Source organism: Heterocephalus glaber, unplaced genomic scaffold (genome assembly GCF_053883595.1).
Source record: "Heterocephalus glaber isolate CG9 unplaced genomic scaffold, H.glaber_assembly_v1.0 deba00001504, whole genome shotgun sequence".
Lineage (NCBI taxonomy): Eukaryota > Metazoa > Chordata > Mammalia > Rodentia > Bathyergidae > Heterocephalus > Heterocephalus glaber.
The window spans coordinates 3,202,656-3,445,674 of NW_028258324.1; the positions used below are offsets into that span (position 1 = coordinate 3,202,656).

A 243,019-nucleotide genomic window follows, 5' to 3' on the forward strand; every position below is an offset into this window, starting at 1 on the left:
CAACCCTGTCATACTGACCTGGGCCATCTGCAACCCCTACAGCAGGAGTGAACCTGAAACTACACCTGCCTGAGCTGAATATATCACTCCCCAAGGTTTCTGTGAGGCAAGGATTTTAGAACTGAGACCCTGCCCAGGCCAAAATTTTCAGGAATTTTTTAAACTAGTTGGTTTTTTTGTTTTGTTTTGGTACCAGGAATCAAACTTAGGGCCTTGCACTTGCCTGGCAAGCTCTATGCTGCTGAGCTACATTGCAAACTGTTGTTAAATGTTATATAGACTAAAATCAATCAGGGTAGGATTATTATTATTATTATTATTTTGGTACCGGGGATCAAACTCAGGACTAGGATTAAGGGTGTAAGTGCTGCCCACCCTAAGTAGCCTGGATAAAATATCAGGGATAGAAAGAGCTGTGCTTGTCTTTCACTTGCTTTGCTACCTTCTGGCTGCTATGAACTATTTCTTCTCCACAATGTCTGTCTCTCATGCCACCCTGCTTTGGAAGCAGCTGATTATAGACTGAAATCTTCACAAACTGTGAGCTAAATAAATCTTTCCTCCTTTAACTTTGGGTGTCAGGTATTTTGTCTCAGAAATAAGAACAGTAACTGGGCTGGGGATGTAGCTCAGTGGCTCTGCACCTGCCTCGCAAGCACAAGGTCCTGAGTTCAATCCCTGGTATGGGGGGGGGGGAGCAGTAACTAAGATACTGCCTGATTCTCAGACATGTCAACCTATGACTTTGGAAAGCTGGGCAGAGACCCTCTTCCTCCTGATCCCAGATCCCTTGCCTGAGTACAGCTGTCCACTCTGTAATTTTTTTATTTTTTTGGTACCAAGGATCAAACTCGGGACCTTGAGCTTGTGAGGCAGGCGGTGGAACCAATAAGCTAAATCTCCAGCCCTCCACTCTGTAATTTGCTACAGGTTCCCACAGGGAGTGAAGGAAATTCCAAGAGTTTCTGTGCCTCATGCAGTACCCACTCTAGGGCCTGCAAGTGTCCACCCTGGCTCCCAGGTATGGCACCCAGCACCCTAGCCTGGAATCCCCTGGCAAAGAGTAGCTACCTCCTGGGTAATAGAGGACACTGCAACTGGATCACAGCCAGGCAGGGGTCCCAGGAAGAGAAGCAGGTAATCAGATAGGAGATTAGGGCAAGGCAAATCTGGCTGGGGAAGTAGGTGTGATATGTTAACTACAAGATCCCAGACACATGCCCAGAACAGTCCCCAAAGCCCTGCATGTTGACTTCTCTGGAGAACTTGAGCAGGTTTTCAGTAGAATGGTTTAGACCTGACATCAGTCTGAGGCATGGGATCTCAGTGCCTTTCAGGACCCACATGTAGAAGTTCTCTCAGGTTTCCTCGAGATTTAGATAACAAAAAAGGACACATTGATACCATGAATACTTTGCTTTTGTAGCTTTTCCATGTAGGCCATGCTGTGTTTCCCAGATGTAATGTGTACTTTTATCTTTGCTCTTACCCCCTTTTTCTCTTTACTCAGCCCAAGCTTGCTCTGCAGAGCCAATGTCTCTCCCACTCTCCTCATTTACTTTCTCAAATAAACTTTGCCACTGCTTTTTGCTTGTTTCATTCAGTTCTTTGTTCAAGATGAGAAAAACCTGGAATCCAGCTCGGGAAGGAGAGACACACAACCCCAAACCCAGTAATGTTTAGTTGGCGAGCCACTTTTTAGAAGCAAGCTACCCAATAATAGTAAAACAGGATTTGCTGTGTAGAAAGGAATCTCTAGAGTCACAGGCACATGTCTGGCACCTCAACCTTGAGACATCCTCTCTGCAAGCAGACAGGCACCCTTCTGTGTGTCACAACTGTGCAAGACTGAGCCCTGTGGGGAAGAAATAAAATAAGGGTATAGAAGGCCCGGGATTTAGCTCAGTGGTTCCATTGCCTGCCTCGCAAGCGCAAGGTCCCCGAGTTTGATCCCAGGTACCAAAAAAAAAAAAAAAAGATAAGGGCTGACAGAAGATGGCACTCTTCCTAGCCTCCCCTTTAAGCATGGCTCTTTTTTTCTTTTTTTCTTTTTTCCTTTAAGCATGGTTCTGTGTAAGTATGAGGTTAGCCTAGTTCTCCTGCCTACAGCCCAGCTATGGAATTCCGAGACATAATTCCATTTTGGCCTCCAGTCACAACTGAGACCTCAATGATCCGGTGATGCGGTATCGGAGATTGAACTCAGGTCTTTGCGCTTGCGCAGCAGGCAGCAAAACCACTGAGCTAAATCCCCGGCCCTCTGCAAGTCATTTGTTACATTTGTTTCTCCCGATGTACTGAATAAAAGGTGCAGTAAGGTGGGGGCTTTCACCTTTGCTGTCCAGAGCAGCACTGATCAGACCCAAAGCTCAGCTTCTTCTCAAAGTCTCATTTTTCTACCTTTCCTGTAATTTGCCTTGTGCTGCTGTGGCTTGCAGGAGACTAGGACTTACTGCAGAGGTTCTAGTAATGTCCCCTTTCCCTGTTCCCTACAGCGCACCAGTCTTTCCCTGCTTAGACCTGCCATGGGCACCAGCATCCATCCTGAGCAGAGAGGCCACACTGCATAGCAGCCTTTGTTTAATTTGTGGCACGAGGATGGAATTCAGGGCCTTTCATATGCTAGGCAAGTACTCTACCACTGAGCTACATCCTCATCATGCACAGCAGACTCTGGGCAGGAAAATAGCACAGAGCTCCAGGATCTACAACCCAGTTAGGGATTACCAGGGTCAAGGCCTGGCAGACAGGCTCAGGAAGGATCCATCCAAGGTGTCCTTTCTGCAGGCACCTCCTACCTAGGATTGTCAACTTTTTCCCCATAGCTATTTTCACAAGTACTTCAAGTACTCCCTGAGGGTTTCTCCCTCAGGAAAACCTCAATAGCTCCCTTACTACTCCCCACTGAGTGGCCCTCACCCCTTTTAGTGGACTGTGTGAGTATGCCACTCACCTCGGCACTCCTGCTCTCCTCCTGCTCCTGGATGGTCAATATTCATCTTAACACCAGGAGAATGTGTAACCCCAAATCATTCCCAGCAGGAGCACTGACCTGTGACCTGAGGAAGAGAGCACAGGTAAGTCATCAGGTCCAAACACCTTCCTTGGGGGAAAAGAACATGAATGCTCACCTTTGGCACACACACATGCACTGATGTGGTTTCAGAAGCAAGCTTCAGCTTCAGATGGACACTGGGCAGAAACAGTGCTCCTGTTTACAACTTCCGCCACCTGGGAAGAAGAAAGGCTTGTCAGACTCTATGGAGGGGAGACCACACCCAGCCATCCTGATGTCCTCATCGCTCATCCACACACTTATGTTGACAGTTTTTTGGGCACCAAGCACTGCCATGGAGGCCAGACCTACAGTGGGCACAGCTGGGGTCATGGCTATAGTGCACACAATGTTGGCAGTGCCCACTGAAGGGATCACAGACAGCATGATCATTATTGTTATTGCACTGGGAGGGCTAGTAGTGGAGTCCTTCTTGAGTCCTTTCATAGCCAAGGATGCCCAAAGTAGCCAGAGGAGTAGCAGTCACAATGGAGGCCTAGAGAGAATTGGGGTATATGTGTGTTGTCTCAAGTGACTTCCTGTACCCTTGGGGACTATAGGTCCCACATACCCAGACAGGAAGTCAGGTCTGACCAAGACGGGAGAGAACACAATAGTTATACTATAGCCTATCTTCCTGTCTTACAAGGCCATGCCTATAAGTCTGCCCATTTGGCTCTCCTTCCCCAGAACAGGAACTCCATGAAGACAGGTGTCCAGCCTGTAGCTCAGAATTCAGGTAGGATGGGCAAATATTTTTCATGTGGACCTGATGGAACTGAGAACAAGTGACCAGGGCTGTAAGTTTGCTAATGGCCAACCATGCCTCACCTGCATAGCCAGGTGCACAGAGCCATAGGTCATCCCCACTTGGGCTGTCCACATGGCCAGAACTCCCATAAGAGAGGCTAGAGATACAGTATCTAAGATAGAGGTACACCTGGCACTGCTGGCCAGAGCCCAAAGTAGGGTCTTCATAGCATCTATCCAAGCACCAGGGGCCAGTAGCATATGAGATGGGGTCCAGCCCACTCATCATAATTCCTGCCCAGTCAGTGTCAGTGGTCACCCCTTGCACTGCTAACCTATGGAAGCCCCCTGGAAGGCCTGGAAGACACCTGTGAGTGAGTGGCACAATTCAGAATGTCCATTGCAGGAAGCCTCACCAGCTTTAGAGGCAATAGTCACAGCAGGGACCAAGTCCTGCCTGGCATATGTACTGCCCATTCACAGGGTTACAGATGGCACTGGTGGCACCCTCAGCATAGTAGTGGTAACTATAAGGAGTAACAGGACAATAAAGTCATTCAAAAAAGATGGGTGGCCCTAAATCCCACAACCACTGGCTCTGAAGGCTCACCAGTGCAGCCAGTGGGCCTAAAGCCATGTGTTCCAGATGTGGTGGTCCAATGATGTGAGGATAGTAGGAGCGCTGCCCACAAAGCAGGGTACACTGGGTCCTTAGTGAACCCTGCAGGTGGCACTCACACGCTGGTAGGAAAAAGGACAAGGTAAGATGAACCTCATGATACTCCTGTAATTCCTATGCCATAGCCTCCTCCAGCCTGGGACACAAACTGACCGAGGCCACCTCTATGAAACAAGATGCTATAGACCAGGCAGGCACAAGTCTCAGGTATGGTACAGACAATGCCTGTCCTAGCTGCCTTCATGCAGCCTCCCTGATAGAGATCTTATAAATGCTATGTAGCCTTGGGATCCACAAATCTCTGCCTAGACCATTCCTTTACTTGTGGCAGGTGTAGAACCTAGCAGGAAGGTAGAGAAAATCAGATACAGGGCAATGAGTACAGCCCCGTACCTGCCACCCTTCCTCACATTAGCTTTCACAGCCCCCTCTTGCCCCTTTCTGTTTCCTAATCTCTTTTGAATCTATTTTCCCTCATTCCAAAGGCCTTAATCTAGTCCAGATAATGCCATTGCTCACTCAATCATTTCAGCAGTCTCCATTTGGGCCTCTCCCAAACAATCCATTCTCCTCAGATATCGTCTCAGTTCAAATTTCTCCCATAGTTCCCCACTTCCCTGGGATAAAGGTAAAGCCCCTCTCCTGTTTCACAAGGTCCTGTGAGATCTGGCTCCTGCCTATTCTTACCTTCTACTCTTTCCATGTGCCATTTCCCCCTACCTACATTCTCCACCTATAGGTGTCAGTCCTCTCAGTGTATTCTCCAGGCCTCTGTGATCTCCTGACCTTAGACTCGCTCCATCAGTCCTGTCCTGCTATAATTTGTGGCTCCACCAGATGTGGGGTGGAGTCTCTGGAACCTCACAGTATCCAGAAAGATGGAGCTCTTCTCAGGTCTCCTTGTCCCCTTGGTTGACCATAGCTTCAGTATCCTGGAGTAGCATGTTCCCAATTCAAAGAAGAAAGACCTAGGTAGAGCCACAGTCCTGTGGAGAGTGGAGGTGGGATGAGGGCGTCATGATCATGTGGGTCCAGAGATCCTTCTTTCTTTTGTGCAGTTACTGGTCTAGCATTTCAGCATGAATGGATAAAAATCCCAATTTTTATTATTTTTATTTTTTTTGCAGTAATGGAGATTGAACTCAGTGTCTTTGCACTGAGTTACATCCCCAGTTCTTTTTCTATTTTCTGTTTTGAGACAGGATCTTGCTAGGTTGCCCAGGTTGGGCTCAAACTTGGGATCCTCTTGCTTCAAGCTCTCAGAGTGCTGGGATTAAACGAGTATGCCACCATGCTTGGAAAAACTCAACTTTTTTTTTTTTTAAACTCAACTTTTAAAAAATGTTGCACTTTGTCTGTTTTGTTTTGTGACATGATGACGTTCTACACTAGGGATTTTCCACTTGATCTAGGTGTTGTTTCAAATGTTTTGGCAGCACTGGGAATCATATAGTTTCGGTCACAGGATCTTGCCTCCCTGGGTGCATGAGGTAAAGTCACCTGGAACAGCTGCCCTCAGGGTAGCAGATGAGCATAGCTGGTGCTGTAGGCTAGGGACTAGGCACAGACACTGACTAATGCCTGTCAGTTTCAGGTTCCTGGAATTAGGGGTCAGCAGTCAGGGCTACTCCTACTCACTACCCAGCACTACCTAGCCACAGACTGATACCACACCACTGACCTAGGTCTCATAGCACAGGACAATGTAATAGGCCAGGACATGAGGCAGTACGGACACTAGCAGAAAGAGGCCAGCCCCACTGACTACAGGTGCAAAGTCCAAGCCAGTCCAAAATGCAGGAGCCAGTCTCCCATTACAGAAGGGGCTTCTCTAGGGCCCGGTGTGAGACACAGACTCTCAGGCCCAGACCACTCCAGGACAAAGGACCCTCAGGATTTAGGCTACCATTCCCCCAAGATCCCAGGGATCTCTATCCGTATGGCTCCCATCCCTCCTAAGATACTAGTGACATGTGACTCCCACCTTATTCCTCAGATTCCTCATCTTTGGCAGCTGGCAGTTGTTATAGGGTTGCCAGGCTGGATGGAGGAAACACTGAGGGTTCTGCTGTCTCCAAACTTGAGGCTGAAGCCAGCTTGGGCAGTCCCTGGAGATTGTGTATAGTGGGAAGGGGTAGACCATGGGACACTCTGAGACAAATGAAGTTTCAGTGTCCTTAAATTCTGGCCCACTTCTCTGCCACACTGTTCTGAGAATAACACAGGCTCTGTCCAAGCCACAGAGCCTCTGGCCATGCTGAAAACTTCACCTGTATCTCCTAGCCTTCCCAACTCCGCTCTGCATCTTCCTCCAAATAGCTCTCTCTGGACACTTACCCCTTCTTAAGCTCCAAGTCTTGACCCTCCCGGCTACTCACAGGCAGCTGACTGGAGGTCCTGGTCAAGCTTGGTCTCAACTGTGGCCTGGTCAAGGGCAGCGCAGAAGTACTCAGACTGGGGCTGGCCATTGAGGTGCACCCCTGTAATCCCAGCACTTGGGACGCTGAGGTGGAGGATCTTGGTGAATTAAGAGGCCAGCGTGAGCTACTTAGTGAGTTCAAGGCCAGCCTGAATTACATAACAAGACCTTGTTAGTACTCAAACTGGTGGAGCCCGTGGAAGTAGTGGCTATGGAGGTGGGGGTGCCATAGGCAGAGACCCTCCCTTGCAGAACAGCTGAGGGATGCGGGGTGGGGGGAGTTACCCTAAAACCCAGGTGCTACCTTATCCCTGCTATTGTAGACACCAGAAAGTCACAGCCACAGGACTGGTAGCTTGGGAGTGGGAGGTAGGAGTGGGGGTCACTGCTCAGATCCCAGAAAATGGTCTATAGGGCAGAGAAGTTGGCTAGGGGAAGGACAGGAACTCTACAAAGGGTAGGGGCCTGGGGAGTCATGCACTGGACTGCCTGTTGTGGGATAAGGTAAGTGCAGGGTTTGAATGCTCCTCTGCCAGTAGCTGATAGGGAAAGGAGACTGGAGTACTCTCACACTGCTTCACAGTAGACAAGAGCCGGGTGTGGTGGCACACACCTATAATCCCAGCACTTGGGAGGTTGAGGCAGGTGGACTCAGGAGTTTGAGGCCAGCCTAGGCTACATAATGAGTTCAAAACCAGCCTGGAATATATAGCAAGACCTGTCTCAAAAAGCTAAAATGATCACAAAGGAGAGGCAGGAGGGGGAGAAAGAGGGGAAGGGAGAAGGGCAGCAGAAGAGGCAAAAAGGCAAGAAGGATATGAGGACATTACTAGGGTTAAAAAAAAGTTAAACAAAGGGTTTGTAACATTCAAGGCAAGAAGGGGATGCAGTTATTCCTTGGACTGAGTCTTTCTCCAAATGTGTTTGCTGAGAAATACTTTTAAATCTAGTGTACAGAGGGCCGGGATTTAGCTCAGTGGTTCCACCACCTGCCTTGCAATCGCAAGGTCCCAAGTTCGATCCCTGGTACCAAAAAAAAAATCTAGTGTACAGAACATTTGTAACATATTTAATCACTTTCTTTCATTCCCAAGCTCCCACTTGAGGGCATATGTTGGTTCAACTAGCTATGGTGTTGGTTGACCTTGTTGTCCAGCTCAGTGAGTGGCACCCACTCATGTGCACGGCTCAGTCTACAGTCACTATGAGTACATCCTTATACTCTTTTGTTTCTTTCTAGCTCAGAGTCCAAGGTCAAGGTCAAATCAGAGGGTGGATCAAGACTCACCAGACAATTGCTACAGTCTGCCCATGGACAAAGGGACAATTATCACTAGAGGGGTCAAGGAGCGTATGAGTGATCACTTGCAGGTGCTGGGGTTGCACCTGCAGGCTAAGGTTTAGGGCACTCAGATTGCTAATGACTTGACGTGGGTTGAGTGGGGCATTGTTATCAAGGCAGTGATTAGGTGTTGACCAAGTAGGGAGTAGAAGCCCATCACGAGGGTCACATATGCTGTCAGACCTTAGGCTGAGTTGGATTTAGGTCATAATGATTGGGCTGGAGTCACACCGCTGGCCCGAGATCTGGACTTTGCAGTAATACTGACCAGAAAGGAGGCCATAGGGCATCACACAAATCCCCTTCCACAGGGTCACTCACAGCCTGGATCAGTCATCAGAGGTTGAAAATGGAATTAGGTCAAATGTCATCATGGAGTTGAAGGATCAGTGTCAGAGCTGGTATTGGGGGGTGGAGGGGATACAAGGATTCTCCTGGAACAGAAGGGGAGGAAGGGCAGCAGTGTTCACAGTAGTGCTCAGCTGACATGCATTATACACCCATCCATTCACATTGCCAGATAGACACAGCCATGTCAGAGTGACAACTCTGCCCATGGGACTCAGAATAAGAAAGATAGCTCTCACAATAGGTTGCAAGCCCTGTGAGGATTCCCTTTCTCCAGACCTCATGCTGCTCTGCACTGAGACCTGCACATCTCACCATTTCCTAGAGATCTCATTCTGACATTTTATTTTTTAACAAGGTCTCCTTATGTAGTTCAGGCTGGCCTTGAACTCACTGCAATCCTCCTGCCTCAGACTCCTGAGTGCTGGCATTACAGGCATGTGCCACCATACCCGGCCATCTTCAGGCAACTGAAGTCTGCTTCCCCAGTGCAGCAAAGCATTCATCATCAACCTATCATCCAAACTAGAAATCTGCTTAAAATCCAGCCAAATCATGTTGCTGATTATCGAGTCTTTCTTGCTTTCCTGTCTGTCCCCTCATCAAACACTGCCCAGAAGATGCATGACAGGAGGTGGGGCTCAATGGGTCCTTGGTAAATGGACACATGGATGAAGGCATGGGCTCATGTCTCCTCTCTGCTTCACGGTTTAAATCAGTTACCAAGCTGAGATTGCCTTCCATACCACTCTTCTTTCCTAATCAGAGGAAAAGCAACAGCAGTTTGCAGACCTATTGTAAGGGCTAGAGCGAACAGTAATAACTGCAGTCTCAGTAGGCAGGGGATACCCAGTGCATGTTGAAAGACCACGTTTGTGTTTGTTTTGTTCTGGTACCCTCTTGGATTGGCTCTCCTGGTTAAGATCACATAGGGTCACATAGGTCTCTGGTCCTTTAACAAGACTTGTTTGAAGGAGGGGTCGCATCCAGAGATGTCTTGGTACCACACAGAGGCAACTACAGGGACAAGGGTCACTAACTGATACCAGGCTCAAGAATTGAGGAGATGGGCTGGGGATTAACTCAGTGGTGCCAGCACCTGCCTTGCAAGTGCAAGGTCCCAAGTTCGATCCCCGGTACCAAAAAAAAAAAAAAAAAGAATTGAGGAGAAAATATGACAAGCAGAACATGACAGAAGCAGACACAAACCCAGGCCTGGTGGCGTATACCTGGATTGCCAGGAGTTCAAGTCCAGCATGGATTACACAGTGAGTTCAAGGCCAGCCTGAACTGCAGAGCAAGACCCTGCCTCAAAAAACAAAACAAAACAAAAAACAAAGACCTAGGCTCTCAAAGTGGCAAATTATGAGGGGCAGTGATTAGGAGCAGAGATGGGGACAGAGGCAAGGGCCACAATAGGAGACCCTGTGATATGATAGGGGCAGGAATGAAAACCTACAATGGGGTCCCACACATGGGCTCAAAATAGGACATAAATAGGGGACAGATGGAGACAGGTCCTCATGGTACAGTACAGGGAAGGATGGGTCAGGGATAGGAGGTCACCACGGGGACCACAATAAAGGACCATGAATGGGGTAGAGGTAGAAAATCACCTGGGAAACTGAGCTGGCCAGCCAGCTCGTCCTGCCATACATGCTGGCAGGCAGGACCTCACCCCATACCCCCCAGAGGGTTTCTGGCTCTGTCCTGACACTCCAATGGTACAGGATTGGCTGTGGGGATGGGTACTCTGAATCTCAGGGTTATTTGGGTTCTCTGCAAGAATAGCTGAGTCCAGAAGTTTGAAAATTATCTGAGGAAGCAGACTTCAGCTTCTGGTTTTACCCCAGGGCCTGTCCCTACCCCTTTTCTAGGCCTGACTTAACCCTGATGCCTAAGTAGTAATGGTCCCAGGAAAGAGGTGCAAGCAGTTGTCATAAAAGTATTAGTATGAATGTGCATCAGCAGTGGCTATGGTTCATTGCACATTCAAGGAGCAGAGCTGCTGAGTGGACTGTTTGGGGATGGGGTAGGAGGGCCTTGGGTTACCAGGTGAGGCAAGCATTAGGTAAGACACAGGTCAATACTTGTTGAGCAAGCTTTTAGGCTGGGGCACTGGGTCACCTCAAAAGTCATGATGAGGTAGGCAAATCTGAAGGTTCCCAGTAGGTACAGATGGACAGTGACATTCTCAAAACCTGCAAGCCAGGTGTGGTGGTGCATGCCTGTAGTCCTAGCACTTGGGAGGCTGGAGCAGGAGCAAGGTCAACCTAAACTATATAGTGATAGTGAGACCCTGTCTCAAAAATAAAAATAAATCCAACTTTCGTAAATGGGCATGCCGGCACCCCCACCCGTTTCTGCCTGCTACCAAGTCTTCTTGCTGCCAAAGACACACTCTGGGAGATCACATTCTTTGTATTTTTGGTACCAGAGATCAAACTCGGGACCTTACGCCTGCAAGGCAGGAGGCAGCACCACTGAGGTAAATCCCACATTCTAAATGTCATGGCCTCCCTGATTTTGAGTCACAGATCAGTCCTGGGAAAGGGCCAGGGCAGGTGCATGGTTAGTCTCCAAAATTTCACAGCATAGGCTGCTCACCCCAGGCCCCAGCAATGACCCAAACCTCCATAGGAATTCACCTGTCCAGGATATCCCAAGACAGTCTCCAGAGCCCTTACCCTATCCCCCCACCTTTGAGTGAGTGACAATATAGTAGGGCACAGGCCGTAGTGGATAAAGCTTGAAGGCACTGGCATGGTCAACAACCAGGCTTGGTTGAGTGGGTAGCAACTGCCTCTTAAACAACCAGGTGGGGGCCTGCACTGGGAGGGGATGGGTCTGAGTAGAGATTCTTGGGATAGTCCTACCCAACCAGGACTGATCCCCTCCACACACACACTCATTGGTCCTCAGGAAAAGAGCCAACCTTTATCTACTGGTGGCAGCAGCAAAACTAGGATACAATCCAAACCCACAGAGTCCTGGGGACCAGGCACTGAAATTATGCCTGAGAGAGGATCTAGGGTGGGCTCCAAGCAGGGTTGGGTTTTTTTGTACCAGAAATTCAACTCAGGACTTTGAGCTTGCCAGGCAGGCACAGCACAACTGAGCTACATCCCTGATCCCCCAAATGCCCTTTTAGAAGTATAGTCCTTAGGTCATTCCCCACACCTAAACTGTGGATGAAAGAACTCTCAGAGGAAAGTAGTATCAGAATTGTAGGCTATGGTATATCTGGGAACAAAAGGGTCCCCAAGTTTAGGAAACCAGGGGAGGACACACTCAGGGAACGTTAATAGATCCACTAAACTAAGGGGAATGGGGACACCTAGAAGTACAGGGTTGCTTCTCCACAGGTCCAACCCCCTGAGCAGCTGGTGCTACTGGGGCCCAGATAAACACTCAGAAAAGGTTAAGATCTGATTCTCATTTAAATGAAGCCCCTACTCCCAGCCCTGAAGAGCCATGGCTCCAGGAATGTGTCTCCACTCCATGACCCCAGCCACTGACATTGAGCCTGGGCAGACAGCAAAGGACTGCACATGCGTGGGGCAGCTGGTTCCATTCAGGGTCCATTTCCCCCTCCAAAGCAGAATGCAATGACAATGTTCAAAACACGTAGGCCTGTGTTCCAGGACATGGTGAGCATGAATGTAGAATCCAGGAGGAAAGCAGTGCTGGAAATCCTCCTTGCTCCACACAGGTACCCAATTATGAAGAAAACTCTTTGGTCAGTGAAGGCAGGCACTGCGGTCCTGATTCAATAGCCAACCTCTTGCCAACAACTGGAGTTGAGGCTAGTCACTCTCAGCAGAGCAGAGGTTCCACCCCAGACAAGCCCAAAGATCTAAGGTTTTATTTGTTTTGTCTTTTAGAGACAAGGTCTCTCTATGCAGTTCAGGCTAGTCTTGAACTCACTATGTAGCCCAGGCTGGCCTCAAACTCATGGCAATCCTCCTGCCTCAGCCTCCCAAGTGCTGGGATTACAGGCATGCACCACCACACCCAGCTAAAAGCTCCAAGGTTATAGAAAGCAGAGACAAGGGCTCACGGCTTGGTTCCCAGGGAGCCATGCCACCAAGGTTCCCTTCCTTGGCCTAGAAACCGCTAGTTGTCAAGGTTCCCCACTGCTGCCCACAGTCATTTTTTGTGGGGCCTGACTGGATAGAAACCACAGCAGCCTCAAGACAGATCTATCATACTAGTACTGCCCATGCCCTCAAGGGATGGCTCTCATATATCCCTACAGAAGCCAGCATCCTGTAGACAAGAGCCTGGGAACTGCCCACTCCCACAATCCTACCTCATCACTCAAAATGATGTTCCTGAGCCACATTCCCTAGCTGTTCAAGCTGGCCTGCCAGCAGCCATACACATACAAAAAGACCATGGAGGGTGGGCAGGGAGACTGGAAGGTGGAAAGGTATAAAACGTGATAGATGGAATAGTGGACATACAACTTCAAGAACAAGTCACAGTGCATTTCGCCATGAGAAGATCCCTCCCACCACCACCCCACCCCAAATCCTTCAATTTTTGAAAGAAGGCTGGTGCCGCCAGGGCTCTGGAGAGGTACCCAGAGTTGTTCAAGGTTGCAGAGTCCACAGGCATAGCACACTGTGCCACTGGCCACACAAACAGCTGGGCTATTTTTCCAAACATTGCTGTATGAATCAGGATGTTGAATATGGCATCAATGGCTGGAGCCGTATTATAGGAGACAGGTTCACACGGAGGATCTGCTGGGCTCGCTGTCGAACCTCATCATCTGAGGACTGCCTGTTCACCTTTATGGCTCGGAACTTTACCAGCTTTGCTGTTCCTGACCCTAGCCAGGATTTAGGAGATTGGGACCCAAGCCGTTTTTTCTTCTTTGGGAGGAGGTCCTTTGCTTCCTCAGCTCTTTTCCTCTTCTGCCCCAGAGTCATAGAGTGGCTTTTCTGGACCTTTCTTGAAATCCTAGGCTGAACAGATCCCTTTGGCCTGCCCCTGTTCCTTGGCTGGGTCTGAGCCACCTTGGCCCGGGCTGCCTTGGCTTTAGCCTTAGCCTTTGCTGCCTTGGCTTTAGCCTTGGCCTTTGCTGCCTTGGCTTTAGCTTTAGCATTTGCTGCCTTGGCCTTAGCCTTGGCCCGTGCCGCCTTGGCCTTGGCCTGTGTTCGAGCCACACTGGCGTGGGCACGGGCAACTTTGGCCAGTGTTCGAGATGTCTTGACTTGGGCTATTTTGGTGCCCAGGGTGGTACCCTCTTTCATTTGCAGACCACAAAAAGAGCCAGTGGCTCTATAGGTCTTTTTCTGGGGCCCAGTGCCTTGCTGAGGTCCAGCTCTAGAACCTTTGTGAGTCAGACACATGGGGCCCTTGCTTGTGGTTTTTCTAGGAGCTTTGGGCCGGGGGCTCTCTAGACTCTTCCCTGAACCTTTCCGCAGTTTCAAAGGAGAGTCTGCAAGTGACAGCTGCAGTGACTGTGCCTGGTGCTTAGCACTCAAGCAGGGCATGGGATTCTTGAGTGGAACCAGGGCCTCAAGGACAACAGAAAGCCGCATGGCAGGGCAGACACCTGGATATAGGTGGGTGGGGAAGCCCACTGTTGCACCCCTTGTTCGGCTGGCACTTGACTGCTTCAGGGAGCTCAGCAGCAGATTGGTAGTAGTATGCTTGGTGAAGGCTGGTGTAGACCCTTTGGCCAGCCTGCCAGACAATGACATGGGTAGCAGAGTAGCCCGGCCTGTGGGCAGGTGCACAGCAGTTTGGGGAGCACTGGCTGGAGGTGATGTGGCAGCTGGGTTGGGGGCACAGGCCTGTAGCTTCGTCTGACTTGGGGGATTGGCTGTGCATGAACTATAGCCATAGACATCACGGCTACGTAGAATGGTAGGTTGGAAACCATCATCTCGCAGGCCCTGTAGGAAAGCCACAAGTTGGGCCTCCGTGGCACTGAGATCCTGGCTCATGGGGTTAAAGACAAGCAGCGCCTCTTCCAGGGCCTTCTTCCCTGCTGTGGAGATGCGCGACCAGGAGTGCACAGCTTTCTCCTCCACATGCTGCACCACCACGCTCATGGCATTAGGCACTGCAGTTCTGCCTGGGTATCCACAAACCAGTGCTTGGCACCTCCAAGGCAAGAAGAAAAGAATCAATAAGAATGGCACCAAGATATGGACCCAGAGCAGATAGACAGGTCTAGCCGGTTCCCCACTCCCCACAATGAGGGCCTGGTCACAGCAGTCTCTCCCTGGGGTGAACCCTGGTCTCTTGACCCTCTACTGCACTGGGGTGGGTATGGGTCAGATTATTTCCTTCAGGATACAGTCTCAAAGCACTTCAGAATCACTTAACTTGCTAGGTCCTGGGAAATACTTAAACTTGGCTCATTTAAATTCATTTGTTTGTTTTCAGATAGGATCTCACTGTTGCTTAGGCTGGTTTTCAACTTGTGGATTCAAGTGATCCTCCTAGCTTCCTTAGTAGTTGCACCACCACACCCCACTTCCCCACTTAACATCTGTATTTTCTTTTTGGTACCGGGGATCAAACTTAGGACCTTGCGCTTGTGAGGCAGGCGGCAGAACCACTGAGCTAAATCCCTGGCCCACATCTGTATTTTTTTAATTAGTATGCTTGTGATACATAACAGATATATTCCTCATGAGGAACTGGCACTTGCACACATTACATCTTGATTCTTTTTTCTTCCCCTTAAATCTATATTTTCTGATGCCTAAAACCTAATTAGATACAATCCTGGGGAAAAGGTGAATATCCCTGTTCTCAAGAAGCCCAGTCCAAGCCAAGTGTGGTGGCACACACCTGTGATTCCAGCACTTGGGAGGCTAAGGCAGGATTGCCACAAATTCGAGGCCAGCCTGGACTACATAGCAAGTTTAAGACTAGCCTGAACTACATAGTGAGACCCTGTCTAAAAAAAAAAAAGCCCAGTCTAAGCCAGGTGTGCTGGCACATTGCTGTAATCCCAGCACTTAGAAGGTTGAGGGAGGAGTTTGAGGCTAGCCTGAACTATATAGCAAGACTCTGTCTCAAAAAAGAAAAAAAGCCCAGTCCAGAAGGCAAAACAGAGCCACTATTAAGGTTCTTGAAGTGTATGGTTCAGGTTGCCAACTGGTTAGGAAAGGATTCTTGGGGAGGTTAACACCTACCTATGATGAGTGATGAACAGATGGAAAAAGAGCAAAAATGGGAGTAGCCTACAGAGTGGCTGTAAATTAAGAAAGAGTACGGCCAGGGATTTAGCTCAGTGGTTTCGCCGCCTGCTGTGCAAGTGCAAGGACATGAGTTCGATCCCCGGTACCAAAAAAAAAAAAACAAAGAAAGAGTAAGGCACACCTGGTGTGGAGTTTGGCATCTAGCTGGAAAAACAAGTTACAGAGCAACAAAAAATGTTGAATATTGGCCAAAGGGCACAGATTTACACCTAAAGCCCATGCCCATATCTGCCCAGCTGTGGGGGGAAGGGGGAACGTGGCACACTCCCAGTTACCAGAGGCTCTGCTTTCAGGGTTCCTAGACAGGCCACTTGGCAGCCCAATTACTACCTCTATGCATGAAGACCAACCTCAGGGAAAGAGACACTCTTCAACAGAAACTAATAAGCTGCTGATGATCAGTAGGTGCGAATGACATTTAAGCAACTAGGCATCCTGGGGGCCAGGCAGAGATCAGGAGCCCAAGGTCTGAAGACTGGAAAGCTAAATTCTTCGAGTAGGATGGTAAGTTAAAAGGACATTGGAAGTCTCAGCTGTCCAAACTAGAGCTTAGGGGTCAGCAGGCCTCAGTACAGGTCAGAGCTGTCTGGGAACACCTAAGTTGTCCCAGGCTTCTTTGAAGAAGCTGTGGCTGTCAATTATGACTAATATCAAGCATCCAACCGAGCATTTGAGGATCCCACAGGCAAGTGGCAGCTCCCCAGCTGCACCGGGACCATTAAAAGATCAGCCTGGATCAGTGAGGTCCCAGAGGCCTCGAGGCCCATCTGTGCAGCTTCTCCCCACCACACTAATGGAGCAAGATGAAGTCTTCAGAATCCCCTGGAGGAAGTGCCTTGGGGCACTCTGTTTGGAAACATTCTTGGCTCCTCAGGTGTCTGAGGCACTTCCCCTCCCCAGAGGCCACTTTCCAAGCACAATCCTTGCACATGACTTTAGTTCTTTTATTTATTTAGCTTTAGAGGGGTTGCAGTTCCCGGGGCTGTGAACTGTACGGGGAGCAGGCCTATATCCCACCCACAACCCCCGACGCAGATACTGGGGTTGACCTTAGGCTCCTCGCCCAGGTCCCTTGGGACGGGCACGTTCTTGGCTTTCAAGAAGCTTCGGAAACAGAGGCAGCAGCTGGGCCCCCGACTTGCCTTTACACGAGCCTCCGGGGCCAGCAAGGGACGTTGACCGAGACAGGGCGAGAAAGGCGCCAAGAAAACTGGGGTCTAGGGAAGATTGGGGCCGTCGCGCTGGGAGTCTGCGTCCCTGCGGCCCGAATGGCGTTGGGGAGGCAGCTGTATGTGCAGGGCGCGCGTGCCAGCTCGATCGAGACCGCGAAGCCCCAGGGTGGGGTCGCTGGTAGGGGGGTGGGGTGGGGAGTCACAGCCAAGCCAACGGAGAACGCGGATTCAGGAAGAGCGGCCCGGCCCCTCCGCCCTACAGCCTTGCCAGCCGCCACTCCGGAGCGCGGCTAGGCCCGCGGCTCTAACCTACCGGCGCCGCCGCGGGGACCCAAGACGCGCCTCTGCGCCGCCTCCGCTGCTCCAACATGGCCGCCTGCTGCGCGCCGGAAGCGTGCTACATTTCCGCTTCCGGGACCCGGCCCGCCCTTGTGACCCTTGACCCTTGAGACCCCATTTCCACTCCAAAGCTTTGGGGAAAGGCATGTTGGGTACAAAAGAGGCCTTGCTGGAGGTGGTGGCTGCAAAGACTGCTCCAAACCAATCTAGTCCAGCACAGCACGGGAGATTGAGGATCAGGGATGCCCTTGGACATAGCCCCCAGCAAGACTTACTGAAACCCAGCTAGAATGCAATTAGGGGTTGGCACCCTCTCTAAGAGGCTCTGGTAGTGCATGACCTCTGGGAGTGGCTCCTGGCAAGGTCCAGGCCACTCTGGCCTTCCTGTAGCCACTGACAAGGCCCACTTCTGTGTGAGGCACTTGACCAGAGGATGAAAGAGGATAGTGCCTCCTGACAGGGAGTGTCTCAGTGTAGCCCCTTTGTTTTGAAACACAGGTATCTCCTTCAAGGACAGAAGGTCTCTCTCTTTATGAGAATGGGGCCTACTTCACATTCCATGAAAGGTTGGTGTGCACATGTGATCACATGTTCTATACAGAAGCCCAAAGCTGTCCATATTCAGTCTGTAGGCCACAACATACCAGTGTGGACCTGAGTATATTTGCCCAGGCTCTTGCACATAGATATAGTGGGGAGACCCTGGCCTAGCCTCGACCCATCAATGGCAGAAAGTCCCATCTTTGGATTGCCAAGAATCCCTGCCATTTTGTGAAGAATACTGGAATCTCAGTCTTTTCACCTATCTCCTCCAGGCAGCAGAGGGATGGTGGTTATAGGGCCCACTGCCCAGCAGCACCAAATAGGAGGGTACAGGTCAGAATTATCCCTAGGGGCCTGTAACATCAGATGAAGGGTCAGAGTGGTCTTCACAGCTCTGACCAAAGACCCTACTTGTCAGGGGCCTCTAAGTCCCAGCTGGGAGTGTTCAGGGGACTCCTGGGTTCATGGATGAGGTAGTGTCCAAATCTGTCAGAGGAAGCAAAAATTTTTTTTTCCTTGAGACAGGGTCTCACTATGTAGTTCAGGCTGGCCTTAAACTCTTGGTGATCTCCTGCTTCAGCCTCCCAAGTGTTGGGATTACAGGCATGTGCCACCATGCCCAGCTCAGAGTATAATCAGGAAGTCTCAATTTGGTTTTTTTGGTACTGGGAAATCGAACTCAGTATCTCAACTCAGGATCTTGTGTACTGCTGAACTACATCTCCAGCCCAGGAAGTCCCAGTTTGGCACATCAGTTGTAGGTGAGCTCTGTCTCTGGCTCTGTCCATGGTTCAGGGTTAGGGTTGGTTGTTCACTCATAGGACCAACCCAACCTCACCTTTTATCCCAGCAGTTTCCAAACCCAGCAGTGTCAATCCCCTGTGTGAAGGTGGAGTAGAGCTATACAAACACAAGCCACTGGGTGGGGAATGTAGCTCAGCAGGCACAGCACCCTGACAAACAGAAGCTGCTTCCATGAAGAGGTAGAGCTTGGCCTCCTGAGATGGCACCAGCCTATGTGTGTTCTGGAAAGATCCTCTCTGGTGATGTCTAGCTTAGAGGTCAGGGCAAAATGAAAGGACAAGAGTGGTAGCTCCATCCCTTTTTTTCATCCCTTCTAGAAATAAGAGCTGGAGGGATTGGTTAAGGGTAAATTAGGGTTAAGGGTCATGGGATACCTAGCTCTCTGAGTGGATGCTGCTGAAACATCTGTGTGCTGGTCCCCTATAATCCCCAGATGGAATTCTCTGGGAGCACTCATCAGAGCATAATATGACTTGACCTAGACTTTGGTGGATACTAACCCTATAGGCATAACTCAAATCAGATAGGATGAGGTAGGAGAGACCATAAGGTGATCCCAGGACCCATCTCTTGCTCTCCATTTGGCATCTTGTATGGAACTTTGGACTCTGGACCCACATCTACCTGAGTAGAGAGATCTGGTAGAAATCTAGATGTGAGTGAAGGCAATGGCCTAGAGAGATTGCCCCAAGAGAGGGTATGGGTGCTAATGAGGAAATCCAGGGCTGAATTTTAGGCCGTTCCCTGGAGAAAGGAAGGAGCCTGTGAAAGAAGATAGCTTCAAGAATTTGGAAGGGAGGAAGAGGAGGCTGGAGGGACTTGGGGAACTGAAAGGTATCTAAAGGTAAACAGTTTTTAAGTGCTTACCTGATGGAAAAGAAGAAGAGAGTATTTGGAAAGGGGACAGTGGTAAATTTGAAGAGCTCTACAGGGCAATGTGAGCATCCTATTGGAAGAATCACCAGTGCCCCAGGTGAGGAGCAAGTTGAGGAGTGAAGGGTGGGAAGATAGAGGCCTTCTAGTCAGGATCCATCCAGTTGGTAACCAGTCTGGGCACTGCTATTTCTGTGCAGGTCTGCTGATTCTACTGCTAGGTCCGAAAGGGTTGAGGTTTCTCTCTCTGGTCATGGGGAAGGGTTCATACACACTCTGAGCAGGGAAGAACTCAGGCAGGCCAGGGCACTAATGCTCCCAAACAGATCTCAACTCATGATTGGTGGGGATTTGAGAATGAATAACGCTGCTCCCTTTGGTCTTCGGGTACAATAATAATGTGAGGGCCACATTCTGCCCTGGCTTCCAGAATGCCCATCAAATCTTGTCCCAGTTTCCCACAGTGGTAACTTGCTTGATGATACCTCCTTTATTGGCTGCTTTGCTTGTCTCCTTTCTACTCCTCTGCTGGTGCTTCCTGGCTTCACTTCTCACACTAACTATATGCACTTGTATCTTTGTTTCCAATACAAAACTAAGGGTAAACTAAGACAGACGCTGTCCATGTCCATGTAAGTGGGGTAAGGCAGTGAGTAAAGACAACTGCAAGAACTTCTTCCCACAGTTGACCCCTGACCTGTACAAGTGGGTCCCCAGTTTGAAGCCTCAACGAATACTTTGAATGCTCAGAAGATAGGCAGGGCCAGGGTCTGAATCTGAGCTAGGTGGGTCCATGTCACCCCAACTTGCTCTCAACTCAGAGTTGGCTAGAGGCAGGCCCTGGACCCTGAATATGGACAGTCACAAAACACCTTGGGCTCCAGAGCAGCCCGGGACTCAGGAGCAGCCCTGCCCTCTAACTCTCCTCCTCCTCAGAGCTACCAGTTCAGGCCTGTGGTAGCGCCCATGAGGCCTTGAGGGTCCCCCCATTCTGTGGTCTTAATGTGCTCCATAGAATCTATTCTATATTTTCTTGTGCCAGAGTTAGGGCAATCTAGCCGGCCATCCTCAACAGAGGCTCAGGACACGCCCCGAGTGGCCTCTAGGGGGCGCCTCAGCGGAGCTCTTGCCAAGCTCCCGAGGTCAGCTGCGAAGGGCGGGCTCCGGGCCCAGAAGCCCCTAGGTGCCGCTGGCCCGCTCCGGGGCCCGCGAACCCACGCTGGGTCCGTCTCCGAGCGAGCCTTCTCCAACCAGGCACTCTCCCTGTCACTGCCTCCTCATTTCTGCCCCACCCGAGGTGCCCCCACCCACCCAAGCCTGGGCAAGCCCAGCGTGCACATGTGCGTGCGTCCCCCCGGTGTCCGGGGGTCGGCGCCCAGGCCGCCGCGGCGCATGCAGAGTTAAAGCGAGAGGAGGATTCAGGAGTCGGGGCGGGCTAGGAGGGGAGGCGACGGGAGGGGGGGGGCGGACTCGGCCCAGCCCCGCCCCGCCCCACGCCAGAGCGGTGCTGGAGCCCTGTTGGAGCCAGGCTTCAGCCCCAGCCGGAGCCCGCGTCAGCCACGGGGAGAGACGGACCCCGTGGCCCGGCGGCCCGCAGCTCAGGCCGGTGAGTCCCGCGGGAGCCGCGCGCGCTCGGTGGAAGTTCGCGGCGTTGAGCCTAGGCGCGCTGTCCCAGACCCGCCTCATCTCTGCGAGCTAGAAGTTTGAGGCCAGGAGGCCTCCTGCCAGGTCCCAAGGTCTAGGTGTGGAGCCCCACGGGAGAGGGGAGGCTGAAGAACTTGAGGTGTCTGCTGTTAAGGGATTTTGAAGTGTAGCTTCTCATTTCTGCAAGGAATCCCCGGGACTCCGGGACCCTAGAGTCCTGGGCTCATCTGAGTCTCCAAACCAGTCGCCCTCCTGGGCACCAGCGAGTCTGCTGGCTTGGACAGACCCTTGAGGGTGGACACCAAAGGGCATGTGGAACCTTGTCATCCAGCCCCCTGAGTCCCTGGCCTTTTGTTGATGGGAATGGTTGAACCCTGTGGAACCGTCCTGGTGGTGTTGTGAGGATAACCTGGAGTCTGGCTCCTGACAGCAGGTAGGGGGTCCCTGACGGCTGGATCTCAGGCTCCCCAGGATACAGTGGAAGTGTGTGGGGAGGATTCAGCAGGACCCCTCTAATGAAAAACCAGGCTTGTTGAGGGAAAAGAAAGGATGCTAGAAAGGAGAGTCCTGTTCTTGTCACTTTATCTCCATGCACATACAGAGAGACCCAGTTGCTCCTAGTTGTAAGAGCAGGAAGTGAAAGGGGGGACACTGCCTGGGTATCTGAGATCTGTCCTCCTTCCCACTCCAGAGATCTCCACCGTGGTATGCCAATCAGAGGGAGTGGTTTTGGGCCTGCCTTGCCCTCAGCTACAAGCTGCTTATCTGTTTCCTGAGGGCCAGGTTAGTGGCCCTGATTTTTTTTTTTTGGTACCGGGGATTGAACTTGGGTCCTTGCACTTGAGCAGCAGGTGGTGAAACCACTGAGATAAATCCCCGGCCCCCTGATTCTTTGTTTTTCCTCTCTCCTCCAGGTAAAGCAAGGTCCCTGGATTGGTCAGATACTCCCTTGCAGCCCTGGCAGAATCAAGATGAGTCCCATCATGTCTCCCCAGTGAGCCCTACAGCCTGAACAGATAGCATGGCCTGCAACTGGCAGTGAACAACATGGCTACAGGAGGTGGCCGGACCTTTTCTTGGCAGGTGTTCCCCCCCATGCCCACTTGCCGGGTATATGCCACAGTGGCACACCAGGATGGGCACCTGCTAGTGTTGGGGGGCTGTGGCCGGGCTGGGCTACCCCTGGACACTGCTGAGACACTAGATATGGCCTCACACACATGGCTAGCACTGGCGCCCCTGCCCACTGCCCGGGCTGGTGCCGCTGCTGTGGTTCTGGGCAAGCAGGTGCTAGTGGTAGGTGGTGTGGATGAGGCCCAGAGCCCAGTAGCTGCTGTGGAGGCCTTCTTGGCTGATGAAGGCCGCTGGGAGCGTCGGGCCACCCTCCCTCAAGCAGCCATGGGGGTTGCAACTGTGGAGAGAGGTGAGTGGCTACCCAAAGAAGGTTCTTCAGGTGCCCCAATACCCTCTGCTCACTCCTGACTTGGTCCCTTACCCAGTGAGACTGAACAAGAGTTTCCTTGGATGTGGCCTTGCCCCTTGTATCCTCTGCTACCTACTCTGACCTGGGCTTGCAGTAGCCTTCTGTTAACTGATTTTTCTGGCTGGGAGGTGGGGGCAAAGCCCAGGCTAACTAAGTGATGGGAGGCCCCAGCCCCATTCCTCATCTCTAAGAGACAATGTGTGTGTATGGGGGGGTGTGCAGTGGCCTGATGACTTTCATGGTTATAAATAGTCTAAGATGCAGGGAGGGGAGTAGGGCCTTGGCTCAGAGCCCAGTAAGTGCTTAACTGCTCAGACTCCCCTCCCCCAGCACACACACCAGGGATCTTGATGTGGACAGAAGCCAAGCTGACCTGGAGATGGTTGCCATGGAAGCCCTCAGTTCATAGGCGCATTACTCAAAGGCCCCAGACATGCCTCTAATTCACCCCCAGGGCCTAACAGAAGGCAAGAACTCTAGTGTAAAAATGTAGTATAGAGGTGCTGGCAGGACCAAGGGATGAATGGTTGTGGCTAGCACCTCTATCCTTTAGGTCTAGCCCCTCTCCCAGCCTCACCTCCACCCCCAATTTATCCCCAGAATCTCTGCCCCAGATTTAGCTCCATGCTAACCAAATCCCTATATGCCCCCAACTCTTGTGTCACCCTCCCTCTCTCATCAGGGGAGCCCCTACCTTGTGGCCTCCAGGTCTGACCACTGGTCCCAACCAGCCAGACTTGGTTGCCATAGCGTCTCCAGGGAGACAAAGCTGGATTATAATTAGATCAGCTGCTTCCTGCTCTTCACTCAGAAGGGCCTCAGCCAGAGCAGAAAGCTCTCTCAGCTTCCATTCCAGATAGGTTTCAGGGTTTCAGACAAGGACATGGATGTCCAGCCATACCTTGCCTAACCAGGGAAGCTGTCAAGATGGAGTTCCTTGGCCAGGCTGGGGTGTAATCTGAATTACTCTTTTCTATACAGATGGTATGGTGTATGCTTTGGGAGGAATGGGCCCTGACACGGCCCCCCAGGCTCAAGTACGGGTGTATGAGCCTCGCCGGGATTGCTGGCTTTCACTACCCTCCATGCCCACACCCTGCTATGGGGCCTCCACCTTCTTGCATGGGAACAAGATCTATATTCTGGGTAAGTTCCTAGAGGATGTGGGAAAGGGATTCAGAGTCCAGAAGTCCCCATCCCCATAGGTTGGCTGGGTTAGGAATCAGGCATAGTCTGAGACAGCAATACTTAAGAAGCTTTGTTGGGATGATCCAGGCCTACTCTGAGGCTCTGATCTCTGGTGACCCTGCTAGGATTGAAAAACCAAACCCCAGTGCCTGAATGTCTGTAGGATGGATAATCTGCATGCACTTGTGCAAACAGGTGGGCATGGGAGGCTGAGGCAGACAGATCAGCAATCTGGAGAGTGAGGAGCCCACCAAGTCCCTTGGCCTTCCTCCCAGCTCCCCCAATTCCATTGACAGGGGGCCGCCAGGGCAAGCTCCCAGTGACTGCTTTTGAAGCTTTTGATCTGGAGGCCTGTACCTGGACCCGGCACCCAAGCCTACCCAGCCGCAGGGCCTTTGCTGGCTGTGCTATGGCCGAAGGCAGCGTCTTTAGCTTGGGAGGCCTGCAGCAACCTGGGCCCCACAATTTCTACTCCCGCCCACATTTTGTCAACACTGTGGAGATGTTTGACCTGGAGCATGGTGAGCAGGGGCTGTCCTGGGCTGTCTTCTTACTCTCTGCGGGATGGAGGGGTATAGTGTTTGTGAGGCTAGATGTGTTCTCTCCTCTCTTCCAGGGTCCTGGACCAAGCTACCCCGTAGCCTACGCATGAGGGATAAGAGGGCTGACTTTGTGGTTGGCTCCCTTGGTGGCCACATCCTGGCCATTGGGGGCCTTGGTAAGTTTCTGTGGGACTATGGAGAGGGGGGCCCAAGACAGGAAAAAGTTACCCCCTAGTAGGAGTACTTCCTTCTTCAGCCACTGTAGAGGTGTCAGGACTTTGTGAGCTCCCTTTTCCTACCCACAATTCAAGCAAATTGTAGTCTGCCTGGCCCAGCTCTCAGGGTATCCCCAGTGCCTGACTGGGGCTCTGTATCAGCAGGGGTCTAGGAGACAGTGGCAGGACTGAATGCATGGCCAATTGGACAAATCAAAACACGAGTGATTGAATGAACAAATGATGAACAGGACAATGAGGAGTACTGAAAGCCCATCCTGGGGTGATACTGGGCCCTTCTCTGGGCTCAGGGAAAAAAAAGCCTGGAGTCCCTTACATACAACCATCTGTCTCCTTCATGCAGGAAACCAGCCATGCCCTCTGGGCTCTGTGGAGAGCTTCAGTCTTGCACAGCGGCGCTGGGAGGCACTGCCCACCATGCCCACAGCCCGCTGCTCCTGCTCTAGTCTACAGGCTGGACCCCGGCTATTTGTTATCGGGGGTGTGGCCCAGGGCCCCAGTCAAGCTGTGGAGGCACTATGTCTGCGTGATGGAGTCTGAAGGCTTGGTGGGACATGTCCATTGGAGCAGCTCAGTGCAGAAGCAGATGCCTGTAGCTCCTTTTGCTGCTGAGGGAGCTCTCTGTGGGATGAGGGAGGCACAGAGGTGGGCACTTGAGGCACTGCCTTTGGTACCTTGATTGGGTAGCCTTTGTCTTTAGCAGAAGACATACATAAGCTCACACCTACCTTTACCACCATTCACTCATGAACATACCTATCTCTGCCCTTGCCCTGCAGCCTACTAGGCCCTCTGACCAACTGGGAAGTGTGGAGATGAAAGACCTGGCCTTGCATCCTGCAGTATAGTCACTGTCTAGAGTTGACCAGGCCACCCCTATGGTCATTCCTGGAAAATCCTAGTGGCCACTCTATCTTGAGGGTTCTTGCAGTCCCAGAAGTGTTCAGAGAGGGTTAGGGACACAGAAGGAATGGAGTAAAGGATGTGGGAACCTCCAGGGGCAAGAGGAATCCTGGCCTTGGGCCCTCTACACTGCTGTTGTATGACCTTGGGCAAGTCATTTTATCTCTGTGCCTCAGCATCCTCATCTGTCAGTGGGGATCTCTAAAACCTTCCTGCCCTACCTACCTCACAGGGCTGTTGTGAGGACCCAGGAAGGCTGGATGTGGAAGTAAAGGTTCTGATAAAATCTGGTGCGGGGCTTCTGGTGTGGACTCCCGTGTTGTCCTCACAGCCTCTACCCTCCTCAGGGACCTTTGCTCTCCCAGGGATGAGGCCCTCCAGGGAGCTACTTGTATCTAGCCTCTGTCCCCAAAGTGAACTGGTATCTCAGCCCCATCTAACCCTCAGCTTTGCCTTAGATGACATGGGATAGTAGCACTCCTCTACTGTCTTAGGAATTGGGGACACCAATGGAGAAAGAAGAGCTCAAATAACAACAATAAAACTCTACAGGTTTAGAATAACCTCTGGGTCCAAATCACACAGCATTACAGTGTCTTCTCAAGACTTCTGCTCACCGCTGAAGGGAGAGGTGGTTCAGTGCAGGTGATAGCCAAGGCTCCCTCTCTGTCAGCTGTGGGGAGCCATTTCCCAGGCAGGTCTGTGTAGCTACCCACCGAACTCCTCTAGGCCTCCTCCTAGAGGAAGCTGTCAGCCTTTGTCTCTTCATCTAGCTTTTTTAACTTTTGTTATTTAAATTCTGTCCTGGAGATTAAACCAAGTACCTTGGACATGCTAGGTAAATGCTCTGTCACAGAGTGACACCCCCAGCCCCTTGTTTTTATTATTTTGAGACAGGTCCTCAGTTTCCCAGGCTGGCCTAGAACTTGTGATCCTCTTCCCTTGGACTCCTGAGTAGCTGGGATTACAGGTGTGTGCCCAGCTTCTCCAGCCTTTGGTGCCCACTAGTAGAACTGCTAGCTGTGCTTTCCTTGCAGCTACACTGAGTTTCCAGCTGTTTGCTGAAGTTGTGGAGAAGTGTTTGGACCTACTTATTGTTGGTCAGGGCAACCCTTCTGGATGCTGGGTCTCTTCCAGGCCTTACTCTTTCTCACCTGGTGGCAATGCTCCCATGGAAGTGCCACCACAGCCCAGCATGTGGAGACCATATACTCAAGTGCCATGGGAATCAGGCTCTGGGCCTGGCTGCCCACCACTGCACACTAGCTCCTGAGACCTTTTGGGCTGCAAGTACAGGCAGGCTGTATGTCAGCTGACCTTGTTTAATGCTCAGGACCAGTGTAGGCACTCAGACCCCAGGGTGAAGGTAGTGCTGCAGTAGCTTGGGTCTTGGGATTGCTGGGAGGTCAGGCATTGTGTCAGTGACAGGCACTTGCGGCCCTATCTTGTCACTGCCACAGCGACCACCAAGGGATGATTGGCAGAAATTTCGCTGGTAGGTAGTACTGACATAGGGAGGCTGGATTTGCACAAAGTGAACATGGTGCTGCGGAAGGCTATCAAGTCCTGAGCCTGACTGGAAATCAGACTGGTAGGAAGATTTCAGGGGCTGCTGCTGGCTCAGCTCCAGCTCACAGGGTGCACAGCGCAAGAAGGTGTGCCTCTGCCACAGACGCTTCAGATCTTTCTGCCTTCCAGTTCCCTGCAGCAGACAGTAAGGGCCCTCCCCAGTGGTACAGGCCCTTAGCCCACAGTCGGCCCCTGGCATCTCCATGGGCCCCACCTAATCCCAAGTCTTATGATGCCTGGCCTGTGCAGGCCCTACCCCTACCCTGGCTTCACTGACTGCCTCCTCAGTGATGCTGTCTATTCCAGTGTGAAGCCCGTCAGTGGGCCCCAGGACATTCCCGTATTGTCAAGGAAGCTGGCTGAGGAAATCAATGCAGAGGTGCTGCCTCTGTTTGGGGAATGTACTGTTTCCCAGAGAATAAAGGTTATGGAGGAGAGAGGTACTCTACCTTTTTATGGAGTGCCTGCTCCCCTCAATGTCTTTCCCTGCCACCCCACCACCTGCTCTGCCCTCTACTTCCACCTAGGCCAAAGGACCATCCTCTCTCCTTCCTCCCTAGTACTCACTTTGTCATAGGAAGTGCGGTTGTCATGCTTGGAGAAGAAGTGTTGCTGTGCTGGTTCCTTGAAAAAAAGAGGGATGATACTTAATTCCCCAGATAGTGCCTCAGGGTCTTTATTAGGGGGAAACTACAGGAAACCACCCCTCAACTGCTACAGTGTTAACACCCTGAAAGGTCAAAGGCACATTAAAGCAGCACCTCACTCCTAGGACATGACCTGGGATTTGTCCTAACTAAAAACCTTTGAAGTCTCTGGGCTGAGGCTTCTGTCGGGCATCCTTCCATGAGTGGGGCCTTTTACTCTAGATTGCCCAGGACTGGATTTCAGTCTTCTCTTCTCCCTCCATCCACACTTACTCCTTCGACAGCGCACCCACATCCTGGGCCCTAAATGCCATCTGGAAACTGAAACTTCTGTCTCTAGCTCAAGGTGATTCCTGGACCCCAGGCACAAAAATAGCCAACTGCCTTCTCCACATTTCTGTATTAATAGCAGGCAGAACATCTCTAAACACATGACTGAGCTTCAGATCATCCCCCAGACTCTGTATAGCCCCAGCTCAGGATATGACAGCTAGATCCTGCCAAACACCTCAGAGTTCCCTTTGTTCTTTTCTCTCTCATTCCACATCTAATGTGGCAGGAAATCTTGTTGATAATTCCTTCCAAGTGTACCCAGGAATTACAATGGCTTTCTCTGATTCAAACCACTTTCCTCTGTTGCCCGAATTATTCTAAGTTTCCTGCCTAGTGTCCCTTCTTTCAAGCTTACCGCTCCAGTCTGTCTAGAAATTTTTAGCACATTAATCCAGTCACATCTTTGCCAAAAGTCCACAACAGCCAAAGTCATCATAGTGGTCCATAAGACCCACAAGCTACTGACCCTTCCCTATTAGTTCTACTTCCAGCCATATGGGCCTTCTCCCTACTCAGACATGCCAGGGATTTGCTTCTCAGGCCTTTGCACCACCTGTTCCCTCAGCTAGCCATAAAACTTCTTACTTCTCGGGGCCGGGGATTTAGCTCAATGGTTCCATCGCCTGCCTTGCAAGGGAAAGGACCCAAGTTCCATCCCCAGTACCAAAAAAAACAAAAACAAAAAAACCTTCTTAATTCTCTCAGGAAATACCTTCCTTGAGCACTGTGAGAGTAATCCCATGTCCCCAACTTTTTTTTTTTTGGTACCAGAGATTGAACTCAGGACCTTGTGCTTGTGAGGCAGGCGCCAGAACCACTGAGCTAAATCCCCGGCCCCCCAACTCTATTTTTTACCTCCTAACACTCTATAGTTATATATTATTTCCTATCATCTGACCCTCCTGCCCCGCATAGAACATAAGCTCTTTGTAGGTAAAGGTTATTGTCTGTCATGCTCACATCTCTAACTTCAACACTGAGAACAATGCCTGACATTGTGCTCAATAAACATTTGCTGTTAAACCAATGGATGAGAACAGAAGATTTCAGCCCCAGGGTATTTGCTTGGGCTTAGTTGGGGCCAGAAAGCCTTGCTCTATTCCCAAGCAGAGAAAGACCACGTAATATTGAGGCTTCTAGACCTTGGCAGGAATGTCTCCCAAGTCCAACTCCTTGTCATTGTGCCTGCTATCTGCCTCTAGAGCCATCCCTCCCCCATCCACTTGGAATGTTACAGACCTGAAGAGGTTGGATCTGGTGAAATTGGGCTTGGCTGGGTTGGAGGTATGAGCAATGGTTGACAACAGGTTCCCAGATAAAATGCAGGGGCTGGGTGCCTGGGATGTACCTTAGTAGAGTGCTTGCCTAGCATACTTGAGGTACCCGGCTTTGATCCTCGGCACTACACAGCATCCGTGCATGTGCAGACACACATATGCATGCACACACAGACCAAGGGCTGGCTCCATCCCAGATCCCTGAACCAGTCAAGGTAGAGTCTGCAGTATGTCTTTTAGAGTCTCCCCTTTTGGGACCTCTTGTTATACTACAGTGGTAGCCTCTAAACAGAAAGTAAACTCTGAAGATGGGAAACCAGCCACCTTTACCTTTCATTCCTCATGAAGCAAGGTGATAAAACAGAAACTCAGGGCTCAGTGATAGAGCATGGGGTTGGCATGTGCAAAGTCCTGGGTTCAATCTTCAACACCAAAGCAAAATAAACAAAAACAACCAACAAAACAAAACAATCCCAGGACCCTTTTAGGAAACAAAAAAATCTTCAGACTCTGAAGCTAAGGTAAAAAGTTTTCAGACTTGACACCAAAACAGCTATAAAAGAAAAAATAAATTGGACTCATCAGAAAAAATTTTTAAGGGCCGGGGATTTAGCTCAGTGGTTCCAGCACCTGCCTCTCAAGTGCAAGGTCCTGAGTTCGATCCCCAGTACCAAAAAAAAAATTTTTTTTTAAATTTGCCCTATGAAAATCTATGTGAGGACCAAGGGTTTAGCTCAGTGGTTCTGCCACCTGCCTCGAAAGCTCAAGGTCCTGAGTTCGATCCCCAGTACCAAAAAAAAAAAAAGAAAATCTATGTGAGGGCCAGGGATTTAGCTCAGTGGCTTCCACCTACCATGCAAGCACAAGGTCCCGAGTTTGATCCTGGTACAAAAAACAAAAACCAAAGAACAAAAAAACCCATATCCAACAAAGGACTAGTATCTAAAATATAGAATGGGCCAGGGATTTAACTCAGTGGCACCATGCCTGCCTCGAAAGCGCAAGGTCCTGAGTTTGATCCCTGTTACCAAAAAAAATAATAAAATAAAATAAAATATAGAAAGAACTCCACCATCTCAACAAAAAAAATAATAATCTAATTAGACAATGGGCAAACAACAGGAAGCTATTTCACCAAAAAGAATAGACAGATGGCAGATAACACATCAAAAGATGTTCAACATCATTAAATAGTAGGGAAATGCAAATCAAAACCACAATGAAATATCACTACTGTCTATCAGAATGACTAAAATTAAAAATAGAAACAACACCAAATGTTAGTGAGAAAGCAAAGAAACTAAATCATTCATGCATTGCTGGTGGAAATGTGAAATGGTACAGCCACTCTGGAAAACAGCTTGACAGTTTATTTAAAAAGCTAAACATGCAACCACCATATGACCCGGCAATTGTACTTCTGGGCATTTATCCCAGAAAAATAAAAACTCATGTTCACCAAAAAAAATCTGTGCCCAAATGTTCATAGCAGCTTTATTTATAAAGCCAAAAAACTGGAATCATTTTAGATATCTAATATTGAATGGTTAAACAAACTGGCACATATGTGCCATGGAATACTACTCAGTAATGAAGAAATGAACTATTGATACACGCTTGGATGACTCTAGGAAATTATAATGAGCAAGAAAAATCAATCTCAAAATGTTGCATACTGTATTATTCTATTTATATAGCATTTTGGTTTTGGTTTTTTTGGTACCAGGGATCAAACTTGGGTCCTTGTGCTTGCGCAGCAGGCAGTGAAACCACTGAGCTAAATCCCCAGCCCTATTTTGTTTTTTTGAGGCAGGGTCTCCCTTTGTAGTTCAGGCTAGCCCTGAACTCACTATATAGCCCAGGCTAGCCTTGAACTCGAGGTGATCCTCCTGCCTCAGCCTCCAAAGTGCTGGGATTACAGGCATGCACCACCACATCTGACTATACAGCTTTTTGGGGGGAGGGTACCAGGGATCGAACTCAGGTCCTTGGGCTTACAAGGCAGGTGGTGGAACCACTGAGCTAAATCCCTGGCCCAATATAGCATTTTGTTTTGGTACCAGGGATCGAACTTGGGACCTTGTGCTTTCGAGGCAGGTGCCAGAACCACTGAGCAAAATCCCCGGCCCCCAATATAGCATTTTTTTTTTTGGTACTGGGGATCGAACTCGAGTCCTTGTGCTTGCACAGCAGGCGGTGAAACCACTGAGCTAAATCCCCAGCCCAATATAGCATTTTTAAGTGATCAATTTTTACAAATGGAAGAGAGATCTATAGGGACAGAGAAGGGGGAAGGAATGGAAGGCGGGCAGATGGAGATAAAAGTACAGCACCAGTGATCCTTGTTATGTTGGTCAGAATCTAAACTATGGTGGTGGATAGATGAACCCACACAGACCATAAAATTTTATAGATTTAACACACAAATAAGTGCAAGTAAAATGAAATCTGAATGAGATTGGTGGACTGCATCAATGTCAACATCCTAGTTTTTTGAGTTTTTTGTTTTTTGTTTTTGGTACAGGGGATCAAATTCAGGACCTTGAACTTTCGAGGCAGGTGCGGTGCCACTGAATGAAATCCCTGGACCCCTAGTTTTGATATACCACAGCTTTGGAAAATGTTATCACTGAAGGAAAATGGGCAAAATGAAGGAGAGAATTTTGTTTATTAGGCCTGATAACTGCTTATGAATCTTTAATCATCTCAATGAAAGTTTTAATTTTAAAAAATCTGGGAGCCTGGGACAAGTCCCAATAGCCTCTCAGTTTTTCACCCGTCTCAATGTCCTCAGAACTGTACACTGCTCTAGAATGAGTGCCTCTGCTGTTGTAGGCAGCTCATTATGCCTACAGTGCCAGGATAATCTGTCAACTCCCACTGATTCAAGTTTGCTCTCTCAAAACTGTGGGAGCCTAGCAAGAAAAATAGTCATTTCCTCTACAGCCTAGGCTCTTCTGAGTATTCTTGCTGCTGAGAATTATCACTTGCATCCTTGTTTCTAAAATGGTAGGGGCCCCTTTCTCATGGAGGTGGTGAAACCTACATTTTCTAAGCGGCTGGGTCTAGACCTCTGATTCCCTGTTTCAGAGGTCTTGGAGGGCAGAGGTAGGTTTCCTGGGAGGAGGCAGTATTTGTATGTGGGTGACCAAGGGCCCTGTGGAGTCTGGGTGTCACAGTCAGTGGGTGCTGAGAAAGGAACCTCTATGTCAGACCAAAGTGTGGGGCACACTAGGGGCAGAGCAGTTTTGGCACTACAGATGAGGACCTGCCCCCATTGGTAAGTCTCCTGGACCAGTGTTTGACTTTAGGAACAAAGATAAACAGGGATAGGCAAGTGAAGGCTAGAATAAATAGATCAATATAGTTCAGAAGAAACATGAAAAAGAAAAAATAATTTTCTTGCACCTGAATGTCACAGACAAAATTTTTACCTCCCCCAAAGGAAAATAAATGCCACATCTTAGAAAGGCTTTCAACAACAGTAGCTGCAATCAGCCAACTGAATCCTGGTATGTCCCAATCAATGAAAAAGTAAAATGTGCATCTTCCCTGAGAAGTTCTATTAATTAAAACAGCTCTAAATCTAGAAAGAGTTGCTGGGAATTTAGCTCAGTGGTTCCGCTGCCTGCCCTGCAAGCACAAGAACCTGAGTTCCATCCCAGGTACCCCCCCCCCAAATTTAGTAAATCTAGAAAGAGCCATGAGATTTGACATTTATGCAACCTGAGCCCAAAACACAGATCATGTTATTTGGAGCTGCTGATAATGCTAGTTAATTCTGCAAGTCTTTGCTCTGATCAGTAGCTAAAACATGTACTCTACATGTCTGTTCCTGGGGTATGGGTTTGACAGCTTGAGAGGATATTCTGGTTTCTGGGATAAGAGCTGCCACTATGGGCTAGAGCAAACATCCAGCAGGAAGGCTCTGAGTTACTTGTGTCCTTGTATTGTCCCTTATCTATTACTCTGAAAAGTGAGATATCTCCTAGCCAGGCATGGTGACACATTCTGGTAATCCCACCATTTGGGAGGCTGAGGCAGGAGGATCACTGCAAGTACATGGTGCTACATAGTGAGTTCCTGGGCTATGTAGTGAGTTCAAGGCCAGTCTGAACTACATAATGAGACACTGTCTCAAAAAAAAAAAGAGAGATGGCCCCTAATGGGCAGTCTAGAGAGCTGCATTTGGGCCTGGCTTGGTAGGCAGTGCCAGGCAGTCCTTCCAACTGGAAATACTAAAATACTATAGAAATTCAGGTTGCAAAATATAGTAGCCTCCAGGACCCTACTCTCAGCCTAGGAAAGTAATTCCTGAAGAATCTGGGATGGAAGCTCCAGTAGGACCTGGCAAGAGGCTAGGAAACAAAAAACTGCCAGAGCTAAAGTATGTTTCAGGCACCCTTCAGGTTGCTCTGGGCTTCCCTCCACCCTGCTCTTGCTTAGGAGGTAGATCTGAAAGCACATATCACCAGGCTCCCTTTCCTCTATATGGTGGAGTGCCTAGAGCCCAGCATCCCTCTCTTCTCTGGAAACTTGTTCTGGCCACTCTGAGATGCCTCTGCCATCATTTCTTTCCATTCTTCCCTAGCTAGATGTGTGAGCTGGTACCCAGTCACCTCCTACATTACTTCCCTGCCCAACAAGAAGTGCCTCCTGGGCCGGGGATTTAGCTCAGTGGTGCTGCCACCTGCCTCACAAGCACAAGGTCCAGAGTTCAATCCCCAGTACCAAAAAAAAAGTGCCTCCTACTCATTTCCGAGGCCCTGGACTGCAAGACTGCCTGTGAGCTGACAATAGGCTTTCATGGCATCAAGGAATCTGAGCCTGAGGGCAGTTCAGCAAATTCAAGATTTCCTTCCTGGCATATGAAGGCTTTCCCCCCAGTAGTTCTACCCACCCTTCCTGCGCTTGGGTTCTTTTCCCTGGAAGGGGCAGTGAACAAGACTGTTCGGCAAGACTGCACCTACTCTTCTCTACCCTGTCATTAGAGGGAATATGTGACATTTCAGGGAAGAATAAGCCTCTTTGCCTGTCTATCCCAGGGCTAGAGTGGCTGTCAGGCTGGTTCTGAAAGGTCTGGAATGATGCTCTTGGAGCTGGGAAAGCCAGGAAGAGTCTCTTGTACCTGAGATCGCTGCAGGAATGCTGCTGGGGGCTGGGGCTTGGCCGCACGGCGATACCCTCCAGCACTTTCACTCTTGACTTGGCCTCTAGAGTGCCCGTAGAAGCCACTGTTGTGCTATAACAAAGCAGTCATGAGGTTAAAGCCCACTGACATCAGTCCTCAGAGCATCGCCTGAGAGTTTCAGAGAAGCCAGGTCAGAAGCTCCTCTCTGGAGTTTCTGAAAAATAGAAATAATCTAGGGCTGGGGATTTAGTTCAGTGCCGCTGCACCTGCCTCGAAAGAGCAAGGTCCTGAGTTTGATCCCTGGTATTGGAAAAAAAATTTTTTTAATTAAAAAAAAGAATAGATGTTGTATACCTAAAATGTACTAATAAAAGAATTTAACAAAAAAATAAAAAAGAATAGAAATAATCTAAAGAGGTGGAACACTCCTGGAAAGGGCCATCAGGGGCCATTATTGGGGCAGTTTACCTCACCTATGCTCACCCACCTGGGAGAGCTGTGTGTGTGAGACAGTGGCACCATTTATTTAGAGCAGACTTCTATGGGCAGGGCCACTGTCCAGTGGTGTGGTCCTTGTCTAAGGAATCTGAGAGTAAGTCCCCCTTGCTGTCCTTCCCACAGTGTTAATAGTGGACCATGGGTCCTCCAAAATCAAGGGGAATAGATCCTTCCACATCTACTGACAAAGTTATGAACACCCATTTTCCCTACTGTCTGCTATTCTGGGTCATTCTGAACTTGGAGCACCAAAGCAAGGGAGAAACTTTCCAAATGAAGTATTTAACCAACAGAGAATAACTTCTGGAAAGAATGAGAGAGAGAGAGAGAGACAGAGAGACAGAGAGAGAGACAGAGAGAGAGAGAGAGAGAGAGAGAGAGAGAGAGAGAGAGACTGACAGAAGACAGAAATGACCACCTATCAGGGATCTAAGAAAGACTCTTACTGTGCTGATGTCTTTGGGTGGACACCTTATGGGAAATCTGGGAACTCGGAAGGCCCAGTCTTTCTCGGCTGAGTTCCCTTGAGGATAGGAGTGTCCTCCACAATCACAATCCTAGCAAAGGAACTTGTCCTGAGTCTGGCCTCTGGCCACCATAGTAGACTCTTCAATAGCCCTGAGAAGCCCCATGTGTTTTCACTCAATTGAAAACAGGTCACCTTATTTATCTGTCCACCCCTCTACTATTAAGAACCATTTGCTTCCTAGTTTTGCTTAATAGTATTTACTGGGTTGCAGGCAAGGAGCTGGGTTGTGGAAATAAAAGGGGCAAAACCTACAATTATTGACCTAAGATATTCCCAGATTAGAAAGCAGTCAAATTCCAGAAGTTTGGGAGGTCAGTTCTAATAGTGAAATGGGAATAAAGGGGGTGATGAGAGAAGTAGGAGGTTCAGCTGGTGAACCTTGTATTCAGGAAATGAGGATGTATAGAAGGGGCCATGATGTCAGGAAGACTAAGCAGTCTTCAGGGGTGATCTCCGAATGAAAGAGGGTAAGAGAACAGCTCAGTGTCCTCCACCAGCCTGGATGCTGGATGAAACCTTCTTACTTCACCCTTATGACTCAGATTTTATGTCCAACCCCAGGGGCAGGTGCCAAGGTTAACTATAAAGTGTACTTTACCCAGGAGCCTACTAAAGCACTTTCCATCTTTCCAGGAAGGAACCAGAAAAGGCAAATTTTCCTTTTGTTGAGGTCACATCTGAGGAAAGAGAACCTCAGGAGGTCAACTTCTTGTTCCTTAGTGACAGAAGGAGGTTGTGACTGCACAATACTGCTGTTTATTGAGGCAGCCCATGGCCTGGTCCTTTGTTTTTGTTGCTCTGTTTTTTCCTCTCTGTGAGAGACATCCTTTGCATTATCAGCCTGGGGGAGCCCTTATATAAACACATAGGGCTCCACAGTGGAATCTGATAGATTCACAATGAATGAAATTTCCTTTTCATAGTCAATGAAATATTAAAGACCAAGGTATGGTGGTGCACACCTGTAATCCCAACCAGGAGGATCTCGGTTTGAGGCCAGCCTAGTTCAAGGCCAGGCTAAACTACATAGGAAGACACTGTCTCAAAATATCAAAAAAAAAAATTAAACTTTTAGAGGTAACTCCTGCATTTTAAAACCTATGCAACCACATTGCCAGAGATATAAATTTAGAAAGCATTCCATGGATTCAGAGATGTTAAACAGGTTAGTGGTTCTTAGGATAAAATTGCTGCTTCAAAATAAGGCTCTGTCAACTTATCTGTTCGGAGTTCATGTGATTGGGAATATGGGAATACTAATTGTGACAGGTAAATATTACAAGGACCTGAGTGAAGGAGGAGAACATAACAGAGTACCATGAGAAGAAACATGCAAAGATTTGACATATTGGTTCCATTCTGAGCTATCCCGGTGTTGCAGAATTCCAAGAGACAGGCTCTCCTGTCTCCAATGGGAGTCAAGAGGATTTATTTCAGGTTTTAGGTGAACACTGGCTTAATGAACTCCTGTCCAAAGGAACAGCAACAAACAAAGAGAAGTTCTAGTTTTTATACATTTGGTTGAAGGGAGTTTAGTCTTTCCAGTGACGTGTAACTGGGGGGTGGGGTGGTCAAGTTAGGTTACAGAAGTGTGACAAAGGCAGTTATTCACATATCACACAGTAATAGCCTTGAAAGAAGATAGAGCCTTGTGAATCTTGTGAGAACAAGATGATACTACCAGAAGAAGAAATTACAGCTAAGGGGTCGGGGGCGGGGGGTGATGCAAAGTGGGGTTAATTGTCCAAGGCTGGGAAGAACTTGTTCTTTAAGTCCTGCTTCACTTGGAAAAGTTATTGATGTTCTATTTTATTTGTTAATAGAGATCTGAACAGTAGGCAATCAACCTCTAAAAATGTGCCAGTGAAAAAACCTAACAGTCAGTCGTGGTGGCACACACCAGTAATCCCAGCACTCAGGAAGCAGAAGCAGGAGGTTTGCAGTGAGTTCAAGGGCAGGCTGCACTACATAGTGAGCTCAAGGCTGGCCTGAAATACATAACAAGACACTGGCTCGAAAAAAAAAAATTCAACGCTAGGAAACACTTAGATCCTGTCGGTGGCCCTGGAACCAGCCATAATGTCATAATGTTAAGAAAATTGACCTCAGTCTAGCTGTCCTGCAGAGCTCATGGTGGGACTCATGGTGATAAAATTATCCCAAATGCCTGGGACCAGAAATGTTTTAGATTTTATAGCATTTGAGATTATGAAATATCTGTATGTATAATGAGGTATCTTGGCTAAGAACTGAACTCTAAACATGAAATTTGTGTTTCATATATACCTTATACATATAGGCTGAATGTAATTATGGTTTTTTTTTTTCCTGGTACTGGGCATTGAACTCAGGACCTTGCGCTTGTGAGGCAGGGACAGCACCACTGAGCTAAATCCCAGTCCTATTTTTTTTTTTTTTTTGAAATGGGATCTCTCTATGTTTCCCAGGCTGGCCTTGAACTCCTAAGCCTCAGCAGGGACTACTACTCAGCAAACATAACCACTCCTGGCTTTATATTTTTAGTGCACTTGAGGGAGTTTTAATCATTATCCATCACATGAGTTGTGTAGAATTATCCACTAATCACATCATGTTGGCACTCAAAAAGTTTCAGATATTGGAATATTTCAGATTTTGGAGACTTCATATGAGGGATGCTCAACTTGTATAGGAGAAAACCTAAGTAGCCTGACAATGAGATGACTAGAAAACTGAGCTGTAATCACCCTGAAATACTAAAATGACTATGAATGAGCATTGATAATTAAATGAGAACATGTGCGTGTCAGCTTAATAACAATAAATTCCATCTTCACAGGCACATAACTTGTGTAGGTAGGTGGAATTGCTGCCTTTGAATGGCCAGTTGGCACAGGACATGGAACACCTGATACACACAAGTTTCCAAGTTTTGATGTCACTGACATGTCACAGGTGCAGTAGGCAGAGGTAATACTGAATTGTGCCCTCCATGAGATCTGTTGTCACCCATGCGGTCCTTGTTTGAGCAGTGTACAATCAGGTCATGAAAAATATCATCAAGCATCACATTACAATGTTAAAAGTTGACATTCTTGTGGGGCCACATTACTAGCTGTCCTGGTCCTTGAATTGGACATAGCTTTTAGTTCATATATTTGTATCCACAAATAAAACATGACATTATTTTGCAAGTCTATATTATAAATTATATACTCTGTATCTTTTTACAACTTGGCTTTTTTCTTTCATTACTGGAGATTGAACACAGGGGCTGGTACACACTAGGTAAGTGCTGTACCACTGAGCCACATCCCAGCACATTTTTTTTTTTTTTGGTACTTGGGATTAAAGCCTGGACTTTCTCACTGGGCTAAATCTCCAACCCTTTAAAAAAATTTTTTGCTGAGTATGGTGGATCCCGGGATTCGGGAGGCTGAGGCTGGAGGATTGCCATGAGTTTGAGGCCAGCCTGAACTATATAGTGAGTTCAAGGTCAGCCTGAACTATATATAGCATGACCTTGTCTCAAAAAAATTTTTTTTTAGGGCTGGAGATTTAGCTCAGTGGTGTCATCACCTGCCTTGCAAGCACAAGGTCCCGAGTTTGGTCCCCAGTACCAAAAAAATTTCTGTTTAAGTGCTGGGGATTTAGCTCAGTGGCACTGTGCCTGCCTTGCAAGCTCAAGGTCCTGAGTTTGATCCCCGGTACCAAAAAAAAATTTTTTTTTAATGTTCAACATCACTGGTCATTCATGAAATGCAAATTAAAACAATGCTGAGATTCTATCTCATTCCAGAAAGAGTGGGTGTTATCAAGAAATCAACCAGTTGGGGCCAGGGATCTAGCTCAGTGGTTCCACTGCCTGCCTCGCAAGCGCAAGGACCTGAGTTTGATCCCCGACACAAAACAGAACAAAACAAAAAGAAATCAACAGTAACAAATACTGGAGGGGCTGTGGGGAAAAAGGAACCCTTCTCCACTGTTGGTGGGAGTGTAGACTGGTGCAAACACTGTGGAAATCAGTGTGCAGGTTTTTCAAAAATCTAAACCTAGAGGTTCCATTTGACCTAGCAATTCCTCTTCTTGGTATCTTCCTGGAAGAATTAAAAGCACCACACACTCAGTGATATATGCACACCCATCTTTTTTTTTTTTTTTGGTACCGGGGATTGAACTTGGGTCCTTACGTTTGCGAGGCAGGTAGCAGAACCACTGAGCTAAATCCCCGGCCCAACACACCCATCTTTATAGCACCAGTTTGTAATAGCTAAATCTTGGAAACAGTCCAAATGCCCATCAACTAATGAATGGATAAAGAAGATGAGTTTTTTTTATATAATGGAGTACTACTCTGCCACAAAGAAGGATAAGCTTAGGGCTAGAGATGTAGCTCAGTGGTGCTGCATCTGCTTGGCAAATGCAAGGTCCTAAGTTTGATCCCTGGTACCACCAAACAAACAAAAAAACCCAGGTACAATCTAGGAACCTTCAATGGATCTTAGATCCAAAAGAAGGATAAGCTTGAGACATTTCTAGCTACATGGATTCACCTTGAGACCATACTTTTTTTGTTTGTTTGTTTTGTTTTGTTTTGGTACCGGGGATTGAACTTGGGTCCTTGCGCTTGCGCAGCAGGCAGTGAAACCACTGAGCTAAATCCCTGGCCCAAGACCATACTCTTAAGTGAAATAAATCAAATCGGACACACAGGTTTAAAGACTGCATTGTTTCTCTGGTGTGAGAAAATGAAAGTGGAAATAAGGATTAAAATGTATAAAAGATATTGGGAAATGTGAAGAAAATGTTCAAATGGGAAGGGGAACAAGGAAGGAGGGAGGGAGAAAGGAAGGGACAAGAAAAAAAAGTGAAAATAGAAAGAAAAAAATGGAAACAATGATTTTGTACATAGAGAGGGGAGGGAGCTTGAGGGGTGGGAGGGAAAATGGGGGCGGGATGTACCATGTACAGGTGCGAATTCCCTATGATGAGTGTTATCATTATGTATGCCTAAAATGTACCAATAAATGTTGTGCTATAAAATTTTTTTCCAATTTTGAAGCTGGGTGTGGTGGTGCACACCTGTAATCCCAGCACTTGGGAGGCTCAGGTAGAAAGATTGCTGCAAGTTCAAGGCCAGCCTGAGGTACATAGTGAGTTCAAGGCTAGCAAGACCCCGTCTCAACGTTATTTATTTATTTATTTATTTATTTATTTATTTATTTATTGGTATCGGGGATCAAACTCGGTACCTTGCGCTTGCGAGGCAGGCAGGAAAACCACTGAGCTAAATCCCCGGCCCTGTCTCAACATTTTTTAAAAAATCTTTTTTGGTGGCTAGAGCGATGGCCCGGCCCGGAGCCCGTGGCCGCCCCCGCCACCACTGTGTCAGGAGCGCCCAGAGCCGGAGTAGGGGCCGGAGTCACTGCTGTAGTGGAAGCTGCGCGTGTGAGTTGCCGAAGTCGCCCTTCCAGACACCTCAAACTCAGAGGGAACGCTTGTGGAGGCCAGAGCGGCGGTCGCCCCTCCAGCACCAGCCCCCCTTCTCCCCCAGGCCCAGACAGTTGGGCTAGGGTCTCCCAGGTGCGGGACTGGCTCATCTCGGCCAATACCTTTGAGCCAAGCTCCTTCAAACTGAGGACAGAAGCCAAAGAATGGTGATTACTCCTAACCTCAGCTGGCTTCCTGGCCCAGGTATTTTTTCTGCACCAGGCAGTGCCGGGGTTGTACTGGTTAGACAACACACACACACACACACACACACACACACACACACAGCCCTGCCACCTCTCCTGCCAGGGACTGGAGAGCTCCTACTGTCTTACTTTGCATTACTCTCCCTTCTCCCATTCAAGAATAAGTTTCTTTTCTCTCAGTCAGAAAACCTGTCCCAGAGGTCCGAAGTCCATATCCCGTGTGTTCCCTAGCTCCTGGAACACTGTTAGAAATATTGCTGAACTTAATAAAGCTGTGAATTTTTTTTTTTTTTTTTTGGTACCGGGGAGAGAACTCAGGTCCTTGTGCTTGCGAGGCAGGCGGCAGAACCACTGAGCTAAATCCCCGGCCCAAAGCTTCGAATTTTTAATTCTTCACTCAGCCCCCACCCCCCCATCCCTGCTTTAACTGACACTCCATGTCCAGGCCTTTATCCATTTCAATCACCAGCTCTTTGGCGATCTCTATGTGACTTCCTCTACTCATCTGAGTTCCAGTTTCCCCTGGGCTTTCTCCAGCTCCCAGGGATTCTGGTCAGTCCCACCTCCTGGGTGGGAATGACCAGGGAGGCTCTGGCCCAGGATTTCCCACCCTGGAAGGCGGCTCCAAGGCCAAAGGAGAATTGGGCATCAGGTAAGAACCTGGCAGCTCAGGAGTGGATGCTGCACTCATCCCACACAAGAAGATGAAAAAGCACAAAGAGCTCGATGCATTGATTTGTTTGGCTGGAGGCAGCCGGAGAAAGAAGACCAAGAAAGGCTCTAGCAGCCACCATCTGCTTCACACTGAGCCTCCTGAGCCAGACTCGAGTCCACCTCAGAGGAGGAAGAGGAATTTGATGGAGTTGGAAATCGCTCTCTCTTTGCCAAGGGAGACTACTTAGGATGCTGCAAAATCTGTTATTCCCTCTGTGCTTTTGTAATCCTTGCAGCTTGGGATGTGGCTTGTGTTGGCTTGGTGTGGATGCAAATTGCTCTCAAGGAGGATCTGGATGCCCTCAAGGAAAAATTTAGAACAATGGAATCTAATCAGAAAAGCTCATTCCAGGAAATCCCCAAATTTAATGAAGAACTTCTTGTCAGGTAAAAGGCCAAAGACCAAGACCAGACCAGGCCACAACAAGCCTTTATTAGGGGACTAGATCTGCTGGGGTATCTCTGAACAAAGGAGAGACAAAAGCAACATGGCTGGGGGGCAGGGAGAGTCTTTTATAGAGACTGGGGTGGGGTTTGTAGGGGCTGAGTCGGGGTTGAATGAGGTAGTGACTAGGGAATGGAGGAGCCCGTGATGTCACTAGGTGGTAGGAGGTGAGCAAGTATTAGGTTACTCTCTAGGCGGGAACAAAGGTTTATTCTTTGGTGGGAGCAACCATCTTGGCTGACGTCACACAGGGGAGGGGGCAAGGCATGATAGGAAGAGGGCAGCTACTATACATAATAGCTCCTGAGGTAGTGGGAGACCTATCACTTCTTACCAAACAAAAGCAATTTGAGAAGATTGAATCGGGAGACCTGGGCTTAGACAAAATCTGGATCAACATCACAGAAATGAATAAGCACATTTTTCTGTTGACTTCTGCAGTAAACTACCTCAAAGCCAATGTTAAATCAGTTGCAGACCTAATTAGCCTGCCTAACACTGTAAAGGGACTTTAGAAGAGTGTAGCTTCCATTGCCAATACTTTAAACAGCATGCATCTTGCTGTGGAGACAACACAGAAAACTGTGGATGAACACACATAAAAAAATGGAATTACTGCAGAGTGATATGAATCAGCACTTCTTGAACAATGGAAGCAACCAGATCATTCCAACATCTTCAGCTACATCAGAACTTGACAATAAAACCCACAGTGAGAATTTTAAACAGAATATCCTACACCTTCATAACTCTTTAGAGGAGGTAAATAGTGCCTAATGGTGTACCAGAGACAGAATGACCTTAAACTTAAGGAAATGAATGAAACGCTCAGTAATGTTACCCAAAGAGTCAACCTGATAGAAAGTGATATGGTTGCTCCAAGCAAGATAGAAAAGAGAGCAGGGCCGGGGATTTAGCTCAGTGGTTCTGCTGCTTGCCTTGCAAGCACAAGGACCTGAGTTTGATCCCTGGTACCAAAAAAAAAAAAAAAAAGAGAGAGCAAACCTGACCTCCAGCATGATGGGTGATAGAGCTGCCACTCTGAAACGAGAATCTTTGGATCAAGTAACCAACAAAACTAATATCATAAAAACCCAAATCACAAAGAAAAAAAGATAGTTCAAATTCTCAGGTATCCAAGCTACGAGAGAAGGTGCAGCTGATCTGGGCCCTCACAAACAAACCTGAGAGCAACAGGCCTCCTGAGACTGCAGATGAAGAGCAAGTTCAGTTTCACATCAAAGCCATCATCATTGCCAGAATTTTCACAATTTCTTGGAGACCAAATTGAGAAAGCTGCTCAACTAAGACCTATCTCCCTACGAGGAATTTCTAGCACTGAAGATCTTCAGGATTTATTCCACAAGACTGGCCAGGACGTGGATGGGAAACTGACCTACCAGGAAATTTGGAACTCCCTAGGTTCTGCCATACCAGAACTAGAGAATTTGAGAGTATTTGATTCCAATGGAGATGGAAGATACTTGTTCTTAGGGCTAAGAGTAGCTTTAGGTGTCTAACTGTATCAGACATATTTTAGAAATAGATATATACTCTGGACAACTTAAAATCTACTTGCTAACAAAAACAACTGTTACTTACCCATCAGCCCTCAGTCCTCCAAATGACTGGAGCAGACACAGCCACCTTTCAACTTGTTTGAAAAAACTATATAAAAAGTTATTTTTTTAAAAAAGAAAATCATTTTACTTATAATACAATGTTCAGAAATTTATGATTTCCTGAAGCTAGTATGATCTTATATTTTAAAACTGCGAAGAAAAAAAGAAAGCCCTTTTTTCTCTAAAAAAATATTTTTTTGTCTTTTGAGACAGGGTCTCACTAAATCACTAAATTGCCTAGGCTGGACTTGAATTTGTAATCCTCCAGACTCAGTCTCTGAAAGTGCTGGGATTATGGGTGGGCACAACCACTCCCAGCCACTTTGGCTTTTGATTTAATATATTTAAGGTTTATCTCTATGGTTTTAGTATCTCATTATTTGAATTATTAGTATTAATTATTAATATCTCATGGGAATGTAGCTCAGTGTAAGGACCCTGAGCTCAGTCCCTAGTACTGAAAAAAAGAAAAAGGAAGTAACAAATTCGGGATAGAATTCACTTGGGGAAGGGAGCTAGGTGAATGGTATTAGGGAGGGCAGAATGGAGCTGCAACTCAGTAATGTTTTCATTTGATTTTTTGCTGTCCTAGGGATTGAACCCAGAATTCACTCATGCTAGTTAAGTGCTCTTATTGCAGGATTTTAAGAGATAGGATAGACCAACAGGTGATACAGGAAGATTTATTCCAGGTTTTAGGTGTATATTGACAAGGGACTAGGCTAGTGTCCAAAGATCAAGCCCAGAACAAAGGAAAGGCTCCAGTTTTATACATTTGGTTGAAGGAGGTTGTTGAGAAACTAAGGGTGGGGTGGAGGCAAGGGAGGTTACAGAAGCAAGACAAAGCAATTAAAAACAATCATATGGTCATAACTGTGTAATTTATCCTTGAAAGAAGACTGAGCCTTGTGAATCTTATGAGAATAAGATGTCATAAAACTTTGTTTACAAGACATAGTTGCCACTGCCAATTTTATTTGTACCAGAACAAGGAGTTACAGTGGGGGGAGTGGTGGTGATGATGATGGGGGGAAACTGCCTAAGGCTGGGAAAAACTTGTTTTCCCTTAAGTTCTGCTTTACTCTCCCTCTGAGTCTTTTATTTATTTATTTTTTTGTACTGGGGATCAAACTTAGGACCTTGTGCTTGCAAGGCAGGCTCGAGAACCACTGAGCTAAATCCCCGGCCCACTAGAGATTATTTTTATTCTCTAGAACTTTATACAAATGGAACCATACAGTATGTACTCTACTTACAGTATATATTCTTTCACTCAGCATAACTGAGATTTTCCATGGTGTGCTAATTACGTAATCCTTTTTATTACTTGTAGTTTTCCATTGTATGGGTATAGCAAGATTTCTCCTGCTGTTTTGAAACCACACACCTATCAGGCATCTGTCCTCACCACACCACTGAAAGTGCTCCTGCCAAGATCACCAATTCTCACTCATTAAAAAAAAAAAATCCTCGGGCAGGGATTTAGCTCGGTGGTGCTGTGCCTGCCTGGCAAGCACAAGGTGCTGAGTTTGATCCCTGGTACCGGAAAAAAACATCTTCTCATCTACCTTGACACAGCAGTGGCATCTGTCACATATGATCCCAACCCCCACTGCTTTTTTTTTCCCCTACTGGCACTTGAACTCAGGGCCTTTGCATTGAGCTACATCTCCAGCCCTTGTGTGTTTGTTTATTTATTTATTGCAGTACCAGGACCTTGCACTTGTGAGGCAGGCGCAGTGCCACTGAGCTAAATCTCCAGTCCCTCAGCCCTTTTTAATTCTATTGCTTATTTTTTGCTTGGTATGTAGCCAGCTCACCCTAGCCTTGAACTCCAGCAATCTTCCTGCCTCAGCTTTCCAAATGCTGAGACTACAGGAGTTTCCCACCACACCTGGCCCTAAACTTTTTTTTTTTTTTGGTACCTGGGATCAAACTCAGGACCTCATGCTTGCCAGGTAGGCGCTGTGCCGCTGAGCTACATCCCCACCACAAACTTTTTTTTTCTGGGACCGGGAATCAAACTCAGGACCTTGCACTTGCCTGGAAGATGTGGGGCCACAGAGCTACACTCTTGACCCTTTTTGTGGTTTTTGTTTTGTTTTGTTTGGTACCAGGATCCAACTCAGGACCTTGCGCTTGCGAGGCAGGCGCGGTGCCTCTGAGCTAAATGCCCGGCCTCTTTTTCTGGTTTTTTGAGAAAGGGTCTTGCTATGTATCCCAGGCTGGCCTTGAACTTGTAGCAATCCTGCCTCAGCCTCCTGAGTGCTAGGCGTTCAGCCACGTGCCACCACGCCAATCCTTTTTAAACTTTGAGACAGGGTTTCACTAAATTCCCCAAGGTAGGCTGAAAGTTGCCATCCTCTTGCCTCAGCCTCCCGATTGCTGGGATGATCCCGTCCTCGCTTTGCGTATTCTGGGGTGGCCTCCCAAGCACGCCGTGCTGCAGGTGCCCCTCACTGGTCTAGGACCAGGCGCGCTCTGGCGCTTGGCTCCGCTTTTGTCATCTCCGAGCCGTCCTGCTCAGTTGCAGTCTGGGCTCACTTGGCTCTCATTTCCATCTACACTCGCGGGTGAGCCCATCCTGTGTGCCTTCTGGGTCGTCAAACCCCGAGGCAGAGTCGTGGACTTCTCCTGCTTACTCTGTTGTCCCTGCCCACAGGCCACTGTCCGCCTCTTTCCTTCATCCTGTAGTGCCCCACGTCCGCGCCCCCACGTGATCTCCGTGCCTCCCGCCCCAAACCCCACTCCGGCGGCCTGGCTCCCGTCCGAGAGCCCGAGCCAGGTCCTGGTCCTCAGCCACCTGGTCCGACCTATGCCGCCTTCGCATGGCATTGTCAGATCTTGGTCAGGGACTTTTTGTTAACCCCACACGCAAGGTGACCAGCGAGGTCTGCTCTGTGCAGCTGGGTCGGGTTTAAATCGGAGTGGGAGCAGCTAGGTTAACTGCGGAAAGTTGACAGTTCAAACCATGTGACCTGAGGGGGCGGAGTCCTGGGGATGGAGCCGAATCCTCATTGGTCAGTGTGCATCAGGAGGCGTAGTTGCACATGCTTGGTCTCCGCGGGACCAGGAGGGAATCCTCGAAGGCGGGACCCGGTGGCTCTAGGTTTGCATGTGAGGACCACCGGAGGTGGGGACTCTCGGCATGTGTGTGGGAGGTACGGAAACGGAGTGGAGGAGAGGTTGAAGAGCCAAACAAGGCCTTGGGAGACAGGCTGGGAATTTCCGGGGACCTTGCGGGCGTTTCCAGAGACCTGAGCGTTGGAGTCTAAATGCTTGTTCTCTCCCTGGGGTTTAGGGCGACTTGATTTGGAGAGTGGTCTCCTTGGATTTCACGGGGCCACGGAGTGAAGAGAAGCCGCTCTTCCAGCAGTCGGGGAGTGGGGCGCTTGAGGTCTCAGTCCTGGCCTCCGGAGGACTGAGTGTAGGAGGAGTGGGTGCGGCCCGCGCCCTCAGCCACCCTCTGCCCTCGCGGGTCCTCTCATCTTCCCTTAGCAGGAGATGAGCAGGGTCTGCAAGAAGAGGGAGCCCTGCCCAGCAAAGTGTAAGAGCGCGCGTTTAGGTTGTCCTTCGCCTTGGGATGACGAATGGGCCGCCTGAGGTGACTTTAGGCAGATAGTACTTCCGTTCCTACCGGAAGTGAAAAACTCCACAGGTAGTGTGAGTCACAAGACGCTTAAAGACAAACCTGAGCCTAAAGGCATTAAGCCCAGTTGGTCCTTCGTGAAGAGAGAAAGAGTATATCTCAATTGTTTTAAAAATTGGGGGTGGGGGGATGGGGGGGTGGGCCGGGGATTTACCTCAGTTGGCGCCGCGCCTGCTTCAAAAGTGCAAGGTCCTGAGATCCTGAGTTCGATCCCTTGTACCGAAGGGGGGGAAAGTGTGTGTGTGTGTGTGTGTGTGTGTGTGTGTGTGTGTGTGTGTGTGGCGGTAACCATGGTTTCTTTAACCACTTTAAAATTCTTCCTAAGAGCTGAGTGTGGTGGTGCACGCGGGAGCCTGAAGCAGGGGAATCGCCAGGAAATGAGCCTATCCTGGGCTACGTAGTGCGTTTAAGGCCAGCCTGAGCTACATGGTGAGATTGTCTTAAAAAAAAAAAAAATCCTAAGCATAGATTAGATTCTGGCACTCTGGGAACAACAGTAGTCCTCCCTTATCCATCTCTTTCTGCAGTTTCATGTACCCGTGGTCGATAACAGTCCAAAAATATTAAATGAAAATTCCAGAAATAACCAATTCATGAATTTTGAATTGTGTGCCATGATAAAATCTCTTACTACCCTGCTTCATCCTCGTCAGGACACAAATCATCGTTTTGTCTGGGGTATCCACCCTGTATATGATACCCATTAGTCACTTTATCAGAGCCCTCTTGGTTGTTAGATCAACTATCACAGTAAGTGCTTGTGATCAAGTAACCCTTATTTTACTTGATAATGGTCACAAAGTGCAAGAGTAGTAATGTTGGGAATTGAGATAGGCGAAGAAAAAAAAAAAGTTGTAAAGCGCTCCTTTAAAGTGCCAAGATGACAGTTTCCAATTTAAGGAAAGAAAAAAATGTGTATTTCTGAGGTTGCCAAGATTCATGGTAAGAAGAAAACTTTTATCTACGGAATTGTGAAGAAAGAAACTGTTAATTTTTGCTGTCATACCTTTAAAAAATTACAGTTAAGTGCTATGATGGAAAAGGCAGTAAATTATAGGGCTTGATATGACCTGTGGTTTCAGGCATCCACTGAAAGTCTTGGAAAACAACCCCTTGGAATAAGAGGGAACTACTACATCTGAAAGCCCAAGTCACAGAGTACATAAATTACTGTCCTTTGTCAACATAAACAGATATGAAAGGTGATCGAGGATAGATATATCAATATAGGTATGGAATAATGACATCAAACGATGACTTTTTGTTTTTGAGAGAGGATCTCACTGTGTACCCCAAGCTGACTTTGAATTTGTGATCCTCCTGTCTGGCCCTGCCAGAATACTGGGATTATGAGCATATGCCGTTACACCTATTTTTTGTTCGTTTTTGTTTTGTTTTGTTTTTTGAGACAGGGTCTCACTTTGTAATTCAGGCTGGCCTTGAACTCTACAGAAATTCTCCTTCAGCCTCCTGAGTGCTGGCATGTGCCACCATGTCTAGCCTGGCTTTTTTTTTTTTTTTTTTTTTTGCTACCGGGGATTGAACTCCGGTCCTTGCGCTTGCGCAGCAGGCAGCGAAACCACTGAGCTAAATCTCCGGCCCACGGCCTGGCTGTTTTTTTGTTTTTTTCTTTGGTACCGGGATCGAACTTGAGTCCTTGCACATGGCTCTTTTTTTGAGATGGGATCTTGCTATATTTCCCAGGCTGGCCTGGAACTCCTGTAATCCTGGACTCACGTGATCCTATTTTCTCAACCTGCCAAGTTTCTGGGAACTATAGGTATGCATGGTGGTGCCTGTAAGAAGTCCATACTGATCCAGGGATTTAGGATGTAATTGTGTGTAGGCCAATAGCAAAGTACGTGCTTAGCCCGGAGTTCAATCTCCAGTATTAAAAAAACAACAAAAAACCCTCGTATGTTTTAAATTTGTGGATATTTGGGATATCCATTGTATATTGGGATATCCACCATTGTTTCTATTCTAATTTAGTTCCCAAGTTTTTTACTCACTTAACACTAAATGTTTTCTGAGCACCTATTATGTGCCAGGCATGATTTCTAGATTCCAGAGGATAAAGCAGTGAGCCTAATATTATATTCTAGTAAGCATAGATATATGTACTGAGACAGAAGACAAAAGATAATTAATAAAATACTGTATATACTGTATTGGAATGATAATTTTCTGTGGAAAAAATAAGGCAAGAAAGAGTCACAGTGATTGCTGTGGAGTTAAGATTTTGAATAAATAATTTGAGAGACCACCTGAAGGAAGTGGGGTGACCTATGATACTGATAGCTGACAGAGAAGTGTACCAAGTCAAGGGTGCAGTATGTACAGGGACCTAGGAAGGAAAGCAATTGTGAGGAGCTATGGAAAGTTATGGAGAGAGGTATAGATGGGAGAGGAGCAAGGTTAGGGAAGTTTGCAGAATACACTGTAAATAATCATGAGAACTCTGGGTTTATTTTCAGTAGGGTAGGAGCGGTGGAAAGTCTGAGTAACGGGAGGATGTAATCTGATTGAGAGTTACTTTAACTCTGTCTGCTTTGTAGAAAAGAGGCTGAAGTGAGTCAAAGGAAGAATAGGGGAGATCAGTTAGGAGTCCATTGCAGTAATCCAGGCTTGTGGTAGTGGCATGTAGGGGATATAAGATTTAACAAGTAAAAATATAGGATTTTAGTTAAATTTGGATTTCAGTAAACTTTTTTTTTTTTTAAGTTCAAGTATGTCCCATGTAATATTTGGCAAAGCTTTTTTTTTTTTTTTAACTCAGCACCTTGTGCTTACCAGGGAGGCGCAGTGCCACTAAGCTAAATCCCCAGCACCCCAGGTAATATTTGGGAAATTAATTTTTTTTTTTTTTTTTTTGAGACAAGGCCCTGTAGTTCAGGCTGGCCTCAAACTCTTTTTTTTTTTGGTACTGGGGATCGAACTCAGGTCCTTGAGCTTGCACAGCGGGCAGCAAAACCACTGAGCTAAATCCCCGGCCCTCAAACTCTTAATTCTTCTGCCTCAGCCTCTTGAGTACTGAGATTATAGGTGTGTATTACCCTACCTGATGGGAAATTCAAATTTAACTGGGTGTCCTGTTTTGTATAGTAACCCTATAATTGCCAGAAAGGAGGAAGTAAGAAAATATTCCTAATATTCACCAGTAAATGATTATAGCAAGGTTATAGGACAAACCAAAAAAAAAAAAAAAAGAAAGAAAGAAAGAAATAAGGGAGGGAAGAAAACTAAGAAGACAAGCCACAGATTAGGAGAAAATCCTTTCAGAAGCCTTATCTGATGAAGGACTAACATCCAAAATACACAAAAAATTTTTTCATTAGTAGTGCTAGGGCTTAAATCCAGGGCCTCGAGCATACTAGGCAGGCAGTTTCCCACTGAGCTACATCCCCTGCAAAGAACCCTTACTTAAAACTCAGTAATAAGCCAGCTGTGGTGGAATGCACCAGCTACTTGGGAGACTGAGGTAGGAGGACTGCTTAAGCCTAGGAATTTGAGACCAGCCTAGATAATATAGCAAGATTTTGTCTTAAAAACAAAAACTAGGGCCGGAGATTTAGCTCAGTGGTTTCGCCGCCTGCTGTGCAAGTGCAAGGTTCCAATCTCCGGTACCAAAAAAAAACAAAAACAAAAACTAACAAAAAACAACGATTTCCTTAAACGTTTTATAGAATCCTCCAGTAAACTCTTGAGCAATGTAGGCAGTTTTTATGTGTGCACTTGTGCACATTTGTGAGTGTGTGTGTTTGTTTTTTGAGATAGGGTCTCTATGTAGTTCAGGTAGCCTTGAACTCACTATGTAGCCCAGGCTGGCCTTGAATGCTCAGTGATCCTCCTGCCTCAGCCTCCTGAATGTTGGGATTACCAAAGTATACCATGGTACCTGGCTTATAGCCAGTTTTTAAAATAAAAATTTTTCACTTGTCATCTCAGTGAGGAATATTATTAATTTATTTGCTTTGTGGGAAAGTAATATTGAACTGATCTTCTTTGAGGTAGTCTACAAAGGAGGAGACATTATTAAACCATGTTCAATAGGGTTGAGACAAAAAATTAACTGTCAGTTGGGTATGGTGATGCATGCCTGTAATGCTAGCACTCTACACATTGAGGCAGAAGGATTGCCAGGAGTTTTAGGCCAACCTGGGCTACATAGTGTGTTTAAAGCCAGCCTGAACCATGTACATGCTTTGACCTTATCTTACCGCCCGCCCCCCACCCCCCGCCAAAAAAACCACCTGTAATATTTAGTTTCAACCCTGTGGGAACTTTATTTGCAATGAAGTGAATGTGAGAATCTGTAGTCTGTTATAAATTGGCCATTTGAACTGAGACCAGGTAAATGTGAGCAACCCTCAGAGATCATGGATTTCTTTGAAAATGGTAAAGCCACATTCTCTGAGAAAGTAAGAAGAGGCTAATAAGTACCAGTGTCCATGCCAGGTACTAGATAATCATGTTTTTGGTTTTGCTTTTCTGCAGTACTAGGGATTAAGGCCAGGGCCTTTGCACGGAGCTATATCCCTAGCCCTTTTTTAAAAAAAAAATTTAAAACCAGTTTTTTACTAAACTGCTAAGTTGCTTAGGTGAGACTTGAACTGGCAAGCCTCCTCCTCAGCATTGCAGAATGTTGGGATTATAGGCATGTCTGACTGATATTCATGTTGTTTGTTTTGTTACTGGGGTTTGAACTCAGCACTTCACACATGCTAAGCATGTACTTTATCACCAAATCACTCCATATCCATGTTCTTGAATTCCTATCCCCATTCTTTAAGATAGATGTTATCCTCTTGTTCTCATTTAATTAATGAAACTGAGTTTCAAAGAAGTAGTCAAGGGGCCAGGATTTAGCTCTGTGGTGCCAACCGCCTGCCCCACAGGTGCAAAAACCTGAGTTCGATCCCCGGTACCAAAAAAAAAGAAGTGGTCAAGTTCACTCAGGTTATAAGTTCAAGAGTCAGGATCTGAATTTTTGTCTGGTTGCTTTTTTTTTTTTTGGTACCAGGGATTGAACTCGGGACCTTGCGCCTGCAAGGCAGGCAGCGGAACCACTGAGCTAAATCCCTGGCCCAAGAATATTATGATATAAAGGAAAGTTGCCACCTAGATTTTAAATTAATTAATTAATTTATATATTTTTGGTACCAGGATTGAACGTGGGCTGGTTGCTTCTAAAACTATATGCTTTTGGCTGAGTGGTGGCATATGCCTGTAATAACAGCACTTGGGAGGTTGAGGCAGGAGGATTACAGTGAGTTTGAGGGCAGCCTGAACTACATAGCAAGACCCTGTCTCAAAAAACGAAAAGCAAGCAAACAAGCTACCTAGCTATATGGTTTCAATTTATTGCCTTGCTACTAATAAAGGGAGACATTCAGAGCTGCTTGGTCCTAGAAAGTACCTAAAACAGAGCAAATGTTAAGAAACAGAACGTGGTTTGCTTTAAACAGCATGATTAGGGCCGGGGATTTAGCTCAGTGGTTCCGCCACCTGCCTCAGAAGCTCGAGGTCTCGAGTTCAATCCCTGGTACCAAAATAAATAAATAAATAAATAAAATAAACAGCATGGCTTTGGTACTGGACTGACCTGGTTTAGAACTTCATGGTTTAGCCTATTGTGGTTGTGCATGTCTATAATCCTAGCACTCTGGAAGACTGAGGCAGCAGGGTCTCAAGTTCAAGCCCAGCCTGTGCATTATAATGACTTATTGAGACCTTGTCTCCAAACTAATTAATTAATTAATTTACCTGAGACAGGGCCTTGTTATGTAGTCCAGGCTAACCTTGAACTTGTGATCCTCCTGTTTGAACCTCCTGAATGCTGGAATTACAGGCATGTACTACCATGCCTGGCTAATCTTAATTAATATTCTTGTGTTCTTTCTGGTAGAAAAAATCATAAGAAATGAATTTTAATGTCTGGAATGTCAAAGAGATGCTCAGTATTCCCTCAGGCTCTGGGTAAGTTTTCTGATTACATTCTCTAATATTGGGCCGGGGATTTAGCTCAGTGGTTCCGGCGCCTGCCTCGGAAGCGCAAGGTCCCAAGTTCGATCCCCAGTACCAAAACAAAAACAAAAAACATTCTCTAATATTTAAGAAGACCTTATGATATTATAGAAAAAAGGTCTCCTTCCTATTAGTTTATAGTAATAAAGATACCTCATACTGGCTCTTTTCTATTTTCTCCTTTGTCACTGCTTCTCCTTCCTGTGCTTGTTTTTTCCTCCTTCCCATTTCCTGGTAGGGTGTCAGTCCAACTCTTTGTTAACTGAGTAATAACTCTATTCTAGCACTGGGCTTACAGACTGTACCTATGAAAATCAGACATGGTCCAACATGTACAATCTGACCACAGTTGGGTCATTGCTGCTGAAATAGTAAAGAGCAAAATCAAATCAGTGTTCATTTGTGAGTTTGAATCAATAATGGAATTGGTAGGTATTGTGGGGATAAGAGCCACTCTGGCTATTGACAAGGCTTTTTTGTTTTGTTTTTTTTGATACTGGGGATCGAACTCAGGACCTTGCACTTGTGAAGCAGGTGGCAGAACCACTGAGCTAAAGCCCCAGCCCCCAAGGCTCTTCTAACATAGTGCCCACTCCATTGCTCCACTGAGGTACTTAGATTGGTGTTCACCAACCTACAATAAATCTGCTATTGCTAATTTGGAGGGTATATTTAAGGGACTAGTGTATATTTAAGGGAACTCTAGTTGCTTTTGGTATCATTGGATAGTTCTTTTCCTACACCTTCTGGAATGAAGTTATTAATTGATCAAAAACCTAGAACACTTTCTCTTTATTTCTCAAAAAGAAGAAAGTGCTTTTGGGTGATACAGAATAGACAGAAATCGTTGTTTAATTCCAGGTTTTTGGTTCCAGATATAACTCTTACATTGCAGAACTGGATTTTTTTTCAGCCTAGCTGATTATTGTCTTTGTTTCAGAGAGCTATTTTGAGCAATGATTTTGCAACCCATATTACAATATACGTGTGAAGCCCATTACTTTAGCTAATCTCAAGAAATGGTTCTATGAGTAAAAATAATTGCCCTTATATTGAACTGTTTTCTTTTCATTTGATTAATAATGCTTATACCAATATATAAATAACTTTTTTGTTTGTATTGATAATATGAACATTACTTCAACTTAGAATATGTACTTATACACTAATTAGTTTTTGGTTTTGATTTTTTGAGACAGAGTCTTGCTACGTAGTTCACGCTGGCCTTGAACTCACTATGTAGCCCAGGCTGGCCTCAAACTCAAGGCAATCTGCCTGCCTCAGCTTCCTGAGTTGGGATTACAGGTGTTCACCACCATAATTAGTTTAAATTAAGCATTTGGAAAATGGAGTTATTTGTAGGTAGATATGTATGTGCTCATAAAAAGTATTTGTTCTCAGCTTATTCAGTAGCATTAAATAATGCAAATTGTTATTGAAATTTTTTGTTTCTTTGAGATGTGGTCCCACTATGGAGTGGAGGCTGGCCTTGAACTGAGTATATAGCCCAAGTCACTCATGGTGATCCTCCTCAGCCTCCTGAGTGCTGGGATTACAGGTGTGTATCACCATGCCCAGCTGAGATCTTTTAATTAAAAATTAAAACAATTTTTTTTGGTGGTACTAGAGATTGAACCTAAGGCTTTTATACTAAGCTACATCCCGCCCCCCCTTTTATTTTGAGACAGAGTTTTGCTAAATTCCTCCCTTCATGTATGAGGTCTAAAGACTGCTATGAGGGCCGGGATGTAGCTCAGTGAGTGGCACCGCACCTGCCTGGCAAGTGCAAGATCCTGAGTTCGATCCCTGATACTGGAAAAAAACAAAAAGCAAAAAACAAAAAACTTAGCAGCTTAAAATATGTTTTATGCATATACAAACATCCAAAATGAAATCTACTATTCTGAATAACTAATATACATATAAATATATGTAATATATATAATGTCTTCCTGGCTTATTGACAGACCCCTTTAATTCTGTATCTTCTCATGACTGAGACAGAGCCCAAGGTGTACTGTATGAGTGTGTGTGTGGGTGAGTGGGTGGGGTGTCTCTTCTTTTAAGGACACTAATCCTATCCTACCCTCAGAATCTCATGTAAACCTAAGTACTTTCGAGAGGCCCCATCTCCATATACCTTCACTGTGGGAGAGTTGGGCCTCAACATATAAATTTAAGGGGGATACAGACAGCCTACAGCAAGATTTGCATTTATTCTATTATGGCTTCTCTCTCTCCAGTCCTGTTTCCTTCCCCATAGGCACACACACTAAGAAAGTTAGTGTGTGTCCTTCTTCACCTTCTATACACTTAGTATATTTGTTTAGTGTTCATAATGTAGGTTTAAAAATTTACATAAAGGGTCTGGGATTTAGCTCAGTGGTTCTGCTGCCTACCTCAAAAGCAAAAGGTCCTGAGTTCGATCCCTGGTACCAAAAAAAAAAAATTTACATAAATAAGTTGGGCAAGGGAGTGCACGTAGAAGGATCACAAGCTCAAGGCTAGCCTGGACCACACAGAGAAATCCTGCCTCACACAATACCAAAAATTCACATAAAGACCGGGGATTTAGCTCAGTTTCAATGCCTGCTACGCAAGCGCAAGGACCCGAGTTTGATCCCCAGTAGTAGCAAAAAAAAAAAAAAAAAAAAAAAAAATCACATAAATGATGTATGATAGAGCTCATTTGATTTTTAATTTATTTGCACACAAACTTTTTTTTCACAAAAATCTGATTCTATATAGTTTTAGTTTGTTTCTATTATATTAACTAAATGCATATCCCATATTTCATCTATCTAGTCCCTTAATGATGAACTGATACATCTTTTTAAAAAGAGGATTTTTTTTAATCCCTAAAACAAAATTTTATGAACTTAAATATCCAAAATGGTGTTATAGCCCAGAATGCTATGATGCAAGAAATAATGGTGTTGGTTTTTTCTGTTTGAATTTTCATTTGGTGGTTCCAAGGTTATTATAAAAATATATAGGGCTGGGATGTAGCTTAGTAGCACTGTGCTTGTGTGGCAAGTGCAAGGTCCTGAGTTCGATCCATGGCACTGGGACAAAAATAAAATAAAAATATGTGGCATTTAAATTTTTCTTGTTTATAAAATTTTAAAAATAAAATAAAGGGCCGGGGATTTAGCTCAGTGGTTTCACTGCTTGCTGCGCAAGCACAAGGACCTGAGTTCAATCCCTGGTTCCAAAAAATAAAATAAAATAAAATAAAATAAAATAAAAATTTTTTGTTGCCGGGCATGGTGGCTAATATCTGTAATATCAGCTGTGGAGAGGCTGAAGCAGGAGGATCCCTGTGAGTTCAAGTCCAGCTTTAATTACATACCAAGACCCTGTCTCAAAAAACAAAACAAAAGAGCAGGGGATTTATCTCAGTGATTCTGCTGCCTGCCACCTGCCTCACAAGCGCAAGATCCTGAGTTTGATCCCCAGTACCAAAAACCAAAAATCCAAAAAAATTTGTGTGTGTGTGTGTCTTTGTAGGTAGTACTGGCAGTATATAGGAGTCTTACAGGTCAGAAAAAACTAGCATCCTGCCCAGAATATTCTGAAATTGTGAATTATGAATTACATTTGTTCAGAATATTTGTCTACTTATATATATTTTTTTTTTCTTAATTTCAGGACCACTAAGTCATCTCACTGGAATAATAATCAGACTGATTATTCTGCTCTCAGTGATTCCCAGTTCCTCTTTGGATCTCAGTTTTGTCCAGAAAATTCAGAAACCCTGTCAGCACCCTTAGACCTAGGTGCTCACTTGAGACATTCAAAACAGTTACAACAGAATTCTGTGGATGTGAGTCTGATTTCCAGAATTTCTCTACACATATTTCATTGTCACTATGGAGATAAGCTATGAAGAAGACTATTGTTCTATTAGAAAATATTTTAGAATTGTACATTTCTAATTATTACTGTCCTGACAGCATCTAATCACTAGCATCCTTGTGCAACTCATTTGATGTGGTGGTCTGAAATGAAAAAAAATTACATTTGGAGTTTATTCTCTTACCAAAACAGTATAGAATATTGTTGGTCCCTTGAACACTTCTAGGGAAAAGCAAATGTATGAAATTTCCTAAGTCTAGTCATACTGTAGTTTGTGCAAATTTCACAAGAAAATAATTGTCATAAAATAGGGATAAACTGACAGAAATTTTCTTTTAGATGGACTGTTTTCTATGAAACTTCGGGTACTTTTTGGATTTCCGTCATCTCTGCTACATTATCTCTTTGAAGAAGATGAAAATTTTAGGGCCCAAGTTAATGAATAAGGGCCAAAAGGAGTGACAGTCTCTTTTTTTTTGTACCTGGAATTGAACTCAGGGCATTGTGCTTGCCAGGCAGGCACTGTGCCATTGAACTACATTCTTGGGCTGGGACAGTCATTTAACAACTTGAGTTTTTAAAAAACAGGGTGTGACTGTGTTACTGAGGCTGACTTTGAATGCTTGGGCACAAATGATCTTCCTGCCTCAGCCTCACTGAATAGCTGAAACCTGAGGCGTATGATACTGGGCCTGGCTAAATCCTTGATTTTTGTTGAGACCAATCAATATTTTGATTTATTTTTGGTCTAGAACTATGTTTAATTTTATATACAGACTCACCTACATCAAATAGGGACATAAAACCTAAGATTAGGTCAGAGCTTTATGTTAGTGGAGTAGGCTCTGAGGTTAGTATGTTAGTACAAAAACTGGTATCTAATGATATTGTTATTAGGGAGTTCTTTTTTTTTTTTCCTGCAAAAGGCTTTATTTTCTTTTGGTCCAAGACTTGGGAGGGGGCTCCAGATAGATGAAAAAGCTGCCTGGTGGCTAGAGGGAGAGGGTTAGCCCAAAGCCCTGATGCTGGGTGAGCAGGAGCCTCTCAGAGCCCGGCCAGCTCTGGGGCCTCCTAGTTGTGTTTGAGGGTGAGCCTTCCGAAGAGTTACTTGCCCAGCCCAGCCTTGGAGCCCACCAACCTGCACAGGTTAGTGAGGTGGTTGCCCGTCTTCTTTTTTTTTTTTTTTGGTACCAGGGATCGAACTCGGCTCCTTGCACTTGCGAGGATTGAAGCGGAAGGAACCAAGTTCGACCCCCAACCACCACCACCAAAAAAACCCCCCGAAAAACAAAGCAAGTTGAAAAGCATACCCTGGAGGAAGCAGGGTGGGGTATTGTGAGGAAAGGGACAATAGTAAACTCTTCTTGGTGTCTGTGCCCTTTTATACTTTCTGAGCCAGGCGGCGGAACCACTGGGCTAAATCCTCAGCCCATCTTTTATGCTTTCTGAATCCTGAAGAAACCCACAAGAACTTCTACCTATGAGTCCGAGATGGGCTCGTGGGATCCCATGCCTTAGTTGACATCAGGTCTAGGCCATCCTTTGAATAACTGCTCAGGTGCTTCTGAGAAGTCCAGGTGCAGGGCATGTGTTCTGGGATCTTTTTTTTTTTTAATTTTTATTTTCTTTATTTTTTGGTACTGGGGATTGAACTCGGGACCCTGCACTTTTGAGGGTGGCAGTGGAACCACTGAACTAAATCCCCAGCCCTGAGAGATCTTGTAATTAATAGGTCACACCTACTTCTCCTGCCAACTTTGCCACACCCTATGTCACTATAAAGTAATAGATGTGTTTACCGAATGTTTCCAGTTAGATTAAAAAAATGCTGGAAATGGCTCATCATATGGCACTCTGCCCACTGTCCAGGTCATGTCCAACTTACTAGCAGGTTTTAAATTTACTAGCACCTAAAAACAGCAGTTTACCAGGTGTGGTGGTATACGCTTGTAATCCCAACTCAGGGAGGCTGAGGCAGGTTCAAGGCTGACTTGCACTGTATTAGCAGAACTTTGTTTCAAAACAGCAATTTGAGTTAAACCTTTTAATATAAAAACTTTAATACAACCTAGCCAGCTTAGTGACTTAGCAAGACTAAGGACTGGGGATGTAGCTCAGTACAAAGGCCCTGGGTTCAATTCCCCAGTGCCCCCAAAACAATAAAAAATTTAGTACACCATCTCAGAGGCAGAGTAATTTTCTGTCGTTACCTATAAATTTATGTAACTGATTTCAAGCCATGTTAGCTAGCTGTGTGTGGGGGTGGGTGGGTGGGTGTGGGGGGGTGACGTGGGGATTGAATCCAGGCCCTTCACATTGAGCTACGATCTCAGGTTTGTTTTTTTTTTTGAGACAGGGTCTCAAGTTTCTGAGTTGCCCAGGCTGGGCTCAAACTTGGAATGTTCCTGTTTCAGGCTCCCAGAGTCCTGGAGATTACAGGGATCTATACTTGGCCTTAGCTGACGTATTAAATGTCTCTGCGCTGATAAAACAGAAACTTTATTAGTAAAAAGAGTTACTTTATTATGAATATAATTTTCTGATAGATACAAAAATATTTAAAATACATGCTATATTATCTTAGCAGTATGGTTTTCCCATAAGTATTCTTCATTGTAGAGAAAATAGTGAATTCTATAATAGCTTTATGTGTGAAATGGTATATTGATTTTTTTTCATTTAACAGAGTGAACCTAGTATTTTCACAAAGTACCAGACAAAACCCCAACTCTTTGGAGGAGAGACAAAGGACAGGGGCTTATTTTCTCTTCCTTTACCAGTTGGAAAATCAAAATGCCTCTTGAAACAGTTTGAGGAGAAAAATAAAACTGCAAAAGACAAATGTGACAGGTATGGAAACTTTTCAAATGGATAAGACAAATCTGTTTCCTGAGGGAACAAAATGGAGTGTCAGTAACCAAATAATTCAGTGTCAGTAATCAAATAATTCAGGACTCTGGGAGGCTGAGGCAGGAGAATCACAAGTTCAGACTCAGCCTGGGTAGCTTCGTGATTTAGGGAGCCCACGTCTGTAATCCCAGCACTCTGGGAGGCTGAGGCAGAAGGACTGACGTTTCAAGTCCAGCCTGGATAATTTAGTAATTTTTTTGTGTGTGTGTACCGGGGATCAAACTTGGGTCCTTGCGCTTGTGCAGCAGTCGGTGAAACCACTGAGCTACATCCCTGGTCCATAATTTAGTAATTTAGTGAGACTCTGTCTCAAAATAAAAAGAACTGGGGATGTAGCTCAGTGTGAAGGGCCTGGATTCAATCCCCAGTACTGCAAGAAAAAAACAAAAGATTAATAAATAAATAAGGGCTGAGGATGTAGCTCAATGCAAATGCCTTGGTTTCAGTTCCCAGTACCAGTTTTTAAAAAAATCAAATAATTCAATTTGTGCATCATAGCATACATTAAGAGTTCTCCAGAGAAGGAAAATCAGGAAGATTTGTGTATACACAGGCAGAGACAGAGAGAGAGACAGATGACAAGAGATACAGAAATAAGGCATAGTGGCACAGCCTGTAATCCCAGCACTTGGGAGCCTGAGGCAGGAGTATATACAAGTTCAAGGCTAGCTTGGGCTACATAGTGAGTTCAAGGCCAGCCTGGACTACATAGTGAGACCTGTCTCAAAACAAAAACAAAAACTAAACAGTCTGAGTCAAGGCCTCGGGAAGGAGAGAGATAGTTGCTGATATGAAGTCCTGGAGTTTGAAGGTCTGAGAGCAAGGAGCTCTAATGCTTAAGGGCAGAAGATGGATGATTCAAGAGGAGAGAGTGAATTTATCCTTCTTTTGTCTTTTTGTTCTATTCAGGCCCTCAGTACTTTGGATGATGTTATGAGGGTTATCTTCTTTACTTAGCCTACCAATTCAAATGCTTAGCTCTTATGGAAAAACTCCTACAGACATACTCAAATAATGTTTTACCAGATGTCTGGGCATCTCTTAGCCCATTCAAGTTAATGTATCAAATAACCATTGCATAGCCTTCTTGCCTTCCAGCTCATGCACGTGTGTGTGTGTGTGTGTGTGTGTGTGTGTGTTCGTGTATTCATGTTCCTGGGAATTGAACCCAGATGCCCTGTACCACTGAACAACATCGACATCCTTTTCTATTTTTGATTTTGAGACAGGTTTTACTAAATTACTCAAGCTGGACTCAAACTTTTGATCTAACTACTTCAGCCTCTCAAATTGCTGAGATTACAGGCTGTAACAGAGCATTCATCTTAGTTTTTTGAGATCTTTTATTTTTTGCAGTACTGAGAATTGAACTCAGGGCCTTCACACTTAGGTACATCTCCAACCCTTTTTTAATTTAAATTTTTATTTTGAGTCAGAGTCAATTCTCCTGCCTCAGTCTCCCAGACAGCTGGGATTACAGATACTCGCCACCACATCTGGTCCTTTTAGTTCTTCTAATAATGTGTGCCACCACACCTAGTGCTTTTTGTCAATGTAACTTATTGTAGATTTAAATAAGGCTGGCAAATTTTTTTTTTAGGCTGGCAAAATTTTGACCTGAGAAGTAAAAACTAAAGGACTTAAGAAATGCTATATTGATTCTGTCTAAAATTTTGCTCTCTGATTTGTTATCTTTTCAGATTATCAGGTTTAGGATATTAGGTAACGTTATTTTAAGATCAAGGATATGCATGAACAAGGTCCCAAGTTTGATCTTTGGTACCAAAAAAAAAAAAAAAGAATATGCATGAGCCCATTATGCATGCCTGTAATCCTAGCATTTAGGAGTCTGAGGCAGGAGTTTCTCAGATTTAATCCCAGCCTGGGCAGTTCAGCAATTTAGTGAGAATATGTTTCAAAAATTGTGAAAAAGACTTGGAATTTAGCTCAGTACATAGTCCCTGGGTTCAATCTTCAATACCAAGAAAAATTTTAAAAGCACAGTCTGGTCATGGTGGTGCATATCTGTAATTGTGGCTACTCAAGAGGCTGAGGCAGAGGAATCACAAGTCCAGCCTATGTAACTTAGTGAGACTGTATCCAAAAGAAAAATTTTTTTTAAATTTTATTTTATTGGTACATTTAAGGTATACAATATAATGACATTCATCATTGGAAATTTGCACCTTTACATAATCTCTCTTGGTTCTTATTTTTTACCCTTTCCCCTGCCCTCCCTTCAACCCCTCCATCCCTTCCTTATTTACAAAGACTTTGTTTTCATTTTATCATATTAATTCCATTCCCTTCTTTCCTTTCCCCTACCCCTCCCACTTCCCCTTCCCCTTTGCCCCTTTTCTTCCTATTTCATATTATCTATTATACCTTTTAGTCCTTATTTACACTTTCAGTTTCTCACACTAGAGAAACTATTCAGTATTTACACATGTGTCCTATTTATTCCACTTAAGAGTATCACCTCAGGGCCGGGGATTTAGCTCAGTGGTTCCACCACCTGCCTCGCAAACGCAAGGACCTGTATTCTATCCCCAGTACCAAAAAAAAAAAAAAAAAGAGTATCATCTCAATGTACATCCATTTAGCTATAAATGTCTCTAATTTTCATTTTTTATGGCTGAGTAGTACTCCATTTTATAAAAAACCACATTTTCTTTATCCAGTCTCCAGTTGATGGGCATTTGGGCTGTTTCCAATTTCTAGCTATTACAAACTGTGCTGCTATGAACATGGGTGCACATATATAACTGTGGTATGATTCTTTTAATTCCAAAAGAAAAATTTTAAAAGGGCTGGAGATGTAGCTTAGTGATACAGTGTTTGCCTAACATGTGCAGTCCTTGGATTCAATCCCCAGTACACAAAATAAAAATAAAAATACATAAAATTGAGGCAGGCATTATGGCACATGACTATAATCCCAGCACTCAGGAGGCTGAGGAGGAGAATTACCATCAGTTTGAGGCTAGCCTGGGCTACAGAGTGAGACGCTGTTTAAAAAACAAAACAAAACAAAAAAAACCTCATGAATTCTTTTTTAGCAGTGCTGGGTGTCAAACTCAGGGCCTCCTGTATGCTAGGCAAGTCCTACTGAACTAACCTCTAGGCCAATATAATGCACGACTTTTTTTTTTTTTTTTTTTTTGAGACAGGGTCTTGCTCTGTAATTCAGGCTGGCCCTGAACTCACTATGTAGCCTGGGCTGGCCTCGAACTCACAATTTTCCTGCCCCAACCTCCCAAGTACTGGGATTATAGACATGCACCACCACATCTGGCGCATAAGTCATAGTTAAGGCTGATTCTCTCACTTTAAAATGTTTACATTTTTGATGTATACTCTGAATTTTATGCATATTATTCACTAGTGTTATTTTTTGTAGCAAACATGTGAGATGAATTAGGACTGCTAAACCAGGTATAATGGCCCACACCTGGAGTCCTGGCTCCTTGGGAGGCTAAGGCAGAAGGGTCACTTGAACTCATAAATCTAAGACCAGCCTGGGGCACATAGTAAGTCCTCATGGCTGGAGTGGAGGCTGAGAATGAGAATGTGAATAAATTACAACAGCTACTTTTTTTTTTTTTTGAGACAAGGTTTCACTGTGTATTTCAGACTGGCCTTGAACTCACTGTGTAGCCCAGGCAGGCCTCAAACTTGCAGTGATTTGCCTGCCTCAGCCTCTCAAATGCTGGTATTACAGGCATGCACCATCATGCCCAGCACCTACATTCATTTTTTATGTAAGGAGGTTGGTCAGAGAAATTAGTTACTTGGAAGTAAGTTATGAAGCTGCATCTAGGGTCGGGGATTTAGCTTAGTGGTTCCAGCACCTGCCTTGCAAGCGCAAGTTCCCGAGTTCGATCCCTGGTACCAAAAAAAAAAAAAAAAAAAAGATATATGATATAGATTTTAAAAAGAAAAATGTAATTTTCCTTGGAAATGGTCACAGTTAATGTTCTACTTTTTTCCTTCTAGGCCCTGAAGTTTTTCAGGTTGAGCTCCATTTCTGATCAAGCAGTGTTTCCTAGATGGACACCTGCCATATTCATGGAATCAGTTCTGTTTTATGTTGTTTCAATATTTCACAAAAACTTGTTCTCTTTTTTTCCTCCTACTCTAGTGAGAGTCTATACAACTTCCTTTCCCAGGTCAGAGAAAACATTCAGAGGGTAAGTATAGCTACATTTCAAGAGTTAGAACATCTTACTTCTTAAGACCTTTAATAATGATAAGGTATTGCCAAGTGTGATGGATCTAGGGTGTGCACATCTAATCCCAGCACTTGGGAGGCTGAGACAGGCAGATTGCCACAATTTTGAGGCTAACCTGGGCTACATAGTGAGTTTAAGGCCAGGCTGAACTATATAGTGAGACCCTGTCTCAAAAAAGCAAAAAAAAAAAAAAAAAAAAAAAGTATCAGCTTTAGTTCATGTAAAATAGCAATATTTTAACTACCCTATTTTATGGTTAAATGACAATTCTCCAAATTAGTAGAATAAACCAAGATTCTGTGATTTTTTTTTTTTTAACTTTGGATTTCTTAGTTGCAGACATCTGTGGACAAGTCTGAGGAGCACCTCACTTCAAGAAGCCAATCTATTTTGGATTCTTTGGAAACTGTAGCTAAGACATGTAAGTATTTAGTGTGTGGGGTTTCTATAAGCAGAGGGCACTGGTAAGCAGTCATCATGAACTTTCTGACCTTTGGTAGATTGCCAGGGCTATGGTTCCTGATATTTCAGATGAAAACATGGGTGTGAAAGATTAGTTCTAAAGAGATAGGGAGCACACACTAAGCTGGGTGGTAGGAGTCACCTCTGTGTGACAACACTAGTTCTCAAATGTCTTTTGTGAAGCACTATTCCTCCTCCAGTAACCCTCCTGTCCCCAGGGCAGAGAGCTCTGCCAGGTGATTCATCTCACTAGTGAAGTGAGTCAGCAGCTTCCCTGAGTTCCCAAGAATCAGTCGCTGCTGTGCTATCTATAGAGACACAAAGTTTTAGAAATACTCCAGTCACCCACTGTTCTTTCACTGATTGGATTTTAGTGAGAGTTGTTTGGATCACAGCACCATTTGCAATTTTAGCTAAAGTTTGTGGTTTGTAAAAATCCCCTGTTCCCCAAGTTAGTGATTTGCACATAGATGAAACCATTGCCTTTTCCCTTACAGGGGAAACACATAATCCTCCTTAGGCAGATGCTTCCCGAGATCTACTAGTTTCTAAGCAAAATAGAGAGCCAATGACTGCATCTGTAATTGTTTGCATTTGTCTGTGTTTATTTTTATTTTAAATCAATTGAAGTCAACTTATTCAAATGCCATGGGATGAACTGTTCATGATTTACAAAAATTAATGCCTTTGTGTGGCTTAGAAATTAATCCCCATCTGTCTGCAAAGAAACATTGTACTGTCTGTCTGCTAGCTTCCACTATGGGTATCCCACGCACAGGGGAACTGTGCATTTGTTTGAAAACTGGTGCTGGAACCCTAGGACTGCTACCCCCACGAGAAGGAAGTTACAAGGCAGGAAGGAAATCATGGATGCTTCATTGTATAATGTGATAGAATAACTCATTTGTAAGTCGCCAAGGAAAACACTCTATGTTAAATAGCTTTCTGTCACTATGATAGAATACCTGGAATAATCAGTTTATAAGGAGGAAAGGTTTATTTGTTCCTGGTTTTTTTTTTTGTACCAGTGATAGAACTCGGGGCCTTGCGTTTGCAAGGGAGGCGGTGGAACCACTGAGCTAAATCCCCGCCCCGCAGGAAAGGTTTATTTGGATTCATAATCTCAGGTTTCAGTCTGTGGTTGCTTGGCTCTGTTACTTTGATACTGTGGCAACACAATACATCATTGCAGGCGTGCATGTCAGAGGAGGCCTGTTGCCTTCATGGTGACTGGAAAGCAGACGGGAAGGGACCAGCTTCCCGGTATCATCTTCAAGGGTGCAACCTGATGATCTAAATTCCTTCCACTAGGCCCTCTTCCAAAGGGTCCCACTATTTCTGAACAGCACCATAGGCTGGCAACCAAGCTTTTAACATGTGGGCCTTTGAGAGACCTCTCAAGCCAAAGTATGCTCTGTTTTTGTTCTGCATTTAGAACTGGGTGAATAGCTGGGTGTGGTGGCACACACCTATAATCCCAGCACTCTGGGAGGCTGAGACAGGAGGATTGCAAATTTGAGTCCAGATTGGGGAATTTTGTGAGACACTCCCTGTCTCCAAAAAAAAAAATGTTAAAAGGCCCTAGGTTGAATCCCCAATAGTGCAGATTAAAAAAAAAAAAACAAAAAAAAAAACAACTTGAAGTACACAAAGAAGGATTGCCACAAAAATGTAGCATTTAAGTCCCCAGATTCACAAGATCAAGGCAGGGCCAGGCTTGAGATAGTGATATAGAGGGAATAGATATAACTCCCAAAGGTGCTAGATATCCAAAGCATGAGTTTGTGTTCTCTAAAATAGATGAAATCTAGGAGCAATGGAGGTTAAGAGTAGGAAAACTTGGGGCTGGGTATTTAGTGCAGTGTTTCTGCCGCCTGCCTTGAAAGCACAAGGACCGGAGTTCGATCCCTGGTACCAAAAAAAAAAAAAAGAGTAGGAAAAATTTATTGAGAGAAAGACAGCTTCTCAGCTTCTAAGAGAGACAGAAGGGGGACCGGAGGGTGGGTGACCGCTTACCCTGCTTCTCAGAGGTGTTTTATGAGACAAAGCCACAAGGTGAGGTGGGTTCAAGGGGGGACAAAACTATAGTCAACTAGTAAGATTACAAGTACAGTCACTTACAAGTATGGGTAATATTGATTAAATAGGCCTCCAATGGGGAAGCATACAAGGAATGAGCAAGGATTTTTGGTAAGGGTTGGGTGACATCTTGGTCTCCTACCTAGGTGATTGATACGTGTTTAGAATATCATCAACTTTTTTGTGGTGGTGGTAGGGGATCGAACTCGGGTCCTTGGCGCTTGCGTAGCAGGTGGCGAAACCACTGAGCTAAATCCCCGGCCCACAGTGAGTCTCTTGATTGTCCTCCATGTTGGTTCCTGGAAGGCCGGCCCTGTCTAACTGCCTACAAGATATCTAATTAATTTACCTATTCTACAATAGTAGCGCACACTTGTGATCCACTGGAGGCTGAGGCAGGATCATTTTGAGCCCAAGGCTAAGGCCACCCTGGGCTACATAGTGAGTTGAAGGCCAGCCTGAACTACATAGAAGGACGCTGTCTGAAAGATACAAAAGAAAAAAAAAAAAGAAAACAAGATCACAAAAGAGACTAGAACTGAAAATCTGGCTTACAAGAAGCATAGGGATCCGGATTTGTTTTGTTTTGTGACAGGGCCTCACTAAGTAGTTCAGGCTGGCCTCAAACTCACAGCAATCCTCCTGCTTCAGCCTTCCAAGTATGGGGGTTACAGGTGTGTGCCACAGTGCCTGGCCAACAGATAGTGATTCTTGGTCTCTAATGGTTCCTTTACTTTCAGAAGGTTAGACTCAAGAGAGGGAGCCACAATGAGGGGGCAAGCAATAACAAAGTGGCATCATATTAATTAGAAGATAAACCCTAAATGTTTTGAGTCAAAAAGCTAAATTGGCCAGCAGTATTGGTATACACCTGTAATCCCAGCTACTTGGGACGCTGAAGCAGGAGAATTGAAAGTTTGAGCCCATCTGGAGAACTCAGCAAGACACTGTCGCAAAATGAAAAGGGTTGGGAATGTAGCTTAATAGTAGAGTGTGCCATGCACAAGGCCCTGAGTTTGAGCCCAGGGGACCTCTCCCCCTTCGAAAAAAAGTCAGCATTCTTGAAAATAAGTATGAGTAGCCTTTCCAGAATCATTCATTTTCCTGGTAGGTAATGATCAGGGGATGAAAATTAGCAATTGAGAAGGGAACCAGAAGAATATTCTATCATATAGGGAGGCCCTAACTCACAGCACTTACCAGGAAAAGAGCCAGAAAACCCACCACATGGACATGCTGTCTTGTGTTCATCTATTTGGTACCTTCATGGAAAAAGGTCATGAAATCTTTTGTCAGTCACAGTCTTCCTGTTCATCCAGAAGTCTCACTGTAGGGGCCAGGGATTTATAGCTCAGTGGTTCTGCCGCCTGCCTTGCAAGCGCAAGGTCCAGAGTTGGATCCCCAGTACCAAAAAAACAAAACAGAAGTCTCACTGTAGCCATCTGACTCCTTCAGCCAAAGGACACCAAAGTCCAGAGTAATAAAATACCAACACATTACATCCTACTTTACTTTGAGCTGAAGTAAGCCAATAAAATGGAGATAGTATTTTCACTGATACATATGAGTTCTTTTGAAAAATATGGGCATTAGAAAGTAAAAAGGAGTAGCCATAATCAAAATCAGAAAATGTCCCTTTTGGAAAATAGAGAACTCTATTCGCTTCTCAGCCTTTTGGCTAAGATCAAGTGGAAAATAGAGAACTCTATACATCAAAATAAATTCCATATAAATTGATATATTTGTAAAAATTTTATTCACTTTTATTAAAACAGAGCATAATGGGCCAGGGATTTAGCTCAGTGGTTCTGCTGCCTGCCTTGTAAGCGCAAGGTCCCGAGTTCAATCCCTGATACAAAAAAATAAAACAGAGCATACTAACAGAGTGTTATCTCTTTTTGGGGGGGGGGGGTACCGGGGATTGAACTCAGGACCTTGCGCTTGTGAGGCAGGTGGCAGAACCACTGAGCTAAATCCTTGGCCCCAGAGTGTTATCTTTTAATCAAGGTTACAATAAACTGTCACTATCTAATAAACCATATTCATTTGCCTTTTCTTTTGGTTGAATGGTTGTCTGTTAGGTAGTACACAATTATTTATTTCCATTTATTTGTACATTGCCTTGTGATTTCAATGAAATTTCTTAGCTTTTATTTAATGAATAATTTCTTCAGTTGGAAAACTTTTCATATCAAAATACTTCCTGCAAATTAATGCATTTTTCTAAGTTGTCTTCTTAACCTCGTTGCCTTAAAATGTAGTAAGATTGCCAGGCATGGTGTCGCACCCCTGTAATCCCAGTACTTGGATGGCTGAAGCAGGAGGATTGTTACAAGTTTGAGGCCAGCCTGGGCTACATAGTGAGTTCAAGGCCAGCCTGAACTACATAGTGAGACCCTGTGTCCAAAAAAAAACACCCCAAAATAAATAAGTAATAAAATGAAGTAAGATTCTTTGAAATTTAAATATTACATCAGTGGTTCTAAAATGTAAGCAAAAGCCTATAAGAAAGAAATCTTTTTCCCTTCCCTCATACTTTGCAGCAGCCATATGAATAACTCATATGAACATCTCATATGCTCCCAGACACATTTTATGAGTAGATTCACACAGCCAGTGAAGATTAGAAAGAGTGTCACTAAAAGAAAGGGAAGAGGGTTGAGATGTTTCCTGTTATACAGGGAGGCTACCAGATCTTTCCTTATTCTCTCAACAGGACAGCAGAATATAGAGTAAAAGGAAAATCATTAGCCATCAGTAGAAATAACTTGCTTTTATCAGGATCTGATCTTAGCTGAGTGCGATGCTGCACATCTGGAATCCCAGCACTTGTAAGGCTGAGGCAGGAGACTCTCAAATTTGAGGCCAGCCTGGAGTACATAGCAAGAACTTGTCTCAAAAAAAATTTTATTTTATCTCATCTCAATTGAGCCCTTGTCAAATTACTACAAGGAAACATATTTTTACAAATTTGTTGTTGTTGTTGTTCTTACAAATTTTTTTTGGTACCAGGAATCAAACTCAGGACCTTGCGCTTGCCAGGCAAGCATGGTGTCACTGAGCTACATCTCTGGCCTTCTTTTTTTTTTTTTTTAACAAATTTTAACTGGAAAACATATCTAGCATATGGATATGGATTTTTTATGGATATGGATTTTTAAATGACATTTTACAAGAAAGCTAAAAAAAACCTAATGTTGCCAGATGTGGTAATACACACCTGTAATCCCAGTGCTAAGGAGGCTGAGGCAGGAGGATTGCAAGTTCAAGCCCAGCCTGAGCAACCTACCAACCTAGGAGACCTTGTCTGAAATTTTTAAAAAAGGGCTGAGGATATAGCCCTGGGTTCAGTCCCCAGCAGTGCTAATGAACTTTTTAGAGCTTTCAATGATACAGAACAGCCTCCTGCAGCATGTGTGCTGTAGGGGAAGTAGGGAGAGGATGAACTTTGTAGGAAATAAGCTCGATACAAGATCCCAAACATGTTTCCTTGGACAGTTTGTGAGATAAATGCCTTCTGCACATTCAATCCAGAATCTCGCTCTTTGCTTGCCTTTCTCATCCTTTGTTTTTGTGAGAGTCAGTAATGTCCACTGCTGCTAAGAAACTTTGCTAGTAGGGGCCAGGGATTTAGCTCAGTGGTTTCGCCACCTGCTGCACAAGTGCAAGGACCCGAGTTCAATCCCCAGTACCAAAACAAAAAAACAAAAAAAACAGAAACTTTGCTATTAGGCCAGGGATTTAGCTCAGTGGTTCCACCGCTTACCTTGCAAGCACAAGGACCCGAGTTCGATCCCTGGTACAAAAAAAAAAAAACAAAAAACTTTGCTATTTAGGAACTCTTCTAGAGAAGGATAATTACATTTGCTGTAATTTTCTTTTTTTTTTTTTCTTGTTTGGTACTGGGAATCGAACCCAGGGCTTTGCGCTTGCCAGGCAGGCACTGGACCACTGAGCTACATCCCCAGCCCTGCTGTATACTTCAGATACCTACATGGAGGACTGAAAAATATTTCACTAATTGAGTTCGAGTAGGGATCTAATACATAAATAAGTACAGCCTCTCTTTGTACTTAATTGACACACAGAATTAGACTGGTTGAGAAAATCTTTCTAAAATATTCTTCCTCTCTTTAAATAAAGTTGAATGTTTTATTATTAAATTGTTTCTTACTTTGCTGTAAAGCTGTTGCTTCACTGTATAAAAATAACACTATGAAGCCATGCTTGGTGCATGCCTATAATCTTAATACTCTGGCAGGCTGAGGCAGGAGGATGGAGCTCAGCCTGGGCAATTTAGTAAGATCTTGTCTTAAAATTAACAACAACAACAAAAAGAGGCAGGTATGTATGCAGCTCAGTACAGATTTCAGCCTCTAGTATTGCAAAAAAAAAAAATCACTATCATATATACCATATTCTTCATTTAACGCTGTATATAACATGAAAAAAACTTTTTTCTTAGTTATTTCCAATAGGAAGATCATTGTTTTATCCCAAATTGAGTGGTACATGTAAGCATATTATAACATATAAGGCTTGAGATAACAGTGTTATCCTTACAGATCCTTATACATCTTGCTTTTTTGTTTTGTTTTTGAGATACAGTCCTGCTGTGTTGCTCCTGGATTCAAGCCACCCTTCTGTGGGAGCCTGACAAAGGCTGAGACTACATATATTATGTATACCACGTCTGGCTTTTTTTTTTTTTTTTTTTGGTACTGGGGATCGAACTCAGGACCTTGCACTTTTGAGCAGGTAGCGGCACCACTGAGCTAAATCCCTGGCCCTCTTTCAGCTTTTTTTTTAACCCCTCAGATCTGGGAATTGAACCTAAGGCTTTCCATGAGGCAAAATCTTACTAAGTTGCTAGCTGTTTTATAACTAGTTTTTACAGTGGACAGTTTTGCCAGATGTGGTACAGCACACCTGTAATCCCAGCACTCAGGATTAAATAAACAAACATTTTATTTTTTTGAGACAGGGTCTTGCTATGTAGTTCAGGCTGGCCTCAAACTTGTGATCCTCCTGCCTCAGCTTCCCAAGTTTTAGGGTTACAGGTGTGTGTCACCATACCCTGCTACAATAATTTTTTGAGTTCTGATATCATAACTAGCATCTAGTGTCTAGCCCCAAAAGAGGATATTGTGGAAAATGGGCATGTTGTATTTGTAATTATTAGGAAATTAAAGGAGTATTTTCTTCCAGTAGCAGTGGTACAGATACTTCTTTTTTCATTACTATTGTTAAAATTGCTACTTTAAGTATTCTGTTTAGATGTGGTTTTTTATATAATGGAGTACTACTCTCCCATAAAGAAGGACAAGCTTGAGGCATTTCTAGCTAAATGGATGCACCTTGAGTCCATACTCTTGGCTTTTTTTTTTTTCTGGTACTGGGGATAGAACTCAGGACCTTGCCCTTGCAAGGCAGGCACAATGCCACTGAGCTAAATTCCTGGCCCCATCGAGTCCCTCCTCTTAAGTGAGATAAATCGGACACACATGATTAAATACCACATTGTTTCTCTGGTGTGAGAAACTGAAAATGGAAATAAGTACCAAAATGTATAATAGATATAATTGGGAAATGGGAAGAAAATGTTCAAATGAGAAGGGGAACATGGGAGGGAGGTGGGGGAAAGGAAAGAAGGGCAAGAAAAAAATAGAAGGAAAAAATAGAAAAAATCTTCTGAAAATAAGGAGAAGGGGCCGGGGATTTAGCTCAGTGGTTTTGTCGCCTGCTATGCAAGCTCAAGGACCCGAGTTCAATCCCCAGTACCAAAAAATAATAATAATAATAAGGAAGGGAAGAGGGGTAGAAGGGAAGAGAGGGAAATGGGAAAAAAAAGAGTTAAAATACATCATGTATCCAGGCGTGGTGGTGCACACCTGTAATCCCAGCACTTGAGAGGCTGAGGCAAGAGAATCACTGTGAGTTTGAGACCAGCCTGGCTACATCATGAGACCCTGTCTCAAAAAAAATATTATTTACCACTAATTTATGATAATGATCTTAAACTGAGTTGCTTCGAGTAGTTTATTTAGAAGTTCACTTTGATCTTAAATTTTACTGAATTCTTGTATGGTCGTTTATGTAGAAAGTGCCTGCCCTGAGTCACCAGGCACTAGTGAGAACCGTGCAGGGAGCTAGAGCTGAGGCTGCATGCAAACTACAGGCTGCAGCCCTATTATCTGCTCACTGCTTGCAGCACTATGTTTGTAGGGGTGCTGTGGTCACCAGGAAAAATTTTTTAAATTAAAAAAGGGGATGCTGGAGATGTAGATTCAATCCTCTATACAAACAAAACAAAAAACAAGCATGATGGTGCACACCTGTAATCCCAGCACTTGGGACTAAGTCCAAGACTCAAGTCTACAGATCTTGACATGACCCACAGACCCTCTGGCCCACTGTGGCATCCTTCCCCCTAGGCCCTGTCTGCTCAGCATCCTTTAGACTTGCTGAGCTCATGCCTCCTCTCTGTGGATGTGTTTTTTTCTTCTGTTGGTAATATTCTTTCCCCAGGGTTAATGATAATTGAGCTAAATATCAGCTCCTTAGGGAAGTCTTACCTCACCCTTGAGATTGACTAGCCTCAAGCTTGGTATACTTTTCTTTTAGAGCACTTATTACATCCATAAATAGTTATTTGTATAATTACTCATTGATTGCCTATTTTCCCTAATAAGACTAATTTCAAGAGAGCTATAACTTTCTTAAAGTCATGTGGTAGCACGTGCCTGTAATCTCAGCACTCAGGAGGCTGACACAGGAGGATTGCCGTGAGTTTGAAGCCAGCCTGGAATACATAGTGAAACCCTGTCTCAAAAAACAAAAGCAGGGCTGGGGATTTAGCTCAGTGGTTCTGCTGCCTGCCTGGAAAGTGCAAGGACATGAGTTTGATCCCAAGTACAAAAGAAAAAAAGCAAGGGGCCTCGGATTTATCTCAGTGGTGCCACCACCTACCTTGCAAGCACAAAATCCCAAGTTCGATCCTGGGTACAAAAACAAGAGGCCAGGGATTTCGCTCACCAGCACATACCTTCCTTGCAAGTGCAAGGTTCTGAGTTTGATCTCCAGTACCAAAAAAAGAGATACTTGTTAATTATTTGTTGAATAAATGCAAGAGCATCTTTACACAACCTATAGTCTAGTAAGAGGACAGCAATAATTGCAACACAACATTTTTTGGTTTTGGGGGGATTTTGGTACGAGGATCGAACTCAGGACCTTGTGCTTGCTAGGCAGGCACTTTGCCACTGAGCTACATCCCAGCCCGACAATGTATTATTAAATGTGTGTGTGAGACCAAGCCATTAGGGTCCAAGTGTAAATAGAGAATAACTGGAGAGTGACACATGATGCTAGAGGATGGTGCCACCAGCAGAGAGGAGGAGTACCCCTGCCAGGTAGGAGAGGGAGTTTCCCAAGGAGGTGACTATTGAGAGCAGAAAGCATAGGAATTAGCTGGACTAAGGTGGTGGCTGGGGGAGGAAGGAAGCATGACAGGAATAAAAGTAGTATTCCAAGCAGAGGGGTCCACATGCACAAAAGACAGTATGACACACAAAGCCCAGAGATGAGAAGTGGGGAATAAGTAAGCCTGGGGCTTTTTTTTTTTTTTTTGGTACTGGGGATCGAAGTCGGGTCCTTAGTTTGCGAGGCAGGTGGTGGAACCACTGAGCTAAATCCCCAGCCCAAGCCTGGGGCTATTAGTCAGTTTAAAGATCTGGACACCACTGGGGCTGGTGGCATACATCTATAATTCTAGCACTCAGGCTGAAGCAGGAGGATCCCAAGTTCAAGTCCCACCTGGGTAATTTATCATGACCCCATCAGAAAAAATAAAAAGGGTTAGGGATGTAGCCTAGTGTGAAGGCCCTGGGTTCAATTCCCAGTAAGAAAAAAAAAATTTGAACTTTGTTCAGTGGCCAGTGGGATGCCATTGAACCAGTGAAAGTTAGGGACTAGGATGATATCCACATTCCGGAAAGATCACTCTGATGACAGACCCACCCAGGAAGGCTAAGGAGGGGCTTGGTCCTGTCCTCTGATCAGAGAGGCACATTCTCACGGTCCCTAATAGGTGCTACTGTTGGCCAGGTTCTTTTCAGGGAGGGAAAGAAAAAGAAGCTGTGAAAAAGCCACTCTGGTTGGGGAGAACAGAGTCCTGGGTGCTAGGAGAGAAGGTTCAGGGGGTCCATACCAGTGTCTAGCTCCTCTCTTTCCACCCTTGTGGTCTGGGCAGGGGGACACACCACAGTCCTCATGAGGTGAATGGTTGTTGTTCTGTATTTAGTGCAAGAGACTGCACGGGTCCAGAGCGACCTGAGGTTTGAGGCAATACAAGAAAAAGGCAATGCAGAGCAGGCCATCCTTGAGATGCAGAAGAAATTTGAAGCTGTAAGTATAAATTCCAACTTTTTTGCTTAAATTTATTTTTAGCTTTGTAATTAAGATCCAGAAATCAGCTAAGAGTTACACATTCTCAGCCAAGACCAGAGGCTAGCACAGGCCCCTTGAGAATGAGTCAGGGTACAGGCCAGCCTCCCTCCAGGGTTCCCCAGCAGGACATGGCCCCAGTGCTTTCCCCAGAGGATAGCTGTGTTTAGCCTGAGAGGTGTCCAATGGTTCCACTCATATTTTTTTGTGCCTTTTGACTTGCACTGACCATTTTCTGCTTTCTCACTGCTTCTCCATAGAGACAAACAGAGTTTATAGAAATGAAGTCCAGCCTGAAGCACCTTGAGGTTTTAGTTGCCCAGCAGAATAAGGACTTCCAGCAGCTATGTGAGCATCTAGGCCAGCTGCACATGCCTGATGTCCTCGAAGAGCTAAAGAGATTGATCTCGGCACCTCAGGTACCTAGGCACGTGAAAGACAGTGCTTCTCAGACCTCACCATCTCTAGCCCAGAGCCTCAGTTTCATCAAGCAGAGTAAACTCACCTGTGAGGAGCCAGTTGCATGGCAGATCCAGGCCGCCCCTGCTGCAGGGAACTGCAGTGCAGGCTTCCTGAGGCCTGGGGAGTTTGGTGTCTGGGGTAAGCAAGCAAAGAGTGATTCTCTCCAAGAAAAGGCTGCACTGCCAGCAGTTGAGCCTTGTAAAGGAAATGAGCAAGTTAAGGACAAGGAAATGCAGACCAACTGCCAGGATTTAGCTGTCACTAAAACAAGTCCTAAGAACCATGGCTCCAGCATCCCAGACCACAAGGCATGTGCTGATAGAGACCTTGTTTCCCAAGGAGGCTCACAGCTTATATCCCTGGACTTAAACGACGTTACAAACAGCATTCAGAATGTCTGCCCAGAATATCAGGCCCAAAGTATATTTTTTTGTGACCCATGTCAACAGTTGGTGACTGAACAGAAAGGCAAGACTGTAGAAAGAGGGAGGAAAAGCAAGAAGCAGCAGCCCAGGAAGGCCCACAGGGGCAGGGTCCCTGCTAGGAAGCGAGAACAAACCCCGAGCAAGACCCGTGCTTTTAACCCCAAATACCAGAGTACCCTGTCTCCAGTTTCTGGCCCAGGAAGACCCCCCACAGGGCAGCAAGAGCTCCTTGCTCAGGCCCTGTGTTTGCAGGGTCCCAGAAGCTCCCCAAAATCAGTCTGTCCTGCTCTAGGAAGAAGAGTCAAGCCCAGCAAGACTGCAAGGGCAGTGAGAGGGGGTGCCTTACAATTCACCACGTGTTCTTCCAAAGGAAACAGGCTCCTCCCAAAGGAAAGCAGTTTCCAGAGGGACCACCAGATGAGCTGGTTCAGCGACCTCAACCTGGAAAATTCAGAGCCTGCCCAGTGTAAGGAGGCAGGGAAGAATTTACTGTATCACCTGGGTTTTGATAGCAGCGATGATGACTTTTGAGCAGCCAACAGTGACTTCAGTTGCTGATTTATGGATCTCAGCTAGATAGACAAATTACAGAACACTTGAACTGGCTCACAGAAAAAAGTCCTTGAAGCCTGCTTGGGGACCCTCATGGTCAGAGGCCCTGCAGGTTATGGTCAGTGGGAATTCAGTTCTGCTGCCCAGGTGAAGGGCATGAGGGACAAGTTCATCCTTGTTTCTTAGAAGGAAATGTGTGGAGATGATGGGGAGGAGACATGGGGCTGCAGCCTGGCAGTGGGCACCATAGCACGACTGTCCTGGGTGAAAGGGCACCCAGCCCCATTCCATATCATTTTTATCTTTGTCCAATTACAGTGCCAGGGAGTGTGCATGTTTCTATCAGAGGACATATTACAGGTCACACCAAGTCAGTTTTCTTGTGAACGGAGGAGGATCAAAACTGTCAACGAAAGACAAATAGCACATACAACTAATTGTCCAGAGCGTCGCTATTTCTATTGACACAGGAGTCAGTTTTTTTCCTGGCTGTTTTTTCCTGTTTTATTCTTCAACCACTCTTAAACTTAGTGACAGTGTCAGCAGACCCATTGTTACTGATGTAAAGCAGTAGGCTTGAGACTTTGGGTTTGCATTTCTATATTCCTAAAGTTGTTGAATTTTTGCAACATGTGTTTCTTTTGTAATTAAAAAATAAATAGGGCCAGGGATTTAGCTCAGTGGTTCCGCCACCTGCCTCGAAAGCACAAGGTCCTGAGTTCAATCCCCAGTACCAAAAAAAATTAATAAAAAATAAAAAATACATATAAAACCTTGAAAGCATTTTCTTTAAGTTTATTGAACTGATCTTCCAATTCAGTTTTTACTTAAGAAATCATATAGATTAGATGTATGCTATCTTTTTATTCTCTAAGTCTCTCAATAATTTTGAATAAACAATATTCCATTCAAACTGGTTTTTCTTTTCCTCTGTTGTATGAAACAAAATCCTCATGGAATGGATGGTTTCCAGAATTTTCCCATTCCCAAGCCAGTGCAGTAAGTGACATTAGAGCCAGGCATAGTGGCACATGCCTGTAATCCCAGCACTCAGGAGGCTGAGGCAGTATTGCTGTGCATTGGAGGCGAGCCTGGGTTATCTAGTGAGACCCTGTCTCAAAAAAAAAAAAAAAAAAAAATAACAGACAGGCACTGGGCCTACAGAGTGGACTGTTGTAAAAGCAGTGGTTTTTTACTTCTTATGCTTTATTTCCAGGGATGTATGTCCCATAAAAGTCTAGAGGAACCTGGCCATGGCAGTGTACATCTCCAATTCCAGTTACATGGGAGGCTGAGGCAGGAGGATCATGAATTCAGTCCTGCCTGGGGAACTTAGCAAGACCCTGTCTCAAAAAATACACCTGGGGGGCTGGGGATTTAGCTCAGTGGTGCCATGCCTGCCTAGCAAGCGCAAGGTCCCAAGTTCGATCCTGGGTTCCACACACAAAAAAAGAAAATATAGGGCTAGGAGTGTAGCTCAGTGTGAAAGCCCTCAGTTCATTTCCTAGTACTGCAAAAAGTAAAAGTTAAAAGGGCTGGGAGCCGGGGGGGGGGGGTATAGCTCAGTGGCTAGCACTTCGCCTGCTTGGCAAGCACAAGGTCTTGAGTTCAATTCCTGGTACCAAAAACAAAAAAACAACTTAAAGGGCTAGGAATGTAGCACAGCAGTAGAGAACTTGCCAATCGTGCACAAGGCCCTGGGTTCAATCTCTTACTGAAATCTTCCTGAAAAAAACAGTCTGCTAGCACTTGGGAGCCGAAGCCAGAGGAATGATGAGTTTGAGAACAGCCTGAACTATGTAGTAAGACATTTTATCCAAAAGCAAAAAAGTTGGGTACGATGGAGCACACTTGTAATCCCAGCACTCTGGGTGGCTGAGGCTGGAGGGCTGTAAATTTGAGCCCAGCCTGGGCAATAAGATTTTATTTCAAAATAAAAAAGGATGGGGATGTAGCTTCCTGTAAAGGCCCTAGGTTCAATCCTTATACGTAAGAAAAAAAAAGTCTGGAGGAATTGAATTTGCCTGCAACACCGGTGGCAGAGGGGCCAGATTCTAACCTAAACCACTCTCACTCTGGGCAGAGCAGCCTCCCCTGGGGCCAAGGAAGTCGGGTATGGGCAGTGCCTCAGACCTCATTGGCCTCTGTTCTGGGGGCCACAGTGCTTTTCCCTCCTCTGTTCTCTGCAGCCTTCGTGGCCTCCCCTGCAGGTTTCCATTGTTTGTGGAAGGAAGAAGCCCAGCCACACCCTGCGTTCCTTCTAACCCATCCTGGACTGAATTGAGAAGTCTGTTGAGCTGTTAGCATGAGGCTCATAGACCAGAGGACCCTGAATCTCTAAATCTAAATCTTTATTACTCTAAATTGAACAGTTTACTATGTAGTCTTTTTTTTTTTTTTTTTAAATAGATCTGTGTATGTTGCCCTAGCTGGTCTAGAATTCATGGGTTTAAACTGTCCTCCTGCCTCAGCCTCCGTAGGAGATCCTACTACTGGCATGTACCTCTGTGTCCAACTCATCATATGTAGTCATTCATATTTAAAGTTGACACCCTGCGGGGAGAACGCCATCCATATTTATTTATTTTTTGGTACCAGGGATCGAACTCAGGACCTTGTGCTTTTGAGGCAGGTGGCAGCACCAGTGAGCTAAATCCCCAGCCTCCATCTGTATTTATAACCATGACTTTCTTCATGAACAGTCAAGAATACTTTAAAATGCCAAAGAAGGACCTCTGGGTCTTGATTCTGTTGAGTTATAACATCCTGTGTATGAAGTCAAAGTTCCATGAGTCAGGCATTTACAGAATGAGAGATAAACTCTCTCCTAACAAGGTGAGGTTCATTAAAATTACACTGCCTGTCTCCAGTGATCATCAGGAAAGGATATTGTTTCTTATTTTATCCCTAAGGCTTTTACACCCCTTATTTAACACCATGCTCCTGTGGTGTCTTGGCCTTTGCAGATGCTCCTGGAGCTGTATGTGGCTGCACAGGGCAACGTGTGTGTGTGTTTGGGGTGGCTCCTCTCCCCCGCACCACTTCAGCCCAAGGGTGGGAGTGAGGGTGATTATCTGGCTGTTCAGGGTCATTCACCTACAGAAAGGCCTTTCTCAGGCTGGGGATGTAGCTCAATGGCCCTGCACCTGCCTGGCAAGTGCAAGATCCTGAGTTTGATCCCCAGTACTGAGAAAGAAAAAAAAAGGCCTTTCCTCACTCCCTAGTCATACTTGCCACCCACTTCCTTACCTTGTTTTAATTCTCACACAGCCCTCCCTGTGAAATTATGTACTCATTTGTGTACCTGTACTTCACTTGCCCTGCCCAGAGATACAAACTTTAGACACAAGGGTGGCATGTGCCCTGTCTGCCCTGTCCTTGCTGTGACCTCAGGGTGAAGAAAAGTGAGAGGGTCTGACATTAGTGACTTGTACATACTTGCTAAATCCTTACTGAGGACAGGGGTTGACTCTGTTTTTGAGACAGTCTCAAAATGTAGCCCCCCGCAAAGTACCCAGGCGGGCTAGGGATTTAGCTCAGTGGTGATGTGCCTGCCTCATAAGCGAAAGGTCCTGAGTTCGATCCCCAGTACAGGGGGAAAAAAAGTAACCCAGGGTGGCCTCAAACTCAGCCTGCCGAGGGGCCATGCCTGGCTTTTTTTTTTTTTGTAGTATTGGGGATTGAGCCCAGGGCTTTTGCACTATACTACAACCTCACCCATTTATCTCTTTATATATACAAAGTCCACCCAAAAAATGTAAATACACTGCAGGAAAAACTTGTATAAATATTTTAATACTAAATTTATTGAGACACCATGAGATTAATAGAAATTACCTTTGGCCTCTACAATTTTAAGAGGTACTCAAAGTAGTGGCCATTAGCTTCCGGGCATTTATTAGTATGGTGAACTGCTGCTTGGGTAACCCTGGTCATTGAGATTGCTGCACATGCACTTTCAGTTTCTTCTCTACAGGCCAGCAGTGTAGCAGGTTTTCCATGACATACAACATCCTCTAGGGTTCCCTGTATGAGGCTAACATCATCTGTTGAAAAAATATACTATTTTTCTTTACCTGAAGTGTGTATGCATTTTTTTTTTTGGCAGACTGTGTATTTATTTGGGATAGGGTCTCACTAAGTTGCTAAGTTGCCCAGACTAGACTCAAATTTGTGATCCTCCTGCCTCAGCCTCCCAAAGTACAGGGATCACAGGCATAAGCCACTGTGCCCAGCTACGGATTACATCCTTATACAACAGGTTCTTGCAGCCCTGTTCTGAAAACAGCCTTTTTACAGTATCCTTTGCAGTTTCTCTCTCATGTATTTGGCCAAAGAAGCTCTAAATGGCTTCTTATGAAGGGTTTCCTGCAGTATGCCCACTAATCTCTCCCTGCCAGTTCCCAGTAACTTTTCTCTCACCCAAGGTGCCCAGAAAGCACCATCCTGTCCTCAAGAAAGATAGTGGATGCCAGGTGTGGTGGCACACACCTGTAATCCCAGTACTCAGGGGGCTGAGGCAGGAGGATTGCCATGAGTTCAAAGCCACCCCGGGCTACATAGTGAGTTCAAGGCCAGCCTAAACTACATAAAAAACAAAACAAACAAACAAATATACAGCTAGAGCCTAAAATACTAATGTTTTCCCAACACTCTCTAAAAAGTAGGGAAGCCACCTCCTGGCCCACCTGCCCCAGTCTCAGGATGAACATGCTTTTTCAATAATCGTTGACTGTCAGTGGGAATCATCTCCAAAGTCTCCCTTGCTTGCAGGATTCACAGGTAAACACCTGCCATGAGGCATCTTGTGGCTCAGTCAGAGAAGCACCTACCAGAGAGGCACTTGGCCATTTAAAGAGGGAGACGGGCCAGAGTCTGGCCCCTTTTGCAAATCTTCATCAATCTCCAGCCCCTAGATTATCTGTCTCCTCCTTCCTGATCCACAAACCCCTCTGGCACCTCCTGTGGGATGGAAAGGGGAGGGTACAGGAGAAGGGCAAGGACCGGGGCAGGTGGGCCCGCATGGAAGCAGCCTGAGACCAGAGAGAAGGGCAGCTGGGGAGCCCAGGGTGCGGACCATCCTGCAGGGGCACAGGGCTAACAGAAGCGCCCCAGTGCTACCCTGGCAAAGCCCTGAGTCTGGATCCAGATGCCCATGGCCAGAATAGGCAGCCACACTCCAAGTGTGGCAACACTGCCCTCAGGACAGGCAAGGGCAAGATCATGGTTTCCAACTCCTGGCCTTTTTTTCTCCCAGTATTAGGAATCCAATCCAGGGGGTGTTATACCACTGAGCTACATCCCCAACCCTTTTATTATTTTCAGACAAGGTCTCACTAAATTACCCTAGCAGGACTCCAACTTGTGATCCTCCTATCTCAGCCCTCCTCATTGTTGGGATTACAGATGTGTGCCACCATGCACAGCCTTTTGAGAAAGGGTCTCCCTGTGTAACCCAGGATGGCCTTGAACTCACAATCTTCCTGCCTCAGCCTCTTGAGTGCTGGTACTACAGATGTGCACCTCTATGCTTGGTCATACCTCTTGAATTATCCCTTAGAAAGAGCTGCTGCTCTGCCCTGTGGACCTTCACTCAGTTATTCATCCCTCTACTTGCTCCTGTCCTTTTCTACTCAGTCTTCCTTCCAGCCCTCCAGCCTTTCCTTCTAGGAGCTTCTCCAGACCACTCCTGCTTTCAGTGCTGCCCCAAAGCCTCCTGGTCTGTTTACACAGCTGGTTTGTAGTGGCTTTGGCATGAATGCTGGTGGGCTATGGCCATGGGACCTGAGAATCTCCTTACAGGGTTGCATAGGCCCAGACTCTCCTATTCCTTGTGCTGTGTGTGAGTTGAATTTGCAGCTTGCAACTATCAGGTTCCAAATCTATTTATTCTTGAATCTGCCTTGTTTCTATTTTGGTTCTGGTTTCCACACTGCAGTTTGATGTTTCCACAGAGACAGTTCAGAGACTGCTGGCTTGCCAAGATGAACTGGGGCGGGGCGGGCGTGGGGAGACCTGAACAGCGTAACACATTGTTTCTCAGACATGACCAGGTCATCTGTTCCAGCTCCCTGCAAACTAAGGAAGCCTTATTAAATGAGATGTTCTGGACTCCTGTCACCCTCTGGAGCTGAATTCCTGGAGAACAACTGCTCCTACCACATTCTGAGTAGACGAACACACATTTTCCCAAGGCATGGATGCAGCAGACAGCAAAGGTGAGGTCTCCTTGGGGCACCTTTGGGAGGCAGAGACATCAGCAGGGAGCTGAGGAGGCCCATGTGCCAACCCTGCCATCTGGAACAGGCATGCTGGAGCCTTGGCTCATCTTGGTGACCAGTGAGGAAAAGTTCTTCATGCAGGGATGCCAGGCTGAATTGCCTGTTTGATAAATCTGAGTTTTCACACAAAGGCTTTGCGAAAATAAGGTTTCCTGTCTCTCTGGCCAGGGAGAGCCCAAACCCCCTTTCCTACCTCATCCTCTCCTGTGCTGGCCCCTCATTACCAAGGGCCACGGTCTATATCCGGAGCAAAAAAGAATCCTCTCAATTCAGTTTTCTAAAGTTAGGGCTCCATTCACAGCAGCCATTTCCTCTGGAAAGTGCTGCGATCCTGACCAGTGGATGAGGTGCTGAGAAACTGCTCTGAGACCCAGAATACCCAGCTCCCTCTTGTCAGAGTCCTTTAAGCCTTCCTGCTGCAGTCCCTGGATACCACTGTTCGCAGAAACTGACAGTCTGGCCTGGACAAGTACTTGGTGAGGGGTGTCCATGGCAAGCTGATGGAGATGAGGATTTCAAAACCAAACCAAACCATGGGCTAGGGATTTAGCTCAGTGGCACTGCACCTGCCTTGAAACCGAAAGGTCCTGAGTTTGATTCCTGATACTAAAAAACCAAAAAAACCCCTTAGGGCCGGGGTACAGCTCAGTAGTATAGCACTTGCCTAGCATGTGTGATGCCCTGGGTTTGATCCCCAGTACCACAAACACAAATCAAAAAAGTCAGGTGTGGTACACGCCGTAATCCCAGCACTCTGGGAGGCTTTGGCAGGAGGATCAAAAGTTTCAGCTCAGCCTGAGTAACTGAGCAACTTCTCAAGACTGTCTCAAAATGAAAATTTAAAAAAGGATTGGAAGACATAGCTTAGAAGTCCCTGAGTTCAAATCCTTGGGTACACAGTTTTCTTTCTTTCTTTTTTTTTTTTTTTACAGAAATGATAATGCCAACTGCAGATGAATTAGAAAATACAAGAAAAATAAACCAGAGCACCTCTTCTTTCCCCCATAATAGTTTCTTACTACCAAGTACTGGGGATTGAACCCAAGGCCTCACAATAAGCTACACTGCTTTTTTTTTTTTGTAGTACTGGGGATCAAACTCAAGACCTTGTGCTTGAGAGGCAGGGGCTGTGCCACTGAGCTAAATCCCTGGCTCTTTTCTTTCACTGTGCAGCAAGGCTAGCCTCGAATTTGTGATCCTCCTGCCTCAGCCTGACCAAGTACTGGAATTACAAGCATGCACACCCAGCTCTTCTAACAGTTTTTTGCTTGTATCCATTTTTAAAAACTTGGAATCAACTGTACTTTTAAAATTAAATACATTTTAATTTTTTTGAAACAGGGTCTCACTACAAGGCCAGTACAGACTGGCCTTGAACTCTTGGCACTCACTCCTCCTGCCTCAGCTTCTTAGCTGCTGGGGTTACAGGTATGTGCCACCACATCCAGGTTTTAAATTTTAAAATAATTTTAGATGTACAGAAAAATTGCAAATATAATGAGCCCATATATACTCTTTACCCAGCTATGCTAATGTTAACTTCTTAACTGCTTATCTGGTAAAACCAGGAAATGAATATCAAATATCAAAACATTAACTCTAGCATTTGGATTTTACTCATTTTTCCATTAATGTGTTTTTTCTGTTCTAGGATGCAGTCCAAGATTCCACATTCCATTCAGTCAAAATGTCTCCCCGGTCCCTACCGGTCTGAGTTTTTGAGTCTGTTTTTCATGACCTTGATGTCTTGAATGTCTCCAATCTGAGCTGGTCTGTCGACTGTGTTTCGGTTATCAAATGGGGACACATGGGGACATGAGTTTTGGTTAGAATACCTCAGATGGCACCCTCATCACATCCTGTCAGGATGACAGCCACATGACATCACTGGTGAAGACTGACTTGCAGGGTTCTCCAAAGTAAGTTTACAAGTTTTCTTTCCTTTAGTCTTCAGGGAAAGAGTCACTACCTCTAGTTGACCCTTAGTGGGTGGTGATGTGTTAAGGGGTGGGAATTAGGCTCCTATTCCTCTGGAAGTGTTCACTGCCCTGCTCGGTGGGCACATGGGTAATCCCAGTGACTCTGGAGGTTGAGGCAGGAGGATACAAAATTTGAGCCCAGAATGGGCAACTTAGTGAGACCCTGTCTCAAAATAAAAAATAGTACCTGGGTATGGTGGTGCACACCTGTCATGCAGCATTTAGGAGGTTGGAGTAGGAGGGTCACTGTGAGTTCAAGGCCAGCCTGAACTACATAGGGAAACCCTGTCTCAAAAAAAAGAAAAAAAAATCAGAAATGAAAAGATCTGGGCATGGAGGTCAGCACGAAGGGCCTGGGTTTAATAGAGAGAGAGAGAGAGAGAGAGAGAGAGAGAGAGAGAGAGAGAGAGAGAAGAGGAAGAGGAGAGAAGAGAGAGGGAGACTCTAGATAGGGTATTAGGAATGTGGCAGTTTGGGTTTTGAGACAGGGTCTCATTCTGTAGCCCAGAGTGGCCTCAGACTTATGGTGACCCTCCTGCCTTAGCCTCCTAAGTACTGGGATTACCGGCATGTGCTACCAAACCTGGCCTGTTTTGGTTTTTATAAATCTTAAATAGAGTGACATTGCCCCATCCAGCCCATCCATTTTTCATCTGAGCAGGGCCAGGAGAGGATAGTGTGAGGATTAAGAACCTTGCCAGGTGTGATAGTACACACCTGTAGTCCCAGCACTGAGGCTGAGGCAGGTGGATCACCAAAAATTTGAGGCTGGTCTTCGCTACAGAGTGGGCTCAAGGCCAACCTGCATTACATAGGAAGACCCTGTCTCAAAAACAAAAATAGAGGGCTGGAGATTTAGCTCAGTGGTTTCGCTGCCTGCTGCGCAAGCACAAGGACCCAAGTTCCATCCCCAGTACCAAAAAAAAAAAAAAATCTTACAACAAAAATAGAAAGTGGGTGTTTCTGTGAGATGCTTCTGGGAGACATCATCAAACCTTGCCCAATAGTTTATTAAATTTCCTGTGAGAACATCATGGTTTTCATATATTTTTCCAATCTGGTTGTGGTGGTGCACAACTGTAATCCCAGCACTCTGGAAAGCTGAAGCAAAAGGATGACAAGTTCAAGCTTAGCCTGGGCAACTAAGCAACTTATCAAGACATTGTTTCAAAACAATTTTTTTTAAAGGGCTGGGGATGTGACTCAGTGCAAAGGCCCCTGTACTAAAATGTCCCCAGTACTAAAAAGTAATTTTTCCATATAATTTCTGGTGATGTCCTTTATTTCCAAGGGTGGGGCTGTTATGCTTCTGCTATGCTGATGTCCCAGGAGTAGTAGCCTGGCCCCTCCTCTATTCTCTGCTGTCTTGACCTGGCAGGGCTACTGCCATGGGAACCACCTGAGGCTGCCAGGCCTGTAATGGGATGAAGTCCAGGTATGAAGGTGGTCAGGAAAACCACGCTTACCTTTCCTCCTCTTTCCCCTCAGCTGGAGCAGTCTGTGTAGGAGCATGTGGCAGGGAGGCCTAGTGGGACCATCCTGTTGGGGGGCAGGGGCCTCTGCAGAGGTCTTAGGGGTGGGAAGGACAGGGGTGTGGACTGAGGCAAGGTGGGGCTGGACATGAGGAGGGCATGGGGACACACAGGGGCAGGGAGCCCTTATGCAAGCAGAGCTGAGAGTTGAGGTAGTGGAAGGCCCAGCCCAGGTCCAGCTTAATTTTAGTTCTGGGCTAGTCTGGGTTGAGTGGTCCTAGGGGTGCACAGAGCTCACCCTGGTTCTGGCTTCTGTACATTTTCAGGGCTCCTGGAGAAGAACACCAAGACACACCAGAGGCGCAACCCACACCTACACCTACCTGGGTGTGGGTAATGGATATATTGAACATCAACCAAAAAACACTTTTAAGATGTCAAAGTAAAAAAAAAAAAATCAATATTAACATTTCAAAGCAACAGAATACAAAGACTGAGCCCTCAGCTGAAAGAAGAACACAAGTAACAAAGTTAAAAAGGTGGTGGTGACCCAGGTTCTGCCAACCCTTGGAAGAGTGTGACCCCTGGTGACCACTGTGGCTGCTTCTGCACAGGCTCCCTGAGGGCAGCCTCCTGCTGTGAAGAACCAAAGCTAAAATCTTCTTTACTCAATTTGTTATTTAAAATAGGTCATTAGGTTGTAGTCCTCTTCCAAGTCCAGAACAGTCTCAATGATACTCTGATCATCAAAAGCATGCTTGAGGCTGCCAGGGTCAGTACCTGAGGCCTTCAGAGGGCTCTCGTCCAGAAGCAGGGCCCACGCTTCCTCCTGGAAGGGTGAATCTTGGCAGTAACCACATACACGGTTCAATTCATTTTCAAATTCTAGTTTTCCAGCCAATTCTTCAATAGTTTGGATGCTTGTATGGTCTTAAAAATAAGAACATTGGGCTCTGTGATTACAGTGAGTAGTTTCTAAAGGCATTTCAGACACAAGTTAAAAATCATGAATGAGCACTCTACAGACTTCACAGAGCTGAGCATTTTTGTCCCAGGACAGAGGCTTGGTGCCTGTGCTGGTGAGGGTGGAGATGATGGGCAAAGGCAGGAATGACTACAGCCCTCCTGGGGCCACTGGAGGGCACTCAGCCCACTGAAGGTGCAGGCTGACAGAGGTTTTGTGGCTTAGGGTGAACTGCTGCCCTCACCAAGCCTTTTTCATCCTTCATAACCTGGCGACCTTTCAGAGTCACAGGTTCTGGTAGCACCCATGGCTCTGGATCCCTCAACTAGGAGCTGGCTGCCCCCAGGGTTCACATAACACAGAGTACAGAACCATGTGTAGAGTGGAAACACGCACATTACTTTGTTAGCCGTAGCCATCTCCGAGCAAGGGACATAGGAGAGCTCTGAGATTCTCAGCCTTCTAACTTCAGATTACCCACTGGAGCTGGACTCCTCCCTCCTCTCTTCCAGTGTCCTGCTTCCTTCAGATCTAACTTCCTTGCTTTCTGGTACGCAATAGAACTAGACATTTATGAAATGAGCTGATTAATGTGTTACTTCACTAGGTCACTAGTTCTATGAAGGCAGGTTCAGGGTTTGATTAATTCACTGCTCTATGCACAGAATCTACTGTGAGCAAAGCAGATGATAAATCAGTGTTTTTTATTTTTCCTCTAAGTCTTCTGCTGACTCTGGGCCTGTATGAAGGACCTATTCTCCCAAGGAGAGTGGCTGGGGCCTCCTCACTCACCAATCATATCAAGTAGATCCTTCGTGACTTCTTGGCTAGAACTGCTGAGTAGTACGTTTGAGTCAACTTTCACATCTCCCTCCGTATCTTTCCTGCAGTCCCCGAGTGAGAAAGGGGGAAAGGTGGGGAATTAGATCCTTTTTCAAGAAAAATATTGTGGAGATCTCAAAAGACAAAAATTAACTGATGACTTTAAATTGTCATTTATGCTGATGAGAGGATAACTGGAAAGTGCTAACATTAGTTAGGAAACATCATCACGACTCATAACACTACAGGTAGCATTACTCCTTATGAATACCAATATAAATACTTCTGTTGAGCCAGTTAAACTGCTTCTTTTATTCCTTGTTTTGGGGGAAGCCATGATAGAGGGCTGAAATTACATCCAACATGGTTGTCCTTGTGCTAAGTCATGGTGCTTGGAACCAGGCAGTTTGAAACTGCATGAGGGAAGAGGTTAAGGGATATTTAACTTAGTGATGGAGAGGTTTCTGGGAAGGAAGGAAAGCAGAGGAGGCAGAGTTAGGAAGTCCCACATAGCCGACTTGGCTGGCTCTCCCCAGTGTGCGGAAAGGAGGATATCAAGGGCTCCAATTCAAGCACAATAGTTAAGATGAAACTAAGATTTTTTTGGGCCAGGGCTTTAGCTCAGTGGTTCTGCTACCTGCCTCAAAAGCGCAAGGACCCGAGTTCGATCCCTGGTACCAAAAAAAAAAAGAAACTAAGATTTTTGTTTCTGCAGCACAAAAACAAAGCTTTAAAAAACAATCAGGGTGGGGATTCAGCTCAGTGGTTCTGGCACCTGCCTCGCAAGCACAAGGTCCCAAGTTCGATCCCCGGTACCAAAAAAACAAACAAAAAAAACCCAATTAGGTTTAACACTCCCCCTGCAAGGTGATTTCAGTGGCTGGTTTGATATCCAGGATTGACAATCCGGCCCTCAAACAAAACAAAACATAACTGTTTCTGGGCTGGACCTTGATGAATGTGTGAACTTCCCAAAGTCTTAGTGTTTCCCAAGAGAGGAGGCAAGAGCACCCTCAACAGTTTTTCAGAAACAAGAATCTCCTTCACCGTGGCTATTACACTATCAAGTCAGTCACCTTAAGCTTTTTCCCCTCCAGTTCTCCCCGTCTCCTGCAGCTCTCCAGATGGAGGGGTGTGCCAGCACATTCTCCTTGCTGCTCAGAGGTTTTCTCGAGGGGCACAGAGTGTGTGGCTTGGCGCTCACTAGGGTGGGGGTAGGCGCACAGGCCGGGCTCTCGCAGCCCCCGCAGAACTGCGCATGCCCGGGCAGGATGCCGGGGGCCCGGCTGGGCTCCTGGGAACGCCTGACCCCTTCCAAGGCCCGGTCAATGGCTGCAGTCAGCTCCTTTCTGCATCTTCTTAGTTTTTCGGACATTTCTCCCTAAAAGTGACCATGTCCTTGTTATGTAGCATATTGGAACCGCACAGAGAAGCGAGAGCACGAGGTCACCAAGGCAGCTGTGAGGTAGCCCCTAAGCGGGTTTGTCAAGATGTCTTGACACTGCCTGCACCTCAAGGGCAGGGGAAAGACCCAGCCCGTATACCCCAGATCCCCCAGTACAGTATGGCCACCCCACCCAGCTCCAGCCGAAGACCCTCTGTGACCCCCCCCACCTCAGCCCCACCCAGCCCCGCTACTCCTCACCGCGGCCACCGCCCAACAGTCACTGAACTGTGGCCCAACGGTCACTGAGGTCACTGAACTGCGTGAAGGTCACTGAACTACGTGAACTACGTCACTGCGCTGCCCCAGGCCACCCTACCCCATGGGGCAGGTCAAAGGTCAGCCAGAGTACACCCCTCCCGCCACCGCCAGGAGGAGATGGCGGGTCTGTAGTCAGGTTCCACAGAAACCCTGAGCCTTGCCTAGGCCCAGTGACGACTGAAGGAGACACACTCAGTAGCTTTGAGAACGACCTTTTAAAGGGATTTTTGTTTTCGATAACAGGGATTAAACTGGGAACCTTGCACTTGTGAGGCAAGTGCAGCACCACTGAACTACAGCCTCAACTTTTTTTTTTTTTTGCGGTACCCGAGACTGAACTCAGGACCTTGCACTTGCGAGGCAGGCATGGTGACACTGAGCTACATCCCTGGCCCCATCCTCAACTTTTAAAGTGATTTCGAATAAAAGTGATACAGAGGGCCGGGGATGTAGCTCAGTGGTTCTGCTGCCTGCCTTGCAAGTGCAAGGTCCCAAGTTCGATCCCCGGTACCAAAAAAAACAAAAAGTGACAGAATCAGTTCATCAAGGAGAGGGGACATAACAGCACTGCCAGGTTCTACAGAGGTCTTGGGCAGGTGCACCCCAACACCGAAAATGATCTCAGTTCATTAGGAAGAGGGAGGTGGAAAATCGATGACTGAATGCAGAAACAGAAAGGGCTTCAGTAGTTAATTTTTATAAAATTATAAACCCATGTCAATGAACAGCAAAGGACAAGGGGACAACAGCAAGTTTACTTGAGGTTTGGTTTACTATGGCCTGACTAGTAAGGTGACCAGGATCAGCACCAGAACCACAAAGTTCTGTTCTGAGCTCACACCAGACTCCGTTGGCATCAAGGTGTCCTCCCCATGCCTGGGCTCCAGCAGACGTGCTCCACTGTGCCGCACACTCTGAGGTGCAGGTCCACAGGCTCCTCTCACCATCTGCTTAAAAAGAACATTCAGCCTGGACATAAACCTCTGAGCAAATGGGGCCTTCTCTCTCTCCTCACAAAGGAAGGGAATTTTCTCCTGTAGTTTTCAGATGCGGTGACCCTCTCCTGGGAGTGGCAATGGTGCTTCGGGGTAGCATCGTCCGAGTCACATCAGTTGGTGTCCATGCTGCAAGCCTCATCGTCCCCCAAGCCCTGCTGTGAACTGCCAGGCCTCATTTCTCCATCACAAGAGCTAAGGAAGCTGGTGAGCGGAGGCTCCTTGCAACAGTCCTCATCCCGACGCTGGTAAAACAGCACATATGCGGCCTTCGTCTAGGACACAGAAGAGGAAAGTCCATTTACTGGTTAAAAAAAAGAGTCCATTTTCCCCAGCTTTTCTCTACCCAGCCAACATTCCCAGGGATTAGCCACCCTGTCCAGCATGCCACAGACATGACCAAGAAGGCCCTGCCACCTGAGGCTGGGTGCTGGTGCCCCTGCTGGGGAAGGGCACAGCAGGTGCTAGGACACAGAACCTGGAAGAAAGCAGAGCTTCTACTTTAGGAAGGATCTCAGAGCAAACAGCAGCCCACTCCACCACATCTGTGGCCTGGCCAATCTGTTGCCTGCGACATGGGCTGGGCTTTACCCCTTGAAAGTAAGAAGGGCACAGTGTAGAGCACTCACCACTATCTGGTCCTCAGAGGCCAGGGACACGTTGCTATCATCAAAGTAATACCATTTCCCACTGAATCTGTTCTTCGCATATGCAGTGTCTGACAAGTAATAAGCAAAACATTCCAGCAGTTGTCAGAAGTTAACCTGGCTTCATTCAAGAGATGCAAATGAAAACAACACTGAGATTTCACCTCACCTCAGAAAGAAAGGCTGTTATCGTGTAATCAACCAATAACAAATGCTGGCGGGGGTGTGGGGAAAGAGGAACCCTACTCCACTGTTGGTGGGAGTGTAAACTGGTGCAACCACTGTGGAAATCAGTATGGAGATACCTCAAAGAACTAGGACTGGAAGTCCCATTTGACCCAGCTATTCCCCTGCTGGGTATCTTTCCCAAAGAATTAAAAGAATCATACCACAGTGATATATGTGCACCCATGTTCATAGCAGCACAATTTCTAATAGCTAAAACTTGGAAGCAGCCCCATTGCCAATTAACTTGAGATTGGATGAAGAAAATGTGTTTTTTATAAAATGGAGTACTACTCAGCCATAAAGAATGAGAAATTAGGGCTGGGGATTTAGCTCAGTGGTTTTGCCGCCTGCTGTGCAAGTACAAGGACCTGAGTTCAATCCCCGGTACCAAAAAACAAAAACAAAAACAAAAACAAAGAATGAGAAATTAAGAGACATTTATAGCTAACTGGATGCACATTGAGGCGATACTCTTAAGTGCAATAAATAGGGCACACGTGTAAATGCTGAATAGTTTCTCTAGGGTGAGAAACTGAAAGTGTAAATAAGGACTAAAAGGTATAATAGATCATATGAAACAGGAAGAAAAGGGGAAAAGGGGAAGGAAGTGGGAGGGGTGGGAGAAAGGAAATAAGGGAATGGAATTAATATGAGAAAATGAAAAAATGGAAACAAAGTCTCTGTATATAGGGAGGAATGCAAAGTTAACCTGGCTAGTTTATCAAACTTGCACTAAACACACACACACACGCACACACAGAGTAAAAATAATTTACAATTTGTGTCCTAATGACCAAAAGACTTTTTTGCGGGGTGGGGGGCAGGTACCCGAGATCAAACTCGGGACCTTGCGCTTTCGAGGCAGGCAGGGGAATCACTGAGCTAAATTAAATCCCTGGCCCTTTTTTTTAGTTTTTTGAGACAAGGTCTGCTATTAAATAAGGCTGGTCTTGAATTCACTATGTAGCCCAGGCTGGCCTTGAACTCAATGATCCTCCAGCCTCAGCCTCTCCAGTGCTGGGATTACAGGTGTGTGCCACTATGCCCGGCCTCATTTTTTTTATATATTTTGAGACAAGGTCTCACTATGCCCAGGCTGGGTTCAAACTTGTGATCCTCTTGCCTTAGCTTCCTGAGTACTGGGATTATAGAAGCATCCTATGATGCCACCTCAAGAGCAGTTCAAGGCTTTAAACTATAATTTTTGAAAACTAATAAAAAAAACAACAACAGTTATCTAGTATCATTTTATGGATAGCTAGAAGCAGAAATCCAGAGCCAGGGGACTCATAAAAGTAGCTGATATTTAAATAAGATGACAGCTCTCTCAAATCAACAAGCCAAAGTGATCTCCCCACTGTCGAGGCAGAGGGCTGCTACATTTAATGGAAAACTCAAGGACTCAGGAGCCTGAAGGATAAACTCAATGGATAGTAGGTTTGGAGAGCTGGCATTTGAACAGGGGCCCTGAATGTCTTCCTCTAAAACTGTGTGGAGTCAGGAGTCTGTGATTAGGTAACAATTTCTCATGCAGGTGATGATGATCAGAAATCACTAACAGCCACTACTTTAGCAGGGTCCCAACTCTCAGAGTTTTGTCTTCCCAGTCCCTCCTATACCTCTGTGCTGCCAAAGAGCCAGTTATAATCAGTACGATGTACAGGAAGAGTCGAGATGGACTTTGGAGGGCTGTCTTTTCCCTTCTGATGGCACAGAATCCAAACATGAGGACTGGAGATTAACCAGCTATCTGGAGCTAGGAGGTGATTCAGTAAGAACAGAGGGTCAAGCCGGGCACAGTGTCACATGCCTGTAACCCCAGCCACTTGGGAGGCTAAGGCAGGAGGATTGCACCTTCAAGGCCGGCGTGGGCTATGTAATAAGTTCAAGGCAATTCTGGACTACATAGAGACCCCATCTTAAACAAAACAAGCAAGTATATAAAAAAGAATTTTAAAAAATGAGCAGGGCAGAAGCATCGAGAAAGCCTAGGCCTACAGAACTGTAGTCAGGTGTATAGTGCAGTGTCTGGCACTGGGGAAAGGGGACTGGAAAGTGCATTTCAACATCACCAAAGGGAGCAGATATTAATACTCACAGTGGCCAACTCCCATGGCTCCGTAGTGATTGGACACGGCAATGAGGTCGTACATATAAGGCCTGGCTGATGGGTCACAGACAAACTCGGACATGTTCAGAGCTCTGAGCAACACAAGAAAAACTCTTGATATGTTAAAATCAGATAAGTAAGAGTAACCAGCAACTTCTTTCAACCAACAGGGACTGACAAAGGGAAGCACTCAAAAAACTATTTAGTTGGGCCAGGGATTTAGCTCAGTGGTTCTGCCGCCTGCCTTGCAAGCGCAAGGTCCCAAGTTCGATCCCTGGTACCAAAAAAAAAAAAACAAAAAACTAGTTGATGCCTGCCTCGCAAGTGCAAGGTCCTGAGTTCGATCCCCAGTACCAAAAAAACTATTTAGGAAAAAAAATAAACGAACAGGGGCCGGGGATTTAACTCAGTGGTTCCGGCACCTGTTGCACAAGCACAAGGTCCCAAGTTCGATCCCCGGTACCAAAAATAAAAATAAAATAAAATAAAATAAAATAAATGAACAAGCAGGCATGGCAGGGCACACCTATTATATCACTGACTTGGAGGCTGAAGCAGGAGAATTTCAAGTTGGAGGCCATCGTGAGCAACTTAGAGAGCTCCTGTCTCAGAATAAAAGGGATGGGGATGTCACTCAGTGGTAGGATGCCTGCTTAGCATTTTCAAGGCTCTGGTTCAATCTTCATTATGACAGAAATAAAACAGACACTGCAGAGGAATGCTGGGGCCCGTGGTCTTATTTTTTCTTTTTTGGTACTGGAGATCAAACTCGGGTCCTTGCGCTTATGCAGCAGGTGGCAAAACCACTGAGCTAAACCCCCGGCCCATTAAGAACTTTTTTTTTTGGTACCAGGGATCGAACTCAGGACCTTGTGCTTTTGAGTCAGGCTGCAGAATCACTGAGCTAAGTCCCTGGTCTTATTTTGTTTTTGTAGATAGGGTCTCGCTATATAATTCAGGCCGACTTTGAACTTCCTATGTAGCCCAGGCTGGCCTTGAACTCATGGTGATCTTCTTGCCTCAGCCTTCTAAGTGCTAGGATTACAGATGTGAGCCACCACACCTGGCTAGAAAGCTTTTCTCCTATAACATTCTCATTTATTATTTATTTCATTTTTCTTGAGACAAGAACTTGTTATACTGCCCAAAGCTGGTCTTAAGCTCTTTGGCTCAAATGAATCTCCTGTCTCTCAGCCTCCCAAGTACCTGGGCTTATAGGTAGCTGGGACAAAAACTGTACCTGGCTTACACTGATTGTATTTGGAAAATTTCACACCTACATAAAAAGAAGGGCTGGTGTTCCATCCCTGGTACCAAAAAAAAAAAAAAAAAAAAAAAAGGGCTGGGATTTAGCTCAGTGGTTCTGCCACCTGCCTCGCAAGCGTAAGGTCCCGGGTTCCATCCCTGGTACCCCCCAAAAAAAAACCTTACAGAAAAGGAACAAGTTTTTACACAAAATACTCATACATATCATTAACATTGTTACTGTATTTTCATGTATGTATTAACTTCCCGAAAGCATCTAAAAACACACATTTTGTCAGGAACTCTTTTCTGGCTGGCTTACTTTTCTGTCTTAGCTGCAGTCTGTATCCTGGGGCCTGAGCGGACAGCAGTGCCAGTCACTCACTCTGTCAGGGACACCGCTGTGGAGGCCTGTATCCCACCCACTGGCCCCATAAAATCCTGGTTCTTTGCAGAATTTGTGCCTGTGCTGCCCCTCTGAGGCCAGGCTCCCTGGGACCAGTGACAGGCAAGAAAAGCAGGACAGCAAGGGGCATGGGTGGTGGCAGAAATGGTTGGCAGTACCCCAAGCCGGGGAAGGGCTCCTATGGGAGTCTACCTCAGCCCCAGAAGGCTGAGGGCAGGGCTGCCACAGCAAAACCCACCTCCCAGAGCCTGGCACACAGATAGTAAACTTCTCAGCCAATCCGTGTCACGGGGACCCACCTGACTGGGAATTCCACAACTGTGTCAAGCTTATCCCTCCAGTATCTGTTGTAGGAGAAACGTTTGAGGTGGACCACCAGAATCTTGGGCAAGGACCACAGGTCAAACTTTTTTGTGGCCTGTTGGTGCTTCTTACAGTTGGGACAGTACCTGAAGAGAAAAGAGAGGCAGCCAGTGCCATATGCTCAGACGTACAACCACAACATCACGTCCTTTCAGGGAGCAATCAACACCACAATTTCTGCGCAGCAACCTGCCTTCAGTCAGGTGATGGCTGTCTTTTTTTTTTTTTTTTTTGGTACCAGGATTGAACTCATGACCTTGTGCTTTCGAGGCAGGTGCAGTGCCACTGAGCAAAGTCCCTGGCCCAGGTGATGGCTGTCTTGGTCTGGAATGTACAACCTACACAGGAGGACTGTGGGGCTGAGCTGGTGTTTCAGAAGTGATATATCCAAGGACAAAGAGCTTGCGGCCTGTGAGGTTATGGAGCTCCATACCAGGGGTCATGCTCGCCAAGGGTCTCCATGGTGGTGAAAAGCTCAATGCAGTCTCGCAGGGCCACTGAGGTCTTCTTCTTCTTCTGAGGCTGTACTATGCTCATGTGCTTCTCGTAGGCCTGTAGAGACAAAGTGCTACCTTCTGCTGGAGAATTCTGATCTTCCCAGCTCAAAACATGGGCCTATGCAAAGACTTTATGAACAAAACCCCAATCACACAGGAAATATCACAAAGAACAAATTGGATCTCATCTTATTAAAAAGCTTTTGTACAGCAAAATAAATGACCAACAGAGTGAAGAGACAACTCACAGTGTGGGAAAAAATTTTTGCCAGCTGTTCCTCAGACAAAGGACTAATATCTACACTTGATCCTAGCCAAAAGGCCGAGAAGCGATGAGGACTAATATCTACAATATATAAAGAACTCAAAAAAATCAGACCCCCTAAATTTTTTTTTGGTATCAGGGATCAAACTCAGGACCTTTTGCTTGGGAGGCAGGCAGCAGCACCACTGAGCTAAATCCCTGGCCCTAGACCCCCTACATTGAAAGACCCAATCCAAAAATGGGCATCTGAAATGAACAGACATTTTTCAGATGAAGTAGAAAAATGGCAAATAAATACGTTAAAAAAATGTTCAACATCACTGGTCATTTGAGAGATGAAAATTAAAACAACACTGAGATTCCACCTCACTGCAGAAAGAATGGCTGTTATGAAGAAATCAGCTAATAACAAATGCTAGTAGGGCTACGGGGAAAAAGGAACCCTTCTCCACTGTTGGTGGGTGTGCAGACTGGTGCAACCACTGTGGAAATCAGTGTGGAGATTCCTCAAAAAACTAAAAGTAGAGGTTTCACTTGACCCAGCTATTACCCTTCTTGATATCCACCCCCCACAAATTAAAAGCACCACACCACAGTGATACATGCACAGACATGTTTATAGCAGCACAGTTTGTAATAGCTAAAACTTGGAAACAGCTCAAATGCTCATCAACTGACGAATGGATAAAGATGTGTTGTTTTTTTTTTTTTGGTACCGGGGAAGAAACTTGGGACCTTGCGCTTTCAAGGCAGGTGCCGGAACCACTGAGCTAAATCCCCAGCCCAATATGTTGGTTTTTTTTTATACAATGAAGTAGTACTCTGCCATAAAGGATGAGCTTGAGACATTTCTAGCTAAATGGCTGCACCTTTTTTTTTTTTTTTTTGGTACCGGGGATCAAACTCAGGACCTTCCGCTTGCAAGGCAGGTGGACGAACCATTGAGCTAAACCCCTGGCCCGAGACCATACTCTTAAGTGAGACAAACTGGACACACATGTTTAAATACTACATTGTTTCTGTGGTGTGAGAAATCAAAAGTGGAAATAAGGACCAGGATGTGTAACAGATATTGGGAAATGGGAAGAGAATGTTCAAATGGGAAAGGGAACAAGGGAGGGGGAAGAGGAAAGAAAGGAAAGAATAAGGAAAAAAATAGAAGGAAAAAATGGAAACAAAGGTTTTATAAATAAGGAGGGGAAGAGGGGTCGAAGGGGGAATGGAAAAAAAAGAAGGAAGATATATCCTGTACAGGTACAAATTAAATTCTCTATGATGAATGTTATCATTATATGTATCTAAAATGTAACAATAAAGGTTTTACTTCAAAAAACAAACAACAGGGCCGGGGATTTAGCTCAGTGGTTTCACTGCCTGCTGTGCAAGCGCAAGAACCCGAGTTCGATCCCCGGTACCAAAAACAAAACAAAAAAAACAAAAAAAACCCCAAACAATAAACAACAACAGAAAAAAACCCCACGGCCTACAGAAGAGTACCACCTGGACAGACTATTTCCTGAAGCCTCTCAGCATAAAAAGAACAAAATCTTGGGTGCTCTTCATCCTGTTTTATGTTTTAAGTAATGAGGACTAAAGCCAGAGTTTTTGCACTGGGTTACACGCTCAGACTTTTTAATTTTTTCAGACAAGCTCTCACTATGTAGTTCAGGCTGTCCTCAAACTTGCAATCTTCCTGCCCCAGCCTCCTGAGTACACCTTCAGTCTTAAACAGAACTTATTGCTGTCTGGCTGCTAAGTGATGCAAGCACACATGCAGGGCAGAAGCCCATGCACATCACTGACCGTGAACTCCACATGACGTACCTCAGATTCCTGCTCATCATAGTAAAGACTCCGGGTTTCACTGTCCCAGTCGATGGCCAATGTGGATCGAGCTGCGGAGGGGACCACAGTGTCACTCATTACAGATGGCCAGCAGCATGAGAGGCTCTTCAAGTGACCAGAATAAGTGCCATGCTCAGGCAGCACCGTCCACATCTGATCATCCATCCCTAGCTATTGCCAAGAGCAGTGGGTCCCAGCCTCAGCCCCCAAAAGCCCTTGACAAAGACTTCCACAGCACTCCTGATGAGCTCCAAGGCACTAACTATCCAGAATTCTAGCAGGGTGCAGTCAAAAGGGAGAGGGTACCAGATTCATCCTCTTAGCTTAAAAGCCAGAGAGAGAGAGAGAGAGAGAGAGAGAGAGAGAGAGTGTGTGTGTGTGTGTGTGTGGAGGGCTCTTCCAGGATCACAGAACTTGATAATAACTGAAAGCTATAGTTATTTAATCTGCAGTACTGGGTGGGGATTAGACCCAGGGCCTCTGCACTGAGGTACTTCCCCAGTCATTTTTAATTTTGAGATAGGGTCTTGCTAAGTCACTAAATTACCCAGGCTGAGCTTGAACTTTGAGACTCTTCTCCCTCAGCTTCCCAAAGTGCTGGGATTTCAAGAGTGTGCCACCATCCCCAACTTTCTGTATTTTCACGGAAGAAAAAGTTATATACGGTTATTCTCATATGTAAAATAAAACTAGGGCAGCCACAGGAAGTATTCCTGACCCACAGCAAAGGTCCTACAGAGCAGTGAGAGTGGAGAGAGAACTGCTTACTGCCAGGTCACTGTGAAACACAGGCAAGAGCCTCTCAGGGTCCAAGTGCCTAAACACTCCGCAGAGGGCTTCCAGCCACAGGGAGACTGTGAACCCTAAAGCAGTGAGGTCTGATGGCAAGGATTTGCAAACAGACCCAGGGTTCCCACAGCCTAGCCTGAAAAGTCAGGGATGTGCTTACAGTTCAGTTTGAGTAGTTTCCCATCAGTTGCAAGTGAATTTATGTCAGCTGTTCCATAGGAGTTCACAAGACTGAAAGTAAAAAGCCTTCTCGGGCAGGGCTGGCCCTTGACTTTCTTTTGGGTGGCCTCACTGGGGTCACCTCCCAAGTTGTCCTCCACACTGCCTTCTGGCTCTGAAAACTGCTCTTTGCCTTCATCCTGATGCTCCATTTCTTCTTCATCATCTCCTGCAACACAAATGAAAAACAATGTAGAACGGTACCTCAGTTCACAAACACGTTTGCTTGTGAACAATTTAGTTTGCAAATAAAAATGCTTAGCAAAATTGTGTTTTTATTTATAAACTACACCAGGTGACAAACATGACTGTGGCCATCTTTCCCACACAGACACAAATGTGGCCATCTTTTCTAAAATCATGGAACAAATTAAGTTTGTGAACTGAGGTACCATTATATATATTACTTATTACCATTTCAATATTATAAATTTTAACATTTGATGTTTCCTTTCAGATTTTGCACTATGTGGGACTCCCTTCATATTTACCAGATACTTGAGTTTACATGTGTCCCTTCCCTGTGGGAGAAGAGACAAACAGAGTGCTGCTATTCCCAGTGAGAAAGCAGAGGCCCAGAGAGCTTAAATGAGTCTCCCAGAGTGAAGTGACCCTGGATCCCCATCTTAAGCAGGCTGCACTCTCTGGTGTCTGCAGAACTTCACACTACATGGTCTCACTCTTGATGTCATGATTAGATTCACTTAGAGAAAAGGACTACCGTGAGACATACACTCAATGCTCAACGAAATAGTTTGGTAAGAAATGTTTCAAAATAAAAACAGAAAAAGTGATGGGGATGTAGGTCCCTATCACTGATAAAAGTGCCCACCTACCATGTTCAAGGCCCTGGGTTCCATCTCTAACACCACACACACATATACTACGTCAATTTCCAAATTTACAAGTATTGCAATGAATAAAAATACTAAGTAGAAATATTCAGTTCCTCCAGAAAAGACATATGCTGAATATTTTTTTTTTTTTTGGTACCGGGGACCAAACTTGGATCCTTGCGCTTGGGCAGCAGGCAGCAAAACCACTGAGCTAAATCCCCAGCCCAACATATGCTGAATATTGAAAATGAAACCTTGTGGTCATTTTCATTTCTTCCCTCCCTCCCTTCCCTTCTTCCTGTTTTATTTTTCTGAGACAGGGTCTTGTCTTGCAGCCTAGTCTGATCTTATACTTGCCATCCCATCTCAGCCTTTCGTGTGCTGGACTTACAGGTGCCTGTTTTGGGGGGGATTTTTTAAAAAATGTAGTCATTATTTTTAACATCAATTCTCAATTTCTAGGACTATGTGTTTCTTGGAGATATCTGGGGAATTTGAATTTAAGACATTACAACACTAACTTCTTTGAAATCTTTTATGAATTTTTTGTTTTGTTTTTTTGTGTGTGACACTGGGGACTGAACCCATTAAGTTACATCCCCAGTCCTTTTAACTTTTTTTTTTTTTTTTTTGGTACTGGGGATCGAACTCCGGTCCTTGCGCCAGGCGGTGGAACCACTGAGCTAAATTCACTGCCTTTTTTTTTTTTTTTTTGAGAGAGGCTCTCGCTATGTAGTTCAGGCTGGCCTTGAGCTCATTATGTAGCCCAGGCTGGCCTCAAACTCATGGCACTCCTTTTGTCTTAGCCTCCCGAGTGCTGGGAATACAGGTGTGCACCACCATACCTGGCTCTTTTATTAATTTTGTATTTTCAGACATGGTTTCACTAAGTCACTTAACAGGCTGGGCTCAAATTTGTGATTCTTCTGCTTTAGCCTCCTATAGTGCTGGCATTAGAGGCCTGCACCACCACACCCAGCTTCACTTTTGGTTTTATAGTAATAAAGCTATGGAGTCACCTAAATTTCCAAAAGAAGAGTAGTAAGTGTACTGCAGATTAGTCATGGCTCTTGGTCAGATATGGACTTGTTAGCACCCAGCCACAGTGGAGAGTAAAGCCTCTGGGTTCCCTATGACAAGTTCACTATACTGGGTTTTTCTTTTGGAGGGGGGTACCAGGGATCAAACTCAAGACCTTGCTTGGGCTTGTGAGGCAGGCAATGGAACGACTGAAGTAAGCCCCTGGGCCTATACTGCTTTTCTGATTACAACTTCCTTCCCTTTCACAGCATGAAAAGCCTTGGATCAGCTACCACCTGCAGCTTCCTGGCGAGCTATAGGGAAAGCCCAAGAAAGCCTGTCTCTACCTTCTGGCTGAATGGCCAGGATTCTGTCCTCCCTAAGGATGGAAGCCTCACCAAACAGGCTGGGTCAAGCACTTTAGGGCCAAGATAATAACAGCTTTACCAGAAGTCAGGTGACAGAGGCAGTCATATGGCAGGCAACCACCCACTTCTCAATCCTGACAGATGAGCATTCAAATTCTGACTCTGCTTCCTGACCTCAGGCAAGTCATTCAACCCCTTCTGGCTCAGTGTGCCTGGGTTAGACCCAACCTACATGAGCAGGCTGGGGGCCGGCAGCACAGAGAGCTGCTCCTGCAGGCAGAGCCCCCAGCCTCCCTCTCCCAGGTGTCTCAGGTGCACTGTGGTTCATCCCACCCCCACAGCATGGCCAGCACTCACCTTCACAGCTGCCCCTGGAGCCACTGCAGGCCCCAGGCTCCAAGGGCAAGCTGCAAAACTCGTCAGGCAAAGGTTGCTTTATATAGCGGCTTACAAAAAATCAAAGAAAGGACTGTTAGTTTTAACATTTTTACGGTTTTTCTCCACTATGCAGCTACTAAGTAGTTCATAATTTTTACATTCACCTATCACAAAGCAAATTTATGTACACGAAAGCACTTTACAATCACGTAATGGTTCAATACTTTTAAGATATTGACAGGAACCTGAGATCAGATGTTGAACCTATCAAGCCAATGAAAACCCCAGGAAAGGACTGCTTCAAGTCTTCTATGAATGCTATGTGGCACAATCATTTCTAAAGTGCTCCCAGCTGCTGTGCATGGGGGTACACCTGTGATCCCAGCTACAAAGGAATCCAAAGCAGGAGGATCAAGCGCTAGTGAACAATCTGGGAAATTTAGTGAGAGCTTGTCTCAAAATAAAATTTTTTTTTTTTTTTTCGTGAGACATTGTCATGCTATGTAGTTCAGGCTGGCCTTGAACTCACGGTGATCCTCTTGCCTCAGCCTCCCGGACTGCAAGGATTACAGGTGTGTGCCACCACAATCGGCTTAAAATAAAATTTTTAAATGAGGCATAGTGGTGCATGTCTATAATCTCAGCACTCTAAGAGGGCTGGGGATTTAGCTCAGTGGTTTTGCCACCTGCTGCGCAAGCGCAAGGACCCTATCCAGACCAGATCCTCAATACTAAAAAAACAAACAAACAAAAATCTTAGCACTCTGGGAAGCTGAGGAAAGAGGGTTGTTAGTTTGAGCCCAGCCTGTCTCAAAATAAAAGTGTTTAAAAAGGGCTAGAGTTGCAGTACAGTAGGAAGGCCCTGGGTTAATCCTCCAGTACCAGATGGACATACACATATACATAAATAAATGAAACTGTTAAAGAGAACTGGGACGTAGTTCAGTAAGACCACCCCCCTAGCATGGGTTCAATCACCAGCACTGAAAACAAAAGAAACTCCTTATTTTCTAGTAATACTAATCATTAGCATCAGAACTATAGGGAGATACCTCAGAGACAGCTGTTGTCCTCCCACCTGCCTAGTACAGGGGATTGAACCACAGCCTTGCACTGAATGACATCTCCAGCCCTTTTTATGTTTTAAGACAGGGTCTCACTAAGCTGCCCAGGCTGATGTTGAACGTGCCATATTCCTGCCTCAGCCTTCCAAGTGCCACTGCACCTGACTCCAGAGATAGAATTCAAAGTACTGGGCTTCTGAACACAGGGGACTGAGGAGAGGTCTGGTGCACAGGGCCAGGACACCTAAGATGGGTCAGACAGCCATCCTAGTGACACCTGCCCTGGCCACCCAGGGCTCAGCACAGCTGCATTTTAAATTTTTATTTAATTAATTAATTTTAATTTTGACAAAATTATATATATTTAAGGGGTACAACATAATGTTCTGATATTTATATGGTATAAATAAAAAAGTTGTGAAATGATTCCAACAACCAAGCTAACATAGCCATCACTTCATATACTTACAGCAATTCTTAATTTCCTATTTTAAGAAACATTTTATAATAGCACAAGTGAAAAATTACCTTTTTTTTGAGACAGAGTCTCGGTATGCAGTTCAGGTTGGCCTTGAACTCACTATGTAGCCCAGACTGGACTCAAACTCAGGCAATCTTCCTGCTTGAGAACCCAGAGTGCTGGGATTACAGGAGAACGCCACCAAGCAAGGTCAAAAAATATTCTTTTTTTTTGGTACCAGGGATCGAACTCGGGACCTTGTGCTTGTGAGGCAGGCAGTGGAACCACTGAGCTAAATCCCTGGCCCTAAAAAAATATTCTTATAATAAAAAGAACGTGCTCTGGATTTCACTCCCAGAGAAATAAAGGGTTACGTGAATAACAGTCCAGATTTTTTCCCCTAGTTCTGGGAAGGAAACACAGGACATTGGTATTGAACTACATCTACAGCCCTTCTTTAAAATTATATATATTTAGATCTTTAAAAAAAAAAAAAAAAAAAAAATATATATATATATATATATATATATATATATATTTGGAAGAGACAGGATCTCACTACTTCACTAAGTCACTAAGTTGCCCAAGCTAGAGCTATGGTCCTCCTGCTTCAGCCTCCCAGACTGGTGCTAGGATTTACAGGCATGCGCTACCACTCCCAGTTTAAATAATTTCTTGGTATTGCTATACATAAATCCATTTTTTTTTTTTGGTACTGGGGATCAAACTCAGGACCTTGCCCTTTCAAGGAAGGAGCGGTGCATAAATGCATTTTAAAAAATAAAATACTGGCAATCCCACATATATTGTTTTGTAATGTTTCACTTAATGTAGATAGCTTTCTACCTCAATAAATTAATGTCAACATCATGATCTCTTAATGACACAGCTTTCCTTCATTACCTGCCTTTACATCTCCCCCTTCCCTTCTCCTTGTTCCCTTCCTCTTATCTAATGATAGTCTCCTTTATACTTTCATGTGATCTCTCAGATTTCACAAAGCAGGGAGAGCATGTGAGATGCACCTTTTGGAGCCTGGCTTATCTGCCGAAAGGGTGAGCACCTGGGGTCCACACACACTCTCTGGAGGGATTGTCACTATTACTGTTGAGCTTATCTTTTTTTTTTTTTGGTACTGAGGGCTGAACCCAGGGACTTCACACTGAGCTACATCCCCAGCCCTTTTATTATTTCTGATTTTGAGATAATTGTCTCACTGAGTTGCCTGGGCTGCGTCAGACTTGTGGTCCTCCTGCCTCAGACTCCCAGACTGTATGCACCGTAGTACCTGGACCCCTGAGGTTCTCTATCTTATATAACAACCCAACTGCGTTCCTGCCACCAACCTGATGCGATCACACACAGCCTGGTACAAAGACTCCAGGGTCAGCTTGTGCTTGGGGATGGACACCAGCAGTGGCTGCCCATATAGCACCGCCCCAGAAGAAGTGCCTGCTGGCTTGGACTTTCTTTCCCTGAAGTAGACTGGAAGCATGACACACTCTGAGCCATCCGAGGAGGTGCTGCACACCTCGTACCTGCAATCATAGAAGGGGAGTCCTTTAGCAGCTGGTTCCTAGGAACAAAGAGACCTGAGATGCACCTGGAGGGCAACCAGGACTACAGTTATTAGGACAGAACATATCTTGGCAGAAGAGGTGGACAAGCCATTTCTGAGGCAATTCCAGAGGCTGAGTCAGGAATGTGGTAGACAATCATTATTAGCACAATGTGAACCTACACGACCTAAGCCAGGATTAACTGTGAAGCTCCTTCATCACTGCCTCCAACTCTGTGGGGCTTCACTTGAGCAGATAACTGCTGTCACCTGGACCATCCCAAGTCCTGGCCACCAAGTTCATTTTTTGTCACCAAAGTACTCAATGGTTTGGGTTTTTGTTTTTTTTTTGGTACCAGGGATCGAACTTGGGACCTTGCACTTGCAAGGCAGGCGCCGGAACCACTGAGCTAAATCCCCGGCCCTAGTTTGGTTTTGTTTTTTAGAAAAGGTCTTGCTAGGTAGTTCGGGCTGGCCTTGAAGCTGCTATGTACCCCATGCTAGCACAGAACTTTTAGTGATCCTCCCTCAGTCTCCTATGTGCTAAGATTACAGGCATGCACCAGCACACCTTGCTTCAGAAACTTAACCTTTTTTTAAATTTTTTATTTTTGTCCCCTTTCTCTCCCCTCCCTTCAACCCTTTCCCCCCTCTTTACAAAACCTCATTTTATTTTTTTCCTTCAATTATTTTTTTCTTTAAATTACTTTTCCCTTCCTTCTCCCCTCCCTCCATCTCTTATTCCTCTTCCCATTTGAACAAGTTCTTCCTATTTCCTAGTATCTATATTCCAGTTTGCAGAGCTCAACTTTTTTTTTTTTTTTTCTCCAGTACCAGGGATTGAACTCAGGGCCTTGTGCTTGCGAGGCAGGCAAGGCGCCACTGAGATAATCTCCCGTCCCAAGAACTTAACTTTTGAAAGTGCATTCTTGGTTCCCTGACCTTTAATAAAACCAGATACTATATAAGCATGTACACAGGGCAATTTTTTTTGGTACAAGGAATAAAACTCAGGACCTTGGGCTTGGCAGGCAGGTGTGGTGCCACTGAGCTAAATCCCTGGCCCAAACAGGGACATTTATAAAACCATCTGTCGGTCATTTTCGTTCAAAAACATTTAAGTAAAAGAATCATAATTTTTTTTAAAGTCAGAGATAACCACAGATGATGCTAAGTATAAATCAATGGTTTTAGAAATTGTATCTTACAGAGTGAATACATAGGATTGAGATTTAGAGAGATGTATTATTCTGGGACAAATGTTATCAAAATTGCCGGCATCCACTGTAGTTCCTGCCTCTTCCTATAGGGGCAGACACAAACTAGTTAAGTATTTACTAATTGAATTAGTAAATTCAATTTTCTGAAAACTACAACTGCATACACATACATCCCCTTTCCTAAGTGACTGGCATACAGTCTTGACTAGGTTTATGCAAATTTCTAGGAATGACTCACAAAAGTATCCATAGTGTGCCCTCACTAAAGCCTAAGAACCTGTAGTTCATAATGGTTAAGCGCTGCGCCCTGAGTAAGGCAGGCCCAGGTTCCAGTTCACTGTCCCATGTTATGGCTGCAATAAACCATGCTTCTGACCACTTACTCAGTGGACCATGTGATTACTCACTTTATAGGGTTTGAGATGTTTTTCCCCAATACTTGGGATTGAACCCAGGACTTACACACTGAGCTACATCCCCAGATCTTTTTTTTTTGGTAACATAACCAGATCTTGCCTCCTCTCAAAGTGCTAGAATTACAGGTGTGCACTACTACACTCAACTGGAATTAAGCAACAGTAACACAGTGCACATATCCTAAAAAATTAGATGTTATGGGGCGGGGATTTAGCTCAGTGGTTTTGCCTGCTGTGCAAGTGCAGGACCCAAGTTTGAACCACAGTACCAAAAAAAAATTAGATGTTATTATTGTTTTCATAAGATCAAGGGGTTTTTTTGGTGGGTTTTTTGTTGCTTTTTGAGACAAGGTCTCAACATATAGTTCAGTCTGACCCTGAACTCATTATATAGCCAAGAGTCTTACTATATGTATAGTTCAGACTGGGCTTAAACTTGCAGCAATCTTCCTGTCCCAGCCTCTCAAGAGGTGGGACTGCAGGTTTGCCGAGATCAATTTATCTTTTTGGGGGGGCCCGACTGGGGATCAAACTTGGGACCTTGCACTTTTGAGGCAGGCGGCGGAACCACTGAGCTAAATCCCCGGCCCCGATCAATTTATCTTTTTAGGTCTTTTTTTTTTTTGGTACCGGGGATTGAACTCGGGTCCTTGTGCTTACAAGGCAGGCAGCGAAACCACTGAGCTAAATTGCCAGCCTCAATTTATCTTTTTAAAGAATCTGTTTTCTGACAGTTGACCACTAAGCTCTAAATAATCCTTTGTTGGTAAGTGCCAAGCTCCCAAAAGAAGATGATCCATTTCTCTCAGCACATGCTAACACTGGTTTTCAAAGCTGAGAGGCTGTGTTAAGGATTTAGGGGCAGAAGTAGCTGATAGCTGACCTTACCATGCCAAGCCTTGTGGCACAGCACACATCCTGGCACTGTTCATCTGTTTTGTTTTTTTTTAATTTTATGAGACAGGGTCTTGCTATATAGTTCAAGCTGGCCTTAAACTCACTATGTAGGTCCAGGCTGGCCTCAAACTCAAGGCAATCCTCCTGCCTCAGCCTCCCGAGTGCTGGGATTACAGACCTGTGTCACCACACCGACTGATATGGTACCATTTGTCATAAGAGTAAAATCCTCTGTCAACAGGGAGGCAGCACATACAAATGCAAGCACAACCAGGAGACTGTGTGGCTGACAACTATTCCTCTTCCCATGATGTAGATGTCTGGGCCCAAAAATCTATCAAGAAGTAGCAGTCACTTTTGTGTTTGACATTTCTCAGCCAAAATAAAATCTTAAAATCCTTTCTCAGCAGAGATAATTTCCAGGCAAGAAGTAGAGAGAGAGAGAGAGAGAGAGAGAGAGGCATGGTCCACAGCCAAGGTTCCCTGAGCAAGTGGGAAGGCTGTGAGGCTCAGGTAAATCCCCATCCTTCCCCATTGCACCTGGGAGAGGGAAACACACCCAGCAACCCAGCACAGCCAGGAAACAGCATATTTAGGTGGGTTAAAGACAAGGCATTGCCTCCACGGGCATGAGAAAATGGAATCTCAGAGCTGCCAATAGCTGTTCATTGTTGAGGTACAGATTGTGGTATCCTGGCACTTGCCTGAGGAGCACAGCTTGTAGCAGAGAAAGACCAGGGTTCTCCTGTGCCACGGCCCTTCTATCTTCCCATAGAGCTGTGGCTCTTCCTCAGCAAGCTACCTCTGACAACAGGGCCATCTGCAGGACCAGAGCCGACACTCTTAAATAATGACTGCTGACTCAAGACTCTTGGTGCTGAGGAAAGCTGCTGGAGTCAGATCTGTAGTGCAGATGCTTAGCCAATGGCTGCCCACAATCCCCTCAGCACCCACCTCCTGCAGCTGGGCATTTGGACAAATTCACTGACCACGGCTTCTGTTATGGCTTCTGTCTAGATATTCCCCCAAAGCCTCATGTGGTCATAGATGGGGCTTTTCACTTGATCTTAGCCAAAAGCAGAGAACCAATAGAGATGGGGCTTTTCAGAAGTGGCTGGATCTACAGTGCTGATGCTGAGATTAAGGGTGTGTGATTACTAAATTAGTCCACTGACTGGTTTGGCATAGTTTTGGGTGTGAATAATGGAAAGGCCCACCCTGGATGTGGGTGGCACCACCAAAAATGTGGGTAGCCTGGAAAGGACAAAAGGGATTGTGCTTCTGCTCAGTGCTTTGCTATCTTCTGCCTGCCATGAACTATTTCTTCTCTGCCATGCTACCTTGCCTTGGAACCAGCCAACTATGAACTGAAACCTCTACCAACTGTGAGTTAAAATAAACCTTTCCTCCCTTAATTTGTGGATGTCAGGTATTTTGTCTCAGCAATGACAAAAAGCAGCTCAGACAGTTTCTACTCTGGAGACAAAAATAAGGCACAGGCTCTACAAGAGGCATGTCCTGCAGGCTGCTTGGCCTTTTTTTGGTTTTGTGTTTTGTTTTGTTTTTTGTACCAGGGGTTGAACTCGGGTACTTGTGCTTGAGAGGCAGGTGATGGATCCACTGAGCTAAATCCCCTGCCTGTGGTTTTGTTTTGTTTTGAGACAGGGCCTTGCTACGTAGTTCAGGCTGGCCTTGAACTCAGTGATCCTCCTGCCTCAGCCTCTTGAGTTCTAGGATTACAGGAGTGTGCCACCGTGTCCGGCATTGCCTTTTTAAAATGTTATAATATAAGATTAAAAAATAAGGGAAGTTTTGTTACTTACATACATTAACTTTATTATCTATTCTATACGCAGCTCAAGACAGTTTCTCTCCACTCACTGTGACCCAGGTGAGCCAGGCTGTCCAACCCACAGGCTACAGGCTGGAACATTTAGTGTTCCCTGACCCAGCACAACAGTACTCACACAAAAATGTCATCACGAGGCATGATGTGGCTTAAACCTTCATCCATTTGGAAAATTTTGTGGAACCGGTGATTATACACATCTGTGACCACCATCTGGGAATTAACAGTTAGAAGAAAATTAGAGCATGGCTCAGAGTGCCCTTTCTAAGCTGCTGACAGGCAGTCCAGAAACAAATAGGAAAATGCTCTGCTGGATGCTACCTTCAGAGTCCACTCTGCAGCCAGCCCAAGGACTCAGGGCCAAGGTTGAGGGGAGCGGCAGGGCTCCTACTAGCACTGACCATGCTGGTAACCTCTGGCCCTGAGTAGCAGAAATGACGACTGATGAGTACTGACCAGAGACCAGTCATCATCCAGAGGCCTTGGAGGACTGTGCAATGCCCACAGTCTGCCTGCAACCTCCAGCACAGGAGAGGGCAGAGTTCTACTTCTGCCCCTCTGATATGAGTAGTGTGACCCCAATGGAAGAAAGATGGCTTTTTCTGGAGCTGTAAGGGACAGCCTCAGCTATAGGGTGCACAGTGAGGGAGGGCCAAGTGTGAGGCACCCAGACACTCACCAATAATCATATCTGTGCTGGGCAATACTACCCTCAAAAATGTGGGTATGGGTCAGGGATTTAGCTCAGTGGTTCTGCCGTCTGCTTTGCGAGAACAAGGTCCTGAGTTCGATCCCCAGTACCAAAAATACAAACACATTTTAGGGCTGAGGATTTAGCTCAGTGGTTCCGCTGCCTGCCTCGAAAGTCCAAGGACTGGAGTTCAATCCCCGGTACCAAAAAAAAAAAATGTGGCTACAAGATTGAAAGCAAACCCCCAACAATCTAAATGCCACTGATCCCCCTGGCTTACGGTTTCTGCAGCAATGCCAGACAGCCTGGAGAGAGCTTCACACAGGTCAGATACAGCCCCCATCAGTGGCACAGTCACACGGTACTGCAAGGGAGATGGTCAAGATGATAGGGGTGCTCCAAAGAGGAAGGAAATGACCAAGAAGAGCAGGCACCACTGGGGGCTGGGGGTCCTTCTGACACAGTTCACAGAGTAAAAATGGAGCCCAGAGGAGTTAGTTGCAGCATAGATAGTAAGTCTTTCATATCAGCACTGCCATAAGACTCAGGCACCAGTGTGGGACCTGTGTCATCTCTTTCTCTCTCAAACATTGGTTTCTTTACTTTGGCAGCTCCTGAGGATCAAACTCAGGGCCTCATGCATGTTAGGCACTCTGCCACTGAGCCACACCATCAACCTGCACCATTTTATTCTTCACTTTTTGGAATAGTTCACTACTTCATGTAAAGAACCGATGAAATGGACTGGGGATTTAGCTCAGTGGTTTCACTGCCTGCTGCGCAAGTGCAAGGACCCAAGTTCAATCCCCGGTACCAAAAAAATAATAAATAATAATAAAAAAAAAATAATATATGAATATTGGGGCTGGGGATTTAGCTCAGTGGTTCCATCACCTGCCTCACAAGCAGGACCCGAGTTTGATCCCTGGTACCAAAAACAAAAAAAGAACCGTTGAAATGACAGAAACTGCCAGCTGGGCATGGTGAAACAAGTTTGTAATTCCAGCACTCGGGGAGGTTGAAATAGGAGGATCAAATGTTCAAGCCCAGCCCAGACAACATAGTGATGTAGCAGTAACCTGTTTCAAAGTAAAAAAATAAAAAAGGCCTGAGGACAGAGGTCCTGGGTTGAATCCTCAGGACCTCTATTAAAAAAAAATATATGCCAGCACCTGCCTTCCAAGTGCAAGGTCCTGAGTTTGATGCCTGGTATATGAAAAAAAAAAAGGGCCAGGGATTTAGCTCAGTGGCAGTGTGCCTATCTCGCAAGCGTAAGGTCATGAGTTAGATCCCCAGTACCAAAAAAATAAATAAATAAAAATAAAATAAAATAGCCATCTGGTTCGATATATCATTTTTCTTTAGAGATAAAGACAGTAACATCAGAAGACTAAGTGATAAATCACACTGGGAGCTGTCAGCAAACCTGGACAGTAAGATGAGCTGGTTGTGCCTCTTACCCAACTCTTGTGGCCATGGTCATAGCTGATTTAAGGATGAACCTAAGTACCTAGCTCTGGGTTCTCCAACATTCAGAGCCATGGACTACTTAACAAATCACCCAGGTTACTACAATTGCGCAAATGAAGCATGGGTAAAAAAGAGAAAAACAAGCCCCAAAGATGTTTCCAACGGTCTGAGTGATATGTGATTACACAAAGGTCTGATGGAGCCCAAAGACACACACAGACAAGCCTAAAGGGACAGAGGCAGCTGATGGGAGTGTCCTTGTCCCACCACAGAGGGGACACTCGCACTGAGGGGCATTGTGAGGGTGTGGATCTTCTTACCTGGGTAGGTCTACAGTGAGGGTCAGCGGGAACCAGGAAGACCTCCATGACGCGATCCTTTTTCAAGGGCAGTGGGAGTGTTAGGTAGCAAAATGGGTCAAAGGTGACAGAAACCTTAGCACATTCTGGGCAAACTAATGTAGATTTGAAGAGGCCATGGAAAGTGTCCACAATCACAGAATCATTCCGCAACCGGTGATTCTCCCAGGCTTCCTTTGCTACCACCTGGACCAAAGAAGAAGGAAAAAGAGGACATTCTCAGTCCTCTCCCATATAGAATGATTCCCAGTACATGCTGAGATGGATAGGGAGGTAGTCTGTTCAGGTCAGGCAGGACTGGGGCTGATCTTGGCATCCAGTGTGAGAGCACAGATCTTACTTTACAATGTGCCAACAGGGGACATTATGGAAAACAAGGGATGGTGAGAGCACTGTGGTTACTAGGCTCCAAGATTTAAAGTCCCTTTGAGCCAGGCATGGTGGCACATGCCTGTAATCTCAGCATTTGGGAGGTGGAGACAGGAGGACTGCCACAAGTTCAAGGCCAGGATGGGCTCCATAGTGACTTCAAGGCAAGCTTGAACTACATAGCAAGACCCTGTTTCAAAACAACCAAAAAATAAAATAAAAGTCCTTTTGGTGAGGCACTTTTGGTTTTTCTTTTGTGGTATTAGGATTGAGCCCAGGCCCTCATACATGCTAGACAAATGCTCTACCACTGAGCACACTCCTAGACCTATCTATCTATCACCAGGAATCGAACTCAGGACCTTGTGCTTGCCAGGCAGGCGTGGTGCCACTAAGCTACATCCTCGGCCCTTAGACCTTTTTATTTTGAGAAAAGGTCTTGCTAAGTTGCTCAGGCTGTCCTCTCACATGTAAGCCTTCTTTCTCAGCCTCCTAAAAAGCTAGAATTAGGGTCGGGGATTTAGCTCAGTGGTTTCGCCGCCTGCTGCGCTAGCAAAAGGACCCGAGTTCGATCCCCGGTACCACAAAAAAAAAAAAAAAAAAAGCTAGAATTATAGATGTGCACCATCACACTGGCTCTTTGGTGAGAGCTCACCAAATCTATACAAATAGTTTGGCTCACTTATGGCTTTTCCTTTAAGATCTAAGTGGAACTTTAAAGCATTCATATTGATTATTTCAATGTCACAGGGTAGTGAAGTAATAAAAATCCCTTTCTATAGATCAGAAAATCAAGGCAAAAGTATAAATGCACTAAGTTAATATTAATAACAAAGTATGCTTGATAATCAGAGATTTTAATGAGAGCATTAATAATCCACACTATAGGTCTCTTACAGTTTTCAGGGTACACTAGTCTCTCATTTGTCAACAAAATACTAAACAAACCGACTAATTCAAGAAGTCCAGTGGGGTAGCTGTGTATGGTGGTGCAGGCCTGTAATCCCAGCACTCAGGATGGTCACTATGAGTTCAAGGTGAAGCTGAACTACATAGCAAGACCCTGTTTCAAGAACCCAAAAACAAACAAACAAACAAAACCCCAGAAATGAGTAACTAGCCCCTTTCTGGTTTTTGGTTTTTTTGCCTGTCAGTTCAGGCTGGCCTTGAACTCATGGCAATCCTCCTGCCTCATCCTCCTGATTGCTCTGATTACAGGCATGTGTCACCACGCCCAGCCATAACTAGCCCTTTTCTCAACTGGAATGCATTTCTCTACCAGAATCAACACCCTGTCCCATTGAGAGGCAGCCAGTATCCTGGCACTAATCCCCAAGGCCCAGAAGACATCCTCCACAAGTTCAAACAGTTTCCACAACATACCGCATCTGGCCGCCCGTTGGCATCCTTCGGCAGCAAGTAGGGCTTCTTCTTGACCCGATTCAGGTCTTCATGCAATCCATCTAGAATAAAGGCTAACAGCTCCTGAGAGTCCTGCTGCTGGTAGCCAGAAAACTGAGGGGCAAAGCGTCCCACTTGGGTCTACAACAAAAGCAACTACATCAGAAGGTGTAACATACAACAAACCAGTGAAGTCAAAGGGGCAGTGTCATCAAAAATAGCTCTGCAGAGTCAGCCGGGACATGCAGGAAAGAGGGTGAGGAGCCCAGTTATACCCTGGAGAACCTAATAGAGCCAATGGTGCTCCCAGAAGGGAGGCTCTGAGAGCCAGGACAGGGAGGGACCAGAACCCTGGCCAGGACCCCAACAGGGCAGGGGCGGTACTCTAGGTAGCCACACACATGAAGTGATACAAATCCTCCAATATCCTTTTGTTCATAGAACTTTAGAAATGCTGTCTGTATCAGCAAGAGACTTCTGCCAAATAACCTTCATGTTCCTAGATAACAAGCTGGTCAGTGCTGCTCTGTTAACTTGAGCCCAGGTGTGGTCTCACAACTCTAGTTTCTTTATGACTTAGCATGTAAGTATAACTTATTTACTTGTATTTCCCAGAAATTCATGTCATCAAGGGGATGAACAAGAATTCATTTTCAATTTCAACACTCCACTGAGATTTTAATTTTCTCATTGAGCTTTGGTGGTATTTCCTTTTTCCTTCCCAGAATCAAAACCATGCAAATCTTTTTCATCATGTGCCTCCTGAAGACTCACAGAGCCTCCTTTAGTGCAGGAGAAATAGGATTTCCTCAGATTTCAGCGTATGGGAACAAGGTACTGTGCTCCAGGCAAGAAGAAACATTTTTGGGCAATGGAAAGCCCAAGTTGCTCCAAGGACGGCTGAAATTCATCCATACCCTCCCCAAGTCTCCCTAGTTGAAGGATTTGAGTGAGAACTGTTTCCTATGTCATTTTCTGAGAATGTCAATTCAATATCTGACTTAGAGGGGCCTAACTCAAACCTTAAGGATAGGGTCCAGGCTCAGAGAACCTGGGAGTAGACTTTGTATTATCCTGAAAGGTAAAATACATTTTTAGGACCATTTAAATATTGTTAACAAGCTGGGTGGTGGCAGACACCTGTAATCCAGCACTCAGTAGGCTGAAGTAGGAGGATCGCCATGAGTTTAAAGCCAGCCTGGACTACATAATGAGTTCAAGGCCAGCCGGAACTACATAGCAAGATCATGTCTCAAAAAACCAAGCAAAGAAACAAAAAACAACACCCCTCCCCGCCAGTTATATAATTTATATATAGTTACCACAAAATGCAGAATTCTGAGCAACCATCTTACAAAGGGCTTCTGGGACATCTCTACCCAGAGATGAGCATAGGGGACACTTAAAACAACTGTGTGTTAAACAACTGACAAGAAAGAAGGGTATAAAAATGTGGTACTTTTTGACTCAGATCTCTCTTAATCCTAAAATGCAAATAAAGGAATGCTCATTACAAAATGAAACTACTCTCCCTAAAAGGAGAAAAAGGAAATACTTATCTCAACCTACTTTGAACATGCGAGGGGCCACATGAGTGTCCCTTCCAGACCACATCTGCTTGATGAGCTCTGCGTAGGCCTCTGCAATCTCTCCTTTCATGCCCAGAGGGTTGTCTCTGTTGATTTCGGCCTCATACTCATCTTTGAGAAAGTAGTCAGTCAGTGGTGCAGTGTTGCTCAGGCACTGAAACAGAAACCCACCAGCAAGCAAATGGGGAAACAAAATAAATCAGGTTCTAAAAGGCTGCTGAGGCTCCCCCTGAAAAAAAAAGCTCCCAGCAGAAAAGCTCAGCCTCCAGAGACCAACCTGAGGGCCTAGTGCAGGGTTGACTCAGGGACACGGTCTTGGAGGAACTAAGCACTGCCTGAGATGCTGTCTTTCCAACCGGCAACATGAAGGCAAAAGCTGATTTGGGGGGGGGGGGGGAGTTGGGGTTGGAATATTATGGTACATTAAATAAAACATGACTGCCTACTATTCTGTAAACTTATAACTTTAAACAAAATAATACACACTGAATTAGAAATTCATCAAGCTTTCTCAATGTGTGAAATTATTTCTTAATCTTTATTGTTACCACTAGACAAAACAGTATTTTGCATGAGTCTGAAATTTCTGTGTTATCTGTGTTCAATGCCATACCTGAATTGGAGAAATGAGTTATTTATTTAAATTTCACACTGGGGTATGAGATGGATAGAAGAATTAAACTAAACAAGGTGCCAACCTGTGGCAAAAACTCACAACATGTAATAGAGTATTGAAACTTTTGGCTTATTAACTATCACTTTTCACTACATTAAACATCTTGAAGTCTATAAATGTACATTTTTTTCTAATTCTGTTTGTTTTTGGGTTTTTTTGGTATTGGGGATTGAATTTGGGATGTTGCGCTTGCGAGGCAGGCAGTGAAACCACTGAGCTAAATCCTCGGCCCATATAAATGTATGCTTTTTAACCTATGTCAGTACCTCAACAAAATTTTAAATGATGTATGAATCAATGATACTAATATAAAGTTGAAAGTAAAAAGACAATTTAGGGCCGGGGATTTAGCTCAGTGGTTTTGGCGCCTGCTGCGCAAGCACAAGGACCCAAGATCGATCCCCGGTACCAAAATAAATAAATAAATAAATAAAAATAAAATAAAATTTAGGTAGCCTTAACTGTAAAATCTGAGAGATTTAAATCACAACATATATGTTCTAATCTTACCACAAATTATGTGATTTTTGAATTTCACCTCTATGAGACTCAGTTTCTCATGTGAATAAAAATGATAACACCTAACCTATGTATTTCATAGTAGCTATAAAGGTAAATGAGGCAGTACACATTTAAATCCTTTGTAAATGCCAAGAAAATAATATTTGTTGTTATTATACCATATATATGTAGGAAACATAGGCACAACATAAAAAATCTTTTCAAGATCCAACATAACAACTTACATTAAAAATATTATCGTTTTTGTTTTGTTTTGTTTGTTTTGGTACCAGGGATCGAACTTGGGTCCTTGCGCTTGCCCAGCAGGTACCAGAACCACTGAGCTAAATCCCCGGCCCAAGGTAATTTTTTTTTAATGGAAGGGACTAGGAAATGCCAATATTTCATGGGAAGACAAAATATAACTAAGCCAAAGACAAAATACTTTACCACAACCAAAAAATTATGAGGAAAACATCAGGATAATTAGAACAGAAGGCATAAAAAATATCACACATGAAAAAAAAGATACATCAGACATGGGGCCGGGATTTAGCTCAGTGGTTCCAGTGCCTGCCTTGCAAATGCAAGGTCCCAAGTTCAATCCCCGATACCAAAAAAAAAAAAAAAGAAAGAAATTCAGATTTTCTGTTTCTTAAGGTCAGTAAGTTGTGCTTCTCAAGGCAACTTGTCCATTTTAACTGTCCAACAGTCCAATAACACAGAGTTTTACTATCCTCCAATAATCTTTTTAAATGTCTATAAAATCTATTGTGGTTTCTTTCTTCATTCCTACCATTAGTCATTTGCATTTCTCCCTTATGAGTCTTCCTAGGAGGTTATTAGGTTTTATTCCACAGAATTCCTTTTTTTGGGGTACCAGGGATCAAACTCAGGACCTTGCACTTGTGAGGCAGGCGGCAGAACCAGAGCTAAATCCCCAGCCAGAATTATGTTTAAAGCTATGTGTAATAGTACAAACCTACAATTCTAGCACTCTGAGGCAGGAAGATTACAAACTGGAGCCCAGGCTATGCAACTTAGAGACTTAATGAGACCCTTTCTCAAAATGAAAACAGAAAGCTGGGTATTGTGGTGCATGCCTGTAATTCCAGCACTCAGGAGGCTGAGGCAAGAGAGCTGCCATGAGTTTGAGGCCAGCCAGGGCTACACAGTTAAGTTCAAGGCCCTCCTGAACTACACAGTGAGACTGTCTCAAAAAAAGAGAGAGAGAGAGAGGGCCAGGAATTTAGCTCAGTGGCGCTGTGCCTGCCTTGCAAGCACAAGGTCCTGAGTTCGATCCCCAATACCAAAAAAAGAGAAAGAGAGAAAATAAATAAAATAATAAATAAAGAAGGGTAAGGATGTAGTGTAAGATGTGATGACACTTGGCTTAATCCCTAGGACTGGGGGGAAAAAAGAATCATGTTTGAACCAAGTGAGGTAGAGGACTCCTGCAGGAGGATCACAAGTCCAAGCCCCACCCAGGCAACTTAGTGAGATCCTATCTCAGAATAAAAAGTAAAAAGGTCTGGGGATGTAGCTGAGTGCAATAGCCCTGGATTCAATCCTCAGTACATCAAAAGAAAAAGAAAAGGCCAGGGATTTAGCTCAGTGGTTTTGCTGCCTGCTGCCCAAGCGGCAAGGACCCGAGTTCAATCCCCAGTGCCAAAAAAAAAAAGAAAAGAAAATTCAAAGACAGTTGGGCTACACAGAGAGTTCAAAGCCTAAAATGGACCAAACAGCCAGACCCCACCTCAAATAAAAAGAAAAACTGTGCACACATGCACACTGCAGCTCAGGTGCACTTCCACAAAGACAGTGTACTCTGTGCTACTGCTACACACAGTGCCATGAAGGCAAGGTGTCCACAGAGAGAAATACAAGCTCCATGTCTGGACCCTTCTGGACGTGGTTGATTTGCTTCCTCCCTTGGCTGATTTTAATCTGTATCCTACCCCTATAACAGACCATTATATCATGAGCATAACAGCTTTACATGAATCCTGCTAACAAATCATCAAAACTGAATGTCGCCTTAGGAACTCCCAAAATTGAAGCTGGCTTCAGAGCTGAGGGCAGTCCTGGGGACTATGCATTCCTGACTGCAGTTTGACCCTAACTGCTTGTGGCCCATGACTGTAACAGAGCTACTGAACAGTCTGTGCCCAACAAATTATTTGATGAATGTACAAGTGAGGTTTCAAACAAAGATTTTAGGATTTCTCCAGTAAGGGTTATGAGGTGAGGTAACTGACTGATGAAAAAGGGGTCATCCTTCAGGGCAGTATAGCTGAGCATGGCCCAGGTGTTCTGAGTCCTCATCCTCCCAACGATCAAGGAGAAAGGTATGTTTTCCAATACTTTCTAGGGAGATCATACCCCAACAGTCAACAAAATTTAAAATTTTTTTGTTGGTACTGGGGATCAAACTCAGGACCTTGTGCTTGCAGGGCAGGTGGTGGCAACATTGAGCTAAATCCCTGGCCCCAAAGTGTTTCTACTACTGCTAATTCCAGCTACTGGAGAAGCTGAGGCAAGAGGACTGCAAGTTCAAGGCCACTTGGGCAATTTAGTGAGACCCTGTCTAAAAAGAAAATGATTTAAAAAGGGGGGCAGGGTAAGCTGAATAATAGAGCATTTGCCTAAAATCCCTGAGGCCCTCAATTCAATCTCCAATACTGGGAAAGGTTTTTTTGTTTGTTTGTTTTTTACTGTAACCCAAACACAGAACTGGTTAAGAATACATGTTGTGGGACCAGGGATTTAACTCAGTGGTTTCGATGCCTGCTGCGCAAGTGCAATGAACCAAGTTTGATCCCTGCTAACAACAACAACAAAAAAAATACATGTTGTGGCCACAGGTACTGAGGAAGCCGTTCTTAACCAAACCAGTGAGAGATGCCCTTTCAGACTACTAAAGCACTAAAAGGAGGGAGCCCAGACCACTCTTACTGAAGACTCAGGATACACATATTCAGACAGTGGCTCTCCCTGTACCTGCAGAGCAGAGTTCATGAAGCAGGTATTCCCCAGGTTTCCAAGTCCACAGAGCCCAGGCTGGATATGAGAAGATGGCGGCTCCTGACAATTATACGAAGCAGAGAAGCCAGATCCACTGAAAAACACAACTCATGTCAGCAAAAACAGCAAATGCTGCATACACGCCCTCAGATACTTTTGGGGGGCACTGCTTGGGCCTCTACAACTCATGTCTGGGAGTAGATCCCCCTAATGGAAATTCTCTCCTCTTTCCTCTGCGGTCCTTCAGACCTGCTCCTCCTCTTGATGTGACACGTTAGCAGTTGGTAAGCACATCCTTAAGGTGAGAAGTATTATTTGAATTTTCCTCTTCTGGGCTTTGGTAAGAGCTAGTTTTATATCCTTCTAGAAGGTTGACTGGAGATGACTTCAGAGAAGAACATTTAGGTTACCAAGATCAAGAGTTTGCATCTACCACCATCTACCAGGCCACACCTGGCCTTGGCTGGACCTGAGCATTCATGTACAGTCTCTCAACTCACACTCAGCTTCTACCTGTCTATGCCATGTGGCAGGTGCTATGGAAACTCCTGGAGAAAGGGTTATGGGCAACCAGAAGGGAAACACAGAGCGTTTGCAGAGCTAAGGACCCTCCCCATGCAGCTGCTCTGGCATGTGGCCAGCCCATCCCTTCACCAACAACTGCAGTGACACCCCCAGATCCAGCCCCCATGATACAGGCTGTGGGAAAACACCAGCTCGCAGGACAAGTAGAATTAGGTTGGAATTAGCAGAGAAACCACATGCAGCACACTCCCGTGGGGTGCTCTGATCCCATGTTTGACGAAGCAGCAGATAAGCAATCCAGACACAGCCTTAGAAAAGACTCAGACAGAGTGGTGCCGCTGCCTGCCTCATAAGCACAAGGTTCCGAGTTCAATCCCCAGTACCAAAAAAAAAAAGAAAAAGAAAAAGACCCAGAGATCAAGGATGCAGAGTGTGAGTGCTTCTTACCCCCTGCTGACACTGGAACTGTGCACCCCAGAGGTGTTAGTGCTATCACCATTTGCAACGGGAGAGGCGGACATTGAGGAATAAGGACTTGCTGATGATTTTGGAGAGGTAGTAAAATTTCTGCTAGGTGCAGTGCTTGATCTGGGAGAAAAAAGTAGAAACAATGCTGCTGACTTTTTGGAAAGTGCAAGCCCTATTTAATGCCTTAGGTCTCATCTCAAGAAATAACATTCTCTGAGCCAGGGATGGTGGTACACGCCTGTGATCCCAGCACTCCCGAGGCTGAGGCAAGAGGACTGTCTCAAGTTTGAGGGTAGCCTGGGCTACAAAGTTGGTTCAAGGCCTGCCTGAACTACAAAGCAAGACCCTGTCTCAGAAAGAAAAAAAAAAAACTTTCTCTGCAGTCATTTAAAATAAACTGTAAAAATCCTTTTGTATTAATACTTCAAAATTGTATTGAGAGTCAAGGTATCTTGCCTCAAAAATGAGTCTTAAAGGCCGAGGATTTAGCTCAGTGGTTCGAGCGCAAGGTCCAGAGTTCAATCCCCGGTACCAAAAAATAAAAAGCAAACAAAAATGAGTCTTAAAAAAACCAGGCCGGGGATTTAGCTCAGTGGTTTCGTCGCCTGCTGTGCAAGCGCAAGGACCTGAGTTCAATCCCCGGTACCAAAAAAAAAAAAAAAAAAACTAAAACAACCAAAAAAACCCAAACCAAAACAAATTAACTAGTCTTCCTGTCTCATTAGTTCACAAGATCACACACTAAATGTTCCATTGTAATAAACCCCAAGATGAACTTTTCTGGTTTTATTTATATACCATAAGCTCCTGGGTTTGTTTTGTTTGGCTTCTCTGTATTTTAGGAGTTACACACAAAAGTCATAGAAAAATGGCAAAAAGAGATGACTTTCCCCAAAAATATCTGACACAAATTAAATAGGTACTTATAGATAGGTGTGGTCCTAGCACTTGGGAGGCTGAGGCAGGATTCCTTCAAGTTCAAGGCCAGCCTGGGCTACATACAAGTAGTGAGTGCAAGGTTAGCCTGAACTACACATACACAGTGAGTTCCTACCTCAAAGAGTTAAAAACAAAAATAAATAAATAAAATAGCTGGCTAGGACACTAGAACAGGAAAATGACAATTTAGTTTTACAATGCCTTTCAAGAATTATATTGCTTAGGGCTAGGGATCTAGCTCAATGGTGCTGCTGCCTGCCTGCCTGGCAAGTGCAAGGTCCTGAATTCGATCCCCGGTACCCCACCACCACCACCAAATTATACTGCTTCATAACTGGTGCATGCAAGCAATCTCACTGTTTCAGATTCATGTTTCAATATTTTTCACAGATTAATCTGTGGGCTAATCGTCCCATATCTTAAACTGCTACCTACTTTATCAATTTATTGGTGGGTTAAAAAGTTATGAAGTCAGTGAAGCATGTTGATGCAGAGCTATAATCAAAGTACTCAGGAGACTGAGGCAGGAAGATCACAGGTTTGAGCCCAGGATGGGCAACCTAGTAAGACCCTGTCTCAAAATAAAAAAATATACAAGAGCTGCTTGGAATGTAGCTTAGTGTAAAGGCCCTGGGTTCAATTCCTAGTACCACAAATAACAAACAAACAAACCAGGCATGTTGATGCATGCCTGTAATCCCAGCACTCAGGAGGCTGAGGCAGAAGGATAGTTGTTTAGTCTACCTAAGGCTACAAAACAAGTTCAAGCCTGTCTCCAAAAAAAAAAATTCTGAATCTGAAAAAAAGAATTTCTTAGATCCCTACTGCTGAGAAGCTTGGTATTAGCTGGGCATGGTGGCACATGCCTGTAATCCCAACACTCTTGGTGGGTGAAGCTGGAGGACTGCAAGTTCCAACCCAGCCTGGGCAACTGAGGGAGAACATTATCAAAACAAACAAACAAAGGGCCAGGGATTTAGCTCAGTGGTTCAGTCACCTGCCTGGCAAGCGAAAGGACCAGAGTTCAATCCCTGGTACCAAAACAAAAAACAAAACAAACAAAATCAAGCACTAGCATAAATGACTTTTTCTTTCAAAATGACTTGGAGTTTTCTCTCCATCTTTGTTATTAATTTCATTCTACTATGCAAATATAGGCCTTTCTTTTAGGTGATGTTTGGCATTTTTTTTCTTTTTCTTTTTTGATGTCTTTTATCTTTACAACTTTTGAGAAACTTGGTGAGCTTTTCTTCTAATATTTTTATCTTTCCCTCTGTCATTTTTCTCTGCTTCTAAGATCCCTATTATATGGATACTGATATAAGACACTCTCACATGGATATACATTAATATACAAAAACTCACTCTTTCTTCTTCTTTTTTTTTTTGGTTTTTTGAAACAGGATCAGACTATGTAGTTCAGGCTAGTTTTGAACTCACTATGTAGCCCAGGCTGGTCTCGAACTTGTTACAATCCTCCTGCCTCAGTCTCCTGAGTGCTGGGATTGCAGGTGTGCACCATCACGCTGGGCAATTCAGAAATAATCTTACACATACATTAATATAGAAATACTAATACCCTCCATAGCACACATCTATCATTTCCCCTTGGTTTTTTTTTTGGTACCAGGGATTGAATTCAGGTCCTTGCGCTTGACCAGCAGGCAGCAAAACCACTGAGCTAAATCCCCGGGCCTCATTTCCCCTCTATCCCTTCATAATGCCTTCTAGAATTTTTTAACCTGAACTTCCAAACTGTTGAGTCTTCAGTTACAACCACTCTGCTGTTCAACCCATGCTCTGAATTCTCTTTCCAAATACATATACTTGTTCCTGTTCATTTCTTTAACAATATTCGTTATGCTTATTTCTTATGCTGCCAGCAACTTTGTAATTTTCCATTTATCCTGACTATCCTTGTCAATCTCTGGTTCTGACTCCCTGGGAGTCACCACAGATCATACTGCACCTCAGTGTCACTGTATACACTATCCAACAGGTTCCTCCCCTTCCTGGAGGCAAAGCTAGAACCTATCTCTCAAATTCCCAGGACCTGCTACCTCCTTGCCTTCTACACCTCATCTTCCACCTTCCTATTACCCTCTCCAGCTCAGCACAACAAACTCCTGCTGGTCTTCAATCAGCCCTACTTCTGCAGCAGGACTTCTGTCCTACACTCACAAATGCTCCTTCCCTATTCCATAGAAATGTGCACAGGACCCTTAAAGGGGCCGACCCTTCATCCTGGTTAAATCTCCCCATCCAAAAGCCCAGGGCTCACTCATTCTCTTTCCTGACTTTTATTCAGGGTTTATAAACCTGTGGACAAGTGTTTTTCTTATTTATCTTACTGTCTTCCTTGAGGATATTGTGCATACTTTGTGCTGTTTACTGCTATATCCTCACCATCTGCAACAGTATCTGAACTACCCTGGGGAATGGGGAGGGGAATGTACCCCGGGAATTCCACTTTGAACTCATTCCCTACTTGACCACATGACTCTGACCTTCAGGGTTAGAGACCCATAATAAGGCACTGCTCTTTTCCAAAATCTGTCTCTTTTAACTGAATCTCTTAGGCCTCCTGGTATGGGAGACATAGAAGCAAGGCTAGGAATAAAATAAGGTGTAACTCCCTGGCCATGATACCTAGCCCCCTTTTGCTTTGAGCTACCAGGCCTACCTCATATGCTGCAATCAAATCTTGTCACTCCAGTGGGTTCTCAGTTTTCAGGTTACTGTCCCTCAGTTTTATGGTATTTCCAGTTCCAAGAGAGGAGGTGCCTGGTTTTGTGTATTACTTTCCTATCACTGTCACAAACTCAGTGGCTTAAAACAACAAATTTATTATGTTGCAGTTCCTGAAGTCCAAAGTCCAAAATGCTTCTCTGAGCTAAAATCAAGGTGCTGGCCAAATGACCAATTGCATCCCTTCTTGGAGGGTGCAGAACTGCTAGAGGCTGCCCATTTTCACTTCCCTGGCTCACATTTCCTCACTCTTGACTTTGCTTCTCTCCTCATACAACCTCCGACTTTCCAGCCTCTGTTTCATTCACAAGGACCAGTGTGACCACACTGGGCCCACTTGGATCATCTTCCCATCTCAGGTTATTAATTTAATCACATCTGTGATGTTCATCTGTATGCTCACACATTCACAGGTTCTGGATATTAAGACGTGGACATCTCTTGTGGAGACAGGAGGCACCATTCTGTCTTCCACAAGTATTTCTGTCATCTTATCAGGAAACAGCACTCATGGTTTCTTACAACTGGAGTCCACAACTGGGGTTCAAGGGGTCTGTGAAACTCCTTAAAACTGTTCACCAATGTTTTTTGTCTTCATGCATGTTTCTCAAGAGAGGGCTCCTGGTTTCAGTTTTGAAATAAGCTATGAGACTAATCACATGTAACTGAAAGAAGAGAGCAGAGCTCACCAATCTCTCCATAAAGACTGAAGCAGACAGGACTTTCCCATCTTTCAAAAAGAGGAAAATTCATCAATTGTTTCTCTCCCCTTCTGAAGATATGCACAATTCCATGTATCACATGATTATCTCTAAAACAGCTATGTCTGTAGCTGAACAATTCCTTAGCCAAGCTCCAAAGGTAACAATGAATAACAGGCAAGTGGGTAGAGTAGAGTGGAATGAAACTAACACCTTTAAGTAATGCAAAACCCCATGCCTCAGTCATCTTCTTTTTCCTACAAAGCCTCTGACTATAAGGTAAGGAAAGAAAAGAGTTTGACAAAACACAGCCACCTCCTGGCAGAGCAGCAGGGTCAGACCCTGGGCCCCTCTCTTCCTCTTCCTCTCGCCCCACATGCTGTTTACCAAAGGCTGGGGGCTTCATCTTAACTCTTCATTCTGGATATGAAACAATGAGTTTTCCATTTTTACTTTTTTGGTACCGGGGATCGAACTTAGGTCCTTGCACTTGTGCAGCAAGCAGTGAAACCACTGAGCTAAATCCCCGGCCCATGAGTTTTCCATTTGATTCACAACAATTTTTCTTTTTTTTTTTTTTTTGGTACTGGGGATTGAACTCAGGTCCTTGCGCTTGCACAGCAAGCTGCGAAACCTCTGAGCTAAATCCCCAGCCCCCACAACAATTTTTCTTAACCACCTGAGGAAAGAGTGTCTCTACAAGATCTGTGAGCCCAGCCACACGGGAGAAAAGGATCACTTACTTTGACTGCACGGTTTGCCTGGGCCATGTGCCATCTTCATTTTGGGGCTCAATTACTAGCACCTAAAAGGGGAAACCAGATCAGGAGATTGCCATCCACCACACTTCTAACATGCTACAGCCAATGGTTTTTGGCCACGTGCCCTGGGCAGAGCTGCTTGCTTGGGCATGGCCTCAGCCCTCCTACCTGGCCTTGGTACAGCCCAGCATCTTGGATAGTGTTGTCCAGCTTGCTCAACTGCTCATAGGTATTGCTCATGTATTTATTCCAGAGCCGTGTTTCACGCTCCACAGGGATGTTAAAAAGCTTCCGCATTTCCTTCTCAATGGTTGCTAGGGAGAGGTAGAAACATCACTCAGGGATTTCTTTCTTTCTTTTTATTTATTTATTTATTTATTTATTTTTTTTTTTTAGGGATTTCTTGATACAAAGACAAAGACAGTCAAAGCAAACCTGTACCTTCCTTCTCCCTTTTCAGATACTTTGGAATGAAAGTTCTGACAGACCCCCTTATTATGATGGGAAAATGTCTTTACGCCTTCTCTGATAATGTAGGTCTTAGAGCAGAGAAACACAGAAAGCAAGAAAGCAAGGCTGGGGATGTAGCTCAGAGGTGAGCACTTGCCTAGCATGGATGAGGCCCTGGGTTCAATCCCCAGCATTGAGAAAAGAAAAAAAGTGAGAAAAATTCTCTTTGGAGTTAAAACAGATGTGTTCTTTTTTTTTCCTAACATAGGGTCTTGGTTTATAGCCCAGGTTGGCCTTGAACTCACTGTTGCCTCCAAGGGTGCTGGGATTGTAGGTGTGTGCCACAATGCCTGGATTCAGAGCTAGTTTTTGAAGCTTTATCTGAGCTGGGCGTGGTGGTACATGCCTATAACCTCAGTGCTTTGGAAGCCGAGGTAGGAGAATTTCAATTTTGAGCCCAGCCTGCCCAATTTAGCAAGACCATGTCTATTTGTCTGTTTCTTTCTCTCTGTCCCTCCTTCTCCCTTTATGGCAATAAGCTACATGCCCAGACTTTTTTATTTTTTTACTTTGAGACAGAGTCTCACTAAGTTCATCAAGTGGACCTCAAAACTTGTCAATTCTTCTGCCTTAGCCTCACAGAATGCTAGGATTATAGGTGTGTGCCACCACACCCAGCTATAGACCCTGCTTCTAAATTAAAAAATGGCTAGGGGCCCAGGGATTTAGCTCAGTGGTTCTGGCACCTGCCTCAGCGCAAAGGTCCCGAGTTCGATTCCCAGTACCAAAAAAAAAAAAATGGCTAGGATGTAGCTTGGTGAGAAAGGCCTGGATTCAATCCCCATGGTGTGTGTGAGGGGGGTGGGAGGTAGTGAACTGGCACTTTCCTGTTGAGACTGTTGTGGTGATAATTCTGGTTGTGTGTGCTAGGAATCAAATCCAGAGCACTGCACATACTACTGCTACTAAGCAACATCTTCAGCCTCTTGCTAGGATTTTTTAGTAAGTTACTTTTTAACTTCTCTAACTCTACCTTTCTTACTGTTGTATGACAAAAGGGCAAGGATTACACTCAGTATTCTACAGAACATGATTCCTGGACATGTCTCTCCACAAGAATCTCCTGGGGAACAGGCTCTGGGTAACAAGTCTGCAGAGTGCACGGCTTTCCTTCCATAAACCACACTGCCCTACAGTCTCTCATGACACACCCAGGACCCCAGCTTGCTTGCTCACCAATGGTGTCTGCTTTGCTGAAATGGCAACTCAGCACATTGGTGGGGTCACTGTTTTCACAGAGCTTCAGTTCCAGCAAATACACCTCCACTTTGCAGTGCTTGACAAAAAGGCCATGCTCCACAACCTGTAAACAAGAGGCAGGGTAAAGGAGCAGTGTTTCCACACCCAGGCAGTCTTGGAAGCAACATGTACCAGTAGCAGCAAACAGCAGAAAACTCATAATCATCAGTTTCTTTTAGTCACCAAGGGATCAGAAGTACAGATTTTATTTTAAAGTACAGATTTTTAAAGCTATCGTCCATCTCTTCCAGAATATTAAAAATCTTTTCTAGCTGGGCCTAGTGGCACATGCCTCTAATCCTAGCACTTGGAGGCTAGCCTGAGCTACGTAGTTAGTTCAAGGCCATTTGGAACTACATAGTGAGACCCTGTCTGAAAACAAAAAACAAAACAAACTTGGCAAAGGTAAGGTCTAACTCCTCCTGAAAGTATATGCCTAACTATATGAAAGAATTTGTGGGCCAGGGGTGTAGCTCAGTGGTAAAGCACTTGGGTGACATGTGTAAGGCCCCAGGTTCAATCCCCAGCACCAAAAAAAGAGAAACAAACAAACAAAAACCCTTAACCCATTAATTCATAGCCATGCTTGCCTAAAAAGCCAGATACAGAGGCCTCGGTTCGGCATGGCAGCCCACGCCTATAATACCAGCCCTCAGGAGGCTGAGGCAGGAGGATCGCTGTGAGCTGGAGGCCAACCTGGGCTACACATTGAACTCAAGGATAGCCTGAACTGCAAAGCAAGACCCTGTCTCAAAAAAAAAAAAAAAAAAGTCACTGTTCACCTCTAACGCAAGACCATGATGCCTCTCTTGAAGGATCTGTCTAATCAGAGGATTAAGAATACAGGCACAGCCCTTGGGAACGAGCTCATGTGGCAGCATCCTAGATGTGGGAGGACATATGTAAAAGGTTAATATACTTCTAACTTTTTGATCCCTAACCATTTTGGGCTCAGCTGGAGAAAAAGATAGCTCTGGCTTGAATAATGACTCACAGAAACAGTCTTAGGACTGCAGCTCTCTCCTCTGACAAGATGGAGAACATATACCAGCAGAGTGAGAAATTTACCTAGTGCCAAAGTATCAGCAGACACATGGGCTCTGGTGATTTTCTTCTGGTAGGACAACCAAACAACTAGGGGAGACAATATGGTGGTCGCCTCGTGAGTCCTGACTACTAGAACTGCTAACAATCTGTCCCAGAGCCTACCTTCCCAAAGAGGTTTTGTAAATGACTTGACCATATGACTAAAGCCTTTTAGACTCAGAGGAGAAACTATCAGAAAGGCAGTTAGGGTGGGCACGGTAGAGTCTGCAGTGTTAAGAGATCCAGTCCAGGGTCTCACATGTGCTAGGCAAGCTCTCCAGCAATAAGCTCCATCCTCAGCTCTAGAAATATTTTAAGATAAACAAGAAGGGAGTGAGATGTGGTGGCCCACAGTTGTAATCCCAAATAATGAGACAAAGTTGAAGCAACAGGACTGCAAGTTTGTGGCCAGTCTGGGCAACTCAGCAAGACCCTGTCTCAAAATAAAAAGGTTGGGGATATAGCTCAATGCTTCCTGGCTTCAATTCCAAGTACTGGGCGGGGGTGGGGGTGGGGGTGGGGGGTTGAGGGGGGTCTTAAACTAAATTGTTTGGGGGGAAAAACGTACATAACTATATGTCCACATGGTCCTCAGAGCCTTCAAGAAAGTACTCGCACAACACTGCTGGGTGCATCCCAAACCAGCGGGTAGCACCAGAGGCCAGTCACTCTAACACCCTCAGTGAGCAGCCTCACCACCATGTACAACCAACATTCCCTAAGAGAGCCACAAACAAGGGCTCAGCCACCTCCACTCAACCTCTTAAACATATTCATTTTCCTAGGAAACCAACACAAGCCAAGTGCCCCCCTGGGAGCACATGCAGATACGGACCAGCAAATGTGGCCATTCACATACTCACTTTCCTGACAATGGGCTGCTGGCCTTCTACACAGCCATACCAATTCAGTAATTTGTTCCAGGCCTCAGTTGGGACTAACACATAGTCCAGCTCATCAATTAAGTGTTCTTTCAAGGTCTGACTCTTAGGATCTGGAAAAAGAAAACAGCACATTAATTCACTGCTCTTCCGGAAATGTTTGTTTTATCTGATTTTTACATACTTTTCATCAACAACAAAAGTATTTAAGAGAAACAAATACAAATCCCTAAATTCTATAAATTGATATAACACACAGCAGACTGACTGGTATTTGCCCTTAGCCATGTTTTCTAAACATTTTATGAGGAACTCATATCTCTTTTAAAAATCAGTGAAAGAAAAAAGTCAGGTGTGCTGGAGTAAGACTGTAATCCTGCCTACTCTGGAAGGTGAGGGGGAGGATGGAAAGTTTGAGCCTATCCTTGACAATCTAGCAACTAAGAGATACTCTCTCAAAATAACAATACAAATACAAGGCTGGGAACTTAGCACAGTGCAAAGACCCTAGAACCCCAGGCCCCAATCACAAAAGTACAAAGAGTAAAGAGAATAAAACCTTCCAATCTACAAATCTCTTTTTCTTTTCAGTACTGGAGATTGAACCCAGGGCCTTCACACTGAGCTACATCCCTACCCTTTTTTTTTTTTTTTTGAGACAGGGTCTCCTTTTGTAGTTCAGGCTGGCCTCAAACTTGGGGCCAAAAAACAAAAAAGGGCTAAGGATGCAGCTCAGTATGTCAGCTCTGAGTCCAATCCCCAGTACCAGAGGCACACAGACAAAAAATAAGGAAGAAGATTCTGACATTCTACCTTATGAATCAGTATTGTGAATATTACACAAAGTAAAATAAACTAATCCCCAAAACACAAATGCTGCCAGGCATGTGAGGCATTCCTGTAATCTTGGCACTCAGGAGGGTGAAGCAGGACCGTCAGGAATTTGGGGCCAGCTTGGGTTACACAGTGAGTTCAAGGCCACCCTGGACTATACAGCAAGACCCTGTCTCCAAAAAGAAAAGAAATGAGGCAACTTAATTTAAGGATTTCTAGAGACTTCTGTCATAGATGCAGATCAGAGATACTTGTTTCTATCTCCTCCTACCAGGAAAGACAGGTCTGCAATATCCATGTTACAGATACATAAAACACTAATCAGACGTGGTAGCACATGCCTGTAATCCCAGCTCTCAGGAGGCTAAGTCAGGAGTATTACTGAGTTCAAGACCAGCCTCAGCTACAAAGCAAGACCCTGTTTCAAGGAAAAAAAAAGGAGCCTAGGCCATCTCCCCGGTGAACATTTAGCTAGAAAAGCATACTATACCTGAAAAAAGTCCAGAGTTGTCAATTGGCCCAGGAAACAGGTTATGTTCACCCACATTGTACATATCCCAGTTATCAAAGCCCACGTACTTCTTCCATTGCTTGAACCACCGGCTATCAATAAGATACCTAGAGACAGAGAATTTACTATAGAAAAAACAATAAGGTCACAAGTTTCTGCAGCTCCCCCTTAACTTTTCAATGCTGGGAATAGAACTCAGGACCTGTGGCTTGCTAGGCAAGTGTTCTACCACTGAACTACATCCCCAGCAAACTTAATCTTTATTATGCTCTTTTGACTTAAGAGAATATGTAACCCCTATCATAATACACACTCCCAAGAAAGAGCCAACCAGCCTCACACAGCACAAAGGGCTTGGCCTAAGGCAGTCATCCACTAAGTGGAAAGACAGCTATAAGACTGAATAAATATTGAGCTAGGCATGGTGGCACACACCTGTAATCCTAGCACTTGGAAGGCTGAGGCAGGATTGCTGCAAGTTTCAGGTCAGCCTGGGCTATATAGTGAGTTAAGGCATACCTAAATTGCATAGGAAAAAAAAAAATCAAAAAAATAAAAGAAACAATTAGCTTCAAAATGCTTATTTAAATAGTGCTCCATGGGCCTGGTTGCAAATACCTGTAATTCCAGCCTATAATCCCAGCTGAGGAGGTAGATAGCAAGTTTGAGCCCAACTCGGACAATTTAGCAAGACCATCTCAAATCTTAAAAAGGGCTGGGTATGTACCTCAGTGGGAAGGCCCTAGGTTTAATTCCCAGTACTCCATAGATAAATAAATAAATGGAGTCTTCTTTTGTGCTGGGGATGTAGCTTAGGAGAAGAGCATTTGTCAAGCATGTGCAAGGCCTGGGATTCAACTCTCAGTACCACCAAAAAAACAAGAAATTTTTCTTAATAGAGGCTTTCCATAGGTAAAATCATGTTTGATAAGTCATTAATGAAATTAATGATCTTTATAGAGATGTGTGTCCAAGTCAACAGTTTGGTTACACTGCTTTGCTTAATATAATCAGTACTTATTTTCTTTCTCAAAATGGAATAACACCAGCACCCAATTCAGGCACCCTTTGAGGACCATAAAATATAGTATCCAAAAATAACCTGGACATGGTAATACATACCTGTAATGCCTAATTCTAAGGCTGAGGCAGAAGGATCTCGATGAATTTGAGGACACCCTGACCTGATTTCCAGTGAGCAATCCTCCTGCCTCAGCCTCTCAAGTGCTGGAATTATAGGCATGGACCCTTACGGACAGCTCATATTCAACTTATTGCTTTCTATAGGCAAATCTGGTGGCCAAGCATAGTGATGCATGCCTGTAATCCCAGCACTTGGGAGGCCGAGGCAGGAGGATTACCACGAGTTCAAGGCCACCCTGGGCTACATAGGAAGTTCAAGGCCAGTCTGAACATCATAACAAGACCTATCTTAAAATAAGGAAATCTATTTATATTTTATTATTATTTTTTGCTACCAGGGATTGAACTCATGACCTTGTGCTTGTGAGGCAGGCGGCAGCACCACTGAGCTAAATCCCTAGCCCTCTATTTATATTTTAAAAGTATTACAGGTCCAAGGATTTAGCTCACTGGCCCCTTGCCTGCCTGGCAACCACAAGGTCCCGAGTTCAATCCCCAGTACCAAAAAAAAAAGTATTATAATGCTATTTTATTTTATTTTTTTTTGGTACCAGGGATCGAACTCGGGACCTTGTGCTTTCAAGACAGGTGGCTGAACCGATGAGCTAAATCCCCGGCCCTACAATGCTATTTTATAACTAAGACAGGAGAGGGAAACCTCTGTGAGACAACAAAGCACAATTATGTTGGTGAGGGCCAGGGATTTAGCTCAGTGGCAATGTGCCTGCCTCACACAAGGTTCTGAGTTAGATCCTGGGGGGCAGGGCGGCGGGGTGTGTGTGTGTGTGTGTGTGTGTGCGTGCACAACAATTATATTGGTGAGTCCAATAAATTTTATACACAGAAGTCAGAGGTTCAGGCAGCTTCCCTGAAGCCAAAAGGATGCATAAATACATCCCAATTTCTAAAATGCTGTTTTCCCTCCAAATCTCTTGACCAATACCATCCATACACTTTTACTATATGATTTTAATCTATCTTAAACTTCTCTTGCTTTCGCTTAGTATTCTTTATATATTACCCCTTTGCAGAATAGGTTCAAAAATACCTCTGCTTGCTCTTCACAGCTTGGGTACTCAAGATAAACAACATAAACAGGAGCTGGGTGTGGTGGCACATGCCTATAATCCCAGCACTGGGGAGGTTGAGTCAGAAGGATTGCTTTAAATTCCAGGCCAGGCTGGGCTACAGTGAGTTCAAGGCCAGCCTAAATTTCGAAAAGACCCTGTCTCAAAAAAAAAAAAAAAAAAGCGCAAGGACCCCAGTTCGATCCCCGATACCAAAAAAAAAAAAAAAAAAAAACCGCTGGGGATGTAGCTCAGTGTAAAGACTATCGATTCTATCCTCAGTACCAACAAAAGGCATATATATATATACATTTCATGAACTACTCTTAATCAAATGTTTCTCTTTCCTGCTTCAATTCCTCTGTTGATTATTGCAAGACAGTGATGTTCAATCATATTCAATACAAATCCTAGCCCTAATTTTCTACTCTCACAGAGTTAACACCACTCAGAAATCTCTCCACTACTGGAAAGTACTGTCGTTTCTACTATAATCTATTAGGAAGCCTCATATCTCCGGCCTAGGTCTTCTAAAGCTGAACTTTCAATTGTCTATCTTGCTCCAGGCTCTAGGTTCCCCTCCTCTCCCACTTCACACTGCTGTCACAATTGCTTCTGACATTTCCTACCAAAATAATCCGGGGCTCTCAGAATTTGTTTAGCTTTTGACCTTGACGCCTGTTCGGCAATTTACAAGTTACAAAGTATCTACTTCTGATCTTCACCTCAACCCACTGAAGGTGGTAAACCACAAACTGCTACCCTGGTTTTAATAGTAAGGAACGAAGGGGGTCGGGCCAGCTTCAACCAAGGTCACACAGCGAGTCCTCTCTGGTGAAACGAATCCTCTTCTCAGGGTCGCATCGAGCGGGGTCCTCTTCCACATCCTACCGTCCGTCCCTTCCCTGCCAGTCGGCCGAGCCCTCGAGGCTCTGAACGGGCCAGGGCCATACCAGTGCCGCCGCACAGTCGGCAGATCCCCCTAGTGCTCCTCTCCTGAGCGACAGATGTCAGGCCACCCTATCTGGGTCAGAGACACCCCTTCTGGCCGGCCCTTACCCCAGCCAAAAACAGTGGGCCTGGCTTGGGGGCCAGAACCATAGCTCCTGATTGAGCGGGGCAGGGCGGGTTGGGTGCTCACCAATGCGACCCTCGTTGAAGCGTGGTCCTCAGCAAGGCGCCGAGCTCGGACTTCTGGGTCTCCACATCCGGTCGCTCACTGCAACCCCGGCCTTCCGCCATCTCGTCCGCTGTCCTAGCCCAGCCGGCCCGGAAATCCGCTGCGCCGACTGCGTGCTAGGAGCCGCGCCCTCGCACGTATGAAACGCACACACGCGCACGCACGCACGCATACGGCGTCGTGAGCGCGCCCATTGGTCCGATCCGCGGCTGCGCTTGCTGCCAGCCTCTGCCCTTCTCCCCGCCCCCACGCGCAGCCTCCCGGCCAGTTTACAGTAAAACGCAGGGGCCCGCAGAACGGCGCTGGGAGTAGGGAAGCGGCCGCCGCTTCCTGCCGCCCACACCGTGAGCGCTTCCCGCAGCCTGCCGGTGCTCAGAGTGGCAACCGCGAAGAGCTCCGAGGCCTGCCTAGCCCGCGATCTCAGGGGGGTCTGACCGCAGGCCCTTCAGCCCCTCAGGCACTCCATCCGGTCCTGCACAAAGGCAGGGCGCGAAGTCTTAGAACTCGCTTTTTCTCCTCTTCATTCTTTGTCATTCCACTTTCAGGTGGAGGCCTTAGGCTAATCCTTAGCTGCCCAAACTTGAGATCGAATGCCTAGTAATCTTGGGTGGACCCTGCGTAGTTGTGACTGAGGCAGTCAGGCTCCCCTGCACTGGAAGCCGCGTTCTTGGTGGTGGTGGTGGTGAGGGGACCAGAGCCACTCGTTGAGAGGGAGCCAGGCAGATGTCTTTATACTAAGTACACAGGCATCTGGATTTGTTCCTGGAACAAGAAACAATGTGCTGAACACTAGGATTTTCACTAGATCCTGAATACATGAACACACAGGCCTCCTCCTGGAGGGAAAAGTCAGCCTAGAGCAAGGAGGCAGCCGGGTAACTAGCATAAGTGAGTCTCTCTTGTTTTGTTTTTTGAGACAGGGTCTCACTAGACAGTTCAGGCTGTCCTTAACTCGCTATGTAGCCCAGGCTGGCCTCGAACTCGAAGTGATCCTCCTGCCTCAGCCTCCTGAGTGCTGGGATTATAGGCATGCACTGTTGTGCCCAGATTGTGAAGTCCCAGAGACCACCAGGAGGCCGTTTCCGATGTAAGCACACAAGGGTCGTTTATTCAAGCTTAAGCAGGGACTCTCAACTGTCACCGACACAGCGGATCGAGATTGAGAGCCCTGAGTCCCTAACTAGCAGGGTTTTTATTGAGAATACAACAAGCTTTGGTTATTAGTAGCCAGGTGATTGGTTAATACTCAATACATATGAAGTGTAGGGTTTTGGTTGGCTAGGCTTTGGGGGTCGAAGGGGATTACGTATTGGTTTTTGTGAGGGAGAAAAGGGGCAAAGATTAACGGCCAGTTGTTACATACTGATCGTTAGCAGACCCACTAATGGCCGCATCTATCTTGTGTGGACAGTCAGCTCATTAACTGCTTATCCTACAGATAGTGTGCCTGGAACGCTCTCTCCCCGGGTACACAGGTGGTTGGGTAATAAACTCAGGAATTTCAAGTGGTGAATTCCTAGTTTAAGCACAAATTTGAGAGAACAAAGGAGACAGCTCCAAAATGGAGTCATTTTGGTCCCACAGCACCATTACGCCCAGCAAGACTGTCCTGGGGCTGGGAATGTGGCTCAGTGCTAGGGCACTTGAAGCCCTAGTTTGGACCCCAGAGGAAACAAAAACCAATCTCTGCCCTCCATCAATCTAAAAGAGATCTGCAGCTCACCACAGTGCCGAGCAGTGTGTAGTTAAATGCCATTAAAGAATGTGAAACAAGTTAGTGTAAGACCGAGGGCCTTACCAAACGCTCTGAGGAGCTGACTAGTGAAGCACACCCAGGAATCCCAGCGGTGCCTTCAGAATGTAAGACCAAGAGCCTTACCAAACGCTCCGAGGAACTGACTACAGCAAAGAACACCCGGGAAGGAACACACTAGACAAGTTGGAAAATAAAACAGACCTTTATTAGTCTGGCCAGACGGCGCTCCCAAAGCAAAATAGCTTAGAGAGGCAGCTAACTCAGAGTCCGAGGCTGTTTTTATAGGGGGTTGAGAGGGAAGTTAACATATAGAATTAAAGAAAAGGGGACAAAGGTTAGTGGTCGACTGTCACGTATTGATGGTCAGCAGACATTTGCAGCTTGTTCTAAAAATTGTGGTGCCCGGAACATCAGTTCCGGGCAAACAAGGAGTTGAGTAGTTTACTTTGGGACTTTAGGTCTGTTACAGATTTTTATCTAGTGTCCCAAAACTAACAAGCATCTTTATCCATTAACTCACATTTAATCACAATGGGGCTGGTGAAAAGGAACAAAGGTTATGCAGTCCCACAACACCCAGCTTCCTTTTTATTTTGAAACAAGGTTTTAATTACCCAGGGTGGCCCTGAAGTTTCCATGCTCTGGTCTCAGGCCCCACCCAGCACACTACCTTCATTATCATTAATACCAGTCTTGCAGGGTGTGGTGGTGCTTACCTGTGAACCCTGCAGAGGCAGGATTGCCGAAAATTTCAAGGTCAGCCTGGACTACAGAGTGAGCTCAAGGCCATCCTGAACTATGTAGCTAGACTCTGGCTCAAAAAATAAAAAATCAGTTTCAATGCTTCTCAGTGTAGCAAATAGAGGCCCCAGCAGTAAGTAGCCTACTCATTTAGGTTTATGTTTGTGTGGGTGTGTGTGTGCACACATGTGCACACACACATGCTAGACAAGTGCTGTGCCACTAGTATACAGCCTATTTGGTAATTTTTTGTTGGTTTGGTTTGGTTTTTTGAGACAGGGTCTCACTGTGTAGTTCAGGCTGGCCTTGAACTTGTGGCACTCTTACTGCCTCAACCTTCCAAGTGCTGGGATTACAGGTCTGCACCACCAAGCTTAGCTCTTGTTTTTTGTTTTGTCATAAATCTAGAGTTGAGTTTTTGGAGAGGCCAAAGCTGAAGGATGAAGCTGGGCGTGAGGCAGGGGGTTCACTGTGAGTTTGAGGCCAGTCTGGGCCACATAGTGAGACCCTGTCTCAAAAAAAGGGGCGGGAGGAGGCCGGGTATTTACCTCAGTGGTGCTGCACCTGCCTTGAAAGTGAATGGTCCTGAGTTTGATCCCTGGTACCGAAGAAAAAAAAAAAAGCTGAAGGATGGCTGAGGGTAGTTGTATGTGCCTGTAGTCTCAGCACTGTGGGAGGCTGAGGCAGGCACATCACAAATTTAAACTCTAGGGCCAGGTGTGGTAGTGCACATGTGTAATCCCAGCACTCAGGAGGCTGAGGATGAAGGATCACAGCAAGGTCAAGGCCAACGTGGACTACATAATGATCTAGGCCAGCCTGCACTACATAGGGAGACCCTGTCTCAGGGGGAAAAAAAGTTTGAGGAATTACATTGAAGACAGAGCAAGGAAGTCATTTGATCAAGAGGTAATTGTGCAAGCAGTATCTGACCTATCTGTCAGATTTAATGTTTTTGATTTTCCTTGTTTCTTTTTTTTTTTTTTCTGGTACCGGGGATCGAACTCGGGTCCTTGCCCTTGCGCAGCAGGCAGTGAAACCACTGAGCTAAATCCCCAGTGTACTTGTCCTTTTGATTGTTACTTTTTGTTTTGAGGCAGGGTCTAGCTGTGTATATACCCCAGGCTGGCCTTGAACCTTGATCCTTTGCTTCACAGCTTTCCCAGTGTTGACATTACAGGCCGTACCTCCATGCCCAACTTTACATGTCCTTTTAAACCGCTGATACACAAGAAAGCAGGATGAGTGCAGATCAGAGCCAGGGACAGTTACAACGTTGAGTAGTAAAAGTGTGTGTGTGTAATGTTCAGTTTCTTGGGAAATACTTAAGTTTTAACTGTCTTGAGTGTTCCTGAAGAGAAGAGGGTAGAGAAAGACCTTTAGTAAAGGGAGGCAGGGAACTTTGAGGAAGAATATTCCCCACCCAGTATCACCTGTGCGGGGAGCTCAAAATTTCCCTTTCCTGGCAGCCCAAGACACAAACTATGAAGAAAGAAGTGGGTAAGCAGCCGGGGATTTAGCTCAATGGTTCTGCTGCCTGCCTCGAAAGCGCAAGTTCCCAGATTCAATCCTCGGTACCCCCCCCCCCCCACAAAAGGAGTGGGTAAGGGTGAGTCAGCAGACAGCCTGGGGGAAGTGGTGGAGTCATTTTGGAAAGTCCGGGGCTCGTTTTGCACTGACCCTGCACAGAAAGGGGAGAGCTAGAGTAGGAAGCCTTGGCTCTTGGTGCAGCTGGAAGGCTCCAGAGAAGGGTCCTGGGTCCCAATCTTCCAACCCAAAGCTCTGGAGGTGCGCTCCAGGGCAGATGTTTTCACAAGCACCAGCTGATTCCTGGACACGGTGATTGAGCTCCTAGAACAAGACCTGGTACCTTCCACACCTGTGGCTATCTGGCCTTCTAGCTGCTGCTCTTCTCTGGGACAGTGTTTGTCGAGAAGCACTCAGTCCACACGAATTTGTCTTGATTGTCTGAGCAGAGCTTCTTTTTTTGTTTTGTTTTTTTTTGCAATGCTTTTGGACTGAACCCAAAGCCTGTTGCATACTAGACTTGTGCTCTACCACTGAGTTACATCTCCAGTCCTTTTCATTTTTGACACAGGGTCTCACTAAATTGCCCGAGGTGGATTTGAACTCACAATCCTCTTGGCTCACCCTATGGAGTGCTGGAATTACAGGCATGTGCCAAGACACTTTTTTTTTTGGTACCGGGGATCGAACTTGGGTCCTAGTGCTTTCGAGGCAAGTGGCAGAACCACTGGGCTAAATCCCCAGCCCTGCTTGCTTTTTTTTTCTTTATTTTTTTTAAAAATGTTTAAATGAAATGTCACTTCTTTCAGTTCCTTGATTCCATCCATCCAGGTTTCTCACCTCTCTGCCCCTGACCCAGGTTTGTGAATTTATAGGAATTAGGACCCCCCCCTTGATCTTTTTCTTCCCACATTCCTCAGGTGACCTCACCTTCTCCAGTAATTATAGTCCCCTTAGCTAGAGCTTTGCCTTTAAATATTGTACTTTTTGGTTTTTAGTCTCCTTGTTCAGGCTGGTCTTGAACTCAGTATATAGTCCAGGCTGTCCTTGCATTTATGGCAATCCTCTGCCTCATCGTCCCACCTACTGGGATTACAGACATGTACTATCATGCCTGGCTCTAAATACTTCTGAGCCTCTTGTTATCTGAATGTCTCATGTAAAACCATTCATTCATTCATTCATTCATTTATTTATTTATGGGTGCCAGGGATCGAATTCAGGACCTCTTGTTTGCCAGGCAGGCAGTATTAGCTAAATCCCCAGCTTACCTATATAGTTTTTAAATTAACTTTTTTTATGGTACCAAGGACTAAACCCAGGGCTTTTTCACTGAGCTATATCCCCAACCCATTTTAAAATTTCTTTTTTGGTACTGGGGATCGAACTCAGGACCTTGAGCTTGTGAGGCAGGCGCTGGAACCACTAAGCTAAATACCCAGCCCCATAATTTTTTATTTTAAAACAATGTCTCGCTAAGTCTCTAAGTACCCCAGGCCGGGCTCAAATTTGAGATTCTTCTGCCTCACCTTCCCAGAGTGCTGGGATTACAGAAGTACATCACCACACCCAGCTCATGTAACACATCTGATTTGATCCTACAAAACCTACTCCTTGTGCTGGTTTCAGTAATGCCATTTTCTTGAGTTGGGGTGTAGTTCAGTGTAGAGTGCATGCTTAGCATGTAATGGCCTTGTTCAATCTTCTGCAACAAATAATGTCACCTTTGTGTCTCAGGCCCTTGTATACTATGCTTCTTGCCTTTCCACCCAACATCAGCTATTTCCTTGATTTCAGTTCCTCAGTTTACTGTCACTTTCTCCAGGAGGCAATCATGACCCTATTTATTCTCCAAGCACCCTGTACTATTTCACAGAACATGCCTTTTTAGGTATTATATATTGTTCCTTTGCCTTCCTGAGGCATCCAGTAGAGCACATGTCACAGGACCAATTAATGACTATTGTGGCAAGTCAGTGATGAGCAGAGTGCTCTTGAGGAAGAGAGAAATGTGAGACATAAGGGTCATAGGTGGCTTAGTGTATATACTCAGCTCCACTACACTACAGCCATCATACCTCCTAGGCTCTTAACCTTTGGGAAAGCAGACTACTTATTCAGAGGCAATCAAGACTCCAGGGTGTTCTGACAGGAACACAGGTAGGGTGGGGCCTAAGGGGGAGCAGTTTTGCCTGGGTCACCTCAAAGGGGACTCAAAAAGCTGAGGGGATGCTAGGCATAATGCTGTATGCCTGTAATCCCAGCATTTGAGGGCTTGAGGTTGGAGGGAGCAAGTTTAACCCAACCCTAGGCAATTTAGTGATTTAGCAAGATCCTGTCTCAAAATAAAAAATTAAAAAACTCAATGGGAGACCAGGCATGGTGATGCTTGACTATAATCCCAGCCCTTGGAAGGCTGAGGCTGAATTGCTTTGAGTTTGAGGCCAGCCTCAGCTACATAGTACATCCAAGACCAGCCTGAACTACATAGCAAGACCCTGCCTCAAAAATCCAGGCCCGGGATTTAGCTCAGTGGTTCTGCCTCGCAAGCGCTAGGTCCGGAGTTCAATCCCTGGTACAAAAAAAAAAAAAACATCCAAAATAAATAAATAAAAATTAAAAACTCAGTGGGAAGGCCCTGGGTAAAATTCCCAGTACCAAAGAGGAAAAGAAAAAAAAAAAAAAACTGAGAGGAGAGACCTTGTAGCCAGAGGGAGGTTAAATTCTAATGGAGGGAGGAGCCAGTGCAGGTGCTGAGGATCCTTGGAAACCTAAGAGCAGACCATAGGGGTCACAACAAAAGCTCCCTGCTTAGGGCCAGAAGCAAAGTTCTTAAATAGCTGGTTTGGACACAGGAAGGGTTTTGAGTCACCAATTTGGGCAGAATTGCTGGGACCTCAAAACTTCTGACCCACGCTGGTACCACTCAGGTGTCTCTGGGTCTTGCTTGTCCAAGTGTAAGCTGTGCCAAGGTGCTGTGGAGGTGCCCTGCACAGGACAGGTCTGGCTCTAGGTCTGTCATGAGAGATTACTGGCAGCGAGGTCAACAGATGGAGGGGTGGGACCTAACTGGCGGCATCTGGTCACTGAGATATGACTATCCCAGGAGGGCTGGCACCAGATAGAAAGGGCAGCTAAATGTACACTGTTTACACTCTCAACACTTGAGTGCCAACAGTTGGGAAGGACTTTTTCAGAGCAGATAAAAACACTGGGTGGCAATATGGAAAGACGGAGCAAGGTAATGGAAACATAATACTGGATGAGCTTCCAGTTGTGTAAAACAGACTTATGTAGGCCTAAGACTTGGAGGAAATCCAGAATTTGTGAGTAGGGCCCATATTTTGTGAGGGTCATACAACTCGTTCTCAGAAAGAGGGCTACTATTGGGATTAGGTGGCCACAGGATGCAGACAGAGGTTAATCTTTGGGGATTAGGCTCCTACCCCTAGGGCAAGGAGGCAGTAGGCAAGGTGTCCCAGACTGACACTTCCACAGAACACACACACACAGTTCTGTGACACCCAGCACTTTATTAGAGGGTAATCATTTTGGTCTGGTCAGACAGGAGGCTGAGTGGACAGGGCCAGTGCCCATCTTGGGATTTCCTGGAAATCGGACGTTCCTCCATGCAGATTGAGAGGAAACACCGTCATGGACAAAACCCCAGGAGAGCAGCTGGTAACTGCCAAGCCAGGATGGGAGGGGAGCCCTATGCAGGGCCGCGCCCCTAAGTGAGTAGGGCTTTGATGTCAGGCTCAATGTCGATGGTAGGAAAGCGGCGACTGTACCTGCGCACCGGCACACCATCGGGGCCTACCAGGAACTTCTCAAAATTCCAGGCCACGTCATTGCGGCATACCGGGGACCAGATGATGAACTTGGGGTCGGTCATGAGCGCAGTGGGTTCGTCACTGGGCGCCGGCAGGGCCTCTCGAAGGAAGGTGAAGAGCGGATGTGCCTTCGCACCATTCACCTCGCACTTCTCGAAGAGAGTGAAGTTGGGCTCGAACCCACCACCGGGTCGGACGTATTTGAGCAAATGCAAAATCTCTTCGTTCTTTGCGTTTTCCTGTGGAGAGAAGGGCAGCTAGGTTCCGGGGCCACAAGAAAGGGTAGCTTCTAACCACATGATAGAATTTTTCCATGAGTCACCAGAATGGCGCCCTCCTTGCACCATCCAGGGCAGGCCTGAGTTCCAGGCGAAAAAGTGACACGCGCCGGTGGCTTGCTCGGCTTCCTGGCCAAGGCCGCCATCCCGCCCCTCCTGCACCTCCCGCCCGCCGCACCTGGTGTCCAAACTGGTTGCACGGGAAGCCGAGCACTACCAGGCCTCTGGGCCCGAAGCGCGCCTGCAGCTGGTTCATCTGGGTGAAGTCCCGGACCGTGGTGCCTCAGAGGGATGCCACATTCTCGATGAGCAGCACTTTGCCCCGCAGGGAGCCGAGACTGAGCGGCTCTCCGCCGGTCAGCGGGCGTGCGGAGAAGGAGTACACAGTGGCCTGAGCGGCCGCGGCCAAACGACCAGCACACATGGCGTAGGGGACACAAGATGGATCGTTAAGTTAGCCAAGCAGAGACTGGGAGCCCTCAGCCTTTTAACTGGCGGGTCACGTGGCACCTGCACTTTTCCGGGCGCTCAGCTCCTCCCCACAGAGGGTCACGCCTCATCCGGCGCCCACCAGGGTGGGAGGGCTGCCCTTCCCCTAGCAGGGACAGGGAGGAGAGCGCGGCAAGGCGGAAGGCGGCTCCACCCAGCAAGCTGGACAGCGGGAGCTTGTCCGGTCCGGCACACAGGCCGTGCCTGGTTACTGGGATTGTTCTCAAAGCTTCCTTAGCAAGGGTGTGTGTGGGGTAGGGCCTTGGAGAGGGGCCGCTCGCTGCACGGGAGAAAGTGGAACCAGAACTAGCTACTGCACAAACAGTGCCCATCCTGTGCCACGTCACACTCCCAAGTGCCCCACTATCGCCAGCTGCATGGAGTTTTGACTTGTGGCAACGCTGTTGACAGCAGTTACCAAGGCACATTTCTCTGCTAGGAGAGTGTATTTTGTTTTGAGACAGTCTGGCTATGTAGTCCAGGCTGGCCTTGAACTCCCAAGTGGGCCTCCCGCCTGAGCTGACCCAGTGCTGGGATTGATTACAGGTGTGCACCACCACAACCGGCTCTGTGGTTTTAGGGACAAATGGCTGGGTATAATGGCACACTGCCTGTGATTTCTGCACTCAGGAGGCTGAGGCAAAGGATTGCTGCAAGTTAAAGGCCTGCCTGAACCACATAGACCTTGTCTCAAAAAACAAAAAAAGAGCAAATTGGAGGAGGGTGGGCAATGTTGAGGCATACAGGGCTCCAGGCTCCGAGACAGTTCTTTTCCAAGCCTCACATCCAAGCCTCTGGTCTTTTCCTTTTTTTTTTTTTTTCCTGGTACCGGGGATAGAACTCATGACCTTGCGCTTTAGAGGCAGGCACAGTGCCACTGAACTAAATCCCTGGTCCCTGGTCTTTTCCTTTCTATCCCTAGTGCCACACTGCCCTTACACAGGTGCTCTGCAACAGGACACTCTGACAATACACTGGCTTCCTGAAGTGGAAGTTAACAGCTTGACAGGGCAAAGAAAATTCAGCCTAGACTGTCCTCTTCAAGTCTCCCTGGGGCTTCTTACCCCCAACTTCACTGACACAGGAGTTACCTCTGTGCTCTTGGGGAGGAGCCACACTAATGCTAGATGATGTGTAGCACATAAGTGGTACTTTGCACCCTGAAGGAACCTCTCTAACAATGAGTACTGCCAGGAGGGCCGAGTCCTTCCACCCTCCTGCCCTTTGCCCTAGAGAAAAACAAAAACACAGGATACAGGAAGTTTAGAAAACTGCCTTTATTCTATTAGTTGGAAAAATTAACTGGTACAGAAAAAAAGTTTAGTCAGCTGGAGAGAAGAGAAAAACCGAGTGCCATCCCTGAGAACCAATGGCTTCTTGGGGAGGGCACCTGGATAGGTGACAAGAAAGGAGCACTGTGAATAGAGCCAGGCCCTGCAGTTCAGGTGAGAAAGGCTATGCCTTTTTTTTTTTTTTTTTTGGCACCAGGGATCAAACTCAGGACCTTGTGTTTTCGAGGCAGACGGCACACCACCGAGCTAAATCCCTAGCCCCAGGCTATGCCATTTTCAAACCAAATTCCTAGTTACTAACCCAGTTCTGGAGAGGGGCACTGGGACATGTGGGGCTGAAAAGGGGCGACAGCCTTCTTGTATCAGAGAAAGTGACAAAATGGGCATTTTAAAAATGAATTTCCCATCTGACTTTATTTCCAAATAACTTTTTTTTCTTTTTTAAAAAAAACCAATACATTCTCTGTGGGAATGACAAATATCAGTATTAGGAAATCCAATTATACAAAAAATACTACATCTAGTCTGGGGTAGATATATTTATTTTTGGTAACATACATTAAGTGGCACTAATTACATAGTAACTATAAGGTAACTAACATGAAACCACAGAACTGTAACTGCCACAGCTGCATGGACTTGGGGCTTCTGGCTGAGCATGTTCTCAAAAAAACTGGATGCCCACCCCAGAGCTAGGCCAATGAACTCCATGAGGAGTAAGGCTCTGAAGTGAGGACTCCTTAGAGTTCCCTGCAACTGACAGATTATAAAGGCAGGACATGTTAGTTAAAAAGTAGTTACAGCCTAATTCAAAAAAGTTACCAACTGTTTCTCTTTCTAGAAAGAAGAAGTTAAGAAATTCTTTGAATTAGCGCCTGGTGTGTCAGGTGGAGTGCAGAGAGGGCTGTTAGAGCAGTGTCAGAAGGATCCTGGCAGGTCAGATGGATTGGACATCATTAATAATCATTGCTGGCTTCTAAATACTGGTAGCAAGATGACTTCTGATTTGTAATCTTAGGTAAATTATAGATAAATGAAAAAGGCCAGTAATCATACACTAAGATTAATAAACAGCACTTCAAAATTAACCGCATGAGGGCTGTGCTTGCAGCAAGGTTTCACAAGACAAGGCACCCAGATTTTTTCTTCCCACGCCTGGCTTGCAGAGCAGCTCTTGTGGCCATTTCAAAAACCTCCCTCACTCCATCTTTGGTCTTCGCTGAACATTCCATGTACCCAAAGGCGCCAATCCTGTTTGCCATATCTCTGCCTTCTTCAGGTTTTACTGGCTCCTGGCAAAGAGAAAAGAGTGCTTTCAGCTAAGTGTTACATACATACCCAACGTAGATGCAGAATATTTACATTCAACTAAAAGTCGTGGAGAAAGGATCACGCTATTCAATAATCATCCCTCCCCAAGTAAACACACACTCTTTTCTGGGAAATAGAAAGAAGAGGTCAGAGCAGCCCTAGAAGATTAAAGAAGGAATCTAAAGCAAGCCTTTAGGTGTTCCTGTAGTTAGCTTTACAGAGAACTGAATGCGAAGCGATGGAACCAGGGCCTGCTTTTGACATTCAGGCAGAGAAACTGCAAAGGGTTTTGTTTTTTTTTTTGTTTTTTTTAGAGAAAGGGTCTCACCATGTAGTTCAGACTAGACTGGAACTTACTATGTAGTCCAGGCTGGCCTCAAACTCACAGCAATCTTTCTTCCTCAGCCTCCTGAGTGCTGGCATCACAGGTATGTGGCACCAAACCCAGTATTTTGTTTTTGTGGGGCTGGGGATGGGACCCAGGGGCTCACACATGCTAGACAAGTGCTACATCCCTGACATTAGGCCACAGCCTTTTGACAGGCCACAATCCCACACCTCTACCATCACTTAAAGGCGTTAGAGCTTTCTGGACTTTGTGCTTTCAGGTTTTCTAATCACTCAGTAGTTACTAATTTATCTTTGGCCTCATAAGTACAAGTACTCAGGTGTAAAGGAAATCAAAAGCCTGATAGGGCTGGGGATTTAGCTCAGTGGCACTGAGCTTGAAGGCAAGCGCAAAGTACTGAGTTCAATACCTGGTACCAAAAAAAAAAAAAAAGCCCGATGAAGCTCCTGCATCAAGGCACTAACTAGGATGTTTCCGTCCTGGGCTGGTAGTCCTTGAGGGCACACTTATAGGAGACATTCCAGGTTGTGGATATAGCTCTGTAGTAGAGCACTTCCCTAGTATGCATGTGCACAGTTCAGAGTTCATTTGCCCAGAAAAGAAAAAAACATACCCAGAGAGACGCACTGGGGTGGGTTGTTTTTTGTTTTTTTGAGGCAGGAGGGTCTTTTTTTTTCTGGTACCAGGGATCAAACTTGGGTCCTTGCGCTTGCACAGCAGGCAGTGAAACTACTGAGCTAAATCCCAGGCCCTGGAGGGTCTTGCTATGTACTTCAGACTAACCTCAAACTATGTAGACCAGGCTGGTCTCAAACTCCGTGATCCTCCTGCCTCAGCCTCCTGAGTGTTGGGATTACATGCTTGCACCACCATCGGTTCCTACAGGAGGTTTCTCTATGTGAATGTTAAGTGAGAGTGGTCATGGGCACCCAAGTTCAAGAATGCTTTAGGAAGGCTGGGTGTGGTGACACATGCCTCTGATCCCAGCACTCTGGAGGCTGAGGCAAGAGGACTGCTGTGAATTTGAGGCCAGCCTGAGCTACACAGTGAGTTCAAGGTCAGCTTGGATGACACAGTGAGACTCTGTCTCAAAAGAAAAAAAAGAATGCCATACCTGCTTCATCTTGGCTAACTCCCGTCTTGTGTGCTCATCGTTCCGAAGATCCTTCTTGTTTCCAACCAGGATAATGGGTACATTGGGACAGAAATGCTTTACTTCTGGGGTCCATTTTTCTGGGATGTTTTCTGTGAGAAGAAAAATGCACAAAATATGGGAAACTATTAAAATTCCACCTTTAAAAATCTTCAAGAGACCTAGTTAATTTAAAGACACTACCATTGCTACTTTAGAAGTATGCTGGACATTTAGCCAGGCATGGTGGTACCCAGCTAGAATCCCAGGATAGCTGGGGGAGGCTGAGGCAGAATATTACAAAGTGCAAGCCCAGCCTGGGCAACTTAGTAAGACCCTGTCTCAGTATTTATTTATTTTGGTACTGGGGATCGAACTCAGGACCTTGTGCTTGCGAGGCAGGCTCGGTGCCACTGAGGTAAATTCCTGGCCCTGTCTCAATAATTTTAAAAAGGCTGAGGCTATAGCTTAGCACAAGGCCCTGGGTTCAATCCCTAGTACTGAGGGGGAAGGGGGGATTAAAAACCAGAGTGTAACAAAACTATACTGGACAGTTAATGGAAACCCACTGGTTTTAAAACCACACCAAAGGCAAAAGAGTCCCTTCCATAAACATCCTCTCTCAATTGCACCAAGAATGTTGACTTTCTCTGTATTTGGGGCCCAAGTAAAGGGACTGGGGTGCATATCTTCTTTTTCTACCTTGCTCATGGGCCCAGAGAGTGCATTTTGCCCTGTGGGTTACTGGCTTTTCTTTTTTTTCTTTTTCTTTTTGGCTTTTCTTTTTTTGATAGAGTCTCTACATGTAGTCTAAACTGGTCTCAAACTTATGATCCTCTTGTCTTAGCCTCCCAAGTGCTGTGATTACAGGCATGTGACACTATGCTGGCTCAGTTCCTGGTATTTAAAATGGCTCAAACCAGGCAAGGAGAGGCACACCCATAATTCCAGCACTGGGGAGACTGAAGCAGGATGATTGCTGTGAGTTTGAGGCTAGCCTGGGCTACATAGTTCAGGTCAGCCTGAACTACATAGTGAGACCCTGTCTTTAAAAAAAAAAAAAAGGCTCAAAAATGACTTTGAAAGTAATTAGAAAATAGTTGGGGGGGCTGAGGATTTAGCTCAGTGGCGCTGTGCTTGCCTCGAAAGCACAAGGTCCTGAGTTTGATCCCCAGTACTGAAAAAAAAACCCCCGAAACCAACCAAACAAAACACCCCCAAACCCAACCAAACCAAAAACCCAAAAACCCAAAAGATAGTTGGGCATGGTGGCACACAGCTGTAATCCCAGAAATCTAGAAGGCTGACCCAAGTGGATCCCAGCCCAAGTTCAAGCTCAGTGTGAAGGTCCTGGGTTCAACCCTAATATGGAGGTGGGGGTGGGGAGTGGCTCTTCATGATTTCCCCCCTGTATTCCTCTATTTAATCTTTGCTCCACAATCACAAAGCATGAGGAAAATTTTTCCTTACACCTGTAGTGGAACCCTTAGGAGTGGACAATAACTACTTAGGTCTGTCAAAGATTCTAGCTTTAAATTAACATTAGCTTTCATTTTTTCATTGGATTTTGTGTGTGTGTGTGTGTGTGTGTGGTACTGGGGATCAAACTCAGGACCTTGCGCTTGTGAGGCAGGCACAGTGCCACTGAACTAAATCCCCAGCCCAAATTTTTTACACATTGGCTTTTTTTTTTTTTTGGTGAAGCTTTCATTTACTTTCTTTCCTCCTCCTTTTATTTAGCCCTAGGGATTGAACCCAAGACCTTGTATGTGCTAGGCAAACATTTGCTCTAGCACTGAACTGTAGTCCCCCTCATCTTACTTATTATTATTTTATTTGTTTTGTAGATAGGGTGTTGCTATCTAGTTCAGGTCAGCCTTGCTATAGTCCAGCTCAACCTCCTAAATGCTGGAATGACAAGCATGTGCCACCATGCCTCTCCCAGCCATCCCCCACCCCACCCCAGCCCTTATGTTTTGTTTTTTTTGTTTTTTGGTAGTGGGGATCAGGGTCCTTGCCCTTTTAAGGGAGGTGGCGGAAACACTGAGCTAAATCCCCAGCTCCTTGAGCCCTTATGTATCCCAGGCTGGCCTTGAACTTATGGCAATCCTCCTGCCTCAGCCTCCAAAGAGTGCTTAGATTACAGGAGTGCACCACCATTCCAGGTGAGAAGTTAAACTTTTCACACATTTTATTTAGGCAAACTACTGGTGGAATTTCACCCCATTCCCTAATAAAAGTAATGCTGAACTTTTGTAGAAGCCAGGTGTAGCGGCACATGCCTGTAATCCCAGCACTCTGGAGGCTGAGGCAACAGGATTGCCACAAGTTGGAGGCCAGCCTGGACTATATAGCAAAACCTGTCTCAAAAAAACACAGCTAAAGGGGCCAGAGATTTAGCTCAGTGGTTGCGCTGCCTGCCCTGCAAGCACAAGGACCTGAGTTCGATCCCCGGTACCAAAAAAAAAAAAAAAAAAAACACAGCTAAAAAAATCCAACAAAAAAACCCCTCACAGCTCAGCAAAAGGGCTCCACCTATCTATGAAGCTTTTGCAATGACGTGCACTGAGGGTAGTTTTCAAGAGCATCCAGACCCTAGCACCAAGGGTGACTGTCCCCAAATGGGAGATGATCCTTTTTGCCTGTGTATTTTCTACATTTACTCTCTTCCCTAGTGCCTACCCTCTATGGCTGGGGCTCAGAAAAAAAAAAGTCATAGTATACATAGAATACACAGAGGTTAAAAACCAAATAGAATTGGGTGTGAGGAGTCTGAGGCATGATGATCCTGAGTTTGAGATCATCATGTACTATATAGTGAGTTCAAGTCTGGCCTAAATAAATAACAAGAACCTGTTGCAGAAAATCAAACCAAAATAAAAAAGCCAATGATGTTCTTTGAGACCAGGAGACATGTTTTTTCGGTGGTAGTGTGGATTGAACCCAGGGCCTTGTGCATGCCAAGTAAATGGTTCACCACTGGATCTACAGCCCGTCTTTTTGCATGCAGGGGGTGGGAGGGGAATGGGAGAACAGGGTCACTCCTGCCAGGTTTCCCAGGCTAGTTTTGAACTTGTGATCCTCCTGCCTCGGCCTCTTGAATAGCTGGGATCATATGTGGGTACCACTACACTCAGCCCAGGAGACATATCCTTAGGAGAACAGTGTTTTGCTCAGAAGGTATTTTGTCCTTATAGGATTATACTCTGAATGTTGAGGACACAGAGCCTTCCTCATTCCTGTAGGATTTAGGTCAAGTGTTATCAGTTATGTGTCTGAGATGTCCTATTGTTCCATTTTCTCTACTGGCCAGAGCTTTGCCTTCATCCTCTAGGGCCTTGGAACAGCCCTTGAAAGAAAGCCAGATTAGTGTGCAAATCAGAATTATAAATCACAACTGCTGAAGATGAACTAAGTGAACCAATAACAGGGAGTACCTGGTTCTTTCTTAGTCCTGGGAGACACTACGCAGGGGTTCAATCTCAGCTTGATTGCCTGGGCTTCATGACCTTGAGAAGTAGATCAATGTTTTGGAGTGGCCCTCATCTCTTGCCAGGCTTGGTGGCGCTCATCTGTAATCCCACAACTGGCTAAAAGGATGATACTTTCCCTTTTTTTTGTGGTGGTAGTGGGGACTGAATCCAGGCTCTTTGCACTGAGCTAAATCCCCAGGCGTTTTTTCATTTTCAGAGACCCTAGCTAAGTTGCTCAACTGCCCAGACCAGCCTCGAACTTGTAAACCTCCTGCGTTGGCCTTCCAGAGTACTGAGATTATAGGTGTAAACCACCACACCACAAAGCAAGGTAGATACATTTTAAACACACAAAACAGGGTTGGTGGTACAGCTCAGTGGCGTGGTGTTTGCCTAGCACTATTTGGGTTGAATCTCTAGTACCACAATAAAACAGAACAATTATGGCAGCCATTGGAGATACAGGCTCAAAAGGAAGCTATAGCCCACATTCTGTTCCAAAGTTCGAGGACTTTGGGTACTGATGACTTTTTTTCTGAAGCTAAGGCCTGCTTTTCAGATGCTTGATGCCCAGAAGAGGTCTGAAAAACCAAATGTCCATCATGTAAACTGTGACAAGCAGGCTGTAAGGCCACTCACCTAAACTATCAGGGCTGTCAATGGAGAAACACATCAGTATAACATCCGTGTCTGGGTAGGAGAGAGGCCTCAGGCGATCATAATCTTCCTGTCCAGCTGTGTCCCACAAAGCCAACTCTACCTGTGATGGAAAAGCAAACCACCACAGGAATAGAAGGTTAATTCCACTACGCACTTTTAGAAAAAGTGGCACTTGCCACAGTATATTCAAATAGAAAACCGTTCCAAATAGTATAACAGAAGAGTGTTCATTTTTTATAAGAAATCCAAATGTAGAGGTATGTGGTATTATGCTCCTTGTTCCTTGGTACTGGGGATGGAATGCAGAACCTTTGAACTGAGCTATATCCTCAGGCCTTTTTATTTTGACACAGGGTCTTGCTATGTTGTCCAGGCTGGGCTCAAAGTTGCGATCCCCTTGCCTCATCTTTACAGAGTGCTGGGGTTACAGATGTGAGCCACTGTGTCTGGTTGAATGTGTCTATATTGTTTTAGGTTTCAATTTCTCAAACTAGCAAATTTAAGAACAGATTTAAGAACTGAACCAAGTGGCATAATTTAAATTAACTGGTCAAAATAACTTTATAGTTTGTAAGAGGTGTTTTATACCAAGTACAGTGGCTTGTGCTTGTAGACCCAGCTACCTGGGAAGCTGAGGCAGAATTGCATATTCAAGGTCAGTCAATTCAGTGAGACTCTGATTCAAAATAACGGGCTGGGGATGTAACTCAGTGGTACAGTGCCCCTAGGTTTAATCCTCAGTACTTGGCAGGGGCTGGGACAGGAAAAAGTGTTCATTATAAATAACATTATACTAGGAAAGAAAGTGGATAGATAAGAAAGGAAATCAAATTGTAAATAACATGGCACCAGGTATATAAGGGAAGAAAGGCAAATATCACATCGAGTAACTTTCCTTAATATATTCTCACTCGGGCTGGGGATTTAGCTCAGTGGTTCCGGCGCCTGCCTCAAAAGCGCAAGGTTCCGAGTTCGATCCCCAGTACCAAAAAAAAAAAAAAAAAAAAAAATTCTCACTCAACCATTTCCTTACTATGTTTCATTCTGGCCTAGTATATAAACACCGACACCTCCTATTATTGTGGATTGAACACACAGCCTTCTGTGTGCTAGGCAAGTTCTCTACAGGCAAGCTATATCCCCACATTTACCTCTCTCTCTTTTTTTTTTATAAATTGAGACAGGGCCTCACTGAAATGCACAGGATGGCTTTGAATTTGTGACCCTCCTGCCTCAGCCTCTGGAGTAGCTGGATTATAAGCATGCACCACAACCTGGCAGCAAACTTGTATTTGAGTTGGTAGTTAAAAAAAAAAAAAAAAAAAAAAGATACCATGCCAGATGTTCCAGGTGTTATACAAGGCCTGAAGTGACACATCCAATCCCAACCAGCTCTTGATAAATGCTTTCAGGGTACTGGGTCTGTCTCTTGTCAGAGGCCTTTCTGTTTGGGTCAGGCCTCTGACTGGGATCATGATCACCCACAATCCAGCATGACTCTCCTAATGAATACATTACGTGAACATTCTTAGGCAGTGCCCTCTTCACCTTGGGGGCTCCCAAGTTTCTCTGAGGCAGGCAGCTAAACTGTGACACCTTTCTCCAGATCAAGCATCTCTTCCTGAATGAGGGACACCCCTGGCTTGGCATGGTCAGTCATGCTCAAGGTTGGCAGCACAAGAAAACAATCATAAGAGCTGGGCATGGTGGTGTGCATCTATAATTCCAGCACTTGGGAGGTTGAAACAGGAGGACCTCTGCAAGTTTAAGGCCAGCTTGGACTACATAGTGAGTTCAAGGCCAGACAGGACTACACAGTGAGTCCCTGGCTCAAAAGACCAGAAGAAACACCAGTTTCAAAGAATACACACAGAGAACTGAAGTTGAACTAGCAACGGTCTCCACTGTTCAGTCACCTTCAAGGTGGGATTCAAAGTTTTGTGAGGCAAGAATTTCTTGTATTTTTTTTCTTCTTGGGCCAGAAAGATCCCTGGGTTTTCAAATGGCGATGATAGCAGTCAGTGTAGCCCACCATGCATTTGGATAAAATGGAATACAAACTATGAAAGTGTGTTCTGAGTGTGGTATTTTCAGGCCAATCTTGGTATTGAGTGCTTTCAAACAGTTTCAATTACTTCTAAGAACCCTGATGATATTTGTAAAATGGTAAGGGAGGACTCAAAGGACAGGCAGTTTACCCAGGGTCACAGGAATATAATAAGAAACTCTGGAATTTTAAGCACCCTGAACCATATTTTTACACATGATGCCATAAACTAGGGCTAAGTGACTCTGATACAGAAAGGGATGGTAAGTAAAACAGGCAAGTAAGAAAGAAGAAAGGGGGTGGAATTATGAAAGCATTCCTAGCAGAAGAGACATGTGACTGAGTATCTAAGAGGACTGAGCTCACTGGACCACTCTAGTTTTCTTTTTTATCACCCAGCTGACCCACTTATTGGAGGTAAGGTAAGGCACTGTTTTGACAACAAAAGGGAGTATAAAATCAATTCCCTAAAAATTTTGTCCTAGTCTTACCCTAGGGTTTCAGGACAGACATGGGGAAACACTGTCCTTGCCATCAAGGCAAGACATTGAAACAACTATCTTATGTTAAAGTAAAAAGATTTTTTAAAAAAAAAAGTGATGGAAATAGTTTAAATGTCATACTGTTCATAGTATTAGATCAGTATAACCTTTTTTTTTTTTTTTTTTTTAGTACCAGGGATCAAACTTAGGATTTTGTGCTTTCGAGGCAGGCTCGATGCCACTGGCTAAATCCCCGACTCCAGTATAACCTTTTGAGAAGCATAAGCAATAAGGACATCTTGAATTAGTTTTGTGCATTTTTTTTTTTTTAGTACCAGGGATCGAACTCAGGACCTTGTGCTTGCGAGGCAGGTGCCAGCACCACTGAGCTAAATTCCTGGCCCATTTTTTTGCTTTTTGAGACAGGATCTCACTATATGGTCAAGACTGGTTTTGAATTCACTATGGAGTCCAGGCTAGCCTCAAACTTGTGGTAATCCTCCAGCTCAGCCTCTCAAGTGCTAGGATTACAGGTGTACACAACCATGCCTATTAAATCAATTATCTCATAAATGAGCATTTGGTGTGATACACTGACAGAATTTTTTAAAAAAAGGTCCATCCATACAAAAAGGTTTGAGTATTATCTATTTGGCAACATATTTCAAATATAAATATGCTTCAAACAACTGCATATACTAAGGCTGCCTCATGTAAAACACTTATGAATATGGATAAAGTGTGGAAAACAACAGTTTAAAATGAACAAAACAGGACTAAGATGACAAGTGAGAACGAATTATTCTTTCCAACATTTCTGTCATATTGTGTAAAGAACAGGCAAAAGGCCTACTTTTCTAACAGTCTAACATGCAAAATGGCACCGGTAATCATGAAAAGTTAACTCACCTGCTTTCCATCCACTTCAATATCTGCCACATAGTTCTCAAACACTGTGGGCACATATACTTCTGGGAACTGGTCCTTGCTAAAAACTATGAGCAAGCATGTCTTGCCACAAGCTCCATCACCAACAATCACCAGTTTCTTTCGGATGGCAGCCATCACTGAAACACAAAACAAAGGTGTTATATAGAATGCATACGAAGCCACACATAGGCAGGGAATGGTGGCACACACCTATAATCCCAGCACTTGGGAGGCTGAGGCAGGAAGATCACCCACCATGTGTTTGAGGCCAAACTGGGATACGTAGTGAGTTCAAGGTCAGCCCAAGTCACACAGTAAGACTGTGTCTAAACCACCACCTAAGAAAAAGCCACAAACAGCGTCAGACTATGACACAATTTTGTGGCCATGGTGCACGGGCCTTGATTAGTATACCTGAGTTCAAAATTCTAAAGCCAGGTATGGGGCATGGTGGCGCATGCCTGTAGTCCCAGTACTTTGAAGGCTGAGGCTGCTGGATTATCCAGAGTTCAAGGCCAACCTGAGCTAACTAGTGAGTTCAAAGCCAGACTGGACTACAAAATAAGATCTTGTCTCTAAAGAACAAAAACAAGTGCTGGGGATTTAGCTCAGTGGTTCCACTGCCTCCACCAGAAGCACAAGGACCCGGATCCGATCCCTGGTACCACGAAAGGGAGGGAGGGAGGACAGACGGACGGACAAAACAGGGCCAGGGATTTAGCTCTGTGGTTCCGCCGCCTGTCTCACAAGCACAAGGTCCCAAGTTTGATCCCCAGTACCAGAAAAAATAATAAACAAACAAACAAACAAATAAATAAAATTATACCAGGCCCAGGGATTTAGCTCAGTGGTGCTGCAGCCTGTTTCGAAAGTGGAAGGTCCTGAGTTTGACCACCAGTACCAAAAATAAGTAAAATAAAAATTATTTATTGGTAAAAAAAAAATTAATAGCTTTCCCTGTAAGATCAGGAATAAGTCAAAGGCACTTCTACGCAACATGACACTTGAAGTCCAAGACAGCAATTAGGTAAGAAAATGAAAAGGCATTCAGTGGGTTGGGGATGTAGCTCAGTAGCAGTGCCTAGTATGGCAAGGCCACAGGGTCCCATATGCAGAGTTACACACACACACACACACACACACACACACACACACAGGATTCTAGTTAGGAATGGTGGTACACACTTCTAGACCTAGCTACTTGGGAAAGTAATGCAGTATGACCACAAGTTCAAAGCCAGTCTGGGCAACTTTGAAGACTGTCTCAAAATAAAATATAAGGGCTTCAGGAATTTGGCTCAGTGGTGCCACACCTGTCTTGCAAGCACAAGGTCCTGAGTTCAATCCCTGGTACTGCAAAAAAAAAAAAAAAAAACAGGGCAGGAATGTAGCTCAGTGCTACAGTGTCCCCCAGCTTGGCTCACAGTACTGCAAATAAAGAGGAGAAAAAAATGCATCTAGCTTGTAAAAAAAACCAAAACAGTAAAACTATTTCAATTCATATGATCTTTTTGTTCCCACCTTACTACTGGGCATTGAACTTAGCCCTTTTTTATTTTGAGACAGGCTCTTGCTACTAAGCAGCCCCGGGTGGGCTCAAACTCAGGATCATCTTGATTCATCCTCCCAGGGTGCTGGGATTACAGACATGTGCCACAACATCAAGCTGTTTTTGTATTTTTTTTTTTTTGGTACCGGGGACCTTCCACTTGTGAGGCAGGGGCCAGAACCACTGAGCTAAATCCCTGCCCCTGTTTTTGTATTTTTGAGACAGGTTCTTGCTATGTAGGCCAGGCTACTCTTAAATTTGGGATGCTCCTCCCTCAGCTTTTCGAGTGCTGGGCTTATAGCAAGCACCACCACATCTATGATACGATCTTATATACATGGAAAATGTTAGGAATCCATTAAAAATTATTAGAATAAAGTTCAGCAATGTTATAGGGTACAAGACCAACACTGTAAAAAAACAAACAAAAAAAACAACAAAAACAAAACAAAACAAAAAACAGGGCCGGGGATTTAGCTCAGTGGTTTCGTCACCTGCTGCTCAAGTGCAAGGACCTGAGTTCGATCCCTGGTACCAAAAAAAAAAAAAAGAAAAAATTTTTAAAAAACAACAAAATTTCTAATACTCTAACTATAAATAGTATGATAATGAGAACTAAAATAATTTCATTTACAACATCATCAAAAAGAATATTAGTAATAAATTTAATCAAAGAAGTATAAAACTAGAGCCAGGCACAGTTGTGGACACCCACAATCTCAGCTACTTGGGAAGTTGAGGTGGGAGGACAGTCTGGGGAACAAAGAGAGACCTCACCTCAAAAGGAACGGTGGGAGAGGTGAGTACAAAACATATACTCTGAAGCCAAGTGCAGTGGCACAAACCTGTAATTCCAACAGTCAAGAGGCTGAGGCAAAGAGGCATGAGTTCAACAGCCTGGGTTACACAGCGAGACTCTGTCTCAAAATTCAAAACCGTATATTCTTTTTTTTTTTGGACAGGGAATCAAACTCAGGACCTTGCACTTGCAAGGCAGGCAGCAGAAGCACTGAGTAAATCCCTGGCCCAAATTCATCATTATTTTTGGAGGTACTGACAGTGATGGTGAACCTTTTAAGAGCTTTCAGTGATAAGGAAGAGACCACTGTGGCACACATGCCACACCCGACCTAGGGTCTTCAAACTGAGCTATATCCCAGTGCATCCACATAAGCTGGGGTTTTTTTTTTTGGTACCGAGGAGCTTTCGCAGCAGGCAGCAAAACCACTGAACTAAATCCCGGGCCCCAAAACTGGTTTTTTAAAAAATTTTAAGACAAGGTCTTGTACAGTTGCTAAACTGTCCAGGCTTGAAGTTCCAATGTTCTTGCCTAAGCCTCCTGAGTAGCTGGAATTATAGAGGTGTGCCACCACACCTAGCTAAGTTCTTAATTATTTTCTCAAATTTAAAATGTTTTACTCAGGAGGCTGAGGCAGGAAGATTGCTTTGAGTTCAAGGTCAGCTTAGGTTACACAGTGAGACCTTGTCTCAAAATACCAAAATATTTAAAAATAAGTAAGTCTTTAAGTGTAAATTATCATACCGACCTCATTCAAGTCAATCATGGTGCTGAAAAGGCAAAGAAAATACCCATTTCAAGTTATGTGATCTGCCATCCCAAAAGAGCCTATCTTAACCCAAATCTTAAAAAGAAAAGCATTTTGGCACCCAAGGAAATTACAATAAGCAGTCACTGTTAAAACCTAAAGTGCAATATATTTCCCACTTCTGTGCAAATAATTTCAGAATGAGTGTCCAAGAAAAGTAAATAAGGGGCTATGTGCAGTGGCTCATGAAACCCCGCAATTCTAATTTGTACACTGAACAGGGAGGCCACTGACAAATGTGAAGGGCAGCTTTAATTTTTTTAAACTCAGGTCCTGCACATTCTACCACTGAGGTATACCCTCAGGACTACCCTTATTTTAAAACTATAGATCTTCCTAATCCATGCTTTCCTTGGTTACCTTTCTTGTTCTGGCATGGCTGTGGTCCCAGCACTGGGGACACTGCTCCATACTCACTTGGTTCCTTATATTCTTCCAATCTGCTTCCTACCAAACTTCTGCTGAAATTTCTCAGAAGTCACCAATGACTTAGCATCATAAAATCTAATCCATTAGATTTTTCTTAAGTTTCTTCTTATTGTAGCAACTTAACCTTCCTGGATCTCCGTGACAAAATGTTAGGTATGCTGATCTCTAAATCTCCTATCTCTTTAGCTATAGCTTCCACACTTAATCACCCCCCTAAACACATACACACAGTTATTTGCTTTAATCTTCTAATTTTAGTCGTCTTTACCTCTCTCTGGGGACTTCAGTCTTTCAAGTATTATTTTTGTGCATATGACTCCAAAATCACCAGTCCCCAGCCCAAAATTCCTGTCAAATCTCAACTTTGTTCTCTATCTGTACCTCAATAACTCTAAGATATCATCCCAACCCTGGTGAAATCTCTTTACAATTCTTCCAATCTTGATGAAAAGAAATTTGCAGTGCTAATGTACTCAACTCACTCACTGCGGAAACCCCAGTTATGTGGTTCTTTGCTTTGTCTTTCTCCACTTCGTAACTACTGTCAGGTTCTCGGGCATTCTATAACTTCAACTCTTTCTGTCTCTCCCCCCCCTCCCGCCACACTTCACAAATTCAAAGGCTGTTCATACACTTGCGCACAAACCCCACCAAAGGCCAGTAGTGCCAACTCAAAGGCTAAGGCTGGAGGATTGAAAAGTTCCAGGCCAGGCCATTCTGGACAACTTAAGAGCCAGTCTCAAAATAAAATAAGGGCTGGGAATGTAGCTCAGCAGTACAAGTCCCATGAGTTTGATCCCCATTAGCCCAAAAAAGATTCGAATTTTCAGTACAAGGATTCCAATGCAGCAATCTTGAGTTCTGACACAGATGGTCCCTTAAAAGTTTCAAAATCTGCTACTTTATAAAAGACCCTAACAAAGTGTGTAGACCTTCAAGAACTACTGTCACATCTTACCTTGTTCTAACAAAGTGCCCCAATACACACTGCTTTGATACTGAGTTTCCCGAGGCAGGTGTAATTATCATTCCCATTTTATAAAAGGAAAGGCTAGAATTACTAATTTTACTAAATGTCAGACCTGTGTGTAATTACTGGAAAATCCATTTTGGCATAAGCCCTAAACAGTACAATTGGGATAGATAAGAATGATTTACTCACTGCCAGAGTGGTCTGAAAATCAATTATACTCAAACTCTATTAACCTAATTTTGGCCAGGAAACATAAACTAGGCCAAAGACTACTCCTAAACATGTCGCGAAACCCTGTACCCACCGAGAGTCGACAAAAGCATGTGAGGAGGGCCGGGGATTTAGTTCAGTGGGTCCAGCGCCTCCCTCGAAAGCGCAAGGTTCCAAGTTCGATCCCCGGTACAAAAAAAAAACTTTGGGCCAGGGATTTAGCTCAGTGGTTCCGGCGCTTGTGCCAAGCAAGCGCAAGGTCCCAAATTCAATCCCCAGTACCAAAAAAACCCCCCCAAAACGCATGTGATTGTGAGGAAGGCTGGGTGTGGTGGCACACCTGTAATCCCTTGGGAGGCTGAGGCAAGAGATAGCCCACACTTTGAAGCCAGCCTGAACTACAGTTAGACCCTGTATTAAGACCCCTCCCCCCCAAAAAAGAAAGAGGCTGAGCTTGGTGATACAGACCTGTAACTGCAGCAACTCATGAGGGTGAGGCAGGAGAATAGCTAATTGGAGGCTAGCATGGGCAACTTAAGAGACTGTCTCAAGAAGGACTGGAAAGGCCAGGGATTTAGCTCAGTGGTTCTGACGCCTGCCTTGAGGACCTGAGTTCAATCCCCAGTACCAAAAAAAAAAGATACCTAGTCTTTTCACTTTTTAAAAAACAGTCTCACGGGCCAGGGATTTAGCTCAATGGTTCCACTGCCTGCCTCGTGAACGCAAGGTCCCGAGTTTGATCCCAGGTACCAAAAAAAACCCAGTCTCACTATGTAGTTCAGGCTGGCCTTGAACTCAGTACACAGCCCAGGCTGGCCTCGAATTCATGGCGATCTTTCTGCCTCAGCCTCAAAAGTGCTAGGATTTTAAGTGTGCATCACCATGCCTGGCTCTCCAGCCACATATCCTTAATAGACTGGGGGTTGAGGGAAGAAAGGGATGTAAAAAGAATTAAGATGTGTTATGTACATGTACCAACTCTCCACAATGAAAATGTAATCAATTCCTGGGCTTCAGCTCCGCTGCGGACACACAGTAGCTGGGACAGTAGCTGGGACAGTAGCTGGGACTCTCGACACCACTAGCAACAGGCACAGAGACGGCAGGTCCCAGAGGGATGCGCTCCACTTAGGGATGCCGGCGCGGGTGGCCAAAAGATGAAAGCTATTCAATCTGAGGAGACTATGAGCAGGCACTGGGATACCTTGATATATGTCAAGGTAGATGTACCCTCCGGGATCTTGGACTAAAGAATGGGCTTACTGCCCACGTGCCCTCTGCCTACAGTATTTGAAACAGTCTGAAGAGAGTGGTCAACGCCCACTTCTCCAGGTGCATCTCTCAGTCCTGCCCGGCCTTCTGCCTCCTCCTTGCCTCTCAAATACCCCAGCAAGAAATTCCCAATGCTTTCAATGCTTGGAGCTGCCTGAACACCATGTGAGGTCTTTCCTTCTTATGCCCTACCCCGAACTGTCACTCTTCTTCATCCTGCTTTCTTCTATATTTTAAATTCAGTTTAGGATTGAGAATCAACAAATGAGACTATATCAAATTCATAAGCTTCTGAACAGTAAAGGAGACAACCAATAGAGTGAAGAGACACACTACAGAATGGGAAAAACACTGCCAGATACTCCTCAGATAGAGAACTAATATCTGGAAGATACAAGGAACTTAAAAATTCAACCACCCCAAAATAAAAGACCCAATTAAAAAATGGGAAACTCAAATAAAAAATAAAAAAAATAAAAATAAAAAAATGGGAAACTCAAATGAATAGACACTTCTCAGAAGAAGTACAAATGACCAATGTGTACATGGAAAACTGTTCAACATTTCTGGCCATTAGAGAAATTCAAATTAAAACAACATACATTCTGTCTTACTCCAGAAAGAATGGCTGTCATCAAGCAATCAAATAATTACAAATGTTGGCAAGGCTACATAGAAGAAGGACCCTTCTATATTGTTGGTGTGAATGTAAACTAGTACAACCACTATGGAAATCCGTATGGAAATTCCTCAAGAAACTAAAAGTATAAATTTTAATTCAATCCAGCTAGTCTTCTCTTAGATATCTTCCCGAAAGTGTTAAAGATGTCATTTCTCAATGATACATGCACAGCCATGTTTTTAGAACACAACTCATAATACCTAAATCTTGGAATTGGCCTATATGGCCATTAACAGTTGAATGGATAAAGAAAATATGGTATTTATATACAGTGGAGAACTACTCTGCCATAAAGAAGGATAAATTCAAGTCATTTGTAGGAAAATGGATGCACCTTGAGACCATAATGGTAAGTGAAATAAATCAAACACACACAAAAAGAAGCTGGGCATGGTAGCACATGTCCATAATTCCAGAACTTGGGAGGTTGAGGCAGGAGGTCTGCTGTGAGTTTGAGGCCACCCTGGGCTACATAGTGAGTTCAAGGCCAGCCTGAACTATATAACAAGACTTTGTCTCAAAAAAACAAACAACCACACACACACACACACGCAAAAATATTCCATAGTTTCTCATATGAGAAACCCAAAATATAAATAAAGAGAAAAAAGGTAGATAATAGAAAGTAAGGAGATCTTTTGCAAATGGGAAAGGAATCTAGAAATGGAAGAAGGGGAGAGGAAGAAGAGAGGAATAAAAAGAATTAAGATGTGTTATGTACACATACTAACTCTGCACAATGAATGTAATCACTCTGTGTACCAACTCTGTATGATGAATATAATCACTATGTACTGCAAACATGTACTAATAAAAATTTAAAAAATTAAAAAAAAGAAAATGTAATCATTAACATGTACTAATAAGAATAAAAAAATTTAAAGAACAAGTAATTCTGGCAGATGGCTTCAAAGAAGACAATACAGTCTTTGATCTGGACCTTGAAGAATGAGGAGCAAAGTGCCCTGAAGGGAGTCAGAAATAATGGTGCTGCTCAGAAGGATTTTCTAAGGTAAAGGTACACCACAGCAAATGACCTCAATGACCTTAAACAGAAGAGTTTAGACAGGAGACTGGAAAATGAGGCTGAAAAGATGGGTGATGATTAGGTGGGAGGACCTGGAATGTCGCATGCAACAACTTCAATTTATTCTGGATGATTTTTTTTGTTGTTGTTGTTACCGGGGATTGAACTCGGGTCCTTGTGCTTGCAAGGCAAGTGTCGGAACCACTGAGCTAAATCTGCGGCAACTTCAATTTATTCTGAATGGAAGGGAAAGCCACTGGACTGGCATGATCAGATCTACAATTTTCAGAGAGCCTTGATGGCAGCATTACAAAAACAAAAACACCACTGTAAGGGTGTAACAGTGCGCAGGGACCAGGCAAGGTGGCACAGGCCTGTAACCCCATCTACTCGGGAAGCTGAGGCAGGAAGAGTGCCAGCTGGGGCCAGCCTAGACAATTTTAGCAAGACCCTGTTTCAAAATACAGTGGAAATAAAAACGGCTGGCAGTTCATTAGCCTCTGGGTTCAATCCTCAGTAACAAAAGGGGCGGGGGGGGGAGTGCTTTTGGAAAGGAAGGTAGAATGTACACAATCTAATGAGCCTTTTTCCAAACTCCACCACAAGCCAAGTGTGGTGGTGCATACCTGTCACCCCAGCCCTCAGGAGGCTGAGGCTGGAGGATTGCTGAAGGTTGGAAGCCAGCTTGAACTACACAGTGAGACCCTGTCTCAAAAACAAAAAAGCAAGAGAGACCAAATCTCACCATGTTTCACCCCAATCAGCAAAAAGACTGTTGCCTAGATGAAGTATTTCAGATAAAAACAACAAAGCTTTCGAGTGTGTGGAGTGGGAATGGGCAATGCTAACAACTCAAAAGAGGTGGTCAGGAAAGGAGCCAAGATATTTAAAGAAAAGTTACAAAGGTATGATGAGGACCAACACCAAGAAAGAAAGGAGACCTTATAAAGAAAGGGTTCAGAATGTGTAAGTACTAAAAAGGCAAGCCAATCAGAGGGTTTCCAAGAATAGGAGAAAACCCTTTGGGCTGGCACTGGCAAGAGTGAATCGAGGAGATGTGGATGGTGAGATAGGTAAACTGTTCTTCCATGTTAGCACATATGTTATAACACAGATGGACATTGGAAACATATTATAGAAGCCAGAAAAGACAAAATGCTGACAGGTTTGGTGGCATATATCTGTAATCTTAGCACTCAGGAAGCTGAAGCAGGAGGGCTGCTGAGTTCGAGGCCAGCCTGGGCTACGCAGAGAGAAGTTGTATCCAAAGAAACACCCATGATTCCATTTCTATATAAAGAATAGGCAGGGCCAGGGATTTAGCTCAGTGGCACTATGCCTGCCTCACAAGCGCAAGGTCCTGAGTTTGATCCCCGGTACAAAAAAAAAGAATAGGCAAATCTAGAGAGATGAAAAGCAGATTGCCTATGACTAGAGGAATGTGACAGTTAACCTTGACATCAACCTGATTGGATTAAAAGACACGTAAAGGGGTGACTGAATTGTGAGGATCCTAACCTTATCGATGGATTAAAAGCTGATGAGTGCATACCTAAATGAGCTATGAAGTGGTGGTGCCTAGCTGGAAGAAGCAGGTCACTTGAGTTGTGACTTTCAAGGGTGTAACTTTTCTCTGGTTCTTTCCCTTTCTCTCAATTTCCCAGTGAGCAGCTTTTTGATGATCTGCTTCACCTCAGGCCCACAGCCATGGAACCAACCAACCATGAACTGAAATCTGATTCTATGGGCCAAAATAAACTTTCCCTCCTTTAAATTGTGTATATCAGGTATTTTGTCCCAGCAACATAAACGTGACTAACATAGGGTATACAAGATTGGAGATGACAGATAAAAGAATACACGGCTTCTTTCTGAAGCCATGAGAATGTTCTAAAACTTTAGTATATGTGTAACTTAATGAAAATACTGAAACCTGAAACTTCAAATGGGTACTTTGTGTGATTTAAGAAATATATCTCAATAAAACTGTTACTATTTCAACCAATCCATCCTCTTTCAGGAAGCCTGCCCTGAACTTTCCTGATGTCCTTCTTTCTTTCTGCAGCATGGGTTTCAAGATACTGGTTTTTCTGTCTGGATTGTGGAGGAAAAGACTGTGCTTTTGTGCTTAGCATCCATGTTTTATTATTCCTTTAAGGTTTGTCAAAGTGCTGTACATTTACTTGAGACTGAATAAAGGAATCTGTGGCAAAAAAAATAAATAAATAAAACTGTTACTAAAAGTAACTGGTCTAAAAAAATAAAAAATGGGGGCTGGGGATTTAGCTCAGTGGTTCTGGCGCCTGCCTCTCAAGTGCAAGGTCCTGAGTTCGATCCCCAGTACCAAAAAAATAAAATAAAAAAGAACAGCAGCTACCTGGGAGGCTGAGATGGAAGATTATGAGTTTGAGGCCAACCCAGGCAACACATTAAGACCTAGTCTTAAAAGTAAGAGGTGGAGAAGACAACAAAAATAAGGGTCAACTGTGAAAAAGACAGTTTGTTATCAGCCTCAGTATCTACCTTTCCCCTTCCTAGTCATATGGCTGCCAGAAATGAAGAGTACATTACTCAGCATCCATGCAGCTATGCAGTTATTAAGATATGTGCAGACGTTAAATGATGCAGGACAGAGAACTACTGAAGCAATGCTTGAAGATTAGAGGGGAACAGGATTTAGCACATAAATGGAAGGCCTGATCCTGGAGAGGACAATGAACTCTCAGGAAACTGTTGCTCAGTAAAAAAGGAAGAGGAACACTATAACAGCCAAATATAGTCGAGTGAGTATACTATGTGCTTAGAGTAGCAGGCTGTTCTGATGGCTTCCATCTTCTCAATTAAGCAAGATCCTCACAGTTAACAGTCAGGCTGGGCAGGGTAAAGGAGATATGAACCAAAGGAGGTAGTGTTATATTGTTCTAAAGGAATCTTAGAGGGACTGATGAGCAATGCCAACGGCCACAGGGTTAGTTAGGTATCATGAGTTCAAAATGAGATCAGTCAAGTGTATTTTTTCTTTCTTTACTAGTTTCAGTTATAGCTGAAGAGTTGGATTTAACTATGGCTGAAGTTTTGCCAGATAAAATAAAAGGAGAAAAGAAAAAGGGAGCTGAGATTAAATACAAGGGGATAATTATGGCAATGAACTCAAGGTAAGGGAGAATGAAAGAGTTATAAGATTAACAGATTTTAAGCCCCAGTGAGGCTGAACATTTTTAGTGTTTGAGTATTAAATGGATTAAACCAGAAAAAGAGCAAGCAGGTTGGCCTTGAACTCTTCTTGATCTTCCTTCCTCAACCTCTAGACTGTTAAGATTACAGACATGCACCACCATGCCTGGATAGAAGAGTAATTTTAATCACTGTAAGGAGGAACTTCTTTGTAGGGCTATTGGCAGCATCTACCATAATTAAAACTGCATATACATTTGAACCAGAAATTTTACTTAACAAGAATTTTGGTACAGGGACCGAGAATGCAGCTCTACTGTACAGCATTTACCCAGCATGGGCAAAGCCTTGGACACAACCCTCAGCATTACAAAAAAATAATTTATTCTGCAGATATACACACATCAATCCAAACATTTATGTACAAGAATACCCATTCTAGGGGCCGGGGATTTAGCTCAGTGGTTTCATTGCCTGCCTCACAAGTACAAGGACCCAAGTTTGATCCCTGGTGCCAAAAGAAAAAAATAAAAAAAGAATACCCACTCTGAGCTGGTGGCACATGCCTGTAATCCCAGCACTTAGGAGGGTGAGGCAGGAAGATAGCTACAAGTTTGAGGCCAGCCAGAACTACACAGCAAGACCCTGTCTTAAAAAACAAAAACAAAGAAACAAATAGAATGCCCACTTCACCTGGGCATTGCTGTACATCCCTGTAATCCTAGCACTTGGTCATGTTTATTTGTGTGACACAGGACTTCTTATGGAGTTCAGGCTGGCCTCACCTGGTTTGTAATTCTAGCACTTGGGAGGCTGACGCAGGAAGATTGCAAGATTGAAGGTAGCTTGGACCACAGAGCAAGATCCTGTCTCAGAAAAAGAATGCTCACTTCAGCAATATTTATAATAGCAAAAGACTGGAAACAGGGCCAGGGATTTAGCTCAGTAGTTCTGCCGCCTGCCTCTCAAACTCAAGGACCAGAGTTCGAACCCTGGTACCAAAAAAAAAAAAAAAAAAAAAAAAAAGACTGCAAACAACCTTTTGAGGACTAATTATCTTATAATACATACAATGGTTTATACTATGGAATCATAAAAATAATTTGTATTAATGATTTCTGAGACAAGATTATTAAGTGAAAAGGGTACCCAGTAAGTCATATGGTATCATACCATTATGTAATGGTGATATGTAAAGATATGTAACAGCTCCTGGCAGAGATACACAGTAAGTACTCACTGAAGAAGGATGAATGCTGGTATATGCACATACTACCTCTTCTGGAAGAACACACAAGAAACAACTACCAGTGCCTCTAAGGACCACATATCCTTCTGCACTGTTTGAATTCACCAAACTGTGCTCTCAAAACTATTAATAAATTTTAAAACATTAACGTGGAAAAATACATTTAATACATTAAGTGGAAAGGGGAAAAAAATAAAGTAATACATACATAAATAATCCATCTTGGGGTGTGACCTGCTGAGACTTCAAAGGCATCTGCTCCCTTTCCACCATGCATTTTCCTTAGTCTGTCCCCAGGAGGGGATAAAACAAGAGCTGCATATAATACTCCTTTCTATCTCCTGGAAGGCCAAGAGTGAGTATATCCTCTTCACAGAAGTTTTCCTCCTATACTAGTGCAAATTATTCCTCATTCCTGAACTACTACAGTATGTACTTGGTCTATTCAGTGCCATTTTGTAAATGAGTATGTAAGCTTGAATAACCTGATACTCTTGTTTTGGTAGAGAAAAGGCTCTGGAGCCAGGTGCTGGGTTCAAAGTAGCTGTGCAACATTGGGCAAGTTACTTAATCCTTCCATGCCTTTATTTCCTCATCCATACCAAGGGGGAAAATAGTGATACCTACCTACATAGGCTAATGGTAATTATTAAATGAGTTAATACAGTAAAGCAAGTCCTAGTATATATTAACAGCTAATGTGCAACTGTTTAATACTATTTCCTGTAAGTTTTAGTACAAAGAGCCGTATCTTCATTTTTATATTCCCAACATTGAGTAGGTTCAAAAATAGCAATGAATGGAATTACATCTGTTCACTGGCTGAATTAAGAATAAGAAACATAGTTTTCTTAATGAATAAAAATGTGTTGATAAATCAGTTAATTTTTTCACTTTAAAAGCTCAAATTATAAAAACAGACATTAGCCTTCTAATTTACTTCCTTTAAGTTACTTCCCTTTCTTTTTTAATGGCCTTCTTACTATTCAAGTAGGAAGTTACAGTACTTCCTTCTAATCAAGACAGGCCAACTATACAAGAAGTCACTGTATTGAAAACTCAGCATGGTGGTCAGCCAGGTACAGTGGCTCAGGCCTACAATATCAGCACTTGGAAGGCTGAGGCAGGAAGATCAAAATATCAGGCCTAGCCCAGGGAAGTCAGCCAGACTCTCTCAAAACAAAAAGTAGCACATGGGCCAGGGATTTAGCTAAATGGTTCCGCTGCCTGCCTTGCAAGCACAAGGACCCGTGGTTCAATCTCCGGTACCAAAAAAAATTTTTTAATTAAAAATTAAAAAAAAATAAAGTAGCAAAAGGGCTGGGAATGTAGTTCAGTGCAAAGGCTCTGGGACAAATCCCCAAAAGAGGGGAAAAGAATGACTGAATACCTGCCTTATCACCTCAGGTATGACAAAAGCCTTGAGAAAATTATTACTCTTGATTTGTGGGGTTCTGTTTGTCTGCAAACAAAAACAGAAACTTCACATCTCAAATCTTTCCTTTTTTTTCTTTCTCCTCTCCTCCCCTCCACTCCACTTCTTGGTGCTGGGGATGGAACACACGCCAGGCAAGTGCTCTATCATCATACTATATCATCAGCCCCCCCCTTTTTTTCTTGGTACCAGGGATCAAATTCAGGACCTTGCACAAGCCAGGCAGGTGTGGAGCCATTGAGCTACAACCCCAGCCCCCCACACCCCTTTTTTTTGAGTACCAGGTATCGAACTCAGGTCCTTGTGCTTGCAGGGCACGCAGTGGAACCACTGAGCTAAATAAATCCCTGGCCCTTCCCCGACACCTTTTAAAAGAAATTTTGAGACAAGGTCTTGCCAGGCTGTGCTCAAACTTGTGATCCTCTGGGCCCAGCCCTTGGAATACTGTACAGAGCACAATGAAGAGATTACAAAGGATCAAAAAAAACCCCTTGTAACAACTAATACTGAAGACTGCAAATACTTTTTGTCATAAATTAGAACACAATCAAGGTTATCTGAATTTAGTGGTGTTTTTCCGAAATGAAACTTTCCCCGATCTAACAATATTTTTCCCATAGCATTCTTTTCTTACATTCTAGTAAAGTGTTCCTGAGCAACAAAGAAAGGGCCTGGGAATTGTGCAGCACTATTGCTGCATCTGGCATTGTCATAGTGTTTATTTATTGTAGCTGGAGAACAAGCACTATAACTTGACTCCAGACAGACTCTAGAAGGGGTCACCTGACATGTCTGAAAAAGAGCTCCAGTGACCCTGATCCACTCTACCATCACCATCCAAAGCACAACTATCATCCCTACTTGAACAAATGTTACATTTGGATCTCAAAATCTAAGTCCCAGCCTGTATGTGTAAATCACAAGCATCTACTATAGCATCTATTCAGTAACATCAGAAAATAGTCACTGCATAGGCAAGTTACATGTAGCCAAAGCAAAAGGCTTTAGTAGAGGTTTATTTTAGTTATAGGTAACAACAGAGTAAAGAGCAGGCAGTTTACAGTAGTGGTTAACCAGCTATACTACTGAGAGTAAAATCCCACTTTATCACTTATCTCCAGGCTTTTCAGTACCAGTTTGTTTCAGCAATATTATCAAGTGACAATATAGTACCTTCTAAACAGGTTGGTGTAGAGATTACATATTATACAGAGATAAGAGTGGTGAGTATTCAATGAATGGTCATTATTATTATTTAGATCTTACTTTGGAAAAATGGCAACCTCCTTCAAATTCTGTCTAGAAACTATCCTGACCAGTGTTTTTCTTAAAACAAAAACTTTTACTAGTCTACTAAATACCCACTTGTTCCATAGTGTTTATCCCATCTATATATCATCTTATCCTCTTGTTTCCTATAAAAACAATAGCTTCTTGGGGCTGCGGATTTTAGCTCAGTGGTTCCGGCGCCTGCCTTGAAAGCACCAGGTCCCGAGTTTGATCCCTGGTACCAAAAAAAAAAAAGCTTCTGAATTACAGCCATTTCATCTAAAAGCCTTAGCATCAGATGTTTCTAAATACAGTACTTTTCAGATTCTGAAAAAATAATATGGAAGAAATGTCAAATATTATACAACACCCCATGGATTAACAGTTCTTAAGTAAAATAAATGGATATTCACACTGAGTAGAATAAAGACTAAACAAGCACTCATCAGTTCCAGTCAGGTTTTGCCATCAACCGAGTGTTTAGTTTTCAGAACTCTTTGAATTGCAGTTCTGAAATCCTTAACCCAAATGACAATTTTTAAAATTTTTTTTTTGATACTGGGGATCGAACTCGGGTCCTTACGCTTGTGCAGCAGGTGGTGAAACCATTGAGCTAAATCCCTGGCCCCAAATGATAATGTTTTAAAACACATACACCTCCTTCTCAATACTTTTTTAATTTTATTTTTTTGAGACAGGCACTTTCTCTGTAGTTCAGGCTGTCCTTGAACTAACTATGTAGCCCAAGTTGGCCTCGAAACACCTGTCTCAAAAAAAAAAACAAGGGCCGGGGATTTAGCTCAGTGGTTTTGCCACCTGCTGTGCAAGCGCAAGGACCCAAGTTCAATCCCCGGTACCAAAAAAAAAAAAAAAAAAAAAAAAAAAATCAAGCCCCAGATAAACTGGACTTTTTCTTTCAAAATGACTTGAAATTTCCTCTCCTTCGCTGTTATTAAATTCACACTTCTGTGTAAATCTATGGGCTTTCTTTTGTCATGTTTAGCTTTTTTTTTTTTTTTTTTTGCCTCAGCCTTCTTAGTGATGAGATTATAGGCATGCACCACCACGCCCGGCTCAAAACTTTTAAAATACCTTTGCTACTACCCTGAAGACTGATTTTTCCATGATAGATAAACATGCTATTAGAGAAGCTGACAGAGCCCCTCCTGATAATTCTCATGAGAAATTAAAACAAAGCAGGATTTGTTAGAGAGGTGTACTGGGTGTTGGTAGTAGTATGACTAAACCAAAGTGCAGGGCCGACAATTTGAATTCTATACACTAAATTAACTAAATTTTAGTAACTTTTAGAATATACATTTTGCCATACTTTCTTATACTTGTAAGAAATCTGTCAGGTTATAATGAGTGCATTACAATAACATTTATTAGCCAAATGTACTCATTATAAGCAGGTACAAAACAGCCTAGAACCAGAAGTTTCTTGGCTACTCCAGCCAAGAAACAGAAGTAAAAATAATTTAATGAATAACTATGCATCTTTTGTTGGATCAAGACATTTACAATATTTTGGAAAGATAATGAATAAATTTCCATGCAGATAAAAGAATCATGGCTTTAAAATGACTAATTCAGCACACTTAATTACAATTTTACCTTACAATTCTTCAAAGGGCTAATTATTCAAAAGAAACAGTGATGATTACAGCAAACCTATCATTTCTCAACTATTCAATAAAATGTTACACAGCATAGCTTTGGACATAACTTTTCACTTTTTCATTCACTACTTTAAAGATGTAACATACCAGATACTTGAACAACAAACAGAAAATACAAGACAATCTCACTTTCCAGGGGCTCAATCAATAATAGGTGACAATGACCAAACAAGACATTTAAAAAGGGGGCTGGGGATGTAGCTCAGTGTCACTGCACCTGCTTGAAAAGTGCAAGGTCCTAAGTTCGATCCCCAGTATCAAAGAAAAACAAAAATAAGACATTTAAAAAGAAAACATGGCAGGGAATGTAGCTCAGTATTAAAAGAGTGCTTGCTCGGCAAATGGAAAGCCCAGAATAGAGCCCCCCAATAAAGTAAAGAAGACACCAGATTAAAATTCAGTTCATAACTTATCTTCTTGACATCCATATGCCTCAGTTATATAATTCAGTGGAATCTTTAAAGTGTCCCACCCAACTCTCTCCAGTATCTAGTACTGGGGATTGATTTAGCCCACATCCTTCACATTGACCTGCATATCCAGCCCTTTTATTTTTGAGACAGGGTCTTGCTAAGTTGCCCAGGCTGGGCTCTAATTTGTGATCCTTTTGCCTCAGTCTCCCAAATTGCTGGGATTACAGGCATGTGCCCCAATTGTTTAATTGTTTTATTTTCTAAATTCGTATTAAATCAGTATTGTACAGATGACTCTTACAGAAAAGAAGTTGTCTATAGTCTTCTAGGACCTAAATCTGAAAGTTTTAAGGTAATTTTAAAAAATCCTGTACAGGTAAAATCTTGGTGCTTTTGCTACCTTGTGGGCACCATGAATTGTTTTCTCTTCTGTGATGCCCCTCTGCCATGTGCCACCCTGCCTTGGAGCCAGTCGATCATGGATTGAAACCTCTACAAATTGTAAGCCAAATAAACCTTTCCCCCTTTAACTTTGGGTGTCAGGTATTTTGTCTCAGCAATAAGAGAAAAGTAACACAGAAATATGGTACCAGAGAACTGGGATTGTTCTTGTGACATTACCTGAGCATGTGGCTCAAGAGCCTTTGGAACTGGCTTGTGGGAAGGGGAAGAGTTAGGAAAGGTTCAGAGATGCTGGCTGAAGAAGTAGAGCTGGAATGCTTTAGGCTGTTCTATATAGCAAGTCCTGGGCAGAGCTCAGAAGACCAGAAAGATGGTGAAGACCAGGCTCAGGTTTCTTGCTGGGAAGGACTGCACTGGCTGTTGGACTCCAGACGATGTGAGTTACAGCTTGGCAGAAAGTTTGTCTACATTTTGCTTGTGTCCAGAGACTTTGCCTGAGTCTGAGATTAAGGGTGACAGACTAACCTCACAAAAGATATTTCAAGGCAGGCTAATGTTGTGAAGGCTTTTAGCAAGATCTATGTTGAGAATCGAGAGCAAAGAGCCCAGCAAAATGATTTAAAATGTTTTGAGTTTGGCCAGAAGGAAGCTCCAGTAAAACTGTGGACTGCAAAAGAGAGCAGAGATCTTTCTTTTTTTGTGTGTGGTACGGGGATCAAACATGGGTCCTTGCACTTGCACAGCAAGCGCCAAACCACTGAGCTAAATCCCCGGCCCAGAGCAGAGATCTTGATTGCTGAGAAGGAACAGAATAGAAAGATGGCCTGAGGGTATCACAAGAACTCTATACCCTCTGCAGCCTCAAAATTGCAAAAGTGAAAGTCTTTGTTTTGAGAAGAAAGCCACAGAGCACCATGTTCCAGAATGGTGGCAGCCTAGAGAATTTGTTCCTTGGGATTGGGTTCACAGTGCTCAGCGATCCAGGCACTCGACTCCTACAGCCAAAAGAGAAGGAAGCCTGGTTACTGCTCCAGCTGGTAACAGATATTGATATCATCCACGTGGTGCTGGTTTTAGGCACATGCAGAATGCAAGAGTTGTGAGGTCAGCAAGGCTTCCACCTACATTTCAGAAGGCCTGGGAGGCCAGGCAGTGTGCCCCTGAGAGGGAAGTGTATGGAGCGGAGTGTGAAGCTGAAGGTGCAAGGGAGGCTCCAGAAGTTTGGAGAAGCCAGGAATGTGGATCGTTTGAGGAACACTGCAAGGAGAAAGCAGAGCCAGCCCCAGAGAGAAACTATGGGAGCTATAACCACCACAAGTGCCATAGAGGCAGAACCATCCAAGCCCTTTGGAGATTACAACGTGCCACAGATTGCCAGGGATGCCAGAAGTGGAATTATGGGATTTAAGGTTTGCCCTGCTGAAATTTGGACTTGCTTTGGTCCTATTCCTTTGTATCCCTGTTTGTAACTTTTGGAATGGAAAAGTCTATCTTGTCCCACTGAATGTTGGAAGTGTTTAACTTTCTTTTCGTTTGTACAGGGGCTCGCAGCTAAGTTTACCTTAAATCTCAGAGGAGACTTTGGACTTGAACTTTTTAGAAATGCTGAAACTGTTAGGACTTTGGCAACTCTTGGAAGTGGAGTAATTGCCTTTTTCATAAAGGAATGTGCCTGAGTCTTTGTGGGGCCGGGGCGGAATGTTGTGGCCTGTGTCTAGATGTTCCCTCAAAGCCTCAGGTGCCTGAGTCTGTCATGTGTGATGCTGGGATTAAGGGTGTGTGATTACTAAACCACTACATGTGAGGGATTGGTTTGGCACAGCCCTAATCCAGGTAGTCTGGATGGAATAAAAGGGCCAGAAAGACACTTAAGGGCCCTTGTTGCTTTTACTACCACGTGGGTGCCATAAACTGTTTATCCTCTGCAATGTCCCTCTGCCATGTGCTACCCTGCCTTGGACCCAACCAATTATGAACTGAAACCTCTACAAACTATAAGCCAAATAAACTTTTCCCCCTTAAAAAAAAAAACAAACCTGTACATTTCATCAAGAGGAGCTTGATGTACATTAAGAAATTCCTGGGCTGGGGATTTAGCTCAGTGGTTTTACTGCCTGCCTTGCAAGCGCAAGGACCCAAGTTCGCCCAAGGACCCGAGTTCGCCCAAGGACCCAAGTTCGCCCAGTACCAAAAAAGAAAAAAAAGAAATTCCTGAGCCGGGGATTTAGCTCAGTGGTTCTGGCGCCTGCCTTGCAAGCCAAGGTCCTGAGTTCAATCCACGGTACCAAAAAAAAAAAAAAAATCCTTCCAGGCCAGGGATTTAGCTCAGTGGCACAGCATCTGCCTTGTAAGCACAAAGTCCTGAGTTTGATCCCTGGTACTGCCAAAAAAAAAATTCCTACCAACTCTGGGTTTTGTTAATGTTATAGTTTCTTTAAAAGGCAGTATTTTTTATTTGCTTAAGACAGGGTCTCATTATGTAGTTTAGGATGGCCTTGAACTCACTATGAAACCCAGTCTGCCCTCAAATTTGCATCCTACCTCAACCTCCCAAGTGCCGAGATTACAGGTGTGGTGCCACCACATGTGGCCAAGAAGCAGTACTGTTAATATGAGCCAATAAAAAAAAAAATCTTGGTTGAAATCTGACTGCACAGTGTCATACTGCAGATAAGATACAGTAATCTCAAAGCATATCTATCCTTGGGAAAAACAATAAAATATCCCCAAAGTCAAGTTATTACACTATTATTTTTCCCTTCTTTTTTCTGATTAAACCCCATCAACATTTCCACCACTTAGTAACTGACTGCTTAGGGCTAGTTCCCTATTTCAAGGCCTTCCCAGAGTCCCCATTAGGCCCTTCAAGTTCCCTCCTGGTACTTCACATTTCTCTCTGCTTTGTTCAACACACCCTTTCTAGGTTTCCTTCTGCCAAAATCCAATAACCTAAGAACATTACTATATTTGTCTTATTCATCGTTGTCAGACAAGCACAGGCACCAGCACATAAATTATGTGTTCAAATAACAAATTGTTGCTGGGTGTGGTGGCTGGGGCAGGAGAATCATTACCCTGTTCAAGGCCAGCCTGAACTACACAGTGAAAACTTGTCTCACAAAACCAAAACAAAACCAAAAACAGGACCAAGGATTTAGCTCAGTGGTTCCACTGCCTGCATCGAAAGTGCAAGGTGCCGAGTTCGATCCCCAGTACCAAAAACAAAACAAACAAAAAAGCAAATAAAAAAACCCTCTTCCAGAATTATAGAAATTCTGTATGTCAACATAAGCTTCAATTATCTGTAACAACAGGAAGCACTAAAATTCAAATCCTTGGGCCGGAGATTTAGCTCAGTGGTTCTGCTGCCTGCCTCAAAACGAAAGGACCCAAGTTCAATCCCCAATACCAAAAAATAAATAAATAAAAATTTCAAAAAGAAGAATTTCAGATGATCACTGGGAGTGGTTGCACATCCACCTATAATCCCTGAGGCTGGAGGAGTGCTGTAGTCTGGAATACAGTGAGACCCTGTCTCAGAAAACCATTAATTAATTCATTCATTCCTTCAGATCCTCCTGAATTTAAATGCTCGTATTTTAGATAATTCTGTAAGTGTAATTGGCCAATAGATTAGTTCACAACAGTTAGAAAAAATGTGGTAAAATGGAGGATATGGACTGGGTGTAGCAGCCCACACTTACAATCCCAGCCCTGTGGGAAACTGAAGCAGGAGAACCACAAATTTGAGCCAAGACTAGTCAATTTAGCAAGACCCTGCCACAAAATAAAGGGCTGGGAATGTAGCTCAGTGCAAAGGCCTTGATTTCAATCACCAGTGCTGAGGGGCAGAGGGTGCAGGTGGGGTGGTGTTAATCCCAGAACTCAGGAGGCCAAAGCAGGAGGATTACAAGGTCAAGGCCTACCTGAGCTACACAGGGAGTTCAAGACTAGCCTGGACTATGTAGCAAGACTGTCTCAAAAAGGCCTGAGGGACAGAGTGAGGAGGACGCCCCCCGCCGCCGCCGCCCACCAGCTGAAGGCTGGGCCGAACAGACTGCTTGCTCCTGCTTGCTCCAGCTTGCTCCACCAGCTTTCCACCAGCCACCAAGACAGGGTGAGGAGCTGCCCCTGGGCAGACCCAGCAGCTGACGGCTTGGCCACGAGGGCGCCTCCAACAATCCCCCACCACCACTGGCCTCTGGCCTTTTGGCTGTGCAGCTACTTGGTTACACACTGCAGAGGCACAGGGGGACAAAACCCATTGTCCTGAGCTCCAGAAGTGAACAACAGGGAGAGTCCCTGTCTCAGGCTCCCTGATGAAAACAAGCCCACTGGAAAAGTGAAGGGAATCTCTGCAATAAAGGCACACCAGACCACTGTGATTGGTAAATTGGAGGGATTATCAGCTCCAATTGGAAACTGGACTTTCTTCAGGGGAAAAGCAGCTGAAACCTGCAGTAGAAACTTGCAGAGTGCAACCCAGCAGGAGGACAGGGAGCTCAACTTGGGACTTGCAATCAGAAATCTGCCTTAATCTCTGAAGTCTGGGACTTGCTTACTGAGACTCACTGACTAATAACTGCACACTGCTGCCCACGTGGTCTATTGTGACAGCAGAGACACACCTTGAAGGAGGGCCTTTATTTTTTTTTTTTGAGGCCCTTTATTTTTTAAAGGTGATAGATTAATAACTACCACAAATTGTCATTCTTTAAGAGGTATTTGATGCTATGGTGTTGCTGATTGTATGACTTGGGCTAAGGTGTCATAACTAACCTGAACAGTTTTCCTTCCTGGTATAATGAAAATGAGATAGCCTCAGAGTCATTCGAGACTCAAAACCTAAAGACCAGCTATATCTGGTAGACACCTCTGAGAAGCAATCATTCCATAAGGGTTTTAAATAGATCAACAAAGATACTTACAATAAACAACTTCATAATATCAACCCAGGAACTAAACCAAGGACAGTACCAAAAACAAAAATGAGAAGACATTTAAGCAAGTCACAAACCCAGACTTCCACCCCACAAAAGGCAATTTCTGGGGGAAATGAGGTGCAAAAGTCTGATAATCAACCACCTGGACACCCTGAACTGACAGCACAGGAAATAACAAAACAGATGAATGAGGTTCTAGAAAAATTCAAAGCAGAAATAATCTCCCAGATAACTACAGAGAGATGGTGAGCAGAGTGAAAGACATGATTAGAGGCTCTAGAACAGAAACTGATAAAAAAAAATAGATGAGCTCAGAAACATGCTGAAAGCCAGGAATGCCCAGCATAAGAAAGAAATGGAAACCATGATCGCCCAACGTAAGAAATGGAATCCATGAAACAGATTCAAACAGATATTCAGGAGATTAAAAACTCCACTGAAAACATGCAGAGCAGATTAAGAGAATCTGCAGATAGAATATCAGATATAGAAGACAGGATTGCGGTTAAGGACCATGAAAACAGAGATTTCTTAAAAATAGTAAGGGACCATGAAAAATCAATTCAACAGCTGCTAGATGATGCAAAGAAGAATAACATAAGACTGATAGGAGTCCATGAAAAAATAGGAGAAAGTACAACTGACATAAAAAAACTGTTCACAGAAGTATAGTAGAAAACTTCCCAGACAGAGGAGAATTGTACGTACAGATAAGCGAGGCATATAGAACTCCACACAGTCATGATCAAAAAAAATCTACACCTAGGGCCGGGGATTTAGCTCAGTGGTTCCGTCGATTGCCTTGCAAGTGCAAGGACCTGAGTTCGATCCCTGGTACCAAACAAACAAACAAACAAACAAACAAAAATCTACACCTAGTCATATAATAGTCAAGATCCCAGAAACCCAACAGAAGAACAAAATCCTACAGGCAGTTAGAGAAAACAAATCACCTATAAAGGAAAGCCCATCAGAATCACGGCAGACTTCTCAACACAAACCCTCAAATCAAGGACAGCCTGGAATGAAGTATTTCAAGCCCTAAAAGAAAATAACTTCCATCCTAGACTGTTGTATCCTGCAAAATTATCTTTCAAAATTGATGGGGAAATTAGATACTTCCACAACAAAAAACACCTGAGAAATTTCATGAGCACCAAACCAGCACTCCAAACAATTCTAAGCAATATCCTAGAAAAAGGCAACGAAGGTCACAACTCCATGAGGCTCAACAGAGGGAAGCCACCAGACAAGGTAAGAAACTAAAGGGAAAGGGGGATAAAGAAATAAGAGCCAACAAAAGTAAAACATCATGACAAGGATGAGTCGGTATCTCTCAATTATAACTATCAATGTTAATGGCCTCAATTCACCAATCAAAAGAAGTAGACTGACAGAATGGATTAAGGAGCAAAATCAAAAAGGCCGGAGGGTATTGCTTAAAATAGTGCTCTTCAAGCCACATAGAGTCGTAAAGCAGGGCAACAAATTTCCCAAGGTACACCTCAAAAATCCTTTTGGAGGAAAGCCCTTAGTCACTGCACAGGAAGCTCAGCACCTAAGCTATGTAAAACAGAAAACCAAGACATCAATTAAAGAAATAAAACAAGTTTTAAGGCATAAAGAAGCTGGGCACATGCTTGTAATCCCAGCTACTCTGGAAGATGGGGTGGAAGGACCACCAGTTCAAGGCCAGCCCAGGCAACAGAGCAAGATCTTGTCTTATGTTTGTTTGTAGACAGGGTCTTGCTACTTACTGTACTACAGGCTAGCCTCAAACTCATGAGGATCCTGCCTCAGTGTTCCAAATGCTGGGATTACAGGCATGTGCTACCATGCCCAGCTTGCAAAATCTCGTCTTAAAAACAAAGCCTAGGGCTGGGGATTTAGCTCAGTGGCTCCAATGCCTGCCTCAAAAGTGCAAGGACCCAAGTTCGATCCCTGGTATCAAAAACAAAACAAAACAAAAACCCTTGAGAACACAATCCACAATCTTCAGTTATCTAGAATTCAATCATACTATTTCAGTGGTTCACAGTTGCAATTTTCTCTACTGGGAGCCATTCTTCTCCCACCCTAAACACACATGAAACCCATGAAAGCTCACAAGATAACCCATAAGAGCATCCTCTTGAGGTAAGGCTATCAGGACTATAAATCTGATACTAAATGCCAAAATACTACGGTATTTTTTCCCCCAGTCAGATCTAAAAGGAACAAAACCAGAACCAAATTTTGTTCAAACAACCTGTTTGAAAGGAAATATAATCTCCATAAGCTTCTTCCTTTCTCCAAAACCAATTCCATACTACTAAAATGAATAGAGGTCTAGGGATGTGGCTAGTGGTAGAGCACTTACGGAAAATGCATGAAGCCCTGGGTTCAATCCTCAGTACCAAAAAATAGATAAAATGAATAGAATATTTTGTGCTTCATTAATTCAAAGGAAGAAAATCCCTGTATTAAAAGTATGTTTCTCAAAAAAAAAAAGCCCCTTAAAAATAACCTGTTTCTTGCTGCTCTTGCCATTGTTCAAGACAGCCTGGCAACCCATCCCCTAATAAAGGCCTAGTCTCGAGTGTTCGTGTTAAAAAATAAAATTACCTGTTTCAGTACAATTGGTAGAAAACTATCCTATTGGGGAGTGTTTTAACTTGTATGCACAAAGCCCTGGACTTGATCCCTAGCACCACAAAAAATCAAAACAACAAAAAAGTAAATATTCTAAGGTTAACATTAAAAGAATGCACACAATGAGGATTTGGCTTTAAATAGACTGATTCCGTACTACCATTGCCCCCAAAACAATGATTGTCTGCAGAACAAGCTTACAGAGAAGGATTAACTAAGAGATAGTCCCAGTGAGTTGCCTAATGCTCTCATTTTAGGCAGGTACCAGAAGCTATTTCTCTCAAGGTTCCACAACTTTTTTTTTGGTACCGGGGAGGGGCGGCATCACTGAACTAAATCCCTGGCCCATACAACTTTTTAAGAAAACAAGTAACTGAAGGATTTACCTGGATCCACTTATAAAACTTTTCAGGGTGGGGCTTGAATATATACATTTAGATTCTTTTCAATTAATGTGAAATTCACATAACAAGTCAACTTTTTGGACGCAGGGTCTACCCCTCACTGTGGCCTTAAACTCACTATGTAGTCCACGCTGGCCTTGAATTTGTGATCTTTCTGCCTCAGGTTCCCAAGTGTTGGGGTAACACGAAGTGCTGGGATTCTAAGTGTCCATCACCACACCTGGCATCAAGTCAACCTTTTTAAAGTGTATAATTTAGTGGTACTTAGCATATTAAAAATGTTGGCCAACTACCATTTCTATCTGGTTCCAAAACATTTTCATCCCCACAAAGGAAAATGCTAGGCTCATTAAGCAGTCAGTCCTTTAGTCATCCCTCTCAATATGTAACTACATATTTGCTGTCTGTATGAATTTACCTATTCTTGATTTCATATAGTCTGTAGCCATTAATGCCTGTCTTCTTTTGCTTCATGTAATGTTTCCAAGGTTCATCCATGTAGCATGTATCAGAACTTCATTTTTTTGTTGTTTTTGTTTTTCAGACAAGAGTCTCACTATGGGGCCGGGGATTTAGCTCAGTGGTTCTGGCGCCTGTTGGAGCAAGCACCAAGTCCCGAGTTCAATCCCCAGTACCAAAAAAAAAAAAGAACAACAACAAAAAAAGGAGTCTCACTATGTAGTTCATGCTGGCCTGGAACTCACAGCAATCCTCCTACCTTAGCCTCCCAAATGCTGGGATTATAGGCATGTGCACCACCACGCCCATCAGGACTTCATTTTCAGAGGTAGGAAGAGCTCCTCCAGTTTGAGGTCATCCCAGATTACACAGTGAGTTCAAGACCAATCTGAACTACATATAGAAAGCGTGTTGCAAAATAATTAAAAAAAAAAAAAAAAAAAAAAAAGGACTTAATTTTTCCCCCTTGTACTGGGGGTTGAACCCACAAAGCAATGAACTACAACTCTGGTACTTTAAAAAAATTTTTTTATTTTTGGTGCAGTGTCTGCCTGGCAAGGGCAAGGCCCTGAGTCTGATTCCCGGTACCAAAAAACAAAATTTATTTTGAGACAGGGTCTCATTACATTGCCCAGGTCAAGCCTCCTCCTTCCCCCAGCCTCCCCAGCAGCTGGGATTACAGATGTATACCATTGTGCCGAGCAGTATTTCATTTTTTAAATGACTGAATAATATCCCACTGTAAATTTTGTACCATTTTTGTTTATCCATTCATCCCGATGAACATATGAATAGTACTATTATGAACATTTATATGCAAATTTTGTTTTGTGTACCGGCTTTCAATTCTTTTCAGTAATAAACCAGAAGTGGAGTTACTGGGTAATAAGGCAATTCTATGTTTATCTACTTCAGGAACTGCTAGACAATTTACCATAGTGCATACTTAAATATCTTTCCAATCATGAAGATATACCAAAGATCTACTGTTAAGTAAAAAGCCTAGGAGGCACCAGAGGTACCGTGTAATAGATTATATGAAGAAAAGGAAAATAATACATGCACACAGACACAGCATCTCTGGAAGCACACAGTGCTTTTTTCTGAGCAAGGACCTAAGTGGCATCTTTTTATACTCCACCCTTTCTGCACTGTATTCCATATACAAAAAGGATCTTCCCTCTTGCTATAAATTTTAAAACTCCAATGGAAACAGTACTATCAGAGAAAGAGGTTGGAGAGAGAGAATATGAATGGGTTGTAAGCTTTACTGAGTGTGGTTGTGCAACACTCAGGAGGCTGTAATCTCAGTACTAGGGAGGCTGAGGCAGGAGGATCGCTATGAGTTCCAGGCCAGCCTGAACTACATAGTGAAGACCCCGTCTCAAAAAAATCAAAAAAGTAAGCCTTACTGTAAAATTTTATTTTTACCAAGTGCATGTATTTTTATTTTTTGGTGGTACCGGGGATTGACTCCAGGCCCTTACTAAGCAAGTGCTCTAATACTGAACACGTTTTTAAATTTTTTTTTTGGTGGTTGTTGGTTTCTTGAGACAGGGTTTAACTACGTAGTTCAGGCTCGTCTTGAATTCACAGCAATCCTCCTGCCTCAGCCTCCTGTCTCAGCTCCCTGGGTGCTGGGATTACAAGTATGCAACATATGCCTTGTTTGCTTTTGTGTGACAGGATCTCACTATGTAGATCAGGCTGGCCTTCAACTCGAAAGGATCCTCCTGCCTCAGTCTCTTGAGTGCTGGGATTACAGGCTTGTGCCACCATGCCTTGCTGCACTTATTTTTTTTAATAAAAGTTGAAAAAAACGTTTGGCAGGACTAGAATCCTAATCATACCTCAGCTCATGATTTGTAACTGCCAAAACGTATCTATTTTTCTGTCTCTTAGATTCTTCACTGCTAACCAAATTAGGAAAGAATTTTTGCAGCAGAAATTCCCTTTATATTTTCCTTCATTAAACTTTCCTTTTTTCAATATTATTTGTTTGCTCCTCTCTGCTAAGGCACCTCATCAGAAAACATGTGGATAACCAATCTAAGAGTCTTCCTTCTCTATGTCAATCTAGTTTTTATTTACTCATTAAATTATTTCTTTAAATCACTGTGGAAATGTCTTTCTCCCAAGAAGGCTTTAACATTCATGTTCTTTAGGCAACTATGTTTGGCTTGCTACCATCATTGCTGTAAAATATCTGAAATAAGGAGTGTTGCTTTATTATACAATGAGCTCTGGTTTTCAGGAATTATAAATTTTATCCATGTCTCAATAATATAAAAAAGAAAACCCTAAATTTCCATTTTGGAGGAAGACTTTATATAACTTACCATCAACTAGTAATGACTAAGTCCATGTAAATAACAACTAGGTAGTTGAGGGAGGTTTATTTCTCTATTTTTTTTTTTTTGGTACTGGGGATCGAACTTGGGTCCTTAGCTTGCGAGGCAGGTGGTAGAACCACTGAGCTAAATCCCCGGCCCTTTTTCTCTATTTTAATGAAAGTTTTTCTAAAATGCATATAAAACATAGGAGGGGGAGGGGGAGAGGTATAAGGCCCGACTTACTCTCTGGGTTACGCAGTGAGTTGAAGGCAAGCCTGAACTATGTAGAGACCCTGTCTAAAAAAAAAGAAAACACCAGGATTTAGCTCAGTGGTTCTGCTGCCTGCCTGGCAAGTGCAAGGTCCTGAGTTCCATCTCTGGTACCAAAAAAAAGCAATCAAAAAAAGAAAACATAACAGAAAACACCAAAAAATCAAAACAACAAAACCCCAGAAACAAAACAATGAATACAAAAAATTTTAAAAACCTTCATGAGCAGTGGACAACTGAGTCATTAGTGGTTATGATGAGTTCATATTTCCTCAGAATATACATAATCTCTCTTCCATAGGGAAAAGGAAATGGAAGAGACTATTTACGTACCTTACAAATGTACTGCAAAACACAGGCTTGTACAAAGTACCTTGAACTTCTTAGATGAAAGGCTACAAAAAAATAAGAAAAATAAAAAATTACATCTATTCCCTTTATGAGGAAAAAAACAAAGCATAGGCTGTGAATAAATAGGTTTACCCAAAGAGTTCTGAGAGAAAAAAGGTACAGTATATTTTTCCCCAGTACTGAGGACTGAAACCAGGGTCTCAAGAATGCTAGACAAGCCAGGCGAGATGGCACACGTGTAATCTCAGCACTCAGGAGGCTGAACAGATGGATTATAGTGCTCAGCATGGTGATACATGTCTATAATTCCAGCATTTGGGATGCTGAGTCAGGACTGCTGAGTTTTAGGCTGGCCTGGGCTACACAGTAAAACCCTGTCTCAAAAAAACAGAATACAGGGCCGGGGATTTAGCTCAGTGGTTCTGCTGCTCCGCCTGCCTCGAAAGCACAAGGTCCTGAGTTCAATTCCTGGTACCAAACAAAACAAAACAAAAACACCAGAATACAAAAACAAAGGGAAAAAAAAAACAGATTGCTAGGCAAAAACTCTATCCCTGAGCTACATCTCCAACAATCCATTCCTTTTTTGCAGACAGGGTCTTCCTAAATTCCCCAAGCTGGCCTTGAACTTTGCCTCCCCCTGCCTCACCCTCCTGAATAGCCAACTTTACAGATACGTGCCACCATTTCCAGTGACTATTTAACTTTTATATACCATGAAGTTTATCACATTGGCATCCTTCATTTGATCAATTTTACCTTTCAAATATCATAATTATCCATGCATGGCTAAATGTTGCCCTTTTAAAAAATAATAATTAAGGGCTGGGGATTTAGCTCAGTGGAGTCGTGCCTGCCTTGCAGGTGCAAGGTCCTGAGTTCAATCCTTGGTACCAGAAAATATACTAATAACAATAATAATAATAAAAAAAAATGAGCCAGGGATTTAGCTCAGTAGTGCCGCTGCCTGCCTCACAAGTACAAGGTCTCCAGTTCAAACCCCAGTACCAATACATAAATTATAAATAAATAAATAAGCAGAGCATGTTAATGCACACCTATAGTCCCAGTTACTGAGGAGGCTAAGGCAGAAAGATCCCAAGTTCAAGCCCAGCTAGGACAACTTAAGAAAACCCTGTCTCAAAAAAAGAAAAAGAAAAAAAAAAGCCAGATGTTGCAAACACCTATGATCCCAGCATCTGAAAAGCTGAGGCAGGAGGACTTCAAAGGCAACACCAGGCTGGGCAATTTAGTGAGCTCTGTCTCAAAACTAAACTAAATAAAAAGGACTAGGCTTAAGGAGGGGAAAAAAAGGCTTAGCCAGGTGCTGTGGCACATGCCTATAATCCCAGCACTGGGAGGCTGAAGCAGGAGAATCACTCCAAGGAGAACCTATCTCAAAAGAAAAAAAAAAAATTCAAACCAAGTATCATGGTATAATGCCTGTAATCTATCTAAAAGCTCTAGAGACTGAGGCAGAAGGATCACAAGTTAGAAGCCATCATAAATTACACAGTGAGTTCAAAGCTAATCTGTAGCACAGAGCACTCTCTCAAATAAAATAAAACAAAGCCTGGCATGGGGGCACACACCTGCAAACCCAGTACTGTGGGAGGCTGAGACAAGGGAATCAAAACTTCAAGCTCAGCCTGGGCAACTTAATGACTTAGTGAGACTCTGTCTCAAAATAAAGAAAGAGCTGGGGATATAGCTGAGTACAAAGGCCCTGGCTTTAATCCTAGCACCTTTCCCTCCATAGCAAAGTTTGAATTTTACAGTGATCACCTATATCTCTAACATATATACTATGGCGAACATCTGAATGACTTACCTTATCAAATTACATTTCCCTTTTTGTTTGAGACAGACTCACTGTGTAGTCCAGGATGGCCTTAAACTCCCAATGTAGCTCAGGCTAGCCTAGAACTCTTTTTTGTTTGTTTTTTGTTTTGTTTTGTTTTGGTTTTTTTTTTTTTGGTACGGGGGATCGAACTGGGGTCCTTTCGCTTGTGCAGCAGGTGGCGAAACCACTGAGCGAAATCCCCAGCCAACACATATATTCTTACCACTAACAAGTTTAAGGGGTCACGGATTTAGCTTAGTGGCTCCGCTGCCTGCCTCACATGCACAAGGTCCCGAGTTAGATCCCCAGTACCAAAAAAAAAAAAAAAATCCCCAACCAAACCACTAACAAGTTTAAAATATAGTTAGTTGTAAAGCTGGGGATGAAGCTCAATGGTAGAGCATTTGCTCTGCATAGATACGGGGCGGGGGGGGGGCACCAGGATGACACATGACAGGACATTTGAGGATTTTTTTCTTTTTGTTGTTGTTGGTTTGGTTTTTTTTTTGGTACAGGGCTCAAACTCGGGTCCTGGCACTTGCAAGGCAGGCGGCAGAACCAATGAGCTAAATCCCCGGCCCTCTTTTTTTTTTTCATTGGTAGTACTGGGGATTGAATCCAGAGTGCTCTACAACACTGAGCTACATCCACAGCCCGTTTTATTTTTTTAGTCTGAGACAGGATCTCATTAAGTTGCCCTAGTCTGAGCTGGAATTTTTGATCCTCCCGCCTCAGCCTGCTGAATCATTAGAATTACAGGCCTCACCACTGCACCTGTATGGGCAATTTTTAAATCCAGTGATTATATACCACTTATTATCACCAGTACATACCCATTATTCAATTAAATACAACGTGCTGTCCATGAAATCTATCAAACCCAAATGAACTTTCTTAGAAATTGAAATATCAGTTTTACAGAATTGACATAAACCCTTGTGCTCTCTGGGACAATTAAGAAGACCAAAAGTTAACTGGAGATGGTGGCACACACCTGTAAGTCCAGTACTTTGGGAGGCTAAGGAGGCCAACTGTAATTTTTTTGTTTTTGTGAGACAAGGTCTCACTATATGAAGTTCAGGCTAGCCTCAACTCACTATGTAGTCCAGGCTGGCCTCAAACTTGCAGAGATCTTCTGGCCTCAGCCTCCTAAGTGCTGGGATTATAGGGGTGTGCTACCACACCTGGACCAATTGTAATTTTGAGCCTAGCCTGGGCAATTTAGAAGCTGTCTTAAAATAAAAAGTGCTGGGAACGTATGAATGCCTTAGGTTCAATCCCCAGTACTGGCCAAAAAAAAAAACCCCTACACACTGGACCAGGGATTTAGCTCAGTGGTGCCGCACCTGCCTCCTAAGTGCAAGGTCCTGAGTTCAATCCCCCGTACTGCGCACACACAGGCACACACACACACACACACACACACACACAAAACCCCATGGTGACCTAAAGTAGCACACAATCTATCTTTCTCTCTCTGTCTCTCTTTTTTTTCCTCCCAGTACCAGGGATCGAACTCAGGACCTTGCACTTGCCAGGCAGGCACAGTGCCACTGAGCTACATCACTGGCCCTTCTCTCTCCTGTCATCCCAGGTTGGACTCCACTCCTTCAAAAGCACCTTAAGATCTGTTTTTACTCTAATAAGTTAAACCCCACATGACTAGGATAAACTTTAAAGGAGTTAACAAACAAAAGTAAGCCAATGAAAAGAACAAAACCACTACCACACACACATGCACAGGCCACTATTTACTTGATAAATGCAGTTTCCCACTCATTCCAACCTAAATCAAAGCAAAAGGACCCACAGTTGCCCAAAAACATTTTCAACAGCCAAGTGTGGTAGTGCATGCCTGGTAAACCCAGCACTACGGAGGCTGAGGTGGGAGGATCACCCTGAGTTCCAGACCAGCCTGGGCTACATAATGAGAACCTGTCTCAAAAAAACCCCAATAATTCGGGTCGGGGATTTAGCTCAGTGGTTCCGGCGCCTGCCTCGAAAGCGCAAGGTCCCAAGTTCGATCTCCTGTGCCAAAAACAAAAACACAACAATTCAAAACAAAACAAAAAACACATTTTCGACAAACCTAAATATGCTGGTTTCAAAGCAGGGAATTTAAAGGGCCGGGGATTTAGCTCAGTACTTCTGCCGAGTTCGATCCCCAGTACCAAAAAAAGAAAGAAGCAGGGAATTTAGGCCTCCCCATGGATTGGTCCTTCACAAAGAGCCAAACACAAAGCCAGGACAAGGTCAGCAAGGGACCCTACACCTTCATTTCTCCTTCCCTCAACTGACTATAGCAGGACCATCCAGCTACAGACAGAAGTGTGCTGTGAAAAGTAAAGAACTGAAATTTGTTTGGCATATATATTTTTCAGACTCTCTCCATCTATGCACAATGTGCAAGGCATAAAAGAAGAAAACATTAGATAAACTGGAATCACTTAATTTTAGCTGACTCTAAGCCAGCTGTTTGGGACTACATGGAAAATACTTTAGGGAAAATTGTAGTTTTGGTCTACTCTGGACTAGATATACAATCCTGGGAAATTTCTTTAAGTCTATGGAACTGAGTTCCACACCTGCAAATGGGGTTGGTAAGTCCTAAAAGATTCCTTTTAGAATTTAAATTCTAGGTTTATGAAGAAATTGGTTGATAGCCTTATCCCTAGTGTCTTCTTCCTTCCAATACATGTTTTTATTTGAAAAGAAACTTTTTTTTTTTGGTACCGGGGATGGAACTCGGGTCCTTGCGCTTGCGCAGCAGGTGGTGAAATCACTGAGCTAAATCCCTGGCCCTGAATAAAAACTTTAAATCTAGCACTAGACTTTGATTCAAAGGAAGTTCCAGGGCTGGAGGTATTGCCCAGTGCTGGAGTCACACACACATGGGTTCCATCTTTTGTACCCATTTACTTTCTGTCACCAACAGCCTTCACTGCTTTACACAAGTAGAACATCGAGATAACATCAAATAAAAGTCCTCAATAAATCATTCTTTAAAATTAAGTACTAGTTTTGGGTTAGGCCTGGTGGTACAGGCCTATAATCCCAACTTCTCAAGAGGCTGAGGCAGGATGGTGAGCTCTAGGCCAGCCCAGGCAAAGTAGCAAGACCCTGTCTTGAAAAAAACAATAGTCTTGTATTTTCAGTTCAGATGCTACTTTTTTAAGTGCTCAAAACAGTACCTCCTCCAATCTAGCCATGCTGAAGATGACAATCACCTACATGGTTCATACTGCACATTCGACAGTGACACTAAATGACTGGAAAATTCTAACCCCATACAGTATCTTATATGAGGGGGTTTCGGTTGTTTCTGTATTTTTCCCCTTCAGATCTGGCAGAAAATATAATCTGATTACATACCTGCAAAAAAGTTTATTTCAAACAACCAAAAAGACAAAAAAAAAAAAAAATCCCACATATCAACAGTTAAAAATTTTTAAATGAGGGCTTTTTAAAAAGCACAACGAACCGAGGCAAAAAGGATGCCAATTTCCCGCTATAAAGTACTAAATATTTCTTAAAAACCAAATTTATTTGAGTGTAAATAGTGCAATTTCATGAAGGCGACTTGTAACTCTCATGAAGATAATTAGTAACTAAGGACAGATGTTTAAGCGACTCCTAATTAAGGACTAAGTAGAATTGTAACTTTTGATTAAGCATCATTTAAGTCATTAAAAAATGTTTTTTCAACTGGATACATACATTTTCCATCCAATGCAGTTCTAACCCCTACGATTGCACCATAATCTTTTACTTACACAATCTCCAAGAATACTGCCGTAAAAAAAAGGAAATCTATCCAAAGCATAACTGTCTTCAACCTGTACAAAACGACGATTCACGTTCCACATGAAATGTAAAAGGCAAAATGGAGTTGTGAAGAGTTTCTCTCCCGTCCGCAATCGGACAGTGTGCGCGCTCCACAGAAGCCCAGGAGCCCCCACCTAGGCCGGCGCGGCAGAGGGAGGAAGCGGCGGGGCGGGCGGCTCGGGCTCCAGCAGGCCCGGCTGGGAGGGGGAAGGGGTGCTGGAGACTACAGGGCGCGCTTCCGGGGACTGCGCGGGCGGGGTCGCCGGCGCGGGGCGCGGGACGTAGGGCCCTGGCCCGGAGTCGGAGTCAGAGCCAGGAGGCAGGGGCCAGGGACAGGGGGCAGGGGCGGCCGGGCGCGAGCAGCAGGTGGGGCGCGGCCGCGCCGGGCGGGTGGCCGGAAAAGTGCGGGCCAAGCGAACCCGGGGCTCTGCGGCTCTGGAGGGACCCCTCTTGCTCACCTCAGGCGACGACCAGTCTGGCCTCACGACGAGGACTCCGGTCCGCGAGTCGCAAGCTCGAAGTGTAGACCGGATAGCTCCGGAGTCAAAGGCGGACTAACGAGAAAACCGACGGAGGACAGCGGGCTTGGGCGTGCGAGCGAGCGAGCGAGGGCGGGCGGTGGCGGGAGGGCGGAGAGCGACGTGCACGCCCCCGAGAGCCCAGCGGGCTCGAGCCAGCGCCAGTCGCGTCCTCGCGCACGCGCGCGCACTCATAGTTCAGCAGCGATAGCTCAGGAGCAAGTCCACGCCCTAAAAGACGCATAACCAATCATTGCAGCCGCGTGGGGTATCACGGGAACTCCGGGACTATAAAAGGCCGGGTTGCTATTTTGTACTCCGCGAGTCATTCATCCTTTAATTAAGTAGGGTGGAGTTAGGTGCGCGTGCGTACTGCCAATACTCCGCCCCAAACTGCCAACGTTTAGGGAGAACGGGGTAGACCCTCCTTGTTTGGTATTACGCGTGCGCACTGGTGGACCAGCCCCAGGAAGACCATACGCCTGCGCAGTGGAGACTAGGGTGACTGTCTTTGATGAGGCGCGGACCAATCATGGCGGAACCTTGGTTTGGGCAGTACTTGCAGGCTTTGCCCGCAACTGTGGTGGCCGCACTGGGAGCCCTGGGCAGCGAGTTCTTGCGGGAGTGGGAGGCGCAGGACATGCGCGTGACCCTCTTCAAGCTGCTACTGCTGTGGTTGGTGTTAAGTTTCCTGGGCATCCAGCTGGCGTGGGGGTTCTACGGGAACACGGTGACCGGGTTGTATCACCGCCCAGGTGAGGCTCCCTACGAACCTCTGTGAGCTGGCCGTCTCTACCCTTACCAGTTTGTACCTTTGGATTCTCCAGAAAACAGACTATACCACTGCTCCCCCCAGAGCCTTTTCAGGACGCTGTACCTTGTCACTATAACATTTTATACCAGAATCCCCACCAGTCCACCTATCACATTGTAGCTGTTCTTCAGAACCCTCGACAGACAAAACCAGTAGTCCGTTAGGACCCTATCACACGCTCTTCCGAACAATACTAGTGGCCCCTAACCTAACCTGAGCTGATCCCTGCTCAGATCCCCACCCCCAGCTTCAGCTCTGAATGTGTTCCTGCCTCCAGGTCTGGGTGGCCAGAATGGATCCACGCCTGATGGCTCCACACATTTCCCTTCGTGGTGAGTAAATTTGTCCCTACCTCAACTTCATGCGTGTCAGACAGTGTACACTATTGTGATTACAGACAAGGAAATTCTCAGAGTATGTAGTGGCCTTTGCAACATCTTCCAAGTCTGCATGTAGAGATTAGGCTTCAAGTTGGGGGTGACACCAGTGTCTGAAGAGTCATTGGCATGCTGTTTGGCAACTTTTGGGAGTGGGTAGAGTATTGTCATTTCAGAAATGCAGAGGCAGATCTATTGAGGGCAAGCCCATCAGTTGGAAAGGCAAGAGTTGGTTTACTATCAAGATATACCCCAAGTCCTAAGAGCCTCTCTTCTTAACATACCTCATCAGAATTACCTCCTCATCTGTAAAATAAGAACTCATCTGGGAGGCTGAGACAGGAGGATCACAAGTTTGAGCACAACCTGGGCAACTTAATGACTTAGCATGACACTATCTTACACTATCTCAAAAGGCGGGGGGGCGATATGTAGCTTGGTGCAAAGGCCGTGGGTTTAATCCCCAGGACAGGAAAGAACAAACAAAACTTCACTAATCAAGGCATTCATTCAGTAGTCCCTGAACTTTTACTACATGGCAGATGCCACACTAGGCCCAAAGAACAAGGACAACCCAAGCCCTGCTCACAGGGGAAGCAAGAGATTTATAAGGAGAGGAAAGCAGTGCAAGGGTAAGGGTCATCTGGAAACTGTTTCCCATGGCACCTAAACTGAGATCCAGGCCAGGAGATGGCATAGTGTACTGGGCAGGGGAAATGGATGGAACAATACCCATAGGAAAGGACAAGGGTGACATATTGGAAGAAGAGATAAGGGTATGATGGTGAAGTTTGAACATGAAAGCATAAACAGACTCAGCAAGGCTTTAGCCTGATCTAATTCCCCTTTATAACTGCCTGCTTAATGGCAGGTAGATAAAGGGGTCCAAGAGTAAAGGCAAATGGCCATTTAGAAAGACTGCCACACAGAGCCAGGGATTTAGCTCAGTCGTTTCACTGCCTGCTGCACAAGCACAAGGACCTGAGTTCGATCCCTGGTACCAAAAAAAAAAGAAAGACTGCTACTGCCCAGCTTTCTATCTTAGGCAACTGGGAAAGGGTGGCAGCATTATAAGGTGGAGAACCAGAAACAGATATATAGGGAGGAAATAGGGGGCCCACAGAGGGGTGTGGGAGATCAGCAAAGAGATTTAGATTATAGATTATAGGAGAGTTGGGGAGAGCTAGTCTCAGAAGCTATTCTGCTGACTATGAAATAATCTTTCTTTCTTCTCCATCACTTTCAGGGAAATGGCAGCAAATGAACTTCTCAAAACCCACAGAGAATAAGGGAATGCAGCAGCAGAAAGGTCTCCAGAGGCATCACTGGGAGAGCTGGATCCTACACTTTTTTTTTTTTTTTGAGACAAGGTCTCACTGTGTAGTTCAGGCTTGCCTTGAACTCACTGTGTAGCCCAGGCTGGCCTCAAACTCAACAATCCTCCTGCCTCAGCCTCCCAAGTGGTGGGATTACAGGTGTGTGCCAGCATGCTCCTACAGTGTCTTGCTGCTGCTCAGACCCCAAGAATGACTGCAAGGTGCCCAAAATTGGGTCAGGGAATACCCCAGTGCTTACAGGCCTGGGCCTCCATAGCCTTCAGCCTTGGCTCCGATAGCCCCAGGTACTGGGCGATTGAAGAGTTTGCCTCTACCCTAATCTAGGACTCTTAAGGAGAGAAAACATATTTCTTCTCTCTCAGGAGTCAAAGCGCAGGAGAAGCCTTGTGTCGAGGAGGCCCACAGTCCCTTTTCTGTCTTGACTTTTTCCTGTTCTCCCTTCTTATCCTCCTGGGATATGACCACATACACATTTGTCTCTCTGAGAGGAAGCCTGAGGTTGATCAGTTCTGGGATTTGTAAGGAAAGTCTGTTCTTGCCTAAACCCTGAATTTCTTTGGTTTTACTTGGTTGTCAGGGAGCCAAGTAATCTGGCCTGGACTAGGCTTACTCCATGTTTATTTAGCCAGCTACTGAAGTATAAGACAAGTTGTCCTTGCTAGCATCATCCAGATGGAGGCACCAAACATCCACCTTCCAGACCCAAACAGAGCTCCCCGTATGAGCCAGGCAAAGGAGATTATCATTTCCCAACTGTCTCATATTTCTCTGTCCTCAGGGAAAAGCAAGGTGTCTGAAAGAGACAGAGCCCACTAGCTGAGTCCCTGGGACTCCCACCCCTACTGTTTAAGTGCCCTTGGGGCCTTGGGTCTGTACCCTGCCCCCTCCTAGGGAGGTACGAAGCAGTTAGTGCAAAGTGGCTCCATCATGCACCGTAGTCTTACCATTTCCCATCTTGTTTTGGAACAGAGTCCTTATCTTGAGAGCCCACTAGCACTGTCTCAGCCCCTAAGAGCCCTCAACATGCAAGAGCTACAGGCCAGGCAGCCCTCGACCCTTTGTAATGGGCAGAAGATATTTCAAAGGAGTGGGTGGCAAATGTCTCCACAGAAACACTGCTTCCTGAAAGCATTGTGGCCCTAGATGTACCTCCTCTCTAATGGCTGTCCTGCTGCCTACCTCTGCTGGGCCATCTGCTACCTAAGTGTCCAACTGCCTGCTTCTTCGTTAGATGTCACATATCCCCATCTGGCACCCTTTGCCTTGGCAGATTGCAGCAGAGGTACACTGGAAGTCCCCAGGCCCACCCACTGACACCACCACATAGAATCAAGGGCTCACATTTTACCCAGGCACAACTGAAAGTATGGCTTATTAAACACAGAAGTGCATCAGTTGTGTGGTTATTTAAAAAGGACAAGTGTGTGTGCAAAGGCAGCTGGTGAGGGAATATCCTGAAGATTACTGCCCTTCAGGAGCAAAAATGCAATGGTTTGCAAAGGTGGAAAGTGGATGCCAGCTCCCTGGAGGAGTGGTGTGTGGGGGGCTGTTCAATAGGGGCAATATCCCTGTTGGTTTGGGTTTTGATTTTTCGTGGTACTGGGGATTGAACCCAGGGCCTTGCCCATGATGCTAGCAAGTTCCTCCTGCTGATCTACATCCCCAGTCCCCTTGTTGTTTCTTACAGACCTGGCCTACAAAAGGAACCTACTCTTAAGCTTGTATTGTAGGCCAACAGGTTGGTTGATATCTCAAGAATCCTGTAGACAAAGACCAATGAAGCTAGAGACCATTCCAAGTAAGAAGGAAGGAATCTTGTTTAATTTTTTTTCTGGAGTCAGTAAAGTCCAGTTATAGGCCCCAGGGGCAAAGTCAGCCCAGGTGGCAAGCATGCCATGATTTGCTACTGGGCAGCAGGCGAAGGCAATGGGAATGCAGAAGAGTGAATCCACATCTCAGCTGTCCCTGTTTACACATAGGAATAACTGAGTCAGTGCTCTGGTGAGTCAGGAATCATTCCTGTCCTGGGAAGAGGTCACAGTTTGCATTCATGGAAAGCAAAGTAGAGGAGATGGCGTAAGGCTATACTGACCATCTTTGAAAGGTGAGAAACCATAGTGAGGTCGGTTGGCCAGATGTTAGCCACTCACAAAGGTGAGCATTTGCTCCACAGCAGCACCTGGCAGAGTGGGATCGGTGGAATCAGGGACAGAAACAGGGCACTGAGTAAGCTGGTCTGTCAACCAGAAATGTGGTCTTAGAGTTAGAGGAGCCTATGTTGGGAATAGGCCAACCTATACTCAGCTGCTTGCCCCTCAGATAATTCTGCCTTGTCTTGACTAAGCTCTGTAGAATGTGTCCCAGGGCAAGACTCCTGGAGGGGAGGCCCCTGCCCCTGCCATCTTCACTTGAGAGCGTAGTAATTTGTGGGCACAAAGGGCATTTTGCTGACAATGGCCATTTGCTGCTTTCGCCGCACCTCCACTAGCAACTGTGTCCCTGGCCGGCTGTACTTGGAAGGTACATAACCCATCGCCACATTCTTTTTCAGGCAGGGTGATGGGCAGCCACTGGTCACAGTACCTATCCAACAACAGGCCATGTATCAACACCATCCTACCAGCCCAATGCCCCCACCCTTTTAGGGAAGGGACAAGGGTTTCCAGCGTCCTTGAACTACCTACCAATCACGGTGCCTTCTGTGCATAGGATGAGACTGTGTGCTCGCATTGGGGCCCCCTCACACATCAACCCCACACGCCTCCGCTCCACCTTGCCCTTCAGCTGGGGAACAATGACCGTGGCTCCTGGAAAGTCCATAGTAACTCGGCGGCGCTTCCCTAGGGCATGATACACCAGGCCTAAGTCCCAGCCCAAGAAGCCCTGGCCACAGAAGGCCCTACCTATGAGGACCCCAAGTAACATCCATCAAACATCATGGGCTATTGGAGACCAGAGGAGAATTGAGGCCTAATTGGCCTCTGTGAGCACAAAGGAGAAAGGCTGCACTCAGGGGTGATTATATATTACAGGGTCTAGGGAAAACTTAAGACACCTGAGATTAAGTTGTTATCAGAGTATATATGAATGGTATTGGAAAGCAGATGAATCTTGTGTTGCTCTGATTGCTTGTGCCTGAGTTTGGGGGAATAAAGGTAAGATGAGTCAGGGCCAGAGATTTGACTCAGTGGCACTGTGCCTGCCTTGAAAGCACAAGGTCCTAAATTCAATCCCCAGTACCAAAAACAAAACAAAAAAGGTAAGATGAGTCAGTTTGGGGAAGTGAGTCCTCTGCCTACTAAGAGCCAAGAGCCCCCTGGATGCCTGAATGTTAAACTGACTCTGTGTCTTTTTGTCATTCATCCTCATTCACTCCTGGGTCAGGGGGAACAAAGTAGTGGGTCTAGGTCCTGGAACAAGGAACAAGGCCAGCCAAGTGGTCGGCCACAGTGGTGTCCCAACATAGGGCTCAGGACCCAGGTTCACGTACAAAGACCCCTTCATTTGAGCTCCCTGAAGCTTTATTCCTTCCCTGTACTGCAGTCATCCAACTACCTCCCACCCCTAGAAGCCATGCTGAGGGTCCCTAATTTATAACAGCAAAAACACAGGGGCACCTTCAGGGAATGGAGGCTCAGGGAAGCTTAGTAACTTTCTCTAGCCTACACAAACTTAAGAGCAGTCATAGGTTGGCTGTCCTCATTAAAGTTCACACCAACCTCCAGGAAGATCCCATGAGTACTAGTCCAGCTCACCCAATGTCCAACTGAGGCTGCCCTCCACAGGTGTGGTATGTTCATCAATGTCGTTTCCATATAGACAGAGGCCTGCCTCCAGGCGAAGACTGTCCCGGGCTGCCAGCCCTGCCAGTTTCACCTCTGGGTTTTGTAGCAGAGCCATTGCCACGTGGACTGCCCCAGCTACTGGCACTGAAATCTACAAGGAAAACCAGAGCGCAGTGGGCAGTTGCCCCCAGAGTTTTGTGTCCTGCTATTCCACTTTTTTTTCCCCAGTACCGGGGATCAAACTCAGGACCTTGCAATTGTGAGGCAGGCATAGTGCCACTGAGCTAAATCCCCAGCCCCCTTTATACCTACTTGACATACCTCCACACCGTCCTCTCCTGTGTAGCCACAGCGAGTTACTCGACAGCCAGATACACCAAACACCTCCATCACAGCACTCGTCATGAAGGGCAGTTTCTTCAGGTCCTCTGCCACACCAGCCTGTAGCACCTGGGCTGCAGCAGGGCCTAGGTCCAGGAAGCCAGTGACCAAGCATCCTGGTCCCAGCACCTCCTCAAAACTGGACTATAGCCCTTTCTCAGGGACCAGAACAAGTTCTGAGCAAGTCCTTCTCTGCAAGTGGAAAAAGGTGTCCTTCCCCCCTAGGTCATGGACTCAATGGAACTTTGCAAGAGGGGGTGGGGGGCACGGGATACCTAATTTAGAATTATAGCACACAAATATCACACCATCTATGCCTTCTTCTTAGAATAGCTTCTGGGCTAAGCAGTAGATGAAGCCAGGAAGGCAAAAGCTGGCTCCAACTCCTGCCTAACCATCTCACCTTGCAGGGCTAGCAGAGCATTATCCACCACCTCCAGGCTCACATCACTCCCCCTGCTCTGAAGCTCCCTGACCTTGTCCTGAAAGGAAAGACAGAAACATCACATCAGTGTCTGGTATAGTACCACTTACTGACCACCTGCCATGTGCTGGATACTGCAGGGCTGAGCCATAAGACAGTGGACTGGTTCTCATCTTACAAGGTCACAACAGCTGCTGAATGGTAGGTATAACCTAAGCCCAAGACATATCTCTCACACTCTTAAAAAGGATGATCACTTAGCTGGGGATTTAGCTCAATGGCACCGTGCCTGCCTCACAAGTGCAAGGTCCTGAGTTACATCCCCGGTACCAAAAAATTAAATAAGACGATCACTTAGGGGCCAGGATCAACTTTACCTCCCTACCACCAAAGGCTGGCATGTTCTAAGGAAGATCTGCTCTTAAGTCTCATAGCAGTTCATTCACTAAGTCATCTTCTGAGCCCCTCACCTGTTCCAAGTCTCTCCTGGACAACCTGCTGCTTTAGAATGCTGCCTTAGGAATAGGAAGACAAAGTGCCTAAAATATGAATGGGCTGTACCTGCATGAGGGCCAAGTCCTTGTCCCAGCAGCCAGCATTGGATACCACATACAGGTATCCCTCAGAAGTATTGGTCACAATCAGGTCGTCCAAGATGCCTCCAGCCTCATTGGTAAACAGCGACAATGTCCCCTAGCATTAAAGTGTAGCATCTTTGCCCCAGGTCCAGAGAGCAAGGCCAAGGGTGAGTTTGACATACCCCTGGACTCACTCAGTCACCACCAACTCACAAATTCCCCCACGAATAGGGCTCAGGCTGTGCAAGTTGCAAGACTGGGAGGTCACATGAGTCGTATGTTAAAATGAAAGTTGATTCTACAGATCTAAAGCAGTACCTGAGAGTTCCATTCTTTATAAGCACCTGGGAGGCAGTGAGGCTGCTAGTTTAGGGCTACACTTTGAAGAGCCAGGAGGTAGGCAGCATGAAAATTCAGAGGACTGTTCATAGACCTTGGTTTCTGGTCTCCCAGTTTGATGTGGGTAGCCAGTTTGGCTAGGTTTCTGGAAATGACCCAAGAACTCTTATCTCTCAATACAGTAAGCCCTGAGAAGCTGTGTCTGACCCAATGCTTTGCCCTCAAGCTTGTGGCAGTGACTTGTCTCCCTTGCTGGCTCTTGACTGAAAATACCCATTGAGCAGAAATGAAAGAGCCCACCTGGTTTGGCTTTAGCTCCGCAATGTCTCCAACCACTAGACTTTCCATCAGCTTCACTCGGTCACAACCAAAGATCTTGGTCTGGGGAAGAGATGGAGAGCTTCAGGCTACTTCAGCCACTGAGCAAGCAGTTGCCCTCCCTGCCATCCACAGTCCAGTCCAGCCCAGAGGTGACTGACCAGTGTTGGTTCTATCGGTAACAGAAGCTCCACCTTTGGATTTCCCCACATCTCCCAGCCTAGGCTGTGAGTGGCTGAGGTCTAAGAACTTAGCAGTGTACTGAAATACTCCCTTTTCCCATTTATACCCACCCGGATGGATGAAAAGTATCGGTTCTGGAAAACACAAGACATTAGGGTATGTGGCTTATTAGCAGAAGGCAGGAGAGACTCAAGTTAGCCTGCGATTTCCTTGGCGCTGTAATCTGTCTACAACACCCGGGAGATCTCCAGCCCCTGTTGAGAAGGCTGTCTTCAAAATCCAGCTCTCAGCAAGCAAATCAGAAATGTGCAGTGCTGTGGACAGAAGGCAGTCCAGACCAGCAGTTGGCACTCCCTAGCTCACCTGCAGCATGTGGGACACGTCAAAGAGCGAACAGTGCCGGCGTGTGTGCAAGTGCGAATCCACGTGGCTGTCCCGGTACTGCACAGGCAGACTCCAGCCTGCAAATGCCACCATTCTCCCGCCATGGGCTAGATGAAAGTCGTAGAGCGGAGTCCTGCGGAGTACATCCTGTAGGCAGCTGTGTTTAGTACTACATACTGGGCCCTATTCCGTGGCTGTCTCCCTCCCCCACCCTCCAAGATCAGCACCAAATCCTATAGCACCCTTTATCCCACCTGTGCACAACTAAGTGAGCGACTCAGGGATGCAGGGAGTGCTGGCCGGCGAAAGCCCAGAAGGGTAGCCAAGCTCGCAGGTCGCTGCATTGTGCCTGCAACAACTGCAGAAGGCACACACAGGCCACCACTCTGCCAGGAACGCTGGGAGATGTAGTCCGAGCCACTAGTGGGTCACGTCTCTCTAGTACAAAGAGGTTTAGAGAAGGAGATGGGAAGCCCGAGGGCAGGCTGAGACCTGGAGCAGAAAATGCAGGGATTCCCCACAGCCTCTGTCTCTTCCCTCAGGGTAATCAGGCGACTCACGTAGTCCAGAGTGGATTGGGCAGAACCGGAGCTGAGGAGCTGGGGGTCAGACCTCTCCGTAATGAACTGCCCTGCCTCGAAAGGGCCAAAGTCCCACAAAGGGCTGAAAGGCCTGAATCACACATTCAGGACCTCAGGCAGATAAGAGGCAGAATGTGGTGGGGGTGGGGAGGTTACAGGAGGGTGGAGCCAGCCGGATAGGCAGAACACGACTGTAGCCTGGCCTCCTGTAGGGGTCTCTAGTTCTTTTGGGGGGTGGGGGTGGGGGGTGGGGTGTCTCTAGTTCTTACCACTGGGCAAATTCGGGCAGCCGGCACAGTCATACATTCATTACACAAGGATTTTTAAATTTTATTGATTGATTCATTGATTGAGACAGGGTTGATTTATCTTGCCCAGGCTGGCCTCCAACTCAAGATGATCCTCCTGCCTCAGCTGAACCACCATGCCTGGCTTCCACAAATATTTATTAATCTTGGTGGACACTGGTCTCTGCCAACCAAGGGTCCTCTTCACTCACACACACACACACACACACACACACACACACACACGCTGAGGAGCATTGTTCCCTGAACTCAGGACTTAGGGTTATCACCCTTTCAGCAGAAGCAGAGTAGGGCTCAGTAAATAATCACACAGGTGAAGATACCAGCTTGCAAGGCTGATGGGTGGGAAAAGGGTAGACACCAAAGGGTGGCTATTGAGCCACACACATGTCCAATTTTCCAGGACCAAGACACCTTGCAGTACTGCTCCATAATTTCCCAGGGGCACAGCCGGGAAGAACCAGAGGGGAGCAGGATTTTCTCACATGAAGCCTGCATCACTCAGTAGTTGGCCTGGAATACTGTTGGGGATCAGTCTTTCAAAAGACACTAAGGAGAACCCCTTCTTAGATCTACTCCCAAGCTTGATTTCTTATCAGAGTGAGCATGTCTTAAGAAATTGGGAAAAGGATATGGATGTGCTTTGGGCTGGGTCAGATGGCAGAAAGGTTGCTGGTCTCATGCTCAAACCCTAGGTTTGCCACAGGCACCTGCCCGGGCACAATGGATCACATATCCCAGAGCCAGCTCAGGGACCTAGGAACTCAGCTATCAAAATCCCAGCTTTTGGGCCGGGGATTTAGCTCAGTGGTTTCACTGCCTGCTGTGCAAGCACAAGGACCCGAGTTCGATCCCCAGTACCCCCCCCCCCCCCAAAAGCAAATCATTTAGGGGCTGGGGATTTAGCTCAGTGGTTCTGGCGCCTGCCTGACAAGCGTAAGGTCCCAAGTTCGATCCCCAGTACCAAAAAAAAAAAAAAAAAAAAAAAAAAATCCCAGCTTTGCTTCCTAAGCAGATAGTAGCAGAAGAGTTTAGACAAGAAATTTCTTTTTGTGAAAAGAAGAATTGAGATGTTTTATATACATGTACAAATTTCCTATGATGAATGTGATCAACATATATGACAAATATGTACTAATAAAAATAATAAAGTTTTAAAAAAGAAATTCTTTTGTGGACATAGTACAAAGAGAAAGAAGGCCGCTATGGGGCCCAGAGGAAGAACAGGGCATCTCTTTCTTCCTCAGTGCCAAGGTAGCAGTGGCCTTTGAGGGTTAGATGGAACTGGTTCAGTCCAGCTCACTGCACTTCAGGGTGGGGAGCCACAGAAGACAGGGGTGTGCATGTGGGCAAGATGGGCAGAGGGCACTCAATAAAAAGAACTGGAGTATTTTTAGGGTAGAAGGAATTCTGTTGCAGCCAGGTGAAGAAAGAATGCACCCTTGCCAGGAACTCACGCTGAAGCAACATCATAAGTCCCTAGAATTTTGAATCTGTGGACGTGGCCCAGACAATGGCCATGCAGACAACAGTCAGAATGCACAGGGAACACACTTCTGCCGCTGATGGCCCAAACCAAGTCTGGTGGGCAGGGAAAGGCCAAAATCTCAGCTCAAGTGTAGGAGAGCAAGTTCAGGTCATAACAGCCATCCACCTGTAACACAAAGGACTATGAGGTCTGACCTGCTCAGGGCAATGCAAGCCAAGCAGAGGGAAGAGATAACTCACATCAAAGCGGCCGATCCTTGTGGAGGTGTGACTGGCCCGGATCATCTCTGTCAGCGCCCACATCTGCTGCACTTCAGAGGATACCCTGCTGGGGTCTGGGAGACCCTGCTCCAGAGGGAGGGGTCAATGGCCATTGGTCTCTCCCCAGTACTGCCCTTAGAATTCTAGAGAGACCAAGCTAGGCTATGGATCCCTCCAGCTGAGACCACAATACTCCCAGATGACTTGTGAATGTTCAGAAAGCAACCTAGCCCCACACCAGAGATTCCTGAAATCCCACAGAACACCCATCATGGCACAAATGGACGAAGGAACCGGGGTCCAGCCCCAGATTTTTACAGAAAGGGGACCATCTGGGCCAGTGCAGGACATGAGAGCCATTCACACATGGGTTTTACCCAGGGTGAGAACTTACCTCAAGAAGGAGGGCAGACTGCTCACAAGGCATCGGGTGAGAGAGCCACTTGGGAAAGGTCACAGAGGGGCTCTGCAAAGCAAAGGCATACTGTCCTAAGTGAAGCAGAGTGGGGGAAACCAAAAGAGTCCTGATCTCAGAATTGGGAAAATCCTGTTCAGGAAGCCAATAGAAGAAGCCCCAGACTACTGAGTTCTGCAGCTATGTAGAAGAAAGCCCCAGGAACATAAGCTGTAAAAGCGTCTCCTGAAGGTTTCAGCTCTGAATGTGGGGAGTGGCATCCAAAGGTCAGACAGTACGAGGATAGAGCCTCACCTCTCATCATGCGCTTTCAGCATTCACATTTGGCTAACTTGCATGAAGGCATCCTTATGAACTCACTCTTCTCCTCCATCACCTCCCTACTACTTCAGCTCTCCCAGCCATAGCTGGAAGCTTCTTGAGGAAAGGACCAACAGCTTTGGGCTAGTCACTTACCTTTGGTCCCTGCTGGTAGATTTGTAGCTCCTCCACTGTGAAAGACAGCCACAGTGGTGACGGCTGCCGCAGAATCAGACGCAGCTCCAGTACTCTAGTCATGTCACACAGCATCTGACACACATACACAAGGACCCACCAAAGCCCCAGCTCACTGCCCAGGAACCTCCCAACCAGCAGTGAGCCAAACTGCTGCCTCCCCAGGTCTTTAGGAAGGAAATAACAGTATTCTGTCCAAGGCACTTGTCTGGGAGCCACAGCCCAGGTCAGTCTTGACTCCCCCACCTCCTGGTATACTGGCCCAATCCCCAAGTCTCTCAGAAGTCCTTATCTGGGCTGCTCTTCCCATGCTGAGGCTCAGCTGACCTGGTGCTTGAATAGCGATACATACTCCTGGGCTCCATCCTCACTGTGTGGATCAGGCATCAGACAACAGTCTCGTAGGCAGGTCATCCACTTAGCTGGTGTGTGTGCTGAGGTATGCTGACGGACACGGATGGTCAAAAAGGCTGTGTAGTAATTCTTAAATGTGATCTCCTGCAACTAGAGCATATATAACCCAGTATGACAAACCAGGTCTAGGGCCTCTTTTTTACTTACAGGATCAAAACCAGGGTGCTCTATTACTGAGCTACATTCTCAGCCCACCTCCCTTTAAAAATAAAAAAACACTGGGGCCAGGGATTTAGCTCAGTGGTTCCAGCACCTGTCTCAAAAGCGCAAGGTCCTGAGTTTGACCCCGGTACTAAAAAACAAAACAAACAAACAAACAAAAAATACTGGCAATTGAACTCAACTCTTTTATATTGAGCTATACTCCCAGCTCTTTTTTTGTTTGTTTTTATTTTTTGTTTTTTGAGACAGAGTCTCACTATGTACTTCAGATTAGACTTGAACTCACTACGTAGCCCAGGCTGGCCTCGAACTTTCAGCGATCCTCTTGCCTCAGCCTCGAGTGCTGGGATCATGAGTGTGCACCACCAGGCCAGGCCCTCCCAGCTCTTCTTATTTTTTATTTTGAGACAGGGTTCTGCTGAGTTTCCAAACTGCCCAGAGTGGGTTTGAACTCATGATCCTATCTCCCCAAGTAACCGGGACTACAGGCATGTGCCATGCCCAGCTTCCTCTTTTCTTTTAGAATGCACTCTTCTGCTAAATAATTCAACAAACATCATTGGGGCCCAAACACAATTTTACTTTCCCAGAGGTTCTCACAGTCTAAAAGAGAAAGTCATGCAGGGGCCCAGGATTTAGCTCAGTGGTTCCGCTGCCTGCCTCGAAAGCACAAGGTCCTGAGTTCGATCCCCAGTTCCAAAAAAAAAAAAATAGTAAGTCATGCAAATAACCCATCATTGTGGATCTTGCCACATGTACAAATGCTGTCAGAAATCATAGCCCTGCCAGGTCTGTAATCCCAGCACTTGGGAGAGTGAGGCAGAGGACTGCCTTGAGTTTGAGGCCAGCCTAGGCTACATAGTGAAGTCAAGGCCAGCCTGAACTACATAGTGAGATCCTAGAGCCTGGGATTTAGCTCAGTGGCACTGTACCTGCCTCACAAGAGCAAGGTCCTGAGTTCGATCCCCAGTACCGAAAACAAAAAAACAACACATAGTGAGATCCTGTCTCAAAAGAAAAAAGAAAAAAGTGTCATAGCCCTAACCCCAGAGGAGAGAGAAAATGTAGACGTGGGACCTAAACCAGGAAAAATTTGTCTAAGTGATCCAAGAAAGTTTGCCTAGTGGAAATGTAAAAATATCATATACAGAGAAGTTTACAGAGTGAGAGAACCTGGCACACAACAGGGAGCAATTCAGCCTGGTTATAGCAGTGGTTCTCATCAATGAAGACACATCAGAGTTATCCCAGGAAGATTTAAAAAACATAGGGGTCCAGGGCTGGGGATTTAGCTCAGTGGTTCCGACACCTGCCTTGAAAGTGCAAGGACCCGAGTTTGATCCCCCTATCAAAATAAATAAATACAAATATAAATACAAATACAGGGGTCTAAGTTGCACCTCAAACCTACTGACTGAGAATTTCCTGGATTAGGTCTTCTTTTGTTGTTGCTTTGTTTTATTTCATTTAGACAGGGTCTCACTTTGTAGTTCAGACTGGGCTTGAACTCACTATGCAGTTCAGGCTGGCCTTGAACTTGCTTTGATCCTCTTGGCTCAGCCTCCCAAATGCTGGGATTACAGGTGTGCACCACCATGCCCACCATGGGTCTGTTCCTTTAATTAGGCTTTCCATTTGACTATATGGACCATTTTGGGAGACAATTACATACTGTAATGCATGAGGCCAAGAGGGCAGGTGGGGGACAGACACAGAGTGGCACTGAAGGCCAGGCCATTAGAAGTAGGTTTTGTCCTTAGTCTGTCAGCTGATATAAAAGTGCAACTGGAGATTGAAAACTGGAGTCACTGGAAAGTTGTTAGTTGGCCTTGAACTCACTAGGTAGCCTACTGAACTTGCAGCAATCCACCTGCCTCAGCGTTTGGAGTGCTGAGATCACAGGTGTGCACCACCATGCTAGAACCAAGGAGGTTCTACTCTGACCTCTGCCAGGGACTGTAGGAATGAGGAGGCTGGTTTAAGGTAAAAAATTGTTCAATGGTCTCCAGCTATGGCCAAGCTTAGCGCTCACACTCTTCAGTTTACATTTCTATTTCCAGCACCAACTAGCCTACTTACGGGGACCTTCGTGCCAGTCCTATTCTGGAATGTGGGGACACAACGTTGAAGAGAACAGAACAGGGTGAGCAATTCTAGGAAATACTGTAGGTACTACTTTAGAAATAAACTGAATGGTTACCTAGTTCCCCAGGGACGCTGCAGAAGCTTAGGTAAAAGATTAAACTCCTGGACAACGCCCAAGTTCCCCGTTGCCCCGCCCAGGAGCTTCATCCCGCCCAGATGGCTTGCTCACCTCAAAAGGCTCGATGCTAGGGAAGGTGACATCGATGACCACCACACCGGGCCGGCCTTGGAAAGTCCGCATGTCCCCCACCTGCAGGGCTACGGCGCCTTTCACGTGACAGGGCACCGACAGTCGGGACATGGTGCCAGCTATCGCTAACAAGCGCTATCGCCTTTTGGAGTCTCCAACCACAATAACCCTTCCGGGCGTCCCCAACAGAGCTACAAAAACTACAACTCCCGGGAATCTTAGCGCTTGACCAGGCCGGCCAGTCACCAATGTTCAGGGCCAGGAGCCGGAAGAGCCTGCGGAAGTTCTCCTTTCTCCAATCACCGTGTGAGCCTTAGAGCTCGCCGCAGGTCACCCCGGGTAACTGATGAGGTTCTGAATCCAAACGGTACTGACTGCCTACTTCCGTAAGGCGCTGGTCGGTTAAGTTGTGTGAAACCATAGACACGGATAACCATAAACTGGACCATATAAACCGCAAAAAATAGTCTACATAACAAGCCCCTCAAAAAAGGTTGGGAAAAAAATTTTTTTTAAAAGGGTTGGGAGGGCTGGGGATTTAGCTCAGTGGTTCCGGCGCCTGCTGCGCAAGCGCAAGGTCCGAAGTTCGATCCCTGGTACCAAAAAAAAAAAAAAAAAAAAAATAGAGTTGAGGGTGTAGCTCAGTGCAGAGCGCTTGCCTAGAATGTGAGAGGTTCTGGGTTTGATCCCCAGCACCGGGAAAAAAAAAAAAAAAGAATTTAAACATAAAGAGGATGTTTAACATCATTATCAGGAGTCTGTAAGTTAGAACCTCTACTAAACAAGGTAGAAATGGGGGAGTTCCTGGAACACTTATCCGTTGTGATTTCCGACCCACTCTGAAAATTGGTTTGGCCTTCTTACAAAATTCATAGCCCCTAAGGCCGGGGATTTAGCTCAGTGGTTTCGCCGTCTGCTGCACAATATCAAGGACCCGAATTCGATCCACGGTACAAAACAAAACAAAAAACCCCCACAAAATTCATACCCTCAGGCAGGAGTATTTAAACTCGTGAATTCGAGGCCAGGTGTCTCAAAAAACCCTAAGTAAATAAAATGTATACCCACAATAAAATCCAGCCGCTGAACTCCTAAATTTATCCAATAGAAATAAAAACATACGTCCAAAGTGTTCATTCATAATAAACCAAAATTTGAAAATAATCCACCCATTAACAGAACAAATTCAAGCGTCCATCTGCAAAAAATAGAGAAACAAAATGTGGACTACACATATCAATGTGATTAGCCGGGCGTGGTGGCCCACTCCTGTGATCCCAGCACTTGGGAAACTGAGTCAGGATCATCGTGAGTTTGAGGGCAGCCAGCCTGAACCACATAAGGAGACCCTCTCCCTCTCCTTCTCTCTCTCTCTCTCACACACACACACACACACACACACACACACACACGCACGCACACACAATGTAATTATTCAGCTTTTAAAACGAATGACAGGTGGGGATTTAGCTCAGTGGTTTCGTCGCCTGCTGCGCAAGCGGAAGAACCCCAGTTAGATCCGCAGTACCAAAATAATAATAATAATAAAAATAATAAAATGAATGACAAGGGGCTTTTTTGGTTTGTTTTGTTTTTGAGACAGGGTCTTGCTATGTATTTTACACTGATCTTGAACTCTCTATGTAGTCCAGGCTGGCTTTGAAGTCCCAGCAACCCTCCTGCCTAAACCTCCGGAGTGCAGGGATTACAGATGTGTATCACCATGCCCAGCCTTGTTCTATTTGTTGGGCACTGAACCCAAGTCCTTGTGCCAACACTCTACCACTTAGCTACCCCCCAACCCCATGAATGAATGATAACGATAGTGCCTGTGATAGCAAAGATGAATCTGAAAACATTGTGCCAAGTAAAATAAATTAGACATGAGGACAGATGTATAATTGATTCTACTTATTTAAAATATCTAAAACAGAGCCAGGTGTGATGGCACACACCTGTAACCCCAGCACTCAGGGGGCAGAGGCAGGAGGATCACTGTGAATTTGAAGCCAGCTTGGGCTACATAGTGAGTTCAAGGCCAGTCTGAACTACATAGTGAGATCCTGTCTCAAAAAAAAAAAAAATTAAAACAGGTAAATTCATAGAAAGTAGAAAAAAAATTTCCATTGCCTGTAAGTAAAGGAAAATAGTGTATTGGGATTTTGTTTTTTGTCTGTTTTTTGAAATAGTATATATTTTTTTGGTACTGGGGATTGAACTCAGGACCTTGTGCTTGCAAGGCAGGCGGCAGAACCACTGAGCTAAATCCCTGGCCCTGTTTTGTTTTGAGGAGAATCTTTTTTTTTTTTTTTGGTACCGGGGATCAAACTCTCGGGTCCTTGTGCCTGTAGGGCAGGCAGCAGAACCACTAAGGTAAATTCCCAGCCTGTGAAATAATATATTGTTAACAGCTGCAGAGTTTATATTTGGGATGATGAAAAGGTGCTGGAAATAGTGCTGGTAATTAGATTACTCTGTAAATGTACTTAATGCCATTGAACAGTTAAAATGATTAAAGTGCTATATTCTATGTTATATATAAGATGCAGAATATTTTTATAGTACTGAAAATTGAACCCAGGGCCTTTGCACTTGTAAGACCGTGGGCCTCACCAAACGCTCTGAGGAGCTGACTACAGCGAAGATCACCCAGGAGGGAACACACCGGACGAGTTGTGAAAGTAAAACAGACCTTTATTAGTCTGGCCAGATGGCACCCTCAAGCACCAAGCTTAGAGAGGTGCCCCGCTCAGAGTCTGAGGCTCTTTTATAGGGGTCGCAAGAGGGAACTTGGCAAGCATCTGTACAGAAGCAAGACATTGGCGGTTAGGGGAGTGTAGCAACAGGTACAGAAGCGAGACGTTCTGCTGTTAGAACATTTGTAAAAGAATAGTTGATTAATTGTTGTTTCTAAGAGATTCTCTAAGGGGAGGAGGTTTTTAAGCTTCCTCCTTCTGAGTTCATCTAAAGGGCAGGCAGGTGGGTCAAGCAGCAATATGGAGTCTGTCTTGTTAGCAAGGGTCCTTCACACTGAGCTAAATCTCCAGCTCTTTTTAAAATTTTTTTAAATTTTGAGATAGGGTCTCTATAAATCACTAAATTGCTTAGGCTGGGCTCAAACCTGCAATCCTCCTCCCTCAGCGCCCAGCTTGGAGTAACATCTTCATTTTATTAGACTCTTTTTTTGTTATTTTGTTTTGTTTTGTATGAGACAGAGTCTTGGCTGTATAGTTCAGGCTGGCCTTGAATTTGCTATGTAGCTTGGCTGCCCTGGAACTCACACTGATGCTCCTGCCTCAGCCTCCTGACTGCTGGAATTACAAGCATGCGCCACCACACCTAGAAGGAGTAACATCTTTAAAGCATGAAAACAACAAATGTCAACCTAAAATTATATACTCAGCAAAAAATATTTTTGGCCATTCAGCAAAAATATTTTTAATAAAAACAAAAGCAAGGTTGGAACATAAGTTAGGTAGAACTCTCATTGACATTGGCATAGGAAAAGACTTTATGAACAAATCTTCAGTAGCATGGGAGCTAACACAAAGAATCAACAACTGGGATCTCATCGTATTAAAAAGCTTCTGCACTGCAAGAGAAACTACCAACAGAGCTAAGAGACAACCTACAATATGGGAAGAAATTTTTAGCAGCTGTACCTCAGACAAAGGTCTACTATCTAGAATATATAAAGAATTGAAAAAAATCAAACCCCCCAAATTCAAAGACCCAATTCAAAAATGGGCACCTGAAATGAACAGACATTTCTCAGACAAAGAAGTAAAAACAGCAAATAAACATATGAAAAAATGTTCAACATCACTGGTCATTCGAGAGATGCAGATGAAAACAACACTGAGATTCCACCTCACCCCACAAAGAATGGCTGCTATCAAGAAATCAACCAATAACAAATGCTGGCAAGGGTGTGGAGAGAAAGGAACCCTTCTCCATTGTTGGTGGGAATGCAGACTGGTGCAACCACTGTGGAAATCCGTATGGAGATACCTCAAAGAACTAGGACTAGAGGTCCCATTTGACCCAGCTATTCCCCTACTGCGTATCTTCCCCAAAGAATTAAAAGAATCGTACCACAGCGATATATGTGCACCTATGTTTATAGCAACACAGTTTGTAATAGCTAAAGTTTGGAAACAGCCCAAGTGCCCATCAACTGGAAACTGGATAAAGAAGATGTGGTTTTTTTATAAAATGGAGTACTACTCAGCCATAAAGAATGAGAAACTAGAGTCATTTATAGCTAAATGGATGCACATTGAGGCCATACTCTTAAGTGAAATAAATAGGACACACGTGTAAATACCGAATAGTTTCTCTAGTGTGAGAAACTGAAAGTGTAAATAAGGATGAAAATGATTAAAACAAATAATTGATCATTTGAAATAGGAAAAGGTCCAAAGGTTTAGGGGTGGCGGGAGGGGAAGGGGAAAGGGAAGAAGGGAAAGGAAAAATTATGAGAAAGAAAAAAAAATGGAAACAAAGTTTATGTAAATAGGGAAGGGTGGTCGGGGTGAAGGGTGCACAGGTAATGGGGGAAAAAATAAGAACTAAGATACATCATGTTCAGGTACAAACACCCAATGATAAGTGTAAATGTATTGTATACCTAAAATGTACCAATTAATATATAAATTTTTTAAAAAGACAAAAGCAAGGAGATGGTGTCTTGAGCAATATGAGGCCCCTCCATCTCTTTGGAGCTAGCTTTAAATAAAGGCTTTATCCTTTTCAAAAAAAAAAAAAGGAAAAGCTGAGGGGTATTGCTCAGTAGTAGAGCACTTGATTAGTGTGCAAGAGGCCCTGGATTCAGTCCCCACTAGTGCCAAATGAAATAAAATACAAAGGCTATGCTGGGGGTGTAGCTCCGTGGTATAGCACTTGCCTAGCATGTATCCCTGAGTTCAATCCCTAGCACTGGAAAGAGGAAGGAAGGGAGGGAGGGAGGGAGAGAACACAAAGGCAAATACATTCTTTCAGGCACATAAAGCTGAAAAAAATTATCAAAAACAGATTTACACTGGAAGAAGCACCAGAAGAATAGAGAGGGTTAGGAGTGCAGCTCAGTGGCAGAGCTCTTGCCTAGTATAAACAAGATGAATTCGATCCCTAGAAACACCACGGAAAAAAAATCACAGGGCAAAAAAGGGAAATAGAGGATATAGAATAAATGGAACAATGAGAAAAATAGCATGGTAGGTGTAAATTAAACCATAACCATATTAAATAAAAATTACAGGAGGCCATTGTTGTAGACTAAATCCCTGCACCAGGCCCCAACAGATTGGACTAAAAATAAAAGGATCTAGGCATGGCGGCACATGCCTGTGATCCCAGCACTCAGGAGGCTGAGGCAAGAGGATCATTTTGAGTTTGAGGCCAGCCTGGGCTACATAGTGAGTTCAAGGTCAGCCTGGACTACATAGTGAGACCCTGCCTCAAAAAACCCCAAAATAAATAAATAGTGAAATCACTCTTGTTTTGTTTATTTGTTTGTATTTTTTTGAGGTGTGTGCCACTACATCTGGCAAAAGTGGAATCACTCTTAATTAAAGTTCTATATTACAAACTGAAACTAAACAGTTAATCTGATCTTTCAAGAAATTAGGATTGCAAGGCTGGGGATTTAGCTCAATGGTTCTGTCACTTGCTTCACAAGTGCAAGGACCCGAGTTCAATCCCCAGTACCAAAAAAGAAAAAAAGAAAAGAAATTAGGATTACAGTAAAAAAAAAGGATTACAGAGACAATAGCAAAAATTCTCAAACAAACTCAGGTGTGTTGTTACACGTGTAACACCAGCACTTGTGAGACTGAGGCAGGAGAATTAACATAAATTCAAGCCCAGCTTGGGCTACATAGTGAACTCAAAGCCAGTCTGAACTACACAGCAACACTGTGTCTCAAAAAAAAAATCCCACATTCAGTTGGCATGATAACAAAGTTCCATCTCCCTTAATTCTTACACAAGAAGGTAATTTTTTTTTTGGTACTGGGGATTGAACTTGGGGCCCTGGCCCTCATAAAGGTGATTTAAAGTAACTTGATGTTAATGAATCAGTTATATTTTCTATTGCTCTTTTTTTTTTTAATTTTCTATTGCTCTTTCTCCCTATTCATGCCTTACAAGGAGAATAACTTTGAAATGATCAATCTGCTTTCTGTTTTGTTGTTTTTACTATCTTCAGCCCTTTTCTGTCATAAAACTGTTACCAAGCAAAGAGGATATATAAGGAATTAAGATGTGTTGTGTACACACCAACTTCCCATGATGAATGTAATCATTATGTACCTCAAACATGTACTAATAAAAATTAAAAGAATTTTTAAAAATTAAAGGGCCGGGGATTTAGCTCAGTGGTGCTGGCACTTGCCTTGCAAGCACAAGGTCCTGAGTTCGATCCTTGGTACCAAAAAAATAAAAAAATAAAAATAATACTGTTTCCAAACATCTGGAGTTCTTTGGCTCAATTCTGGTGGAAATCACAAATTGGCAAAATGCAGCTCCTTTAGCAGCTCTGGGCTTTGTGTGAATGATACTTCATGGTTTCTGGTGTGAATAATTCTCTGCATCTCCTAGTGTTAACAATTCTCCACAGGTCCTCATGTGAATGACTCTCCACAGCTGCTAAAGTGAATGACTCTCCACAGAGCCTAGTGTTAATAGCTCAACGGCTCCTGGTGTGAATGACTCTCTACAGCTCCTAGAATGAATGACTCTCCACAGCTCTTGGTGTGAACAACTCTCCACAGCTCCTCACCATCCCTATCAGTTTCTCAGCAGCTGAGGCCCTTAACCCCTTTGTCGAGCTTTCTGGAACTCTTTCAGAAACTTCTGCTGCCTCTCTGGGGCCTTCTGTGAGTCACTGTAGGTGTCTGGTCTTTGCTATTAGTTACCACCAATTTCTGTGGCTGCTGCCAATGCTGTCTGGAACTCCACAGGGCTGGCATCCTTGAGTGCCATCAGCTCCCTTTAATGTGACCTGCTCTCCCCATACTACCTGAGAAAGAAATCTGAGCTGGATTTAGGGGACCCCCTGAACAAGACTGTAGCACAGTGGGGTACAGTGGAGGGAGCCCTCCTTCTACAGAGCAGCAGCAGCCTGCCATGCATAATTCTGTACATTTTTGCAGACCTGCTTGTCAACCTTCACAGTAATTTTTTTTTTGGTACCAGGAATCAAACTCAGGTCCTTGTGCAGCAGGTGGCGAAACCACTGAGCTAAATCCCCAGCCCTTCACAGTAACGATAGAGGAAGGGCAGGGTAGGGAGGGGTCATCTGGGATGGGTCTGAGTTTTAAACCTACTGTAGCCAAGGAAGATGTCTCCTGGAGACTTCTGAGCATTTAGGACAGCCACAGCTGTCATGGTGACAGGTTGGGAAGATTTCCAGAGAAGCAGCTGCTTGACTGATAGCTACTGTGTCTCCACAGAAATGGTGGAGCTGAAATCATGACTGTCTCTGTTTGTATGTATGTGATGTTGAGGGACTGGGGACTGAACCCAGGGCCTTCACACTGAGCTACATCCCCAGCTCTATCAGTCAGTGCTAGAGAACAGATTTAATGCAAGATATACAAATACATAAGAATTTACACGATTGTCTTACAATGACCACCCACAAAGTCAGGTGTGGAAAACTGCGAAAGGTCTGTGTGCACACTGGAGATCTAAAGGATCCAGTCATAGGCCTGGAGCTCACTGTAGTGTCCCATGGGAGTCTGTATCAGGAGTCTGAAAGGTCCTCAATAAAAGGCTGAAGGGTCTGTACTGGAGGCTGAAGGATCTGTGCTGGAAGCCAGGACATGACATCCAAGGTGTAGGTGAAGACTGGAGCTCCTCCAGAGAAACAGAAGCGAGCCTTCCTTCTTCATTTCCCTTTTATACCATTCTGATGACAATCATCCCTAGGGTGGGTCTTCTATACCCAGAACTATGCTGAGCCAATTTAGTTGGGTGTTTCTTACTCAAACTGACACAAGCAGTTAACTATCACACCAGTCCTTTTATTATTTTATTATTATTATTTTGAGACAGGTTCTCCCTAAATCACTAAGTTGCCCAGGCTGAGTTGGAACTTAACAATCCTCCTAGCATCCCAGAGTGCTGAGATTACAGGCATGCACCACTACACCTAACTCTGCCTCTACTTTTGAAGAGTCTTTAGGAAGTGGGCAGTGTTGATTATGAACTCTTGAGGTTTAAGGACTTTGAGGGTGTCAACAACAGGGCCCAGTTCCTTCCAGATCTTTACCCTGGTAGGTGCCAGTGGTATGTTCAAGGCCATCCTGAACTACACGGGGAAACCCTGTCTAAAAAAAAAAAAATTTCTGGGCCGGGGATTTAGCTCATTAGTTCCGCTGCCTGCCTTGCAAGGTCCTGAGTTTGATCTCCAGTACCAAAAAAAAAAAAAAACCCCCAAAAAACCCCCTTCCAAACAGTTTCAATTGGCATGATAATGATGTTCCATCTCCCATACTCCTTTTTTGTGAAACTAGGAATTGAACTCAGGGCCTCATGTTTGCCAGGCAGGTGCATCTCCCTTACCCCTTACATGAAAAAAGTAACAGTTTAAGAATCTTATATTTTTAGGCATTACAGTTAGGTCTTTCATCTATTTTGAGTTTATTTTTGTATGTGATGTGAGGTAAGAATCCAATTTCACTATTTTGCCTACATTTATCCTGTTGTCCCAGGACTGTTTGTGGACAAACTGTTCTTTCCCCATTGGATAGTCTTAGCACCTTTGTAGAAAATCTATTAATTATAAAAGGGCTTATTCTGTACTCTCAGATATTTATTCCATTGATGTTTATTGCATACTATTTTGGTTACTATTATTTTATAGTAAGTTTTTTTTGGGGGGGGGGGTTACCGGGGATCAAACTTGGGTCTTTGTGCTTGCGTGGGAGGTACCGGAACCATTGAGCTAAATCCCTGGCCCTATAGTAAGTTTTGAAATCAAGAAGTATGAATCCTGGCCTGAGGATTTAGCCCAGTGGTTTCACCACCTGCTGCGCAAACAGAAAGACCCAAGTTCGATCCCTGGTACCAAAAAAAAAAGAGATGTGAGTCTTATAATTTTGTCATTCCAGGGGCTGGGATTTAGCTCAGTGGTTCTGCCACCTGCCTCGCAAGTGCAAGGTCCTGAGTTTGATCCCTGGTACCAAAAAAAAAAATTTGTCATCCCATATGACTTATTTTGGCTATTCTGGATATCTGCAATCTCATGTGAATTTTATTTTGTTTTGTTTTTTGAAACAGGGTCTCGCTTTGTAGTTCGGGCTGGCCTTCAACTCACTATGTAGCCCAGACTTGTTTCAAACTTGTGGTGATCCTCCTGCCTTACCCTCCAGAGTCCTGGGATTACAAGTGTGTACCACTCCGCCCGGCTCCCATGTGAATTTTGGAATCAATACGGTATGTCACTCTCTGTAATGGATTCAGCTGAGATTCTGAGAGGCATTACATTGAACCTGCACACCCATATGGAGAGTTATGCCATATCTTTTTTATTTTATTGTCTTTATTTTATTCTTTGTGTGTGTGTGTGTGTGTGTGTGTGTGTGTGTAACTGGGAATCAAACTCAGGACCTTGCACTTGCCAGGCAGGGGCAGTGCTACTGAGCTAAATCCCCAGCCCTTTTATTCATTTTTTATGGTATGAGAGGTTGAACCCAGGGATTTTGCTCTGAAATACATCCCCAGCCCTTTTATTATTTTTGTTTATTTGTTTCCTTAGTTCTGGTTTTTTGAGACAGGGTCTTACTATGTAGTTCTGGCTGACTTTGAACTCTCTATGTAGGCCAAGCTGGCCTTGAATTTGAGCCAATTCTCCAGCCTCAGCTTCTGGAGTGCTAGTGAGATAGGAGATAGGGCATGGTTTAGACTGTCTGGGGAGAGACGTGTGGGAACCCAGACCTGTATGTAGACATTCTCAAGGGTTCCCTCAAGAGGTAGGTGGCAGGGCCGGGGATTTAGCTCAGTGCCACAGTGCCTGCCTGGCAAGCGTGAGATCCAAAATTCAACCCTAGTACCAAAAAAAAAAAGTAGATGGCATAAAAGTACACAGACGCCAAGAAGCAATGCTATTGTGGCTTTCCTTATAGTAACCTGCCCTGTGTCCCCCAGGGTGTACTTTTATCTTGCTTTTTCCAAACTCTTTTACTTGCCCAAGCTTGCTCTGTAGAGCCAGTTTCTCCCTCACTCTTCACTTTTACTTTTTCAAATAAACTTTGTTGGCCTGGGGATGTAGCTCAGCAGCACAGCGCCTGCCTGACAAGCACGAGGCCCTGATTTCAATTCAATTAAAATAAAATAAAAATAAATAGGGCCAAGGATTTAGTTCAGTGTTCCACCGCCTGCCTCTGCCTCCAAGTGCAAGGTCCCAAATTCAATCCTTGTACCCAAAATAAATAAATAAATAAACTTTGTTGCCGGGTGTGGTGGCACACACACCTGTGATCCCAGCACTTGGGAGGCTGAGGCAGGAGGATTGCTGTGAGTTTGAGGCCAGCCTGGGTTACACAGTGAGTTCAAGGACAGCCTGAACTACATAGCAAGACCCTATCTCAAAAAAAAAAAAAAGCAAAAAAACCTTTTTTGTCACTAGTTTTGCTTGTTTCATTCAATTCTTTATTCAAGATGAGAGGAATCTAGAATCCAACTCTAGAAGGAGATGTGAGCACCACAAAACCTGATAATGTTTATTTGGTGAGCTACTTTCAGACGAAGCTACTTGGTAACATTATTTGGCATAGCCAGCCAAGGGGAGAACAGGTAAGACCAAATGGGGCACTTTTAATTTTTCCCGGGCCGGGGATTTAGCTCAGTGGTTCAGCCGCCTGTCTCGCAAACGGAAGGTCCCGAGTTCCATCTCTGGTACCCTCCCCCAATTTTTTTTCTCTAAAATGTCATGAAAGCTTAAGGCTTTTCTTTTCTACTTCTTTCCCTCACTCTCTCCCCTAGGTCCGAATACAGGGAGCTCTTCTCACGATAAACAAAGAACTGTCTTCTGCTTTTCTGGCCATGGAGGTCGAAAGGAAGGGAATGAGATGGCTTTTGTTCTTCCAGCTGCAGTAGACTTTCTTTCTTTCTTTTTTTTTTTCCCCCAGTACCGGGGATTGAATTTAGGACCTTGCGCTTGCAAAGCAGGCGCTGGAACCACTGAGCTAAATCCTTGGCCCCTAGACTTTCTTTTTTTTAAGTACAGGTGATCGAACTCAGGACCTTGCGTTTACAAGACAGGCAAGGCACAACTGAGCTAAATCCCCAGCCCTGCGATAGACTATTTTTCTTTATTTTTGCTTTTTTTCTTTCTTGTGACATGTCTTGTTGTCCACAAGTTTGTTTGCTGCCCTTTTCTTTTGGAAATTAGCCTAATCTCCACTTATCCCAGTTTTGTCAATGGCTTTTTTCTCCCTTGGTTTGTGTTTTGGTGTGATGATGGAATTAAGGGTATGATGCTGGAATTAAGGGTGTGATGCTAGGATTAAGGATGCCCCACCCTAAGATGAGTGACCCAAATAAATAGGCTTAGAGTTTACATAGTGTGGCTAGATGTGAGTTTACATGAACTGCTACCGTCTTTTTCTTTTTTTAGTAACTAGCCTTACAATCTAAGCTTCTGATTTTGGAGAAGAGGGAGGGACCAGGGAAATATGGTGGCACATCCCTGTAATCCTATCACTTGGGAGGCTGAGGCAGGAGGATCATCATGAGTTCAAGGCCGACCTGGGCTACATAGTGAGTTCAAGGCCAGTCTGAACCACATAGTGAGATCCTATCTCAAAAAACAAAAGCAAGAAAAGGGAGGAACTTTTTTAGTTGAATTATTTCCCCCACACAGAAGAAAATAATTTGTGCATTTTATTAATTTATTTATTTTTTGGGACAGAGTCTCTGCTATGTAGTTCAGGCTGGCCTCGAACTCACAGTGATCCTTCTGCCTCAGCCTCACAAGTGCTGAGATTACAAGAGTGTCCATTTTTTTTTTTTTTTTTTTTTTGGTACCAGGGATCGAACTTGGGACCTTGCACTTTCGAGGCAGGCACCGGAACCACTGAACAGTGTCCATTTTAAAAGGAAATACCTGAGACTTTTTCCAGAATGGGGCAACAGCAGGGAGGGCCTGTTCAAACTGGCTTAACTGACTCATTTCCTCTCCATTTTAAATCCCACCTGTGACTATAATTTCCTGTCTGGATTTCTTTCTTGTTTAAGAGCAGGAAATTTAAAAACCTATGCCTGACAGCCAGACAAGAACAAATAAATCGGGCTGGGGATTTAGCTCAGTGGTTCTGTTCCGGCGCCTGCTTCGCAAGTGCAAGGACCCAAGTTCAATCCCCGGTACAAAAAAAAAATAAAAATCACATTTAAGATTTGATTAAAGAGATTGAGTATACAAAGGGAAAGTCATCCCCATTTTTTACACTTTTACTATTGGAGTAAATACAAGAGAAGTAAATGCAAGAGACAATTTTCCCACTTGGCTCCATTCTGGTTAAGTACAGTCATCTAGGCACTCAAAATACTATCTGAGCCATTAAGGGCCTCAGAATATAAATAGAGTCCTCAAGGGACCCAAAATGCATGTTGAGCCACCAAGGGGATCAAAAGGCTAAGGGAATTTTGCTTGAGGAAGTTCCTTCCTTACTTCACAGGAGTTAAAGGACTAGGTAAGGCCAACAAGTGGCTTGACTCCTTTCTCTCTGAGTTACTGGGTCCTAATATGGAGACAAAAACCCCTAGGGAGCTTTCTTCTGTGCTTAATGATAATGGCATCACTTGGACAGAGACATCTGTCTAGTCTGTTAGGGTCTTACAAGGGATGCTTTGTGACCATCCGGTCTCCTGCATAGGATGCCATTTTAAGAAGCCAAGACCTAGTTGTCTCTTGTTCTTTATAGGCCTCAAGCTGAGCCAATTGGAAACTTCTTTTGGACTTCAGCACCACACAGATTTCACCAACTTCACCACTAGGCCATGTTCCTGATAAATGGGAGAGGTTTAATCCTGGCAATCTAAAACAGGAACAGTTTATATACTATTGCAATATGGTTTGGGTTCAGTGTAAACTGGGAGGTAGCAAGAGATGGGTAAGGGATTGTACTTTAAACTATGGCTATTCTCCAGTTACAGTGTTTCTCCTTAAAACATACATGGTGGAATTAAATGCCTTATGTTCAGGCTTTCATGACTCTCCATTAAAGGAAATATTCAGGAACTGTGGTGTTAAGAATGGTCCCTAAGGAGGAGAAAGATGCTCTGTTTGACCCCGTTCTGAGACCCCCCACTTGTAATGCTAGTGGGGGACTAAGTGTTGTCTGACATGCTAGCTGCTCTTACCATGGAGGTAAAGAGGTGTATTAAGTCTTTCATAAATATACTAATATAGGCCAGGGATTTAGCTCAGTGATTTTCTCTCCTGCTGAGCAAGTGCAAGGACCCGAGTTCAATCCCCAGTACCAAAAAATATATATATTCTAATACAGATCCATCTTCCAGAGAGGAAGAAGCTTTTGTGGGACCTCAGTTCATCTGTTAGTCAGCCCCAGATATTTAACAGACTACAAAAACTTCAGATGGTCCCACAGATACCTATGGCTCAATTGCTGGATATGGCCTTCTCTTTAACAATGGGATCCTAGGCCGGGGATTTAGCTCAGTGGTTTCGCTGCCTGCTGCACAAGCACAAGGACCCGAGTTCAATCCCTGGTACCAAAAAAATAAAATTAAATTAAGCAATTGGGACCCAGAGGAAGGACAAAAGAAAAAGACTAAGATTATAGCTGTCACAATTGACAATGCTTTGAATTCACTCAAATTATCTAAGGGAAAACCCAAGGACAACTGAGTTTCCTGTTTCAAGTGGAAGAAGACTGCAAACTGGGCACATTATCTCAACAAGCCTCTGCCTGGGTCCTGCTCTGAGTGTGAGGCAGCCAATGTGCCTGGCTCATGATAGCACTGGAGGCTTGACTATCTTCCTCCCAGAGAGGGGTTAGGCCAGCCAGAACCTTCATTTCCTGCTCTGATGACTGAAGAGGCCCAGGGAAACCTGTAATGTCCATGTCCACAGACATCACTATCTCTTCTGAGGAACCCTGAGTAGTCTTAGATGTCATGTGTGAGCCAATCCATTCTGTTTTTACTTACTTCTCTAAAAACCCTCCTCTGGATCTACAGCCATAGTTGGGGTAGAGGGGACTGCTAATCAGAGATTCTTTGCAGCTGTACTAACAGAAGCTGCAAAGTTAACTTTGGGACAGAGACTAGAAGTCCCAACTCTCCATCGAGTCACAGCTATTCTGGAGGCAAAAGGTTACTTGTGATTAATAGGGGACTGGCTCACTAAGTATCAGCCATGCTCTTAGACACCCCTGAGGTTATTATAAAACTTGCATTACTATTAACCCTGCTTCTTTGATGCCTACAGGCCCAGAAGTTAGCTACTCTTATGAACAAGTGATTTCCCAGACCTAAGCAAGCAGGCAGGACATCAGTGACCTGCCCCTCCATGACTCTGAGGTCTGGTGGTTCACTGATGGAGTAGCTTTGTCAGTCATCTATAAAGCACAGGCAGAACAACTCCTAGAGACAGACCATCTTCCCTAGAAGACTAGTTATGCAATGTAAAGGGCACCAAAGAGACATGTCTGAAGTCTCCTTGGAAAAGCAAAAGACTGACAGGGTGGCCGGGGATTTAGCTCAGTGGTTTCTCCTCCTGCTGCACAAGTACAAGGATCTGAGTTTGATCCCCGGTACCACAAAAAAAAATAAATAAATAAAAGAAGCACATTTTAGGGCCAGGGATTTAGCTCAGTGGTTTCGCTGCCTGCTGCACAAGCTCAAGGACCCGAGTTCGATCCCCGATACCAAAAATAAATAAATAAATAAGACTGACAGGGAAGCAAAAGGGCAGCTTTATAGCCCTTTAAGACTCTAGGCTTTACCAAAAAAAAAAAAAAAAAAAAATTGGGCCGGGGACTTAGCTCAGTGCTGCTGCTGCCTGCCTCATGAGTGCAAGGTCCTGAGGTCGATCCCTGGTACCAAAAAAAAAAAAAAAAAGGCTCTAGCCTTATTCCCAGTTCCTGAGGAAGAATTTAAACCAGTCTATACTTTCCTGGAAGATAAAAGGGCCTCAGAACAAGGGGGAATTTAAAAAGGACTCTGGTGGTATTTAAAAAAATAATCTGATCCTTCCTCAAGGGACACAGTGAAAGGCTATAAAAACATTTCATGATTCCTTCCATATGGGAAGAGATGGTCACTTGAATTTTCATAGGACTAGGACTAGTGGCAGCTAGCCAACAGGCCTGCAAAGTTTGCCCACTCTGTGCCTACAATAACCTGGGCAAGCTCAAACTACCTCCTTTATTAGAACCTGTGCATAGGAAGGGGCCATACCCTTGGAGGACTAGCAATTAGACTTTACCCATATGCCACCATGTGGAGCAGTTAGACAAATGTTGGTCCTCACTGACACCTTTATAGGCTACATTAAAGCCTTTCCTACCTGTTCAGAAAAGGCTACTGAGGTAGTCAAGGTGCTTCTTAAGAAAATCATCCTGATTTGTACTATGTAAGTGGCCTTGAACTCACAGGATCTTCCTGACTCGAGTGCTGGGATAAAGGCATGCATCACCATATCCTGCCCAACAAACATTTTAAAATATTAATTGGAATCCAGTGTGATAGCACAGGAGTATAATCCCAGGACTCTGGAGAGCTGAAGCAGGAGGATCCCAAGTTTGAGCCCAGCCTGGGCACTTAGCAATTTAGTGAGATTCTGTCTCAAAATTTTAAAATCAAAAGGGACTGGGGATGTAGCTCAGTATGAAAGCCCTAGGTTTAATCCTTAGTACTGGAAGAAAAATTAATTGTCTAGTTAAAATTTTTTTCCATACTAAATCTTTTTGTTGTTGTTGTTGGTACCAGGGATCGAACTTGGAACCTTACGCTTGCCAGGCAGGCAGCAGAACCACTGAGGTAAATCCTCACCCCTACATACTAAATCTTTGATATTGTTGTTTATTTTACAAGCACATCTCAATTTGGACTAGCCACATTTCAAGTGTTCAATACTCTCGTGCCTAGTGACTATCATATTTGACAGCGTATCTCTAAAATACCTACATTGTGAAGTAGGACTTGGTTTGTCTTGTTCTTGGTCAAATTTCCAGTGCCTAGAATAGGACAAGGCGCTAAGGTGTTCAATTAGTGCTTGCTGAATTAGTGAATGGAATAGCTATGCATTGCTAGGGGGCCAGTCCCAGTTCTCCAAGACCTGGCTGCCTGGCTACTGTCAAACATAGTCAAGATGGTTAGTGCCACCTGCTGGTGGATGGAGAGTCACCCACTTTTTTTTTTTTTTTTTTTTTTGTACTGGGGATCGAACTGGGGTCCTTGCCCTTGTGGAGCAGGCGGCGAAACCACTGAGTTAAATCCCCGGCCCAGAGTCACCCACTTTTGAGACAGACAAGCAAGGTGGTTAGGGCTGGCTGGCATGGCAAAGTTCAGTTCTATGTGCCCAGAATGATGTTCCTTACCTAAGTTTTAAATAGGTCTTTCTGACCTATTAAATAGCTCCTAGCATGACCAAGGCAACTACTGTATTACATAGAGAATCCCATTGGCTACCAAAACAAGAATAAGCCAGGCTTCCTTTCATATAGTCCAAAATAGAATTTCGGTAGGTCAGATGTGGTGGTACACGCCTATAATCCCAGTATTTGGGAGGCTAAAGCAGGAGGATCACTGCAAGTTTGAGGTCAGCCTGGACTACATAGCAAGACAAGACCCTGCCTCAAAAAACAAACAAAAAATAGAATTTTGGAATTAACTGTCTAAAAGAGTATTCTGCAAGCCTACCCTCTCCCTAGCCCTTCTTAACTTCTGTTGAGTATGGGCCTTTTGGGAACCTGCTGAAAACCAGTCTCTTTCCAGATTGTGCTGTGCACTGGTGCAGTTACACACACACACACACACACACTCTTCTCCTAACATACTTGAGTTCCAGAAACCTGTAAGTGATGCCCTCCTGGTAAGAACTCCTGTCCTCAGAGTAAGTATAATAACTCTGTACTGAATGGATGGCCCCTTGGTGCCTGGCATAGTAGGTTCCTAATAACCATCAAATTTTGGGTTGAGGTGTGGATACTCCTAGCAATCAATATTGAAGGATGAAGGGCTGGGGATTTAGCTCAGTGGTTCTTCCACCTGCCCTGCAAGCACAAGGACCTGAGTTTGATCCTCGGTACCAAAAAAAAAAATAAAAAATTGAAGGATCAAAGCAACATAATAAAAAGAGCAACAATAATAATTTTCAGCACTTACTAAGTGCCAAGATCTGATCTCAACTTTATAAACTATTTTTGTCACAAGAGGCAAAGATTTTATTACATAATAATTTCTGTTTTTGTTATCAGGGATTGAACTCAGGACCTTGGGCTTTCGAGGCAGGCAGCAGAACAACTGAGCTAAACCTCCAGCCCATTGCATAATAATTTCAACAAGAGGGCCGGGGATTTAGGTCAGTGGCACCATGCGTGCCTCGCAAGCGCAAGGTCCTGAGTTCAATCCCCGTACTGAGAAAAAAAAAAGCTGGGGCCGGGGATTTAGCTCAGTGGTTCTGCCACCTGCCTCGAAAGCTCAAGGTCCCAAATTCGATCCCAGGTACCAAACACAACAAAACAAAACAAAATGAAACAAAATTTCAACAAGAAGATATAATAATTACAAATATATATGCACTCAATATCAGGGCATCTAAATATATAAAGTGATCACTGAAAGGTCTAAAGGAAAAATAAATCACAATACACCAATAGTGGAAAACTTCAATATCCAATTTTCAATAATGGATAGAACATTTAGAAAAATCAATAAGGAAAGGTAGACTAACAAGTTACGAAAAAATGGACCTAAAAGATGTATTCAGAACATTCCATTAAATAGGAGAACACATATAGAATACTCTCTGAGATGGATCATACCCTCTGTCAGAAAACAAGTCATTGCTAATCTAACAATATTGAATTTTTTATTTTTTTAGTACAAGTTTGCATTATGTAACAGTTACATTCACCTTGGGAGTTGGCACATGTACATAATACATCTTTTTTTTTTTCTTTTTTGGTACCGGGGATTGAACTTGGGACCTTGCGCTTGCAAGGCAGGCACTGGAACCACTGAGCTAAATCCCCAGCCCTTCATAATACATCTTGATTCTTTTTTCATCCCCTCCCCTCCCTCTCTCATTATGAATATTTTTATGTAACAAATGTTTACTTTTCTTGCCAGGCATGTAGCAGTGAACAAATTCTTAGCGCTCACACAGTTTTTATCCCAGGGAGAAACAAGATAAATTTATATAATGGTAAGCACTCTAAATAAAAGTGGCAAGAAACTCATCCAATCAATATTGCCAGGATTCACCCAGGCTACTTTGTTAAAAGACTCCTGGAGCCAGGGTGGTGTGATGGCCCACGCCTGCCTGTAATCCCAACACTCAGGAGGCTGAAGCAGGAGGATCACTGTGAGTTTGAGGCCAGCCTGGGCTACATAGTGAGTTCAGGGCCAACCTGAAGTACACAGAGAGACTCTGTCTCAAAACAAACAAACAAAACAACAACAAAAAGACTCCTGGAACCTAGGACTGACAACAGCTGTTTCCTTAAGAAATGACTAACCAGGGCCAGGGATTTAGCTCAGTGGTTCCGGTGCCTGCCTCACAAGTGCAAGGTCCAGAGTTCAATCTCTGGTGCCAAAAAAACCCCCAAAACAAACAAAGAAATGACTAACCAGGGGGCCAGGGATTTTGCTCAGTGGTTCTGCCGCCTCCCTTGCATGCACAAGGTCCCAAGTTTGATCCCTGGTACCAAAAAAAAAAAAAAAAAGAGGTGACTAATCAGGCAGCCCCTCCTACTGGTGGCCACACTTGGTAGTTTACTGAAAGTCCTATGTGAATCAAAGAGGGACCTGGGTTAAGGCTTGGGAGGATATAAGATGCAGAATGACATATTTTGGACTCAGGCTATGCTAAGCCTAAGGCTTGCTGTATAACAGGTGTTCAAATAGGTGAGAAATGACTGAGATTATAAATGAATGAAAAAGAACAGGAAGGGGAGGGGAAGTGAAAAAAATTAAGATGTGCTATATATATGCAACAACTTACTAGAATGAATGTAATTATATATGCTGCAAATGTGTACTAATAAAAATTTTAGCTGGGCATGGTGGTGGAGCCCTATAATCCCAGCACTCAGGAAGCTGAGGCAGGTGGATTGCTTTGAGTTCAAGGCCAGCCTGGGCTCCATAGTGAGTTCAAGGCCAGCCTGGACTACATAGCAAGACCTTGTCTCAAAAAAACAAAAAAGAGGGGTGGGGATTTAGCTCAGTGGTTCTGCCACCTGCCTCACAAGCGCAAGGACCCAAGTTCAATCCCCAGTACCAAAAAAAGAAAATATTAAAAAAGTTTTTTTAAAAATAAATTTTAGGGCCGGGGATTTAGCTCAGTGATTTCAGCACCTGCCTGGCAAGCACAAGGTCCTGGGTTTGATCCTGTGTACCAAAATAAATAAATAAATTGTAAAGAAAAAAGTCCAGTTGTGGTGATGTATACCTCTAATCCCAACACTGAGAGGCTGAGGCAGGAGAATCGTAAGTTCTAGTCCCATCTGTGCAATTTAGAGACTTAGCAAGACCCTGACCCAAAATAAAAAAATAAAAATGCTCTGGGGTTATAGCTCGGTGCTAAGGTCTGGTTCAATCCCCAGTGCCGAGAAAGAAGAAAGGGGGAGAGAGAGAGAGAGAGAGAGAGAGAGAGAGAGAGAGAGAGACAGACGGAGAGAGAATGAAAAAGGGAAGGAGGGCAGAAGGAAGGAAATAATGAAGGTGGAAAGGAAAGAAGAAGGAAGGAAGGAAAAAAAGAATTGAGATGTACTATTAATCAATATGTACTGCAAACATGACTAATAAAAATTTAAATTTAGGGCCGGGGATTTAGCTCAGTGGTTACGGTGCCTGCCTTGCAAGTGCAAGGTCCCGAGTTCAATCCCCGCTACCAAAAAAAAAAAAATTTAAATTTAAAAATATTTTAAAATGAAGGAAGAAAGAAAAGAAAGAAAGAGAGATGGACAGCTTGTTTATGAGCCCCATAGCAGGCAGCCAGTCCCCTTGGATGGGCATAGCTAAGGGAGCAAGACACTCAGGAGGGTAAGCACAGAGTAAGCAAGACAGCCCTTCCCCGCAAGTGCAGCTGGCTTTAAAGCATCCCCCCCCATCTATTTCCCTTCTTCACTTCTTGACTTTCAAGGACTTCTGTTTTGGGAGGGCAGAGATGAGATTTCTTTCTTTCTTTTCTTTTCTTTTTTTTGGGTACGGGGAATCGAACTTGGGACCTTGTGCTTGTGAGGCTGGCGGCGGAACCACTGAGTTAAATCCCCAGCCCAAAGATAAGATTTCTTGATGAATTTGTCATGAAGGGAGGGACAGCACAGTGGAAACCTTCAGGAGTTCAAGGCCCACCACTTGTCCAGGGGACCATGATTCGGGATGTATTTATCCCCTCACAGCCATCAAGTTTGAGGCACTTTTTGGCTACCAAGTCTTCAAATTCTTTCACATTGAACTTGGTGAAGCCCCACTTCTTTGAGATGTGGACCTTCTGGTGGCCAGGGAACTTGAACTTGGCCCTACATAGGGCTTTGATCACATGTTTCTTGTTCTGCAACTTGATGGAGATAGACATGATGACTTGCCCAATGTGAACCCTCACTACTGTGCCCTGGAGCTTCCCAAAGGCACCCCACATGCCTGTCTGGAGCCTAGTTTGGGGAAAGCATGAGGTAAGATACATGAGCATCCACTCAGAAGCAGTGTCTCCAAGGTCCCTTAGGGCAGCCCATAAAAGCAACAGGCTGTGTACACTATTGAGGAGGTTGCTGTTTGCAGCCAGGGACCCCTTTCTTTCTTTCTTTCCTTCTTTCTTTCTTTTTTGGTACCAGGGATTGAACTTGGGTCCTTGTGCTTCTGAGGCAGATGGCAGAACCACTGAACTAAATTCCTGACCCCAGGGATCCCTTTCTTTTAGATCATCTCCAATAGGATGATTTGAAGAAGCACCAAGGAGGTGGCTGAGTAGGTAGGGCTCTGGAGCCTCCCCACCAACCCTTCAGGCCCTAGAGGGCAGTGCAAGTCAGAGACATGGGACTCAGCCAGCTGGGACAGAACAAGCTGGAATTTCCCTGACCTTAGTCTTCTCAGCTGGAGTCTCTGCCAGTAAGTACCGCAGGATAGTTAGGTACTTTCAAGTTATAGGCAAGATAGTGTGTGAGGGTGTTTTTTTTTTTTTTGAAAATTATCAATATCTTTTCAGATTATGGAAGTAGGACTACTATAGACTCTTCCATAGGGCCTGCAATCCACAGTCTCCTCTTCCCAGGGTCCATCTCCGGACTGGCCCACTCTGCCTTCCAAATGCTGGCTCACAGCCACACCATCTCCCTGGAGTCTGCTATGTACACTAAGCTGCCTCCATCCAAGATTCTGAGTGTCCAGTCAGAGGGGGGTAGGAAACAAGATTTTCTCCAATCCTTGGATGCTGGGATTGCCTTGGGCTTTAGCAGCTCCCTGCAGCCTCTGGGAACAGGAAGCCAAGGAATTCTTGTGCTTCCCTGGCTTTCCTGGGACCTGTATTCTGGGGCAGAAGGCACTGGAGCCGAAGTCACTGGGCTTCATCCTCCTGCCCTGTTCTGAGCCATTATCAGCACAGTTTATCATATCAAGAGGTAACTTCAGTATGGGGCAGTGCAAGACCTGACTGGCTACCTAGTCATGTCCCCTGCCCTTCCCTGTGCTCCCTTTCATGGCCCCCACTCTAGATAATTTTGCTTAAAGGCAGGCAAGTTACAGCAAAGCCCAGGAAGTGTTGCTGGGGCCTGCTTGGGCAGTGCCTTCTGGTCCATTCGTGTCCATATCACCAGTTCTGAAGATGCTTTGCTCCTGGGAATCCGCCAGTGGAGCAGGAAACACAGCTCCCCTTGGGCCTGGGATTTAGCTCAATGGTTCTGCCACCTGCCTCACAGCTCCCCTCCCCAGAGACTCTGCCACAGTCCCCTCCAGGACAGTGTCCTCACAGTCTGTGCTTCCAGGGTGCAGCTTTGGCCTCCAGGAACAAAATGCATGCTCCTTGGCTTCCCAGCCATGACTTTCATTTCTTCACATGTCTGGGAATGGATTCCTTAATGTCTACAAAAAAGGACTGAAGTAAGTTTAAACCCCAGAACTGCAGAAAACCCTATAGTCAGGCTACTCCAAGAATACCTTATTTTATTTATTTATTTAATTTAAAGAATACCTTTTTAAATCATTGGCTGAAGGCCACTTTTTTTTTTTTTTTTTTTGGTACCAGGGATTGGACTCGGGATCTTTCGCTTGCAAGGCAGGCAAGGGAACCACTGAGCTAAATCCCTGGCCCCTGAAGGCCACTTTTTTTTTTGGTACTGGGGATTGAACTTGGGACCTTGTGCTTGCAAGGCAGGCGGTGGAACCACTGATCTAAATCCCCGGCTTGAAGGCCACTTTTTTAGAGGAACAACAGAGGTTAAGACTAGGAAATATTGGGCTGGGGATTTAGCTCAGTGGTCCCGGCAACTGCCTTGCAAGCACAAGGTCCTGAGTTCGATCCCCGGTACCAAAAAAAAAAAAAAAAACCTAGGAAATACTTATTGAGGGATAGACAGCTCCTGCCTGAGAGGGACAGGAGGGGATCTGGAAAGTGGGTTGCTCATGATCCCACCTCTCAAAGAAGTTTTATAGATCAAAATCATGAGGTGGGTACAAAATCATAAGGTGGGCATAAGGTGGGACAAAACTATGATCAACTGGGCCGGGGATTTAGCTCAGTGGTTTTGCTGCCTGCTGCACAAGCACAAGGACCCGAGTTCGATCCCCAGTACAAAAAAATACAAAAAAAACCCTATGATCGACTAAAAAGATTATAAGTATAGTCACTTAGGTAATATTAATCCAATGGGGAAGCAAGTCACGTAGCAAGTGTACATAGAAAGAACAAGGACCTTTCCTGTTTTTATCTTCTGCATTGACCTCTTTGAGGGACTAGCCCTGTCTGACTGCCTATAATATTTCTAGCTAACTTTGCTGCCTGTAATAACATCACCAGCCTTTTTAGTTTAGTTTAGTTTTTTTGTTGTTTAAGGCTGACCTTAAACTCACTATGTAACCCAGGCTGGCCTCAAACTTGTGGCACTCCTCTTGCCTCCTGAGAAAGTGCCAGGATTACAGGCATGCACCACCATGCCTTTTTTTTCTTTTTTGCTTCATGATTTTATTAAATTGCCCAAGTTGGTGTTGAACTTGTGATTCTCCTCTCTCAGTCTCCCAAGTACTAGAATTACAGGTGTGCCTGTACCTGGCACTTTGCTGCTCTTTGAAGGGAACTGGCCAACCTGAAAGCCTCTGCTTTTGTCCTTCTTCTCTTCTTCTTCCTTTTCTTTCTCTTTTTTTTTTCTTTTTCATTTTTTTGGTACCAGGGATCGAACTCAGGACCTTGTGCTGAGCCGTGGCACCACTGAGCTAAATCCCCAGCCCTTTCCTTCCCCCACCACCCCAGTACTGGGGATTGAGCCCAGGGGCACTGAGCTACATTTCTAGCACTTTAACATTTTTTATTTGTACTTAAGACAGGGTCTCTGTAAGTCACTGCATTGCTCAGGCTGGGCTTCTTGAAATTGCAGTCTTCTGTCCTCAGCCTCTCAGAATGCTGGAATTACAGGCATGTGCCACCATGCACAGCTTTTTTGTTTATGAAACAAGGACCTATTATGTAGTTCAGGCTGGCTTCCAACTCACTATGAGGTCTACCCTGGCCTCAAACTCATGATCCTCCCACCTCAGCCTCCCGAATGCTGAGATTACAGGCATGTGCCACCTACCTAGCATGCTTGCCTTGCTAGGTAGATTCCTGACTTATTTAATGGAAAGGAATTCAGACTATGTCAGTATGAGGTACAGGCAAGTTTATTAAGCAGAGTTAGAAAGGAAGGGGAAATGGGAAAAAGACTCCTGCTTGAGCTACTAGAAGGAGTATACTCTGATGCAGGGGTTCAGACTGGCTGGCTCACAAAAGCATGGGGACAATTTCTACAGATTAGCTGAGGTGGGTCAACATCTGGCTGATTATTCCAGTTCTAGCTTTGTAGCTCCAAGAGCATCCTCACATTTTGAGGGGCAATTTCATTCCCACAAAATGAGTGTACTTGCTTGGGAAGGGGTTGGCTCAGAGGGTGATTGCTCCTGTTGATTCTGTTCTTCCTGGAGTCTAAGGTAATTGCAGGTTTGGAGACCTCTAGGCATTGCCCCAGATGGTCTGTAACTGGACATTGTAAGAAACTGGAAAGGGTCAGGGATTTAGTTCAGTGGTTTTGCCACCTGCTGTGCAAGCTCAAGGACCAGAGTTTGATCTCTGGTACCAAAAAACAAACAAACAAAAAAGAAGCTGGAAATTGGTGTCCAGAGTAGCTGGGATTACAGGTGTGTGCCACCACACCTGGTGCCACACTCCAATTTTATTGAATATCTTCTAGGTTCCAGCTCCTGCCCCAGAGGTTCCCAAGATGGGGATTGGATAGTTTGTTCTAGGAATAAACCTTAAATTGTATTTCACTATTCTAGGAATAAACCTTAAATAAATACTATAAATTATAGTAATAATTTAATTATTACATTAAATTACATGTAATAATATAGTGCTCTAATTGGAGGTCTAGAGCAGGAACAGCCAGAAGCTGAGGCAGGGGATGAACAAGCATGAACAGGCATGAAGTAGGTAAAGTGAGAAAAGGATGCTGTGGGACAGCCTGGCATGGTGGTGCACACCTCCCAACACGTGGGAGGCTGAGGCAAGAGGATTACTGAGAGTTTGAGGCCAGTCTGAACTACATAGTGAGACCCTGTCTTAAAAAAAAAAAAAAAAAAAAGAAAGGGGAAAAAAAAAGAAAAAACCAAAACGGATGCTGTGGGGAGCTGGTTGCGGTGTCACATGTCTGTAATCTGAGCACTGAGGGAGGCTGAGGCAGGAGAACTGCAAGTTCAAATCCCACCTGGGCAATTTAGGAAAACGCTATCCCAAAATAAAATGGACTGGTTGTAGCTCAGTGGTAGAAAACTTTTGGGTTCAATACCAAGTAATAATGATTTTTTTGTTTTGTTTTGTTTTGTTTTGTTTTGGTACTGGGGATCGAACTTAGGTCCTTGTGCTTTCGCAGTGGGCGATGAAACCACTGAGCTAAATCCCCGGCCCTCCAAATAATAATGATAACAACAACAAAAAAGAATGCTGTGGGGCCAGGGATTTAGCTGAGTGGTTTTGCTGCCCGCTTCGCAAGCACAAGGACCCCCATTCGATCCCCGATACCAAAAAAAAAGAAAGACTGGGTGAAAGAAAGACACCAGGGAAAGTGGAGGGGAAAAGACCATGCAGGCTGGTCAGGGAAAGGGTGGAAGTTGGGACAAACATGGAGCAGAGCAGGATCACAGGTAGACTTGGGTTTGGAAGGCTGCTCTGGCTGCTACTGGATTCGAGCTGAATTTGTAGGATGCTAAAAGTAAAGTCTCTAGCACAGGACAAGGCCCTGCAGCCCCTCCTTTCCACAGCCACTATTCTTCCATGAGAGAAGGTATTCTGGAGACCAAGCTCTAGCAGCAGGCCGGAAGCACAGGGTGGGAACAGGCAACTCACATGCATGCTAATGGGAGCCAGGAGCCTGGGAGCTGTGACAGCTGCAATCCACAGCTCTGGTGGCCTGTGGGTGCCAGGGTCTCTAGGATATGAAGCCAAGAACATCTGAAATGCAGGGCTACAGGAGGTCAGCAGAGTCATCAAGGCAGGGAGGAGGAGGTGCTGGCAGTTTGGCTGGCAGCAGTGTCCTCCTCTGATCCAGCTGTCAGGAAACAGCTCCACAGGAGAGAGAGAGGGAGGCTGGGCAGCAACAGGTGGAGAATTCTCTGGCTGCAGAGCCATGGGAAAGGAGAACCAGTAGGGTGGAGGGCTATGGTTGGAGGGGAGGAGCCTGAGAGACTTCTGGGAGAGCAGGATGAAAGCATCCACATGCTGAACACCTGCTGAACTCCCCATTCAAATGCATCTGAAATTCCTCTGGTGAGAAAAGACTGAGGTCAGGGTTTGCTCTCCTCCCCTTCCAGAATTTCCCCCAGAGACCACCTTCTGAGGGCTACATTGCCTTCCCTGGGACCCTTCAGGACCCAACTTCCTCCCTGGGTTGATTGCTCCCCTTTTCCCATCCTCTTCTACTCCCTGTCTACTCCTGTGTCTTGGCCCTTCTCCTAGGAAGGGAAACAGACAAACCCAGGTTTCCCAAGGGTCAGAGAGGGAAATGGTCTGGAAAAAGAAAAGGGTTTGTTTGCCCAAGGTTCCAGCCATTCAGAGGCAGGCATCTGGGCCTGTGCCTGAGCAAACCTAGTGGTATCTGCTGGCTGAAAAGAGCAAATGGGCCTGTGGCCTCTACATTTTTGTCCTTGTGTTTTGTGAGCTTGAGGGACCTTACTAGAAGTGAGTCTGGTCTCAGTGGCTGTAAGTGTGGTGAAGAGACCTGTAAGTTCCAACCTTTCTTGCCCGTTTCAACACCAGAGGCTCATTGCTGTGACGCTGAACCAATTGCTAAGGGGCCTGGGCAAGAGTGAGTATAGGGAAGTTTTGGCTGAAGGGGGGTAGGGGTCATCTAGGGCCAGAATTTCTTCCTGGGTTCCTCCCAGTGTGCAAGGTGCAGCTGCTGGACCCTTGCTCTAGGGACCAGAACATCCCTTTTTTTTTTTCAGAACATCCCTTTTAGGAGCAGCATTCCTCACTCTCCAATGTTCCCATCTTTGTGTTGTACCAGCTGTTCCCTTGCCTCAAATGCCCTAGAGTACAGAGATGATGAAATGTTTTGTTTCTTTACCTTTTTTGGAAAATTCCCCGCCCACTATGGTCTTTGACCCTGGGGACACATCAACACTTCTGTAGAGGGCTGTCACTATGCTTGTAACATGGTCATGCCCACCCCCAGAAACCCAGAGGCTTCAAGCTGAGATCTCTCTCTTTCCTACCTTATGGGCCTGTCCTGAGCCCAGCTCCCGTCCTTCCCACTTTACATTCTGTGGTCCCTTGCCAGGTCCAGCCCAGTAAACATGACAGATATAGATCCTTTTGAGGTAGGAGATTAGGGCTGGGCAAATCAGTTAAACAACTGGGCAAAATCTGTCAAAGTCCTGGAGACCCAGGCACAGGCACAAATCACAGGATCCAGGATGACTCTACAGCTCCTGAGCACTATACATTTCTTTTTTTTTTTTTTGGTACCAGGAATCGAACTCAGAAACTTGTGATAGCCAGGTGCCACTGAGCTACATCTCCAGCATTATTTTCAATTCCTCATTTACATTTGGCACAAAACTAAGTGAGTCTTTTTTTTTGGTACCGGGGATCAAACTCCAGTCCTTGTGTTTACAAGGTAGGCAGCGGAACCACTGAGCTAAATCCTCGGCCCTAAGTGAGTCTTTTTTTGTTTTGTTTTGTTTTTTTGAGACAGGGTCTTGCTATGTGGTTCAGACTGGCCTTGAACTCACTATGTAGCTTAGACTGGTCTTGAACTCACAATGATCCTCCTGCCTCAGCCTCCAGAGTGCTGGGATTACAGGCATGGGTTACCACACCCCATATGAGTCTTTGATAGACAGTTTAAATCTGGTGCCAGGCCAAGTGAGTTTTGTTTTTTTTTTCCCTTATAGCAGGGATTGAACTCAGGACCTTGTGCTTGCCAGGCAGGCTCAGCAGCGCCATTGAGCTATATCCCCAGCTCTCCAAGTGAGTTTTTTTTTTTTTTTTTTGGGTACTGGGGATCGAACTCGGGACCTTTCGCTTGCGCTTTCGAGGCAGGCGCCAGAACCACTGAGCTAAATCCCCGGCCCTCCAAGTGAGTTTTTGATGGGACAATTGTCTCAATGCCTTATTTGCATCAGAGAAAAGCCAACCCAGGAATTCCAGCTACAAAAGACCTCTTCTCTTATCCTTGTAGCTGCTGTTCACAGGTTGCTCTCAGTCTGCAGAGTGTACTCCTTTTCCACCTTCAATAAGTGCACATTTTCACTTCCTTTTCTGTGTGTCTTGTCCAATTCTTTGTTCAGGACACCAAGAACCTGGAAAAAATTCCCCTGGGACCCATCATCTAGTAACATTTTCTTTGAGGGTCAGCCAGGAGGTAAGCCTTAGAGAAAGGTTTTTTTTTCTTTTCTTTTTCTCTCTTCTCGTGTGTGTGTGTGTGTGTGTGTGTGTGTGTGTGTGTGTGTGTGTCTTCACTCATTGTGGGCATGAGTCAGACAGTTACGAGCCAGTAGGGCATCTGCTGCTAACCCAGTTGTGAAACAAATCATTTTAATCTCTGCCAGGTACAAGAATGCTATGCACCATGTAGGGTCCATGTGTGTACAACCTAAAGTTTAGTATGTCTCTTTCACTCCTACACTTTTGTTCTTTCCAATACTTTATTCAGCTTTCTCATTCTTTTGGGAAAATAATGATCAGCAAAGCAACTTGGTCTCCTGCTTGAGTAGCCACCTACCCCAGCCTGCTAATTTTTGTGCTCATCATGATCAAAGTCTCATTTGGGCTTTCCCCCAGTTGGCCTTTTATCTTCAGCTATCCTTAGTGTGTCACTCCATCAGGGCCCCATTTCCTAAAACCTCAGGATCCATTCCAATACACTTTTCCTCTATATTTCTCAGTCGTCCTTGTTGAAACCAGGAAATTTCATCCTTATAGATAAGAGCTATGGTCTCCACTTTCAGGGAGCATATAGGCTTCTTCTCTTCCAATCTAAATTTGGATCGATGCCCTCCCTGTTTTTCCTCCTTCTCCTCTTTTTTTTTTGAGACAGGATCTTGCTAGGTAGCCCAGGCTGGCCTCGAACGCTCAGTGATCCTACTGCCTCAGCCTCCCAAGTGCTGGGATTACAAATGCTTTGATTACAGGGATGTGCCACCACGCCTGGTCCTTTTTTTTTGCTCAATGCCACTGAGCTACATCCCCAGCTCCTCTCATATTAACCCCACACGTACACACACACACATACAGGGGATTGGACTCAGGACCTTGGGCTTGGGAGGCAGGCATAGTGCCACTGAGCTAAATCCCCGGCACCTCATTCTTTTTTTTTTTTTTGTAACAGGGATCAAACTCGGGTCCTTGCGCTTGTGAGGCAGGCAATGGAACCACCGGGCTAAATCCCCGGCCCTACCTCATTCTTTTTTTGAGACAGGATCTTGCTATGTAGTTCAGGCTGGCCTTGAACTTACTATGTAATCCAGGCTGGCTTTAAACTCAAAGCAATCCTCCTGTCTCAACCTCCTGAGTGCTGGAATTACAGGTATGTTCCACCACATCCGGCTCCCCGTTTCTTCTAACAGAAATTCAGGTTATTTAGAAATATGTGTCTAACTGGGCATGGTGGCTCACCCAGCACTCAGGAAGCTGCAGTGGGAAGATGGATCACTTTGAGTTCGAGGCCAGTGTGGGCTCCATAAGGAATTCAAAGCCAGCCTTGCCTCACAAGCGCAAGGTCCTGAGTTTGATCTCTGGTACAGAAAGAGAGAGAGAGGGAGGGAGGGAGGGAGGGAGAGAGGGAGGGAGGGAGGGAGGGAGAGAGGAAGAGAAAGAAAGAAAGAAAGAAAGAAAGAAAGAAAGAAAGAAAGAAAGAAAGAAAGAAAGAAAGAAAGGAAGGGTGAGGATTTAGCTCAGTGGTTTTGTTGCCTGCTGTGCAAGTGCAAGGACCAGAGTTTGATCCCTGGTACCAAAAAAAAAAAGGAAAGAAAGGAAGGAAGGAAGGAAGGTGTGTCTGAGGGAGCATAGCAAAAGGAACAGCCAGTGAAGACCAACCAACTGTGAGTATGCAGAAATAGAGCTGGAATATTTTAGTCAATAGATAACAGACCCTATCTTTGTACAGTACTTGGAACTTTGCAAAGGTTTTTTTTAAATCCTGAGGGGTAGGATTCTATCCTTACTGCCTTTAAAAAATTACTAAAATTGGGCCGGAGATTTAGCTCAGTGGTTCTGCCGCCTGCCTCACAAAGCACAAGGTCCCGAGTTTGATCCCCGGTACCAAAAAAAGGACAAAAACAAGACCCAGAAAGAAAAGGACTTCAGATCTAGTCTCTCTCCATAGACCCCATGAAGCGCCATGGGAAATACCCTGAAGATCCCACCATTAGGCCCCATTATGAACTAGGAAGTGGTTGGGCTGGGGATTTAGCTCAGTGGTTCTGTTGCCTGCCTCACAAGCACAAGGTCCTGAGTTCTATCCCCAGTACCAAAACCAAACAAACAAACAAAAAGCCAGACATCATGAACTAGGAAGTGGCAAGAGATGAGTATGAATGTCAATCTGAATTACTATGTTATTCCTGTAATCCCAGCACTTGAAAGGCTGAGGCAGGAGGACTGCCATGAATTTAAGGCCAGCCTGGGCTACATAGTGAATTCAAGGCCAGCCTGAACTCAAAAAAAAAAAAAAAAAAAAGCAAAAATAAATTACAATGCTATTCTTCAGTTAGATCTTTTCTGTAAAAGGCAAGAAAAGTAGCCTAAAATCCCATATGTTCAGGCTTTTATGGCTCTATCAGAAACCATTCCTCTCCAAAGGCCTAAGAGATATGATATTTAGAGAGGCCCTTGAAGAGGAAAATTATATCTTTGATGATCCCATCATCACACCCCCACCTATCTCTCAAGGGAACATGGATCTCCCCGCCTTGACCCCATTTAATGAAGGGAGCCACACTGTAACTGTAGAGATAGAAGCCTACCTCTCAGTATTTAAGAAAAAAACCTTGGAAAGTTCCAAGTACAAAGATAGGGTCTGTTATCTATTTACTAAAATACTCCAGCTCTAATTCTGCACACTCACAGCTGGCTGGGTTGACCTTCATTGGCTGTTCCCTTTGCTCTGCTCAGGAGGAAGTTTCCTCAAATCCTCTTTATAATCCTCAGGCCAGTAAATCAGTCCCACCTTCTCCAAGTGACTCAGAACTCCATCAGAGGCCATCTCCCAGAGACCCAGTATTTCCCAGTCCCCTCCTCAGACAGTTTTAAATCCCGCAGGACATACTCAGCGTGGGGTTTCCTGCTTTTCCAACTCACAGCCATCGTGCCCCTAAGAAGAGTCCCAAGAGTAGAGGGATCACTGGAGCCCAGGTTCCTTTTTCACTGGCAGGTACCCAACAATGCAAAGAATGTTTAGGACAGTTGTCAGAGATCCTAGCAGGTTTGCTGATAGATTTCAAACTTGGACCCTTGCTTTTTTTTTTTTTGACCCTTGCTTTTGACCTCTCATGGTGAGATGTCCAATTTTTCTTGGTCACTTTGCTGTATCCCAAATGAAAAGCAAAGAACTCTAAAAAAGGCTAGGAGATATGCAAATAAGCAATATGCCACAAAAAGAAAAAAAATCACCCTGGGGAGGTTACTGTCCCTTTGACAGAATCAAACTGGGACTATAATACTAGAGATGGACTAAATACAAGGTCTGAAATGATGACGCTCTTATTAGAGGAATTAAAAAAATACATTAAGAAACTTGTTAACTCAGAAGGATGAGGCAGGAGGATCACTGAGAGTTCCATCCCAGTGTGGGCTACATAGTGAGTTCAAGGCCAGCCTGAACTACAAGACCCTATCTCAATAAATAAATGAGAGAGAGAGAGAGAGAGTGAGAGAGCGAGAGAGTGCATAAAGAATTATGGAGGGCTGGGGATTTAGGTCAGTGGTTCCACTGCCTGCCCCGCAAGCACAAGGTTCCGAGTTTGATCCTCAGTACCAAAAAAAAAAAAAAGAATTATGGAGATTATTTCTTTCAGGAGAAATGAAGTAGGAGATTAGGGGTGGAGCAAACCAGTTAAACAACTGGGCAAAATCTATCCAAGTTCTGGAGACCCAGGGCACAGGCACAAATCACAGGATGCAGGATGACTCTATAGCTCCTGAGCACTGTACATGGAACAAATCAGAAAAGTGCTATTTTCAATTCTTCATTTACATTTGGCACAAAGCCAAGTAAGTCTTTTTTGTTTTGTTTTTGGGTTTTTTTGGTACTGGGGATCAAACTCAGGACCTTGCACTTGTGAGGCAGGTGCAGCGCCACTGAGCTAAATCCCCAGCCTGCAAGTCTTTTGATAGACAGTTCAAATCTGGTGCCAGGCCAAGTGAGGTTTTTTTTTTTTTGGTAGGTACTGGGGATCAAACTCACAACCTTGTGCTTCCAAGGCAGGCACAGTGCCACTGAGCTAAATCCCTGGCCCCCAAGTGAGTTTTTGATAGGCAACTGTCCCAATGCCTTATTTGCATGAGGGAAAAGCCAACCCAGGGATTCCAGCTAAGAAAGACCCCTTCTCTTATCCTTGTAGCTGCTGTGAGTCTATTCACCGGTTGCTCTCACTCTGCAGAGTGTACTCCTTTTCCACTGTTAATAAGTGTACATCATCACTACCTTTTCTATGTGTCTTATCCAATTCTTTATTCAGGATACCAGAATCTGGAAAGAATTTCCCCAAATTCATTGTCTGATAATACTTTCCTGGGAATTATACTCATTCCTGGGTGACTCTAACAAGGACTTTGGTCCAGCTTGGGTAGGGACTACTGCTGGGAGGGACCTTTGAAAGTCACAGGCAGAGAGAGAGTAGGAGGAAGATGGGATGGGACAGCCCTCAGAGGCCTCTTTCCTGCCAGGTTACAAATGAACCTGTCTTTTGTTTGTTTGTTTGTTTTGTTTGTTGAGACAGGATCTCACTAAGTAGTTCAGGCTGGCCTTGAACTTACTATGTAGCCGAGGGCTGGTCTGGAACTCACAGTGATCCTCCTGCCTCAGCCTGCCAAGTATCGGGATTATAGGCGTGCACCACCATGTCTGGTAAATGCACCTGTCTTGAAGGCCTCCAGCAAGTTTGTGCCTGGCAACATCCCTGGGGATTTAGATGGGGGACTGTCCTAGAACCCATCTTAGAGCACCAGTTCCCACTTCCTTCCCGAAGCTATTCTGGGCCACATCCAGGACTTCCTTTCTTTCCTTGGAGGTGGAAAGAATCCAGCCTAACAAGAACTCTCTCTGAAAATCCTTTCTTACAGGCCTACTGGGAGATGCCAAGCCCGGGGGCACCTTCCTTCTACTTACAGGTACCATTCCTCTCTCTTGGCTTTCTTTCCCTGGGATGAGAAGGAGGGCAGCAGCCTTCCCAGATTCCAGCAAAGGTAGTAGCTAGGAACACTAGACATTTTCTCCTACACACTTGTTCTGACTTGACTTTCTCGGGCCTGGTGCCCCTCCTCGACAAAAACCTGCATCTCTGCCCCCACCCCTCTGTGTTTTCCCACCTGTCTTTCTCCACCTACCAAGACACAGAAGGCGGAAGGCCGTAGGCTGGGCCCAGCTGTTGTCCTCTCATATGTACCCCTCACCCCACTGCATTCCTTCTAGGCAGCCTGAGAATATCTTTCTCTCCTCAGTCCTTCCTTTCAGCTTTCATGGCCTATGCTCTGGCAAACCCCAGCCTGTTTGTTTGTGTTTTTGTTTTTTGTGGTAGTGAAGATTGAACCCAGGGATTTTGCACTGAGCTATATCCACCGACCCTTTTTTTTTTTTTTTTCCTGGTACCAGGGATCAAACTCAGTTCTTTGCACTTGTGAGGCAGGCAGTGGAACCACTGAGCTAAATCCCCGGCCCTCTGCAGACCTTTTTTTGAGATGGGGTCTTAATAAGTCACTAAGTTGCTAAAGCTGGGCTCAAACTTGTGATTCTTCTGTTTCAGCCTTCTAGAGTGCTGGTATTACTGACAGCTGAATTATACTGAAATTAACAGGCAGTCAGAGAGGGATGGGTGGAGGGTGTTGGTGCAGAGAATGAGACGTCAAAATTGTAGCTGGAGGGGAATCTGAAAAGAGCCAGCGCTCAAAGTAGAGACTGATGGCCAGGACTTCAATCCTTCCTGAAACAAACAGCAGAGATTGTACTGTGAGATAATCCTGTGATTAGCACCCCTTGGCCCAGTGGGCCAGTGTGTCAGTTAGGCATTGGACACATAGGTGGGTAAGTGAACATCTGAACCCATACTCCCATCCCTTTCCGGGCATGCCTTTGTTCTTTCCATGTGCACTTGCTGTGTGCCTCCTTTCCCTATTGGATCAATCCCTAGTGGCTATACTTGTAACCTTATATGTTGATTGTAGTCTGACCCAAGTTGTACTCCTATTGTGACTTTGGTGTACAAATTACCCCTGACAAGAGCCTCAGTGGCTACCCACTTGGGACCCCTCCTGGAAATTCAGGAGCTAGTCTTTTTTCCAATAAAACTCTCCTAACTTCTTCCTTTGATTCACGACTTCATTCCTTGACCTTGTGAGACTACAAACTCTGAAAAACTGACATCTAACAGGTTGGGAGTCATTTTTCCTGTAACACTGGGATTGCAGGTGTGTACCACCACAAGTGGCTCTCTCCATTTTTCACTGCTTATTCACTGCTAAGACCTTTGTGGTGTTCATGGTACCTGGGATCTGGTCCCAGCCTTTTACTATTCATTCCCTAGGCCTCTTTCTTTCTCTTTTCCTTTTCTTTCCTTTTCTGTCTCTCTCTCTATTTTCTTTCTTTCTCTCTCTCTCTTTCTTTTTCTTTTTTTCTTCCAGTCTCCCTCCTTCCCTCCCTCCCTTCCTTTCTTTTTTTGTGTTAAGTTTTTTAAAAAGCACTTGGCCTTCTTTTCTTTCTTCCTCTTTCCTTTCTTTTCTCTGTCTTTCCTTCCTTTCTTTCAGACAGGGTCTTGCTAATCAGGCTGGCCTTGAACTCACCATATAGCACAGGCTGGCCTTGAACTGTTGGGGATCTTCCTGCCTCAGCCTGCAGAATGTCAGCCTCTGGAGTGCTGGGATCATAAGTGTGCATCTTGAAGTCTAGGTTCCTTTCACTCTTTCCTTAGGAAAACCCCACGGCTTCCTTTTTCATTTCCCACAGACTCTGTCTTCAGGACTTCCCTGGTGATCTGCACCACACAACAGACCACAGGCCCTTGCTGGCCTCCCATTCCCTTTACAACTAACTACCTGATTGTTACATTTGCACTTAGTCATTTGCTGTCTGTCGTACACTAAAATTGGGGCTTGTCTCATTTTAAGCTGTGTCCCTAATACACAGATACTCAGTAAACATCTATGGACTGAACAATACAGGATGTGCTTGTTGTGGCTCTCACCTATTCACATAGTGTGGTCTTCTGTCACTACATGAGCAGGCAGGGCTGCAGCCTACACAGGAAGTCAGTTCCTGATGAGGTGATCAAGGGGATGAGTGAGGTCACGAAGTTTAGGCCAGGTCAGATGTGAACTTGGCCCTGAGTCCCATGAGGCACCTAGTCCTTATGTGGATCATCTTTGAGGGTCTTTTATTTGCAGTGCTGGAGATAACATCATTCTTTTCCCTTTATTAGGTCACTTCAAAATGGTTTAAGGGAACCAAATGTAACGGCATGAGTCTGTAGTCCCAGCACTTGGGAAACTAAGGTAGAGGGATCTCTTGAGTTAAGGCATTTGAGACTTGCAGGGGCAACATAAAATCTTGCCTCAAAGAAAAAAAAGTTCAAAGGACCCCTCTCATTTGTTCCAGAAATGTTAGGGATTCCTTAGCCTAGAGGTGGGACTCCTAGAAGCCCTTCCTGGCTCTGTCACTGTACTGTAGAGCAATGACTCTGATCATTTGGGTCCAACAATTTCCAGTGTGCAAAGGCATATTCATCAGCTAGGACAGCAGAGGCAGGGCCAATGACTATCACACAGCCTGTCAATAGCTCTGAATAAGGGGCCAGCCACCAAGGGGCACTCAGGCTGGTGAGAGGGACAGGCCTAGACTTTAGCTAGCTCCGAGAGGGACAGTGTTTCTGCCCTGGTGGAGCCCTGAGCCTGATCTGGACACAAGACTGAGAAGAGAGAAGGGCCTCTCCCTCCAGCTGATTTGTAGAAGTGGTGGCAATTTCTCCCAAGACTGGGGTTAGGGGCTGCTTGGTCAGTGACCAAATAGGTACATTGGCTTTGTTTGCTTCTGCTGGCTGCCAGCCAGGCTAGGCCTAATCTGGTGTTTAGTCCCGTGCTCAAGGCCACAGGTCCAGTGTTTTGGGAACATCCATCCAAAATTGACCTTGGGGAACTGTCTTATCCTGAAGCCAGCAGGCAGTGGGAGGTAGCTGAGGGAGGGGGCATTGGAAACCACTCTTCAGAGGGAGGGATGCCTTTTATTCATTCAATCATAATTCACACTTTTTTTCATTTTTTCTGTTATTGGAGACAAGGTCTCTCTATGTAGTTCAACCTGGCTTTGAACTATGTAGCCCAGGCTGGCCTGAAACTAGAGGCAATCCTCCTGTCTCAGTCTCTGAATGCTGGGATTATGGGTATATGTTACCATGCCTGGCCCATAGATCACTCTCGCTGTGAGGTTCCCTCTCTTAAGGCCCCTGTGTTTGTAAAGGGCCTGGTGTGTGTGCTGTGGCTCCCCTGGAGGAAGGCCTTGTGCCAACCATACATGAAGGGACCTAGAAGAAGTGCTGGAGGAAAGGGCCATGTAAAGCTCCTGGAAATCTGGTGCCTACCCCAAAACATGCCTATTGGTAGTTTCTTCCAGATCCACATAGCCCTTTCTTTCTGCCAGAGCTGCCAGACAAACTGTCTTCTGTTAAATCCAGACAAAAAGGTCCCCTCTCTTGCCTTGACTTGGCCAATTTGTTTGCCAGCCCATAGCTCCAGGCAGGCCTGCAGGCCAGGGACTGGCCTTCTTCATTAAGCCTAGAGGAAGAAACAGCAGGAGGATTCTCCCTCCCAGGCCCCCTTGGCCCTCAGTTCCTCAGGTATAGCTACAGTAAAGCCCTGGAATCCTTGGACAAGAGAAATGTTTGGTCTGCATAGATGTCTGCTAGACTTGGCCTAAGCTAGAACTAAGATCTTAGCTTAAATCATATCAGCCCCAAGCAAACATTGGGATGTTTGTCTTGGACCTTGCACAGGGTTTGGATCCTTGGGAATGACTGCCAATCATGTGGGAAGACAGGCAACAACCCAATTCTGTCCTTCCCAAACATAAACTGAGCTTCTACTATGTGCCAGCTATTAGGCAGGTGAGGGTTGCAATGTGGATCTAAGCGAATTGATCTGTGGTGTCAAGGGTTCACTCCTCAGTGGAGGAGACAAATCTTACCAGATAATCTTCTGGGAACCTCAGGCTGAGGGCATACTAGGTAGAGCTAAGGACAGACTAGGACATACTAGGTAGAGCTAAGGGCAGACTTTGTGCCCTGAAGAGCTCATTCTCAGCCTGGTCATCAGCTCTCCTCAGAACCATACCACATGGGCTCTGAGGAGTGCGCCTGGGGGTGGCCTGGGCCTCACTCTTGGCCTTGGCTCCTACTGACTATAAGTTCCAAGTCAAGACTGGGATGGCCTAGGCCTGAAGTTCCAAGGATGAGTCACTTGGGAGTCTTATGCTGAGCCCTAGTGTTGGTCGTGCAGTTCCCAGGGAGGGGAAATGTTTTAACCCTCAGGCCTAAGGGTAGTAGCTGGCCCTGAACTGTATAGCCCCCTCCCAACTTAGAGGACCTGTTC

At 45.0% G+C, this 243,019-nt stretch overlaps 11 protein-coding genes and 4 pseudogenes across 44 annotated transcripts; 5 read left to right on the forward strand and 10 right to left on the reverse strand.

The window, feature by feature from the left end:
* Positions 1-12,014: 12,014 nt before the first annotated feature.
* Positions 12,015-17,404, reverse strand: Ccdc71 (coiled-coil domain containing 71). Its single transcript, XM_004834017.4, has 2 exons — positions 17,308-17,404; positions 12,015-14,713 (listed from the first exon to the last, which is right to left on the reverse strand). The coding sequence occupies exon 2, from the start codon at positions 14,659-14,661 to the stop codon at positions 13,276-13,278; it is 1,386 nt and encodes a 461-aa protein (XP_004834074.1). The 5' UTR covers positions 14,662-14,713; positions 17,308-17,404; the 3' UTR covers positions 12,015-13,275.
* A 3,599-nt stretch (positions 17,405-21,003) lies between these two features.
* Positions 21,004-25,840, forward strand: Klhdc8b (kelch domain containing 8B). 4 transcript variants are annotated; one of them, XM_004834019.3, is made up of 7 exons: positions 21,006-21,159; positions 21,889-21,980; positions 22,112-22,620; positions 23,662-23,826; positions 24,165-24,389; positions 24,485-24,586; positions 24,990-25,840. In XM_004834019.3, the coding sequence occupies exons 3-7, from the start codon at positions 22,245-22,247 to the stop codon at positions 25,184-25,186; spliced, it is 1,065 nt and encodes a 354-aa protein (XP_004834076.1). In that variant the 5' UTR covers positions 21,006-21,159; positions 21,889-21,980; positions 22,112-22,244; the 3' UTR covers positions 25,187-25,840. The 4 variants fall into 4 exon arrangements, with proteins under 4 accessions (XP_004834075.1, XP_004834076.1, XP_021117006.1 ...); XM_021261347.2 differs by lacking the exon at positions 21,006-21,159 and adding an exon at positions 21,368-21,630; XM_004834018.3 differs by lacking the exon at positions 21,889-21,980 and having other exon boundaries at positions 21,004-21,159.
* Positions 25,841-26,154: 314 nt separating this feature from the next.
* Positions 26,155-36,320, reverse strand: Cimip7 (ciliary microtubule inner protein 7). The gene is given in 5 exon segments (XM_021261515.2): positions 26,155-26,900; positions 26,902-27,272; positions 27,686-27,742; positions 34,504-34,617; positions 36,132-36,320. Coding segments are annotated over 5 exon segments (591 nt in total). The 5' UTR covers positions 36,159-36,320; the 3' UTR covers positions 26,155-26,878.
* A 4,508-nt stretch (positions 36,321-40,828) lies between these two features.
* LOC101708324 (EF-hand calcium-binding domain-containing protein 14-like) lies at positions 40,829-44,137 on the forward strand (annotated as a pseudogene).
* A 2,837-nt stretch (positions 44,138-46,974) lies between these two features.
* Positions 46,975-78,003, forward strand: Iho1 (interactor of HORMAD1 1). Of its 13 annotated transcripts, none has more exons than XM_013070045.3 (9): positions 46,981-47,098; positions 47,291-47,536; positions 53,547-53,617; positions 57,317-57,491; positions 60,210-60,373; positions 64,575-64,623; positions 64,999-65,086; positions 75,509-75,612; positions 75,912-78,003. In XM_013070045.3, the coding sequence occupies exons 3-9, from the start codon at positions 53,562-53,564 to the stop codon at positions 77,067-77,069; spliced, it is 1,794 nt and encodes a 597-aa protein (XP_012925499.1). In that variant the 5' UTR covers positions 46,981-47,098; positions 47,291-47,536; positions 53,547-53,561; the 3' UTR covers positions 77,070-78,003. The 13 variants fall into 13 exon arrangements, with proteins under 13 accessions (XP_021116527.2, XP_021116744.2, XP_012925499.1 ...); XM_021260994.2 differs by having other exon boundaries at positions 47,052-47,150; XM_021260915.2 differs by lacking the exon at positions 47,291-47,536 and having other exon boundaries at positions 47,002-47,150.
* Positions 71,892-90,211, reverse strand: CUNH3orf62 (chromosome unknown C3orf62 homolog). Its single transcript, XM_021261392.2, has 3 exons — positions 89,685-90,211; positions 88,579-88,670; positions 71,892-87,752 (listed from the first exon to the last, which is right to left on the reverse strand). Exons 1-3 carry the CDS (start codon positions 89,981-89,983, stop codon positions 87,499-87,501), a joined length of 645 nt encoding a protein of 214 aa, XP_021117051.1. The 5' UTR covers positions 89,984-90,211; the 3' UTR covers positions 71,892-87,498.
* Positions 90,212-90,994: 783 nt separating this feature from the next.
* Positions 90,995-134,822, reverse strand: Usp4 (ubiquitin specific peptidase 4). Of its 6 annotated transcripts, none has more exons than XM_087186049.1 (22): positions 134,623-134,822; positions 131,251-131,378; positions 129,909-130,039; positions 127,897-128,023; positions 126,379-126,524; positions 126,193-126,254; positions 121,041-121,181; positions 120,045-120,162; positions 115,848-116,021; positions 114,261-114,419; positions 112,470-112,694; positions 110,960-111,043; positions 110,107-110,201; positions 105,395-105,586; positions 102,504-102,592; positions 99,864-100,091; positions 98,894-98,964; positions 96,741-96,859; positions 96,244-96,393; positions 94,282-94,385; positions 91,938-92,026; positions 90,995-91,583 (listed from the first exon to the last, which is right to left on the reverse strand). In XM_087186049.1, exons 1-22 carry the CDS (start codon positions 134,721-134,723, stop codon positions 91,422-91,424), a joined length of 2,895 nt encoding a protein of 964 aa, XP_087042175.1. In that variant the 5' UTR covers positions 134,724-134,822; the 3' UTR covers positions 90,995-91,421. The 6 variants fall into 6 exon arrangements, with proteins under 6 accessions (XP_087042175.1, XP_087042176.1, XP_087042178.1 ...); XM_087186050.1 differs by having other exon boundaries at positions 91,938-92,076; XM_087186052.1 differs by lacking the exon at positions 121,041-121,181.
* Positions 134,823-142,198: 7,376 nt separating this feature from the next.
* On the reverse strand, positions 142,199-143,577 carry Gpx1 (glutathione peroxidase 1). The gene is made up of 2 exons (XM_004834027.4): positions 142,975-143,577; positions 142,199-142,757 (listed from the first exon to the last, which is right to left on the reverse strand). Exons 1-2 carry the CDS (start codon positions 143,218-143,220, stop codon positions 142,416-142,418), a joined length of 588 nt encoding a protein of 195 aa, XP_004834084.2. The 5' UTR covers positions 143,221-143,577; the 3' UTR covers positions 142,199-142,415.
* A 970-nt stretch (positions 143,578-144,547) lies between these two features.
* Rhoa (ras homolog family member A) lies at positions 144,548-190,035 on the reverse strand. Of its 5 annotated transcripts, none has more exons than XM_087186071.1 (7): positions 189,852-190,035; positions 183,708-183,769; positions 158,058-158,079; positions 154,941-155,098; positions 151,482-151,602; positions 147,352-147,482; positions 144,548-145,869 (listed from the first exon to the last, which is right to left on the reverse strand). In XM_087186071.1, exons 4-7 carry the CDS (start codon positions 155,094-155,096, stop codon positions 145,696-145,698), a joined length of 582 nt encoding a protein of 193 aa, XP_087042197.1. In that variant the 5' UTR covers positions 155,097-155,098; positions 158,058-158,079; positions 183,708-183,769; positions 189,852-190,035; the 3' UTR covers positions 144,548-145,695. The 5 variants fall into 5 exon arrangements, with proteins under 5 accessions (XP_087042197.1, XP_087042195.1, XP_087042196.1 ...); XM_087186069.1 differs by lacking the exon at positions 158,058-158,079 and adding an exon at positions 180,731-180,905; XM_087186070.1 differs by lacking the exon at positions 158,058-158,079.
* Positions 188,776-190,157, forward strand: LOC147825210 (uncharacterized; annotated as a pseudogene).
* A 260-nt stretch (positions 190,158-190,417) lies between these two features.
* Tcta (T cell leukemia translocation altered) lies at positions 190,418-193,830 on the forward strand. The gene is made up of 3 exons (XM_004834028.3): positions 190,418-190,666; positions 191,003-191,057; positions 192,349-193,830. Exons 1-3 carry the CDS (start codon positions 190,426-190,428, stop codon positions 192,389-192,391), a joined length of 339 nt encoding a protein of 112 aa, XP_004834085.1. The 5' UTR covers positions 190,418-190,425; the 3' UTR covers positions 192,392-193,830.
* A 408-nt stretch (positions 193,831-194,238) lies between these two features.
* Amt (aminomethyltransferase) lies at positions 194,239-199,605 on the reverse strand. 7 transcript variants are annotated; one of them, XR_015440798.1, is made up of 10 exons: positions 199,086-199,605; positions 198,811-198,978; positions 198,247-198,327; positions 197,591-197,722; positions 197,009-197,087; positions 196,546-196,691; positions 196,195-196,375; positions 195,124-195,279; positions 194,532-195,022; positions 194,239-194,404 (listed from the first exon to the last, which is right to left on the reverse strand). XR_015440798.1 is itself a non-coding variant. In XM_087186065.1 (10 exons), exons 2-10 carry the CDS (start codon positions 199,173-199,175, stop codon positions 194,343-194,345), a joined length of 1,095 nt encoding a protein of 364 aa, XP_087042191.1. In that variant the 5' UTR covers positions 199,176-199,269; positions 199,392-199,605; the 3' UTR covers positions 194,239-194,342. The 7 variants fall into 7 exon arrangements, 6 of the variants coding, with proteins under 6 accessions (XP_087042191.1, XP_087042189.1, XP_087042194.1 ...); XM_087186065.1 differs by lacking the exon at positions 194,532-195,022 and having other exon boundaries at positions 199,086-199,269; positions 199,392-199,605; XM_087186063.1 differs by having other exon boundaries at positions 194,239-195,022; positions 199,086-199,269; positions 199,392-199,605.
* A 121-nt stretch (positions 199,606-199,726) lies between these two features.
* On the reverse strand, positions 199,727-205,510 carry Nicn1 (nicolin 1, tubulin polyglutamylase complex subunit). Of its 4 annotated transcripts, none has more exons than XR_002396542.2 (6): positions 205,270-205,506; positions 202,707-202,883; positions 202,341-202,454; positions 201,864-201,935; positions 201,449-201,612; positions 199,727-201,374 (listed from the first exon to the last, which is right to left on the reverse strand). XR_002396542.2 is itself a non-coding variant. In XM_004834036.4 (6 exons), the coding sequence occupies exons 1-6, from the start codon at positions 205,399-205,401 to the stop codon at positions 201,333-201,335; spliced, it is 642 nt and encodes a 213-aa protein (XP_004834093.1). In that variant the 5' UTR covers positions 205,402-205,503; the 3' UTR covers positions 199,727-201,332. The 4 variants fall into 4 exon arrangements, 3 of the variants coding, with proteins under 3 accessions (XP_004834093.1, XP_021117440.1, XP_004834094.1); XM_004834036.4 differs by having other exon boundaries at positions 201,449-201,553; positions 205,270-205,503; XM_021261781.2 differs by having other exon boundaries at positions 199,727-201,553; positions 205,270-205,510.
* A 20,311-nt stretch (positions 205,511-225,821) lies between these two features.
* Positions 225,822-226,126, reverse strand: LOC147825211 (ribosomal protein uL16-like; annotated as a pseudogene).
* A 62-nt stretch (positions 226,127-226,188) lies between these two features.
* LOC147825212 (small nucleolar RNA SNORA70) lies at positions 226,189-226,295 on the reverse strand (annotated as a pseudogene).
* Between the last annotated feature and the right edge of the window lie 16,724 nt (positions 226,296-243,019).

Excerpts from the sequence above, each read along its gene's own strand:
- Usp4 (XM_087186049.1), bottom strand. The coding sequence starts at position 134,723 with ATGGCGGAAGGCCGGGGTTGCAGTGAGCGACCGGATGTGGAGACCCAG. Across the intron at positions 105,587-110,106 it reads CCTCGTGATGACATTTTTGT|GTACGAGGTGTGCAGCACCT; the intron begins GTGAGTACTGTT and ends CTATGATTGCAG. Across the intron at positions 98,965-99,863 it reads GAAACTACTCAAACTGAACT|CTCGATCCACATTGGCCATC; the intron begins GTAAGCACATCC and ends TCCCCTCCGCAG.
- Ccdc71 (XM_004834017.4), bottom strand. The coding sequence starts at position 14,661 with ATGAGCGTGGTGGTGCAGCATGTGGAGGAGAAAGCTGTGCACTCCTGG.
- Nicn1 (XM_021261781.2), bottom strand. The coding sequence starts at position 205,401 with ATGTCCCGACTGTCGGTGCCCTGTCACGTGAAAGGCGCCGTAGCCCTG. Across the intron at positions 202,455-202,706 it reads TATCGCTATTCAAGCACCAG|ATGCTGTGTGACATGACTAG; the intron begins GTCAGCTGAGCC and ends TATGTGTGTCAG. Across the intron at positions 201,554-201,863 it reads AGTCTGCCCTCCTTCTTGAG|GGTCTCCCAGACCCCAGCAG; the intron begins GTAAGTTCTCAC and ends CCTCTGGAGCAG.
- Tcta (XM_004834028.3), top strand. The coding sequence starts at position 190,426 with ATGAGGCGCGGACCAATCATGGCGGAACCTTGGTTTGGGCAGTACTTG. Across the intron at positions 190,667-191,002 it reads CGGGTTGTATCACCGCCCAG|GTCTGGGTGGCCAGAATGGA; the intron begins GTGAGGCTCCCT and ends TCCTGCCTCCAG. Across the intron at positions 191,058-192,348 it reads TCCACACATTTCCCTTCGTG|GGAAATGGCAGCAAATGAAC; the intron begins GTGAGTAAATTT and ends CATCACTTTCAG.
- CUNH3orf62 (XM_021261392.2), bottom strand. The coding sequence starts at position 89,983 with ATGTCCGAAAAACTAAGAAGATGCAGAAAGGAGCTGACTGCAGCCATT. Across the intron at positions 88,671-89,684 it reads TGGAGGGGAAAAAGCTTAAG|GAAAGATACGGAGGGAGATG; the intron begins GTGACTGACTTG and ends CGGGGACTGCAG. Across the intron at positions 87,753-88,578 it reads GGATCTACTTGATATGATTG|ACCATACAAGCATCCAAACT; the intron begins GTGAGTGAGGAG and ends CTTATTTTTAAG.
- Amt (XM_087186063.1), bottom strand. The coding sequence starts at position 199,175 with ATGCAGCGACCTGCGAGCTTGGCTACCCTTCTGGGCTTTCGCCGGCCA. Across the intron at positions 196,692-197,008 it reads TGCTCTGCTAGCCCTGCAAG|GCCCTGCTGCAGCCCAGGTG; the intron begins GTGAGATGGTTA and ends TCCTGGACCTAG. Across the intron at positions 195,023-195,123 it reads CACAGAAGGCACCGTGATTG|GTACTGTGACCAGTGGCTGC; the intron begins GTAGGTAGTTCA and ends GTTGTTGGATAG.
- Klhdc8b (XM_004834018.3), top strand. The coding sequence starts at position 22,245 with ATGGCTACAGGAGGTGGCCGGACCTTTTCTTGGCAGGTGTTCCCCCCC. Across the intron at positions 22,621-23,661 it reads GGTTGCAACTGTGGAGAGAG|ATGGTATGGTGTATGCTTTG; the intron begins GTGAGTGGCTAC and ends TTTTCTATACAG. Across the intron at positions 24,390-24,484 it reads GATGTTTGACCTGGAGCATG|GGTCCTGGACCAAGCTACCC; the intron begins GTGAGCAGGGGC and ends CCTCTCTTCCAG.
- Iho1 (XM_021260868.2), top strand. The coding sequence starts at position 46,990 with ATGGAGCCGAATCCTCATTGGTCAGTGTGCATCAGGAGGCGTAGTTGC. Across the intron at positions 57,492-60,209 it reads TACAACAGAATTCTGTGGAT|AGTGAACCTAGTATTTTCAC; the intron begins GTGAGTCTGATT and ends TTCATTTAACAG. Across the intron at positions 60,374-64,574 it reads GCAAAAGACAAATGTGACAG|TGAGAGTCTATACAACTTCC; the intron begins GTATGGAAACTT and ends CTCCTACTCTAG.
- Rhoa (XM_087186069.1), bottom strand. The coding sequence starts at position 180,761 with ATGGCTACAGACTATATGAAATCAAGAATAG. Across the intron at positions 155,099-180,730 it reads CTATATGAAATCAAGAATAG|TGATGGCTGCCATCCGAAAG; the intron begins GTAAATTCATAC and ends TTTGTGTTTCAG. Across the intron at positions 145,870-147,351 it reads AGTTAGCCAAGATGAAGCAG|GAGCCAGTAAAACCTGAAGA; the intron begins GTATGGCATTCT and ends TCTCTTTGCCAG.